Here is a 288,358-nt window from a genome sequence, read left to right as displayed (position 1 = left end):
ACATCTACAACCAAATTATATTTAACCAAGGAGCTAAAACCAATCCCTGGAGCAAGGACAGTTTCTTCATCAAATGGTGCTGGTACTAGGAAAACTGGATTTCCACATTCAGACGTATGAAGCAAGACCCCTACCTTACCCCTTACACAAAAATCCACTCAACATGGATTGAAGATCTAAATCTATGACATGACACCATCAAATTATTTGAGAGCTTCAAGACATTGGCATAGGGAAGAATTCTTGCAAAAGACCCCAGAGTTACAGGCAGTCAAAGCCAAAATTAACTAATGGGGTTGCATGAAATTGAGAAGTTTTTGTATGGCAAAAGAAACACTCAGGAAAGTGAAGAGGCAACTGAAAGAATGGGAGAAATTATTTGCAACTATGCAACTGATAAAGGATTAATAATCAGAATATATAAAGAGATCAAGAAACTCCGTAACAAATAAGCAAACAAGTCAGTTAAGAAGTGGGAAAAGATCTAAAAAGCATTTTTCAAAAAAGAAAATCCAAATGTTCAATAGAAACATGAAAAAATGTTCAGGAACACTAGCCTTCAGGGAAATGCAAATAAAAACCAAAAAGAGGTTTCATCTCACCCCAGTTAGAATGGCTTTCATGCAAATCAACAAACAACAAATTCTGGTGAGAATGTGGTGAAATGGTACCCTAATCTACTGTTGGTTGAAATGTAAACTGATAAAGTCAGTATGGAGGACAGTTTGGAGATACCTCATAAATCTGAAAATAATCCTATCATATGACGCAGCCATCCTACTTTTGTGAATTTACCTAAGGGAAATTGAATCAATAAATAAAAGAGTTGTCTATACACACATGTTTATTGCAGCTCAATTCACAATAGAAGAAGAGATGGAATCAACCTAAATGTCTGTCAACTGAAAACTAGATAAAGAAATTATGAGAAATAATTATGGAATACCACACAACAGTAAAAACAAAATGAAATGTGGTCATTTACATCAAAATGGATGAATCTTGAAAACATCATATTGAGTAAAATAAGCCAGTCCCAAAGAGACAAATAACGTATGTTTTCCCTGATCTTTGATAACTAACAGAGCACCTAAAAGGAAATCTGTAGAAGTGAAATTGACACTTTGTGAAGCAATGACTTAAAAAGCTCTTTCTTGATTTTAGGAGAACAGGTTTTTTTTTTCTTCTTCATACTATTTATTGAACACTTAACATAGTTAATCACATGTGTGTAAAGTCAATTGAAAATAGATTTTACTAAAAAATAAGAGTGAGAATAAGAGGAGGATGAAGTTTGTAACTATATAGGTGTATAGTTCTGCATACATTCCTATGGACTTAATTCTAAGGATACAGTTTAAAAACTTGCCATGGGAACTCAAATCCCATTAAGTTGGGTGGTAAAAATGCCATCTTCAGTGTTAAAGTGATAATAAGTGTGAAGATCCTAATAATGTGAACATATAGATAGGAGTAAGATTTGAAGTGATCATACAGATAGGGTTAAGTGTCTGGTAATAATAATAGATAGAATTAAAAAGGAGAGAGTGTTCCAACATGGGAAGCAGTCCACATAGCAAACTGATAGAATGACAATTGCTTTAAGTAGCCCTCCGACCCCATCCTGGTCTGCCTGAAAAGCCCATGAGAGCATTTCAAGCATGGAAAACCAAGACACTGTGGCAAAAAATGTTCTACATGAAGTACCACTGTGAATGAGACCCCAGTGGAAAGAAGTGGTCTTGAAAGAAGGAGGAATAGGGCCAGCAACATGGCTCACTTGGTTAATCCTCTGCCTGCAGCACCAGCATGCCATATGGGCACCGGGTTCTAGTCCCAGTTGCTCCTCTTCCAGTCCAGCTCTCTGCTATGGCCCAGGAGGGCAGTGGAGGATGGCCCAAGTGCTTGGGCCCCTGCACCTGCATGGGAGACCAGGATGAAGCACCAAGCTCCTGATCGGTGCAGTGCTGGTGGTAGTGGCCATTTGGGGAATGAACCAATGGAAGGAAGACCTTTCTCTCTGTATCTCTCTCTCACTGTTTATAACTCTACCTGTCAAATAAAAAAAAAAAAAGAAGGATATACTTTCTCTGAAGGGAGGAGAGAACGTCCACTTTGCTTATGGCCTCCTCTAGATGCTGATGGAGTTTGTCTATTCAAAAGGCTTCCATAACCTTGGCAGCTCATGTTGAGAGGCTCAGGTGGTCACTGACATCATACATAAGCATATTAATTGTTAAATTAACAACAGGAATCACTGTGCACTTACTTCCCATGCAGGTCCTCTGTCCTCGATGAGTTTTTCTTTTTTTATGAGAGTTAACTGTAAAACTTGTTCTCAAATAGTTTTTGTGTGTGTGTGTGCAAACTGTTAAAATTTTTACTTAATATAGTGATATTCTTCTGTGTATAAAGTTAATTTAAAATGAATCTTAATAGAGAATGGGACTGGGACTGGGTGAGGGAGTAGGAGGAGGAGTGGAAGTGAGGGTGAGATGGTGGATATGGTGGGAGAATCACTATATTCCTAAAGCTGTACTTGTGAAATTTGTATTCCTTAAGTGAAAGGTTTCTTTGAGGAAAAAAAATGATATGCTACACAGAAACAGAGAAAGAGAGTCATCATAATGAAATAATGTGAATGCAGGCAATTTCCTACTAAAAAACAGGATATCCATAGGAAAAAGTAGAAATATTTATGGAAAATAGAAGACCCAGTCGTTACTAATCAGTAATAACCTTGAATGTAAATGGCCTAAATTCTCCAAACAAAAGATACACACTGCCCTAATGAATGAAAAAACCAAGACCCATCTATTTGCTGCCTGCAAGAAACGTGCTTCACCAACAAAGATATACAGAGACTGAAGGTGAAGGAATGGAAAAAGATATCCCATGCCAAAAGAAAGCAAAAATAAGAGTGTAGCCATCCAATTTTGAGACAAAATAGAATTTAACACAAAAACTGGTAGAAGAGACAAGAAAGGTTGTTACATAATGGTTAAAGGATAAATTCAACAAAAAGTTGTGACTATAATAAATGTATATACACCCAGTGCCAGGCTGCCTGGCTATTTAAAACAAATGCTAGTGAGTCTAAAGTGGGACATAGACTCCAATACAATACAAATGGGGGACTTCAGTGCCCCCACTTTAATCAATAGATAGATAAACTAGACAGAAAACCAATAAATAACAATAGAGTTAACTACATAATTGACCAAAAGGAATTAATAGATATCTATAGAACATTTAATCCCACAGCTGCAGAATCCACTCTTTCCATCACTGCATGGAACTTTCTCTAGCATAGATGGCACACGAGGCTATAAAATAAGTATCAACAAATCTTAAATAAAAATTTAAATCATACCATGTTTCTTAACTTACCCCAAAGGAATGAAGCTGGAAATCAACAACTTAAAATCTAGAAAATATGTAAACCCATGGAAAGTGAACAAAATGCTCCTAAGTATCAGTGAGTAATGGAAGAAATAAAAAAGAGAAATCAAAAATTTCCTGCAAATGATGAAAAAAACAATAAACATATCAAACAGGAGCAAAAACAGTTCAAAGAGGTAAGTTGATACAATTAGTGTCTTAGTTAAGAAATTGGAAAAGTATCAAATAAATTATCTAACTACACAATTCAAGAGACTAGAAAAACATGAACAAAACAAAACCCAAATTAGTAGGAGGACAAAAATAATTAAAATTAGAGAAGTAAATAAAAGTGAAATAAACCAACAAAACCATACAGAAGATCAGTGAAATGATCTTTTTTTTTTGAAAAAAAATCGAAACTGATAAATTGTTAGCCCAACAAATGAAAACAAAAGAACACTGAAATCAATAAAATCAAAGATGATAAAGGAGGTGTTACAAAGGATACCAAAGAAGTAAAAAGACTTACCAGGAATTACTACAAAGAACTATATGCCAACAAATTAGAAAATCTAGAAGAAATATATAGATCCCTGGACAAATACAATCTACCAAAATTGAATCATCAAGGCATAGAAAAGCTAAATGGATCAATCACTGAGAGACTGAATCAATAATAAAGACCCACCCAACAAAGAAAAGCCCAGGATTGGATGGTTTCACTTGTAATTCTATCAAACTTTTCAAGAAGAACTGATTCTAATTCTTCTCAAACTATTCAAAAGCAATCAAAAAGGAGGGGTTCCTCTCAAACTCCTTCTATGAGGTCAACATCACCTTAATTCTAAACTCAGAAAAAGATACAACAAAGAAAGAGAACTGTAGATTATCTCCCTGATGAACATAATTGTAAGACTCCACATCAAAATACTAGTTAATAGAATCCAACAAAACATCAGAAAAATCATCCACCTTTACCAAGTGGAATTTATCATATGCAAATCAATGTATGTCACATATTATATTAACAAATCAAAGAATTAAAACTATATTGATTATCTCAATAAATACACAGAAAGCATTTCAAAGAATGCAACATCCATTCATGATAAAAACCTTAAGTAAATTGGGTATAGAAGGAATATTCCTCAATAATATCAAGGCAATATAGGACAAAGACACAGCCAGCATCATATTGAATGGGGAAAAGTTGCAAGACTTTCTACTAAGATAAGGAACCAGACAAGGACACCCATTCTCACCATTGTTATTCAATATAATTCTGGAAGTTATAATCAAAGCCATTATACAAAAAAAGAAATCAAATATATGCAGATTGGAAAGGAGTAAGTCATATTATTTCTGTTTGCTGATGATAAGATCCTTTATACAGGGAACATAAGAGACTATTGGAATTGGAACTCATAAGAGAGTTTGGTAAAGAATCAAGATATAAAATCAACACACAAAAATCAATGGATTTTGTATTCATAGACAATGCCTTTGGTCAAAAAGAACTTATAAGACCAGTACCAATTTCAATAGCAACAAAAACTTTAAATATCTTGAAATAAATTTAGTCAAGTAGGATAAGGATCTCTACAAAGAAAACTGCAAAACATTAAACATAGAAGATGATGTATAAAAATGGAAAAAATGTTCTATGTTTGTGCATTGGAAGAATGAATATCATCAAAATGTGCATACTACTGAGAGCAATTTAAGATTCAATGTGATCCCAACCAAAATAGCAATGACAATCTTCTCAAAGCTAGAAAAAATGATGTTAAAATTCATACAGAAATACAAGAGACCCCAAATAGCTAAAGGAATCTTAAACAAACAATAAGGACAAAGCTAGAGGCATCCCAGTACCATATTTCAAGACATACTAAAGAGTAGTTATAATCAAAACAGCCTAGTACTGACACAAAAATAGACATGCAGGAAAAAGAAACTGAATACAAACCTCAGAAATTAATTCATGCATATACAAGCAATTAATGCTTGGCAAAGGAACAGAAATCAATCCCTGGAGAAAGGATAGTATCTTTAACAAATGGTGTTAGTAAGATTGGATCTATGTGTGCAGAAGTATGAAAAAAGAACCCTTTCTTACAGCTGATACAAAAGTCAACTCTAAATGGATCGAGGATCTAAATCTATAATCTGATATCATCAGATTATCAGAAGAAAATATCAGGAAACTCTGCAAGACTTTGGCATAGGTAAACAGTTCTTGTAAAAGATCCCAGAAGCATAGACAATTACAGCAAACATAGACAGATGGGATTACATCAAATTGAGAAGCTTCTGTACTGCAAACAAAACCCTCAACAAAGAGAAAATGGAGCCAAAAGAATGGAAGAAAATATTAGCAAACTATGTAATTGATAAAGAATTAATATTCAGAATCTATAAAGAGCTCAAAAAACCCAAGAACAATAAAACAATTTATTATAAAGGGGCAAAGAGCATGAACAGGCATTTTTCAATGGATGAAATTTAAATGGCCAACAGATACATGAAAAGATGCCCAGGTTCACTAGCCAACAGGGGAATGCAAGTTAAAACAACTCTGAGGTTTCACCTCACCCCAGTTAGAATGTCTATAATCCAAAAATTAAAGAAAAAAATAATAAATGCTGGTGATGATGTTAGGAAAAAGGTATTCTAATCCACTGTTGGTGGGAATGTAAGTAAAAGCATTAAGGAAAACAGTATGGGAATTCTTCAGATATTTGAAGATAGATCTATCATATGACCCAGCCATGCCAATCCTGGCAATTTATTCAAAGGAAATGAAATAAGCATATGAAAGTGTTTTCTGTACTCTCATGTTTATGATAGCTCAATTTACAATAGTTGTGTTATAAAATCAACCCAGATGCCCATCAACTGATGCCTGGAAATCTAAAATGTGGTGTGTGTGTGTATATATATATATATATACACACACCATGAAATGCAAAAATGAATGAAATCTCATCTGTTGCAACAAAATATGTCCAACTGCAAACCATAATGCTTAGAGAAATAAGCCAATCCCCAGCAAATATCATGTTTTCCCTGATTTGTGGTAACTAATATACAGAGTACAAAAAATGTAATGGATATGAGCATAATTGACATTTTGAGATTTATTCTAACAGCTCTTGACAATACTCTTGAGGAACAGTGGTTTCTTTACTTACTGCTTATAGAATTCTTTCTTTAATGGAGGGTTAAGCTTGTGGTTACAAAAATTAACTGAGGAGCTAGCTCTGTGGTGCAGTGTGTTAATCCTCCACCTGTGGCACCAGTTCTAGTCCTGGCTGCTCCTCTTCCAATCCAGCTCCAACTCTCTGCTATGGCTTGGGAAAGCAGTGGAAAATAGCCCAAGCACTTGGGCCCCTGCACACGCGTGGTAGACCCAGAAGAATCTCCTGTCTCTGGCTTCAGATAGGCTCAGCTCTGGCCAATGAGGCCACTGGGGAGTAAATCAGTGGGTGATAAACCTTTCTCTCTGCCTTTCCTTCTCACTGCCTGTAACTTTACCTCTCAAATAAATAAATAAAATCTTTAAAAAAACTGAAAGTATGCCATTATAAATATTTGAAGAAAAATTAGGAAGGAAGCAAAATAGAGGGTAGGATCATGGGTGGGGGAATTTAAGGTGGGAAGTATTCTTATGCTGTTAAAACTACATAAAAATGAATTATATGAAATTTGTTCTATAACCAAAATTTTTAAAAACTAATATTATTTATAGTCTTCAACAACAATAACAAAAAAATAATTTTATTCGAGTCCTTAAACTGAGAATTTGATTTTTTAAAGAATGAGCATTTGGGGCCCATGCTGTGGTCACCATTTCCTTTTTCCTTACTATAATTTAAATTTTAATAAGTTTCTGGTACTCTGTGTTTTTATTTGTGAAACAGAGTGAAAGAGACAGGAAGACAGACAGATCAAGTTCCCAACCATTGACCACTCCCTAAATACCCAAAATGTCCAGGAACAGGCCAGGCAAAATTGGAGCCAGCAACTCAATCAAAATATGCCAGATGGATGGCAGGAAACCAATACATGAATCATCACTGCTGCCTTCCAGACTCTGCATTAACAGGAAACTGGAGCCAGGAGCTAAAGGCAGCTATCAAACCCAGGTACTTTGGTGTGGCTAGTCTAAATACCCACCCCAACCTTTTTCACTTTAAATTTTTTTTATTGTTCACAATTTTTCTGCTTCCTCTAGTATTAATTGATCATTTCGTGTGATTACATTTTTCTGTCTCCTAAGTTACCAATGATGACTGTATTTTAATGTTGAATACTGGTTGTCCTATAGTTCATAATACACATTCACATGTTGAGTGTCAAAAGCACTATACCAACTGACAATTTTTGAAGATACTTTTAATGGAGTAACACCTATTCCTCCCTCTTTGCCCTTGAAGTATTTGTGTCATTCATTTCATTTATCTCTAGACAACAAGCACATTGTTCATTGTTACTGCTATTTAGAACAAGAAACAAAGAGTTTTTGTTTTATTTTAATTTATTATTGAAATAAGAAAAATTCTTAGTTGCAAAAGGGTTTGAAGAGTGAAGAAAGTCATACATAAATTCATAATGTAGACAAAAAAGCAGATACCATAGTTATCAATCCCTTTGTGGGTTTGAAAAAGAAAAATGGTATGTGTGATAGAACCAACATATAAATGTTAAGTATTGACATAATTATTAACATTACAGTATTATCAGCTTTCTGAATTGAGGGAAATTCTACAACTAGAATACATAAAACATTAAGTAATTAAGCAGAAATGAGATTGAACAAAATGTGCAGCCAATCCATAGGAAAATGCTGTAATTATGACAGAGGAATGCAAATATACTGTACTATAACATGCAAATGAAGACTGTAAAATATAAAATCCAAATATAACAATGATTGAAATAAATATGCCAGATCCAGTTAACAATAATCAGACTATTTACAAAAGAATCATTATAAATTTGAACCATATTATGTGCACACAGATATATTGAATACATAGAAAATAAAAACATCATACAAAGACTTATCAATTGAAAAGATTTAGTTAAATTAATAGCAGTTTCAGATATTTTTTTTTTTTGACAGGCAGAGTGGACAGTGAGAGAGAGACAGAGAGAAAGGTCCTCCTTTTGCCGTTGCTTCACCCTCCAATGGCCGCCGCGGTAGGCGAGCTGCGGCCGGCGCACCGTGGCGATCCGATGGCAGGAGCCAGGTGCTTCTCCTGGTCTCCCATGGGGTGCAGGGCCCAAGCACTTGGGCCATCCTCCCCTGCACTCCCTGGCCACGCAGAGAGCTGGCCTGGAAGGGGGGCAACCGGGACAGGATCGGTGCCCCGACCGGGACTAGAACCCGGTGTGCCGGCGCCGCAAGGCGGAGGATTAGCCTAGTGAGCCGCGGCGCCGGCCCAGTTTCAGATATTTTATAGATACCAATTTGAACTTGCCAGGGATTGGGAGATGTCTGGAATGGAAATGAGTAGAGTTTTCCACATATAGATAAAATTTCAAGCTGTGACAATTGTTAAGACGCCAAGGGAGTGAACTTTGTAAAAAGAAAGAATAGGTGCAGACACTGTGTCTTAGTGTGTAAAGCTACTGCCTGGGACTCCGACATCATATATGGACAACGGTTTGAGTCCCTGCTGCTCCTCTTCCAATCCAGCTCCCTGTGAATGTGCTTGTGAAAGCAGCTGAAGAGATGGTCCAAGTGCTCGGGTCCCCACACCACTTGAAAGACTTTCAAGAAACTCCTGATTCCTGGTTTGGTCTGAGCCAACCCTGGCATTGCAGCCATTTGGGGAATGAACCACCAGAAAGATCTCATTCGCTATCTCTCCTTCTCCTCTCTGTAATTCTGCCTTTCAAATAAATAAATAAATATTTTAAAAAAATAAAAAGGAAAGAATGAAAGATGAGCAGGGTTTGGCGCAGCAGTTAATATGGTTCTTGGGACTCTGCCATGCCATATCTGAGTCCCTGGGTTCAATTCCCTGCTGTACTTTCAATCCAGCTGCCTGTTAATGTGCACTCTGGGAGGTAGGAAATGATGGTTCCAGTTCTTGGGTTCCTGCCACCCATATGGGAGGCCCAGATTGAGTCCTGGGCTCTTGGCTGTTGTGGTTTTTGAATATTGAACCAGTGAATGAAAGATCTCAATGTCTCTCTCTTTCTCTCTTCCTCTGTCTGTCTCTCTCTCTGTGTGTGTCTGCCCCTTAAAATAAATGAATGAGTAAATAAAACTCAAAGTATAAAAAAAAAAGAATAGTGAGTCACCCCCATCCCAAATCACCAGCTTTATGATGTCAAACTTATAGGAAGAAACAAAGGGAAGTAAAGGATCAGATATCAGTTAGAAAAGAATAAAACTTAGAGAAGGTAGTGGTCTGAGCATTCTGGAAATCAAGTAAGGAAAGCACGTCAAGAACAAATGATTGATTATACCGTATCTAAAACTGCTAATAGCTCAAGCAAGAATAGATATGATGATTAATGATTGGGAGCAATGATGAGGATATTAGAATGTTGGTAATTCCTAAAGTGTACTGTGCTTCCAAATGCCCTTATTAACACTATTTTTTCATTCTTTTGCCAGAACAGTGATTTATTTTTCAACAATTCATTCTCTCCAGCCCCATTTTATTGTTGTTTTAAGTTAGAAATTAAAATGTATTTTTCTTTATCTTATTTATTTTAAAACCCCACACATTAAGTTTGACTTCTAGGCTTATTTGGTTTATATTACTCATGGAGAAAATTTTCATTAAGATATTTTTCTCATGGTCAAGAATTACTCAACAGAACAAGTTATCATGGTTAGAATGCACAAATAGATTGACATGTCTTCCCTAACAATTAACCTAAATGACAGAATAAATTCGTATTTTCTAGTAAATATATTTAAAAATATTCTGCTTAGGGTCTGACAAGGAATGAAGGATAACCACACTTGCTGCAAATGGGAATTCTTCATTTCTAGGAAGAGGGACACTACATACCCATTTCTCATTTATAAAAGAGCCACCACATGTTCTAATCCTGAAATACTCAGCTAGAGTCTTGTGGATATTCTCGTGGATGTGGTTCCAAGTGAATTTGCCACATCCCTTTAGACATGAATTTTCATGACTAGATACCCACGTAGAACCAGTCCTTCTCCTAAACCACTTCCCCTATCAATAATTTTGTTAGACCTGACTTCTTTCTTTTCCTATTGCTTTATATTTGAGGTTTCAAGTACCATATATGCAGTCTAATTAATGAAAAATCTGAAGGACAAAATTTGACTAACAGTAGTAAGCTTGGAAGAGAGAAAGTTTCCTATTTCCATATGTCATCAACTATGTCATCAACCTGTTTCCATTGTCATAGCATTTACATATAAAGTTATATATCACATGTATGTCTATGTTATAAGTACTTGTACAGATATTTTGGTACACCAGTGTGCATGTTTCCTGCCTGATGTTGTAGAGAGGTGGTGATACCCACCCATCTATCAGATCACATGGAAAGGTAGAAAAAAGAAAGTCCGAGACATGTAGGTCATAAGGAGAAAGTGAAATCACACCATCCAGTCCCTATTGTTATACCCTCTATCCTTCTTACTAAAAAGCTATTCAGTATTACTGTGAACCAACTATGATTTTTATTGCTTTATGTAGTCCTTCACAATATTAATGATTCTTCTTTGAAAGTTTTATCGAGATATAATTTTCATGCCATACAATTTGAATAATAGTGTTTAAAGTCTTATTGCTTTTTACTTGTTAAATTTATTGTTTGGTGAAGTATTAAGCTTGTTTACTGCAATGTAATTTTAAATTATGTTATCTCAAAAACTAAAAAAAAAGCAAAGGAAAAAGAGAGAGAGAAGGAAAGAAATTGGGGGTAATAAAGGAGGAGGGAGGGAGGAAGAACGGACTATCATTCTTTTCTTAGAATTGTATCTGTAAATACATTGAATTTGTTAAAACCAATTCAATGCTAAAATAAAAATAAAAGTAAAGTCTTTTTTATTGAACTTTTATTTAATGAATATAAATTTCCAAAGTGCAGCTTATGGATTACAATGGTTTCCCCCCTCCCATAACTTCCCTCCCACCCGCAACCCTCCCCTTTCCCGCTCCCTCTCCCCTTCCATTCACATCAAGATTCATTTTCAATTCTCTTTATATACAGAAGATCAGTTTAGTATATATTAAGTAAAGATTTCAACAGTTTACCCCCACATAGCAACACAAAGTGAAAAAATACTGTTGGAGTACTAGTTATAGCATTAAATAACAGTGTACAGCACATTAAAGACAGAGATCCTACAAGGTATTTTTTAAAAATTAATTAATTTTCTATGCCATTCCCAATTTAACACCAGGTTTTTTTTTTTCATTTCCAATTATCTTTATATACAGAAGATCGATTCTATATATACTTAGTAAAGATTTCATCAGTTTGCACCCACACAGAAACACAAAGTGTAAAAATACTGTTTCAGTACTAGTTATAGCATCACTTCACATTAGACAACACATTAAGGACAGATCCCACATGAGATGTAAGTACACAGTGACTCCTGTTGCTGACTTAACAATTTGACACTCCTGTTCATGGCGTCAGTAATCTCCCTAGGCTCTAGTCATGAGTGGACAAGGCTATGGAAGCCTTTAGAGTCCGAGGACTTTTATCTTATTCCGATAGGGCTTTAGTCAAAGTGGAAGTTCTCTCCTCCCTTCGGAGAAAGGTACCTTCTTCTTTGATGGCCCTGTTCTTTCCACTGGGATCTCAATAACAGAGATCTTACATTTAGGTCTTCTTTTTTTTTCTTTTCCATGGTGTCTTGGCTTTCCATGCCTACAATACTCTCATGGGCTCTTCAGCCAGATCCAAATGCCTTAAGGGCTGATTCTGACGCCAGAGTGTTGCTTAGGACATCTTCCATTCTATGGGTCTGCTGTGTATCCCGCTTACCATGTTGGATCGTTCTCTCCCTTTTTGATTCTATCAGTTAGTATTAGCAGACACTTGTCTTGATGTGTGATCCCTTTGACTCTTAGACCTATCAGAGCCATCAATTGTGAACTGAAATTGACCACTTGGACTAGTGAGATGGCATTGGTACATGCCACCTTGATGGGATTGTATTGGAATCCCCTGGCACATTTCTAACTCCACCATTTGGAGCAAGTCTGATTGAGCATGTCCCAAATTGTACATCTCCTCCCTCTCTTTTTCCCACTCTTATATCTAACAGGGGTCACTTTTCAGTTAAAATTTAAACACCTAAGAATAATTGTGTGTTAATTACAGAGTTCAACCACTAGTACTAGAACAACAACAACAACAACAACAAAAACTAAAAATTCAATTCAATGCTAAAATAAAAATAAAAGTAAAGTCTTTGAGGCTAGTGATAGGACTATAAAAAAATATTTAGCATGTTAAAATGAAATCCTGCATGTACTTCACTATTGTCTCTCAACCCCTCAGCTCTAAATGACCTCTACACTATGTTTCTCAGCAACTTTATCTTTTTGGTTATGTAAGATAAACCGAACTATATAATACATGACCTTTTCTAATTGGATTCCTTTGTTCTTATTAATTATTATTTTTGCATGACATGTAGCAACTTGTTATTGTTTGGAGTAATCAAGTTCAGGAGGAAGTGCGAGCTCTTAACTTACCTACTAATTTAATTGTGTAATCAAAGTTGTTTTTCAATACACTCAGACTTAGAAAATACCAACTGTCTTGAACACAACAGAAATTTCTATGTTTAGATCTGAAAAAAATGAGATTTCTACCCAATCTGGGATACATACTCTATTAGATCTCTTTATGGATAAATAAAAATGAAGTAGATTTAACTGTGAAAAAAAACATTATGTTCTGTGGAAGAGAGAACCTTACACATGAAATATCCTATGGCAATTGTTCATGTACTGACATGTATTGTACTGACATGCCTAGTACAATTCATAAAATTTGGGACTATGTGGAGGTCCTAGAAAATAATCATTTCAGTGTCTACTGTTGTAGGCTGGGATAACAAGTATTAAAAAAAAATGAACAAATTGGAGAATTTTCTTCAATGAGATTTGAGTTCAATTTCATCATCTATAAAATGGAAAAAATATTTTCAATAGCTCCTTTCAGATCTTAAATTCTCACATTTTCTCTTAAAAATGTTTCCAAGTAGTAATTGCAAGTAATGGGAAAAAATCTTCATATAGGACACTAGATGCATAAGTGAGCAAAAGCCTGGGTTGTTCCATTGCAAATATGACTATGAAGTGTCTACATAAGCGAGATATTTGATCAACCTAATAAACTTTGTGCTCATCTTCTATATCTCTATGATGTTATACATGTTTGGAAAAGGTCAAAATTAAGTTTTTGACATTGCTAAGTTAATGTTTGTTAACTTTTACAGTTAATGTTTGTGTATTCAGAACAAGCCACAAAATGGCATTTTTTCCCCTTGTGGTTCATATATTAGCTGGAACTACTAGAATTTTGATGACAAATAGTAAGTAATTGAAATATTCTTTCCAGGTAATACAATTTTAGTGAATAAATGGATCAAATCTATTCCCTCCTCTTGCTGACAAGAATTGTTACCATAATTTGCAGCAAATGAAAATCATTGCTGCATTATCTGGAATTTGTGCAATTTCTGGGAAGCTCCAAAAATTCTGGGCAGCATGTTTGAATTTAAGGAAAATTTCATTTGTGATACTAGAAATCTCTGTCATGCTTTCTCTATATTCTCCAATATATAAATTATGTGTCCAAGTGCTTAGAGGAAAGGAAATTTTAGACTTTAGTTCTTCTGTTATGTTACAAATTTTTTCTCTATCTCTGTCTCATTAAACCCTTAATATCAAAGGTTTCTACAATCTACTACTATTAGAAGGATATAGAGTTTCTAGATATAACCTGCATGATATTATTGTTTAGTTATCAAATGATTTAAAGACAGAATAGGCAATAAGTGATTACATGTTTACCATTGAATTAGATCGAAGTATTTTTGACTCAGCATTTTTTGTTGGATTAAGTTGCATATTCAGACAAATATATATCTAAGTATGTTCAGTACATGTTAAACATTTGTGTATTAAACACTTCTTTATTCTTTTATTGCATCGTCAGCAAAAAGGGACAGAAACGAAGGCTTATTTCTTATAGGTGGACCCATTAGAACTGTACCTATGAAATACATGAAATCTGTTCTATTTTATATTAATAAAAATTTAAATGGGTCCGGTGATGTGGCTAAGATTGTTATAGCCATGGCCTGCAGCTATGGCATCCAATGATGGCTCCAGTTTGAGTTCCACCTTTTCCACTTCACATCTAGCTCCCTGTTAATGTGCCAGGGAAAGCAGCAGAAGATGGCACAATGTTTGAGTCCCTGCACCCATGTGGGATTCCTGGAAGAAACTCCTAGTTCCTGGCTTCAGCCTGTCGAAGCCCTGGTCATTGTGGCCATCTGGGGAGTGAACCAGCAAATGGAAGATCTCTCTCTCTCTCCCTCTCTCTCTCTCTCTCCCCCTCTCTCTTTCTCTTTATAACTCTGCTTCTCAAATAAATAAATCATAAAAAAATAATTTGAGAATAAAAACTGTAACAAAATGAATATATGAACAAAAGCAGGTGAATTAAAGAGCAAAAAATGTAAAACAGAGATTAGAACTATATGGCAATGGTAAACCTATCCATAATAAGAAACCAGTGCACTATTTTTTATTTCATATTTTACATTTATTGCTTTCTGTATATTTATTTACTTATATATGAATAGATATGATTTAAATTTCAAAATTTGTTATTTATTTTATTCAAATAATACATCTTTTTATTTCAGTAATGAATTTCTCTCTTTCTACTCTAACTGTTGGAATGATGTGTTGTGTGTCAGGGTCTGTGATGCCTTGGAAGCCATTTTCTAGGTAACATAATCAACATCACATTTCTGACTATTCTGGTAAAAATTCTTTGATTCAGGCATTATGTACTTCACAAGGAGTACACAGAACTGAGGAGGTATGGAAGCTGAAAGACCTGGCTATATGGTGAAAATTGGGTATAATGATGATCAATTATTAACATGAGGCTATGTGCCAATATCCAAAGCTATTAATCACTTCTACTTTGAATTATGATTGATTACAACTGAATTAACCTTGCTGTTTTAAACATATAGAAAGTGGGCAAAAATAGATGAAAAATGATTTTAAAATTTTAAGTAATATATATTAATCTCCGAGTGAATATATACTGAGTAGAAGCCTTTCCTTGTCTAGATAGAGTTTCTGGGCAGCAGTGCAACGAGGGGGAAACAAAAATATCCACAGCAATCTCAAACATGAGGAAAAGAGTTCAAAGCTGGGTTCATCAAAGTAGATAAGATTTTCAGGGCAGTGTACTAAAGAAAAGAAGATGTGAAAGAGAAAAAGAGAATCAGATCCAAGAACCTCAGAGGGCTTTCTGTGGGTCTTCAGCTGGGTGCTGATTTGTGTACTTCTGTGAGAAAACTCCCAAATATAAGTAAGGGTTAAAACCAATGACTTAACTCTCTAAATTAGTATGTTAGAAAACAACAAAAGCAAAATAATACTGAAGTTTTCAGAAGACATTTAATAATAAAATTAATAGCTGGAATTATTTTAAAGATAGTGCAAAAATAACAGGAACAAAAAGTATGTGAGTAAAGCTGGTTTTAAAAAACTGTTAAGACTTATAAACTAATTCAGCAAAGTTTCGAAAACCAAAACCAATACTCAAAAATCAATAGCATTTATATGCACTAAAAATGAATATACTGAGAGAGAAATTATAAGAGCAATCCCATTCAAAATCAGTACCTCCCAAAATAACTCTATATACATTTGGCAAGGATGCAAAAGACTTTTAAAATGAAAATTACAAAATTCTTTCATAGAAATTAACAGGGCACAAAAATTAAAAATGGAAAGACTTCTCACATTCATGGATTGGGAGAATAAATACTGTTAAGAAGTTTCTACTAAACCAAAGCAGTTTACTGTTTTAATCTAATTCTCATCAAAATACAAATGACATTCTTCACAGAAGGAGGAAAAACAATTCCAAAATTCATTTGGAAACACAAAAGATCTGAGATATCCAAAGCAATCTTGAACAATATAAACAAAATTGGAGGCATTGCAACATCAGAATTCAAGTAATACTTAGAACTATTGTTATCAAAACAGCATAGTCAAAGTCATCACATCTCAAAGTGGCAATTTTACTCCTATAAATTATCTTTTAGATGCCCTAGTAGTTACCATAGCCCTTGTCTCAGCTGTTGAAGAATAATTTTCTTTTTTTTATGCAATTTGTGAAACTCTATAATTAGTATAGAGTTAATCTTATGTGTATAAAGCTAATTGAAAATAGATCTTTAAAAAATAAGAATGATAATAGGAGAGGGAAGGGGAAGATGGGTGGGAGTGTGGGTGGGAGGGTAGGGACAGTAGGAAGAATCACTATGTTCCTAAAGTTGTATTTATGAAACGCATGTAGTCTGTATGCCTTCAATAAAAATTTTCTGTGGGAAAGAAGAAATTTTCAAAATAAAAATTGGGAAAATTAAAAAAAGCAAAATGTTGGCATTAGAACAGATGTTGACATAGAATGGAGTGGAGATCTTAAATACTAATCTGCATATCTTCGGCCAGCTGATATTTGACATAAGAACCAAAAACATATACTGGGAAAAGGATAGTCTCTTTAAGGTATTGGGAAAACAAGATATTCATATGCAATTTGAAACAAGATCTCTTACTTCTCACCCTATACAAAAATTGACTCAAAATAATTGGGTCAATGACCTAAATATAAGATCTGAAACTATGGAACTGCTGTAAAAAAACAGAGGGTAAATACTTCAAAACATTGGCATAGGCAATATTTTTTATGAAAATCCTAAAAATCTCAGGCAGCACAAGCAGAAATAGATAAATGGGTTATGTCAAAGTAAGAAACTTCTTTCTACACAGTAAAAGAAACAATCACAGAGTGAACAGACAACTGATGATACTGGAGAAAATAATTGAAAACTATGAACCTGACAAACTTTAATTTCAGAATATACAAAGAAGACATACACACACAAAATCTCAAAAAACCAGAAAACAAACACACCTGCAAAGTAATGGAGAAAAGGATCTGAACATACACTACTTGCAATAGGGAATATGAGTGGACAGCAAACACAGGAAAAAATGATCCATATCTTTAGTCTTGGGGAAGTGCCAATCAAAACCACTTTGAGTTATCATCTCACTTCACATAGAATAACCAATATAAAATAGATGAAATAATGACAAATACCTACAAGGATATGGAGAAAGGGGAACCTTGAATACTTTTGGATGGAATGTAAATTAGTGCATTTATTTTGGAGAACTATGTTAAGGTTCATCAAAATAACTGAAAATAAACCTGGCCTGTGACTCAGCTATACTTCTGGGCATGTATCTTATTGAAAGAGCATCAGCATGTGAAAGAGATATCTACACTCTTGTGTTCATTGCAGCACAGTTCACAGTAGCCAAGTTATGAAATCAACCTATTGTTCACCAAGCACTGAATGGATAAAGAAAATGTGGTATAAACACAAAATAGGTGTTATTCTACCATTAAAAAGAATGCGATCCTGACATTTCAGCCAAATGCATGACCTAGAATCATTATGTTAAGAAAAATCAGGCAGAAACAGAATGAAAAAATACATGTTCTCTCTCCACTATGTAATAGAAGATGATACATATGTGTATATATAATTATATATATTCAAATTTACATAAATATATTCCATCTGAATTTCAAATTATTATCAGAGGCTTGAAAGAGTAGGGGGAAGAATAGGAGAGTAGTTGATACTAGAACATAGTAAGATGAAAGAAATCATTTTAGAGTCTTAGAACAATGGGTTGAACATGGCCTGTAAAAATAACTGTAAGAGATGATTTGACAGTCTTCAAACACAAAGAAAACATAAAGAATTGGAAAAGTGAGTTGCCTGGCATGTTCATCTGTATATGTATGTGTGTGTGTGTTGAAAAGTTGTTTTACTCTCAAAATGTTCATATATTCCACATTAATTTAAATTTTTAAAATAAAATTTAAAAACCCAAGCTATTAAAAAACACAAGTAAAACTGGAATCACCTCATGTATACAATGTTTAAAAACTTATCTTGTCTATGTTTCTGTAGGACAATGTAAGTATTTGTAGATATATAATATATTTGTAGTAGTAACAAAATGCCAAAGAATAAATTCTGTCACAGCTGGTAACCAATTCTGTTTATTTGAGAGGCCACGTATTTGAAATAACTGCTGTCTTCAAAGCCCTCTGGATGCTCCCTGGTCTGTTTCCATCCTCCTGTTTAACCTGAAGTTATTTTAATTTGTAATGAATAATATTCTGCTTTTCCTTTAACTTTTTTTCACTAATTTAAGTATAGTCACACACTGTATTGTTTAAGTTATCTTTGCTTTGAAACTTCATACAAATAGTAACATATGGTACATAATTTTCTGGCACTTTTTTCATGGTTTAATATTAAATTAAAAACTTCATTTCACCATCTGATCATCCATGAAGCATGTTTATTTACTTTCACCATTGTACAAAAACAATAAGAAAGTGAGTATTTATATAGTACTCATTATGTCACAGAAAATGTTCTAAGCTCTTTGCATATACAGAGTCTTTATGTCTACAAGAACAAAAGTGGTAGAAGTTCCCACTATAACTAACTTATGTAAGAACAAACTGATATAGGCAGAAAAATATAGACAAATGGTGAATTATGAAAACAAAATATTTCAAAATAGAAAAAAATTAGTAGTGGACTTGAATTCAAATGTATGAGGTATGACACAAGAGGCATAATTTTAGGTACTAAAATAGGGTATAGGGTTCAATATTTAACTACATGACTTTCTGACAGATATATTCATTATTTTGTCAATGGAGATCTAGGTAATTTCCATACCTTTTTTCCTTTGTGTACTTTGTATACTAACCTGATAAATATTTTAACAGTTTTCCTCATTAAAAGTAATGTTTTTAGAAAATATTTCAAAAGTCTTGAAAGATATATACCACTTAATATGAATATTTCAATTTATATTGCCATCAATACTAAATAAAATTTCTTTTTTTTAACTTATAAAATACCTTTTATTTATTCTAAGGAATATAGTCAAGCAGTAGTATTAAAAATCACACACTTTTTAAACAATAGTATTAAGTTTTGTGACCTGGCTTGAAGGCCCCTCTGAGGGGGCCGGTGACTGGGTTGCTGGAGCTGGTAGAGGTGTGATGGGTGTTGGGTAAAATTTCTTTTGTCCTGCATTGTCATTAACCTGTTGTGTCATCAGCCATCTTAATTCTTTTTGTCAAATTGGCAAGTGAATAATATTAACTCAGTTTGGTTCAGTTTGCATTTCCATTATGAATAAGACTGAAAATATTTTTGTAGGTTTGGCTAGTTATGCACAAAATTCTATGAAATTTTTATTTGTCCTCATTTTTTTTTCTATCTTTCTCCAAAATTTTTAGGGGTGGGCATTTGACATAGTGCTCAAGCCGCTGCATAGAATGGGCCACATCACATATCAGAGTTCTTTCCTTACTTCCAATTCCACCTTTATGCTAATATATACCCTGGGAGGCAACTGGTAATGGCTCAATCGGTTAGGGCCCTGCCACCCACATGGGATATCCAGATTTAGTTCCTAGCTCCTGGCTTAAGCCTTGCCTCACTCTAAATAATATGGGCCTTTCAAATAAGCAAAACTAAATATTATTAATCATGGTGAGATGCAGTTTTCAAAATAATTGCTCTATTAGGAAGCTCAGGAATTAAGGTTCTCTTCTCAAAAATTTCATGTTGTGTATTATTTAAGTTTAAATTTTGCTCTTGGTTTACTTTTCTTTCTTTCCTTTTTCATGATTATTAAAAAAATGAGAACTTGGTGTCAGAAGTACAAGAGTACTTACTTTATATAACACTGCTATCTAAAGTGCTATTGAAACTTGCGTCTGGGAGCTGGGTTCTTTAAATGGTACCATGTATAAAACATGTATGTGCCTTCAGATTTTTCCTAGTGTCATTTCTTTAGAGAGCAAGTATTTGCTTTTCATTGAGAGCTTTTTAGTACTAAGTCAATTTTTATGTATTGTTATGGCTATTTTACAAGCAAAAGGTAAGTCTTTTGGGGCCAGCATTGGGCAGTGGGCTGGGCGTCCACGTCTGAAGTCCTAATCCCTTATCCATAGGGTCAACTCCCTGCTGCTCCACTTCCTATTCAGCTTTCTGCTAATGAACCTGGGAAAATAGTGGAAGGGGGCACAAGTGTCTGGACCTCTGCCACCCATGCAAGAGACCAGGTTGGGGTTCATGGCTCCGAGCTTCAGCCTGCCCCATTCACTCAGTTGAGTGAATTACTACTTGGTTAGTTACACAGCAAAGATTTGACACAGGTAAGTGTCAAACTCAGATCAGCCTGACTCTGAACTTAACCATGTAATCCATTCTGGGATCAAAGGGGAAAATATATTCTTTTAAAATGTCAGACTTCACAGGAAATGTAAAAGGCTTGGAAGACTGAGAAAAGCCTTCACCTAGTATCAAAAATTGGTTCCGGGCAGGCATTTGATGCAGCAGTTAGCAGGCTGCCTAGGATACCTACCTACTCCACTGGAGTGTCTGGGTTCAATTCTTGGCTCATATTCTGATTCCAGGCTCCCTGCTGGGGGTTGCTTAGGAAGCAGAAGGTGATGATCCAAGTAGTTTTGTGCCTGCCACTCAAATGGGATACCCAAATTGAGTTCCCATTTCTTGCTTTTTAGCTGGATCAGCACCAGATGCTGCATGCATTTAGGGAGTGAACCAGTGGCTGGGAGATTTCTCTCTCTGTTGTTTGTCTCTCTCAGTCTCTTGATTTTTCAATTTACAAAAATTGTCTTGATCCTGTGGTCTACTTTCTATTTTCTACATTGATTCTTTCATTTATTCCCACAAATATTTACTAGAAATCTACTTTGAAGTGGGCAATAATCTAAAAACTGAGTATAAATCAGTCAATTGCCAAATATTGCTAGAATGTCCAATAAAATGAAATTACCTGGTGATGAGTTGGATACTGTTATGCCTCATTTAATATACAAACTGCAAACTCTTATTTTAGAGTGCCTCTTCTTTACATGAATAAATTGGTTTCTGACTAATCTGGACCACGCAGTTCAGTTAGGGAAAAGGCAATAAATAAATTAAACATGAATACCAGCATAATAACAAAATGTGATGAGTCCTCCAAATTAACAACGAAAAGAGTAAGGGTCAAGGAATCTCCCAATAAAAGCACCACCTAGCATGTGCCCTGAAGGTTGAGTAACAGAAGTCAGCCAGGGTAGAAGGGTGATGAGGAGATTCCTCACATAGAGAAACTCTTGAATCCAGAAAAGCCTGTGGTGTCCTTGATGAAATTCAGACACACAAATGAGGCTAAGTGAAATCTGCCTCTGAAGAGATGGGCATGGAATAAGTCTTCCAAGCACAAACAAGCTCTAAGATGGCATGTAAGTGGCTTCTGACTGCCATGAGACACAATTCAAGATTTTTAAGAAAACAAGTAACTGAGTAATATTCAAATACATTTTAAAGTGTAAATGATGATAAATGAGAAGTGAGACTTAAGCAATTATTGCAAAGACCCGTACATGGGGGTGACCGTTAAGATGAAGAGTTGCTTTTTACCCTAACATTGTTGGATATTTTTCTGGCCTTTTAAAAAGTTTCTTTATCTGAAGTGAACAAGTTTCATGTATTTTATATATACAAATGTAAGAGCATAATGACACTTCCTAACACCTTCCCAACCGCTCATACTCCCATCCTGCATTCTCCCTCCTTTCTTAATTTTTAAAAATTTTTACAGTGACATATTTTCAGTTTATTTTATAATCAAAAGCTTAACGCTCCACTACATAAAGAATTCAACAAGTAGTAAGTTGAAAGACCACAGTTCCTCAAGAGTACATACAAGGGCTATAAACAATAATTAAATTTCAAAATGACAATTTCACTCATATACATTACATTTTTTGTAATCTGCATGTTAGTTACCACAAATCTAGGGGAACATATGATACTTGTCTTTTGGGGACTGGCTTATTTCACTAAGCATAATGGTTTCAAGCTGTACCCATTCTGTTGCAAAAGACAGGGACTCATTTTTTTTTCACTTTTATTTAATAATACAAATTTCCAAAGTACATCTTATGGATTACAATGGCTTTCCCCCTCATAACTTCCCTCCCACCCACAACCCTCCCATTTCCTGCTCCCTCTCCCATTCCATTCACATCAAGATTCATTTTCAATTCTCTTTATATACAGGATATCAATTTAGTATATATTAAGTAAAGAGATCAACAGTTTGCACACACACAGAAACACAAAGTGTAAAATAATGTTTCAGTACTAGTTATAGCATTAATTCACATTGAACAACACATAAAGGACAGAGATCCTACATGAGGAGTAAGTGCATAGTGACTCCTGTTGTTGACTTAACAATTGACACTCTTGTTTAGGGCATCAGTAATCTCCCTAGGCTCTTGTCATGAGATGCCAAGGCTATGGAAGCCTTTTGAGTTCACCAGCTTCAATCTTATTTAGACAAGGTCACAGTCAAAGTGGAAGTTCTCTCCTCTCTTCAGAGAAAGGTACCTCCTTCTTTAATGGCACATTCTTTCCACTGGGTTCTCACTCACAGAGATCTTTCATTTAGGTCTTTTTTTTTTTTTTCTTATTTTTTGCCAGAGTGTCTTGGCTTTCCATGTCTGAAATACTCTCATGGGCTCTTGAGCCAGATCTGAATGACTTAATGGCTCATTCTGAGGCCAGAGTGCTATTTAGGACATCTTCCATTCTATGAGTCTGCTGTGTATCCCACTTCCCATGTTGGATCGTTCTCTCCCTTTTTTTTTTTTTCTATCAGTTAGTATTAGCAGACACTAGTCTTGTTTATGTGATCCCTTTGACTCTTAATCCTATCATTATGATTAATTGTGAACTGAAATTGATCACTTGGACTAGGGAGATGGCATTGGTACATGCCACCTTGATGGGATTGAATTGGAATCCCCAGGCACGTTTCTAACTCTACCATCTGGGACAAGTCAGCTTGAGCTTGTTCCAAATTGTACCTCTTCTCCCTCTCTTATTCCCACTCTTATTTTTAACAGAGATCACTAAGAATAATTGTGTGTTAATTACAGAGTTCAACCAATAGTATTAAGTAAAACAAACAAACAAAATACTAAAAGGGATAAAGTATTAAGTTGTACATCAACATTCAGGAAAAGGGCTGATCAAGTCATTGTTTCTCATAGTGTCCATTTCACTTCACAGGTTTCTTTTTTGGTGCTTGGTTAGTTGTCACCAATCAGGGAGAACATATGATATTTGTCCCTTTGGGACCGGCTTATTCAATCTTCTGATTCCAGATCAGCAGATTGAGGGTTTGAGTCCCTTTGTGGTCGCTGCTGCATTGTCATTTTTGATTTTTTACAACTGAGTAGTATTCCATAGTGTCTATAAAACACATTTTCCTTATAAAGTCTTCAGATGATAGACGTCTGGATTGAGTCCATATCTTAGCTATTGTGAATTGAGCTGCAATAAACGTGGGAGTACAAAGAACACTCTCATTCCCTGATTTTATTTCCTTAGGCTAAATTCCCAGGAGTGGGATGGCTTGATCATATGGTAGACCTATTTTCAGATTTCTGAGATAGCTTCATGCTGTATTCCATAATGGATGCCCTAGTTTATATCCCCACTAATAGTGGATTAGAGTACATTTCCCCCCACTTTCTTGCCAGCATTTTATTATTATTATTATTATTATTATTATTGGATGACAGTCATTCTAATTGGGGTGAAGTTGAAAACTTATACGGGCTTTTGTTTGCATTTCCTTGACGACTGATAATCCTGAGCATTTTTTCATGTGTTATTTATTTGCCATTTGAATTTCATACTTTGTAAAATGTCTGTTCATGTTTTTTGCCTATTTCTTAACTGAATTGTATCTTTTGCTGTTATTGAGTTTCTTGAACTCTTTATTGATTTGGGATATTAATCCTTTATCACTCACATAGTTGGCAAATATTTTCTCTCACTCTGTTGGTTACCTCTTTACTTTGTTGAAGGTTGCCTTTGTAGTGCAAAACCTTCTTAGCTTGATGTAATCCCATTTCTCTATTTTCGTGTTTACTGCCTGTGCTTCTGGGGTCTGGTCTAAGAAGTCTTTGCATATGCCAGTGTCTTGCAGAGTTTCCCCTATGTTTTCTTCTAGTAATCAGGTCATAGATTTAGATCCCTGATACATTATAGTTGATTTTTGTATAAGGTGTAAAGTAAGGATATTGTTTAATACTTCTGAATGCATGGATCCAATTTTCCCAGCACCATTTGTTGAAGAGACTGTTATTTCTCCCAGGCAATGAGTTTAGCACATTTGTCAAAGATTAGTTGGTTGTAGATGCATGGATAAATTTCTGGGTCTTTTATCTGTTCCATTGGTCTGCATCTCTACTTTTGTGCCAGTACCAGGTTGTTTTGATTATTCTGGTCATTAAGAAATTTGAAAAAAATGAAAAATATTAGTTTATACAAAGAACCCTAATAACGTGAAAATTAAAATGAAGGGAAATTGGATATAAGTTAGTTAATGTCTTATTAAGTGCTACTTAAAATTTGTGATTAAGAAAAACATTATTACTGAAGATACTGGGTTGCAAAAAGTTAGTATAGTTCTCTATGTCTCTCTGTCTCGTTCTCTTCTTCCCCACTCTCTCTTTCTCCCTCTCTTTGAACAGAATGCCAAATATAAATAGACTAGAATGTCAAATTATTTGATTTCCAGGGAACATTATGTGCTACATCTTTAAATAAAATAATTTCTTTTAATAAATAAGTCCATTTGTTGTATGTCAATATGTCATAAGAAAAGCAATTTATCATAGATGTTATAGTCAAAATATAAACCTCAAGTTGCTAAAGCATGGAGAAACCAAAAATGCAGCAGAGATCAGAAAAAAGAGTCAATTTAATTAATGTCTCATTCATAATGACTAAAATTCAGAAAATATGACAGCCAAATTATTCTTATGACATTTATAAGGATTCTGCTATTTTTTAAAATGTGGATAGAACATTGATATTTTAAAGAGGTTATTATTCTGTCAGAATTTCATTGTCAAATATCTTTATTTCTTTCTATATACAAATGTGGAAACAATAAATTGTCCCTAAGCATTACTTTGATCAATTTAGCATTTTTGAATGGTCAAGATATTGAGATTTAAAAAATTATGGACTATTAATTATACATTTTTGATATTATCTACTCACCTTGAATGTCATAAGGCATCCTTTATTGGAAAGTGAAACATTATGCTTGTAATCTTTGGTTGCTACCACACTTCTTAATACATTTTTGTACTGGAAAAAATACAATATCTTGATAGATACTCTGCATTGTATGATCTTTAGTTCATCATTGAAAATGAATGCCTGCCTAAGCAATATTTTATGTTTATTTTATATGAATGGAACTCATTCTTTGATTAACAAATAAAAACTTATAATGTCACATGTGTTTGTTTCAGAGAATTTATTCATATAGCCTTGCAGATATGAAAAGAGTTTTAAAATGAGATGTGAAAAAGAGATGTTTTAAGATGCATGACTCCTTACAAAATATATGAGTTCAGGTAAGAAATAATAAATCATAAGTAAATTTATGGAGTACTTCAGATATCATCTTAATTAGTGATAACTATGTTACACAAATAATGAGATTGGAGTTTGGAAAAAAACCATATTTTCTTTGAAGTTGTTTGTTTTCTCTTTTAATTGCTTTGTGAAATTGTTTAATAATATAAATAAGGGCCTTTGTTGTAGCATAGTGGGTAAAGCAAATATCTGCAATTCTGGCATCTCATATGGATGCTGATTTGAGTCCCAGCTGTTTCACTTAACACTTCAGCTCCCTGCAAATGGCCTGGGAAAAACAGTGGAAGATGGTCTAAGTGTTTGGGCTCCTGCTTCTCATGTGGGCAGAGACCTCTCTCTCTCTCTAACTCTGGCCTTGAAATAAATAAATAAATAAATAAATAAAAATTTAAATAATAATAAGACAAACAAGACATTGCAAACACTGAACACTTGAGACTACTCCCAAGCTTCACTTTATATACTAAATCTGTCTGTCAAAACCGAAGTCTTTAAAGACAGAAAACAAAAAGTAATACAAAATCTTTCATCTTAATTTGAGCAATTTTGAGGAGGTCTCTGATTTATATAGTTAATATATTTTAATCAATTCCTACCTCTGTGCTCTCATACTCCCAATAACCTATCCTCGACCCATGAACTCACACAGATTACGTTTCTCTCTTTGTCTTAGTGTTAGGCACACTTGGCTTTATTATTAGCTATCTAATTTTTAATTCTTGCAGAGTTTTTTTATTTCCTATATAATATTTTTGCTATGACCAAATCTGGCTCTCCTTCAATGGTATCATGATCAGTGCTAGATTTCCTTTCTATTCCTATTATTCTACACTCTGTCATACCATTTTCATTTGCGATGAACCTATTTTTACCTAACATCATCCATCACAGTTGTTTCATGTATTCAATTTGTTAATTGATATTTGCTGTGCTCACTTCAGCAGCACGCATACTAAAATCGGAACATAATTATCAAATGCCTTCTCTGTGCTAGGTACTATCTCAGGCTCTTGATATGCATCAGTGAATATAATAGACACTATTTTTCCACTGAGGTAGTTTCCATTCTAGTGAGGGTATGGGAGATAGACCATAAACAATAAACATGAAAATAATTTAAATTATAATTAATGCTAAAACTGATTTCTTTATTATGAGGAGAATAAAAATCTGAGTTACACTGTGGAAAAATTAATCTGTTTGCCATGTTGAGAATGGAAAACACTGGAGATGAAGTGGAGTGACAAGGAAGATAAGGATCTAACATTTTACTCACCTTTATTCCCATTTTATCCTCATATAATTACTGTCACAATTCCTTCCTTTTGCAGTTTTTCATTACTTTTTAAAGCATATTTATTTATTTGTGAGTCAGAGTGACAGAGAGGAGAAATGGAGGAAATTGTGTGAGAGAGAGAGGAGGGGAAAGAGAAGGCAGAGGGAGAGACAGGAATCTTCCATCCAGTGATTCACTCCCCAGGTTGCTACATTTGGGTTGGGCCAGGCCAATGCCAAGAGCCAGGAACTCCATCTGGGTCTCCCCATCACAGGAGGTGGCTTAACCTCTCCACCCATTTTCTCTACATTTTAACATTATTTATTTCCTTACCAGTATCGGTCACTCCAGTATCCGTTTGGATCATCTTATTAAGTAACTCCACATCAAGGATTCTTAACTGGCTTTACCTTATAGACATAAGTCACATTCCACCCTGGTATTCCCTAAATACTGACTGTGCAAAGCATATTCCACCTTGAAGTACTGAATTTTATCCAATACTTAACAAAGAAGTCAAACTCTGCAGCCTGAAAAATCTCTCAGTCCTCTAATGTTTAAAGTCAGCAATGACCCCCACCTCATCATAGCCCATCATTAATACAATCACTGATGACTCCATTAACACACCTGATAATAACCCACCTGAAATAGCAACACCCATCACGTACATCATGGAATATGACATAGTGGTAAAAAAAAATGAAATCTGGAAAACATCATACTTAGTGAAATAAGCCAGTCCCAAAAAGACAAATAACATATGTTCTCCCTGACCTGTGATTACTAATAGAGCAAATAAAAGGCAATCTGTAGAAGTGAAATTTATACTTTGAGAAGGAATGACTTTGAACAGCTCTTGTCTTGAGTGATGTGGAACAGCTTTTTTTTTTTTTTTCGTACTCTTTGTTGAAATCTACTTAACATAGAGTTAATCATATGTGTATAAAGTTAATAGAAAATAGATCTTAGTAAAACAAATAAGAGTGAGAAAGGAGAAAGAGGAGGAAGAGGGGTGGCAGAGTAGATATATTGGGAAGAATGAAAGAATGACCGTGTTTTAAAGTTGTAATTATGAAATGTATGAAGTTTGTATTCCTTAAATAAAAGGTTTCTCAGGAAAAAAATAAAACAACACCCATCTTAAAATTTCTTATCTCTACCAAGATTATAGCATCTTTTGGATTAAATTATCAGAACTGAACTCAACTCACATTCTCCAACCAGACCAACGTTATTACCTTTCTCTAGCATCACGAAATTTTACCATAGTATAAATTGCAGATTTACCCACAATACTCACATTTTAATATCATCTCTGTCAATTTATTAATATATATTCTCTGCTTGAAATCCTTTCCCTTTTGTTCAACTTATGGATCCCTCAAGGCGTATTGCATGTTCTGAGTTCCTCATTAAGCTTTCTCTAACTTGAACAGTAAAGATAGACTTCTTATCTTCTTCGGTCAACACAATTACTTCATCATCATATACTTAACAAGTCATATTTCTGGCACCATACCAATTTGGGAGAGTCAACTTTGAAACACTAATGAATACATCATTACAAACTAAGCACTTAAGGAGGAGAAAGAATGTGTGTGTGTGTGTGTGTGTATATATATATATATATATACATATATATAACAATATATAACAAGCTGTCTGACCTAGCCTTAGAAGCTTCAGGAAGCTAACAAGTGATCTGAAAGGAGAAAATGCAGTAGAGTTGCTTTGACAGCTGAAGTTGGAGCTGTGCAAAGCATTCTAATGTGTTCCTCTTCAACACTGTGTTCTACATACACCAGGCTTTTTCTAGGAGTCAATTGATTATTTCATATTTTACTGTCTCAGTTTCTCTCTGTTTGAGGGGTGGATGGGTAAGGAAGGAATTCCTCCATCAAAGTCTCCATGGAGAAATTTTCAGTTCTCAGGTATATTGATGTTCCTGTTTCACTACCCATACCAAAATAGTTTGAAGAGGGCTGGACAGTTTCATATCTTGATAAATAGTTTTAGAATGAAATTAAATCATCTTTATTTTAATCATTTGTGTAGTGCTTAATCTGAAGTGTTTTCTACTTTAACCTTATGGTTCAAATAATATCCTTCAATGTTAATTAAAGCATGTAGTGAAATAATGAGCTTAATTTAAAGTAGAGGGTTTTATTTTTAAACTCATTCCTTCGTTTTTTTCCATTCCTCTCTATTTCCACTTCGAAAGACAAAAAATTCTATTTCCAGAATGTCCAGAGGAGATAATACAAAATAAGTTAAAAACAAGTGTACTATGGACTTCATCACAATGTAATTTATAGTACACATGAGAAACAAAAAAAAAGTGTGAAACAATGTGGCGAAGTATTTACATTGTATTATATCAATTTGATCTACGCTTATGTAACCACTAAAATTACAAGATATGAAATATTTTGCATCATCTGGAAAATCTGAATTTGATAAAGAAAATACAAGTTAACACCATATTTCTTCAATGATTGCTAATATGTAAAACACATGTATACATGTAACCAAAAATTACAAGAAAAGTATGGAAAATAGAAATGTGAAAACCACTTGTTAAAATGGTTAGTTCAAGCCGGCGCCGTGGCTCACTAGGCTAATCCTCCGCTTTGCGGCGCCGGCACACTGGGTTCTAGTCCCCGTCAGGGCACCGATCCTGTCCCGGTTGCCCCTCTTCCAGGCCAGCTCTCTGCTGTGGCCAGGGAGTGCAGTGGAGGATGGCCCAAGTCCTTGGGCCCTGCACCCCATGGGAGACCAGGAGAAGCACCTGGCTCCTGCCATCGGATCAGCGCGGTGCGCTGGCCGCAGCGAACTACTGCAGCGGCCATTGGAGGGTGAACTCTCTGTATCTCTCTCACTGTCCACTCTGCCTGTCAAAAATAATAAAATAAATAAATAAATAAAATAAATGGTTAGTTCACTAGTGATTTTACTCAATAGCTATTTCTATAATATTTGCTTCATAATATTTAAGAAAATAAGGAAATATTCTAAATTTACATTGTTATATGATATGGATTTATCCAGGGACAAATATGCACATTAAAATTTATAGACTAAAGTAGATCTAGCATGTTCTTCTATATATAAAATTCAGAATTTTAACTCTCAGAGAGTATAACCCTATCTTCCTGCTTTTGAAATTTTGCTTCTATTATGATGGATACTTTTATATACAGATTGTCTACTGCATTTAAATGGTCCATAGCCATCAAATTTGTTTTGGCTTTTCTTCCATTTCATATGCAGCTGTTAAAAAACACTTTTCACATTATTAACAGGTCCATTCTTTTTGACAATTTTAGCAAGTGTGAAAAAAAATTCTAACAGTATTTTCCCTCTAGCTGATTAAAATTATTGTTATTTTAAAAATTTTGTATACTTTTGGAAACTACAATGCTGGACTTTGTGTACAGATTATTAATGAAGAATAGTGTGAAATCTCTATAGTGACTGCAATACATTGTTGAGTTCACCAAAGGTCACTTCCTATTATTTTTCTCTCACTGTCATTGTCTTTCTTTCCCTTCTGTCTTTATGTAAGGCTACATTATTTTCTGAGAGAAAAATGTTGATCATATCTGCTGCAATTCTGAAAATTCTTCAAATAAAATTGATTTATAATTTTATATTATCTATAATTCTATATGTATTTGGTACAGAGTGTTAACAGATTAGTATTGAGAAAGATTTTTTAAAACATCCCTATGGGCCAGCACCGTGGCTCATTGGGCTGATCTTCCACCTGCGGTGCCGGCACACTGGGTTCTAGTCCCGGTCGGGGCGCCGGATTCTGTGCCGGTTGCCCCTCTTCCAGGCCAGCTCTGTGCTGTGGCCTGGGAGTGCAGTGAAGGATGGCCCAGTTGCTTGGGCCCTGCACCAGCAGGGGAGACCAGGATAAGCACCTGGCTCCTGCCATTGGATCATCTCAGTGTACCGGCCGCAGCGCACCAGCTGCAGCGGCCGTTGGGGGGTGAACCAACAGAAAAAGGAGGACCTTTCTCTCTGTCTCTCTCTCACTGTCCACCCTGCCTGTTAAAAAATAAAAAATAAAAAAAATCCCTATGTTTATATCAGCTCAATCCATCATAGTTAAGATATGAAAAGAACCTAGATGCCTATCAACTGATAACTGTATAAAAATATTATATATGTACACAATGGAACACTATTCAGTCATTAAAAAAGGAATGGGATATTGTCTTTTGCAACAAAATGGGTACAACTGGATGCCATCATGTTTAATTAAATAAGTCAGTACTATCTTTTGCAACATAATGGATGCAAATGGAGGACATTTCGTTTAATTAAATAAGTCAGTCTGAGAAAGACAAATATGCATTTTCTCTGATTTGTGGTAGCTAATATAGAAAAACCAAAAAAAAAAATCATGAATGTATAAGAAAGAAATTCGCATCTTATGATTTATTATTAAGAGATCATAGCAGGGCCAGCACTGTGGTGCAACGGGTTAAAACTCTGACCTGCAGTGCTGGCATCCCACATGGTCGCTGGTTCTTGGCCCGACTGCTCCTCTTCCCATCAAGCTCTTTGTTGTGGCCTGGGATAGCAATAGAAGATGGCCCAAGTCTTTGGGTCCCTGCACCCATGTGGGAGACCCGGAAAACGCTCTGGTTCCTGGCTTCAGATCAGTGCAGCTCTGAACGTGTGGCCAGCTGGGGACTGAACCAGTGGATAGAAGACCTCTCTCTCTGTCTCTACCTCTCTCTCTGTAACTCTTTCAAATAAATAAAATAAATCTTTAAAAAAAAGAGAGAGGTCATGGTGATTTTCCTGAAGAACAATGTTCTTCCTTCTTTTTAGTTGCTACACACTATAGTAGTGGAGCATTAAGCCTGTGATTATAAAGTAAATTTAAAGTCCTCTATTGAAGAAAATAAATAAAAAAGAAGAAAGGAAGGAAGGAGGAGGGGTGTAAGGAAATAGCCTTATGTTCTTAGAATTGTATCTTTGAAATACATGAATTATGTTCAGCTTATATTAATAAGGGCAACCTTTTATTATTTAGGATTTTTTATCTGTGTTAAAGTGATTTTTACTAATGCTTTTACAGCAATTTCTCAATCATTACAAAAGTAACTTGGACATATTTCTATTCTCTTCCTCATCCTTACTGTTGTATATCTCTAATATTAAAGGTTTTGGAATGCAGCCCATTTATCACATCTATCTTTCTTTAAAATATACAAGTTAGTTTATACAATGCCTGTTTAGTTCTTCAAAGTGCTTTATTGGCATTAGTGTAAAATCTCAACATAAGGCAATATTGGATTATATTTCTATCAGATTTGTTGATTTATATTTTCATATTAATAGCATCATTTCAATATATAAACTGTTCCCTCTCCTGAATGGTGAAATCTATAAACTTCAATTAAATCATTTATATTAGAATTTTATTGTAAATGTGTTAACAAACCCAAACAGGAATATGCAATTTCTGAGCAAAAACATAAAGAATTCTCTTAACAGTCTTCTGATTCATTGATCCAGTACTGGCATATTGAATAAAAATGTAAAATTGTAATTATTTTCAAAACAGGCCTGTTACAAAGATGTTTTGATTTTCTAGTATGTAAAAATATTTCAAATTTAGTTGCAACGAATTTGAATTATCTGGAAGTATTTTTTTATAATTTCATCTTTTCATAGTAATCACCATGCTTAAAAACTATTAAAAATCAAGACAGATAATATGCATATATAGTGTAGTGTTGATGCTGTTATGTCTGGAGGGGGACTACAGAAGCTTTGTAACTTCTCCCATAAATCCTGCTCTTGGAGACCAGGGCCCTAACTTCTCACAGCTGTAGCCTTTACTTAAGCCAGTGCTGGCTGTACTGCCAAGCATGACTGAGCTGCAACTGAACCACGAGTGAAAGATCATCTACATATTGGTCGAAGGAGTTCAGAGTTCTTTAAGATATTACATATTTCAAAGTTACTAGAATAGGAATTTTCAAGTGTTCTCACTCCCCCCCCCCCCCCCCCCCGTCAACACACAAGTAGGTATAGTGATAGTTGTGTTAACTAGATTGGATTTAATCATTTACACTTATATTGAAAAACACATTTTCACCTCCCAATTTTTACAATTATTAGTTTTCATGTAAGAAGAAATTTAAAATTTAAGAATTTTCGATAGCAAATGAATTTAGGGAAAAGATGACTAAATTGATCCTGTAAGATTCTCTCAGTGCGGTACTGAGAAGTGTAATATTACACAAAGCTGCTGTTTACCAGGAGCTGCAGAAGCACAGGGGAAAAGGTATCAGCAAATGCATGGATTAAAAAAAGAGCAACATTGATAATAGTGATACTGCGTTCATTATTACTAGTGCTTTAAAGGAAGAGAGAGAATTGCTGAACAGAAGTTGCCATGTAGAAGGAACAGGTGAATCATGTAAACAATGCAGTATTAAAATGAATTTGAGATATCATCAAAAAATAACAATGGGTATGATCATACGACTCTCTCAAGCCCCAATAAAATATGTTGGCTTCTCTATAAAGTACATGGCTTCCATTGTGTTATTTTGATTTGAGTTATTAATTGTAAAAGACCACTTGCATACAAACATATGGCATTATATCCAAAGACTAAGATGTAGAGTACTGAGCTAAACTATGTAGAAAAAAAAAGAATCCCTTTATCATATATTCAAAATTTTGCATGTTTTTAAAGATTTATTTGTTTGAAAGGCAGAGTAGCAGAGAGAGAGAGAGACAGAGAGAGAGACAGAGACAGAGACATAGAAATTTCTTCCATCTACCTGTTCACTCTTCAGATGTGTGTAATAGCCAGGGCTGGGCCAAGCCAAAACCAGGAGTGAGAAACTCCCTCTGTGTTTCCCAGGTAGGTGGCAGGCATTTAAGTCCTTGAACCATCATCCTCTACTTCTCAGGTACATTAACAGAGAACTGGATTGGAAACAGAGCAGCCAAGACTTGAAACTGCACTCTGATATGTGGCTGAGCCACAATGCCTGTTCCTGTTCCAAAAAATTAAAGTATAGATTTGCTGGTTCTGTTCCACTTATTCACCCAATTAGTGGAGGCCTTTCTCTTTGCAACTATAAGCTGCAATAAAGACATGCTATCGTTGTCGTTCCAAAAGGAGACACCATGTGCCTCCTACTTTTAATAGACTCCAGAAAATCATGTCTGTTTACGTTACTTATTCTCTTGTTTATTAGATAACTCCTCGGATAACATCTTAATTTTCTGAGTTTTGCTGGTCTGAAAATATCTTTATTAGGTTTTCCCAGGCGACTGATAGTTTTCTAATGAAATTCCTATTTGAGTTTTCCCTCACCACATGGAAGGTCTTGCTCCACTGGCTTATTCATCTTTTATTACTAATGGGAAGTATCTTTCTAGAATAAGTTGTAGTCCTTTTGTGGGTAACTATTTCTTTGCCAACTCACCTGCCCCCTATTCCCTAAAAGCATGCATGTAGGTCACTCTCGTTCTCTGTGTTCTGAAATTTCACAAAGATGCATGTGCTTATTTTATTCATAATATCTTGATGGAATTTCCCAAGCTTTTGGCTCTGAAAAGTTTACTTGCACCAATTCAGTTATTTTTCTCTCTGTATTCTTTTTTATTTCTTTTAGTAATTCAAAAAACTGGATGAACCTGCTGAAAAGAAGCTCTATGGATTTTATTTTTCTGTGATTTTCCACCTACTTTTTAAATCTGTTCTCTGTTATATTCTTGCACTTACATTCTAATTTCATTACATATTAGTTAATTATATACTTAACTTGCAAAGATATTTGTTCTTGGGGCATGCATTGTGGTGCAGCATGTAGAGCTGCTGTTTTGCTGCTGGGACACCTGCATTCCAGATCCACAGGCCTGGGATCTTGTCCCAGCTCCACTTCTGAGCCAGCTTCCTGCTAATGTGCACCCTGGGAGGCAGCAAGTGATGGCTCAAGTATGTGGGTTGCTGCCACCAATGTGAGAAATCCAGGTGGAGTTCCTAGCTAGATTCTACTACATGGCATTGAATCTTCTTTAAAGTCCAAATTGAATGAAACCACAGTACCTACTCTGAGAAACACAACATGCTGTTGTTAAGTGGAAGATAAATTTAAGAAAACATATAGTTACCACAATAATGAAAATCTTATTCTTTTTTTTCTTTAAAAATTCTATGTATATTTTATATATACATATATTCAATTGATTAATTTTGAAGGCTATTTCTCTTCATTGGCTAATAGCTTGAAAAGAGAGCCAATGTCAATTATCTTTTGTCTTAATCCCCTACTAATTTCTAGAGTTACACAATCTGAACCAGCAGAAATAGTGGAAATTATTTTTTATTAGAACTTTCATAAATGTGTTTAATAATAAATGAACTGTTTATAAAGTGAAATTGTGTTTATGCGTGTGTCACCTATTCTTACACATCGAGTGTTAATGAGTTATGCTAAAAAATAAGAGAAAATTTGAATTAGTGGCAGATCATTCTTTTTAAATTTTGTTTTATTTTATTTATGTGAAAGCCAGATTGTGTGTGTGTGTTGGAGGGAGAGTGAACCAATGACAGAGAGAGAGTGAGACAGAGATCGCCCATCTGTTGTTTTACTCCCCAAATAGTTGCAACAGCCAGGGATGGGCCAAGCAAAAAGCCAGCAGCCTAGACTCCCATGTGGGTGACAGGAACCTAAATGCTACAGCTATGCTCTGCTGCCTTCCCAGGCAAGAAATTGGAATGTTAGTGAAGCAACCAGGTCTCAAAGCTGGCATTCTGATATGAGATGCTGGCATTGCAAATGATAGCTTAACCTACTATGCCACAATGCTGGACCTAGTTGCAGATAATTCTGTAATATTTCCAAAGGATATGAATTGTTAATCAAGGATTGACTACTAAGATTCTCTGATATTAATATTGTATTCTATGATCATAATAATGTAAAAGTCATGCTTAAGTTTTCCTTTAAAATTTTTAACTTCTGGAAGAATCAATAGTTCAATAAAATGCATTCATTTTATATATTCCAATTAGTTCAAGTAATTTTTGACCAAAATTGAAAATAACTTTATTATTTAATATAAAATACCAATATGTTTGTGTTGGTTTTATATATAGGTATGCCTGAACTTACATAGATGTATGTGTCTGTGTTCATTGACAAATAGTGTTCAAAGACAAGCTTAGAGGTACCATTCAAAAAATATGCTTAGCAGTCAGAGTTGTGGTGCAGCCTGTTAAACCATGGCTTATAATGCCAGAACATTTTCCTCAGAAGAGGAACATATTATGTTCATCAAATTCTTGATTATTTGGTAGGCTGAATGTTATCCATCAAGAAGTAAATGTGCAAACCACGAGGCTGACTCCATTAGCATTAAGATGACATAAATATAGAGAATGGCTCTTTCTATAATGCTGCTGTGCAATGGGATAATATTAGTATGGAGGAAAGAATTGATAATTCTCCCACTATGCCCTCTAGTGGATCCACATACAGTAATTTGTAAACCTAAACACACAACACTATATCCAAATGTTATTGTTCCTGTCCATACAATTATGGTTTGGAAATAAGAACCCAGTAAGTTGAAAACTTATTACTTTCTAAAATTATCTTAGGTTGTTATAAAATAACCAAATCACTGTTATTATTTCCCTATTTGATTATTCTCTTACAAAAATAAGATGAAAATGCTGTGCCTCTTGTAGGATAGCAGTGATAACATCTTGGTTTTCACTCTGCAACTGTCAAATTGCCTCACTTCTTGATCATGCTTTCGCTGTTACTGCTTTACTCCTCCATTAAAAGATAAATAATCAAATTTTCCCTCTATATAGGAAATTGACAATCATCATTTACAACATAATGTAGTTCCCAGAATTCAGAAACAGCACTTTTACCATTCATTGTGGTGCACTGTTAAAGACACCATTTCTTTCCATGTCTTTTTTTAGTAATTTATTTATTTATTTGAGAGGTAGAGTTACAGACAGTGAGAGGCAGAGACAGAGAGAAAGGCCTTCTTTTTGTTGGTTCACTCCCCAAATGGATGCAATGGCCGGAGCTGTGCCAATCTGACGCCAGGAGCCAGGTACTTCTTCCTAGTCTCCCATGCGGGTGCAGGGGCCCAAGCACTTGGCCCATCTTCTACTGCTTTCTCAGGCCATATCAGAGAGCTGGAGTGGAAGAGGGGTAGCCGGGACTAGAACCGGCGCCTATATGGGATGCCAGCGCTGCAGGCAGAGGATTAACCTACTGTGCCACTGCGCCGGCCCCTCTTTCCACGTCATTTTGAATAAATTTAAATGGAATTTTTGTTTCCTTTGATAGTAGCAGAAAGTTATGTTAATTCATTTATTTTAGATTTCTCTGGTACTGGACTACACTAACAGCTAACAAAGTTATAAAATGTTATGGTACTCTATTTGGTGTGTTCATTTTGTATGTAATTATGTTGGTTGCCTATCACCTAGTTTATGCTTCTCTAGCTTTGGATGTGGACTCCCTTTTCAATAAGTAGCATTTGTGAGATTATCAGGCTCTGTTCTACGACCATTGCATGAGGCCTAAAGCAGAAAAATGCAGTGCCAGAGGATTTGACATAATTTATGTGAATTTGGTATCATGTAATTTATGACATATAAGACATAGGAACATTCATAAATGGTAATTTTAAGAGAATTAGCTAACTAAATATTTACATAAAATAATAAATGCTGTATAATACTATTTAATATTTACTACATTTTATTGTAAAAATTTTATTTCTTTGCATTTATCTGAAAAGCAGAGCCAGAGAAAGAGACAGAAGGAGAAAGACAGACAGCAACCTCCCATCTGTTGTTTCACTCCACAAATGTCTGCAATAGCCAGGGCTGGGCTGGGTTGATGTCAGGATACCAAATGCAATCTTGGTCTCCCACATGAATAATAGGGACCCAATACTTGAGCCCTCACCTGCTGCCACTCGGTGGGCACATTAGCTGAGAGCTGAAATCAAAAGCAGAGGGACTCAAACCCAGGAACTTGAATATATGTGGATGCCATAATGACAACCTGCTATGCCAGACGCCTTCCCCAAACAGTAAATTATTATTTTTCACTAAACTTTATTTAAAATGCAAGATACAAGTCTCCAAAACAACACCATTTGGATTCAGAATTACCCTTCATATTCTTTCAAATAAATAAAAGACACGGTCTCATTACCCCATTGGTGTGTGAGTGGTTTTATCATTTTGTGATCAGCTCCTGCTTGCACTTCTCATTTTTTTAAACTTTTATTTAATAAATATAAATGTCCAAAGTATAACTTTTAGATTATAGTGGCTTTTCGCCCTCAAAACCACCCTCTCACCCACAAACATCCCATCTACCACTCCCTCTCCCATCCCATTCACATCAAGATTAATTTTCAATTATCTTTATATACAGAAGATCAATTTAGTATATACTAAGTAAAGATTTCAACAGTTTGCACCCACACAGGAACACGAAGTATAAAGTACTGTTTGAGTATTAGTTATGCCATTAATTCACATAGTACAACACATTAAGGACAGAGATCCTACAGAAGGAGTAAGTGCACAGTCACTCCTATTGTTGATTTAACAATTGACTCTTGTTTATGGCGTCAGTAATCACCAGAGGCTCTTGTCATGAGATGCCAAGGCTATGGAAGCCTCTTGAGTTCTCCAACTCTGATCTTATTTAGGCAAGGCCAAAGCCAAAGAGGAAGTTCTCTCCTCCGTTTAGAGAACTAGGTACCTCCTTCTTTGATGCCCAGTTCTTTCCACTGGGATCTCACAAACAGATATCTTTCATTTAGGTCGTTTTTTTGCCACAGTGTCTTGGCTTTCCATGCCTGAAATACTCTCATGGAGACATTGAAAACCTAAATAGACCCATAACTGCGTCAGAAATTGAATCAGCAATAAAGGCACCCCAACAAAGAAAAGCCCTGGATCGGGTGGAGTCACTGCTGAATTCTATCAGATGTTTAAAGAAGAGCTCATTCCAATTCTTCTCAAACTATTCCGAGCAATTGAAAGAGAGAGAATCCTCCCAATTCTTTCTATGAAGCCATCGTCACCTTAATTCCTAAACCTGAAAAAGATGCAGCAGAGAAAGAGAATTACAGACCAATATCCCTGATGAACATACACGCAAAAATCCTCAATAAAATTCTGGCCAATAGAATGCAACAACACATCAGAAAGATCATCCACCCAGACCAAGTGGGATTTATCCCTGGTATGCAGGGATGGTTCAGTGTTTGCAAATCAAGCAATGTGATACACCACATTAACAAACTGCAGAAGAAAAACCATAGGATTATCTCAATAGATGCAGAGAAAGCATTTGATAAAATTCAACACCCTTTCATGATGAAAACTCTAAGCAAATTGGGTATAGAAGGAACATTCCTTAATACAATCAAAGCAATATATGAAAAACCCACGGCCAGCATCCTATTGAATGGGGAAAAGTTGGAAGCATTTCCACTGAGATCTGGTACCAGACAGGGATGCCCACTCTCACCACTGCTATTCAATATAGCACTGGAAGTTTTAGCCAGAGCTATTAGGCAAGAAAAAGAAATGAAAGGGATATAAATTGGGAAAGAAAAAGTCAAACTATCCCTCCTTGCAGATGATATGATTCTTTGTTTAGGGGATCCAAAGAACTCTACTAAGAGACTATTGAAACTCATAGAAGAGTTTGGCAAAGTAGCAGGCTATAAAATCAATGTACAAAAATCAACAGCCTTTGTATACACAGGCAATGCCACGGCTGAGAAGAACTTCTAAGATCAATCCCATTCACAATAGCTACAAAAACAATCAAATACCTTGGAAGAAACTCAACCAAGGACATCAAAGATCTCTACGATGAGAATTACAAAATCTGAAAGAAAGAAATAGAAGAGGATACCAAAAAATGGAAAAATCTTCCATGCTCATGATTGGAAGAATCAATATCATCAAAATGTCCATTCTCCCAAAAGCAATTTATAGATTTCATGGGATACCAATCAAAATACCAAAGATATTCTTCTCAGATCTGGAAAAAATGATGCTGAAATTCATATGGAGGCAAAGGAGACCTCGAAAAGGTAAAGCAATCTTGCACAACAAAAACAAAGCCGGAGACATCACAGTACGAGATTTCAGGACGTACTACAGGGCAGTTGTTATCAAAACAGCATGGTACTGGTACAGAAACAGATGGATAGACCAATGTAACAGAATAGAAACACCAGAAATCAATTCAAACATCTACAGCCAACTTATATTTGATCAATGACCTAAAACAAATTCCTTCAACAAACAATAACTTATTAAACAAGTGCTACTATGCTTCCCATTTTGCAGATGATGAAATTGCCGCTCAACTCTGAGATGTTAAAAATATGTCTTAGGTTACATACTTTTTTTTAAAGAAAGTTTTATTTATTTTTATTTGAAGTCAGAGATATGGAAAGGGAGAGAGAGAGGCAGAGAGAGATTGAGGGAGAACTCTTTCATTTGCTAGTTCACTTAATGACCGCTGCAATGTCCAGGGCTGGGTCAGGTTGCAACCAGTAGCCTGGAGGGTCATGCTGGTCTCCCACATGGGTGCAGGGGCCCAAGTACTTGGGCCATCTTCCACTGCTTTTCCTAGGGCATTAGCAAGAAGTTGGATCAGGAGTGAAGTAGCTGGGACACAAACCAGCACCTTCATGGGATGCCAGTGTGGCAAGTGGCGATTTTACCAGCTACACCACAATGCTGGCCCTGAGATTACATACTTGATAAACAGTGGAACGAAGATTTTGGCCGGCTCCATGGCTCACTAGGCTAATTCTCCGCCTGTGGTGCCAGCACCTCGGGTTCTAGTCCCTGTTGGGGCGCCGGATTCTGTCCGGTTGCTCCTCTTCCAGTTCAGCTCTCTGCTACGGCCCCGGAAGGCAGTGGAGGATGGCCCAAGTTCTTGGGCCCTGCACCTGCATGGGAGACCAGGAGGAAGCACCTGGCTCCTGGCTTCGGATCGGTGCAGCATGCCGGCCGTAGGCAAACCAACAGAAGGAAGGGAGGTGAACCAACAGAAGGAAGATCTTTCTCTCGGTCTCTCTCTCACTGTCTAACTCTGCCTGTCAAAAAAAAAAAAAAAAAAGATTTAAACTCAGACTGTATGACTCAGATCCACAATTCTAAATAACAAGCTTAATATTTTTATATGTTGGATAACACTGAATAATATATTCAAATTTTGCATATTAACCTCAAAAACAAAAACTGATGTGTGAATAACTATTAATATTTAAAAAATCCATGCTTGATAGAAAAATCTCATCTTTATATAATTGAATATTAGTGTTTCACATATCGATTTGGGGCTAGCATTTTGACATAATTAGCAAAGTTGCCACCTGTGATGCCAGCATCCTATATAGATGCTAGTTCCAATCCTGCCTGCTCCACTTCCGATCCAGCTGCCTGGTAATGCCCTCTGGGAAAAGCTGTGGGAGAAGGCCCAAATGCTTGGGCCCCTGCACCCACTTGAGAGACCTGGTTGAAACTCCTGGATCTTGGTTTCTGCCTCACTCAGCCCTGGCCATTGCAGCCATCTGAACAGAGAACCAGCAGATGGAAGAAATCTCTCTCTCTCTGATGCTCTGACTTTCAAGTCAATAAATAAATCTAAAAAAGATCTGGATTCAGTATCTGTATGTTCTATATACAGTGTTCTATGCACTTATTAATTATAGATACATACAGACATGCTTTATTTGACTAGGCACCTGGAGGTTGGGGAAATAGAAACTGTTAATCATTTCAAGACCCAGGTTACACAGGTTGTCATGACTCCTCCAAACGCTTAATTAAATAAAATGTTTGTCTCCATAGACAATGTGCAATAGTATACCAGTAAAAGTGGGTTCAGCATCTTGTGAAAAATATTCCCCAACCTCATTTGGATTTTGACACACTAGATCTGTATTTTTGTCAGTATTCTTAATGACCCACTAACTAAAGAGAGAATTTAAATTCCAGAAGATGTGTGTGTGTGTGTGTGTGTTTATTGGTGGGAATCTGTGTGCCTGTATTTGAGCACAAGGTTGTTTGTAATCAGATAGAGAAAAAGGCTGGCCAAAGCAAAACAATCATTCAATGAGGAAAATTAAGTTATCTTTCTTTTGAAAATTTTATATGCAAAAGTTAGAAATATAAACAGATGGCTAAATTTTAGATGGAAAGGATTTTTTGATCTTCTTTATTATTGCACTAGCTAAGCACAGTGCTGGAAATGTTAAAATGTTTAACTCGGTCAGCAGAGATATTCTGCCTCTTTCCTCAGATATTTGTGTCCACAGAGAGAAGTATGCGTATCCTAAATGACTAAGAATAGAAGAGTCTCCCAAAGAGTCTCACCAGCAAAAGAAAAGACAGAAAAAAGTGACAAGCATAGGCAATTTCAGGGACTTCACATCACGGCAAAATGCAACACGTAGCAAATTCTAATGCAGTCTATATTACAGAAATATTTCTCTACTGGTGACTTGATTGATGAAGGAGAATTATTGAATGTTGAAAGAATTTGATGTATCAGGAATGTTTGGTTTCAATCCTAGTTTGGTGTCAACCCTAGTCTTCACGAGATTGGAGATCTTGGATGAATTTAATTGAATCTTGATTTCTTTATTTGTAGCATTAAAATGCCTATTTCATGCAGGGGTGTTATACCAATCATGCTTTTTAAAACTTTAAGTAGCATGAGGCATACAACCATACTTGTGATACTCTAAATAACAAAAAATGATTCTGAGCATTTTGATCAGAAAGCATTGCCAGCTCTTTCACACCATCAGCATTTCTATGCTTTTCAGATGTTTCTGAATCAGATGTTATAAGGACACATATTGGAATAATGGAAACACATTATTACAAATACCCTTTGCTATAATACTCATTTTGAGAATATGATACAGTGTCAAATATACACTCCTACTCTGATGGCATTAAGAAACCATGTGACTATTCTGCAAACTTCTCGTTTGTAAAATGAAGGGGTTTGAGCTAAGTGATCCAGTTAAAATATTTTAAGACATTGTGATGTTTAATAAGTTTAAAGCACTTCAGAGTTTAATTCAAATTCTGCAATAAAGCAAGATAAATTCTTCTGAAAGGTTCAATGTTTTTCTTAATGTTATCAATTTTGTCATGTCGATATTAGATTAGTAACTTCTTTCTTCAAATTATATATTAAATTTAAAAAGTAAGTTTACATTACTAACTCGTCCTTAACATCTTACACATTTTACTGTATATACTCTGCCATTTAAAGCCTTTTGCTAGAATTATTGGTGTGACTATGGCACACATGATGATATTCACCACCATACCAGGAAGAACAGTTAAGCAATTCCTTCGTCATTACTCTTGTCATCTTAAAACAAGCTAATTATCTGAAAATATTACATGCATTTTGAAGCTGTTGATTTGCCTATTCATAAGCTCTTGTAGATATTCTATCCCTCTCTGCTTCAAATGAATTTTTCTGCTTGTAATTTTCTATTCTGCTCATTTACTTCAAGCTGTGATTTCTTAAAAATAGGCTTCTCTTTCAAGTTTATGCTATTTCCTGTTTCTTTATGCCTTTTACACTGCTTCCGACATCTTAAAGTCCATTATTTTCCAATTTTTCTTAGTTGTTATCTTTTTGGTACATGTGTGGATTTTCATACTCTGATTGGATCTTGAACATTTTCGAGACTACCTCTAATAATACATCCAAATGAAGACAACTTCTCTCTTCTAAAATTAAATAGCCATAATTGAAAGTTTAATTTTATTTAAGTATATGCTGAAAAGTATACTCAGAATACGTCACAGAGAACAATTTCATGGTTGCATTGAAAGCAGAATATTATGTTGCTTAAAGTATGGTATTTAACCAAATAAACAATTTCAAAATGGACAGTGCTATTTTTGTCTTGCTTAAAACTTGCTTGACAATGTAAGATCAATAGGGAAATGTTTGAGATTTTAGTATCCGTTTTACATTAATTTCCTAGGACTACCATAACAACAAACTGCATGCTTTAAATAGCTGAAATGTATTCCTTCAAAGTTAAGGAGGCTGAAAGTCCAAATGAAAAATCAGTTCAGGATAGACTCTTTCTGCAGGCTCTTGAGAAGAGCCACCTCTTTCCTAGATTCTGGTAGTTGCCAGCAGCAATTCTAGGTGTTTTTTGGTGTGTGGACCCTTGAATCTTAACGCTCCCTCCAACAGCATATTGTTCACTATGAGTGTATTTTTGTGTCTTCAAATTTACCATTATATAAGGACTCCAATCATTCCAATTAGGGTCTAACTTAATATATTATGACCATATTTTAGCTAATTATAGCTTTATAAAGACTCTATTTCCATATAAAGTCACACGCTGAGGTTCTCAAAGTGGGCATAAATTTTGGATAGACATCATTCTATCCAATAAAAGCTGGAATCTGAAGGAAGTTTTCAGGATATTTTAGGAATAAAGCAGTTTATTCTTAATAATAATTACCTATAAAACCAATAATATAATTTAATAATTGGGCATTTTCTGAAATCTATTACTACATTTATACATCAACTTGCATCTTTTACATTCATGATGAATATGTATACTAATTTTCATACTTGAATGTTTAGGAAATAACATTCTTTTTTGTTTTTGCTGCAATTTTTAACTTTTATTTAAAAATATAAATTTCCAAAGTACAACTTTTGAATTAGAGCAGCTTTCCCCCCTATAACCTCCCTCCCACCTGCAACCATCCCATCTACCACTCCCTCTCCTATCACATTCACCTCAAGATTCATTTTCAATTATCTTTATATACAGAAAATCGATTTAGTATATGCTAAGTAAAGATTTCAAAAGTTTGCACCCACACAGAGACACAAAGTATAAAGTACTGTTTGAGTATTAGTTATGCCATTAATTCACATAGTACAATACATTAAGAACAGAGGTCCTACATGGGGAGTAAGTGCACAGTGACTCCTGTTGTTAATTTAGCAATTGACATTCTTATTTATGGTGTCAGTAATCACCTGAGGCTCTTGTCATTTTTATTTATTTATTTATTTATTTTTTATTTTTTGACAGGCAGAGTGGACAGTGAGAGAGAGAGAGAGAAAGAGAGAGAGAAAGGTCTTCCTTTTGCCGTTGGTTCACCCTCCAATGGCTGCCGCAGCTGGCTCACTGCACTCCTGGGCCATAGCAGAAGGCTGGCCTGGACAAGGGGCAACCAGGACAGAATCTGGCACCCTGACTGGGACTAGAACACTGTGTGCTGGCGCCGCAGGTGGAGGATTAGCCTATTGAACCCCGGCGCTGGCTGAGGCTCTTGTCATGAGCTGTCACGGCTATGGAAGTTTCTTGAGTTCGCCAACTCTAATCTTACTTAGACAAGGCCATAGTCAAAGATCTGAAAAAAATGGTGCTTAAATTCATATGGAGGCACAGGAGACCTCGAAAAGGTAAAGCAATCTTGTACAACAAAAACAAAGCTGGAGGCATCACAATACCAGATTTCAGGACATACTACAGGGCAGTTATAATCAAAACAGCATGGTACTTGTAACAGAAACAGATGGATAGACCAATGGAACAGAATAGAAACACTAGAAATCAATCCAAACATCTACAACCAACTTATATTTGATCAAGGTTATAAAAATACTTCCTGGAGCAAGGACAGTCTAATCAACAAATGGTGCTGGGAAAACTGGATTTCCATGTGCAGAAGCATGAAGCAAGACCCCTACCTTATACCTTACACAAAAATCCCTTCAACATGGATTAAAGATCTAAGTCTATGACTCAAAGTATAGGTACAGGCAAAGACTTCTTGGAACAGACCCCAGAAGCACAGGCAGTCAAAGCCAAAATTAACAATTGGGATTACATCAAACTGAGAAATTTCTGTACTGCAAAAGAAACAGTCAGGAAAGCAAATAATATTCTAAAATCATTTATCATCTTTGTCTCTTCAAAAATTCTGTTATACTCCCAGGACACAAAAATGGGCATTTCTGGAGCTTAACATTTCCTGTAGCAAAAATTGAAAGTACAGAGAATGTACTTTATACTGTGACAAAAGTTTTTCTATAGCTGGTAAGATGTGCTCACCATGGTATTAAAAACATTTCTGCTTCCACTCTCTTACATTAACAGTGTCTGTTATTAATGTCTTACTTTTACCCATATTGAAAATAATCTATTACTTCAATTTGAGCTCTAAGAGTTAATGATCATGACTAGCATGTACACTCCTGACATTTAAATAGTGTCTGGCCCATGGTGGAGATCCATAAATATTTGCCTAATGGAAAACTGAATATCTGAGAAATATAGATAGGTATTTGATAGAGATTAATATTCGATATTTAATGTTGTACTGTTTAGTTGTAAATATTCTTTTTAAAAAGAAGTGATATCTTATTTTTTAAAAATATTTACATTATTTTTATTTTCAATTATTGAAGGCAAAGGGAGATTTTGGTTGAGTTAGCCAGAAGCCAAGAGTCAGAAATGCCATCCAAATCTTTCACATGGGTGGCAGGAACCAAATTACGTGATCCTCAATCTACTGTCTCTAAAGATATGCATTTTCAGGAAGCTAGATGGAAAGCAAATGAGCAGGGTTTAACCCAAGCATTTCGATATGGGATTCTGGTATCCGAAGCAGGATTTTAAATGCTGTTCAGAACACATACCACATAAATTCTTTATCAAAGTTAAATAGCAGCATCCTAATTTCTAAATCTATAGTTCTCTGTCATAGCATCACTTGTCCTTAAATTCCAAAATTTTTAAGCATGTGGTTTTAATGGACGCATCTTAATAGCTGGTGATGTTTTAGTTTTAGTTTTTATCAAATAAATTTGGAATTTCCTAGTATGAACTGCCTACTTCCTGTCTGTTATAAAATCAGCAGCTATCCATGTTTACAATGTGATCAAGTCATTAAAACATCTTTCTTATTTTCATTGAAATATGACATTGAAAAAAGTAGAGTGAAAATGGAAAGTTTCCCAGGAATTTTAAGTAGTCTGAAGCATTTATCTTTTTGTTAAGAAGCAGATAAATATACACAATACCAGAAGAAAAAAAAAGCTAATAAAAATCCAATGTACATTTCCCTGATTTCTTGTTTGGGAGAATCTTAGAATTTAAAAACATTAACTCTAATTTGACTGTGATATCCCTTGCATAATAAAATATATCTTCATTAAATTAAACTTAAATAAAAATGTATGCAGTTTCATTTCATTTCTCTTAAGAATCACTGAAAGTATTAACTGTAATCTACTAGGAATTGATAGCTTAAAGACCTTATTGTCAAGCTACCATTAACATGATGACATTAATTGAATATAATTATGTGTGTCATAGAGCATTGAGCCACAAGATAATCCTTAATGATTTATTTATAGCTGATATTTGCCCTAAATTAAATTCTCATTAAGGGGGTGAAATTTGTGTTAACGTAGATACAGTTTTGTTTAAGTAATACTGAAAGAAAAATAAATACATGTTGACTTTTATGAACTATTTGTATTAGTGGAAATAACATATTTTCTAAATGGAATGTGAATCTGATGCATATATATACTATTTATAATGTATATTTAAGAATCTGTGATGAAATATCATTTTGTTAATATGAAAATGTTTTTTTTAATTTTTGCATGTTTATATTATATTTATTTAAACGTGTTTAAAAAATCACTAAATTATATAAATTTAACTGATCTTAATTATTAAATCATTTCCTTTTTGAACCATTTATTTAAACTTTAATTGAAAGCATACCTATGTGTAATTTACCAATATTTTGAGAAAACATGGTCAACAAAAAAGATATCACTTTCTATTTATAAAAAGAAAATATGTATTTATTCATTTATTTGAAAGGCAGAGTTATAGAGAGAGGGAATGACAGAGAGAATTCCTCCATCTGCTGGGTCACTAAAAGAATGGGGACATCGACTAGGGTTAGGGCAGGTCAAAGCCAAGAGCCTGGAACTGCATTTGGGTCTCCCACTTGGATGGCAGGGGCACAAGCATTTGAACCATCTTTCACTGCTTTCCCAGGCTTGTTATCAGGGAGCTGGGTGGGAAGAGGACAGCTAGGAATTGAACTGGAACCCATATGACATACTGACTTTCAAATAAACTTAAAAAAATAAGACCATTAGCATCTGTCTCTGCCTTTATTCCATTTCAAATCTGTAGGATCCTCTACCTTCTTTGTTTAACAGCTACCTCTTTCATTGCACTACTCTATTGAGTCCTAATAACATTAAGTTGAATATTAAATATAGAGAACCTAAAAGGCTTACAATTTGAATTGTCTTCCATGGACAAAAATGTGAAAAACCATGTTTAATATCAACTAGATCTTTGTGATGAGTCTGTTCTCTCAGATATTAAAATGTAATTGTAACATTTTGAACAGTTGGCAATGGACATCATAATAGACAACAAAAAGGAAGAATAAAGCATTGAAGGGGAGCAAAGAAAAGCTTGTTATTTTTGTGTAAGTTATTTTTATATAAAATAAGTGATTAAATTCTTTTACAACTGTTTTAGTGGGATTGTAATAAAAGTTTGAGAACATGAGTTAAGGGTTGTGAAGCCATGGGCTAAGTCACAGTTTGGAAGGCATGCATCCAATACTGGAGCACTGCTTAGAATCCTGGTTACTCTGCTAGAAATCGAGTTTCCTGACAATGTGCCCAGGGGGCAGTGGATGATAGCCCAAATACTTACGTCCCTGCCACCCATGTGGAAGATGTGGATAGCTGGCTCCTGATTTGGCCTCACCTTGGCACAGCTAAGGATGTTGCAGGCCGTATTTGGCAAGAAACCCAGCAGATGGAAGATTCACTCGCTCTCTCCTGTCTCTCTGCCCTCTTTCTGTCACTCTCTCTTTTTTCTCTTCTCATCTCACTCTCTATCTCTCTGTCACTCTCTTTCAAATAACTAACACTTTTTTAAAAAAAAGATTCAAAGCCCAAAAATATCTACTATCTTTGTTTTCTGTTGCAGTAACAGAATATATGATATTTGGTAATTTGTAAAGAATAGAGACTCATTTATTACATTCTTTAGCCTATGAGGTCCAAATTGGAGAGATCTTCATCTGCTGAGTACTTTCTCATTGTATTACCTCATGTTGGGAAGCCAGGAAAAGAGAGGGCTGGTGAGAAAGAAGGAACCAAAATCGCTTTTAGAACCGACTCTTGCTACAGGGCTAGACAGATCCAAAACCAAGAGTTAGGAACTCTATCTTGATCTCCCTTGTGACTGGCAGGAACCTAATCATTTGAGCCATCAACACTGCCTCTGAAGATCTGTATTAACAGAAAACTGACATCAGGAGCCATGGCCAGGTTACCAATCTAAGTACTTATGTGTGGGATGAGAGTACCCTAACAGGCATTTTAACTGCAGGGCAAATGCCTGACTCTGGTTCCCATTTAATTAGAAATTCCATATTTTAAATGAGTTCTCCTCCCTCATATATTATATGTGCTTAAAAATAGCAGGAGGTGCAAGATCATGTGAGCAACTAATAGACATACAAAGTCACTTCATAACAAACTCTCATGATAGCGAAGCAAATCCTGAGATATCATGAGGGAGGTCCTCATGATCTAATTTCCCTTTTAAGGTCCTAGCTCTCAACACTATTACATTGAGTGTTGGGTCATCAACACATGAACTTAAAGACATTCAAACCAATGTGTCTGTGTGTATGTGTGTGTGTGTGTGTGTGTTTAATGTTAATTAAATGTCAAAATAGCACTGTAGTTATCAAAAGTAGGCTTATTGGTAGACTTATATATATAGAGACTTACTATTTTTATTCCTGTTATAGTTATAATTCCTCACTATTTGTATATTTATATTAATAATGCTTAAAATACAAACATTGATACTCTTTTTTCAATCTTTTCAGCTTTATTGCAATATATTCAATGCACAATGTGCTGAATATACTTAAAGTACACAATTTATGAATTTTGACATATACCTGTACCTGGAAAACTATTGCTAGTAACAACATAATTACTTCCCCCTCTTAAGTTTATTATTTTTCTTTCTAAATCCCCTTCTCCTCCCCTCCTCAGCTGTCCCTACTCTGGAGAACCTTTGATCAGCTTCTACTGCTACTCTTTTGTTTGTGGTTTCTATAATTTCACACTAGAAAATTCTAGAATATTTATATTGGATGAATATCTGGCTTCTATCATTTAAGAGAGGCATTTTGAAATTCAACCATTTTAATGTACATTTCGATATTTTATTTCCTTTAATGGCTGAGTACTTTGCTATTGTAAAGTCAAATCATAGCTTTCTCCCTCAAATGCTGGTGAACTTTTTCTCATTAGCAATTTGGGGTTTTATGATGTGCTATAGACATTTGTGTAAAAACTTTGCGTGAATAGATGCTTTTATTTTTCTTAAACACCTAGAATTGGAATAACTGTTACAAGAAATATATACTCTAAATAAGTTGCAAACTTTTTCAAATCAATTTATTTTATCAACCACCAGGAGTACATGAGAGATGCAGTTTTATTTATATCTTTTCTACTAATTGATATTTGTAGTCATCTTCATGTTAGCTCTTCTATGAGCTCTTCTAGTGAGCTATGTCATTGTGGGCTTAATTGCATATTCCTAATAGTGGGCACCTTTTTAGGTATTTACATGTTCATTTGAATTCGCTAAGTATCTGTTCAAATAATTTGACCATTTTAAATAAGGTTCTTTGTCTTTTTATAATTGATGTATAAGAAGTTTCTTCATGTAAGTCCTTCATCTTGATCAGATATATGTTTGTGAATATTTTCTTTGAAGATGTGGCTTACATTTTCATTATCATAAAGGTGAGCTTCAAAGACAAGAACTTTTTAAATTAGAAGTATAATTTGTGAAAATTTTATTTTATGCCTAATTGGTTTTATATTCCCCTTATAAAAATTTTTCTAATAATGCTTAAAATTTTCCTTGACATATCTGAGAAAATTTATAGTATACTCACACATTTAGGTCTAAACCTATTTTGAATTAATTTTTGTGTCTGATGCAAGGTAATCACTGAGATTCTCTTTGTTTTAATTTGCTTTTTGCATGAATCTATCCAAAAGTTCCTCTAACATTTATAGAGGGAAAAAAAGCCATTAATTCAGCATTGAATTTTCTAGACAATTTTATCAAAAAATTAATGTCATAATTGAGTATGCATGCATCCATTTTTGGACTCTATATTATGCTTAATTAATACTTTTTCTTATACCTGCACTAAAGTGCCCTGAATACTATAGATTTATAATGTCTTGAAATCAAGGTTTATGTCTTCCCATATATATATATACATACATATATATGTACACACAGATATATATATATATATACATATATCAGTATCCTTTGACTACTCTAGTTCCTATACATTTCCATATGCAGTTGTGACAAATTTGCATTTTTTACAAAAGTGATTTTAGGAATTTCATTTTGATTTCATTGAATCTAAAGCCCACTTAGAGAAGAATTCATGTCCATACATTATTGATTAATCCAATATATGAACAAGATGTATATATTTCTATTAATTAAGATATGAATTAGTTAACTTTAGCCACATACAGATTCTGCACTACTTTTTTATACCATACCCTAAATATTTCATACTCTGATGCCATTTTAAATTTCATTATTTAAAAATTAAATTATGCTTGGTTGTTGCTATTACATAAAGCCTATGATAGATTTTTCTATATTGATCATGTAACTTCCAAATTTTCTAAATTCACCCAAAACTATTTACACATTCAATAAGATATTCCACACACTTTTTCATGTCATTAGAAATTATTAAAGTTATACTTTTCTGTTATCAAATTAATTTTTGTCTTAGTGCAAAGTCAAGAATAATTTTTACAATAATTATAGATTTATTAAGAATTTACACTTTCTTTGTCCTTGAATTCATAGTCAAATCTCTTAAAATTTCTCTGTTAAGTATGTTAGCTATTGATTTTTCATTAACATCAGTTCCATTTTGAAGAAGTTTTCTTCCATTTCTAATTTATTTGAAGATTGTATCAAGAAAGATGCTGGATTTTGTCACATGCTTTTTCTGAGTCTACAACATCATATTGCTCAATTGTTTGATTCTTATTTTTAGACTGTTTTTATGGCAGATTATACTGATTGATTTGGAATGTGAAATCAATTTAATTACTGAGACATTTAATTCCTGGGACAGAATCCATTTGATCATGATTTATTATTGTTTTAAAATATTGTTGGGCTTAACTTGCTCAACTTTTGCTACGAATTGTTGTATTTATATTTAAAGAGGAATGGTGTTATGCAGTCTTCTTAGTATCATCTCTAATGTGTGTGTGTGTGTGTGCATGCGCACAAGGGTAATGCTAACAGGTAATGGTCTCTTCAATTTTCTGGAAATGTTTGTGTAATACTGAGATCATTTTTCACTGAAATGTTTTGTATAATTCAACAGTGGAAGCCATCTGAATCTGTTTTTCTTTTTTGTGTGTGGGAAAGCTTTTAACTATAAATTCAAGGTCTTTTAGATACAGAGATATTCAGTTTGTCTATTTCTTCTTAAGAGGATTTAATGTTTTATAGAGACTATTATTATGATATGTTTTGAATTTTATTGTAATAAAGTTGCTGATAGTATACCTTCACTATTATTTTAATAGCTAAAAAATCTGTCTTTTCTAGTCTGGCTATAGTTTTGTCAATTTTATTAAACTCAAAAAATCAATTTTTAATTTCATTGATTTTTTCTATGTTTTTTATTTTTCTACTTCACATATTTCTTCTCCTATCTTTACCATTACTTTGTATGCTAACTTTGTATTTAATAGGCTGTCCCCCTCTGAGATTATTTAAGGGAATAAGAGGTTACATCCATTTTGACACCATTCTCCTGTAATATTGCTTTAATGGCACCCTACAAATTATTTTTCTGTGTTTTCATATTCATTCAACGTAAAATATTTTCTAATTTTCTTTGCAGTTCTTCTGATCTATATATTTCTTTTTAATGTGTGTTATTTAGCTCTGAATATTTTAGTGTTTTCAATTTATTTCTCTGCTATTACTTTATAATCAATTTCACATCATAAAGACATTTCTTGTATGATTTTAGTTTTTAAATGTAATCAGATATATTTTAAGGTATAAGACATTTCTTATATGATTTTAGTTATTTAATGTATTCAGATATGTTTTAAGTTCCAGAATATAGTCTAGTTTGCTGTATGATCTGTGAGATATTGATGTGAAAGTTAATATTGCTATTATTGGGTGTTTAATAAATATCAAATAATTAATGGTGGCTATTCAAGCCCTTAGTGATATTATCCATTCTTGCTCTATAGACTATTGAGGTTGTTTAAATATCTGAATATAATTCAATCAGTCTTTTCATTTTTGAGAATTATTTCTTCCCAATTTTGCTTTCTTTTGGACTTTAATTAAATGCAAAGGCATTTACAATTGTTTTAATTTTAATATACCCTTTTCACTCCTATCAAATATCCCTCTCTACCCTCTGTGACAGTTTGCTCTGAGTTCATCTTTGTCTTATGTTAAACACTACTTCAGCTTTCCTTTGATTAGTGCTTCATTGGTACATTTCCAAAAACCTTTTACTTCTGATCTCTTACCTGTGCATTCTGTCATTATGTTTGACCATTACAGGCAATATGGAAATATTTACCTTTTAATATTTTCTCCTGAGACATTTTAAGTTTAACTGATTACTGATATAGCTGAGTTAAACCTATGAAGTTGCTATGCCTTTTAAATTTGAATCATGTCTTTAATCCATTTTTTATTTTTTCTGTCATCTTTCTGATTCTTTTCATTCTCATTTATATATATTTTGCCCTAATTTTTATTATTTTCTTTTCCTATTTTTTTATATTTTGGGTGCTAATGATTTCTTAATATACATTTATTACAATCTATGTGATAAATTACTTCAATTACACTACAGGAAACAAAAATATTCATAAAATTTTCTTCCTATGTGCTTTATGCTATTGGATGTTGAACATTTAAAATGTAGTAAATCACAAAGTAAACTTTAAATTTTTTATTAATGTAAATAGATTTCACAAATTTCATAGATATGATTCTAACAACTTAATGATACTTCCCTCTCTCCTTCCATCCTCCTTCCTTTCTTTTATTTTTTCTTTTAATTTTTATGATAACATACTTTCAATTTACATCATAATCCTAGGCTGAGTGCCTTAAACATTCAGTTATCTTTCTTTACCTTTCACTTTTAGTTGTTTTTTTGTTAAAATTCATATATTATAAGTCACTTATATATTGCACAATAGTGTTTTTTAAATTATATTCCCAAGATTCTGTAACCATCATTAAATCCAGAAATTGTTGATCATACCAACTATAAAATCCCATATTCATTAGGAGTAACCATCTATGATGCTCATTTGATAACTGATCTATTTTTGCCTCTATGTATTTGCTTATTCTGAATATCTCATGTTAATAAAATCATGCACTATAGGATCTCCTGTGACAGAATTCTTTCATTCAGCCTGCTTTCAAATTTTCGTGCAGATTGTAACATGCATAAATACCACATAATATTTTATTGAATGGATATACTATGTATATGTGTATGTATATGTATATGTATATGTATATATATATGTATACTATGTTTATGTATATGTAAATTTGGATTAGTTGTACTTTTTGACTACTATGAATGATGCTGGTAGAGACTTTCATGCAAATTTTATGTGAATATACATTGTCAAATCTCTACTCTCTAGGAGTAGAATTTCTGAGTCATATCATAACTCTGTATTTAACTTTTGGAGGAAATATCAAACTCCTCTAAACAGCAGCTATTTCAGTGAACATTCCCAACAGCAATGAATGAGGAATCAATCTCTCCATAACTTTGTCAAATCATTGTTATTTTCTTTTTTCTTTAGTCATCCTATGGGTACAAAATAGTATCTCATTACAGCTTTGATTTTCACTTTACCAGTGGCTAATGATGTTGGTATGTTTTCATGTGCATGTTGACCATTTGTATATCTTCTTCAGAAGGTTTTCACTCAATTTTAGTTGTATATATCTTTCATTGATTTACAACTGGACATTTGTTAGATATATTATAGGGGAAATCTTTATCTCAATTTCTGTTTTTTTTTTTTTTTCACTTTCTTAATAGTGTCCTTTGAATCAAGATTTTGGTAAGGTGCGATTGCCCTATGGTGTTCTTTGCTTGATTGCATTTAAGTGTCCATCTAAGAATCTGTTGCCAAATGCATGCTCATGAAGATTTGCATATCTTTTGTAAGAATTTTGTGATTTTTGTACTTATATTTAGATCTTTTACACAGTTTGAGGTACTTTTTGTATGTGGTAAGAGGTGGGTGTCTAAATTCTTTCTAAAGCACATGTATACTCAGTTGACACAACAACATTCCCCCATAAATAGTTTTGTAACCTTTGCTAAAAATCAATTGACTAGGGCAGATACTTGGCCCAGTAGTTAAGATGCCTACATCCCAGTGCCTGGGCTTGATATCAGGTGTCAGCTTATGATATCAGCTTCATGCTGATACAGACCCATGGGGCAGCAATGATGGATAAAATAATTGAGTTCCTGACATCATGTGGAAGAACTAGATAGAGCTTCCTTCTCCTGGCTTCAATCTGATCCAGTCTCAGTCACTGTGGTCATTTTGGGAGTGAATCTGTTGATGAGAATGTTTTCTCTCTGCTCAAATAAAGGATTTAAAAAAATGAATTGGTTGTAATTATTGTTTTGCTTTTAGTTATTCATTCCATTTCTATTAGTAAAATACCACAGGGATTTTATTACTGTAGCTTTGTAGTAAGTTTTAAAATTGGAAAATGTGACTTTCAACTCCACACTATTTTCTAGATTTTTGAAAAAAAATATTTATTTGAGAGGGAGTACATTCCCATCTTCTGTTTCATTCCCCAAATGCCTATTGTAGCCAGGGTTGGACCAGTCCAAAACTGGGATCTTGAATTCAATGTAAGTCTCTTATGTGGGCGACATGAGCTTAATGCCTTGTACTGTCATTGTTGCTTCCCAGGATCAGCATTAGCAGGAAGTTGGAGTCAGTTATCAGAGTCAAGTGTCAAACCCAGACACTCTGATGTGTGATGTGGGCAACTTAAATGCTAGGCTAAATGGATACTCTTCAACTTTGCATTTGTCAAAGTATTTTTTTTTTTTTTTACTAACCAGTTCCTTTGACTTTCCATATGTATTTGGAAAAGCTTAGATTGTCCACTTTTACAAAAGAGGCAGTTGGAATTTTTTTGTGGAATTGAATCTCTACATATATTTGAGGATTACTGACAGCTTAACAATAACTGTGGATGTTTTTCCATATATTTAGGTATTTCTTTTTATTTTAATTTATTTGAAAGACAGATGGAGAGAAAGAGAGAGAGAGAGAGAGAGAGAGAGAGAGAGAGAGAGAGAGAGAGAAAGAGAGAGATCGTGTTATTCTCCATATGCTGATTCACTCCCCTGATGGCTGTAACAGATAGGACTGGGCCAGGCCAAAGCCAGGAGCCAAGAACTCCATCCCAGTCTCCCACATGGATAAAAAGTACCCAAGAGTTTGGGCCATCATCCACTGCATTCACAGGTGCCTTCACAGTGGGATACTGGTGTTGCGACTGGCAGTTTAACCCAATGAGTGAGAATACCAGCGCCACTTTCTTTAATGTCTTGTGTCAATTTTTGGTACAGTTTTCACTGTAAACTTTACCCTCTTTTATTAAATTGATTTTAAAATATTCTTTTTAGTATAATTATAAATGCAATTGATTTATTTCATTTTCAGATTTATCATTATATTCATAAAAAATAGAACTGACATGGGTGAGCTTTTCTTGTGTCTGATATTGTTGGATGCCATTTTATCAAGTTGCTATTCACTTTCTGCTTTCAAGAATTTTGGCCTTTATCTTTCAGCATTTTCACTACATGTCTCTCTGTTTATATTTATCCTGTTTGAAGTTCAGTGAGTTTTTTGCTTAATAAATTAAAGTCTTTCATCAGTGAGATGTTGCCATTAGTTCTTCAAATATTTTTGCACTCCATTTTTGCTTCCCCTCATATGAGTACTTCCATGTGTTTTCTTCATGGTGTTAATAGTGGCTGGCATTTCTCTAAATATCTGTTAATTTTCTTTATTGTTCTTTTCTGTTTTTCTCACTGCATGATCTCTGATAATCTATCTTCAAGTTTACTGATTCATTTGCTATTTCTAACCTGATATTGATCTGCTATTATTTTCAGAAAAAAATACCACAGTGGCAATGTCTCTTGCACATAGCTCAGACTGCAGTGCAGGTTGACTCCTTCCTCTGGCCAATTCTGCATCCGTTCCTTCCGGTGAAAGCATCAATCCCCAGAGCACCCCGATTAAATCATTTGCACAATAAACTTTTGAAAGTCTGCTTTCTAAGAAACCTAACTTGCAATATGATATGGATACAGTATACATCTTAAGATACATAAAATAAAAATATAAAAATATAAAAATAATCAATATAATTTGTCAATCACATTATCAATATTCATGGATTATATTTATTTATTTATTTAAATTTTTATTGAATGAATGCAGTTTTTTCATAGGCACAACTTTAGGAATATAGTTTTTCTTTCCCCCAAACTGCGCCCCTGATTCCCATCCCACCTCCCTCTCCCTCTCCCATCTCCTTCTTTGTTATGATTCATTTTTAGTTTGATTTTATATACAGAGGACCAATTCCATGTTTAGCATAGATTTCAACAGTTTGCACCCACACACACACATGTAACATAGAACATAGTTTGGGAACAAAATTTGCAGTCAATTCTCATAGTATAATTCATTAGGGATGTAGGTCCTACATGGGGAGTAAGTGCACAGTGACTCCTGTTGTTCCTTTAACAATTAACACCCTTGTTTATGATCATCACGTCAGTCATCTCCTGAGGCTCTTGACATGGGCTGCCAAGGCTATTTTTGTGACAATTAACTCCATGGGTATTTGGACATGGCCATAAGCGAAGTGGATGTTCTCTCCTCCCTTCAAAGAATACATCCTTCTTTGATGACCCTTTCTTTCCAATGAGGTCTCACAGAGATGCTTTGTATAGCATATTTTTTTTTTGCCACAGAGTCTTGGCTTTCCATGCCTGAAATGCTCTCACAGGCCTTTGAACCAGACCAGGAAGCCTTAAGGGTTGATTCTGAGGTCAGAGTGTTATTTACAGCAAATTCTAGGAGTCTGCTATGTGGACTGCTTCCCATAGCATTATATTTATGCTTAATAGTTTACTGAGACACTTGCAGTTAACTAGAGCACAGCATATGATCACGCTGTATATTTTGCCTTATAACAAACACTGTGATTGTCTTCCAAACTTCAAGTAACTTGCAGTCTTAATGGCTGTTTCTGAAAATACCTCATTTACCACAATCACATTAATACTGAACACTACAAATAAAAATATTTGTAAGCTTGTCAAGCAAATTTTGATATGTATTATCTATGTAATATGTCTTGATGGCATATGCAAAAGCATAACATCTGATTTTCAGTTTTCCTTTTTTATTGCAGCCAGTTTTTCTTCTGTGGCATTCTGGTTATATGTGAGACACATAAAGAGTGTTAAAGCTAATGTTCAAGTCGTAATGTCACTCCAAATTCTATAAATACTGTCCATGTGTTCCAATAGAGTCCCACACTGCTAGGCTTCTGAACAATACTAATGATATCAGAAACCTCTATAGAAAATATTCTAATATAATATTTATGCATATTACATTGATTAAAATAAATCAATCTGATGAAAACTCTGGGCTATATGGGAATTTCCTAAACTTGATAAAAGGAAGCTAGAGGAAATGTATAGGTTTTCTTTCATTTTCATTCTTTGTTTTGAAGAGGTAAATGATTTTCAGCCAATTTCAAAGAAAAGGAAAGGATGACTGCTCTCAAAACTTGTCTGTTGCATTGTACTGTCAGTTCTAAGCAGTGTAAAAAGAAAGAAATATTTTTTAAAAATCAATTTTGGAAAGGAAGAGTAAATTTTATTTGTTGATACCATATTAATCTATGTAGAGACATTTAAAGATTGTATCAAATCTGTTAAAAATACTAAATAGGTTTAGCTGTATTTCAAGATACAGTAATAGGGAAGCCACTGTAGCTCAGCAGATTAAAGCCCAGGTCTGCAGTGTCGGCAGATCGTACAGGCGCGGTTCAGGTTCTGGCTGCTCAACTTCTAATCCAGCTCTCTGCTGTGGCCTGGGAAAACATTAGAAGATGGGCCCGGAAGAAGCTCCTGGCGCCTGGCTTCTCATTGGTGCAGTTCCAGCTGTTACATCCATCTGGGGAGTAAACCAGCAGATGGAAGACCTTTTTCTCTCTCTGTGCCTCTACCTCTGCGCTACTCCGCCAATCAAATAAATAAATAAATCTTTTTTTTTAAAGATACAGGAGTAATACCCCAAGTGTTTCATTTCAAGAGACTAAAATTAAAAATAAAAAATGGAATAAAAACAATGCATATTGAAAATAAGGAATACTTAGGGATAAATGTCAGTTATGAAATATATATATATATATATATATACATTAAAGTAAATTATTGCTTAAGAAATTAGAGAAAAGTTGTTTTTTTTTTTTTTTTTTTTTTTTGGACAGGCAGAGTGGACAGTGAGAGAGAGAGACAGAGAGAAAGGTCTTCCTTTTTGCCGTTGGTTCACCCCCCAGTGGCCACTGCGGCCGGCGCATCTCGCTGATCCGAAGCCAGGAGCCAGGTGCTTCTCCTGGTCTCCCATGCGGGTGCAGGGCCCAAGGACTTGGGCCATCCTCCACTGCCTTCTGGGGCCATAGCAGAGAGCTGGCCTGGAAGAGGGGCAACCGGGATAGAATCCGGCGCCCCAACTGGGACTAGAACCCGGTGTGCCAGCGCCGAGAGAAAAGTTTTAATACTAAGAGAGAACACATTCACTCAGCAGAAATCTCAATGTAAGTGAAAAGTTAAATCTTTCCACATTGATTAAATGATTAAGTATAATTCCCAGAAGAAATCCTGTGTAGTCTTTGTGTAGACAAAGTTGATTTATTGCAAAGCAAGTGTAATCAAGACCGTGAGAGGTTCAGTATTTGGCTTAGTGGTTAAATTGTCAGTTGGGATGCTCACATATCATATCTGGGTGAATAGTTAGAGGCCCAACTTAGCTCTTCATTCCAGCTTCTTGCTAATGCACCCCTGGGAGGCAGCAGGTGATGACTCAGGTAGTTGGGTCACTTCCAGCCATGTGTGAGAACTGTATAGATTTTTGGATCTCAGTTTCACTCTGGCCCAACCCTTGCCATTGAAGATATTTGGGGGAGTGAACCAGCAGATAAGAGCTCTCTTTGGGTGTTTCTTTTTTTCTTTGTTCCTCTTGCTCTAAAATTAATTAATTTAAGAAAGCAGTGGGTACTGTAGTAAAAATGAACAAATAGTCAAGAAGTAGGCAAAAACACACAGAGATGGTCAATTTTGGGGGTCCTTTGTAATAGCAATTCTTTGAAGAAAAAATTGGTCTTTCAATTTATGTTTCTGGAAGAATTGGGATCACAGACAATTAACAAACATTGATAAACATATTATACTTTTACACAAACATTAATTCAAAATGTATCAGTTATGCATAAAATATGACAAATGATATTTATTTTTTACAGATAATTTTATTTATTTAAAAGGCAGAGTTACAGGGAGAGGAAGGGAAAGAAACAGGGAGAGAGCTTCACTGCCTAAATGTTTGCAATTCTATGGATGTACCACACCAAAGCCAGGAACTTCTTTGAGGTGTTGCACATTGTATCTAAGGTCCAACACTTGTGCTATCATGTGTTGCTTTTTTCAGGCCATTAGCAGGGAGTTGGATCAGAAATGGAGCAGCTGGGACACAGACAAGTTGCCCATATGGGATGCTGGTGATACAGGAGGTAGTTTAATTTGCTACACCAGAATGCCAACCATAACACACAATATTTCTAAAATAAATAAATAAGAAATTGTATTACCTTAAGATTGACAATTTATTTTAGATACAAAAATATTATATATGGAATAAAAATTTTATAAATAGGACTCTGTCAACATTAAAAAGTCCTATTTTTGGAAACATAGTAAAAAATGATAAAACATTGGAAAATCATCATCCATCACACATGTGCAAAATATCTGAACAGGTACTTCATGAAAGAGATATAGGGTTGTAAGCATGCACATAAAAGATATTCAACACCATTAGTCATTAGGAAAATGCATTTAATACCATGATGAGTCACCACTACATACCTAGTAGAATGACTAATATAAAAAGACTTCTATTTAAGATTGCCCCATGTTAGAATGCAAAGTAATATAACTACAAACAATTTAAAACTTTCCTAGAACTTTAGAGATTGGAGTCTTTCCACTCCAGGGTAATTATGAAAAGAAATGAAGCATTCATATTTACAACAGTCTTATTGGTAATAGCCCTAAAATGTTAATATGGCCAAAATATCCATCAGTAGTTTTAATGTACCAGCAAATGCTGATACACCTATGTAATGGAACATCATGCAGTTAATAAAAAGAAATCGACTCATTTATGCACTCCACAATGTGGAAGAGACTCAAAATAACTATAGTGAGTAAAACAGCCAGACAAGAAAGTTTATCTCTATTACGTAAAATTTTGGAATATTCACATTAGTCTATCATGACAGATAGCAGGTCAACAGTTGACTGACAATGAGTATGGTCTAGGAAGGATGGGCAGATAGGATTGCAAAATAGTACTTTGGGGTGTGATTATGTTCATTATCTTGAGTTCATTATCTTGGTTTTAAAGGATATAGCCAAACCACAACCAGGAAATTGCATAATTTAAACAATATTGGTTTATATATCAATTACATGTCACATTTTACTATAAAATTACATAATATAATCCATGAATGCAATGCTACTTACATTGCTTATATATGACAGCTCTTTGTAAACATAGGTTTTATATTTAAGTATTATCATATAAATGAATTAATCTGTGCAAATACAGCATGAGCCATTAATTATCTCTGTTGAATAGTATAATGAAACAGTAAGAAAAAATAGGTAATTTTGATGGGCGTTATTTAAAGCGAGCAAGAAACAGTGTGCCAATTTCAGAGAAATAATTTGATCAAGCACTAATATCTATTACTGTGTGCTACTAGATGAATAAAACATTTAGCATATTTTAATCATGTGTATTTTTAAGGTCATCAACTAAAATCATCAGGGAACATTATTAGATAGTAATATTCAATATATCTATATGATTTTTTCAGTGTATATTTTAAATAATCCTGGAAAAGTACCAGACACATGCTAGACCCTCCATAAATACTTGTTGAATAATTATGGAGTGATCTCTTTAAAAATCACTTTGAAATGTATAATTCTTAAAATATGATATTTTAATTCCAATTAGAACTAGCTTTTTTGCATAAGCTAGTGTTTCAAAAGCTTCATCTCAGTATATCTATAAGAAATAATTTCTTCCTTGCCTAAAAATCTGATTTCCTATTCTCCCATGCAGAGCTTGTCTCTTTAATATTCCCTTGAGCTGGAAGAGTGTTTAGTGATGGTATCTTGACTGCTTCCCTGGGTATCCTATTTGATTGCCTCATTGACCTCATGACTAAGAATTTCTTCATCTTATCTAGCTTAAGCATTCTCTCTTCATTTTTCAGGCCATTACTTCTTGTCTTACCATCTTTAACTATCTTGAGTAATTCATCCCCTCAGGAATTTTAGCTACCCATAAATACAAAAAAGAAAAAGGCATCTCATTGCCTGTCAGTTGGTGAAATTTGATACAACTATGATCTAAAGATAGCAGAACTCTATGGCATGCAGAGTGAGCAGTAGCGAAGGAACATTTTCCTGGTTTGCTGACATGCAACAAGGTCACAAAATTGTTCCATCCATTACTCCCCGAAGCTAATATTTATTTACCTAACAGATAATGCTTTCATTTATGATTTTGGCATTTCTGTCATCTATTATTCTCTATGAAATGTTTGCACACATATTATTTGTTCTCTTTGAATTACAAGGAAACAAGGAAAATAGCGTGAAAAATGTCAGAAAATATTTCTTGTAAATAATCTAAATAATATAATTTTGTGACCAGTTCTCTTTCATTCCTATGTTCTACTTATCAAAAGACTGTTTTTGTGGATCTTTGTAAATCCAATTAGTCATGCTATTCTAAACAAATGGCAGATTTTATATTTTAGCTGCAAGTTTTGTAATTCTCTTCAGAGTTTCCGTGGACACCAAACATTTTAAGGAGTTTCCTAATATGAAAGCAAAGGAATGTTAAGAATATGTTATGTGTACTGAAACAAAAGTAAATGTTTCCTGGTATAAAATAGTTCTTCTTAGAAATTTAGACTTTTACCATCTAAACTTTTGTGCTCATCAATTGTCATTCAAATCCCCTACTATATGTTCCAAATCAATCCAAATCTATAGTGTCTGAAGCACTGTCCAATTTAACTCAGTCCTCTGTCTTGTTAAGACCCACTTTCTTTTTCTTTTTTTGACAGGCAGAATTAGACAGTGAGAGAGAGAGAGACAGAGACAGAGACAGAGAGAAAGCTCTTCCTTCCTTTGGCTCACCCCCCAAATGGCTGCTATGGCCGGCGTGCTGCACCGATCCGAAGCCAGGAGCCAGGTGCTTCCTCCTGGTCTCCCATGCAGGTGCAGGGCCCAAGCACTTGGGCCATCTTCCACTGCCTTCCTGGGCCACAGCAGAGAGCTGGCCTGGAAGAGGAGCAAGCGGGACTGAATCCAGCGCCCCAACCGGAACTAGAACCCGGGGTGCCGGTGCCGCAGGCGAAGGATTAGCAAAGTGAGCCATGGTGCTGGTCATGACCCAGTTTCATAACACCTTGCCCAGGTACTAAAACTCTAGAAATATTAATCTCTAAAGTGACAAACATATGCAATGACATTAACTATCATGTATTAGTAAGCAAATACAAATGAAATAACAGTGTGGTACTATGGCACAGCTATTAGAATGACAGAAAAAAAAACATTTTAAAAGCAATCAATATTGCAGCAGTGTTGTGGCACAGAGGGTTCAGCTACAACTGGCAACACCCCTATCACATTTGAGCACTAATTAAAGTATTTGCTGCTCCATCTCTGATCCACATTCAGTTGATGCACCTGGGAAGGCAACAGATATGAGCCCAAGTACTTGTGTCCCAGAAACCCATGTAGGAAACCCAAATAGAGTTCCAGGCTCCTGGATTTAGCTTTGCCAAGAGTTTGCTCTTGTAGCCATCTTATGGACCAGTGCATGGAAGATTCTCTCTCTTTCTCCCTCACTCTCTGTTGTTATCTCTACCTCTTTCCCTGTCAGTCTACAATTCAAAAATAAACAAATATTTTAAAAAACTATAAATATCAAATATTGATTAGAATGTGGAGTCACAGAGAATTCACAGAGAACTCTCATGAATTGCTGGAGAAAATGTCAAGTGGTTAAACCATGCTGGAAGACAGTTCAGTTACTTGCAAAGCTAAATAAAATGTTACTATAAATACAATCTAAACATTTTGCTCTTATGTATTTTTTCAAAACAATTAAAAGCATGTTCAGACATAAAAATACTGCCTTAAAAGCTTAAGGGAGTTTTATATATTTGCTCCAAATTTAAATCAATAGGGATTTCCTTTAATATAAGAAAGATTAATCGATCAATCGATCTATCTATCTATCTACAGACTTGAGAACATAGTGATGCTTTCCCCTCACCTTCCCTCCTGTCCACACTCCAAACTTTCCTCTTCTTCCCTCTCACATTCACACTCTTAATTTTTACAAATATCTAGTTTCAGTTTAATTAATGATCACACAATTAACTCTACACTAACTGAGAGTTCAATAAATAGTATGAAGCAAAAGAAAGAAGCAAACAAACAATCAAAAAAAAAAAAACCCCACAATTTTCCTCTGTGGAAGAGACCGGGCTATACAGAGCCATCAAATCTCAAAATATCTATTTCATTCCAATACATTACATTTCAAGTACGTTATTAGTTACCTTGGATCAGGGAAAACATATGATAGCTGTCTTTTTGAGACTGGCTTGTTTCACTAAGTATAATTGATTCCAGTTGTGTCTATCTTGTTGCAAGACAAGATTTCATTTTTTTTTAACCCGAGTAGTACACCATAGTGTATATACACCATAATTTCTTTATCCGTTCAGCAGTTGATGGACATTTGTATTGATTCTATGTTTTGGTTATGGTAAGTTGTGCTGAAAGGAACATGGGAGTACAGATAACTCTTTCATTTAATGATTTCTTTGGGTTTGGGTAAATTCCCAGGAGTGTGATGCTTGGATTATATGGTAGTTCTGTATTCAGACGTCTGAAGTATCTCCATGCTTTGTTCCACAGTGGCTGTACCAGTTTACATTCCCACCAACAATGGATTAGGGTACCTATTTCCCCACATCCTTGCCAACATTCAGCATTTGTTGATTTCTGTGTGAGAGCCATTCTAACTGGGGTGAGGTGAAACCTCACTGTGGTTTAGATTTGCATTTCCCTGATGCCTTATGATCCTGAGCATTTTCTCAATGTTTGATGGCAGTTTGGATTCCCGCTCTTGAAAAATACCTGTTCAAGTCCTTTGTCCCTTTCTTAACTGGGTTGTTTGTTTTGTTGTTGTTGAGTTTCTTGAGCTCTTCATAGATTCTGGATGCTAACCCTTTATCATTTCCATAGTTTGCAATTTTTTTTCACATTCTATCGGTTGCCTCTTCAATTTGCTGAGTGTTTCTTTGCAGTGCAGAAGCTTCTCAGCTTGATGTAATCCTGTTTATCAATTTTGCTTTGAGTGCCTGTGCTTCTGGGGTCTTTTCCAATAATCTGTGCCTATGCTAATGAATAGCAGAGTTTCCCCAATGTGCTCTAGTAATCTGATGGTATTGAGTTGCATATTTAGGTCTTTGATTCATTTTAGTAGATTTTTGTGTAAAGTTTAAGGTATGGGTCTAGTTTCATACTTCTGAACGTAGAGTTCCAGTTTCCACTGTACCACTTGTTAAAGAGACTGTCCTTTCTACAGGGATTGATTTTAACTCCTTTGTCAAAGACAAGTTAGCTATAGATGCATGGATTGATTGCTGGAGTTTTTACTGTTTTCCATTGGTCTACCAGTCTGTTTTTGTGCCAGTACCAGGCTGTTTGGATTATTACTACTTTGTAGTTTGTCTTGATATCAAGTATTGTGAAGGCTCCAGCTTTGTTTTTGTTGTGTAAGATTGCTTTAGCTGTTCAGTGTCTCTTGTTTTTCCATATGTATTTTAGAATCATTTTTTTCTAGATCTACAAAGAATGTCATTGGAATTTTAATTGGGTTTGTACTGAATATGTAAATTTCTTTTGGTAGTGTGGACATTTTGATGATGTTGAATTTTCCAATTCATAAATATGGAAGATTTTTCCATTTTTAATGCCTTGTTTGATTTCTGACTTTAGTGTTTTATAATTTTCATCATAGAGAACTTTGACATTCTTGTTTAAATTTATTCCAAGATATATAATTCTTTTTGGAGCTATTGAGAATGGGACTGATATTAAGAGTTCTTTCTAGCCCTGACATTGTCTTACCAAACTCTTTTATAAGTTCCAATAGTTTCTCAGTGGAGTCTTTTGAATCCCCTATATATAGAATCATGTCATCTGCAAATAGGGATGGTATGATTTCTCCCTTTCTAAATTGTATCCCTTTGATTTCTTTTTCTTGCCTAAAGGCTCTGGCTAAAACTTTCAGGACTGTATTAAATAGCAACAGTGAAACTTGGGATCTTTGTCTAGTTCCAGATCTTAGGGGGAATCTTCCAGCTTTTCCCCATTAGTAGGATGTTGGCCATTGGTTTGTCATAAATTGCCTTGATTCTGTTGAGGAATATTCCTTCTGTACCCAATCTACTTACGGTTTTCATTATAAATATATGTTGTATTGTCTCAAATCCTTTCTCAGCAACTATTGAGATAGCCATATAATTTTTGTTCTTCAGTTTGTTAAAGCGATGTATCACATTTATTTATTTGCAAATGTTGAACCAACCCTGCATACCAGGAATAAATCCCATTTAGTACAAATCAATAATCTTTCTGATGTGTTGTTGGGTTCCATCAGCTAATATTTTGCTGAGGTTTTTTGATTCTGTTTCCATGAGGAACCTTCGTCTATAGTTCTCTTTCTCTGCTGCTTCTGGCTTAGGAATTTATGTCATACAGGCTTTATTGAGGCTTTATTGAGGGGTTTAGGGAGGATCCCTCCTTTTCAATTGCTTTGAATAGCTTGAGAAGAATTGTAATTGCTTTTTATTTAAAAGTCTAGTAGAATTCAGCAGAGAAGCCATCCAGTCCTGGGCTTTTCTTTGGTAGGAGCATCTTTATTACTGATTCAATTTCTGTCTTCTTTATCATTCTGTTTGGATTTTCTATGTTTTCATGACTCAATTTTGGTAGATTGCATTTTCTAGGAGTTTATCCATTTCTTCTAGTTTTTGCAATTTAATGGCATACATGTCTTTGTAGTAATTCCTGATGATTCTTTTTATTTCTGTGGTATCTGTTGCATTTCCTTTTCAATCTCTGATTTTATTGATTTTGGGTCTTCACCCTCTATTTTTTGGATAGTTGGGCCACTGGTGTATCAGTTTTATTTATTTTTTCAAAAAAAAAAGCTTTCTTCATTTCACTGATCTTTTATATTTTTGTATTTTTTGATTGAATTGTGTTTATTTCTTCCCTAATTTTAATTATTTCATTTAATCTACTAACTTTGAGTTTGGTTTGTTGTTTCTTTTTTCTAGGTCCTTGAGATGTATTGGCAACTCATTTATTTGATTCATGTTCATTTTCAATTTCTTGATGTAGGCACTGATTGCAATAAACTTCCCTCAACACAGCTTTTGCTGTAACCCATAATTTTTGATGCAGTGTATTATCTTATTCTTTTGTTTCCAGAAAGTTTTTGATTTCTCTTTTGATTTTTTTCTATGACCTGCCCTTCATTCTGTAGCATGTTTTTCTGTCTCCATATGTTTGCATATTTTCTTGAGATTCTTGAGTTGTTGAATTCCAGCTTCATTCCATTGTGATCAGAGAAGATGTATGGTATGATTTTGAATTATTTTTAATTTTCTGACTTGCTTTATGGCCTAGCATATGGTCTATCCTAGAGAAAGTTCTATGCACTGATGAGAAGAATGTGTATTTTGCAACTTTTGGGTGAAAAGTTCTGTAGATATCGGTTAGGTCCATTTGATCCATAGTGTATATTAGTTCTGTTGTTGTTTCTTTGTTGATTTCTGACTAGTTGATTTGTCCATTGATGAAAGTGGAATGTTAATGTTGCTTGCAACTATTGTATTGTAGTCTGTGTCTCCCTTTATATCCAGTAATATATCTTTTAAATAGCCAAGTACCCTGTAATTGGGTGTGTATGCATTTATTATAGTCATATGCTTAATTGATTTCTTAATCTTGACATAGTACCTTTCTTCATCTCTCAGTTTTTATGTTAAATTCTATTTTGTCTAATAATAGGATTACAAAACCTGCTAGTTTTTGCTTTTTGTTAGCATGGAATACCTTTTTCCATCCTTACATTACAGTCTGCATGCATCTTTTTTGGTGAGATAGTTTCTTGTAGGCAGCAAAGAGATGGGTCTTGTTTTTTAATCCATTCAGCCAATCTATATCTTTTAACTGGAGAGTTGAGGTCATTTACTTTCAGGGTGATTATTTGTAAGTAATGATTTGGCTCTGCCATTTTCCATAAATATTTCTATTGCTTATATTTGATTTCTTTTGCATTTTTACTGGGGGATTTTCTACCTTTACATTCTTTCATATTGATGCCCATCTTTCTGTGTTTCTGTGTGTAGCACATCCTTAATCACTTTTGTAAATCTAGATGAGTGGCAACAAATTCTTTGAATCTCTGGTTTTGATGGAAGGGGGTTATTTCATCTTCATTCATAAAGGAGAGATTTGCAAGCTACAGTATTCTGGGTTGACAGTTTTTTTCTTTTAAATCATGGACTATATCTTGCCATTCCCTTCTATCCTATAGGATTTCTGATGAGAAGTCTCCTGTGAGTCTAATTGGAGATCTTCTGAGGGTAGTCTGGCATTTTCCTCATCCAGTTTTTAGAATATTTTCTTTGTTTTTTATGATGGAGTATTTGACTACTTGGTGAAAATCTTTTCTGGTCATGTCTATTAGGAGTTCTATGTGTTTCTGTACTTGGACATTCCTTTATTTCTCCAAATTGGGGAAGTTTTCTGTAATTATTTCACTAAATAGGCTTTCTAGTCCTTTCTCTCTTCCAACACCTTCAAGAACTAATAAGACCCATATATTGGGTCATTTGATTGTATCCCACAAATCTCCAATACTGTTTTTAAGTTTTTCTTTTCTCTTCTTTTTTTCTTTTTATCTGACTATAAGGTTTCCAAAGATTTCTCTTCTAATTCAGATATTCTTTCTTCTGCCTTACCATGCCTGTTGTTAAGGCTTTCTACTGCAGTTTTTATTTTATCTATTGAATTCTTCATTTCTAATATTTGATTTCTCTTTAAAATCTCAATTATATATGAAAAATTTTCTTTCTGTTATGTATGGTTTTCTTTAGTTATGGATTTTTATCTGATTGTTTTTGAGCACTCCTATGGTTAATGTTTTGAATTCTGTTTCCAGATTTCCTCAATCTTTTCTTCTTCACAATCTAATACCAAAATGTTGCTGTGTTCCTTTGGAGGGGATTACAGTGTATTCCTTATTCTTGTTTCTTGAGTTTCTGCTTGTAGGTCTTTGTGTAGTTAATTTGTGTAGTTGATGTCTTGTATGTTTTAGCTATGCCCCTGTGCCTTAATGGAATGTCTGCATTTTCAGTGAACACTAAAAGGTGTGTGATGGGTGTGGCCTGGGAGCACTGGTCCATGCTTCAGAGTGCGGTGAGTATCCAGGGTAATACCCAAGTTGGGCATGGTAGATCTCAGTGCCCAGGTGTTAGCCCCCAATGTGTTCCATGCCACAATATGAATTGCATAAATGATCTGCCAAGCCATCACTGTGAGCACAGTTTCTGCTCAATGACCATTCTAGACAACCAAGGAGCTCCATGTGTGTGGAGCTGCACCCAACAATTTCCCAGAACTCAGTTACATCCTGAACCTTCTCATGTCACCACTGAGTCTCCATGGTGTCAGCAACACCAGGTTACCACAGTTGCTGGGTATAGATGTTTCTGTCTGCTCTGACAGCCTATCCAGTCAATATAGAGTCAAATGTTCCCCCAAGACAGCTCCACCTACATGTCTCAATCCTGTTATGCTGCAGGTACTTCACCATCCTACATGGTTGCCCAGCCACCTCTCAGCCAGGCTCAAAGTCAGTGAGGACTGCATATTGCTTCCTCTGCTAGGATCTCTAGATCACAAGAGCCACTGGGTGAATGTTGCTCTCTCCCAGCCCTGCCACCAGTACTATCAAAGATAATGTCCTGTCTCAGCCAATTGCTGTGCATGCACATAGTCTTCCACAGCTCCCATCCAAGCTCAATATGGCACCTGCCCTTTCTCAGCCAGGCAATGAACACTGTTGTGGGAAAGTTAGAATGAGATAAATGTACCCATCTACTTCCACTGGGTCTGCAGACAACCACTAGCAACTGCTAACCCCCAGGGCTCCAGTCTAGACTCATGCCATGATCTCTCTCCATCTGTATCACCACACATAGCAGCAGTCTGGTCTCATCTCTGTCTCCAAGCTGCCACCTTCTCTAATTCTTTGCTACTGCAGTTGTGCACATTGTTCATGTTCATGCTGTGCATCTGCACCACTCACACAGGCCTAGGACATTCCTCTTCCTCTTGTAGGATTTCCAGTGCAGTTTTCTCTCCAATTCTCCACTGGGGGTGCACTTCCAACACTTTTTAAAAACTGTTTATCCCTAGCTGAGCACAATATGTTGTTCCTTAATCCACCATCTTGGAATCCCTCCTCAAATGTAACTTTCTAAGTCCAAGATGTCAGCCTGAACAGGCCACATACTGTATAAATCTAATTATATCAAATAGTACAAAAAGGGAAACTATAGAGGTAATAAAAAGTTCAGTGCCTACCAATGGTTTGGAGTGCAGAGGGTGGAATGGATAGATTATGCATAGGAGATTTTAGAACAGAAAATTATTCTGTCTGATCCTATAACAGTGCTTTCAAAGTCCTTATTTGTCAAAGAACACAGACTTTCACAATACAAAGAGTGAAACTTAACTGAATGATAAACTTTAGCTAACATGGATGAAAAAATATATAATATAAGTATATATGAATATATATATGAATATATATATATATATATTCAGTGTAATAAATGTTCCACACTAATGTAAGTTGTTGATTCTAGGGAAACTATACTGGGAAGGGGGCTACATGTGAATACCTGCATTATTTACTTAACTGCTCTGTAAAGCAAAAGTGATTCTAAAGAATATAGGTAATTCACTTGGACTAGTGCGATGGCATTGGTACATGCCATCTTGATGGGATTGTGTTGGAATCCCCTGCACATTTCTAACTCCACCATTTGCGGCCAGTCCGATTGAGCATGTTCCAAATTGTTCATCTCCTCCCTCTCTTTTTCCACTCTTAGATTTAACAGGGATCACTTTTCAGTTAAAATTTAAACACCTGAGAATAATTGTGTGTTAATTACAGAGTTCAACCAATAGTACTAGAACAACAACAACAACAACAAATACTAAAAAGGATAAAGTATTACATTGTACATCTAAAGTCAGGACAGGAGCTGATCAGTTCATTGTTGCTTATAGTGTCCATTTCACTTAACAGGTTTCCTCTTTGGCGCTCAGTTGTCATCGATCAGGGAAAACAAATGATATTTTTCTCTTTGGGACTGGCTTAATTCACTCAGCATGATGTTTTCCAGATTGCTCCATCTTGTTGTAAATGACTGGGTTTTGTTGTTTCTTACTGCTGTATAGTATTCTATGGAGTACATGTCCCATAATTTCTTTATCCAGTCTACTGTTGATGGGCATTTGGGTTGGTTCCAGGTCTTAGCTATTGTGAATTGAGCTGCAATAAACATTAATGTGCAGATGGCTTTTTTATTTGTCAAATTAAATTCCTTTGGGTAAATTCCAAGGAGTGGGATGGCTGGGTTGTATGGTAGGGTTATGTTCAGGTTTCTGAGGAATCTCCAGACAGACTTCCATAGTGGCTTAACCAGTTTGCATTCCCACCAACAGTGGGTTAGTGTCCCTTTTTCCCCACATCCTCTCCAGCATCTGTTGTTGGTAGATTTCTGAATGTGAGCTATTCTCACCGGGGTGAGATGGAACCTCATTGTGGTTTTGATTTGCATTTCTCTGATTGCTAGTGATCTTGAACATTTTTTCATGTGTCTGTTGGCCATTTGGGTTTCCTCTTTCGAAAAATGTCTATTGAGGTCCTTGGCCCATTTCTTAAGCTCTGATAGGTCTAAGAGTCAAAGAGATCACACAAACAAGACAAGTATCTGCTAATACTAACTGATAGAATCAAAAAGGGAGAGAAAGATCCAACATGGGAAGTGGGATACACAGCAGACTCATAGGATGGCAGATGTCCTAAACAACACTCCGGCCTCAGAATCAGCCCTCAAGGCATTCAGATCTGGCTGAAGAGCCCATGAGAATATAGCAGGCATGGAAAGCCAAGATATCATGGGAAAAAAAAAAAAAAGACCTAAATGAATGATCTCTGTGAGTGAGATCCCAGTGGAAAGAACGGGGCCATCAAAGAAGGAGGTACCTTTCTCCGAAGGGAGGAGAGAACCTCCACTTTGACTATGACCCTATCGGAATAAGACCAAAGTCAGCGAACTCTAAAGGCTTCCATAGCCCTGGCAACTCATGACTAGAGCCTAGGGAGATTACTGACGCCATGAACAGGAGTGTCAAATTGTTAAGTCAGCAACAGGAGTCACTGTGTACTTACACCCCATGCGGGATCTGTCCCTAATGTGTCGTCTAAAGCCAAGTGATGCTATGACTGGTACTGAAACAGTATTTTTATACTTTGCGTTTCTGTGTGGGCGCAGACTGATGAGGTCTTTGCTAATTATATACTGAAGTGATCTTCTGTATATAAAGAGAATTGGAAATGAAAAAAAAAAAAACAACCTGGTGTTAAAATGGAAATGGCATAGAAAATTAATTATTTTGAAAAAAAAAATTATGTAGGATCTCTGTCTTTAATGTGCTGTACATTGCTATTTAATGCTATAATTAGTAATCCAATGGTAGTTTTTTCACTCGATGTTGCTATATGGGCAAAATGTTGAAACCTTTACCTAATATATACTAAATTGATCTTCTGTATACAAAGAGAATTGAAAATGAATCTTTACATGAATGGAAGGGGAAAGGGAGCGGGAGGGGGGAGGGTTGCGGGCGGGAGGGAAGTTATGGGAGGGGGGAAGCCATTGTAACCCACAAGCTATACTTTGGAAATTTATATTCATTAAATAAAAGTTTAATAAAAAAAAAAAAAGAATATAGGTAATTCAAAAAAATCTCCAAGTTGTCACATGAGATGACAGAATTAATGTAACTCAAGTTCTGTTCTTTGTCTTCATGATTATTGATTATTTATTATGTTCTACCTAAAGGGAAAATACATAGACATATCTAGGTCTAAAAATAAATGTGTTAGAGGATTACTTAACTGAGCATATATTATTATAAAAGTGTGCAGAAATAAAATGTAGGATAATATTTGTGTAATATTGGGATAGCATTTGTATACATGCATAAATGCTACAGAGATGTATATATACAAGTTGTCATTAAACACCTCAAATATTTTAATTAAAACTGAGATTACAAATGACTTTCTCTTGAGGGAATGAATATTTTATCACTGAAAATGTTTGGGATTACTGGTGGTAATAAAATACACACGTATTTTTATTGAGTTTGAAGGGTTTCAATTCTCTTAGAAAATGCAACTCTTTCCCTTTGGTATGCCACTACCTTAGTTAAATTTGTGATAGTTGCAAAATTTTTCTAAGAGTGAGCAAAATAAAGAAGTAGTCAATTTCAGTATATCACTAGAATTTTTTTTTAAGACAGTCAAAGGAATTTTAACTAATTTTTTTTTCTGTCTGGCTTAGCATGCCCATTTTATTAACTGATGGGCTAGTAGCCAGAAGTGACTGATAGATTTAGCAATGTAAACTTTGTCACTAGAGGCAGCTCTTGGAGAATACATGACTGTGTAAATAGAGTACTTGATTAAGTTGTAGAGCCCCAGGAACAGTCTGGACTCTGGTTATGTAAATATAACAGATGGCTAAGTAAATGCTGTACTTTACTAAGACCAAGTTTATTGTAGTAATCTATGTTTACAGAGCAGATTTAAGAGGGAGACTATCCAACTTTTCGAAGCCAAATCAGGTATTGACAATATCATTCTGTCATGGAGATTATTTAGAATGGGTTGGAATTTTTTTCCACATTAACATCCTCTGGAGAAAGCTACACTGTTTAATTGTTTACAATGGCTAGTCTGTTTTATAAAAAGTACTATTTCTTGAAGGAGAGTTTGAAATAGCAGATCAATTCCAGTCACATATGAGGGCTATGCTACTTAATAGATGACAGAATTGGCAAATAACTTTCATAGAAAAAGGAATTTATCAATGAATACTCTTTGAAGTTAATATACTATATGTGTTTCTGTTTATCGTATTTAATCTCAATGTTTAAGTTAGTTACAGGCACTTCCACTTATTCTGAAGTTGTTAGAGCTAAGATAGAAAAAAAAAGATGTAAAGGAAAAAGATATCCTTGTGACAATAGTGTACACTGATTTTTCAGATACAAATAATGTTTTGTTATTAATTTGGGTGTCTGTTATGAGTGAACTAAAGGACAAAAAATTCATTCATTTATCTATACACTTATGTGCATTTATTTGTATGTCTTATGCATTTCAATAAATGTTTAAAAATGAGACAGAGAGAGTCATGATAAAATACATCCACAAATACATTTTATGACCATGGTGCCCACTTAAATGCTGTCATTTTGAGATTTCAATACCTGGAAATTGGTATCTGTGTTTTTTCTTTCTTTCATTGTACTGATACAAGGAAATTAGTGGAATATGTGTAAAGCAGCTGTATTTTTGGTATGATTTGGTTATTCTTATTGTACATTAAAGGGGGGTGATTCTGTGGGAAATAATTCCTTACAAAAACTTTAAAACATTAGCCTGAATGACACAGAGAAGAACAGAGTCTAAACACTGTCCAAAGTGATGAATTAAGTCTCCACAACCATCTTGAAACTTAGGCTTCTACCTATTGTAGCTAATAGTTGCCAATCATTACTTAAGCAGGTCATTGTTCTCACATGTGGTGTCAAGCTATAAAAGGGAGTAGTATGTGTTACCATCATTCATTCTAACATACATAGGAAGAATTTAACACGGGTAGACAGTGGTTCCTGGTTACTTGACGTCTACAGTTTAAATCAGTGTTCTTCAAATTTACCTGATGAGAATATCCATATTGTGCCCTCATTAAAACCAGAAATTGCTAAATTGTCTCCTTGAGATTATGATTCAACCTGTTGAGAAAGGCACAGGAAACCATATTTTCAGTATGCATCACATATCACTATTATTATGCATGTGCGGCAATCTTGGTCTAGCAGATTTCTAAATAACATAGTTAAGGCCAAAAGCATAATGGCTTTAACTAGAATAATTGCCATAAAGAAAATTACTGATGACAAAGAGAGTTAAAAGTATACCAATGTTCCTTTTTAAATTTTTCTTCTTATAATAGTGTCTACAGACAATTGTATTATTCATCTGTTAACAATCAGTTCGAGATTTTGTAAATTACATCGTTCTCATTATAATCCACTACAGAGATTCCTGATAAAATCATTGCCATCTGTTTTTAAGAACCAGAACATAACCAATGGCCCAAAATTCTACCAAAGACACTGTCTAAGAAAGTCTGGGGGTATATATATCAAAATACTCATGAGAATGAAAATGAAAAGTTCAGTTTATTTTTGTGTATTTTTTAAAATCTATGCATACGATATGTCTTTAAAAAGTTCATTAGATTTCTGAATGTGAGCCATTCTAACCGGGGTGAGGTGAAACCCCGGTTAGAATGGCTCACATTCAGAAATCTACCAACAATAAATGCTGGAGAGGATGTGGGGAGAAAGGGACACTAACCCACTATTGGTGGGAATGCAAACTGGTGAAGCCACTATGGAAGTCAGTCTGGAGATTCCTCAGAAACCTGAATATAACCCTACCATACAACCCAGCCATCCCACTCCTTGGAATTTACCCAAAGGAAATTAAATTGGCAAACAAAAAAGCTGTCTGCACATTAATGTTTATTGCAGCTCAATTCACAATAGCTAAGACCTGGAACCAACCCAAATGCCCATCAGGAGTAGACTGCATAAAGAAATGATGGGACATGTACTCTATAGAATACTATACAGCAGTCAAAAACATGAAACCAGGTCATTTGCAACAAGATGGAGCAATGTGGAAAACATCATGCTGAGTGAATTAAGCCAGTCCCAAAGAGACAAATATCATATGTTCTCCCTGATCAGTGACTACTAACCCAGCACCAAAAAGGAAACCTGTTGAAGTGAAATGGACGCTATGAGGAACAGTGACTTGATCAGCTCTTGTCCTGACTGTTGATGTGCAATGTAATACTTTATCCATTTTAGTATTTTTTTTTCTAGTACTAGTGGTTGAACTCTGTAATTAACACACAATTATTCTTAGGTTTTTAAATTTTAACTGAAAAGTGATCCAGGTTAAATATAAGAGTGGGAAAAGGAGAGGGAGGAGATGGACAATTTGGGACATGCTCAATCAGACTTGCCCCAAATGGTGGAGTTAGAAATGTGCCTGGGGATTCCAATACAATCCCATCAGGGTGGCATGTACCAATGCCATCTCACTAATCCAAGTGATCATCTTCAGTTCACAATTGATCACACTGATAGGTCTAAGAGTCAAAGGGATCACACAAACAAGACTAGTGTCTGCTAATACTAACTGATAGAATCAAAAAGGGAGAGAACGATCCAACATGGGAAGCGGGAGACACATCAGACCCATACAATAGCAGATGTCCTAAACAGCACTCTGGCCTCAGAATCAGCCCTTAAGGCATTCGGATCTGGATGAAGAGCCTATGGTAGTATTTTACCTATGGTAGTATTTTAGGCATGGAAAACAAAGACATTCTGGCAAAAAAAAACAAAAACAAAAAACAAAAAAAACCTAAATGAAAGATCTCTGTTAGTGAGATCCCAGTGGAAAGAATGGGGCCATCAAAGAAGGAGGTACCTTTCTCTGAAGGGAGGAGAGAACTTCCACTTTGACTATGACCCTGTTGGAATAAGATCGAAGTCAGTGAACCCTAAAGGCTTCCATAGCCTTGGCAACTCATGACTAGAGCCTAGGGAGATTACTGATGCCATAAACAAGAGTGTCAAATTGTTAAATCAACAACAGGAGTCACTGTGCACTTTCGTCTCATGCGGGATCTGTCCTTAATGTGTTGTCCAATGTGAAGTAATAATATAACTAGTCTGAAACACTATTTTCACACTTTGTGTTTCTCTGAGGGTGCAAACTGATGAAATCCTTACTTAGTATATACTGAATCGATCTTCTATATATAACGATAATTGAAAATGAAAAAAAAATTACTTGGTTTTAAATTGGAAATTGCATAGAAAATTAATCAATTTTTTAAAAAAAATATCATGTAGGATCTCTCTCCTTAATGTGCTGTACATTGTGATTTAATGGCATAACTAGTACTCAAACAGTATGTTTCACTTTGTGTTACTATGTGGGGGCAAACTGTTGAAATCTTTACTTAATATATACTAAACTGATCTTCTGTATATAAAGAGAATTGAAAATGAATCTTCATGTGAATGGAAGGGGAGAGGGAGCAGGGAAGTGGAGGGTTGTGGGAGGGAGGGAAGTTATGGGGGGGGGAAAGCCATTATAATCCATAAACTGCACTTTGGAAATTTATATTCATTAAATAAAAGTTTAAAAAAAGTTCATAAGAAATTAGCAACATGAAAAATTATGTACTTCAAAAATTCTGTGTCTCAAAATAAACTTATATGTTAATCTTACTTTTCAATTAACTTTTTGAAATATCCTCATTTAGGGCATTGGACCTCCTCAAGATAAGTTTCTGTTCCTCCCAGGTCACTTTATTTATTTTTGTGGATGCATAAAATCACATGCTGTGAAAGTCAGAGCATTTCTGCTATGTCAATGATGATAGTGTTAGTGCAAATGAGTGGCAGAGAGATGAGTATGTGCATACATATAATCACATGGAGTATGTGTGTGTGCATATGTATCTGTGTGTGTATTTATATACATACACACATATTGTTGGTACAATTTGTTTGCAACTATAGCACTTGTTCATTCAAAATATGATCATTTTTTCACTTTAAAAACAGAAAAGTATATTTGGAAGAATATGATGTCAAAAGTTTTACTTTACCATTAAGAAGAATAAAAGTTACTAAGAAAGCAAATTTATTACACAGGACAACAAAAATTAACTGAAAACATAAAAAAATTAATGAAACATGAAAAGCCACTTGGGCTGGGTGAACGATCTTTCTGAAGTCCTGTTGTATTTGATGAGTTAGCATTTTGTTGAAGATTTTTACATCTATGTTCATCAGTGATATTGGTATATTGGTTTTGTTCATCGTATCTTTTTCTGTTTTTGGAATTAAGGTGACAATGGCCTCACAGAAGGAGTTTGGGAGGATTATCTCCCTTTCAATTCTTTTGAATAGCTGGAAAAATGTGATTAGTTACTCTTTAAAAGCCTCATAGAATTCTTCCTTGCAGCAAACCAGTCCTGGGCTTTATTTTGATGGGAGGGTCTTTATTACTGATTCAATCTGCATCATAGTTATTGGTCTGTTAAGGTTTTCTGTGTCATAATGACTCAATTTTGGTAGATTATATGTGTCTAGAAATCTATTCAGTTCTTCTAGATTTTCCAATTTCTTGACATACAGCTCCATTTAGTAATTCCTGATGATTCTGATGATTCTCTTCATATCTGTGGTATCTGTTGTTACATCTCTTTTTTCATATCAGGTGTTATTAATGTGTGTCTTCTCCCTCTATGTTTTTTGGTTAGTTGTGCCAATGACGTATCAAGTTCATTTATTTTTCAAAAAAAAAAAAAAGCTCTTCTTTCACTGATCTTTTGTATTTTTATTTAAATTTTGTTCATTTATTTTCTTTTTTTAACTTTTATTTAACAAATATAAATTTCCAAAGTATATCTTATGGATTACAGTGGCTCCCCCCCCATAACTTCCCTCCCACCCACAACCCTCCCATCTCCCACTACCTCTCCCATTCCATTCATATCAAGATTATCTTTATATACAGAAGATCAATTTAGTAAGGATTTCAACAGTTTGCACCCACAGAGAAACACAAAGTGTAAAGTACTGTTTGAGTACTAGTTATGCCATTAATTCACAATGTACAACACATCAAGGACAGAGATACTACAGGAGGAGTAAGTGCACAGTGACTCCTACTGTTGACTTAACAAATTGACACTCTTGTTTATGGCATCAGTAATCATCCGAGGCTCTTGTCATGAGTTGCCAAGGCTATGGAAGCATTTTTGAGTTTGCCAACTCTCATCTTATTTAGACAAGATCATAGTCAAAGTGGAAGTTCTTTCCTCCCTTCAGAGAAAGATACCTCTTTCTTTGATGGCCTGTTCTTTCCACTGGATTCTCACTCACAGAGATCTTTCATTTAGGTCTTTTTTTTCCTTTTCCATGGTATCTTGGCTTTCCATGCCTAAAATACTCTCATGGGCTCTTGAGCCAGATCGGAATGCCTTAAGGGCTGATTCTGAGGCCAGAGTGCTGTTTAGGCCTTCTGCCATTCTATGAGTCTGCTGTGTATCCCACTTCCCATGTTGGATTGTTCTCTCTTTTTTAATTCTATCAGTTAGTATTAGCAGACACTAGTCTTGTTTGTGTGATCCCTTTGACTCTTAGACCTATCAGTGTGATCAATTGTGAACTGAAACTGATCACTTGAACTAATGAGATGGCATTTGTACATACCACCTTGATGGGATTGTATTGGAATCCCGTGGCACATTTCTAACTCTACCATTTGGGGCAAGTCAGATTGAGCATTACCCAAATTGTACATCTCCTCCCTCTCTTATTCCCACTCTTATATTTAACCTGGATCACTTTTCAGTTAAATTTAAACAACTAAGAATAATTGTGTGTTGATTAAAGAGTTCAACCAATAGTATTAAGTAGAAAAAAAAAACTAAAAGGGATAAAGTATTAAGTTGCTCATCAACATTCAGGACAAGGGCTGATCAAGTCACTGTTTCTCATAGTGTCCATTTCACTTCAACAGGTTTCCTTTTTGGTGCTGGGTTAGTAGTCACTGATCAGGGAGAACATATGATATTTTTCCCTTTGGGACTGACTTATTTGACTCAGCATGGTGTTTTCCAGATTCCTCCATTTTGTTGCAAATGACTGGATTTCATTGTTTTTTACTGCTATATAGTATTCTATGGAGTACATGTCCCATAATTTCTTTATCCAGTCTACTGTTGATGAGCATTTAGGTTGATTCCAGGTCTTAGCTATTGTGAATTGAGCTGCAATAAACATTAATGTGCAGACAGCTCTTTTATTTGCCAATGTAATTTCCTTTGGTTAAATTCCAAGGATTGGGATGGCTGGGTTATATGGTAGGGTTATATTCAGGTTTCCGAGGAATCTCCAGACTGACTTCCATAGTGGCTCTCCCAGTTTGCATTACCACCAACAGTGGATTAGTGTCCCTTTTTCTGCACATCCTTGCCAGCATCTGTTGTTGGGAGATTGAGTGCCTCTGCCTCTGGGGTCTTTCTCAAGAAGTCTTTGCCTGTGCCTATATCTAGCAGGGTTTCTCCGAGGTTCTCCAATAATTTGATGGTGTCGGTTCGTAGATTTAGATCTTTAACCCATGTTGAGTGGATTTTTGTGTAAGGTGTAAGGTAGGGATTTTGTTTCATGTTTCTGCATGTGGCGATCCAGTTTTCCCAGCACCATTTGATGAATAGACTGTCCTTGCACCAGGAAGTATTTTTATATCCTTGATCAAATATAAGTCGGCTATAGATGTTTGGATTGATTTCTGGTGTTTCTATTCTTTCCATTGGTGTATCCATCTGTTTCTGTAACAGTACCATGCTGTTTTGATTATAACAGTCCTGCAGTATGTCTTCAAATCTTGTATTGTGATGCCCCCGACTTTGTTTTTGTTGTACAAGATTGATTTAGCTATTCAAGATCTCCTGTGCCTCCATAAGGATTCCCTGGCTGTTCCACTTCTAATTCAGTTTCCTGCTGTTAACACCTGGGAAAGCAGCAGAGGATGGCCCAAGTGCTTTGTCCCAGCACCTGTGTGGGAGACCCAGAAAAAAACCCTGACTCCTGTTTTCAGATCAGCCCAGCTCCACCTGCTGGCAGCCATTTGGGGAGTGAACCAATGGTTGAAAGACCACTCTCTATCTCTCCCTCTCTCTGTCTTTAACTCTTCCTTTCACACAAATAAGCAAATCTTTACAAAAAGAAAAAAAATTTCTTTAAAATATTTCCAGAAACAGACCAATATGTACCCACAAGAGAACACATGTGGCAGGGGATATTGTGGGGATGTAAACAGAGGTGCAGAGTAAATGACTGCACAGGGAACAGGTTAGTGATCTGTAGATGTTCTTCTATAACTCAGTGGATAACAATTATGGCAAATATTCTTGTAGCTGCCTTAATACACTGGAATAATGATCCACAAAATTGGAAACAATGAAGTACTCTAAATCAAGTGAGACACTATGATTGTCTAAGTAGCATATTCAGAAAAGGGTCAAATAGTTCCCATAGTAGAGCAAGCTCAAATGGATCTGTTAAATAAAACCAAAAATAATGTGCCAAGTGACTGTGATCTCTGGGAGGATCTAAAAGTCTCCCTTCACTAAAGTGGTAAGGAATTTTGTCGTGTGGCATTTTAGCATCATTGGACATTCAGCAATGATTGTCTTTGGAGTTAGAGACCAGGATTGATGTTAGGAGGTGCCTCTATCACATTGAGTTCTCTAATAGCTACTGGGGTTGATGAGCTTCTGAAATAGCAGAAGCCAGATGGCATCACCTAACCCTCACAAGCAAGAGCAATGTAATTACTTCAGGGGCAGCAAGGATGGAATGGTAAGCAGGTTATCTTGGTCCCCAGATATTTGAGGTAATGGCTAACACATGATGGGTTTCAAGGGATAGTTTTTGAGGATATGATTGACTTCTTTAACCAAAATAATCAAGAGCAAGTAGGCAGAAAGGTGATGACAGGCAAAAACTCACTTTCCATGAGATTTTTTTCTGATTTATGTAGTCTCTGGCCCAAGGCCCCAAAACAAAGAGGAGGTAATGACTGTGACTAGTAAGTATAGCAGCTATTCCATAAATTTCTAGATTAAGGAAAGGTGATTATCAAGAACATTCAAAATCTATCATAAATGGGTTTTTAGCTGAGATTGACTGGGATTCACTTGACACCAACGTTATCTCAGATAAATTGGGGGCTTATAGAAGTGATATTATTAACAGGGTTCTGGCAAAAACCTATCCCATGCTAGGTCTCAACGGTCTATGGAACCACTCTGTGCTTATTTCCCAGATTCTGTTCATGAGGATTTATGTATGCATGTACATAGTTACTCATTTATTTGAAAGGCGGAGTGACAGAGAAAGGGATAGAAAGAGAGATATTCCATTGGCAGTTCATTTCCCAAATGCCCCTAGTAGCCAAGACTGGGCCAAATAGAAGCCAGGAAATCCTACCAAGTTTCCCAGATGGGACTCAAGCACTTGAGCCACTATTTACTGCTCTCCCAGGTGCATTAGCATGATTCTGTGTCAGAAGCAGAGAAGTCAGGACCATAATCGGTGCTCTCACTGGGATGCTGGCATCACAACTGTAACTTACACTGCTGTGCCACAAAACCAGCATCTTCTAGGTTCTTGAATGAATAAAAATAATGGGTATACTTAGAAGCTGCAAGTGTCACATCAGTTTCCTGAGTTGTGCATGAATAAACATTGATGTGAAAGTGAAAGTAGAGGTGCAGGGAATTGCCTATGCATGCAATTTCCAGCAAAGATTATAAATATGAGTAACAAGCAACATAGAATTCTGGGTAGAATGTCAGAGATAAGCATTGTTTCCAGGGACCTGAGTAACACATGTTAGTTATTCTTGTCATATTCCCATTTAATTAACTGACCTAAGCAAAAATCAGACATAAGTTGGAAATTTCTGTAGCAAGTACACATGTAACCAAGTGGTAAACCTAGTTACAGCCACTGCTGGATATGGTTTCTTTATTAGAAGCTTCAGTGCAGCCTCTGTTTCTTGGTGTGAACATATTTCCTGTGAATGCTTTTTATTTTCAGTCTGCATCAGGTAAACAATCAAAAGCTGTTTGAATCTAAGAAATATAGCAATGCAATGCCCAACAGCAGTTGTGTGAATGAACACATGGATCTGTGCAAGTAGAACTGGTCCCTCTTACCATTATAACAGTGAGGCACTTAGAGAATTTATGTTTTCAATATTTATAACTTTAAATCTGTAAGATTAGAATTCCTTGTTTCTGGTGATGGATTAGATATACTACTAGAGGACATAATAAGAGTGCCAATAAACTTAAACCTATGATTCACGCTTATGATCAATTTGAGCTCTTCATGATGGTAGATTGGTAAAAGAAATTATTTATCATGCTGACTTGATTATCTGTCCCCGCTTATTAGGAGGGGATAGGATGTTGGCTATATAATGGAAAAGTGAGGAGTCTGATGTGAACTATTGGAATTCACTGGGGATTCTATTTATATTTTCATCCTTGATAATGGGAGCATAAATATAGCACAAATGTAGCTATCATGTCCAAAGAAAAGCACCCTGTCATGTGGGCTCAGACACCTCAAGGACATTTTTCTTCATTGGAGATTCACTTAAACCAGCATAAACACTGATCAAAGATGAGAGGAATGTAGAATACATGGTAGAGGACACAGGATATACTTACCAATAATTACTCTGAAACAAGAGCAACAGTGATAAATACAGGTTGTTCCATTAACTAAATCATTATAAATTTCTTGTTTTAGAAATTTTGAACAACCGTGACCTTGAAGAATCAGTGAGAAGAAACAAGGAATTTAATGTGGAGTACAAGTGTATTTGACAGGAGCGAGAAATGGATATAACAGGTATTACTGGTGTTTGACTCAGAAACTCTTGAATAGACATTACTCATTTTTTCCTGGAAATTGATAGCTTCTCCATATAAAGGCCTTGTAACCACCACTCTCTTTCTCTTGGGGATTTTTCTAGAGTCATGAGGGAGGGTTTTTCTGTATGCCATACTCCTCCTAGCGCAGGCCATATTTTTGAGGAGTAAAAGTACTTCATATGTAACTCTCTGCCAATGACAAGCAAGTGTGATGAACGTACAACCCACCTTTGGACAATTTGGGACAACTCCGTGACATATTCTACTGTATGCAATAGTCAATGTAACAAGCCCACTGTTTCCCACAGAGTTACCTTTCTCAGCAGTGAACCAATGTAGACTATTTTTTCTCCACCTTCCTACTCCCCTCTTTCCACGTGGTTGAATCTTGGAATAACCACCCAAATAAACTATGTCTCCTAAAATCTTAGACATAAGGTCTACTTTTGGGTGAACTCCATTTACAAATTCATTCATACTTGATTTTATTCTATGTACATCTCTAAATGTACATTAACATCTGTAAAGTCACTCGCCAGAAACTATCAGCCTAGTAGAAACTTGGGTTAACCCCTGGCATTGCCAATGTTCTACATTGAGAATGACACCTTTCTTTAAAAACAGAACAATGACTATAGCTTACAAAAACTTTGGCAAACTCCATTGGTGGCTTCAAAAGTAATTCAAATCGGTACTGTCATTTATCTTATTTTAAAATGTTTTGTTTGAAATCTCTCAGCCTATCATTGTGTTCAACTTTATAAAAATGGTATCACATTTTATGGGATATTTGTAGAATTATCTTTTCATTAAATACTACTCAGTCCAGATATATTACTATGTGTAGCTCTAAGTCAATTTCATTGTTGGATAATATTCTGCCATGTGAAACTATCATAACTGATTTACTTGTTTTTCTTTTGTACATGGTTTTCTTTTATTTTGTGGTGTAAATATTATTATTTTGATTATTCTTGTTCATGTTTTCTGAACACAACTATGAAATGCTTATTCAATATATGCCCAGTAGGCAAATGTCAGTTAATAGGGAATTTTATTGTTTACTTTAAAGAGTAATTGTTATGTTTTTGGAAGTTATTATATATCAATTTATATTTGCAAATATAAGTTTATGAGAGACCTTGTTCATTCACTTAATGTTGTTAGGCTTCTTAATTTTGTCCAGCCAGCTATGTTGAAAATGGTACCTGAACTGTAGCATTATATTTACATTTCCCTGATTTCTAATAATAGAGATTAACTGTTAAATGTTTATATTTCTTGTGTATTTCTTTTTTTATTATTTTATTTTATTTATTTGACAGATAGAGTTAGACAGTGAGAGAGAGACAGAGAGAAAGGTCTTCCTTCTGTTGGTTCACCCCCCAAATGGCCGCTCCCGCTGAAGCTATGCGATCAGGAGCCAGGAACCAGGTACTTCCTCCTTGTCTCCCATGTGGGTGCAGGCGCACAAGCACTTGGGTCATCCTCCACTGCCCTCCCGGGCCACAGCAGAGAGCTGGACTGGAAGAGGAGAAGCAGGGACCAGAACCCGGTGCCCATATGGGATGCCGGCATCGCAGGCGGATGATTAACCAAGTGAGCCACAGCACCGGCCCCAACATGTGTATTTCTTCTCTGAAAGTGTAAAGCTGTATATAACATTTCCCAATTTACCGACAGCACTATAATCTCTTTGCAGATTGGTAGGAGTTAATTATTTGTTATTGGTAGCAAACTTTTTCTTTTATTTTAAATAATTTTCCTAATTTGTTACTATAGTTTCATTTTCCTTAATGTATTTTTGATGAAAAGCTACTGCTACTTTTAATATACTCAAGCAGAAATTAAGTTTAATATAATCAAGCAAACATTTTTAGATTTCATTTAAATTTTCTACCATTCCCAAAATAAAAGAAGGCTTCCAATAAGCATTTTACTCTATTTCCAACTTTATATTCAGATATTCTAGTAGTTAATACTTCCACATTTGAATCGAATATATAACATAGGATTCCTGTTTTCTTTATTCTTTCTCCTTAAATATTTTTCACCTCTATTTTTGAATAGTTCACCCAATACTCACCAGATAATCCCACAAGAGAGTTTTTATCTAGACAATAGATCCAATTGCTATGATGACTTTGGAGATGTCTGTATCAGTGCCATACTGTTGTCTCAATATTGTATAGTACATGTTGATATTTTGCCAAAAAGATTACTAAGCTTATACTTCTTACTCAAAGATATCTTAAATATTCATGGCTAAACCCTTCAATATAAGATTTAATATTAGCTTTTCAATTTTCTCAAGAAAAATCCTTTGGCATACTTACAGAAATTTATAGCATTTTAGAGTAAATCAAGAGAATGACAATAGCTTTTTTTTTTTATAAATCTGATGAGCATTTTTATTTCTTCTTTTGAAAACTGTCTATTGAGGTCAACTGCCCATTTCTTCACTAGATGAGTTGCTTTATGTTGTTCTTGATTTTTTGAGTTGCTACTGTATTCTGGATATGAATCTTTCATCAGACAAGTATATTGAAAATATGGTTTTTTTTTTTTTACATTCTGTGCTGTCTGTTAGTGAAATTGTTTATTTCTTTGTATGTGTAGAAATTTCTGAGTTTGCTAAAGCCCAGTTTTCTAATTTTGCCTTGAAAATTTTTTACTTATTTTTATTTGTTAAGTGAAATAATTAATACATTAGATTCTTCACGGTCATAGGTAATGCTAGATAATTACTATAGCCCAATTTTCATCAATTCTCATGTTGATGAGATATCACTATGAAGAGAACAGATTCATTGTATTCCATAGATACAATTCTAAAAATGTAATGATACTTCCCTTCTTAACTTTTTCCCTCCTTCTCATCTTCTCTCTTTCTCTGTCTCTCCTCTCCTCTCCTCTCCTCTCCTCTCCTCTCCTTTTCCTTCCTTCCTTCCTTCCTTCCTTCCTTCCTTCCTTCCTTCCTTCCTTCCTTCCTTCCTTTCTTCTTTGTAGTTTTTGAGGTAATATATTTTTGACTTATGTTATACTCAAAGAATTAATACTCCACTAAATAAATAGTTCATATTCTTTCTTCTTGGGGAGCTAAATTAAAAAGAAAAAAAAAAACAAAGAAAAAGTGCCTGTATGTATCAGTATTGCTGCATAAGAATTATATACTACTATAGTTTTTGTGATATCTGACTATTTTAAGATTTACTGTATATGAGTGAAATGGACTCATGAAAAGATTTCATTTGATTATGATTACAGCCCTTGGCCTTATTCGCACTGAATAATGGTCTTTTTTGCTTTTTTACCTATGTAACACTTTATTTAGATTTGTTTTTCTTTCCTGTGCTTTGGGAATCTTATGCAAGAAGTTATCTCCTAAACCAATGTCTTGAAGTGTTTCTTCTACATTTTCTTATAATAATTTCATAGTCTTAGGACTTAAATTAGGTCTTTGATCTGTCTTAAGATGACTTTAGTATATGGTGAGAAGTAGGAATCCAATTTCATTCTTCCACATATATACACACAATTTTGCCAGCACCACTTACTGAAGAGATTATCCTTTTTTCAATGTATAATCTGGGCATTTTTTGTCAAATATCAATTAGTTGTATGTGCTTAGATTAATTTCAGGACTCTCTATTCTGTTGCATTGGATGTGTGAGATTGTGGATATTTTCCATCATTTAAACTTTTATAGATGAACTTTTATGTGCTATTGAGTAACTTAAATCTGTAATTTATGCAAAACATGCAATTAATGCACAATTTAATTTAATGGACATATATAACTGTGGCTTTGATAAGAAAATTCATAATACTTTTGACATTTATACTTAAAAACAACATTACATATAAGCAGATTTTTGTTAATTGTGCACTTCTGAGAATTCATAGATGACTTATTGTTTCTCTGCAATATTCTACATCTCATCAATACACACTATTATTCTGAAAAATTACATGTCACTCCTCTGCTATTGTTCTTGCTACTACCTAATGTAAAATGTTAATTATTAACTTTATCATCATCATTATCTGTTTTTCTTTTATAATTTGTCATCCTGTTATCTTGGGAACACTTGCTTTGACTGCTCCCCTATATCATCTGACAAATATCCACATATCAGTTGTGTGTAAACTTGATTTTATAGAAGTTTTGGTGCTGCCACTTATTTTGGAGAAATTAGTTTATTTTTCCAATTTGAAAATTTGATACTTCTAAAATTTATATGTTATCAATATTATTAAATGAGAAAATTCTTAAGTTCAGCGTTTTGTTTAGTTTGAAGACATTTTTTATAACTTCCAAAGAATAATGGATTATAAGCAGAAGAATACATAAAGAGGTAAAAACATAATGGGCTAGCATAGTTTGTTTTATTTATATTATTCTTTATAGTACTATTTTAATGTTTTTCAGAACACCAGAAACGATGCAAACTAGAACATCACAGTGAACATTTATTCCTTTCTAGAACATGAACCACCAAATCAGTTTGTCCTGGGAACATGTTTTTGGAGATTTGTACTTTGTAAAGGAAATCTTATTTATGATCCGTTCATTCAAGAACTTTATACAGTAATGAAATGTTGTTACTGTTACCTTGGGTTTTGCTGCTAATTCCTGGGCATTGTCAACAATAGGTTTCATGGATGCTGTTCACTATTATAGAACCTTCAACAGTGTGTGTACTTTTGGATGTAGCAGATATGCAGACTTGTTTCTAAATCTGAGTTTATAGAAGACTTGGCTCTGCCACTTAATGTAAGCCTGGAGAAATAATTTAATCTAAGTTTTTTTCCTTATTTATAAAATTGGATATTACTAATACAATCCATATATGTTATTAACATTATTAAATAAGAAAATGCTTGCTAAGTACTTTGTATAGATCTTACCTCCAGTGCACCCCTTATTCAAGGCACTCAGAAAATGTTAATTAAATGCAAATTATAATACCAAATGTGCAATATATAACATGTTTAAGGTATATCTATTTAAAATGTGAATTATTAATCTCTTCATCAACATGATCACTGTCCCTTAATAACTTGTCTTAATCATATTTTTGGGTGCTTCACTTTTATAAATCCTTTGTCAGCTGACTTTGTCTTTCCCTGTAGCTTCCTATATGATGTCCTATGAAATTTTTTCTCCAGTACAGCAGAGTCCATAAAAAGGAGCTCCCTTTTACAGAAATTGGTTATTTCATAACTAACAAAAGGAGACAATTTTATATGGAATTCCTATTTCTTCCCAGTAGGCATGCAATCCTCATAGTAAAGGAACCAAACACCCATGGATACTTAGCAACAGCAATCTATGGAAAGTGCATTTCCCATTCTCTGTCATTGGTTTATGTTATGTTTCACTTTAGGTAGATAAAAATGAGAATGAAAGAAGAAATTTGAGGACAATGAGACACAATTTGGATTATTTGTGTTATAAGTTTTACTTCTAGTCTAAAAACGTGGTTAACAGTAGAAATGCCTTAAGGCTACAGAGGATTATACTTTGTGTACCACTTGCAATCTCTATTATAATTTTTTATAAAGAGCATATATCCATAGTAATGTAATCTGAGAAAATAATTGTAGTAAATGATCGCTATACTCACATTTTATTCAATCTGAAGTGTACTATTGATCAGATTCTAGTCCACAGTATTTTAGTACTCCAGAAGTATGGCAGTCACAATCACGGATTTTAGTGTGGGATATAAAGGGATCCTATAAGAACTTCTCACTCAAAAATTGTTCCTCAGCTATATAAATCTTTGGTGCAAGCACTTAAATAACACTTCCCTTGTCAGTTGTAACCTTCTGTTCAGAGTTCTCGGTTAAGTACCGAAAACTGCGGTGATAAAAGCTTAATTCCTATTACTCTGTGAAAGGCTACTGTCACCACTTACGTTGTAAAATTGTTCTTATCACTCAAAAAACTCGTGCATCCAGAAAGAACTACAATTCAATATTTCATATTTGTTTAACCAACTCAAACTCACCAGAGAATTTTTAGCTTTGACTTTATAAATTCCAAATAAAAGGAAACACTATCAATAAAGATGTAGAATTATTTTCTCTAAAATGGTAAAAGAGACAATAAAGTTTTATATAAATTGTGTTTACATAAGACTAGGACCATAACATTTCATATAAATTGTATTAGAGTGTAAAGTAATTCAGACCAACTAGACTAGTGCTCTGAAAGTTTGAATTTTTTTTTTCCTTATAAGTAATGGTAGGATTTTGTTGTTTGTTTTTATTATATAGTGATTTGTTTTGGTGTTCTGTATGGTCCCAATTCTATTACAAATTCCTACATATTTGTGGGTCAGGTAGTTTCACAGATAGCAAGTACCTGCTGTTGAAAGCACCAGCAACTTAGAGGTCTCTCCTTCCCTGTTATACTCACTCCAGAGAAGCTAAGGAATTGTTAACAGTAGGGGGGAAATCCTCTTTTGTGGTTTTGGAACTGATTGTACAAAAATACTTGAGAATTATGGATACGTTTTAAGTAACAAACTGAAATCAGGTTTTAGAGACAGTTGCCAGTAGCAAGAAGTTATGGAAAATTCAATGACTTCTATCCTGGTACTTCTAGTTTACTCTTGTTTCGGTATCACAATTACTCAAAAGCATTTGTTTCTTAACTCTTCATGCACACTCCTTAGAGCAGCAGATTGCCCAAGGTTTCGTGAGGTCTCAACAGGTTTTTGTTGTTGTTGCTCATCAATATCACTTATGTCTCTTGCAAAATGGGAAAAAGGGGAGGGGTCATACTCTTTTTAAGATACATATGTTTAAAATACCTACCACAGGTCGGCGCTGTGGCATAGCCAGTAAAGCCACCACCTGCAGCACAAGCATTCCATGTGGGCACTAGTTCAAGGACCTCCTCTTACAATCCAGCTCTCTGCTGTGGCCTGGGAAAGCAGTAGAAGATGGTCCAAGCTCATGGGCCCCTGCACCCAAATGGGAGACTTGAAAGAATTTCCTGACTCCTGGCTTCGAATTGGCCCATCTTGGGCTGTTGCCCCCATTTGGGGAGTGAACCAGCGGATGGAAGACTCTCTCTGTCTCTACCTCTCCCTTTCTCTAACTCTCCCTTTCTAATAAATAAATAAACCTTTTTTTTTAAGAAAAAAAAAAACACCCCCTGCATTTATTTCACGAATTCTAATTACAGCCTGGCTCATAATTTACTTGTAGATTATAATTTTTTTTTGTACAACATAAATTTTACAACACCCTACGTCTCATTAAATATGTCGATACAGAGGATATTCCTTTGATATCTGTGTTCTAGGGGACTTTCAAAATATTTCATCTTGGAGAGAAATTTCAAAGGGAAATGTGTTTTTCTTACTGTACAGTTTGTTAATATGACTATCTGGATTTTTAGTATTTGGCCAATTTCCTGAAAAAGAGTTTTAACTAATATATCAAGAATATACTAGCTACCTAAATTTAATTTTTATTATTCATTGCTTGAAAGCTTTCATCTACTTGGAAATGAGCTCACAGGAAGATTTTTTAAAGGAGAGAAAGTGGGAATAAGCAGAGAAAATTTTGAATCTGTAATTTCTGCTATATCACTTGAAGGATTGATTCTATAAGGTTTCATTATTTCAGGAAGTAACAATCAAAGTTAATAAGATGTAGCTGAATATTATAACTTGGGCATTAGTTTGAATTCAGTGTACCATCAGGTTGATGTTTGTTTATTTTGTTACCATGAATTTGTGCACTGTTAAACTAATCTATATCCAGTAGAACATTAAGGATAGTGGTATACTACTTGGGGCACTAGATGAGAAATTCGGTTTGATATAGCTGGCATTCAAAAAAAGATATTGTGACACCTATGAGCATTCACGGCTGAAATTCCACTCAAATGATAAGAGGAATGATACTCTTCAGTGACAGAACAGGAATGATAACAGGAATGATAAGAAAACAGGCCTAAAGAAGAAGGTGATACATATAGAAACCTTTATGTTTAGCACTTCAGCATTAACCCTGAATAATATTTTTAAACTTTATGTATTTTTATTACTTTGAAATTCCGGACAACAGAGCTGTTGTGGAGAGAGAGAGAGAGAGAGAGAGAGAGAGAGATACAGCAGGAGACAGAAAGGTAGAGAGATCTTCAATCTGCTCGTTCATTCCCCCAGATACCCACAACAGCTAGGGTTGGATCGGGCTGAAGCCAGGAGCCTGGGATCCTGTCTGGTTCTCTATGTGTGTGGCAAGAACTCAAACCCTTGAGCCATCATCTATTGTCTTCCCAGTTGTATTAGCAAGAAGCTGGATCAAGAATGGAATAGCTTGGACTTGAACCTGTGTTCTGTTATGGTATTCAGGTCTCAAGGTCTCTCTCTTTGTGTCCATATCTCTCTTTCTGCCTCTCAGATAAACAAATAAAAATTTTAAAACTTTGGTACTCAAAAGTATAACAGATATACAACACCCTGTCATAAAGCTAATGAGTCAGTAACACTTGTGTTACTGACTTCTACAAAACCTTTAAATAAACGTAAAAGAAGTTCTATGTGTAATCTGGCATTACATGGGAAATTTTTGAATGTAAGCATAAGTATATAAATTGGTTTTAGATTGTTGTTTAGTTATACTTGTTATTTTCTCAAGTATGAAATAAAACAAAACATATTCTGGGGCTGGCACTGTGGTGCAGTAGGTTAATCCTCTGCCTGCAGTGCTGGCATCCCATATGGGCACCGGTTCTAGTCCCGGCTGCTCCTCTTCCAATCCAGCACTCTGCTATGGCCTGAGAAAGCAATAGAAGATGCGCCAAGTGCTTGGTCCCCCTGCACCCACATGGGAGAGCCAGAAGAAGCTCCTGGCTCCTGACTCCTGGCTTCAGATTGAGAGAGCTTGGGCCATTTGGGGAGTAAACCAACAGAAGGAAGACCTTTCTGTCTCTCCCTCTCACTGTCTGTAACTCTACCTCTCAAATAAATAAATATTTAAGAAAAAACATTTTCTAAAGGTATGAATTCAGATGGTCCTTGTTATTTTTCTTCATTATTTTTAATTTTTTTTTTTTTGACAGGCAGAGTGGACAGTGAGAGAGAGAGAGACAGAGAGAAAGGTCTTCCTTTGCCGTTGGTTCACCCTCCAATGGCCACCGCGGCCAGCGCGCTGCGGCCAGTGCACTGCGCTGATCCGAAGCCAGGAGCCAGGTGCTTATCCTGGTCTCCCATGGGGTGCAGGGCCCAAGCACTTGGGCCATCCTCTACTGCACTCCCTGGCCACAGCAGAGAGCTGGCTTGGAGGAGGGGCAACCGGGACAGAATCCGGTGCCCCAACCGGGACAAGAACCCGGTGTGGCGGCGCTGCATAGTGGAGGATTAGCCTATTTAGCCGTGGCACTGGCCTATTTTTTAATTCTTAACATTTTTCATGTTTACTTCAAATGTGGAAAGTACAATCATACACATATATACTATTTGTCCTTGATAACATATATTAATATCACAGAGTATGTTATTTAAAACACTGATTATAACATGGGAAGAATATACTGTCATTTATATGGTATGACTCAGTAGAGCAGTATTTATAATTAAATAAAAAATGTGACATTCACAATACTTGTATTCTGTATATATATTAACTTCTACAAATTAAATGAAACGTGATATTTGTTTCTGGATCTGGTTTATTTCATGTAGCATAGTGATCTCCAGTTCCATCCATTTTGTTGCAAATGTCAGGATTTTATTCTTTTGGATGACTGAGTAACAGTTCATCATCATGTATATATACATTTCCTTTATGAAATAAAGAGTTGATGGACATCTTGGCTAATTCCATGTATTTACTATTGTGAATCACATTGCTATTAACATAGGAATGTAGTTAAGACTTTCATATGCTGATTTCATTTCTTTGGATGTATTCCCAGAAGTGGGAAACCTAGGTCATATGGTAGATCTATTATCAGTTTTCTGAAGACTTTCCATACTGCTATCTAAAATGGTTATACCAATTTACATACTCATCAACTGTGTATTATACTATGTTTTTATCTCTACAACCTTGCCAGCACTTGTTATTTTTTGATTTTTGGATAGAAGCACATTAATCCAAGTGAGGTTATATCTCATTGCAGTTTTTTTTTTTTTAATTTATTTGACAGGTAGAGTTATAGACAGTGAGAGAGAGAGACAGTAAAAAAGATCTTCCTTCTGTTGGTTCACTCCCCAAATGGCCACTACGGCCGGCACTGTGCCAATCCAAAGCCAGAAGCTTCTTCCTGGTCTCCCATGGGGGTACAGGGGCCCAAGCACTTGGGCCATCCTCCACTGCCCTCCCGGGCCACAGCAGAGAGTTGGACTGGAAGAGGAGCAACCGGGACTAGAAACGGTGTCCATATAGGATGCTGGTGCCGCAGGCAGAGGATTAACCAAGTGAGCCACGGTGCAGGCCCCACTCATTGCAGTTTTTATTTGCATTACCCTGATGGCTAGTGATCCTGAGAGTATGTCTATTGGTCATTTGTATTTCATTATTTGAAAAATGTCTGTTTATTTCCTACGCCCCTTTCTTAACAGGATTGTTTTGTTTTTGTTGAGTTTCTTGCACTCCTGATACATTCTGCATATTAATCCTTTATTGGATACAAAGTTTGCAACTATTTTCTTTTTTTTAAGGATCTATTTATTTATTTGAAAGTCAGAATTACACAGAGAAAGGAGAGGCAGAGAGAGAGAGAGACAGAAAGGTCTTCAATCCGATAGTTCACTCCCCAGTTGGCCACAACTGAGGGAGCTGCCCCGATCTGAAGCCAGGAGCCAGGAGCTTCTTTCAGGTCTCCCATGTGGGTGCAGGGGCCCAAGGACTTGAGCCATCTTCAATGCTTTCCCAGGCCATTCCAGAGAGCTGGATCGGAAGTGGTGCAGCCAAGACATGAACTGGCCCCATGGCATGGGCATCACAGACAGCAGATTAATCTGCTATTCCACAACACTGGCCTCACATAACTCTTTCATTACAACATCCCTGTAATATGTCTTGAAATCTGGCATTGTGATGCTTCTAGCATGGTTTAATCTATTTATGATTGCTTTGGCTATTTGGGATGTTCTGTGTTTCCATGTGAATTTTAAGAACTTTTTTTCTCCCAAGTTTTGTGAAGGATGTCCTTGGCAATTTGGTTTGGATCCCATTGAATTTGCTTTAGATAGTATGGGCATTTTGATGAGAATCAACATTCCGATCAATGAACATGGAAGATTATTCCATTTTTGTACGTTTTCTTCTATTTCTTTCATTAATGATTTTCATTTTTCATGGCTGAGAACTTTCACATTTATGGTTAAATGTATCTCAACTTATTTAAAAATGTTTGTAGCTATTGTGAATGGGTCTAATCTTGTAAGTTCTTTCTCAGCCAGAGCACTTTGATTTTATAACCTGAAACTTTCACCAAATTTTCTTAGGAGTTCTAAGAGTCTCCTAGAGGAGTCTTTTAGTTCTCCTATATAAAGTATCATGTCATCTGCAAACACATATAATTTGACTTATTCCTTTCTGAATTATATTATTTGGTTTCTTTTCTTGCCTAGTGGCTCTGACTAAATCTCCAGAACTATATTAAATGATAGTGGTGAGAGTGGAAATCCTTGTCTGGTTCTGAAACTTACTGGAAATTCTTCCAGCTACTTCCTAGTAAGTATGATGCTGGCCATGGTATTGTCACATATTGAGTAGATTTTTAGGTATGTTCCTTCTATACCAATTTTTTAAAGGTTTCTTTCCTCATGAAAAATTTGGTTTATCAAATGCTTTCTCTGCTACTGAGGTAATCATTTTGTTTTTAGTCTTCATTTTATTGATGTGATGTACCATGTGTATTGATTTGTGTATGTTGAACCATCCTTGCATCCATAGGGTAAATCTGCTTGGTCCAGGTGGATGATAATTCTGATGTGTTGTTGGATTCTGTTTCCAAGTATTTTGTTGAGGATTATAACATTTATATTCAAAAGGGATATTAGTCTATAGTCCTCTTTTTTGTGGTTGAATCATTGATCTTGAAATAAATATAATGCTGGCCTCATAGATTGAGCATGGATGATTCCTTCCCTTTCAATTGTTTTGACTAATTTAAGAAGAATTGACATTAGCTATTTATTAAAAGTTTGGTAAAATTAAGTTATGAAGTCAACTTTACCTGGAATTTCTTTGTAGGAAAACTATTACTGATTCAATCTCAATTTACTTATTGGTATATTCAGGTTTTCTATATCTTTGTACCACAGTTTTCATGAATTATATGTGTCCACATACCATTTTCTCCAGATTGTCCAATTTGTTGGCATGTAGCTTATTTCTGTAATTCCTAGTGGTACTTTGTATCTCCTTTTCTTCTCTAATTCTATTAATTTGGGTCTTCTCCCCTTTTTCTTGGTTAGTTTGGCCCATGGTGTTTCAATTTTGTCTATTTGTCAAAAATATAGTCCTTCACTTCACTAATCTTGTTATAGCTTTTTATTTCCATTTTGTGTATTTCTTCTCTAATTTTGATTATTTCTTTCCTTCTACTAATTTGAGTTTTTCTTTGTTCTTGTTTTTCAATATCATCAAGATATGTTATATCAAATGGTGCTGGGAAAACAGAATCTCCACATGCAGAAGCATGAAGCAAGACCCCTACCTTATACCTTTCACAAAAATCCACTCAACATGGATTAAAGATCTAAATCTACGACCATCAAATTATTAGAGAACCTCGAAGAAACCCTGTAAGATACAGGCACAGGCAAAGACTTCTTGGAAAAGACCCCAGAAGCAGATGCAGTCAAAGCCAAAATTAACAATAGGGATGACATCAAATTGAGAAGTTTCTGTACTGCAAAAGAAAGAGGAAAGTGAAGAGGCAACTGACAGAATGTGAAAATATATTTCCGAAGTATGCAACCATTAAAGGATTAATGACCAGAATCTATAAAGAGATCAAGAAACTCCACAACAACAAAACAAAGAACCCACTTAAGAGATGGGCCAAGGACCTAAATAGACATTTTTCAAAAGAGGAAATCCAAATGGCCAACAGACACATGAAAAATGTTCAAGATCACTAGCCATCAGGGAAATGCAAATCAAAACCACAATGAGGTTTCACCCCACCCCAGTTAGAATGGCTTATATACAGAAATCAGCTAACAACAGATGCTGGCTAGGATGTGGGGGAAAAGGCACACAAATCCACTGTTGTTGGAAATGCAAACTGGTAAGGCCACTATGGAAGACAGTTTGGAGATTGCTCAGAAACCTGAATATAGTCCTACCATACAACCCAGGCATCCCACTCCTTGGGATTTACCCAAAGGAAATTAAATTGACAAATAAAAAAGCTGTCTGCACCTCAATGTTTATTGCAGATCAATTCACAATAGCTAAGACTTGGAATCAACCTAAATGCCCATCAACAGTAGACTGGATAAAGAAATTATGGGATATGTACTCTATAGAATACTATACAGCAATAAAAAATGAAATCCAGTCATTTGCAACAAAATGGAGAAATCTGGAAAATATGCTGAGTGAAATAAGCCAGTCCCAAAGGGAAAAATATCAAATGTTCTCCCTGATTGGTGACAACAAACTGAGCACCTAAAAGGAAATCTGTTGAAGAACAACTTACTATTTTTCCCTTTTAGTATTTTTTTTTGTTTTACTTAATACCATTGGTTGAACTCTTTAATCAACACACAATTAGTCTTAGTTGTTTAAATTTAACTGAAAAGTGATCCCTGTTAAATATAAGAGTGGGAGTAAGAGAGGGAAGAGATGTACAGTTCAGCACATGCTCACTCAGACTTACCCCTAATGGTAGAGCTAGAAACATGCCAGGGGATTCCAATTCAATTCCATCAAGGTGGCAAATACCAATGCCATCTTACCTGTTAAAGTGATCAGTTTAAGTTCATAATTGATCAAATAGATAGGATTAAGTGTCAAAGGGATTACATAAATAAGACCAGTGTCTGCAAATAATAATTGATAGAGTTAAAAAAGAGAATGATTCTACATGGGAAGCAGGATACACAGCAGACTCATAAAATGGCAGATGTCTTAAACAGCACTCTGGCCTCAGAATCAACCCTTAAGGCATTTGGATCTGGCTAAAAACCCCATGAGAGTTTCACAGGCATGGAAAGCCAAGACACTGTGGCATAAAAAAAATGACCTAAATGAAAGATCTCTTCGAGTGAGAATCCAGTAGAAAGAACGGGCCATCAAAGAAGGAGGTACCTTTCTCTGAAGTGAGGAGAGAATTTCCACTTTCAATATGGCCTTGTCTAAACAAGATCAGAGTTGGTGAACTCAAAAGGCTTCCATGGCCTTGGCAGCTGATGACAAGAGCATTGGGTGATTACTGACGCAATAAACAAGAGTGTCAATTGTTAAAGCAACAACAGGAGTCACTGTGCACCTGCTCTCCATGTAGGATCTCTGTCTTTTATGTGTTGCACTATGCGAATTGTGAAGTGTGTTTTCCTGTAGGCAGAATATAAATGGGTCTTTTGTTTTGTTTTGTTTTTTAATGATTCATCTGACCTGTATCTCTTAATTGGAAATTTTTGATTTACATTTATTATTGATAAGTAATGACTTGGTTCTGCCATTTCCAGTAAATGTTTGCTTTGAATTGCCTTTGTTCTATTACTAGGAGGTTTTATGCTGTCACATTCTTTCATTATGTTAATTCTCTTTCCTTGTTTCTTTATGTAGTACATCATTAAATATCATTGGTAAAACTATCTAGGTAGTTTCTTTCAATTTTTGCTCATCTTAGAAAGTGTTTATTTCACCTTTATTTATGAATGAAAATTTCACTTGGTAAAATATTCTAGGCTGGCAGGTTTTTTTTTTTCTTTTAAAACTTGGAACTTATATCTCCATTCTTCCTGACCAGTAGTGTATTTGTTGACAAATCTGGTATTATTCTGGTGATTTGGCATTTTTCTGCTACAAATTTTAGGGCATTCTCTTTATTTTTTAATTTTGAAAATTTGACTATAATTTATCATGGTTAGGATCTTTTCTGATCATGCCTACTTGCATTCTATGCCCTTCTTGAATTTGGATATTCATATATTGCATCAAATTGGGGGAATTATCTGCTAACATTTTGTTGAGTAGTTTTTCTAGGATATTCTTTTTTGTCTCCCTTCCAGAACTCCTGTGACTCCTATATTTCAATATTTGATGGTATTCCATATGTCCCAGATATTATTTTCATTCTTTATAATTTTTTGTGCCCATCCTCACTGTGAGATCTTTCCCCAGTGTGCAGAGAGCTCTGAGTTTATACAGTCATGCTGGGTGGTACAGGAGAACCTTGATTTTCCACTGGTCGGGCCAGGGGATGTCCTTGTAAAGAGAATGGCTCTTAATTCCAGTGTGGCATGCCTCCTTATTCCAGAATGCCAGACACTATTCCAGCTGCACTGCACTCGTTATTCATGGCAGAGAAGAGTGCCGTGTGGGCATAGGCTATGGGGCTGCTGCAGACCTGTTGGGGCCCAATCTGCCCTGCTAGAATGCAGGAATTTCCAGAGTCCCTGGAAAAAAGATAGGCACTCCTCTCTCAGGGTGGTGCTGCCTTGCCACAATTCCTGCTCTGGAAAGTGGAATAAGGAGCCATGTATTTCCCCTCTCTGAGGTCTAGGAGCTAGAACTTTCCAGGGAGGACTGCTCTCTGAGCTGCCAACCTGTGACAGCAACATTCCTGTCTGGGGAGGACTGCCAAGTTAAGAGTCTCAGCCTGTGCTCATCTGTTCTCCCTCTCCCTGGAATCCCCTGTGCTTGGGGCCTCCAACACCACCATTTACCTCTCTATACTCTGCTATGTTGGCTACAGATATCCCACTCTATCCCTCCTTCTCTCCTACGGCCTCTGGTGCTCTTCCCCAGGCACTGACCTGTAGATGTAGCTGCTTTGGAGTATCTTCGTGGAGGAAGAGACGAACACTAGATATCTTCATACAACTACTATTAATCATCCCCTAATTATTATTTTTAAAAAGAGTAAATACTTTGAAAAGTGTATTTTTATTAATATATGAAATTACATTTTAATATATTTGAAATTTTACTGTTTTCCCATTCCTCAAAATTTATTCCACTTCTCTTATAATCAAATTAATTTAAGAGAAAATTAATTATTCTCCAGTTAAATATAATTTTATATTTCTACACACTTTAAAGATATCTAAAAATATGTATTAATAAAAATAATATTGTATCATAAGCTGGTGGGGCAGGGGGAAATTAATGATGATAGAGTTTTTACCAGGATAAAAATTACAGTAATGGAAAATATTGCATAACACTGTTATTTTTTAGTGTTGTTCCTCATTTCTTACGTTTTATAATGTGTAAATGAATTCAAAAATAGTTTTATTCAGCCAGAAAAAATACATATGGGTTTTAAAGTATAGGCTTTGTTGGACCAAGGTAGTTAAGTCTTCCTTGGATACAGACAGGCATGTCTCCTCCTGGGTCTCTCTGCAGGCAGGACTGTTCTCGGGCCATAGCTGAGATAGGGGTGGTAATGGGTATATTCATTAATTTCAATGTAGTAATCTTACACATTGTACAAAGGTACATAAAGAAATTCATGTAAAATGGAGATTGGTACAATACATTTTCCAAAAACTTTCAGAAATACCCACATGTAGGTGTAGCAAATCATGATGTTATGCACCATTTATTAAGGCAATCTTTATTTCTCAAATATTTAAAAAAAAAGAATCTTTTCCTACAGATTTTGTCTATACATACACAAAATAATTTGATACATATCAACATGAATTTGGTTGCTTCATATAGTCTGTTGATAATATTTATTGTCATAAGTATTATTGATACTGGTGCATTTTATATGCATATTTACTCTTTGAAGAGTTAAGTATATGAAATGGTTAAAAAGTTGCTGGGTAAAAAACTAAAAGTTGCTTGTTTCATTGTTGGTCATTAAACAAAAGCTATTTTGATGTATGTATACATAGAAAGAAATGCTAAGTTATAATTATGAACTTGGGTAGAGTATATCTACCCATCAAAATATCTTAAGACATATCTCATTAATATATTAATGGACTGTAGTTTTCTTTCTTTTTTTTTTTTTTTTTTTTTGACAGGCAGAGGACAGTGAGAGAGAGAGACAGAGAGAAAGGTCTTCCTTTGCCGTTGGTTCACCCTCCAATGGCCACCGCAGCCGGCACGCTGCGGCCGGCGCACTGCGCTGATCCGAAGCCAGGAGCCAGGTGCTTCTCCTGGTCTCCCATGGGGTGCAGGGCCCAAGAACTTGGGCCATCCTCCACTGCACTCCCGGGCCATAGCAGAGAGCTGGCCTGGAAGAGGGGCAACCGGGATAGAATCCGGTGCCCTGACCGGGACTAGAACCCGGTGTGCCAGCACCGCAAGGTGGAGGATTAGCCTGTTGAGCCGGCCTGGACTGTAGTTTTCTAAAACTTAGATTTATCATCTTCTTTGTTATGTCTATGAATGGAATATTTTTTCATTTTTCAAAATTTATATAAAGACAACAAATTTAATGTGTTTCACAAATACATTTTTAAGAACATAATGATGTTTTTACCCTGAACTCCTTCCCTCCCTCTTTTCCACTCTCCTTCCACCTTCAATTCTTATTTTTCTTTTAATTTTTGCAATGACATACTTTCAATTTACTTTGTAATCACAAGCTTAAGAAACTTTATTTAGAGAATGACATAATATCTCCATAGCTCTTCCAAGTATCTTAAAACATATACATTTATATTTTTTTCATTTAATATTCTCATTTCATATTACATCTTAAAACCTGTAATTAAGTTTATCTCATTATGTAGAGGCAAAAACTGAAATAATGGAAGGGCAGAGTAAGCAGCATATAGGTGAGTAAGTGTAGCCACAGGAGTTCACCACTCAGATTTCCCTTTGGGGAGAACGGCTGCAAGGAGGGAGTGGGCCCATAGCTCCAACTTGCTCTGCCTTCTGAATTTGCTGCAGTGTTCATGACTAGACAAGGTATTGCTTCTGTGAGCTGTGCCTAGCTAGTGACTGAGCATGTGGGCTGCCTAGCCATGCACAATATCTGATCATCTTTGTCCTGCACCTGCCTCTTGACCTGGCTGAGTTATCTTGAAGTGGCACTGCAGTCTTCAGCTCTTCCAGTTCTGTGTTTCTTCTTTGTCTTCTTTAACAGGGACCAGACCAGCACTGCAGATGGCAAGTTTTCTCTTTCCATCCCTGTTCTACTTCTGCTTTCTCCTACACAAGAATTCCCACAAATAAATAACGTGCAAGTCCAATCGTGCTGGTATATGCTACATGGAAAATCAAAGTCAATGCAGTGGCTTCATTCTAAGTCCATGGATGTTAGAGATGGTCTCACACTGGTTGGACTAATGATAATTGAGAAATGTGGTCTGACTAAAGCATTCAATACCTATCTCATGGTATGAATAGTGTATAAGAGTTCCTGCTAGTAGGATGGGAAAGAAATACTGCAGATCAGCTTGACTACAGAAAACAGCTAGAACACCAAATTTCAAGAAAAAAAGTCCGCATGAAGATATCAAAAGTTTCTCTAGTAATCAAGGAATTTTTATACCAGATGCAGAGAGAAAATAAGAACAAAGAGATAAGCCTGACATCCTGAGTCTTTTTTATTTTACTTTTATTTGTTTATGTTTTTTTTTGAAAGGCAGTACAGCAGAGAGAAGAGGGAGGGAGAGACAGAGCTTTCATTCCTTGGTTCACTCCCCAAAAGCTGTATCAACCAAGTGGCAGGCCATTGCAAAACCATCATCCCAGAGCATCATTTGGGTGTCTCACATGGGTGGTAGTGCCCTTGGTAGCTGAGTCATCACCTACTGCCTCCCAAAGAGTACAAGCTTGATTGACATCAGAGCCAGGACTTGAATCCAGGCACACTGATGTGGGATGCAGGCACCCCAAGTGGTGGCATACCTGCACCCCCCCACCAGCACCCTTCTGAATATTCTGCAAAAGAGACCTTTCAGTATTGTGGACAGAGAAAGGCAATGGGCTAGTGACTAGGTGTAATCTCACAAATAGCATATGCACATTTCATGGTAAATATTACTTCAATAACCAGCCCTGATGCCTTCTTTTGTCATTTCAAAGTTGTGAACTTGGCCATGCATTCCCTGTCTGTGTGTTCTCATTGTAAAATGGGTACAACACTACCACATTCCCTCATGAGTATACCATGCAGATTTAGTGTATTGTTAAGTCTGTCAAAGAAGTTTTTCCAAAACATATTAAGTACTTAGATTTATTTATTTATTTATTTGAAAGTCAGAGTTACACAGAGAGACAAGGAGAGGCAAAGAGAGAGGGGTCTTCCATCTGCTGTTTTACTCCCTAGTTGGCCACCACGTCCAGAGCTGCGCGAAGCTGAGGCCAGGAGCCAGAAGCTTCTTCCAGATCTTCCACACGGATGCAGGGACCCAAGGGCTTGGGTCATCTTATACTGCTTCCCCAGACCATAGCAGAGAGCTGGATCAGAAGTGGGGCAGCCGAGACTCAAACTGGTGCCCATATGGGATGCTCGCACTGTAAGTGACGGCTTTACCCGCCATGCCACAGAGCTGACTGAAGTACTTAGAGTTGATTAAAGATCTAAATTATGAGCATATACATATAGATTTTTCCCTAGAAGACACTGTTTTGCTTAATACACCATTATTTTAAAAATACTTTCCTCAAAAGATTTCTTTCACATACAAAACTTCAATATTTAGTTGTGAGTAGAAAGTACAAAATTTAGATGCTCTCATAATAGTCCATGGCATATATTTAAGAACAATTATCTCAAAATTTATGGCTAAATATATTCTATGAAGTATTCCATCACAAATTTTAACTAGCAGTACCAAATAAAAACAAACACTCCAAGCCCTGGTTTATTAATTTGTAAGTTGGATTATACAGTATTCATAAAGCAAACTTAACTATAATATTGTCATCTAGTTATGGGTTGCTACTTGATTATACTAAATATATTTTGCTACTCAGTTTGGAACTGGAATCTTCTAGAAATCCAGCTAGCTCTATTTTGGAAAACATATTGTGCCTTGTCAGACAGGAACACTGTGAGGAGTGGTTTTGAATATTTTGGTGAAAAAAATCTCTGTACTGCCTGCATTTCATTTTTTCTACTGAAAAAATATTGCTTTGATAATGGATGGCTTCTTAAGAATTCACCAACCTAACTGCAGTAGAACAGAAGGTATGTGGCATTTTTCAGTTTTAAAATGTCATAAAATATCCATAATGTATTTTTTGCAATTATCCTATTAAGTCAGTATTAGTTTCTCCATTATGCAAATGATGCGGAAAGAAATTGAATCTTTTAAATACTTTTTTTTAAAAGTCTAGATCATTAAAGAAAAATGAGTAATTGTGGTGCATGGCCTGTGGTCTTCCATGCTATGCTTTACTATTCATTGAGGGGTGATATAGGATGGGGGAAAAATATTTTCCTAGGATAAAAAGTAATTATTTATGCCATTACCAACTGTCTAAATGCCATCTGGGCAGATGCTCCATTTCATTCTGAAGCTAATTTTCCAAGTGTTCAGGATTTTCAGAAACCAGAGTTTACTTCTCTCTGGATATTGTATCTGGTCAGCTGCTAGTCTTTGCTTGCCTGTTGGCACTGATTGCCTAGCCTGTTGGATCAGTTTGCATTTCCAATCACTCAGGCACTTAATAGCTTATAAATGTTTACACTGGGACCAAATTGGAGATGAAAACAATTTTTGAAGGAAAACATCAGTTTGTGCACCAGTCCTGGACAATACCCAGTAATGCTGGCTTCATTTTTTATTATTAGTTTCAGTCTCCTTCTCGAGTGGCAGCCAAGTCTCCCAGAGCCTTCTTTCTATACCACTGCAGTCATTTGCAAAGAATCACTGATATCATACATACTTGTCAGAGAAATCAAACTATTTACAGGTGTAAAACTTCCTTAAGATTGTTGTAACTTATATACACACACACACACACACACACACCCCTTTGTCCTCGCTGCTCGCGCCTCCCAATCTGTCCCTGCGATTAGTTGTCTCACATGGTTTCTGAAAACAGCCAGGAGATTGCTTTGGGCTAATAGAGAAGTAGCAAATGCCAACAAAGCAGAGACTGAAAAATGCCTCAGCGTGGGAATTTGCCCTTTCTTAGTGTGGTTGAAATGCTCTTACGCATGATAGCTTGTCACCTGGTGAGAACAATGATCATCTCACTCCCATTACTCAACTTGCCAGGCTTGAGAACCGAGCCAATGCTACATCCACCAGCTCCGCTTCACCTGGCAGCTGGCGGCAGAAGGGTAGGCAAGCCTATCTGAGATAAACAAAAATGTCCAGTCCCCTCAGAGATTCTAAACAAACAATGAAAGGTGTTGTTTTAAGAAATCAGATTTTGAAGTGGTTTATTAATGCAGCAAAAGCTAACTGGTAAACATAGCTTTTGGGGTAAGTCATAAAAATGTTTCATTAACTGAGCATATTTCCAAAGGCCTCTAAGCAAATATCTACTAATAAATGTTTGGAACAGTGGCACCAGGGTGGTATTTATTATTATTATTATTTTGTTAAGGAAATAAGTTGGATCTCTGTATAAAGTGTTTTGATCAAAATTATGGGAATCAGGGTGAAATTCTTAAATCATATTGTAATAGACATCAATGGTCAATAGAATAAAATATATGCACAACACTAACAAAGCTTTATTGAAATCAAAATATTCATATGCAAATTTTTATTGCTTTACCTAATAAATGTTTTAGCTTTGATGAAATTGTAGGTGATTTCAAATCTTTCCCCTTATTCCATGTTTGATTATTTCACCTCCTATTCAACATTGCTTGAAAACAGATTTTGGTTGAGGAAGATAAAATGGATTTTATTTGATAATACATAACTATTCCTGGACCTAAGGGGAGTGAGTGAACTATTCACAGAAAATCTTGGATTTTTTTAAAGATTTATTTTTATTTGAAAGACAGAGTTACAGGGAGAGGTAGATAGAGAGAGAGTGGTCTTCCATCTGCTGGTGTACTCCCCAGATGGCTGCAATGGCTGGAGCTGCGCCGATCCGAAGCCAGGAGCTTCTTCTGGGTCTCCCACATGGGTGCAGGGGCCCAAGGACTTGAGCCATCTTCTATTGCTATCCTAGGCCATAGCAAAGAGCTGGACTGTAAGAGGAGCAGCCGGGACTCGAACTGGTGCCCATATAGAATGCCGATGCTTCAGGCCAGGGCTTTAACTCGCTGTGCCACAGCACCAGCCCCTTAACTAGGGTTTACTGGCAGAGGTTTTCTTCTCATTTTTATTTACTCTATGTGATACACTTAGCAGATTTTTTTGGTCCCTTAATGGTAGAGAACAAAACAATTTGCTCCCTAATTATGAGGGTACTGGGGTTGACACTGTGGGCCAGTGGGTTAAGTTGCGGCCTGGGATGCCTTCATTTCAAGTCTAAGTGCTTTGTTCCAGTTCTCACTACTCTCCATTCCCCATCAACTTTCCTGCAGATGCACCTGGGAGTAGCTCAAGTACTTGAGTACCTCCCTCTACCCCCACCAAGGGAGACGCAGATGTATTCTTTCTTCTGGCTTTGGTCTGACCTAGCTCTGGCTGTTGTGTATATGTGGGGAGTGAACAAGCAGAAACAATGTCTCTCTGCGTCTCTCCGTTTTTCTCTGTCACTCCATCTTTCAAATAAATACACCCATCTTTTAAAAGATTTGATCGAAAAATGTGTAAGCATCAATTTTATTTTCTGAAAAATAGAGACATATGTCAACATGTCAAGTAGCATCAATGTAACCCTTTCTGTAGACAGTAACAGTATTATTATTTATTAATAGCTAAATTTCACTTCAAAAATGAAACGAGTACTAATACAATTTAAGACTTCAAACATGAAGCAGTGGGTTTAAGCTAGAATGCAACCAGGTTTCTGGGCCAAGAATACATTCTTGGAATATGCATCAACTATAAATATAAATTTATTAAATCATTTTTCTCAGGACTCAGATCAATAAAGATTTTCACTACGACTTTAATAATGTCATCAGTTTCAAAATTTATTTATCTGTTATTTTCTAGCCAATTAGATGATAAGTCTAGGAATTCATGCCAGAAAACGGGAGAGGTGATTTATCACTGCAACTAAAACAATTTAAACCTGTGGATTACTTAAAAGGTAAAACTGAAATTTTAAGGTATCTTGACCACCATCCAATTATCATCTCCATTATCTTCCACTTTTCACCCATTTAAATATTTATCATTGTATAGAAAAACTCTATAGACAAAATTGACATTTTTCCAACTCTTATATTCTTGAAATTCAATTTTCAAAACACAATTACTCAATAAACTCACTACAATGATTATGTGGGAAAATATATTAATGGGTTTAGAAAATGAATCTGTCAAAGTAATGTACAGTATAATTTTGAAAACAATTATATTTTTGTTTGGGTAGCAAATAATATATTTTAAACATTTTAATATCTCACTGGTAATAAAGACAAACACCTATTAACAAAGTATGTAAGTTATAAAAAAAATGACCTAAATTATTGCAGTATTACTACATACTTAGAAATATTTCCAATAGTCAGTTCTCAGAAAGTTGATACAGTACATCTGAAACTCTGAGGGTTATTAATGAATAGTCATGAAATATTCATTGATTGATTGATCAGTATTTTAATTATATGTATATATAAACATACATGTACATTTTAAAACAAAATTATTAGGTTATTATATAGTTTTGAAAGGAAAAACATCCACTTAAGGAAAGACAAATGGATTACATTATTATCTCTATACGTTATAAAATTATATGATTGATAATGTTACCTAATATAGTATTTATGGTTAGATGGTTGTTATTGATTTCTTTTTTTTAAAACTTTTATTTAGTAAATATAAATTTCCAAAGTACAGTTTATGGATTACAATGGCCTTTCCCCCCCATAACTTCTCTCCCACCCTCAACCCTCCCATCTCCTGCTCCCTCTCCCATTCCATTCACATCCAGATTCATTTTCAATTATCTTTATATACAGAAGATCAATTTAGCATATATTAAGTAAAGATTTCAATAGTTTGTACCCATGCAAAACATAAAGTGTAAAATACTATTTCAGTACTAATTATAGCATTAATTCACATTGTTCAACACATTAAGGACAGAGATCCCACGTGAGGAGTAAGTACACAGTGACTCCTGTTGTTGACTTAACAAATTGACACTCTTGTTTATGGGTCAGTAAATCTCTCCCTAGGCTCTAATCCTGAGTTTCCAAGGCTATGGAAGCCTTTTGAGTTCACCAGCTTCAATCTTATTTAGACAAGGTCATAGTCAAAGTGGAAGTTCTCTCTTCCCTTCAGAGAAAGGTACCTCCTTCTTTGATGGCCCGTTCTTTCCACTGGGATCTCACTCACAGAGATCTTTCATTTCTGTTTTTTTTCTTTTCTTTTTTTTTTCCAGAGTGTTTTGGCTTTCCATGCCTGAAATACTCTCATGGGCTCTTGAGCCAGATCCGAATGCCTTAAGGGCTGATTCTGAGGCCAGAGTGCCTTTTAGGACATCTGCCATTCTATGAGTCTGCTGTTTATCCCACTTCCCATGTTAGATCATTCTCTCCCTTTTTTATTCTATCAGTTAGTATTAGCAGACACTAGTCTTGTTTGTGGGATCCCTTTGACTCTTAGACCTATCAGTGTGATCAATTGTGAACTGAAATTGATCACTTGGACTAGTGAGATGGCATTGGTACATGCCACCCTGATGGGATTGTATTGGAATCCCCTGGCACATTTCTAACTCTACCATTTGGGGCAAGTCCGATTGAGCATGTCCCAAATTGTACATCTCTTCCCTCTCTTATTCCCACTCTTATATTTAACAGGGATCACTTTTCAGTTAAATTTCAACACCTAAGAATAATTGTGTGTTAATTACAGAGTTCAACCAATAGTATTAACTAAATCAAACAAACAAAAAATACTAAAAGGGATAAAGTATTAAATTGTACATCAACAGTCAGGACAAGGGCTGATCAAGTCACTGTTTCTCATAGTGTCCCTTTCAGGTTCTAGGCCTGGTTGCTCCTCTTCCAGTCCAGCTCTCTGCTGTGGCCCAGGAATGCAGTGGAGGATGACCCAAGTGCTTGGGCCCTGCACCCCATGGGAGACCAGGAGGAAGCACCTGGCTCCTGGCTTCGGATTGGCGTTGCTCCGGCAGTTGTGGCCATTTGGGGAGTGAATCAATGGAAAGACCTTTCTCTCTGTCTCTCTCACCTGTTGAAGTGAAAAGGATTCTTTTTTTTAAGATTTTTATTTATTTATTTGACAGGTAGAGTTACAGAGAGAGAGAGAGAGAGAGAGAGAGAGAGAGAGAAATGTCTTCTTTCCATTGAGCTGGACTGGAAGAGGAGCAACCATGACTAGAACCAGTGTATATCCCACATGTGATACTGGCGCCACAGCTAGAGGATCAACCTAATGTACCATGGCTCCAGCCCGATAAGAATTATTTAAAATTCACAGATTAGTGTGTTTATGGATAATTTTCAAGTCTAGAAACCTAAAACTCCATGTTTTCTGTACATGTGGATTCTCGTACACTATTTTAAAACCAAATTTTGTTAACTTTAATGTCTTGGCCATATTTAAACAAATTCATTCCTACTATGGTATTTTCTAGAATAGTTTTGAATGTTTGGGTCATTTATTTGTGCCAAATGATGTCAAATTTAATGAAAAATGATATTTAGTTTATATTTATTGTCCAAAATGATTCAGTAAAATTAGCCAATGTATTGAAGGGAGTCTTGGTGCAGACATATCTGGTGTGTGAAAAAATAAGAAAATATATTTGGGTCAAGAAAAGCATAACAGCCCAGGTTTATTTATTTTGGGGTTTTTTGTTGTATTTATTTGTGTATTGAATGTGATTCTTAATTGCTAACTAATTCTCCAATTGAATACATTATTTATCCTTTCCTTTTGTGCTTTCTAATCCTGTAGTCAGAAGAGTATTTAGAATCGTCTAGTTCTTATTTCAATGTCACACACTAGGGTGAGCAAACAACACATAAGAAGCCACATCTCTTAGCTTTGTTCTTAGTTACATTTGATCACATAAATTTGATGTCTTTTTCAAATTTATAAGCAGGATAATCTAAATTATTGCTAAACAATGCAAGTAATAAATTTAGTTCAATGCAATGAATATTCACAGAGGACATATACTGAGTAAGCTCTGCATCAGGTTCTGAATACACCAAATTTCTCTGATGCTTTCAGAATTCCTTTGTTAAATAAGAGTAATTATTTGCATTTATAAAAGGATAGGAAATTGAAAACTGAAATTTTAGATCATGAGTTGTGTCTCAATCAGCCTTCAGCAGAGTACTTTTTTCCTACAGAATAGTTTGAGCAGGATGACTTCTCCTGCCACAAGCCTTCTCACAAGATTAAAGCCTGAGTTGGAATAGTGAACTATGATGCTGACTGCAGTCAAAATGCCCTGAACCATTGGTGCTGGGCCACTCAGGTTACAGGCAAAAGCCATTGTCCTTTCTGAATTTTGACATGTGCACTGTAATGCACACACCCTGTACGCATGTCCGTTCAGCTGGAAACAACTGTTTTCCTGTCAAGACACCTCAGAAGGATACATTGTTTACTTTCTAGAGAAGACTGAAGCTTGACCTTGGGCTCTCAGTTCCTAGACAGTTCTGTAAAATGCTCACAAAATAAATACCTCTGCAATACCTAAGTTCCAACGTCTAACATAGCAGACAGCTTCTACTTTCCAGACTCTATAGGAAAAAAATGCAGCAGCTCTGAAAGCATAAGCAAGCATGATCAAGTTCTTATTTGATAAGGCATTGTTCTCATTATAATAACCCAAATAGAAAACATACATTCCATTTTAAGAGTGGAAAAGAGACCAGTAGCATTAAAGAGACTATATGTCAAGAAAAAATTTTCCTTTCAATTCAAAATTATCAATTAGGAATTAATTCACCAATCAGAGATTCCATGTGTGTAACTGTATAGACCTCCAAAGGGAAACAATTTTGGGAATAAAAGATTTTTGCATAAATTTTCAAGTATATACTCAATTATATTTTTATATTTTCTCTGCATCAGAAAATATATATAGATTATTCTTTATAAAATTAACCATATTTTCCCACCATAACATTTTTAAAAGGAAAAAGATTGAGATCTAGGAAGAGGATTGAAAAAATTCAGTATCTTTCAGTATAAAGTGGATTAGCATTCATTTTAACACACTTTTAGACTTTTATATAGTTATTTATTCTAAACTCATATTATTAACCTATCTACCTATTTTTTAGCAACAAAAGGGTTTACAGACTCTGCTAGTTGTGGAATGTGTGTCTAGTTTGAAATTTATGAGCTTTTCCATAGAATCATGGCCTAAGGGAGAGTCAAGGTGATAAGAAAGGGATAGTTGTGGCTTTAGCAGAAGAAAACACCTCCAAGTACTGTATTGTTGATCTGAGGAAGATATCCCAGGATAGTGAAGAAAATAATTTAAAAGGGTAAAAGATAAGATTTAGATATTCTATATCAACGTTTGAGAACAAATTCTAAGAAACTGGAATTGTAGAGTTATTGTGCTGTATTTGGAAACCCAGCTTGCTGGGGGCATTGGAAAAATAACCGTGAATGCACGGTGCCCTACCCACCATGTTGTTTGTGAAACATGTTAGCAATGTCTGGGAGAGAGGCAAGCTTTACCACCAGGAAGCATTAACCTGGGCAATTAAAAGGAAGGCTAGAATTTCTAGAGCCTTAGGCAAAGCTCACAAGCATCAGCAGCAGGTGGAACCGCTGTCCTGAAAGACCAGGGAGATCCATGGGCATTATACAACATACTCAGGCCATGTTCCAGTCATGTTCCATCTGTGCCTGTCACATCCAACATAGGACAGCAGGGACTTGACCATACCTACTGTATCTTGTCCACACTTACTTCCCGATTCCCGCAATTCCCATCCCACAGGCAATAAACATTTTATGTCTAGACCCAGTCACAATTCCTAAGGTAGGAAAGAAAAGCCCAGATATTGGCTAGTCTTTTTTTTTGGGGGGGGGGGCAGGGGGTGGGACAGGCAGAGTGGAAAGAGAGAGACAGAGAGAAAGGTCTTCCTTTTCCATTGGTTCACCCCGCCAAGGGCCGCTGCAGCTGGTGCACCGCGCTGATCTGAAGCCAGGAGCCAGGTGCCTCCTCCTGGTCTCCCATGCGGGTGCAGAGCCCAAACACTTGGGCCATCCTCCACTGCCTTCCCGGGCCACAGCAGAGAGCTGGCCTGGAAGAGGAGCAACCGGGACAGAATCCGGCGCCCCGACCGGGACTAGAACCAGTATGCCAGTGCGGCATGATTAGCCTATTGAGCCGCGACACTGGCCGGCTAGTCTTTTAACCTTAGTGAGTATCTACTTGGTTTTAAGTTAGAAGTGACTAAAACAAATCTACTGATTTAACTTACCTGTCTTCCTCCCTCCTTTGTGCTAGGCCAATATGGATCCAAAGCCAAGATCAAAATGCAAACTCCAAGTGTGTAGCCAGTTATTGAAAACAAAGCTAATAGTTTTATTTTACATCGGAATGAGTGTTCAGAATTCAAACCTGTGGCACAAAGAAAAATACGTGGATTTTCATAATTGTAAGAGAAACACATTTGCTTGTTACTGTTTTAGGAAAGATGAATCCTATTCAATAACAGACATTGGAAAGATTTTATTTGCCGCTCCAAATTGGCTCTCTGCTCTGTGTTCAGCACGCTGAAGTGCATTAGGGTGCGTCCAATCCACCAGCTTCCCCTGGCTGCCCCATGGCGGAGCAGCAGGAGCCAGCAGGGCTTCAGTCCGGGCCTCCTTTTGTGGGGCAGATGTGAGCTGCCTGTGACTGTGAGTGACAGGGGGAGAGCCAGGGCTGCAGCCCTCACCATGCAGATCTCCTGTGTCAGTGCTCCCTCTTACAGGCTGATGCTTTTCTCAAGTCTACCAGTTTCTTACACCTCCTAGAAACTTTATTAGATTGCATAAATACAAGGGGTCTCCAAAAAGCTCATGGAAAATGTGGATTATGTAAAAAACATGCACAGATTTTGAAATTTTTGCAACAAAATAAACTTGTCTTTTCATTTCATTTTTCCATGAACTTTTTGCAGTACTCTTGTATCCATTCTAAATTATTTCCTATTAATTCATACAGAATTGTTTCATTCTTTTAAGGAGGTTGAAATTTGTTACATTGGATAAATATTCTTTAATTCATTAAAATTCCCTTTATCAAAGTATTTTTGCTAATATTTTTCCATAGTAAAAAGTGAACTCAATATTTTTGCACATACATTATTCCTCAACTTTATGTATGTTGGAATATTATCAGTAGTGAAATTTTGTGATAAATAGGATCAAATTCCTTTCGCAGAGATTGGAACACTTCATACTCTTTCCCAATCTCTCGTCTTTCACACAACGTTATTATATTTTTGATGCTTCAAACTTATAAAATCGGTTGTTGGTCCTAAATGAGGTTGATATATTTTATACATGTAAGAACAATTTGCATTGTTTTTGTTTTGTGAATATTCTGTGCTTGGGGCCAGAGCTGTGGGCATAGTGCGTAAAGCTGCTGCCTGTGGGACCGGCATCCCATTTGGGCCCTGGTTGAGTCTTGGCTGCTCCCCTTCTGATCCAGCTCCCTGCTAATTCACCTGGGAAAGCAATGGATGATGGCCCAATTCTCTGGGCTCTTGCACCCACGTGGGAGATCTGGAAGAAGCTCCTGGCCCTTAGCTTTGGATCAGACAAACTCCAGCCATTGCAGCCATTTGAGGAGTGAACCTCTTGGCTTCTGCCTCTGCCTCTGACTCTCTCTAACTCTATCTTTCAAATACATAAGTAAATCTTTTGAAAAAAAGAACTGCAATGTTTAAAAAAAATATTCTGTGCTCAATTGTTGAGTTGTGTCATTGGTCATTTAGCGATTTCAAGGAATGTTTTATATAATATGGAAATTAGCATTTTAGTATGCTGAAAGAAGCACATTTTTTAACTTAGTGTGTCATTGTGTTTTAACTCTCTGAGGACCCTGCCATCCACATGGGAAATAAGGATGGGCTTGCATCTGGTTTAGACCTGGTTGTTGTAGCCACTGTGGGAGTGAATCAGTATAGGGAAGATCTCTCTCTCTCTCACTCTCTCTCCCTCATCCCTCTCTCTTTCTCTCCTTCTCAATCTCTCTATCTCTGTCCTTCTGCCTTTCTAGTAAATCTTGATAAAAAACACATACCCGGCCGGCGCCGTGGCTCAACAGGCTAATCCTCCGCCTTGCGGTGCCAGCACACCGGGTTCTAGTCCCGGTCGGGGCACCGATCCTGTCCCGGTTGCCCCTCTTCCAGGCCAGCTCTCTGCTGTGGCCAGGGAGTGCAGTGGAGGATGGCCCAAGTGTTTGGGCTCTGCATCCCATGGGAGACCAGGAAAAGCACCTGGCTCCTGCCATCGGAACAGCGCGGTGCGCCAGTCGCAGTGCGCTGGCCGCGGCGGCCATTGGAGGGTGAACCAACGGCAAAAGGAAGACCTTTCTCTCTGTCTCTCTCTCACTGTCCACTCTGCCTGTCAAAAAAAAAAAAGATAAAAAAAAAAACATACCCTACATTTACTGAATAATCTCCACTTGGTCGCAATGAGTAATCTGATTTTATATTTGTTGGATTCCAGTTGCCATGTGCCATTATCTACTACCTCCCCACATGCATCAGTAAGAAACTGGATTGGAAGCAGACATGTTGGGACATGCAGCTGTGCTCAGATTTGGGATATGGGTATTCCAAGTGGTAGCTTAGCCCACTGTGCCATAAAGCCTACCCTCAGATGTCAGTGTCTTAACCACTAAGATAAATGCCTGCCTCTGGTGGGGAATCCCACAGGAGTCTCAAAAAGAGTCAGGGATCACTGCTTACCTGGAAAGGAGATGAACTGTGGAAACTTCACAGTAAAACATTGAGTTAAGTTACCACTAGCCACAAAAATAAAAGTAAAGTGGAGTTACTCATAATAAGTCAGGAGCTGAGGCAATGCGTAATGGCTGTTAGGGAGACGCTCCTAATCATATCAAGCAGACTTCTCTGGTCAGTCAGATAACAGAGCTACAAGCAATACCCTCCTACCCACGTTGACTGGACAGTTCAAATATAAGTACGGCGGGAACAGTATTGACTGGACTGTTCAACTGCAAGCAAGGAGGAACCAGCATTGATTGGACCACAAGTTGGAGGATGGCAAGCTGGAGGACTGCTGAAAATGAGGATAAAAAGGGGAGCCCTTGCATTTACCATTGTGTATCTACTGCTGAATATATACTATTTTGCCAATATACTATAAAATTTTAAAACGTGTTTATTTCCCTTCTTTCCAAGATGAGTATTAATTTCATAAATTTTACTTAAGTCATAAACTGTGAACAACAGTACTCTAACTTTTAAGCAATTAATAATCTTTCTAAAAGATTAAATAAAGAGAAATCTTGCATATTACCTGTGAAGCCAACATATCTATCTAGTGCTGTCCAGTTATTAACTTATTTATTCATTCATTCATTCATTTTGCTATCTCTAGCACTTGTATCTCTTCTGTGTTGGATTCAAATGATTTTTTCTCTTCATTATGTATAACATTATTGCATTATTATGTAACTGGTACTGGATATTTAAAAGTCTACATTTTCCCTTATTGGATGATAGATATATTTTATTATAGCTAATATTTTTTTTATATATACAGAAGATCAGTTTAGTATATATTAGGTAAAGAGTTCAACATTTTGCCCATATAGCAACATAAAGTGAAAAAACTACCATTGGATTACTAATTATAGCATTAAATAGCAATGTACAGCACATTAAAGACAGAGATCCTACATAATTTTTTTTCAAATTAATTAATTTTCTATGCCATTTCCATTTTAACACCAGGTTGTTTTTTTTCATTTCCAATTCTCTTTATATACAGAAGATCAATTCAATTGATAGCTCTGATAGGTCTAAGAGTCAAAGAGATCACACAAACAAGACAAGTATCTGCTAATACTAACTGATAGAATCAAAAAGGGAGAGAAAGATCCAACATGGGAAGCGGGATACACAGCAGACTCATAGAATGGCAGATGTCCTAAACAACACTCTGGCCTCAGAATCAGCCCTCAAGGCATTCGGATCTGGCGGAAGAGCCCATGAGAGTATAGCAGGCATGGAAAGCCAAGATACCATGGAAAAAAAAAAAAGACCTAAATGAATGATCTCTGTGAGTGAGATCCCAGTGGAAAGAACGGGGCCATCAAAGAAGGAGGTACCCTTCTCCGAAGGGAGGAGAGAACTTCCACTTTGTCTATGACCCTATCGGAATAAGATCAAAGTCAGCGAACTCTAAAGGCTTCCATAGCCTTGGCAACTCATGACTAGAGCCTAGGGAGATTACTGACGCCATGAACAGGAGTGTCAAATTGTTAAATCAGCAACAGGAGTCACTGTGTACTTATACCCCATGTGGGATCTGTCCCTAATGTGTCGTCTAAAGCGAAGTGATGCTATAACTAGTACTGAAACAGTATTTTTATACTTTGCGTTTCTGTGTGGGCACAAACTGATGAGGTCTTTACTAATTATATATAGCTAATATTTTTAAAGTATTTATTTATTTGAAATGCAGAGAGAGAGAGAAGGAGAGAGAGAGGCTCTCCTTAAATGACTGCCAACAGTCAGATCCAGGCCAGGCTGAAGCCACGAGCCAGGAGCTTCATCCCAGTCTCTCATGTGGGTAGCAGGGGCCCAGTTACTTGGACCACCTTCCACTACAGCTGGATTAGAAGTGGAGCAGCCAGGGCTCTAACTTGTGCTCAGATAAGGGATGATGGTGCCTCAAGCATCAGCTTCACCTCCTCTACTGACATCTCCAGTAAATATTCTCTTTCTCTCTCCCCCACCGCTTCTCTCTATGTAACTCTGCCTTTCAAATACATAAATAAATATTTTTAAAAATAGGGCTGGTACTATTTGTCAGTGGATTAATCTGCTGCCTGCAGCACCAGAATCCCATATGGGTGCCTGTTTGAGTCCCAGCTACACCACTTGCAATCCAACTCCCTGCTAATGCAGCTGTGAAAGAAGCAGAACATGGCACATGACCATAGGCCCCTGAGCGTATGTGGGAGACTGTAAGAAGCTCCTGGCTCCTGGCTTCAGGTCACTGAGACCATTTGGGGAGTGAAACAGAGGATCTGGGGAGTGAACCAGTAGATGGAAGATTCTCTCTCTCTCTCTCTCTCTCTTTCTCCCCATCTCTCTCTCTATAATACTGCCTTTCAAATAAATAAATAAGTCTTTAAAAGAAATATTCTTAAAGTTAATTTATTTAGAAATAGTTTAATTCATTCTGGCACAGCCTATGAGATGCAAGAGTTGTTGCTCAATTTAGGGCTAATTATCCATCACTAAAGAGAGAGAGGACACTTCTGTATAAGTCTGTGTATTCTGTCCAATTATGACTTTCCTCAGGGTCATGCAAGGACGTGACATTACTATTTTGGAATGTTATCCCCAATTCCAGCTTTGAGTTTTGGCTGCTTTCCTCGAACTCGCATGCTAATTACAGTCAGCAAAATATTCAACAGGGGCCATCAGCAAATCTCCAGAGTTTGCAATTCTCTCTTTTCTCTCTCTGCTGAGCTGTAGCTGCTTTGTTACACTTGCACTGTCTTCTGTTTCAACTCCTAAAGTCTACCCATCTTCAGCTAGTTGTCCTTCTGTTAACTGTGGTCTAAGAATTCCCTCAAGGAGGTACTCTGAATTTCATTACTTCTACATGAACTGAAAAAAAAAAAAAAAAAAAACCACCTTGATCTCAGGAGGGTTACTCAGGAAACCAATGACATATTTAAATAAAAATTGTAAAAGAATGTAAATAATTACATCATTTTCCATCAAAGTTGTGTACCTAGGATGCACAGGGAATATATATTTGCCTAAATTATATTTGTAGGGTAGGAAATAACTTTTGGAGGAATACTGAGTTGAGAGTTTTAAAGGGTAAATCTATGGCTGGAATATGAATTACATTTGGGGAAATGACATGAGATGAAAGCCTACAGGTAGTGGAAAAAGGAAAAAGGACTGAGTGCTAAGTCATTGTCTGCTATTTCATGCTGAAACTGTGACAAACAAGCAATAGTTTCAAGTTGGTTAAGTTGACAATCTGCATTTCATGAACTCACTCTAGCACTGAGAAACATGAAGGTCCCACTGGGAGGACTTAGCAGGAGGATTTTGTATCAATAGTGATGACACTCAGACCTACAACTGAGGCATTACAAATATTAAGAGGAAAGTGGATTTGAAATGTACTATGAATTAAAATGGACAAGGCTCAGTGAGCAACCAAATTGTGGGCAACAAAGCAGAGGAAGAGAGGCTCAAGAGGCTGAATAGAAGAAAGTTTCTTTCAAAAAAAAAAAAAACTGATGCTAACAGATAGGAGCTGCAGTGGTGTAGAAGGAAACCACTTAATTCTTTTTTTTTTAATTTTATTTATTTATTTAGACAGGCAGAGTGGATAGCGAGAGATAGAGACAGAGAGAAAGGTCTTCCTTTTTGCCGTTGGTTCACCCTCCAATGGCCGCTGCGGCCAGCTCATCACGCTGAGCCGAAGCCAGGAGCCAGGTGCTTCTCCTGATCTCCCATGCGGGTGCAGGGCCCAAGGACTTGGGCCATCCTCCACTGCCTTCCCGGGCCATAGCAGAGAGCTGGCCTGGAAGAGGGGCAACCGGGATAGAATCCGGCGCCCCAATCGGGACTAGAACCTGGTGTGCCGGCGCCGCAAGGCGGAGGATTAGCCTGTTAAGGCACGGCGCCGGCCGGAAACCACTTAATTCTGAATTGTCCAGTGGACTTCACGATGCCCTCAAAGATATCCTGAAGCCCCTCACTTGCTGGAAAAGTCTTTTCTGCCAAAGTACAGCAGGTTTCTGTGGTAGTTTCTATACCAGTGTCCTTCACTGAGTACTAAGGAATGGAAGCTGCTGAGGGTTTCACAGGGGAGATCCTTCCCCTAGGTCTAAAGAACCATGTGAAGAGATGTTGCCTTCAACTTCCTGCCTTTGCAACAACTTCTATGTCATCACGCACCTTTGATCTTCAGGTTGTAAGGGGAAAGCTTGAAACTCAAAATTGAAGCTTGGAGATGATGGAGCATAAAGAAGGGGGAGATCAGTTATTTATGATGTGATTGAATTGCTTTTCCAACACTGAACCTGCCCTGGCATTGAACTGCTTTTCCTAAGTTGTAGTGATTATCTATTATCTAAGTCATCTATCATACGGCATTATGTCTCTTGCTGTTGAAATGTTCTAACTGATGCAGAGACAAAGGAAGAAATCTTAAAAAACAAAGTCTACTAGAATACAGATCTAAAAGACATTAACATGAAATGATAAAGGCATTATTCTGCACAACTCATTATTTAATAACAGAATATATGTTTCATGTTACATCCATTCCACTTTCCTCTCATTTGCCTTCCTGCAATACAGAAGCTGGAAATATACAAACCTCATTTTTCCAAACTCATTTAGATCCAGACTTCTCTATATGATTTAGATTTAACTGATCATCTCTTCATGCAAACATTGGAAGGCATAAGAGATGCGGGCCACATGGCAGTTACTTTTGCTATTTCACTAAGCAAATGAGTACATTGAAGCACCTGGATTTTGATGCAGCAACATAGTTCAGTAGCTGGATTCATGAATGTAATGAGATGGTTCAAACATTCTTGCTGGTGAGGCAGCTGAAGGTACAGGGTGGTATTGGAATAAGAGCAGAAATTCTATTTTTTTTTTTAAATCATGATAGTGTCCCTATTGTCCATGGGTGTCTTATTTCCTAAACATGGTGAATTTTGATTTTAGCAATTTCTAGTAGTAAAAGTTTTCTTCTAGAGATGCTCAACTGTCCTCTGATTTCCTGGACCTTTCAATGTCTTATGATAGTGCTCTGTTGATATATCTTAAGATGCTTACATAATTATCCTTTTTCTTTTTTTTTCTCTTTTTTATTTTTGACAGGCAGAGTGGACAGTGAGAGAGACAGAGAGAAAGGTCTTCCTTTTGTCGTTGGTTCACCCTCCAATGGCCGCCGCGGTAGGCTCTCTGCGGCCGGCGCACTGCGCTGATCCGATGGCAGGAGCCAGGGGCTTCTCCTGGTCTCCCATGGGGTGCAGGGCCCAAGCACTTGGGCCATCCTCCACTGCACTCCCTGGCCACAGCAGAGAGCTGGCCTGGAAGAGGGGCAACCGGGACAGGATCTGTGCCCCGACCGGGACTAGAACCCGGTGTGCAGGCGCCACAAGGCGGAGGATTAGCCTAGTGAGCCACGGCGCCGGCCTATCCTTTTTCTTATATTAAGTACAATGGAATACACTTTTCTGCACCTTAACCCTAATATAGAAAACAGGATTAAAATATCAGCTATTTTATGTGTTTCACACTAAATGTATGTTTATTGTGACTATATGTTTCTTGTATTTAATACAGCACTAGGCACAATGCAATGCTGTTATCACTTATATAACTAAATAGAAATAAGCTCAAATGCAGTCAAAAGTATTTTGATTTGAAATATGATTTTATTTCAAAATATCCCTTTGTACTTGAACATAAAAGAGCAAAAAGGAAGCATGTTACACATTGAATGTAAAAATTTGTGGAGAAAATATAGAAGATGACCTCCTGAAACTTAAATATATATGCAGAGTTTCTTTTGAAGAAGGCAAAAGCTACACTCATATACATTGTTTACCAACAGGTTTATATGGTGTCAAAATAAACTACTGACAGTGAATAAATTGGTGAATATAAGCACAAGTGTGTTAGCTGATCTCACTCTATGTTTATCTACTGTTTCTAAAATGCATTTTCCTAACAATTTGCAAAATGTTTTCTAACCCCAAGCCTGACTATTGATTGTCTTTGGTTTACTATAAAAACTAGTTCCCTGGCCGGCGCCGCAGCTCAACAGGCTAATGCTCCGCCTTGCGGCACTGGCACACCGGGTTCTAGTCCCGGTCGGGGCACCGATTCTGTCCCGGTTGCCCCTCTTCCAGGCCAGCTCTCTGCTGTGGCCAGGGAGTGCAGTGGAGGATGGCCCAAGTCCTTGGGCCCTGCACCCCATGGGAGACCAGGTTAAGCCCCTGGCTCCTGCCATCGGATCAGTGCGGTGCTCCGGCTGCAGCGCACCCGTTGCGGCGGCCATTGGAGGGTGAACCAACAGCAAAAAGGAAGACCTTTCTCTCTGTCTCTCTCACTGTCCATTCTGCCTGTCAAAAAAAAAAAAAAAAAAAAAAACTAGTTCTCAACTTAGTATCCGCAATTATTGGAAAGGAAGGAAGAATCTAAAAGACAAAATTTGGAGTGTGACAATTATTTTACTTGTCAGTATTTGTCAGACTAGAGGGATTCCAAGATGAATGAATGGGGAAAGGACATACTTGAGATGAGGGGAAAGACAGTAGCAAAGTGGAGGAAATGCATTATCAGGGGAGAGTTGGAGAGAAATTTGCACTGTAAATTCTACAGAAAGAAGAGGGACACGGAGGATCAATATGGAAGGAGCAGATGCGCAGCAACAAGCACACACAATGCATGATCCCCCCAACTCCCAACTGAGAGCTGGAAGAACCAGCTTTGGAGAGTGCGGTGAGAGCAGACTACAGCAGCCCATGTGACTAGTGACACTGCTGGGGGAGAGCATGGCAGAGCACACTATCTTTGAATGCAGCCTGGAGCCATACTCCGGGACAGGATACCCAACTAATCCAGCAGAAAAAATGGTCATGTTTCTTTCGTCCCATCCTGCTACAAGGGTGCCCTGCAACTGGCGGGGAGAGAGTGCCATCTTGACAGTAGCAGTTGTGGCTACTGTTGTGCATGTGCAGAGCAACAGGCAAGGAGAAACACCATTTTGACAATAGTAGCGGATGTGGCAACTAGTGTGCATGCCTGTGATCTGGGGACTTTATCAGAGGGAAAAAGCCATGTTCCTCATTGCCTTTGAGTCTTACTGGGAGGGCAGAGATGTGGCTAGGTCCATATAGGTGTCTCCAGCCTCTCAACATAGCACAGGCTCTGTGGCTCAAACCACCAAGACAGAGCACTTACAGACATCTGCTCTGAGAATGTCTCTGCTCTCTCCATGGATGGAGAGTGATCATCTGCACCCTGTGCCTGTGGAAGCCTTGTGTGCTGTGGGAACTCTGTGACTGAATGATAGGGTACAGTGTGTAACTGGGTCTCTGGGCAGTCATTGTGTGCAGTCAGAGGTTCAGAGATCCCTGATTGCCTGGGGTTGGTCATTGCAGATGTATCTGTGCTCACATTGAGGACTGTACTGATCCTTTGTATGGTTCATGTGGCAGGGTGGGTGAGTGTAGCTCCCACAATGGCATAACCCCAGGCATGGATCACCTTGGAAGAGAAGAAGAGAGGGTATGGTTACACCAACAGAAATGATAAGATCCTCCACCCTGCTGGCAATTGAGGAGATCTATTAAAAGCAATTTGGGTATCACTCTGGATACTCATTCCACAATGGGGTACCAACCAGAGCTCCCCACCTGACCCGGCACATGATTCTGGATATTCACTGAAAGACTACACACTCCAATATGCCAGAGAGGCACAGTTCAAAGGTAAAAGCCAGCAGATGAGAAAATCAACCAGTAATTCCACAAACACCTAAAAATAAATGCAGAAACTCAAGAAACAAGAATAAGGAAGACAATGTGACTCCCCAAAAGGAACACACAACATCTCAATATTAGAATGTGAAGAAAAAGAGATTGATGAAATGCCTTAAATGACATTCAAAAGATTGATCATAAGATTATTCAGAAGCAATCAGAAGCAAATTCATGAGTTAAAGAAATGCATAAATTATGTGGAGAAATATTTCCCATGAAATTGAGATCATTAAGAGAAATCAAATTAAAATATAAAAAATGTAGATTCATTATATCAAATTAAAAATATGGTAGAAGCCTTAGTAATGGGCTTGATGAGGCAGAAGAAAGAATATCCAAGGTAGAAGACAAATCTTTGGAAATATCTGTCAGACTAAAAATAAAAAGAAGAAGAAATTAGAAAAATTAAAAACATTGTTGGAGATTTATGAGATGTTATAAAATGACCCAATATGCATTTCTTAAGCATTCCTGCAGATATAAAAGATGGAATAGGTTAGAAATCCTATTCAGTGGAATAATTACAACTTCCTAATTTGGAGAAAGAAAGGGGCATCTAACTACAAGAAGCCACCTAAATAGATATGATCAGAAAAGAGCTTACTATGACACATTATAGTCAAAATTTTAACAGAAGACACAAAGAAAAGATTATAAAATGTATAAGAGAGAAACACCAGATTACTTTCAGAGGATCTCCAATTAGACGCACAGCTGATCTCTCATCTACAGGGCAGGAGAATATGGAGAGTCATAACTCAGGTCTTAAAAGAAATAAATAAACTGTCAACCAATAATATTAAACCCTGCAAATCTCTTATTTATGAATTAATGTGAAATAAAGACCTTCCATCACAAACAGAAATATAATGAATTGGTTGCACTCATCCTTCTTTACAAATTATGCTTAAAAATGTGCTACACACAAAAACACAAATAGTCATCATTATGAAAGATTGTGAAAGCAGAAAATCTCCCAGTAAAAGTACAAAGGAAATCCAAAGTAAGTAATAGGAATATTTTTCAAAAAATAGCAGGGCCAAATCATTACTTATCATTAGTAACCTTGAATGTAAATGGCCTAAATTCTCCAGTTATTGATACAGACTGGTTGAATGGATTAACAAAGAAGACACATCTATTTGCTACCTAAAATAAACACACCTACCAAAAAAGAAACACAGACTGAAAGTTAAAAGAGGAAAAATAATATTCCATGCTACTGGAAAGCAAGAATTAGCAAATGTAGCCATCCTAATATCAAACAAAATAGACTTTAACACAAAAATCATTAAAAGATGAAAAGAAGGGCATTATGTAATGATTAAGGGATCAATTCAACAGAAAGATAACTATGATAACTATATACATACCCAATGCCAGGGCAGCTGGCTATTTAAATCAAATGTTAATGGATCTAAAAGGAGAAATAGATTCAAAATCAATAATAATGGGGGAATTCAACACTATACTTTAACAAGTGGATTGATCTTCTAGAAAGAAAATCAACAACCACAACAACAACAAAAAACAACAAAGCTAATCTACACTGTAGACCTAACTTTTATCTACAGAACCTTTCATCCCACAGATACAGAATACAAGTTTATACATCAGTACATGAAACTTTCTCTAGGTTATCAATCAACTCTCAGCAAATTAAAGAAAATTGAAATCAAAACATAAATCTTTTCTGGCCATAACTGAATGAAGCTGGAAATTAACAAATCAAGAATCTCTGGAAAATATAGAACACATGGAGAATGAACAACATGCTCCTCAATGAACATTAGGTCATAGAAGAAATCAAAAGATAAATCAAGGAGTCAGCACTGTGGCGCAGCAGGTTAATGTCCTGGCCTGAAGTGCCAGCATCCCATATGGGCACTGGTTCTAGTCCCAGCTGCTCCACTTCCCATCCAGCTCTCTGCTATGGCCTGGGTAAGCAATAGAGGATGGCCCAAGTCCTTGGGCCCCTGCACCTGCATGGGAGACCTGGAGGAAGATCCTGGTTCCTGGCTACAGATCAGCACAGCTCTGGCCATTGTGGCCAATTGGGGAGTGAACCATCAGATAGAAGACCTCTCTCTCTCTCTCTTTCTCTCTGTGCCTCTCCTCTGTGTAACTCTGACTTTCAAAGAAATAAATAAATCTTTAAATAAAGAGAGAAAAATTCAAATTTTTGAAAGCAAATGAAGATTACAATTGAACATATCAAAACTCAAGGATTACAGCAAAAGCAGTGTTAAGAGGGAAGTTTATAGCAATTGGTGCCTACATTAAGACTTTGGAAAGGCACCAAATAAATGAACTTTCAATGCATCTCAAGGAACTAGAAAAACAAAAACAAATCAAACCCAAAATTAGTAGGAGAAAAGGAATAATTAAAATTAAAGAAGAAATAAAATTCAGACCAAAAACAGGCTGGCACTGTGGCTTAACAGACTAATCCCCCGCCTTGCAGCACCGGCACACCAGGTTCTAGTCCCGGTTGGGGCGCCAGATTCTATCCCGGTTGCCCCTCTTCCATGGTAGCTCTCTGCTATGGCCTGGGAAGGCAGTGGAGGATGGCCCAAGTCCTTGGGCCCTGCACCCGCATGGGAGACCAGGAGAAGCACCTGGCTCCTGGCTTCGGATCAGCATAATGAGCTGGCCACAGCGGCCATTGGAGGGTGAACCAACGGCAAAAAGGAAGACCTTTCTCTCTGTCTCTATCTCTCACTGTCCACTCTGCCTGTCAAAAAAAAAAAAAAAATGAGACCAAAAACAATACAAAAGATCAGTGAACTGAAGAGCTAATTTTTTTAAAAAAATTAAACAAACTTGATACACCATTAGTTCGACTAATCAAAAAAGAGGAAGAAGAACCAAATTAGTAAAATCAGAGATGAAAAAGAAAGTATAACAATGGATAACATAAAAATAAAAGAATTATCAGAAATAACAACAGACAATTATATGCTAACAAGTTGGAAAACTTAGAAGAAATGGAAAGATTTCTGGACACAAACAACCTATCAAAATTGAACCATGGAGACATAGATGAAGATTGAATCAGTAATAAAGAAACTCCCAAAAAAGAAAATCCCAGGACTGGTTGGCTTCAAGGATGAATTCTACCTGACATTTCAAGAAGAACTAATTCCAATTCTTCTCAAGCTGTTCAAAATGATTGAAAGGGAGGGAATCCTTCCAAACTGCGTCTGTGAAGCCAGCATTACCTTGATTCCAAAACCTGAGAAAGATACAATAGAAAAAGTGAACTAAAGACCAATATCCCTGATAAACATAGATAAAAGAATCCACAAAAATACTAGCCAATCAAATACAACATATCAGAAAGAGGATTCACCCAACTAAATAGTATGTATCACTAGCATGCAGGGAGTGTTTAACATATGCAAATCAAAAATGTGATATATCACATTAACAAATTGGAGAATCAAAATCAAAGGATTTTCTCAATAGATAGAGTAGATGCAGAGAATTTCATAAAATACTACATCCTTTCATGATGAAAACCTTAAGCAAATTAAGTATAGAAGGAACATTCTTCAACATAATGAGGGAAATTTATCACAAACCCACAGCCAGCATGTTATTCAATGGGGAAAAATTGGAAGTGGATCTACTAAGATCCAGAACCAGACCAGGATGCCCACTTTCACCATTTCTTTTGAATGTAGTTCTGGAAGTTTTAGCCAGAGCCATTAGGCAAGAAAAAGAAATCAATGAGATATAAATTAGAAGGAGGAAGTCAAATTATCCCACTTGTAGATGAAATGGTTTATACATAAAGGGATGAAATTACTCAATATTCACTATGTGAATATTGAAACTCATAAAAGACTTTGGTTAAGTAGCAGGAAATATTAAAACACAAAAATCAATAGCCTTTGTTTACACAGACAACATCGTGGCTGAGAAAGAAGTTCTATGATCAGCCTTATTCACAATAGCTACAGAAAAGCTAAATACCTTAGAATATATTTAACCAAAGAGGTCAAAATTCTCTACAATAAAAATTATAAAACACTAAAGAAAGAAATAGAAGACACAAAACAATAGAAAATTTTTCTTGTTTCTAAATTAGAATAATTAATAGCATCAAAATGTCCATACTTCCAAAAGCAATTTACAGATTCAATACTATACAATCAAAATACCAAGTACAACCTTATGAGATCTAGAAAAAAAAAACAATGCTAAAATTCATATGGGAACATGATACCATGTATAGCTAAAGCAGTCTTATACAACAAAAACAAAACTGGAGGCCTAACAGTACCTGATTTCAAGACATAATACAAACAGCCTGGTACTGGAAAAAAAAACCACATTGTATACCAATGGAACTGAATAGTATTTCCAGAAGTCAATCCATGCATCTACAACCAACTAATCTTTGACAAAACAGATAAAATTAAACTCTGGAGAAGGGACAGTCTCCTCAATAAATGGTACTGGGAAAATTTATTTTTGCATGCAAAAGTACGAATTAAGTATGAAATAAGACCACTACATTACACCCTATACAAAAGTCAACTCACAATGGACCTAGGATATTAATCTATGACCTGATAATATCAAATTACTAGTGGAGAACATTGGGGAAATTAACCAAGACACTGGCATTGGCAAATACTTCTTGGAAAAGAAACCAAAAGAACAGGCAATCAAATAAAAAAATTGACAAATGGAATTGCATCAAATTGAGAAGTTTCACTGCCAAAGAGATATTCAGCAAATTAAAGAATTGATCAACAGAATGGAAAAAAGTATTTGTAAAATATGCAACTGATAAAGGATTAATATCCAGAATCTATAAAAAACTCAAGAAACTCAACAACAAAACAAACCATTCAGTTAAGAAATGTGCAAAGGATTTGAACAGGCATCTTTTTTTAACTTTTATTTAGTAAATATAAATTTCCAAAGTACAGCTTATGGATTACAGTGGCTTCCCCCACACACACACAAATTCCCTTCCACCCGCAACCCTCCCAACTCCTGCTCATTCTTCCATTCCATTCACATCAAGATTCATTTTCAATTATCTTTATATACAGAAGATCTATTTAGTATATATTAAGTAAAGATTTCAACAATTTGCCCCCACACAGTACAGTGTTAAATACTGTTTTAGTACTAGTTATAGCATTAATTCACACTGAACAACACATTAAGGCCAGAGATCCTACAGGAGGAGTAAATGCACAGTGACTCCTGTTGTTGACTTAACAATTTGACACTCTTATTTATGGCATCAGAAATCTCCCTAGGCTCTTCTCATAGGTTGGCAAAACTATGGAAGCCTCTTGAGTTCACTGACTTCGATCTTATTTAGACAAGTTCAGAGTCAAAGTGGAAGTTCTATCCTCCCTTCAGAGAAAGGTACCTCCTTCTTTGATGGCCCGTTCTTTCCACTGGGATCTCACTCACAGAAATCTTTCATTTAGTTTTATTTTATTTTATTTATTTATTTTTTTTGCCAGAGTGTCTTGGCTTTCCATGCTTAAAATACTCTCATGGCTCTTGAGCCAGATCGGAATGCCTTAAGGGCTGATTCTGAGGCCAGAGTGCTATTTAGGACATCTGCCATTCTATGAGTCTGCTGTGTATCCCGCTTCCCATGTTGGATCCTTCTCTCCCTTTTTGGTTTTATCAGTTAGTATTAGCAGACACTAGTCTTGTTTGTGTGATCCCTTTGACTCTTAGACCTATCAGTGTGATCAATTGTGAACTGAAATTGATCACTTGGATTAGTGACAAGGCATTGGTACATGCCACCCTGATGGGATTGAATTGGAATCCCCTGGCACATTTCTAACTCTACCATTTGGGGCAAGTCAGCTTGAGCATGTCCCAAATTGTATATCTCCCTCCCTCTCCAATTCCCACTCTTATATTTAACAGAGATCACTTTTCAGTTAAATTTCAACACCTAAGAATAATTGTGTGTTAATTACAGAGTTCAACCAATAGTATTAAGTAGAACAAAAAAATATTAAAAGGAATAAAGTATTAAGTTGTTCATCAACAGTAATGACAAGGGCCAATCAAGTCACTGTTTCTCATAGTGTCCATTTCACTTCAACAGGTTTGAACAGGCATTTTTCTAAACAGCAAATTCAAATTGCCAACTGAAGTATGAAAAAAATGTTCAGGCTGTCTTGCCATCAGAGAGACAAAAATCAAAACCACAATAAAGTTTAACCTCATTCCAGTTAGAATGGCTTTGATACAGAAATCAACTAACAATAAATAGTGGCGAGAACGTGCTGAAAAATGTACCCAAATCAACTCTTGGTGGGAATGTAAACTGATACAGCCATTGTTTAAGTATGGAGATATAGCAGAAAACAGAAAATAGATAAACCTTATGATCCAACAAACCCACTCCTGGGAATTTATGCAAGTGAAATGAAATCAATATATGAAAGTGTTATCTGTACCCACATGTTTATTACAGCTCAATTCACATAGCTATGATATGGAATCAACACAGATGTCCATCAACTGATGACTGGAATTTATATTTTATATATATATATATATATATATGTATGTATATATACACACGTATATACAATATATACATTTATACATATATTCATTATGAAATTATATATATATGTATAGTGTAAAAAAATGAAGTCCTGTGTTTTGCAACAAAACAAATGCAACTGAAAATCAGTATATTTAATGAAATAAGGCAATCCCAAAAAAGAGAAATACCATGTTTTCCCTGATCTGTGGTTACTAATAGAGTACCAAAAATGTAATGTATAGGAGTGAAATTGACATCCTAAGATTTGATGACGTTTTGCATCTCTTGTCCCTTCTGTTGGGGAACAATGTGTTTTTTTTTTCTTCTTATTTTTTGTCGAGCTCTTTACTTAATGTAGAGGTAATCTTAGGGGGTATAAAGTCAATTGAAAGTAGATTCTTGTAAAATTAAGAGAAGGTGAGCCAGCGCCGTGGCTCTACAGGCTAATCCTCCGCCTTGCGGCGCTGGCACACCAGGTTCTAGTCCCGGTCGGGGCTGAACCAATGGCAAAGGAAGACCTCTCTCTCTCTCTCTCTCTCTCTCTCTCTCTCTCACTGTCCACTCTGCCTGTTAAAAATAAAAAAAAAAATTAAGAGAAGGAATATGAGACAAATGAGGAGGAAAGTTGGGAGTGTGCGTGGGATAGAAGGTAGGATGGGAAGTATCACGAGGTTCCTAAATCTATGCATATGAAATATATGAACTTTGTTCACCTTAAATAATATATATATATATATATATATATATATATATATATAGCTATCAGTCTATGAGCCATGAGGACTCATGGCTGTCCTTCTTCTACATAGGCTAATTATGTAGCTTTCCACCTACCACTACCTGAGGAATTAATCAGTGTTGTAGTGCACTACATGTATATAATCTGACTAACTGGGTTCAAAAGCCAAATCTATACTAGCTAACTATACTATCCTCATATCGTTCTTGTTTAAGTCTAAATGTTTGCATCTATTGAATTTATATCTCTTTTTCTGTATTTTTCTTACTTAATCAAACATAGAATAAATCCCTTTGAAGATATATGAAGATTCAGTGTTTTATTTTTTTCATAAAGCACTTAACCTAGTATTTGTGCATCACATAAATCCATTCAAAGCTAGTTTTAGAAATTATGGTGAAGTGTTTTGACAAAAACATTCAAAATATCTCTCTCATTGGTCTACCAATTATTCAATCAAAAATTGTAACATAAAGACTATCTAAAAAAAGACATGTTTAAATTTAATTTAGAGGCCTGGCGCTGTGGCATAGTGTGAAAAGTGTCTGCCTGCAGTGTCAGCATTCCATGTGGGCACCGGTTTGAGACCTGGTTGTTCCACTTCCGATCCAGCTCTCTGCTATGGCCCGAGAAAGCAGTAAAAGATGGCTCATGTGTTTGGGCCCCTGGACCCACGTGGAGACCAGAAGATGCTCCTGGCTGCTGGCTTCAGACTGTTTCAGCCATCTGGAGAGTGATCCAGAGGGTGGAAGACCTCTGCCTCTCTCTGCCTCTCCTTCTTTCTCTGTGTAACTCTGACTTTCAAATAAATAAATAACTCTTTAGAAAAGAGGTCCACTTTTTAAAAATTCATTTATGCATTAAGTTTCAACAAATGTATAAAAGGCATTAACCAACCTGTTTGTACTAAGTGCTTAGGATAAAGGATGGAATATCCACCTGTTAGCAAACCATAATGGGATAGGTGTTTTGGCACAGCACTTGTTAAGATACCCATGTCACATATTGAAATGCATGGGTTCAAGTTCTTGCTCCACTTCCCATCCAGTTTCCTGATAATATATACCCTGGGAGGCAGCAGCTGACTGCTCAAGTACTCAAGACTCTAACACTCACCTTGGAGATGCAGATGGATTTCCAGGGACCCAGTGGAGCCTTGCTCAGCTCTGGCTATTCTGGACATTTAGAGATCGATCCACTCAATGGAAGATTTTACTCTCTGCCTTTCAAATTAAATAAAAATCGACAAATAAAAAAGTAATAGAGAAAACCATGAAAGTAGGATGCAAGTATATATGTTTTGGTTGGAAATAAGGCATAACAAATAGTTTTCGATTATGGTGCTTTATAAGATATAAGTGTTTCAGAAAAGGGAGAAATCTTAGATGGATTAAGAGAACTGTCACGTAATTTAAACTTTTAAACAATAATAAAGATGTTAAAAGAATTTTTCAATACCTAAACAATTAACACAAAAATATATTAAGAAATTATTATTTCAAGCACACACATAAAGCTATATTTAGTGCATAAAAGCTAGAAATGATGCTTTGATAGTCTGTATATAAATGTTAAAAATAATTAATCTAATGATTAATCAAATTTGTAAGATATTCTCCTTATCTAATTACATGTATATTTACACAAAATGTTAAAATTACTTCAATTTGTATTCTAGTTGACTTTTTTGCATTCCTTTGGTAAGACATAATTAATTTTCAATAAATTGTGAAGGAGCACTTGTTAAGGTTTAGTAGGTATTTCTAAGGCACTGAATACATTAATTTCTTGCAACTTGAGTTCTTAAAAATTTATTCCAGCAAGGTTTTTATACAATGAATTAAAAATGTTTAGCAAGGAAGCACACTTCAAAGTGCTTAAGAGAGTCACCAAAGTAAGACACATTAACAAGAAAAAAAAAGGCAAAAAACAAACAAACAAAAAGACAAAAGAACATACCTTGGTTGTAGCAATTCTGTTAAACAGAACAAATCTCTTTGTTGCACCAAATAAATGTTCATTCTAAAAAATCGTTCTGGTTGGTAATATTATTGGGCATTATCAGTGACAGTATGGATTTCATCATAACTGGTGCAATGCTATTACTCTAAATGTGTTATGTGCTGATAATTCCATCAGTAACTAATGTCACCACAGGAACAGAATTTGCTAGAGATATGACTTAATTACTTTGCACCTCCATTTACACTTTTCTCAATATGTTGGATCATAATTTTAAAATATCTGTCTCAATAGCACATTAAATTCTTTCTTGGAGCAAATATTTATAATCTACCTGTTTTTTAATGGCCTATGTCATTAATATCTTTGAATGCTTGAACTATGTTTTAGATAGAGAAATTACTGTAAATAAATTATTGCACAAATTTATATTGTTTCTGTTGATTTAGAATATATTTGTGTGGCTAATATAAAAAAGTCTTTAATTCTTACTAGAATCTTATAATTTAGAGTTAAAAAACCTGTTGAAAAATTATACTAGGTGAATATTTATTGAAACAATGAACAGAACACCTTCATTCTGCTGTAGAGGATTAAAAAGAACTAGTCCAAGGCACAAAAGCACAGCTAATATTAAAAAAAGGGTTTCTAATTCATTTAAGTAGAGTTGTTCACATGTTTCTGTGATCAGTAACAGAAGATAATAACTATATATATATATATAAAACTAGAGTCAATTTATAAGAAAAATTAAGGCCAAAAGCATTATTATTTCCTCATTTAAAAAAGTTTATACCCGGCGCCGCGGCTCACTAGGCTAATCCTCCGCCTTGCGGCGCCGGCACACCGGGTTCTAGTCCCGGTTGCCCCTCTTCCAGGCCATCTCTCTGCTGTGGCCAGGGAGTGCAGTGGAGGATGGCCCAAGTGCTTGGGCCCTGCACCCCATGGGAGACCAGGAGAAGCACCTGGCTCCTGCCATCGGATCGCCACGGTGCGCCGGCCACAGCGCACCTACCGTGGCGGCCATTGGAGGGTGAACCAACGGCAAAAGGAAGACCTTTCTCTCTGTCTCTCTCTCACTGTCCACTCTGCCTGTAAAAAAAAAAAAAAAAGTTTATGAGTTTCCCTTTTCATGTTGATATCAGAAAAAAGAACTACATTCGGTTAAAATTTAAAAAGTTCCTTATTGAGGTTTTCTTTGAACTTAACAACTAGATATTGAACATGGATTTTAAGGTCATAATTTAAAATTATAAGGTTTCCAATAATTACAATCTGGAGATCACTATACATATTTCTTTTTTAAATTTTTTTTCTATTTATTTATTTGACCTACCTGTTATACTGTTATAGACAGTGAGAGAGAGAGAGACAGAGAAAAAGGTCTGCCTTCCATTGGTTCACTCCCCAAATGGCTTCCACGGCCGGCGTGGTGCTGATCCGAAGCCAGGAGCCAGGTGCCTCTTCCCAGTCACCCATGGGGTGCAGGAGCCCAAGCTCCCGGGCCGTCCTCCACTGCACCCCCGGCCACAGTAGAGAGCTGGACTGGAAGAGGAGCAACCGGAACCAGAACCCGGCACCCATATGAGATGCCAGTGCCACAGGCAGAGGACCAACCCAGTGAGCCACGGTGCTGGCCCTATACATATTTCAATGTAAGGAATTCATGAGGTTTTTACAAACATTTGAAAAGTTCATTTGACCATTGTACAAGGACAATGATCTTGCCTAGTATTTTTATCTTTAGCTGTTGTTAAATAGTCCAGAAAGAAAATATAACAAACTTAGAGAGTATTTTCCTTTTTGGAGATAGCTATTATGTGCTGATATAATAAAAATTAATTGCAAAATTAAAAAACTATAGAGAATATGAAGGCAAGATATCTTTTTAACATTGGCAAAAATCTATTTTATTTATGTCTCATTATTACTGCAATCCAGACTAACTCTTTTAAGATTAAAAAATTACTTGAATATCATTATGTTTATTTCCTAAATTCATTCCTGAGTCAGAGGAGTGGTTATTGGTGATAAAAGGATAAAAAGCATCGTTGTTTACCTAAGATCATGCAAAATGGATGAATAAATAAGAAATCTGAAGACTATGCAATTTGTTCCCAGAAACAAGGGATTCTGAAGAATGGCCTCTAGACCATACACTGCTTCTGTGTCATTTGGAATGGAATCAGTGGTATTTCAAGAAGCTATTGTAACTCCTACTTTAAAGAGGAACTTGCTCAGACAGGCTCAGCGTCTTGATTTACTACCGATCACAAGTAGGAAATCCAGACTTCAGTCACACCTGCCATAATAAAACCTAGGCTTTCCTATGATTTGTTTTAAGTATTTATATCCCACATTCATCTTAGCTTGTATATTTGCTTTTGTTCCACTTCCTCCTTGGAATTCTTAAATAAGAAATAAGATTAGGAAATTTTACTTATAATTTTTTTTTAAATTTACATTAGTATCCTGGAAAATAATATTCTTCATCTTCTTTATACATTGGTCACCATTTAATATAGGGAACAGTAGCTAATATTACAACGCATAACCTTACCTTACAATCCTATGAAAAATCAAAGTTGCCAAAGAATTAAACAAGTAAGGAAATGCTTTCCTTTAGTATTCTCTCCTTATCTTTCATGTCCTCTTTCCTCTTCTCCTCCAAAATTGTCTCGGAATATTTTAGTGATTCAGTACAGGTGTTTAAATATGAAGCACTAAAAGGACTAGCCAATAGGCTACTCTTGAGTTATCCTAGAGAATATCATAATGTAGCTTTTCAAAAAAATCCATGGCCTTCCTTAAATCACACAAGGAAATAGAACAAGAGTCTGACAGTTAATGAAGCAAATGAAGACTTTCAATATGGAATAAACATAATGTTTCCTTTTCCTCTCACCAAGTACAATTTTAAATACAAATATTGTATTTAACAACAACAACAACAAAACAGTTTAGGAAACTCTGGAAGGCAGAGAGAAGACAGCATGACTTTGGACCTTGAAACCAAAGAATGAGTCAGTTACAAGTTCCTGGATTTTAAGTTTGCCCTATATATCCCAGGTTGATGATATAAAGGCAGGCAACACCGAACCAACAAAAGACAGATTTTTAAAATCCCCAACAATGATCTGCTCTCTAGTCAAAGAACCAAGAAAGAGAAAGTCAAACAAAACGGAAATCATTGACAAAGTATCTAATGTAACTACAGCCCACAAGGAAGCTGAGGCCTCCTCTGCATGCATGACCCCATATGCTGAATGGAGAGCTCAAAATGCCAATCTTGCTTTCTGAAGAAGATGCCTCAAACTCCGCTGTGCAGTATCAGAGAAGCACAAGAAGGGAGTGAGGATTTTCACCTGCTGCAGGTAGTTATAAGGCTCTAGATGTGCTAAGAATCAAAAGAATCAAGAACACAAGGGAGTCTGGATTTGTATCTGCATTCAACAGTAATCAGGAACACTTAGGCTCCCCTCCTTGGAGATGTTTTGTTGGAGGAGACTAGGAAAGGCAGATATAGTAGAGCCAGTGTCAGTGGAGGAATTCATATCAATAGAGGTCTATTGTGGACCTAGAACCATCACATCCATCTGAGAGTAATAAAGGATCTTCCTGGTGAAATGTCAGTGGAAACTATGGAGAGATTTGTATTCTCTACAGTAGAAGTAATGAGGCAGTGTAACGCCAGAGGAAACAAGCTAAAGCAGAAATTTTAAATAAGATCCAGTGCCTTAAAATACTGTGATCCAAGTAATCAGAATCCAAATTAAAAAAAAAAAAACTCTGATGATATTATGAAACAGGACTATCTCAAACTGAATGAAAAAGAGTTAATAGATGCTAACATTGAGAGAACTGAGATGATAGTATTACAATCAAAGATGTTAAAGTAGTCATTATAAAACACATTCAGGGACCAATTAAAAAAGCTAAAACAAATGATATACTTGCTTCGGAAAAAAATGTAAAGTCTCAGTAAGGAAACAAAATCGAATAATAATAATAAAAAAAAGCCCAGTAGAAGCACTCAGACAAACAATAGAGTGGGCAGAGAAAACAATCAATGAACCACAAGCCAGAACTTTTCAAACTGTCCAATCTTAAGAGAGACAAAATAAACTGAATCTAAAAAAATACCTGTGAGACAACAATAAACAGTTTAATATTCATGTCATCTTGTCCCAGAAGGAAAAGAAAAAGATGAGGTAGAATAATGACCCGCAGAAATGGTGGCTAAAGCCTTCCCAAATTGTTCTAAAGAAATAAACCTATGGATTCTTTGGAGTAAACTCCAAAGAGGAGAAAACCAAATAAATCCATACCAAGATACATCCTACTAAAACTTGTGAAGACTGAAGATGAAAAATGTTTTAAAGTAGTGAGAAAGAAATAATGCCTTACCTGTAAGGGCAAACAATTTGAATCACAGTGGGTTTCTCCGCGGGACCACAGAGACCAGAAGGAAGTGGCACACATTTTTAATGTGCTGAGAGAAAAGACTAGTTTGTCCAGAATCCTATTTCCAGTGAAAATAGCCTTTAGGAGAGAAGAGAAGATGAAACCAAGACATTCTCTGATGCAGAAAACCTAGGAGAATTTGTCTCCAATAGACTTACCTGGCAAGGAGGGCTGAAGGAAGTTCTCTAAAGAGTAAGACAGTGATAAGGAAACAAGGACCAACAAGATGAATGAGCACAGTAAACAAAAGATGAAAAAAATATACTACACACTTATTAGACTGTCTAAAATCCAAAACACTGACAACACCAAATTTTGATAAACATATGGAGCAATAATAAGACCTTTCATTTTATTGCCTATGATAATGCTACAGCCACTTTGGATGACAGTTTGGCAGGTTCTTATAAAGATAAACACAGTTTATCATATAATTCAAAAATTTATTTCCTGATAGGTATCCAAATGAATTGAATATGTGCTCTCACCAAAAGCTAAATGTGAATGTTTCTAGCAGCTTCATTCATAATTGCCAAAAGTGGGAAGCAACCAATGTGTCATTCTATGTATGAATATACATTGAAGAGGCCTAAAGGGTTAAATACTTGTAAAATCCTACAGGTGCTTTCAAAGATACTGTGAAGTAAGCAAGTGCCTCTTGTTGGTTGATGAGTTTATAATTTTAAACATGGCAACTTAAAGTCTTTTGTCATCCACAGTTATATATGATGTGCTGCTCATAAAACTAAAGCGTTGTTGGTTCTGTGTTTAGCTGTCCTCCTATAGGTTCCTATGGACTTTTTCCAGCCACTTCTATTGTATTCAGTACTTTGGGATGGCTCTGTAAACAGATGAAGCCAATAATGTATTAACAGTACCAACTGAGAGAAAGTATGGTTAACTGAGGTTACTAAAAAGAAAAAGCAATTCAAATCAATTGGCAATCTACAAAAAGAGTTAAAGATTTTAAAAGCTATTATTAAAATTGCTATATTGGTCTATCATGCTATATTATATGTGTGTACATATTGTATGTCCACATGGGGAAATTTTATTAAGAGTTTTATTTTAAATGGCTTATAGATAAGATTGTCCATAAATTTAAGCTGCTAAAATCAATCAAAGATACATTTTAATTCGTGGGACCTGAATCTGTGTATCATATGTTTTAGACTTGTTGGTAGAAAGAAACTAAAAACATTTTAGATGGTTGTGCTTAAGTTTACTGGCTAAACAAACTACACCATGTTAGATATTTAAGAGGTGTTTTAAAATACATGATTCTTAAAATTTATAGAAGGCATTGGACCTTCTGGTAAATGTTTTCTTAAGTTGTTATCTAATGGTTGAAATGGTTTGCTAAGTATTCATGTGATATTGCTATTGTCAGCAAGCGATCTAGGATTTGCTCCCTCATTTCTCTATTCTAAGCCCAACTTGTTCTTTCATTTCTCTATTCTCTTCAAGGTAGGAAACTAATTCTATTATGAAGGAATCTGTAGGATGCACAATTTAATCTTTAAACCTTATAAAAGAGATGGCTAACATTTTTCTGCAATAGCATAGCCAAAATAAGAACTTAAATAATAATCTCATCGCTAGATTCACTTCGCCATCAGCGAAGTATACAGTAAGTAGAAAAAAACCTCCCTTTCAGACCAAAGGGAAAGAAAGTTTTAAAGTGAGAATATAATTTTCCTCATGGGCATTGTCTACCTTAGAAAAACTCCTACAGAACATGCCTGTGACTATAGACTTGTAGTTCAGGCCACCGAAGATTAGAGATGGGACACGGGCACTCCCTTGACTTGCATCCTCTGGTCTGCTTTAACACAAACCAGGATGAAAAGAAAGCTCGGCATCAGAAGCAATGGGTGGCAGGCCTATTAATGGCTGATCTGTACAGTGATCTGCCCTTAAGGAGACCCAACAGGCCAGTCCACTGCAGTGGCTTTCAATGTGGTAAGCATGGGCTTCAGCAGAATTCAGCTTGTGAAGAGCCCTGGCAGCTTTGCCAAGAGTTGGATCACTGGAAATGGACCTGCCCTGGAGTCGAAGGATGCCCAGGTCAGAGCCACAGATCTTATTGGCTCTAAGCTGAAAAGCCCTTCACTCAGCCCAACTTCCAAAGTGACCACTACAGCTGAGGGGATGGTCAAGTAGGGTCAGCAACATTGCAGGCAGAACTGTAAATTTCTTGTTAGAGATGCCACCTGCCTTTACCTGGCCAGCTCTCCTCCCAGGCCAGCCAAGTAATGAAAGTCAACAGAGTGCCTTCCCCTAGGAGGTTCACACCTCCCTTAGGATATACCCCATGTGAAGAGATAGATAGGTCTGGGCCTCTGAATTTACAAGGCCTAAAGCCCACCAGATTATTATCAAGCCCTTTCTATCAGGTTCTATTTGCCTCTCAATCAGAAAAATTACTTGTAGCTTAGACAGCACCTTTCTTAGCTCCTCTAATAATGACTCTGTCCTTTGTTCTAGACCCTGTCTAGTGCACTTGGGCCTCATTCCTTTGTAATCATAACCTCTACTCTACCTCCAATGGCTTTACTCCCAACCTGTGTGTACTGAGGGTCCTCCTCCCCACTTAATGCTGTATAATTGTTCAAACCTGGTAAATGCCACTCTTAGGATCATTGGTTACTATCCACACTCTGTCTTTTATGACCTTGTCTAAATATGATCAGAGTCGGCAAACTTGGAAGGCTTCCATAGCCTTGGCAACTCATGACGACAGCCTAGGATGGTTACTGGCGCCATAAACTAGAGTGTCAATTTGTTGGGTCAACAACAGGAGCCACTGTGCACTTGCTCCTCATGTGGGATCTCTGTCCTTAATGTGCTGTACATTGTGATTTAATGCTATAACTAGTGCCTGAGAAAGCAGCAAAGGATGGCCCAAGTGCTTGGGACCCTGCTTGCATGTGAGAGACCTGGAAGAAACTCCTGGCTCCTGGCTCCTGGCTCCTGGCTCCTGCTTTGTATTGGCTCTGCTCTGGCTGTTGAGGAGTGAACCAGAGGATGGAAGACCTTTCTCTCTCTCTCTCTCTCTTTCTCTCTCTCTCTCCATACCTCTCTCTGTAACTGTCTTTCAAGTAATAAGATAATTTTTTTAAAAAAAAAAGGACATTAAAAAAAACACAAGGAAGTTTCACCTAATCCCCATTAGAATGGCTTTCATACAGAAATCAACAAAAAACAAATGCTGGAAAGGATGTAAGTAGAAATGTACCCAAATCCACTGTTGGTGGGAATATAAATTGGTACAGCCACTGTGGAAGGCAGGATGGAGATAGCTCAGAAATCTGAATATAGACCTACCATATACTGCAGCCATCCTACTACCGGGAATTTACCCAAGATAAATGAAAGCAGCATATGAAAGTGTTATCTGCACCCCCATGTTTATTGTAGCTAAATTCTCAATAGCTAAGACAGAGAATCAACCCAAATGTTCTACAACTGGAGACTGGATAAAGAAATTGTAGGATATGTACACAATGGAATACTACACAGTGGTAAAAAATGAAATCTTGTCCAAAATGGATGCAACTGGAGAATATTATATTTTTGGAGATAAGCTTGTCCAAAAAGACAAACCATATGTTCTCCCTGATCTGTGGTAACTAAAAGAGCACTTAAAAGGTATTCTATAGAAGTGAAATTGACACTTTTAGATACAATGACTTTGAACAGCCCTTGTCTCTACTGTTCAGGAATATTTTTTAAATATACTATTTGTTGAATTTTTTACTTAATATAGAATTAATCTTATGTGCAACAAGTTAATTGAAAGTGACGTAAGTAAAAAATAAGAATGAGAATAAGAGAGGGAGGAGGAAGAAGGCTGGGAGTTTGAGTGGGAGGGTAGGAAAAGTAGCAGAAGATATCCTATGCATTTGAGCCCCTGCAGCCACATGGGAGATCCAGAAGACACCTGGCTTCAGATTGGCCCAGTTACAGCCACTGTGCCCATTTGGGAAGTGAACCAGTGGATGAAAGATCTCTTTCTTTCGCTCTCTTTTGCTCTCTCTTCCTCTCTCTCTTTCTAACTCTATGTTTCAAATAAATAAATCTTCAAAAAAAAAATGGATGCTACCCAAAAACTCCTTGCCAGTTCCAATATCCAAAAATCTTTCTTTTATTTCTATTAATTTCACCCTGTCAGGTCTTATATTACATTTTTTCAGTTGATTTTTGAATGGAGAGAGTGATCAAACTAGGTTAATTTTTCTGATATGATATCAAAATTTATAAGCAAAATTCATTGAAAAGATAATCCTTTCACATATGTTCTAAGCAGCTTGGATAAAGATCAATTAGATGTAGACAGGTGAGTTTATTTCTATCATTATGTTACTTGTTTTCTGATTAATTTTTCAGTTTATTTATTCCTTTTTCCCTCTTTTCCAGCCAATTTTGTTTTTTAATAAGTACTTTTCTTTTTGTATTGCATTTTGATTTATTGTGTGTAATTTTCAATTTCTTTCATATAATATATAACTAATTTCTGTTATTTCATCTTATATCCTGCAACTTTACAAAACTCACAAATTCTAGTAATTATTTTTTTAGATTATAGAAAATTTTCTATATAATCAATCATGTACTACATGAATAACGAAAATTTCACTCCTCTCTTCCCAACCTGCATGCTTTTAATATTTTTCATGTTTTATTACACTGGATGAGATCTTTATTATTATGCTAATTAGAAGTTGTGCAAATGAATGGCCCTGACATTCTAGTCAATTAAGAAAAAAAAATTGTTCAGACTTCATTATTAAATGTTAGCTGTAGATTTTTTGTAGAAACATTTAATTAGTTTGTAAATTTCCTTTTCATTTGTGGATTTCTGAGAGTTCATGTCTATTACAATCATCTCTTAATTGTTACTAGTAGGAATTACATGGACTGACTTTTAATTTTTTTCATTATTTATTTAGTTTTGAAAGTCAGTTACACAGAAAAAGGAAGACACACACACATAGAGGGAGAGAGAGACAGAGAGAGAGAAACAGAGAGAGAGAATCTCCCATCCATTGGTTTGCTTCTCAAAAAAAACACAACAGCCAGAGGTAATCCAGCCCTAAGCCAGACTCCTGGAGCTTCTTCCAGATCTCCTACATGGGTGCAGGGGCTGAAGCACTTGGGTCATCTTCCACTGCTTTTCCCAGGTGAGTAGCAGGGAGTTGGATCAGAAGTGGAGCAGCCAGGACACAAATTGGAGCTCATATAGGATGCTGGAGCTGCAGGTGGTGGCTTTACCAGTCACATCATGGCACAAGCTCCTGGGTGGCATCCTTAAAGCACAGGCAGCAAAAGCAAAATAGACATATGCAATTACATCGAGGTAAAACACTTCTACACAGCAAACCAAGCACTCAACAGAATGAAGAGACAATCTACAGACTAGGAAATGGTATTTGCATGCACTATATTTAACAAAGGCTTAATATCCACAATATATTAGGAACTCAGTTGAATAGTAAAAAAGAAAAAAGAAAAACTCATCAGTTACCTGATTAAAAACGAGCCATAGACCTAAGAAAAAATTTCTTTTAAGAAGAGTTATAAATCATCAACTAGTACATGAAAAATAAAATGCTCAAACTTACTACTCATTGGGAAAATGCAAACCTTTTTCTAAAATAAAAAATTATTTATTTGAAAGAGAGAGAGAGAGAGCCAGGAGCTTCCTCTGGGTCTCCAAAGAGGGTTCAGAGGCCCAAGCACTGGACCTACCTCCACTAGCCTTCCCAGGTGCATTAGCAGGGAGCTGGATTAGAAGCAGAGCAGCCATGACTCAAACCAATGCCAACATTGGACACTGGCACTGCAGGCAGAGCCTTAACCTTCTATGCCACAGTGCTAGTCCCTCAAATAAATAAATCATTACAAATAAAATAAAATATAAAGAGTATATAGTTAGTCCTCTCTGCCCTTGAACTCACACTTGAAAAACATTGAATAATTGTCTAAATGCAAACCCATACTTATTTTGGTTAGCTTTGTGTCATGAGTCCTCATTCATAACTTTAATATAAAATATTAAATTTTAAAATTAAATATAACTTTAATATAAACAAAACCAGTGTTTTTGACTGTCTGGATATCATCTGAATCTCTCCTCGGCTCCTATGTGCTCAGGGAAATAGAATGAATATTTCTTATGAAATCTAATTCTATGATAAATGTTAAAATAAATGTGCTCCATGTTGTATTGATTGTAGGACTCAATGATTTATTTCACATTTTCTTGGCCTTTAATTCTTTCTGGCATTTGCAACTATGAAATCTTTAGACATAGGCCTTGCCATCCATTCCTCCAATTCCATTCTTATTTCTTTGAGAAATGGAACTTCTGGTATGACATTAGCTGTCACTTTTCTACTACTAACCGAAAAACGATAAACATTAAATGTTCAATTCAGGATCATTAAAATAGTTGTCCCATTGCTACCTCTGTGTTCAAATCTAATTTCCTGAATTACACTGTTTTTTCAGACTTCGTTTCTTGTACCGTTTTCTTGGCTGTTTTATTTATTCGCCTCACTAGTCATCCCCCATTGTATCTTCCTCTCATTCCAAAATGTTGCATATTTTCCTGTCTCTCACATGCTGACTTTAATGCAATATCCTCATGACAAGCTTTGATGTCTGGCTCTCTTAGTTGTCCCCTCCTTTTCTATATTCTTCTATATTGCCCCAAGGCAGCAGTACTTTATCAGGTGCATCCTGGTCTTACTGGTTGGTCCAGAGGTTTTGCTTAACTTCTGCTTTTGTTGACAGCACTGACAGTCTAGAAACTTGAAACTTTACTTCTGCTCTGTGTAATACTGTAACCTAAAATCTGTCCATTTCCCTTCAGTATTTCTGGATGAATTCCCTAAAAAAGTTTTTTTCTGAACACCCTTGGCTATGAGCAACATTTTTTGACAGAGTCATCTCATAAAATCTCTATTAAAAAAACTGTTGTGTTAATATTGATTAAATTCCACAGTTTTTATGATAAGTCCTTAATGCAGAATATACACATTTCTTTCTCGCTTTGATTACATACAAATTAATGTTTAAGCTTAATTATCAGGATCCTTCATGAGGTGATGCCATGTTACATATTTGATTGAATTCTACCTTCAGTGCCAGTTGCCCCATTCCAGTAAGTTTAGATCCTGATATATTCTCATCATGTATTATCAATCGTTGTAATACATCTTAGACATGCTTGTTTTGCTTGCTCTACTTTCTACCTGAATCTTCAATGTCCTTCAAAACTTTACATCATACTTAACCTTCTATTTCAAGCTTTCTTGTGAATAAATCACTTGCCTGATTTTGTTTGAACTTACTAGTTGTTCAATAAACTAGCATGAATACAACCTAACATTGCATAGCATCATTCTGGTATTAAGAATTAAGAAATATTTCAACTGATGGCTTAAACCTGAAAAAAGAGAATATGCACTTTTTTGTCAGTAATATAGACAATAGATATCCGTATTAAACCTATACTATAAAAGTCTGCAATATATATAAATCATTTTACAGTATGCTCCATGTAATTAACATCATAATTTTCAAACTGGATGGTGTTTTCTACCCTGATCTTGTTTATGTTACAATAATTTTCACTCTGGTTAATAACGCAAAAATTTCTAAACTTGGGGTCATGTATAAAGTAATTTCTATTTAGTGTACTACTAGTCTAAGCTCACTATTTGTATTTAGCACTTGTTTTACTATGTGAGGAATCTTTGTACTCTCTCTCTTTCTCTCTCTCCTCCATGCCCTTTTAATAGAAAGTTCAAATATCTGGTATTCTAGGAATTTTCGGTCATTTTGGTCAATGTTATTCTGGATTCTGAAATAATAGTGTGAAGTCTGATGCTGCTTGAAGGAGCTGGGGTTCATCTTGTGTGATGCTTTGAAAATGAGAAGAAAGGCCTCTCCTATATTTGGAAGTGTCCTGGCAATGAAAACAGAGTAAAGAAAATGACAGCGGAATGCTGTTTGTTCCATTCAAAAGGCAGTCTGCTACTTTATGGGCCATTTTTATTCTTTGACTGGCTTCCCTGGAGAGATTCAAATAAAGAGGTTTGAAATATACCGGGTTGAAAGGCTGAATATGTCAAGAGTATGGATCACTGAAGCAAGATCTTCATCTTGCAGCTTAATTTTCTGGCTGGAGCACTTTACAAATGAACAGAGACATTCCTGGTTTCTGCTGATGCCTCCAACTCCAGGAACATCAATGAGCCTCCAAGGGAATTGACATATTTTACCACATTGAACATCAATGGGGGGAGCCTCTCTATTGTAGAACAGATGCTACAGTCCTTACCAATTTCTAAATTCTTCCTTTCAACAATGTGCATTTTATTTCCACTCTACAGCATGAGCTGAGGCAAGAAAATTGTAAACACATTTTCTTGAACATTTTATGCAACAGAGAAGGCAGCAATTTTACTGCACAATATACACTTTGCAATAGGCAATATTGAGCTTTGTATTCTTTGAGCATTTATATCTATGATTTCTGTAATGTCATTAATTATCTTGTGTTCTCTTGAGCAGAAAACGCAAGTACTGATTTCTGTGGTGCTTAACATTTAAGATGTTTCAGTGAGTATGAACTATAGTTGCATATAAAGATCCGAAATGCTTTTATGTGAAATTTATCGACAAATAATGAATGCACTTTCCAACCCTACCAGCATTTGGAATGAAACAGTGAATCAGAAGTTCCATTGTCAAACTTTAAAAAATTGAATTTGAGTGTTTTAATCTCCCCTTGCACTGATAATAATTATTCTGGAAAAGATGAAGGATGTAGCTATTTGGCTATAATGCTGGATTCAAAGGATAATTCCTCCAACCCACCAGATGATCTTCTTGGAAAGAAAATATTTTTTAAAATTTTCTAAGTAAATTCTCTTTGAATTTTAGAAATTAGGCTTAAATGCATCCATTTTAAAAACACCATTACAGAAATCCTAGAATTTAAATGATCTATGAGAGATGGGAAACCATATATAAATAAAGTTTTGATAGGATTGCGTTTTTTGTCTTTATAGAAAGCTTTTTTAAATAAATATAAATTTCATAAGTACAACTTTTGGATTATAGCTGTTCTTCCCCCATACCCACCCTCCCACCCCCAAACCATCCCACCTCCTACTCCCTCTCCCATTCCATTCTTCATTAAGATTCATTTTTAATTATCTTTATATACAGAAGATCAATTCTGTATTAAGTAAAGATTTTAACAGTTTGCACCCACACAGACATACAAAGTATAAAATTCTGTTTGAAGGCAAGTTTTACCTTTAATTCTCATAGTACAACACATTAAGGACAAAAGTCCTACCTGGGGAGCAAGTGCACAGTGACTCTGTTGTTGATTTAACAATTGACAATCTTATTTATAAATATCTTATGAAAGTCAAAGAGTGTTTCTTGTAAATAAATGGACATAACTACAGAGTGAGCTTTCCCAGATCCCAGACAAAACATTGACAGAGACAAAATGTAGGAGAGACCCAAAGCAAAACAAAAGAGGCATTTTTGAACATAAACAATATCCATTAAAAATGTCACAAACCAAAAGTGAAACAAAGAGACTTAATAGAAAATGGCTAGAAGAAAAAGCATAAAAAGATTTGTCTGCTCATCTAGATCAATGGGACAATATTGATAAGGATACAAAGATAATATAGAAGTCTATTCATATTATTTTCATTTTATGGATATCATTTTAATTCAACTTTTAATATGATAATTCATATTACTTGTTTTAACTGTGTACAAATTATACATTAGAGAAGATATAAATTCTATTAGGGAGGAATAATGTTGATCCAAGCTGGAAAACAATAGAATAAACACAAATAAAATAATTAAAATCTAACATTAATGATGGCTCATGGAACACATAATTTATCAAGAATTATTGTATCATTATTTAGATCAAATGTTTTCTTAGTATTGCCATTTGCCTGAAACTATACCAGCAATTCACATATGTAACCTTATATGAGCCTCACTCTAGACCATTACACAAAGTTTACAAGTGAAGAAAGCTGAGGTACAAAGAGGGGAATCATATTTCTAAAATTTATATTTTATCTAAAGCAAGATTCTCTTGTTTCTACACTTTATGGGGTTTCTCTAATCCACTGTTTTTGTTGTTGCTTTTATGAGGCTTGCCTGTCACCATGTTGGGGTCAGGCCACCACAAAAGCCAAACGTGGGCAGATCAGCATGATTAAAAGAATTCTCCCACAGAGAGACTGTTGACTCCAGTGGATTTGCAAAGTTGCAGTACTTGGAAATAAAGAAGCCTCAAAGCGGCCTTCACATATGGTTGCCTGCTGCCTCTCCTATTTCTCTATTGTATCACAATATTTTGTTTATAACCATTTCTCCCCAATTTACTTGATAATTTTTTGTGGACATAATGTGTGTGAATTTACTATATGTTACTCTCTTGAATTGAAAGGATATATCTAGAAGCTTAATATGTGAGGAATAACTTTGGTCTCAATACAGGACCTTCTTAGAGGAAGGCCACTGGAGGATCATGTGACATTAGCTGCCCCACTTGTGTAAGATGTATTTGATACAACTTGTGGTAGTTTGGACTTGTCCAACAGATCCCTTTCATCATACAAACACAGAAAAACTTCCATGCAGATACTAACTGCTCAAAATAAAATTCAACTTCATTTGGCCTCCATATTCATCTGTATCCCACCACATTGCAGCCCTAACTTCAGGCCATAAATATAAGTTCATGAAGTTTCCTCTCAGCAGCCCAAAGGAGAAGAAATATTTTAAGCTTGGTTCACCAATAAATCCACAGCTTTGAGTGGGCTACATGAGCACAACATTTCCATTCTCAACTGCCTTAAGAAGACAACAGAGAGTCAGCTTCCCACAGGGCCATTTTGTCCACTCCACATAGAAGTATGGATGGCTTTACATAAGCACATACTATGGCTTCTTGGTGACAAGCAGGTTTGAGAAAGAAGTAGAGCTATGATTTTCTGAATGAGACTTGGCCCTTATGAGCTTTCATATTTATGTTACCACCACTGTACTGAAGCCCATTGAATGCCTGAATCCACATATAGTCCAGTTGCCCTGTGAAGGGTAGAGGGTATTTGTTCCAGGTTTCTGCAGATACCAAGATCCTCAAATACCCAAGTCCATTCTATATATGACATAGTGTTTGCAAATAACCTAACAATGCTCCTGTATATTATAAATCAACTCTAGATTACTTAAAATACCTAGTATAATGCAAATATTATAAAAATGTAATAACTGTATCATTTAGGAAATAATAACAAGGAAAAACTGTCCATGCTCAGTACCTGTGTGATTTTTTTTTAATTTTTGAATACTTTTGATCTGTAGTTGATTGCACCTACAGATGCGGAATATGTAGGGATGATTATATTCTCCAAGAATATGTTTATAATTTTCTAGAAAAATGTAAGTAAGGAAGTGGCACATTTATATACAGCATTTGGGTCTTCTGATATAGTGTACATCATTCAGATAAGAAATGTTGTAGGCTAGTGGAATGTCTTATCTATTGGGCAATAATATATTTTTGAATTGCTCAGGAAAGTATGTGTACATAACTCTTTTTGAGTATAATTGTCAATACTGCCCTCTTTTATCATAAAAATTATGATCTGGGTAGAAATTTTGTAATAAGTACCCAACATAAGCATGTTTAGAAGCACATAGGAGACACGATTTTCTATTATTACATAGAGATGGAGTTTCCAGATGTCTACTCTGAACTTTTTCAGCAACTGTGGCCAACGTAGCCCTCACAAACAAAGTTTGTCTTGTCCCATTGCTTCTCGACCTTTTGTCTAAGATCAAGTGTAATACAAATGAGGTTTGTCTTGTCTTACCAGAGAAACAACCTTGACCAACAACATACTAGTAGACAGTAAAGAGTGCATGTGAAAAAGAGCCGAGAGAGAGAAGGGGAGGGGGGTGGAGAGGAGTGGCTCCTGCATTTATGAGATTGAATAGTCTCATTATATGCCGCATGCAAACTTGAGTCCCAGGAATATTCAGGTGTAATTCAGCCTGAATCCCAAGGCCTGAGAACCAGTGCATCCAATATCGTATATTGTAATCCAAGCAACATTACACAGTACCAGAGTATCCGGTGATGGCAACAACAACATATCATCTTCCTAACTAGGGCATTCCTGTGCCTGACTTTGGCTGCTATTCTTGCTCCCATTCCAGCTTCTCATGGATTCTTTGGATCACTATGCATTTCTTCAATACATCTTTTTTTTTGTTTTCAGGACAACCAGAATCAATCTTTTTGGTGTGCAATCATGGTATATAGTTAAAATTAATGAAGATTCTTAATATTATGAACTCAACTTTGTCAGCAGAAATTTCACATAGTTTTAACATAGTAGCTTGTATGCAGTAAGACCAAATGCTTTAACTCTCCAAGAATTAATACAAAGAATAAAATTATTCTGTGTCTTTCATAAAGTCTATTGAGAATATAATGCATGTTAATAGACATTATCCATGGGAAAGATGTAATAATCTACCAATTTTTTAGCTTTGGATAAATTATTTCAAATGTGGGTACCATATTTTAGAAGTACACACTAATGTGTCAGTAGATGTTCTCTATAGTTGCAAAACCCAAAACAAGGATGAGCGATTAGAAGATATAGGCCTGAAGATTTCAGCCATATAACATCAAATATTTAATATGTTTTTTTTTTGAAAATTGAATTATCTCACATGGGAACCTATTGTGAAATGAGACGTTGTCCTAGATTTTATTCCCACATCTAACACTTAATGCCCATGGGATTTTCAGCAAATAACTTCTCTAAGTACAGAGCCTTCATTTATGTAATATATATATATATATATATGTATGTATATATATATATATCTGATACAGGTTCACTATATTTATTTGTGTAAGAGTTTTGACTTCATAAAAATTATTCTGCCACAGTAACATGTCCAACAGGACTTATCTTCTAGAGACAATTAAACTGGGTAGCCCCAAAAGTGCACCCTAGGGGCCGGCGCCGTGGCTCACTTGGTTAATCCTCTGCCTGCGGCGCCGGCATCCCATATGGGCATTGGGTTCTAGTACCGGTTGATCCTCTTCCAGTCCAGCTCTCTGCTGTGGCCCGGGAGGGCAGTGGAGGATGGCCCAAGTGCTTGGGCCCCTGCACCCGCATGGGAGACCAGGAAGAAGCACCTAGCTCCTGGCTTCAGATAGGTGCAGCGCTGGCCATGGCGGCCTAGGGCTATTAAAGTCTAGGCAACTATTTTCTTTGTTCCCATAAAAGTTTGCAACCAACAAAAGATTTTAACTTGTTTTGCCTCTCTGGTACTCTTCTGTGTTCCTTCTGATTCTGTGGTTTTATTTCTTGATTTTGCTTTTTAAAAATTTAATTCAATATAGTTTTAAATTCACAAAACAAATATTGTGATGTAGTAATACAGAGTTCCCATATGCCTCAAACCCTACTTCACCTATTATTAACATCTTATATTTTATATGTATATTTGTAGGTATATTTGCCACAATTAATGAACCACACCCAGTCCCTCTCCCCTCTTTTTAACCCAGACTCTGTATGTCTTCCTTTGGGCCATGTTTAGTTTTCACTGCAGCCTGAGTATGTCTTTCACATGGGTGGCTGCAGTGTTTGTGAATCAGGCTTTATTTTCAGATCAGCTTGAGGTTTCTGTTGAGTGAAAGCAGAGAGCTATTCTTTGTCAAATGAAGGATGACTGGGGATTTTGTTTGTCAGTCTTATTGTGTTCTGATGCTCTGTGTAGTACATCACCTCCAAATTTGGCCACCAACAATTCCTTCATCCCTATACCCTCTTACAATACCACCGCCTTCAAGCAATAGAATCCTTTTACTGTGTTTTTGAATCTGAGCTAGCCTTGAGAATCACTTTAACCAGCAGCATGTGGCAAAGTGATAATTCACCAGTTCTGGGAAGTTGATATGATATTTGAGAGTTTCCACTTCTGGTATCTTAGATCTATAACTCAAAATTTAGAAAGTCAAATTATTCTGCTATTGAACGAGAGACCAAATCGTATTTATCCAACAGCTCTACCTTAAGCTCCAGATATGTGTATACAGTTTCCAACTAAAGCTTTATGAATGAACCTAGACAACACAAAGATATCATAAAAATGATAATGAGGGCAAAAACTGCTGACATTTTCATCAGAATATAAATATGAACTTCTTATTATTAACAGATTATTTGCTATTTTTATCATAACCTGTTGTTTTAATTTCAAATTCAGAAGGATTTTCATTAATTCTTTTCCATTTATATTTGAACAGTTTCTTAAAATTGAGTACAAGCATCATATATAAACATAGATTCAATGAATTCCTTGGATTTATAAAAATACTTTTCTATTTCTGATGAGATTTGATTTTTTCTTTAAAAGAATAAAGCTGTGTTTTTGTATTTTTGTATTTAAGTATTAAAATTAATGTCTTTTCATGATTTTATGCACATAAAAATCAGGACTACAAATGTACCTTTGGAAATCTTAACTAGCACTGGTTTTGAAAAATTAATTTTCACTGTAGATATTAGAGATATAAATTGTCAGAGGAACACATTTTCACCTTAATAAGGTCATCAACTCTATATGACTCTGGTCTACTAACAGTGAGTGTTTTTATGCCTGTCAGTACTTAATAAATCCTACTTTTCCCCAAAGTTGTATTACTTAATAATATAGTTGAAAAGATGCTTACTTCTCATTCATGGATGATATCATTCTTTCAAAACACTAAATCAGATTTTCTCTCTCTCTCTCTCTCTCTCTCTCTCTCTCTCTCTCTTTGACAGGCAGAATTAGTGAGAGAGAGAGAAAAAGAGAGAAAGGTCTTCCTTCCTTTGGTTCATCCCCCAAATGGCCACCATGGCTGGCGCGCTAACTCTATCTGAAGCCAGGAGCCAGGTGCTTCCTCCTGGTCTCCCATGCAGGTGCAGGGCCCAAGCACTTGGGCCATCCTCCACTGCCTTCCCGGGCCACAGCAGAGAACTGGACTGGAAGAGGAGCAACCGGGACAGAACCCGGCACCCCAACCGGGACTAGAATCCAGGGTGCTGGCACCGCAGGCGGAGGATTGGCCAAGTGAGCCACAGCGCCGGACTCAGAGAATTTCTTTATGATAGTTAACTCTCATTATATTCCATGTGGTATCTAATTATATATATATATTTTTTTTTTGACAGGCAGAGTGGACAGTGAGAGAGAGAGAGATAGAGAGAAAGGTCTTCCTTTTGCCGTTGGTTCACCCTCTAATGGCCGCCGCGGTAGGCGCGCTGCGGCCGGCGCACCGCGCCGGTCCGATGGCAGGAGCCAGGTGCTTCTCCTGGTCTCCCATGGGGTGCAGGGCCCAAGAACTTGGGCCATCCTCCACTGCACTCCCTGGCCACAGCAGAGAGCTGGCCTGGAAGAGGGGCAACCGGGATAGGATCGGTGCCCCGACCGGGACTAGAACCCGGTGTGCCGGCGCCGCAAGGCGGAGGATTAGCCTATTGAGCCGCGGCGCCGGCCTCTAATTATATTTTAATCAAGTAGCAATCATGAACACTAGATTTGATCATGGAAACAGGCAAGACATCTTTCTGTGTGGAATACAATGCCATTTCCACAGGGAGGCATTAATCTTCTGAACTGTTTATTTAATTGCTTTAGCCCTTAACCAGAGAACATCTGGCAAAGTAAGCTGCTGTTGAAGCACTAAATCTGTAAATTTTTGTTTTTTTTTTTTTAAAGTTTCTTTCAATTCTGATTTTGTAAAAAAGTCATCACTTTCTCTGGAGAGGAAAGAAAAAGCTATAACTATTAGAAAAGCATGATCACACCTTGTGCATCTGTAAATATTGACTAAAATTCTCAGTAACAGTGTAGATGCCTACACTGGTTGAAGAGTTTACTTCAATTTTTCTTTCTTGGCTTTCACTGCAACATCTTTAATTTTAGGTTATGCCAACCAGACAGTGTGAAAAACTGAAATTCTCATTTGGCTACATTTTACCCAATGCTGACTAACATAAGATTGACTAATGTTCTACTAAAACAGCAAATGCATATTCATGCATCTAAGTTAGTTTTTGATGTATTTATGTTACATTTGTATATAGAAGCATGACCTTACATATACCTATTTTATATCTATCTACATATATATAATTATCTATTATTAACTTATTATTAAACATAAATTATTAATCATAAGTATGAAACCATTCAATTTATATAGTCATACATATTTAAGCATTGTAACTGCAAACCAGTTGCTTAGAATTACAACTATAACCAAAGAATGGCTTTTCTGTTTTTGGTAGCACATTCCCCAATGACTCCATTATTAGTTCCATCGGGACCAATTTAAAACCATGCACCTATGTTCTCATGGATTAAATAATGCAATGTATCATTGTTTAACAGTACTACTAAAAAAAAAAAAAACTGGAACCCAGAGGGAACCATGGGAAAATAGGTAAACAAAAATAGTCTACTTCCCCAACTCAACATTTTAAAAAAAGTTTTAGAAAGAATTTCTTACTTTTAATTTATTTATGATGTCTATGGTATTAGAAAAGAGTTAAATTCAATTGTCAGTCATTATAAATTTTCTCTTAGAAGAATACTCACATTTGCATCATGTGAGATGTTCTACTTCAGGAAATTCAAGAAAGGAAAAATAGAGATTATATTCAGTATGCAGGTCCTATATTAGTTAGTTAGTTTCTTTACATTCAAAAACCTTTGGATCACAAAAACACTGTGAATTTAGCTCATATTCTTATTTTTCAGAAGTAGCTGAAATTCCAATGATATTATCACATTCTCCCTGGCTCAAAATATTACAATATCCTCATGAATTTTACTTGGTTGCTCTTGTCCATCCATATCTTTGAAGAATCATGCCTAATGCATTTTACTTGCATATACTCCTTTAAATACATTAGCAATTATTTCATGGATATTCAGTACATGCTAAAATGTCCTTTACCCAGAACTTCAGACAACTGCCAATTTTGTATCATCTTCATTCTCTTTACCATTCATTTTGTTTATAGCACTTAGTACTTTCTGGACTTACCATATTGATGCTATGTATTTTTCCTTTTATGCTTTGTGTGTCCTACAGAGTGGACTGTAAGCAACCTGACAGCAGGGACTATGTATAATTCGCTGATGCATATCCACTGACTAGGACTGTGCTTAGAACTAAGTTAAGTATTAATGAAATACTTCTGACTGACAAGATGGATAAAAGAGAATGTAAATGAGTCCTTGGAACTGTGATAAATGAAGTTAGATTATCTTTAACTCTGTAATGGTGCCTTGCTATCAGCTGTTAGATGGAAATTCTGGGAGCTCCAATTGCATACACTCAGAAAGTTTTAAATTAAAGGTCACCATCTGGAATAAGATCCACACATACTTAACTCCAAAACACTGGTGTAGGGGGCACATTCCAGAGCTTTCACTAATTCTCAAAATTGTTTATTATGTTTACCAAAAAATAAAAGTTGTCACTGGAGATTTGCAAAAGGTCGATAGCTCCATCTTATGTTAATTCATGACTATGCCAAACCAAAATCATGTTCTGACTGTAAATAACAAAATTGTCTGTGAATGCAAAGTTTAGAAAAGCTAATTTTTTGAAATGAGAATTTAAACATGGACAATTCTCCCAAAATATATTGTTAAATACTTATAAAACCATACAAGTAAGCAAATTAAATCATATAATGACTTAAGAATTTCAAAGCCTATATTACCTAATAATGGATGATGCACACAATGCCACTGTAATGCTATTTAACTATATACATGTCATTATTTCATATTTATGTAATATTATTATACCACTAATAAAATGCCATAGCATGTATTGACCATGTTAATACACACATAAACACCTGAAGCTAGACATACAGACACTATCATATTGTGCCCTTTTCTGATAAATAAAATTGGTTTAGAGATATAAAGTTATTTAAATGAATGTTTACAAAGTGTCAGCCAACAAAGCAAAATGGATATGTTTTCTCTTATAGAATGGTTTGGCTATGATAGAAACACATTAATCAGTGACAAACAAACACATCTATTCTAAACATAGACAAAGACAGCACTAAATTGCCTCTAATTTGGAGAAATTGATCTCAATTTAGAGCTTTGTTGCGCTGTTCTTGATGAAATGTTCTTGGCAATAAACCTCTAGAATGGGTAGACATTACCTGGAAAGAAGAGAGTAAACTATTGACAGTGGGACAGAAATCAGCTTCTTAACATGGAAGGAAGCAGGGAGTAGAATTTAAAGCTCCTGATTTATATTCTGATATAATTATACTTTAGCAAAGGGACAGAGGGGAACCCATTTGTTCTGAGAAAATATGCGTTCAGAGAAAAAGCAAACCATAAGACAGTATGCTGTAGGCTTCCAATTTGGAAAATGAATAAATGAGTTAAATATAGAAGGGCATGGGAAAAAAAGAGAAAATATGCAAACTAATCAACAAAGTAGATTATAAGAGTTTTATTTATCTCTTAAATAGCCATCAACACACAATAAACAGTACAGGATTATTATTGTAACACCACTCTATCAGGAATCCAGGGCCATTTCATGTTCTCACAGAGCATCTATGTAGTGCTGCCCTGTGTGAGTGAATGTAAATGATACATGGATATACTGGAAACTGTTTGAAAGCTGAACACACTTCTCCTGTAATGATCCTGTTAGCCAGATTATGACCAATGATCGCCTTTTAACTTCAAGGACTTTGTAAAACAGTCATTCTTCTGGTTCTACTTGTTCCAAGATGAAGTTAAAGAGCTTATATAGTTAATGTAATGCATTAATTCAATTACTAAGTCTTCTCTCAATATCTGTAGGGGATTTATGCTAAGACACCATAGACAAATAACCAAAATCTTCCAATGATCAAGCCCTTATGTAATATGCTATAGTATTTGCATATACTGTCTCATCATCTGAATAATCTCCAGATTACTTTAAACCTAATCCTTAGGTTACTTTTAATTATTTATGTTATTTATAAATTCCTAATACAATCTAGATTCTATGTAAATAGCTGCTATAAGGCATTATTTACGGAATAATGGCAAAACGTGTGTGTGCATGTTTTGAGGAAAGGCCCATTTTTCATCTTAATGTAATGTTTAAATCCATGGTAATTTGAATCCACAGACACAGAACCTGCAGACACAGAGTACAGGCTGGATGTATTATCAAGCAACTTCTAAATACTAGAACTTTCTAAATCTATATAATCCACAAGGATGTAACATTGAACAAAATTACCCCTGAGTTTGTATTTTTTTTTTTTATTTTTATTTTTGACAGGCAGAGTGGACAGTGAGAGAGAGACAGAGAGAAAGGTCTTCCTTTTGCCGTTGGTTCACCCTCCAATGGCCGCCGCGGTAGCGCGCTGCGGCCGGCGCACCGCGCTGTTCCGATGGCAGGAGCCAGGTGCTTCTCCTGGTCTCCCATGGGGTGCAGGACCCAAGGACTTGGGCCATCCTCCACTGCACTCCCTAGCCACAGCAGAGAGCTGGCCTGGAAGAGGGGCAACCGGGACAGGATCGGTGCCCCAACCGGGACTAGAACCCGGTGTGCCGGCGCCGCAAGGCGGAGGATTAGCCTGTTGAGCCACGGCGCCGGCCCTGAGTTTGTATTTTAATAGTGGAGACAGATAATTAACATGAGAAATTGGCACAGTATGTATTTTTTTGAAGTTCACAACTGCTATGGAGAAATAGAGGAATTAAAATTAGTTGTTAGTTAATAAACTAATAAGTTAATAAACTAATAGAAATCAACCATTAAAATAAAAGTCCATGATCTGTAAAGTTGTCCAATTTTCACAGAATAAATACTCCAAGTATGGCCAATTTCAAGCTACCTATATGCTGTCTACTAGCTTGCATAATTTTTAAATTAGTTAATTAAAAATTAATTATCAACTGTCACGAGCCTGAACATGTAGGCTGTGTCATCTCACTGGAGTGCTGGGAAGGCATGATTTGGGATTTTAATATAGTGATCAGGAAAAGACATGTAACACAATGATATCTAAGCTATATGCGGGAGATGAATGTACCAGGGAAAGTAAACATATATTGCTAAGAATGAAGGATCTGTACTTCTGTACGATAGTAAATAAGCCAGCAGTACTAGTGCCAAGTAAGTAAAGAGGAGCAATGTGGGAAACTGAAGTCTGATTATGCAGAGCACTCAAGTTAGTGCTTGAAAAAGCTTTGACTTTAAATGTGATTAAAATGGTAGCCAGTCATTGACAAATTCAAGCAGTAGATGACATTATCTTAATTTACATAAATTCAATATAATCTCCCCAGGTTATTCTTTGAAAATAATCTGTAGAGAGCTTATAGAATGAGGGAGATTACTTGGAATGTTGATGCTCATTCCAGTCAAGAGATAAATTCGCCCTGGCCAGTGTTGGATTCGTCTACCTGGAGGAAAGTGAGGAATCCAAATATTTTGAAAGGAATAGCAAGAAGATTCCCATGGGTGACAGTCAAGCAAATGTGAAGATGGACATATTTCTTGATAGTCTTGCAACCTCAAGACAAAAAGCAAAAGTCTAACTCACAGCAGTAGAGAACAAAATGGTGGCTACCTGGGGCATGGCAGGAACCTGGAGACTGGCTAAAGGGCTCAAAGTCTCAGATGGAGGGAACAGGTTCTGGAGAACTACTGTACAGCTTGGTGACTAGAGTTAACACAATCTGTTTTCCTTGGTTATTTGTCAATAAATTGAGCTTTCATTTTAATTAATTTTCTCTGTTTTTAAAGTCTTTTAGTTGTAAGTTGTTATATTAGCTTCCTCAATTAAATGTTCTGGTCAATATGTTCCAAATTTCTAGTTTTTACATAAATTTTGTCATGACTATAGAGTTTTTAATTTGTATTGATTGTAATTTTCGTTAAGTAAATTTTTTTGTTTTAGGGAAATTTTAGATTTATAGAAAATTTTTGAAGATAGTATAGAGTTCCACAGACACAAAACCTGATAGAATGTTTTCAGTATTGTATTTTAAACCACATCACAAAATACCAAACACCAAAATTTCACCAATTCTACCCTACATTATATTTTAGAGGTTTTATATTTTTGTGTTTTTCATTTGAGTTTTTTATAACATTTTAAATAATTATTGTGGAAACAGTAAGGGCTACATCTAGTATTTATTTTCTTTTGTAAATATTAATGTCCACTGCTTCTAACATTATTTGTTGAAACATCTATGTTTTGTTATTTAATTGTCTACATTTTGGTAAAAAATAAGCTTACTATATCTGTGTACATCTATTTATATCCTTATGCACATTTTCTTTCACCAACACCATGTTATCCTAATCACTTTTAGTAAATAATTTTGATTATATTATAGTAAGTCTTATAACCAAGAGCAATGAGTTCTCAAGCTTTTTTCCTCTTTAATTTTTTCTTGACTGTTCTGGATCTTTTCTCTTTCCATACAAAATTTAGAAACATTTTATTAATATAAAAAGTCTTGCTTACTGTCACCTGTGAATAAAATTTTTATTTCCTTTCTAATCCATACTTTATTCCATTTTTTTATTATATTGTATCAGGTAAAGCTTCTACTACATATATAATAGGAACAATAAGAAAGAAATAATAATGCTATTATTTTCCCAGTATTTGGGGAAAAGCATCCAAATTTTCACCATTAAATATTATATTATAGTGGCTGGCACCATGGTGCAGTAGGTTAATCCGCCTGTGGTGCCGGCATCCTATATGGGTGCCAGTTCTAGTCCTGGCTGCTCCTCTTCCATTCCAGCTCTCTGCTATGGCCTCAGAAAGCAGTAGAAGATGGCCCAAGTGCTTGGGCCCCTGTACCCGTGTGGGAGACCAGAAAGAAGCTCCTGGCTCCGGATCGGCACAGCTCCGGCTGTTGCGGTCATTTGGAGAGTCTACCAACAGGAGGAAGATCTTTTTCTCTGTCTCTTCCTCTCACTGTCTGTAACTCTACCTCTCAAATAAATAAATAAAATCTTAAAAATAAATAAATTAATAAATAACTGTTATGCTTGATGTAGAATTTTTGTGGATGTTCTTTAAAAATTAAGAACATTCCCCTCTATTTCACTGAGTGCTTTTACCATAAATTGGTATTGGATTTTGATAAGTGCTTTTTCTACATCAGTTGATGTTATCATATGAAACTTCATTTCCTTCCAATTATGTCATACATTACATTGATTTCTGAATGTTAGAACAGTTGTGCATGACTAGAATAAATCCCACTAGATCATAATTTGTATTTCTTATACATTTTAGTTTGAATTTCCTAACATTTTGTTGAGGATTTTTGCACCTATCTTCATAAGAAATTTTGATTGGTAACTCTTACCCTATTATATCTTTTTCTGGTTTTGTTATGAGGGTAATGCTGGCCTCACAGGATGTATCAGCAAGATATCAGATTGATTTCTGCTTCTATTTTTCTGCATTGATGTAGACCCCAGGTGTCATTTCAGCCCTTTAGTAGTTGGGTGAATTCGCCAGTAAAACTATTTACGTCTTAGTGGTGATGGGCTGCTTAAAAAAAAGCATCATGGACCGGATGAGTTACAAACAACAGAAATATATTTCTCACAAATATGCTTGTCATATCTGGGAAGGCCAAGATCAAGATGATGTGATTTTGTACGTGGTGCAGTACTATCTCCTGGTTCATTGGTGAAAGCCTTTTCATAGCGTCCTCACTGGCAAAAAGGGGCACAAAGCTCTCAGAGGCCTCTTTTTAATAAGAACACAGATCTATTTTTCTCAGACTTTTGGCTAAGATCAAGTGTAGAAAGCACACTAATCCTATCCCCTGAGGGCTCCACCCTATGACCTAATCACTTTTCTCAAAGGTCCACTTTCCATATTTCCTTGGAGGTGAGGATTTGAACAGAAGAATTTTGGGGGACACAAACAATTTTGAAGCTTATTAATTATTAATTCAGATGTTTTAACAGAATCAATATGTATTCATAATATCTACATCCCTTCTGTGAGTTTTGGCAGTTGTGTCTTTCAAAGAATTGATCCATCTCATCTAAGTTTCTGTTTGTCAAATAGTTGTACACAGTATTTCTTAATTATATTTTTAATGAACCTGAAGTTAGTAGTTATGGATCCTATTTCATACACAGTAAAGCATGCTGTCTTTTTCTTTCCTCTTGGCTAACCTTGGTTAGAGGCTTCTAAATTTTATTGGTCTTTTAGAGAACTAGATATTGGCTTTCTTAAATTTCTCTATTGTATTAGCATTTTCTATTGTATTGATTTCTATTCTAATTTTTGTTCTTTCATTTCTTCTCCTTGTAATAGGTTTAAATTTCTCTTCCTTCTCTAGGTTCATAAGGTATAAGCTTAGATTATTTATTTTAGTTCCTTCTATTGTAATATATGGATTTAATACTATATAAATTTTATTGTAAACACTGGTTTTGCTACATTTTCACAAATTTTCCTTAGTAGTATTTTGTTTTAGTTCAAAATACGTTTAAATCTGTCTTGAGACTTTCTGTTCACACATTTCTTATTTAGAATTACATATAGCTGGGACATTTTCAAATATTTTATGCGATTCAATTTTAGTTTAATTACATTGTGGAATGTGAACATAATTTGATTTTCATTCTTTTAAAATTGTTTTAGGTATACTTTGTGTTTAGATAGTGGTCTATTTTTGCGATTGTAACATGTAAATTACATGGGAATATGTATCCTGTTCCTGTTGATTGAAGTATTCTGTAACTGTCAATTAAACTCTGTAGATTGAAACTGCTGTTAAAGTTAACATTCAAACTTATAGATCTTTGAAATGCTAGATCTGTTGATTGCTGAAAGGTAACTTTGAATTCTCCAAATCCAATATTGGGATTTTTTGTCTTTTCTTCCAATTTTATTAGTTTTACCTCACAGATTTTGACACTCTGCTATTAGGAACTTGCAATTTAAGACTCTTTTTTTCATCCTAGAATTTTGATATTTTTATCATTATGTAATACCGCTTTATGTTACTGATGATCTTTGCTCTGAAGTCAGCTTTCTCTGAATTTACTATCATTATTTTGTTTCCTGTGATTGATGTTAGTATCATATTCTATTATTATCAATTTACTTATGATCAAATAGGTTTTTATTGTTTTTGAAAGTTTATTTTATTTATTTGAAAGGCAGAAATACAGAGAAGGGGAGAGAGAGAGAGAGAGAGAGAGAAAGAGAGAGAGAGAGAGAATCTTCCATCCACCAGTTCACTCCCCAAATCCCAAATGGCCACGATAGGGAAGAGACAGGAGCTGCTTTCAGGTCTCCCATGTGGGTGCAGGGGCCCAAGCACTTGGGCCATCTTCCAGTGCTTTCCCAGGTGCATTAGCAGGGTGTATCAGAAATGGAGCAGCTGGGACTTGAACAGGTGGCCACATGGAATGCCAGGACCTCAGGCAGTGGCTTAACCTTCCCCGCCACAGCGCTAACCCTGGTTTTTATTTTTAAAATGCATTTTTGATAGACAACATATAATTTTGGCTTGTTCAATTTTAGTTTTTTATCTTCTCTGTTTATCTATCTTCTAATTTATAGAGAAAGACCAATGTTTCACATTTACAATCATTAGTCCTAACATTGGATTAATATCCATTGCTTGTGTATGCTCTTCATTGGATTTTTCATTGTTTCATTCTCATTTTCTCCATCTTCCTTGGTTTTAATTGAACATTTTATGTTGGATTTCATTTATTCCTTAATATATCAATGATTTTTTTTTTAAATTTGAGCAAGTGCTCTAGAGTTTGGAATATAAGTATTTGATTAAACTATTCCAACCTTAACATAACATGGGGCTGCCTGATTTGTTGTACAATTACTTTATAGCAAAATATTTCATGTTCGTTTTTATTGATGTTTTTCCTGCCATTTTTATTTGATTGTTTTTCTTCAAATAATAGTTTTAGCTCATAAAAGTTTGTCACAATAGGCTTTTGTAGATATTTCTCTATATATAATAAGCATTTCTTGCCATTCACTATTCTTTACATTTTACTATATTGAACAAAATCCTAAGGCAAATTTATCCCATTTCAATGTAATAAATATGACGTTTTAGTAGCAACATCATATCTTATTATGTTTCTCATTTATTTTCCTGTTTATCTTGTTGGTTTTGTTTCTGTTTATTACATGATTTTCAAAAGTATACCTATTTGTTTTCTTTACAAGACAGTATAAAATGAGTAATGACTAAAATTGCTATCTTTAGTTAAAATGAGAGTGTGGTATGTACACTATTTTCATCCTGAATAAGACAAGGCTTATCCAAGTCGGAATATTCGTTTATGTTATTAAAAGGTAAATTACCGGCCGGTGCCGTGGCTCACTAGGCTAATCCTCCGCCTTGTGGCGCCGGTACACCGGGTTCTAGTCCCGGTCGGGGCACCGATCCTGTCCCGGTTGCCCCTCTTCCAGGCCAGCTCTCTGCTGTGGCCAGGGAGTACAGTGGAGGATGGCCCAAGTGCTTGGGCCCTGCACCCCATGGGAGACCAGGAGAAGCACCTGGCTCTTGCCATCGGATCAGCGCGATGCGCCGGCCGCAGCGCGCCTACTGCGGCAGCCATTGGAGGGTGAACCAACGGCAAAAGGAAGACCTTTCTCTCTGTCTCTCTCTCTCACTGTCCACTCTGTCTGTCAAAAAAAAAAAAAAAAAAAAAAGTAAATTACCTTTCATCCTTTTTATTAGCTATTTTGACTTCTTGAAAATAATCGTTTGCTAATAACATTTAACTACACAGTCAATTATTCAATATTTGAGACTGACTTTGTTTTTGACTTCAGTTTTGCTAAGATTTATTTCTCATATTATTTGTGTTTATGTGTGTGGAGTGGGGGCTTATTTCAAGTGATTATTTAAAACCGTGGATTGTATTCCTGAGTGCTAAACATTCTCCATTCTTGAGTTCGCCAAACAGCCATTGTATTACCCTTGCACTGATAATCTCTTTGCTAGACATAGGGTTCCTGGCACAGGACATACTTTCCTGGAACCTTCAGGACACACCTCATATAGTGAGGAGGATTTAACACTGGTGCTCTTTGCTAAAGGCTTTTTGTTTTCCTCTGAAAACTTTTTTTTTTTCTCTTGCTTGGATGTTCTAATATATTATCAGATGTTTCTGAATGTGGCTTTTATGTGTGTTTTTCTCTTGAATAATTCTTTCAATACAAAATATGAATAGAAATTTTCTCTATTATTGCTAAGGTTATTTTCTACTCTTCATGATCTGCAATATTGGCTTTTAGAAATTCTATTACAGGAAAGTAACTCCCTATTCTACTCAAAATGCCCCTAAATTTTACTCATAACATTTAGCTTATTTTTTTTGTTGTTGTTGTTTCACATCACATAGTGGGGAAAAAATCTTAGCTCATCTGATTCAGTAATTTATTCTTCAATAATACTAATTTTTTTCTTATCTTCTGCATTATTATTATAGTGGTTTTATTTTTAATTTCTAAGTGCTTAGCTCTCATATCAAAAACTAAAATATGTTCTTCTTTTATGGAGCCAATATATTTGTGAATGTTTCCTATAAAAATTCTATTCTGTATCCTGAATTTCCTTGAAATTTAGTATCATCCTGTTTTATAATACTGGTGATATTTTTCTCTTATTTAAAAATGAATGTTTTGCCGGCGCCGTGGCTAACAGGCTAATCCTCTGCCTTGCGGCGCTGGCACACCGGGTTCTAGTCCAGGTTGGGGCACCAGATTCTATCCTGGTTGCCCCTCTTCCAGGCCAGCTCTCTGCTATGGCCCGGGAAGGCAGTGGAGGATGGTCCAAGTCCTTGGGCCCTGCACCCGCATGGGAGACCAGGAGAAGCACCTGACTCCTGGCTTTGGATCAGCGAGATGCGCCGGCCGCAGCGGCCATTGGAGGGTGAACCAGCGGCAAAAAGGAAGACCTTTCTCTCTGTCTCTCTCTCTCTCACTATCCACTCTGCCTGTCAAAAAAAAAAAAAAAAAAAAAAAGAATGTTTAATAAGCTTTGACTCAATTCTCATATTCTTGGATGAGAAAATATATAAAGTACTCAATATCACATACATACCCACTTTAAAGTGAATATCTTTTTTGTTTAAAGTGTAATAGAATTTTTGTATAAGGTGTAATAGTCAAAATATTTAGCAATGAGTACAGCAATATCAATAAGTATATTATTCAATATATTTCAAAATTCATAAATCATTGATTTAACTAAATAAGCTATATTTGATAAATAGAATATATATGTATATATATATATTCAACTAGTTTTTTTAAGGCTCTATTTATTTATTTAAGTATTTGAAAGGGAAAGTGACAGTAAGAGAGAGAGAAAGAGATATATTCCATCTGCTGGTTCAAACCCTAAGTGGCTGCAAGAGTCAGGGCTGGGCCAGTCTGAAGCTGGCAGCTTTATCTGGGTCTCCCATGTGTGTGGCAGGGACCCAAGAATTTTAGCCATCATCTCTTGCCTTCCAAGGTGCTTTAGCACCAAGCTTGACTCAAACTGGAGCATCCTGGACTTGAATTGGTACTCCAATACGGGATTCAAGTGTTGCAGTCTGCAAGGTAACTGAACCATGACTCCATCCTCCACTCTGTTTTAAATGGTAAAATTATGAATATTTTTCAAATCATGCAAATTTAGGACCAGCATTTTGGCACAGCTGGTTGACCACCACCTTGAAGGCCAGCTTCACATATGGGAAATGGTTGGAGATCCAGCTTCTCCACTTCCAATGCAGCTTCTGGCTAATGTGCCTAGGTAAGAAGCAGAAGATGGCCAAAGTGGTTGGAATCCAGTACCCACATGGGAGACCTGGAAAGGGCTTTAGGCTTCTGCCTTCAGCCTAGCCTAGCCCCAGCCTTTTTGGCCACTTGAGGAGTGAACCAGTGGAAATAAGACCTCTCACTATCTCTTTCCCCTCTGTAAAACTGATTACTTTTAATAAACTGCAGTTATAAGCTTATTTTGATTGTGTGTGTGTATAGTGAATTAATGCTTTTGTGCAACTATTATTAGAAGGAAACTTATGAAACTCTTCCAATAAACTTCTCATTAAATTAAAAGTTATTAGTTTATTTGTGGTCTCAAAAGCTAGAGAATTTTTCTTAACAACAATGATAATGGCCATGATGCTGAATCATCGTTCAGCTTCTGCCTAATTTAACAGCAATTACATTCAAAATGTTCAACCCAGTGTGTGATTTTTTTTAGTGTTCAATGTATTATTGAAAAAGTCATGAAATATTTTATTACAATGTTATATTTAATTGAATGAAGCTTAATCCTGCAAAGCACTGTAACATTGCACTTAAGACTAAACACCATGCTGATCTGAAGCCAGGAGCCAGGTGCTTCTCCTGGTCTCCCATGTGAGTGCAGGGCCCAAGGACTTGGGCCATCTGCCACTGCACTCCCGGGCCATAGCAGAGAGCTGGACTAGAAGAGGGGCAACCGGGACAGAATCCAGTGCCCCGACCGGGACTAGAACCCGGGGTGCCAGTGCCACAGGCAGAGGATTAGTCTATTGTGTCACTGTGCTGGCCTCCTCTTTGTTTTATATCTGACCTTCTTTAATTCTTTTTCTATTCTTATAATGAGGACTTGAAATACAAAGACAAAAATATATGTAATAATCCTACCATGTTTAACTTAAAATATCTTGTAGTGTCTTTATTTTAGCTTTAGATACTCCCTTTCTAATTTTTTTTATTTATGTCAATCCAAGTTTCTGACCTGTGTAATTTTTCTTCTTTCTGAAGAACTTTTCTCAAACATTTTTACAGTCTTATTAGGAATAACTGTCTCTTTGTTTTTCTGAAAGTCAGTATATCTTTTCACTTTGAAGGATAATTGCATTTTGTACAGAACTTGATGTTGTTAGGTTCATTTCTTTCAACACTTTCTTATCTCACTGCACTGCCTTCTTGTCTGCAAGATATCTAAGAAGTCAGATGTAATTTATCCTTATTCTTCTCTCAAGATGAATTCTTTCCTTCTCTGGCATCTTTTAAGACTTTTTTTCTCAGGTTTTTTTTTTTTTGCGATTTTCTAGCAATTCTTATTAATCATTTTCCACATAGGAATTGAATAGAACCATAAAAATCAAGTATTTACAAATATTGAAAAACCTTTAGATTTCTTTGTAGGGGATAGATTGTCAGTCCAAATAGACATATCTGTCTATCTTTAACAATATTTCAGACTCCTCTTTCATATATATGAAAATTCATAAAGAAATTTGGAGAGACTGGATTTATCATCTGACAGGTGGTCAACAAATGAGAAGTATCCAAATATGTTCTAAAATTAGATTACTTAGCACAAGCCTGGTGGATACCACAGGATAAATTCTTTATAAACAAGTTGTGGCTTTCCTTCTGTTTAACATTTTCAGTAATGGTATAATATGGAATAGGGAATACACTCATTTTTCTCCTGAATTTATGAAAATGATGGACTATTTTAATAATGTATAGGAATGAATAAAATTTGAAATGTATTTTTCATTTCATATGAATGGCAAGAATTGAGATTACTAAATTTCGAAATGTTACTTGTAGATTGTGTCACTTTGATGAGAAGATAGACAGAAGTGTATGTTGACAGTCTCAAGAGAGCCTTCACTGTCAGGACTATCTAGCTCAGAGTCTCAAAACAACTGCAGATACCACACTAACTCTGATATGGACAGATACATAGATATAATCTCCATCAGCAGGATAGTACCACACTATTGTTTGACTTATTACTGAATATGGAAATTTCTGAAGAAGGAAATAAAGGCTTTATTTTATTTAAGACAATAATGATCTTTCATATTTCTATCTAAAAATAATTTATTGGCCAAATATATTCTAAATTTTTGCTAACTGTATTAACTCCCTCTTGGAAACTCAAATATATATGGACATATTGACATACAAGAAACAATCAGTTGAACTTTAATTATCCAAGTATTGCCTAATTCTGTTCCTCTATAGAATCTTTATGGCAAATTTCAGTTATTAAATATGTGAAAAACATTCTGGGAAATATTGATTCCCAAATTTTATGGAAAATATATTGAAAAAAACTCAAGTATATTGCTAAACTCATACCAATTGTTTTGTATTCTAATATCTTCCAATAAAAAAACTCAAATGGAAATTTAAAGAACCAGTGCAATTAAGTTGTTTGATTTCTACTAGTAAAACTCCTGAATTTAGAGTTTTAAGTTACCTTTTGAACATTTTACTTTCCTATGACATTCCTGTATGAAAATTAATCAAAATTCCCCACATAGCAATTGTAGAAATTTTGCATTGCACAGCTGTAGGAACTGAATCCTCTACAAATAGAAGATGAGGTAAGCTTGCTTTTTTTCTTGACATACAACACTTAAAGATCCAGACTCAGCAGTAGATTTAACAAGTACCTGAGGGCACATATTGCATGTCAGACATGACATTAGTAAATTCTTGCAAACCTCCAATTAGCAGAAATTATTATAACACAAAAGTGGCCAGCAACATTGTTCTAAGAAGTAAGTTGCAGCTTGTAATTGAATCTGACTTTTCAATTTACTGGACTGTCCCAGAAAGAAAAGTGAGTTCAGTTTTCATTCTGTTTTAACCTTGTTTTCTTGAGATTCCATATACATCTTTGGTGTTTTTCCCCTTGTTTCTAGGAAAATTCAATCTTTTAAATCACATCACCCTTCCTAGATTACATAGGTCACTCTTGGGAATACTTCAGTAGGTAAAAATCATAGTGTTTAAAGATTTTTACATTGGCAGCCAGAATACAGAATCTATTTGTAAAGAACGCTGAAGTATTACATTAAATATTCTTTTTTTTAAGATTTATTAGAAAAGCAAAGTGATAGGAAGGGAGGGAAAGACACACACACACACACACATGAGAGAGAGCGAGACGGAGAGCTCTCCTATCTACTGGTTCCCTCCCCAGTTGGCTGCAACATCCAGTTCTGGGCCCTACTGAAGACAGGAACCAGGAATTCCATCCTCGTCTCCTCCGTGGATGGCAGAGTCCCAAATATTTGGGCCATCTTCCATTGCTTTCCCAGGTACATTAGCAAGGAGTTGAATTGAAAAGCAGAGCAATTCAAGGCTGGCTTTGTGGTGTAACAGGTTAAGCTGCTACCTGCAATACCGTCATCCCATGTGGGCACCAGTTAAAATCCAGCTGCTCCACTTCTGATCCAGCTCCCTGATAATGGCCTAAGAAAGCAGCAGTAGATAGTCCAAGTTATTGGGTCCCTGTATCCATGTGGTACACCCAGATGAAGCTTCTAGCTCCTTCTCCTGGCTCCTGGCTCCTGGCTCCCTGCTTCTGCCTGATCCAGTCACAGCCATTGAAGTCATTTGGAGTGAACCAGCAAATATAAGATCTCTCTCTGTCTCTGTCTGTGTCTTTCTCTTTATCACTCTGCTTTCAAATAAATAAAATAAATGGAAAATAGAAAAAATAATAAAGCAGAGCAACTGGGACTTGAACTGAACCAGCATTCTGATATGGGATATTGCTATCATGAGGAGAGGCTTAACCTGCTATACCACAGCACCAGCCCCCATTTGATCTTTTATTTATTTATTTATTTATTTTTTTGACAGGCAGAGTGGACAGTGAGAGAGAGAGATAGAGGGAAAGGTCTTCCTTTTTGCCGTTGGTTCACCCTCCAATGGCCGCCGCGGTAGGCGCGCTGCGGCCGGCGCATCGCGCTGATCCGATGGCAAGAGCCAGGTGCTTCTCCTGGTCTCCCATGGGGTGCTGGGCCCAAGCACTTGGGCCATCCTCCACTGTACTCCCTGGCCACAGCAGAGAGCTGGCCTGGAAGAGGGGCAACCGGGACAGAATCCGGTGACCTGACCGGGACTAGAACCCTGTGTGCCGGCGCCGCAAGGCGGAGGATTAGCCTATTGAGCCGCGGCGCCAGCCCCCATTTAATCTTGATAAATATGTCCCCATTCCAGGAAGTCACTCATAGAAGTAAACCTGTATACACATTATGGCATGTTTTTCTTACCTTTGAGGAGTGGGGAAGATAAAAATAAACACATTTCATTTTCTCTGTCACAGTATTTGACAAATCACTCCCCATCAACATTTTTAGATTCTTTTCCAATCTAAATTATGTTAAGGATGCCAAGAGCACATCTAATGATGATAAAATATTTTAAGTAATGAGGCATAGTCTTTACTTAAATTGTTAATTTAGTTATTTTATAAAACAAGCAAATTTCGGTAATAAATTTGAAAGGTTCATTTTAAATTAGAAAGTAGAAAACAACAAGTACTTCTGTTTTAACAGACAAATGGTAGAAAATGTTGATCTCTATTTGTCAGTGTAGTAGAGTCTATGAGTTTCTTCAAGTTATTGATATTTGTAAATCAAATTTCACTACAACAAGATGCATACTTTCCTTCTAAAGGAGAAAACTATTTTCATGTTAACATATTGGATATTGGATTTAAAACATTTTAAATTGATAGAATACTGCAATATTTACAATATTATGGCTTACTCTTTACACATTAGAAACATTAAAATAAGTGTGAAATCTGGGTGTTCACTGGATATCATAAATAAAAACTAGTTGTTGATAGCTGTTTGAATCATTAATACGTATTTCAAGTCTTGAGTGGCTGTGTAAACATAGGAATCACTTAGAAAACAAATTATCCCTTAGGGTTCCTTTTTTTTTTTTTTTTTTGACAGGCAGAGTTAGACAGTAAGAGAGAGAGAGAGACAGAGAGAAAGGTCTTCCTTCCATTGGTTCACCCTCCAAATGGCCGCCACGGCCAGCGCGCTGTGCCAATCCGAAACCTGAAGCCAGGTGCTTCCTCCTGGTCTCCCATGTGGGTGCAGGGCCCAAGCACTTGGGCCATCCTCCACTGCCTTCCCGGGCCACAGCAGAGAGCTGGCCTGGAAGAGGGGCAACTAGGACAGAATCCGGCGCCCCAACCGGAACTAGAACCCGGGATGCAAGCGCCGCAGGCAGAGGATTAGCCAAGTGCGCTCCAGCGCCAGCCCCTTGGTAAGGTTCTATAACTTTTTAGCAGTCACTGATTATCTCTCCTACTTTGGTTCATTTACATTTAAGATAGAGTTTATAGAATGTAAGAGAAGACCTGTAAAGTCCATCTCTAAAAGCAATAACAAAATCTAGTTTTGTATATTAGCAGGTTTAATTGATACCAGTTTGCCTGGGTGACATAGTACATCATCTTTCTGTCCAAGAAGCTGGTAGAGCTCTCTTCCTTCTTGTTAAGTGGAACCCAAGAAAAATCTTCCCAGGTGCAGTAGATAGCCTGGAGATTCTGAAACTCTTCCATAGCTGTCATATTTCAGGTTCATAAAACAAAACTCACAGCCAGTTTGCTTCTAACTTTCTTTTAAACACTGGTCATAAGAGAGTAAGTCACATATGCTGCATGACTGAGATAAATTACTGAACCTCTACTCTGTGTTCTAAACTTTGGGTACACAATACTAAAGAAGTGAAACTCCTGAACTGAATAAAATAACACTTTGAATCAGGAGGGAAGAAGCTATAATAAACAAAACTTACACCTAAATATGTTACAATGTGAGGAAGTGATATGAAGAAAAATAGACTAAATAGGGGAGTAAAGGAGAGAATTGAAGTGTTGGATAGAGTAACAATGGAATTACCAGGATATACACTAAAGGATGTTTGATATATCAAGATAACATCACAGGCCAGCGCCCCGGCTCAATAGGCTAATCCTCCGCCTTGCGGCGCTGGCACACCGGGTTCTAGTCCCGGTCGGGTCACCGGATTCTGTCCCGGTTGCCCCTCTTCCAGGCCAGCTCTCTGCTGTGGCCAGGGAGTGCAGTGGAGGATGGCCCAAGTGCTTGGGCCCAGCACCCCATGGGAGACCAGGAGAAGCACCTGGCTCCTGCCTTCGGATCAGCGCGATGCGCTGGCCGCAGCAGCCATTGGAGGGTGAACCAACGGCAAAGGAAGACCTTTATCTCTGTCTCTCTCTCTCTCTCACTGTCCACTCTGCCTGTCAAAAAATAAATAAAAGTAAATAAATAAATAAATAAAAGATAACATCACAGACAGTGGGATTGAAACTCAGCAAGCAAATACAAAGGAGCAAGGAAGGAAGAAATGAAGTGTGAGTTATATCCAGATCCAGGTGCACATGGCTCTGGTAGACCACAGTAAGTGAAACTTTATTTGGATTGCATATTTTTTAGTAGAAAAATGTTGTGATGAATCAATAAGATGTTTTGCTTTTGACATTCACGTACAGCAAGTGTTTCAAGATAGAGCAAAGAATTGGTGTGTCAGAAGTTGCTGATAGACATGAGATGTTTGTAATAACAGTCACGTTTGCAAAATAGGGAAACTGACATAACAGTTTTGCTGGGGATGAAAATCTGGGGGAGTTAACTAAAAAGAAAAGGGAAGAAAAAATTGCAGAGAATGTAGGTCACTCTTTCAACTTCAGTTAAATTTGGCACACAAAAATACTGAGAATAAGAATAAATGTACAGTCTTTCCAATGTCTAGTTGTTAAGGAATGCAAAACTTTTTTTCTCATCAAGCTCATAAGCATTATGTTTCAGTTTTTATACTGCTGACCAGAAGCCTTGCTTTCAGTGATTTTGATTGTGATCTCATGCTTTTGTTGTACAGTTTGCATAAAGAACCTCTAAATCTTATCATATATCTATAAATAATCCCCCCTATTATATCTCACTCTCCTACCTTTATAATTAGTCTCAAGATGTTCAGTGGAATCTGTTCCCTACTCTTTCTCATGCGCGTGCTTTATCAACTCAAGTTTCCCTGTTAGTATTTTTAACTATTTCTCTCCCCCTGTTTCTTCTCTTTTTCTCTTCATATTCTTTTACTGATCCTCTCCAGTTACATTCTTTAGGAAAGTGTTAGACCTCCCATACTCCATATGTATATTTGGCTCTTTTCTTTTAAGAGCCTAATGTGATGATTACACTAACTTGACAGATTTTAGAGAGAGAGAGAGGTCTTCCATCTGCTGATTCACTCCCCAAATGGCCTCAATAGCCTGAGCTGGGAGAAGCCAAAGCTGGGTCTCCCACAAGGGAGCACTTGGGCCATCATCCACTGCTTTTCCCACACGATAAGCAGAGAGCTGGCTTGGAAGAGGAGCAGCCATACCACTAACACACACCCATGTGGAATGCTGGCACTGCAGGCAGAGGCTTAATCAATCAGGCCACAGTTCTGGCACAACGTTTTGATTTTTTTGTTGCTTCTATTATTAAGACAATTTAAACACTTGAATATAATTGAATTTATTACACAAATTTTTATATAAAATATCTTTGTGTTTTCCTACTTTTTAGTGCATTGTTTATTTTGTTTAAAGTATTCCAGTACCTCTGTCTTTTACTTAACCAGATTTCAGTTGGCTTGTTTATATTTCTTCCATTTTATTTTGTTCCAGAAACCTCACTACTGCAGGTTTTTTTTCTCACCATAATTGCTCTCAATTTCTGCTGCCCAGTCTCATTCTGATATTTCCCCAATTCATCTCCCGAGACAGACCTCTTAAATTTCTTAAATTCCATATAGTTTTCTCACTTGGTTTACTCTCTTGTCAAGCAACCTGAGAAAGTTCATATGATGACTATTTAACAAGTATCATTGCCTAGTAGTTATTTTTTCATACTCAATTTAGATTGGCAGTTTGTTTTAGTATAATTTTCTCAAGGATTTATGTTATTTATTTTAATGCAGAGTGACAGAAAGAGAGGGAGAGATCTTCCATCTGCTGTTTCACTCCTCAAAAGGCTACAAACAGGACAACTGAATTAGGGTGAAACCAAGAGACCAGAACTCCATCAGAGTCTCTCATATGGGTAGGCAGGGCCAGGCACTTGGGGAATCCTCAGCTGCCTTCTCAGGCACATTTGCAGGGAGTGGATTAAACGTGGAGCAGCCTGAACAAGAACCGGCCCTCCAAAGTGGACTGCCAGCACTGTAGGCAGTGGCTTAATACTGTGTGCTGCAACACCAGCCCCATAGAATAAAATTTGTAGAAATAGGATTCTGAAGGCTTTGTGCTATCATTTTCCGTACCATTTAAAATTGGAAGTGTGCATGACTTTTATTCCTTTCAGAAAATTTGGAAATTTTGCTTTTTTGATTTTCATGTGCTAACAGTTTTATGACACTATGTTACGTTGGTCCTCCTTGAAGAACTGCACAGGAGGCCAAAAAAGAGAACTAAATCTGCAGACATGCATTCCTAAATCCTAATTTTATCCTAATAGTAGTCATTTGATAATTTCCCCCTCCTAGTTTTCTCTTTGGCATTTCTAGTTTTGCTCATAATAAATACTGGTTTCAGTTCCAATTCCCTGATTTTCTTACCATTTGCTTCTTATTTCAATAACAATTAACTTTGTTATATTTCTTTAAGATTTTCTGAAATGTATCATTATACAGTTCTATAGATCTTCTTTACTATTATATGTTCAGTTTCCAATAACTTTTTTCTCATTATTTGATTGACTATTTTGCTAGCATCTCTCTAAAAACAAAACAAAAATTTTTAAATTACAGCATACATAAGTAAAATGCTCAGATCAAAGGAATAGAGTTTAATAAAGAGTAAAAGTTTGATCATATCCATGTAATTACCACACAAAAAAAGATAAGTAGGGCTTCACCGGCACATGCAGAACCCCTGCTCTCCACAGTCAGTCATAAATAACTCTCTTCCTGTCTTGGAGTCCCATTCTGACATCCAGGAATCCAGAACAGCTTTAGCTCCGTTTCAGCTTTATAGCAGCAGAGTCATATTTTTTGTGTTTGTCATATTTTACTCAATAGTCTCTATATATGCAAGGGAGCTTGAAAAGGTTCATGGAAAATCCAAATTGTTTTCTAAATCCATTCTTTTTTTTTAACTTTTATTTAATGAAAATAAATTTCCAATGTACAGCTTATGGATTACAATGGCTTCCCCCCCCCCCATAACTTCCCTCCCACCCACAACCATCCCCTCTCCTGCTCCCTCTCCTCTTCCATTCACATCAAGATTCATTTTCAATTCTCTTTATATACAGAAGATCAATTTAGTATATATTAAGTAAAGATTTCAACATATGTACCCACATAGAAACACAAAGTAAAACATACTGTTTGAGTACTAGTTATAGCATTAAATCACAATGTACAGCACATTAAGGACAGAGATCCCACATGAGGAGCAAGTGCACAGTGACTCCTGTTGTTGACCCAACAAATTGACACTCTAGTTTATAGTGCCAGTAACCACCCTAGGCTGTCGTCATGAGTTGCCAAGGCTATGGAAGCCTTCCAAGTTTGCCGACTCTGATCATATTTAGACAAGGTCATAAAAGACAGGGTGAGGATAGTAACCAATTGTGGGGCATGAGCCTGGCCAGGCCAGGCCAGGCCAGGCCCGGGTGTCCCCGCCCGAGCTGGAGCCAAGTAAGATGGCGCCCAGAGGAAGTAAGATGGGCGGAATCCAAAGTTGTTTACCACTAAAACTAACTGGCTGCGCAACATCAGGGGAGGTAACAAAACTAGTAACAAGTGTATAGACATAGGGCTAGTCCTATAGAAATCCCCCCATAAGGTGATTTTTTAAGTGATTGGTTGGTCCTTAGCCCTGCCCCAATGACTCTGCAGTTTTGTGTTATAAAAGGTACTATTATGCGAAAGGTGACTGAGTCCTTGCTAGACTTGGCTCCCGGCTGCGTCTGATTGTCTCCGGGACCAGGAGGCTGGGGAACGGGCGAGTGGCGCACTTACCTTTCCTCGGACCCAGTCCATCCTTGTATGGGTGGACTAAGACCCAACATCTGGCGCCCAACGTGGGGCATGAACAGTTACTTTTCGGCCGAGGCTAAGCGGTCTCTCAGGGTAAGTGAAAACCTTAGTATGGTTTATGCAGTTTCGTCCCAAAAGGACCTGGCCTTAAAGGCCTTACGCTATATGTTAAAAAGTGTCTGGGTAGCTGTCATAACCTTGGCCCTTTGGATTCAGACGGCCAATCTCTTTTCTTGGAACACTTGGTTATGGGTGGAAAAACTCACCCTTAAGAGGGAGAGACATTTTGATACCGCCCTTAAAGCATCCTTCCACCCAGACGCTATAACCCTAGCTTCGGAGGGCGAGAGGGAGAAAGAGGAAGTGCAAGACTTGGGAGAGCCTAAAGCCTCAGAGGAAGATGGCGTGGAGAGAGAATGGGCTAAGTTTGATCAGGAATGCAGAGAGCCTGTGGAGGCACGAACTGTTGAGGTAAAAACAAAAGTAAAAATCGTCCCGCCTAGCCCATCCACCCTTGAAGGGCCGGGACCACCCCCATACCTCCCGGGGGCAGAGGTGGCCTCCCCCTATGTAGAGCCACAGAGGGAGCTTTGTGATCGGGGCACTTATGATTGCCCAGGAGGGGAGAGGAGAAATGAGGCGACCTTTGCAGAAGCTTATCCGGTGGACATAAAGCAACATAGGGAAGTGAACTCTGGGCCAGGGAACCTGCTGCCTCGGGGGCCTACCCTGTTAATTTAGCTCCAGGCGGTAACAGAGCTCTGGAGTGGTATCCCTGGGAAGTGAAGGACTTAAAGGAGCTTCGCAAGGCAGTGGTGGAAGATGGGCCAAATTCCCCCTGGGCCCAAACCCTGCTGCAAGATATAGCTTATCACCCATGCATCCCCAAGGACTGGTTGGACGTGGCCAAGGCAGTCCTCATGAGTTCCCAGTTCATAAAGTGGTGCGCCTTCTTTAAGGAGGAGTGCCGGGTGAGAGCCGAAGCTAACCGAGCAGCCCAGCCAGCTATCCCTATTACATATGCTATGCTGGCTGGGATGGGGGAAGGGTTCTCTACGGGGATCCAGCAAGCTGTGCTACCTGCTCCATACCGTGAACAAGTGAGGCAGGCAGGACTTAATGCTTGGTACAAGCTGGATGAGGGGCCCACTGAATCTCCCATCGCAGGGGTGCGACAAAAGCTGGGAGAGTCATTGCCAAATTTTGTAGTTAGGGTCGAACACAGTCTCCATTGTAAGTTGCTGGCTGGGGACCTTCGGGATCAGTTTGTTAAAATGCTTGTTTGGGAAGAAATGAATGCTAATCATCTAAAGGCCTGCTGGCCTGAGGGAGGCTCATAAATCCCCAGAGGCAGTTAAAACTAAGGTGGAACTTTCTGGTGTGGCGGCAACCCCTAAAAGCCCAACACTGCCTCAACGCACCTCGCCTCCAATTCCGCCCATGTGGCCACCCCTTTATGGTTATTCACCTCCCTTGAATCGCCCGCCGCCATCTTGTAAACAGCGTGCCTACTCAACCCCACAGCCAGTCCTGCTAGGCCCGACGTGCACAGTCTTCCCTGTAAATGGGGGACCATGGCCTTTCTCTGCACTCTCTTCCAGTCATTGTAGCCTGTTGCACCCATGCGGGCCACAGCCAAATACTCTAGGGAGACTAGTCCTTGGGCTGCTTTTTTCCTCTCCATTTACAATTCAATGCTGTCCTCACTAGGAGGGGGAAGAAAAAATGCCTTTGGCTACCACTGGCCTTACCTAAAAGAACAAAAACCTCAATCCATTAACCCTTTCCAACCTAATGAGTCTTTATTTGCAGTTAATAAGACTTTTTCTCCAGCACTATGGAAGTCTCATTCCCTGCGGCTTTGTTTCAGATGTGTTTCCCTGTCCTAAGCAATGGGCTCCCATGCTGATGATCAGCTCTTTTCTGTGCTGCTGTAGTTAACTTATCTAAGAGTTTGCACGTGTCTTAAAGGTTTCGTGTTTTATTGGATTTGTCTGTCTTTAATGTTTGAGTGATTACCTAACTCTGATCAGATCTACCCCACAGCCTTGGTTAAAATACTCAGGTTATATGTACTAGTTTTTGGCTAAGCGGTTGACTCTCTAACAGTTTAAATTCTCAAATGGAGTCTAACAACTTTGGGACTTCCAGTAGGATCCCTGGAACTCTCAAAGGATGGGACTCTAAATTTGTTAAAGTAACAACTGTTTGAGTCAATTCAAATTATGCAAAGTATATTAAAATGTTATAAATAATGTCAGACCTGTGCTGTATTCATGGTTTTGCTTTCCAGCTAAAGTGGTCTTATAAAAATGAGAGTAAATTCTATGTATACAAGCCCTTATATTGTTAACTAAAGTAAGCCAATACAGATTGGTTCAGAAAATTAAGTTAACGCAAAAGCCCTTCGGTTTGCTTGGTAGCTCACTTGCTCGGTTTTATGCTTTAAACTTGTTTCTCTTAACGATAAAGATCTTTTCAAAGTTGTTAACATGTACTAGTGTCCATGTTTGCTGTCCAGGAGGAGTTAATGGTGTGGTATTCATTAATAACTCAGTGTCTTATGTATTGTGTACTTTTCACATCTTAAATTCGATAAGAGAGACTTTTTGAGTTTATTAGCATGTATTCTCATAGATTGTCCATACATGACAATTCAAGACTATGTAAAAGTAACTACAGGTATAAAGTTTCAGAAGGTGTGAGCAAGTCATGAAAGGTTTTAAAAGGTTTACAACTTTAAAATTGTTTACAGAGTTTTCTTTAAGTTGAGTGCTAATGCCAAAATTACATTGACCTAAAGTTGAAGTAAAAAATGTGCACTAATGTTAGTAAATATCTGGAAATGGTCTCAATCGTAAATTTTGGAATCTGTGGGGCATGAGTGCGGCCAGGCCAGGCCAGGCCCGGCCCGGGGGCTCCGCATGCGCAGCTGCTCCAGGGTGCCCCCGCCCGAGCTGCGCGGAACGAAGCCACGCGGAGCCAAGTAAGATGGCGCCCAGAGGAAGTAAGATGGGCGGAATCCAAAGTTGTTTACCACTAAAACTAACTGGCTGTGCAACATCAGGGGAGGTCTGAACAATTATACAGCATTAAGTGGGGAAGAGGACCATCAGTAAACACAGGTTGGGAGTAGAGCCATTGGTGGTAGAGTAGAGGTTATGATTACAAAGGAATGAGGCCCAAGTGCGCTAGACAGGGTCTAGAACAAAGGACAGAGTCATTATTAGAGGAGCTAAGAAAGGTGCTGTCTAAGCTACAATTAAGTTTCCTGATTGAGAGGCAAATAGAACCTGATAGAAGGGGCTTGATAATAATCTGTTGGGCTTTAGGCCTTGTTAGTTAAGAGTCCCAGACCTATCTATCTCTTCACATGGGGTACATCCTAAGGGAGGTGTGAACGTCCTAGGGGAAGGCACTCTGTTGACTTTCATTACTTAGCTGGCCTGGGAGGAGAGCTGGCCAGGTAAAGGCAGGTGGCATCTCTAACAGGAAATTTACAGTTCTGCCTGCAATGTTGTTGACCCTACTTGGCCGTCCCCTCAGCTGCAGTGGTCACTTTGGAAGTTGGGCTGAGTGAAGAACTTTTCAGCTTAGAGTCAATAAGATCTGTGGCTCTGACCTGGGCATCCTTCGACTGCAGGGCAGGTCCATTTACAGTGATCCAACAGTGATTATTCTACTTTGAACTCCCAGCCAGGATATCTGAGATTCCCAGTTTCCCCATATTTTTGTCACTACTTAGTGTTGGCAGTAGTCTATTTTTAGCTGGCACTATTGTTTGGATATAGATTGTCCCTCAAGGATTCCTGTGCTGGAAGCTTGGGCCCCAGTGTGGTAATATAAACAGTAAACCTGCATGAGGTGGGGCCTCATGGGAAGTCATTATCAATCTGTGCTCTCTCTCTCTCTCTGGCTTCCTGTCTGATCCGTGATCCCATCTTGATCACACCATGATAAAACCCAGTCAAGGTGGCCCTCACCAGAGGACCAAATGCTGCCCAATCTTAGGCTTTCTTCCTGCAATAAAGAAAAGCTAAAAAGACCCTGTTCTAGATAATGTACACACTTTATGTATTACATTACAGTAACAGAAAATGAACTAATACAATGTGTTGGTGGGCTGTTTCTCATTATTTATTCTCTGAAAAAGTTTACAAATATTGTTTATATTCCCAATTTGAAATATAATTTTTCTTCCTGTACTTCATGTATTAGTAATGTGCTAATGAACCCCTTCTAATTTTGACTTCAATGCATTTTTTTTCAGAAATCACTTTTTTTTTCATTTAATTTTCTAGGTGTAGAAAAGTTAGATGGAATTTTCTATATTTTTCTTTCAGTACTGTAAAGATGACAGCATATTGACTACTTCTTTATTTTTGTTAAGAAATATGGGATATTATTGCTGTTCCTTTGATGGTGATATGTCTAATTTTCTTTAGCAGCTTTTAAAGTTGTCTCTTTGCCATTAACTTAAGAATTTTACCACGATGTATCAAGTTTACTTTATGATTTGTCTGCTTGGGCTTCAGGGTGCTTATTAAATTTGTGGCACAAAAGTATGGTATTAATCAATCTGGAAAGTTATCAATAATAGTGGATGTAATACTGCATATATGTAATTCATTGACTATTATTACTTCATTATACATATTTCAAAAATGACATTTCTAAAATATTACTATAATTTTTACTTATTTGTACATAGGAAATGATCAGAAAAATCAACATAAGGATTATATCTATCATTTCCCCAAATTTCCTCATGCTCACTTGTGATCTGTCCCTCCCACCGTTTTGTCCCATTCAATTCCAAGACAATGCCAAACTGCTTTTTGTTATCGTAGATAACTTCATATTTAATTAAATTTTATGGCATTGGCATCTGTGGTACAGCAGGTTAAACTGCCACCTTTGATGCCACCATCATGCATGAGCACCATTTCAAGTCCCAGCTGCTCCACTTCTGATCTAGCTCCCTGCTAAAGTGCCTGGTAAATCAATGGAAGATGCCCTAGGTACTTTGGGCCCCTCATCCACGTGGGGGACTCAAAAGAAGCTCCTGGTTCCTGGTTTTGGATTGGCTCAAAAAGAACAAATTGCTCACAAAGAACAAATGTGTATCTCTTTTTGTGAAGTCCAACATACCTTTTTTTCCTTTATGGGCTGTAATTTTGTGGTATATAAAGAGTTTTATGCTGTGGAGATTACAAATTGAAAATACAATTTTCAACAATTTTCAGTTTTAGATTTTTTCAACCACTAGAGTTCTGATACAGTTTTTCAAGTAGGATAATTCGCATGATCAAATTATTCCTTTTCCCCATTTACTATCATTAACAGTTTTTTTTTACAAGATTTTATTTACTTATTTGAGAGACAGAGTTCCATACAGAGAGAGAGAGAGACAGATGGAAAGCTCTTCCATCTGCTGGTTCACTCCCCAGATGGCTGCAACAAAAGAGCTGGACCCATCCAAAGCCAGGAGCCAGGTGCTTATTCTGGTTCTCCCTTGTGAGTACTGGGCCCCAAGCACTTGGGCCATCTTCAACTGCTTTCCCAGGCATCAGCAGACAGCTGGATTGGAAGTGCAACAGCCAGAACTAGAATCGACGCCAATATGGGATGCCAGTTCCTCAGGTGGAGGCTTATCAAACTACACCGTAGTGCCAGTCCCAATATAGGTTTTTAGTCATATACCTGTGGCCTATTTTAAAAGACAATGTTTTGTGTGATACTTCATTGCTATTCAATGCCTATCATATAAAGAAAAGCTATTTTGTTGCCATATTATAGGAACTTGGATTTAAGAAGAGAAGGCAAAAATCATTGATCACTGCATATAATGAGACAAAACATTGTTTTGCACATGTCTTTTTATCCATATAAATATATGGACTCATGAAAAATCAGAGTTCTGAATTGTGATATAATATGCATTGTACTATATTATTATCATTTATAAACAACATAAACAGAATACTGAAAACTGGAGTTCCTAAAAAGACTCTGTGGGGGTTAAACTGAGTTAACAATGCAAGCAATATTTCACATTACTTCTCCAAAAAAAATCACAAAAATAACTCACACAGAATGATAGTTTCTGTAAAATCCTCTTGCTTATTATGGATATAGTTCAATTTCTTATTTACAATACTTAGTGCTCAGATTTTTCATGGGACAAGAACAAAGAAGCCAGGTGAATTCAAGTACATTTTGAAGTTTTATACATTATTACACAGTAAACCTGCTTATGGCTTTAAAATTGCAATATTTTTATCTCCATTATTTTCCGTAAACATCTCTAAACCTTAAAGCCATTTATTTTTATCACAAGCTCAATAGACTAGTTTTAGCTTTCCTCCAGTGGAGGATTATTTTCCCAATGATATCACCCATAATTTGGTTTTTTAAGACTTTTTTTAAAAGATAAAATTGGAAGCTCTACATATCTCTTCCACATTATTGTCTATTCCGTACATTTTCTCCTTTTACTAACCTTAATGACTTCTTAGATTCAGCTATTAAACAAGATACTACCGAGGAAAACAAAAATGAGTGTAACAATAGGTTTTGGACCCTTATCCTATTCATTAGGCATAGGAAAAATAAGATCAGTACATGAAATGTAGGGGCAAGAGATAAAATGATAAATTATGTAATAAAATGTCTTATGCAGGTAAACGAAATAGGAATTCAGAGAAGTGAGGTAGAAGGCAGAGGTGCTGAAATGAAAATAGAGAACAAAACAACCAGTCTGATTATAAAACGAGGGCTATATTGTTGAATCATGGAAAAGACTAGAGGTTGGGGAATGAAGCAGACATATTATAGAATTCCTACCACATAATCAGCTTCATAAACAGAACAATGTGAATCTTTGTCCAGAACAGAAAATGCTTAAACGACTAGGTGAAAATAGCTTTTCTGGTCTTAAATATGCTTACATAATTTTCCAGTGTCTTTTTTCATGCATTAAAGATATTTTTCCCTTGTCTCCTTTGTAGGAAATTCTGAGATAATCTCATTGTTATTGAGGCAGAGGTCCTTCAGAATTTGTCAACATTCATTATTTATTACACAGGTATTAGTATGGCTTTGCATTTATATGTTTTTCTTCCATTTTTTAACATTTAAGTTATTTTTATTGGTTACTCAATTTTTTTTTATTCCTTCTTCCTATTTCACTGAAGATTCAATATTAATAATGTGCTTCTAATACTTATTGCACAAACCAAAAGACAAATATCTAAATAAAGTAACATTAAATTCAGTGAAAAATAAGGAAATAGATAAGCAAATCTACATTCATGAAAATCTAGTACATTTTTTCATTCATTCATTCATTCATTCAAGGCTTTTACACAGCTGCTTTTGTCAGCTGTACATTGTTTTTAATGTTTCAGGTGCTGGGTAGTACTGGACTCTGAACAAGTTCTTTACAATTTAAGCCTTCAAATTGGTTGTATGTTATGGAGAAATAATCTTTAAAATATGTCTCCTGTGTGTACCTGTGCATTGATCCAATACCTTGCCTTATGGTCCTTCCCACAGTCGATAATCATCATTATGGAAATAACAATGCTTGCCTGTTTCAACCAGTAGTATCAGCAGATGTCGAGAGTACTGGAAGTCACACGAGCTTTCATGCATGCTTTTCACACAGCCTGACTGATTTTGATGAGGGAATATATTTATGAGGGGATTTTCATTCTTTTCCCCACCTGTTTTAAATCTTCAAAAGGATCAAACTCCTGCTCCATAATTCTAGTGCTTCAAAATATGGTTTCCTTTATGTCCTTTTCTTTTATCTACTGCTCTGAAGAACTTGCCAAAAACTTTAGCAGAGGTATCAAAGAGTCATAAAAGCTCTAAAATACTCTGAAATGACACTATCCAAGAACTGGAGAATTGAAAAAAAAAAATTTTAAGAACCAGCACCTTGCTAGATGTCTTGACTGATAGAGTTTCGATAATATTAGTTAAATACATTTCTAAATCTTAAATATATACACTGTTATCCAGATGTGTGGGGCTATATAGTTTATAAAAAAATGTTTGCAGAAGAGAAGTACTATATAATTACCAAACTTTTTAGAAAATACTGTATGTCATCCCTTTATCTCACAAAGAGGATGTATTTTAATAGAATTTATATCAGTAGAGAAATACAGACATAGTTTTGAGGGCCAGCTCTGTGGCACAGCAGGTTAACGCCTGACTTGAAGCGCCAGCATCCCATATGGGCACGGGTTCTAGTCCCGGGTGCTCCACTTCCAATCCAGCTCTCTGCTATGATCTGGGAAAGCAGTACAAGATAGCCCAAGTCCTTGGGTCTCTGCAACTGCGCGGGAGTCCTGGAAGAAACTCCAGACTCCAGATCAGCGCAGCTCCGGCCGTTGCAGCCAATTGGGGAATGAACCACCAGATGGAAGACCTCGCTCTCCCTCTCTGCCACACCTCTCTGTGTAACTATTTCAAATAAATAAATAAAATCTTTTAAAAAATAAAAATAAATAAAAATAGAAAAACAGACATATTTTGAGGTGGCTTTGGTTTTGTCACTCAGAATAATTATTTTGAGATTGTGCATCCATTTTGTTTGTGTACCAATAATTTGTCTTTATTATCCATTAGAAATCATTAAAGCAACTGTGCATATGAATTTACATGTCTTTGAGTAAATAAGGAGTGGAATGGCTGAATGATATTATAAGCATAGGTTTCATTTCAAAAGAGACTGTTAATCTGTTTTCCAATTTACCATCCCATAAGCAATGCTTAATATTTTTTAATACTCTACGATCTCACCAACATTTGACCTAATTGCTCTTGTAAAATTTTTACCATTCTAGTAGGTTTGCAGTGGTGTATAATGTGACTTGAATTATTATTTTCGGAATGACTAATGAAGCTAAATATCATTTTATGGACCTAGGTAAGTATTGTTTAAATCATTTTCCCATTTTTAAAATTGTTCATGTTCTTACTGCATTTTTTAAAAGATTTATTTAATTTATTTGAAAGACAGAGTTATAGAGAGAGGGAGAGACAGAGAGAGGTTTTCCATCCGCTGGTTCACTCCCCAGATTTCCACAATGGCCGGAACTGTGCCCATCAGAAGGCAGGAGCCAGGAGCTTCTTCCGGGTCTCCCACACTGGTGCAGGGGCCCGAGGACTTGGGCCATCTTCTACTGCTTTCCCAGGCCATAGCAGAGAGCTGGATCGGACATGGAGCAGCCAGGACTAGAACCTGCACCCATATGGGATGCAGGCACTTCAGGCCAGGTCTTTAACCCGCTGCGCCACAGCACCAGCCCCTCTTATTGCATTTTGAGTTTATTTAGTTATTTTACATGATGTAAGTTCTTTATGAATGATACGATTTGTAAATCTTTTGTCCAAGTCTATGTTTTTTTTTTTTCACCTTTAATAGAATCAAAGAGTAGACTTGAAGGAGTAGAAGTTTTTAATTTCATAAAGTTATATTTCAGTTTTTTCTATTTTGATTTTGGTTTTGGAATCATTTAAAGCAATGTTTTCCAAACCCAAGGTCACAAATATTTTCTCTATTGTTCTTTTCTGGCTATTTCTTTGCTTTGGGTTTACCTTTATATTGATAATAGATTGTGAGTTATTTTCCTCTTTGTTGCAAAGTACAAAGAATTTGGGTAATGACACTGAGTACTCACTTGCTCTAGTTCAACTTTCTTTATAAACACTTCACTTTTTTTAATATTTTGATTTTATTGATTTGAGAAGCAGAGTTACAGAAAGAGAGAAGGAGAGAGAGAGAAAGATCTTCCATCCGCTGGTTCATTCCCCAAATGGCTGCAACAGTTAGAGCTGGGCAATTTGAAGCCAGGAGCTTTTTCCGAGTCTCCCGCATGGGTGCAGTGGCCTAAGGACTTGAACCATCTTCCACAGCTTTCCAAGGCCATAAAAGAGAGCTGAATCAGAAGAGGAGCAGCTGGGACAGGAACTGCTGCCCATATGGGATGCTGGCTCCGTAGGCAGAGGCTTAGCCTACTATGCTGCAGTGCCGGCCCCTAGTGCAAATTTTTATAGTCTATCCTTTCCTCATTAAATTGCTTTTGCACTTTTATATGGGGTATACTTTGGCAATATCAAAGTTCCTTTTAAAAAGTAGACATTTTAGGGGCCGGTGTTATCACGTAGCGAGTAAAGCCATCACATACAGTGCCGGCATCTTATATAATTTGAGTCCCGGATGCTTCGCTTCCAATTTGGCTCTCTACTATGGCCTGGGAAAGCAGTAGAATGGCCCAAGTCCCTGGGCCCCTGCACCTATGTGGGAGACGTGGAAGAAGTCCCTGGTTACTGGCTTTGGGTTGTCCCAGCTCCAGCTGTTGCGGCCTTCCAGGGAGTGAACCAGTGGATGATAGACCTCTCTCTCTGCCTCTCCTCTCTCTGTGTTACTCTGACTTTAAAATAAATAAATAAATCTTTTTTTTAAAAAAGTAGACATTTTAGTAGGTATTAAAGTCAAATACTTTTAGTCCCTTAAATAGTTCTTCACTTTCAAAATCATCTTGGCTACTGTGGGTCTTTTGCATTTCCATGTAAAATTTAGAATTGGATTATCAATTTCTATTTTAAAAGCCTGATGTCAATTTCTATCAAATGTCCTGATTTTTCACTAGAAAAGCTTGACTAATTTTTTTTTTTAATTGAGGATTCAAGTTTGATTGCTCTTTTTTAGTCTGTAGTGATAAATTTAAACAAAACTTATTAGGAGGCGTTTTTCCACTTGAGTTAAGGCAATTGTCATGAAAGTGAACGCCATATGAAGAGACACCCTTTCCCCATCCTTCTCTGCTTCTAGATCTATAATGAGACTCAAATCTCAGAAAGCCTTAAAGATGATGTACGAAGGTTGACACACAGGAGGTTTATACACCTCAAAAGAGCTAGTTGAGTGTTCTAATTTATACCAAAAGGAACCCCAGGAACATGTGGGTAAATACACACTAAAACTGTGAGATAATGTTGGGGAAAAATAGTTGAATCAAATAAAATTTGTGGATATAGGTTCACTAAGCATAGATTCTGTATTTAATATTGAAACTAAGGGAATTTAAAGGCCTCTAAGTAGTTAGTTTCCTGAAACACAGACCAAATGATGCCTCATAAGAGGCAAATTGGAAATGTCAGTCCTGCCTTGAGATTAAATGACTTATGGAGATCGGAATGTTAGTCTAGATGTGCCCTTTTACATCTACGCATCCTATTGGAAGGGTCCAGAATACTTACCAGTAGTGTGAGAAATGAATTTGTAAGCAGAGGCCTGGAATCCTCGAAAGGCTTGTGATCAATTTTCTTGGTAGAGACCAGAGCTTACAATGGGAACTGTAGCCAATGAACTGGGAACTCTAAATGCAATAGAAGTGGTTGTAGCCAGAGGGGTCAGAGGCAAAGTGGCGACACTTGAATACTAAAGGCAACAGGGGTAAAATAAACATAGTTGACAGCTGAGGCAGAGCAACAATCAGAAATCATTTGATTTGTGCAGACTTATTTTGATCATGGTATTCCTAGTAGTGAAAAAGACAGAAAGCCTACTGAATTCTTACTTGAACTGGAAAAGCAGAAAACTTTCATGTCAAATGAGCAAAAGTCTAACTTGAATCACAGAAGCAGAGAATAATGGTTTTTACATTAGTTCTCTGACTAGTGCCAGTCTATAGATCAAGAAAACATTAAATGAAGGTGATCCTTGATCACCTCCAAGGAATAACACATGTGCATTGCAGAAATTCATACTGCTAATCTTAATTCTTACCAAACGAAATCCATGGTGCATGGGTGGTTCAGTGGTAGAATTCTTGTCTGCCAAATTAAGTTCATGGCTTTTGCTAAGACAATTTTAAATTAGGGAAAATGGAATAATAAGATTTTGAGGTACTACTGGATACTTGTTCTGAACTGACATTGATTCCAGGAGATCCAAAGTGTCACAGCGGTTCCCAGGTCAGAATAAGAACTTGTGGAGGGAGGTTAGGTGAGCAATGGAGCTTTAGCTCAGATCTGTATAAAAGTGACTCCACTTTGTTCCCAAGCATCCTGAGATTATTTCCCCAATCCTGGAATGCAAAATTAGAATAAATATTCTCAGCAGCTTGAAGACTGCTTACACTGGCTCTGTGACATGTTGAGTGACGGCTATCGCTATCATACAGCAAAAGTCCAAGTGGAAGACAATAGAAATGCATCTAACTTAGAAAACAGTAACTCAAAAGTTACCGCATTCCTAAAGGAATTCCAGAGATTAGTGTCACCATTAGGAGCTGAAGAATGCAAGGGAAGTGATTGACAGTACATCCGCTTCCAATTTTCTTTGGCCATAGAAAATTGATAGGTCTTGGAGAGTGATAGTGGATTAGCATAAGCTAAGTGCATGAGCAAAAACTAAATTTGACTCCAATTAAAGTTACTATGCATATGCAGCTTCATTGCTTGAGCACATTAAAACATCCCCTGGTATCTCGGATACAGTTACTGATATGGAAAATATTTTTCCTTGGTATTTATTTCTTCATTCCTGTCCATAAAGCCCAGCAGAGGCAGTTTGCAAAGCAAAGCCAGTAATACACTTTTATCATTTGGCTTCAAGGGTATATCAACTCTCCAGCCCTTACGTCATAATTAGGTTTACATAGATCCTGTTTTTTACCTTCAATGATACAATATAAAGGTCTATTAAATTGAAGACATGTTGAGTGGAATGTGTGTGTGTGAGAGAGAGAGAGAGAGAAAGAGAGAGAGAGAGAGAGAGAGAGAGAGAGAGAGAGAGAGAGAAAACGAGAGAGAGAGAGAGAGCAAATACTCTAGATTTACTGGTAAGTTATATGCATATCAGAGCAGGAAATAAATCTAACAAAGGGTCCTTGAACTTGAGTAATTTCTTTTTAAGATTTACTTATTTATTTGAGAGGCAGAGTTGAAGAGAGAGAGAATAGGACACACACACACACACACAGAGTTATTCCCTCTGCTGGTTTACTCCCTAAATGGACCCAGTAATCCCTGAAAACACAGGAAGCATTACATAAAAGTTATGATTTTATGCTCATAGTCCAAACTTTTGCTAAGCTACACCCTCTATCCTAATATAGCCTATGATCAGGGATAAGATTTGGACCCAATTCACAGACAAGCAGGAAGGCACTATACAGGCAAGTTGCAGCTTTAGAGGCTGTGTCTGGGATGTCCTTGAAGGACGGTGGTGACAGCCAATCTTCCCAGTGGGTAGAACCTTGAGCAGTATACATGGACATTCTCTCTATTTTTAGTGACACTTGGCCAGATAAGCAGTTCCATACTAGCTCATGAACTATGGTTGATGGCTGAATGGTCATGGAATTGGAAGGAATGTGATTGGAAAATAAATAACAAGAAAACATCGGGAGAGAGATTTGTAGATATCTCTCTGTGAATGAGCAAAAAATGTCAAGATGTTTATGTCCCAAGTGAATGCTCCCCAGAGGGTGACCTCAGCAGAGAGGGATTTTAATAACGAACTGGATAGCGTGACCTGTTCTTTGGATATGAGCCAGTGTTTTCTTTACCGCCTATGTCATCACATAATGGGCTTACGAACAACGTGACCATGAAGACAGAGTGGAAGTTATGCATGGGCTCTGCAACACTGAATTTTACTCATCAAGGCCACCCTAGCTATGGCCTCCAAAGAGTGCCTAATCTGCCAGCTGCAAAGAGCCGACACTGGGTCTCTGCACAACTCCATTCCTCAAGGCGATGAGCTACAGATGAGTTTCAGATGATTACATCTGAAGACTTCCCTCAACGGTGGAGCAATATTTTTTTCTTATGAAATAAACACCTACTCTGGACAGAAGTGTCAAAATAAACCAATGACTTTTATGTTCCTACCATGAATGAGAAAAACCCAATGAAGAATTCATGGTAGAAAACAACACATATATAATCATGACCCTTGTTAGATATATCTCACTTCCCTAGCATTGGCCTTGGCCCTGACCTCGGCCTTCATTAAGAAATTCTTATGAGGTGAATTGAAGACCAACTTGATGAAAATTTCATTTCTCTTTTCTGTTACAATGAAGGCTGAAAGTAAGATTAAGCTTAGCCATTAAAAAAAAAAATACTCCACTTTGAATAGCTATGATCTGAGAATTTTTGACCCTTAAAATTATAAAAAAATAAAACTACTATTTACTGAGTGTTCACTTTGTGGAAAACATTTCATTAGCCAATTTACTAAAATAAACTCAATTTTGTTAACAGTAAGAATATATTCACTTGTGCAAGTATTTTAAGGACTTACTTCATAATAATGATAGAAGCTGATATACACTATTAATGTTGCTTAAGATTTGGGTGGTCTGAGGGCCAGCGTTGTGGTGTAGCGGTTAAGCTGCCACCTCCAGTGCCAGCATCCCATATGGGTGCTGGTTCGAGTCCCCCCCTGCTCCACTTCCAATCCAGTTCCCTGCTATGGCCTAGGAAAGCAGTAGAAGATGGCCCAAGTCCTTGGGCCCATGCACCCACGTGGGAGACCCAGAAGCAGCTTCTGGCTCCTGGCTTCAGATCGGCGCAGCTCCGGCCATTGAGGCCAATTAGGGAGTGAACCAGCAGATGGAAGACACCTTTCTCTACCTCAATCTCTATCATCTCTATCTCTATCTCTCTTTCTCTGTCTATCTGCCTCTCCTTCTCTCTGTACTTTTACTTTCAAGTAAATGAATAAATCTTTAAAAAAATATTTGGGTGGTCTTTGTAGAGCAGCAGATTTAGCTGGCACTTGGGATGCCTGTATGTAAGTGCCAATTCAAGTCCAGGCTACACTGCTTCCTATCCGGCTGCCTATTAAGGAAAGTGGGAACAGCAGTGGATGATGACCTAAGTACTCAGGCCCCTGTAATCCACATGGGAGACCTGAATGTGATTCTTTAGCCTTGGTTTTGCCTTAGTCCAGCCTTGGCTGCTGTAACCATTTATGGGATGAATCAGCAGATGGAAGACCTCTTCTCTTTCTCTCCATCTCTGTCACATTTTCAACTAAACAAATAAAAAAATACTTTCTAAATTGCTTAACGACATGGGCCAAATTGGGATCATTGTTCCTGTACCTGACAACTTAGTCTGGTAATTTGAGGGATCTGCTCTAATCATAATTAAATTAATATTCATGTGCCCGTGTCATTTAAAGCCACTTCCCATTAGCAAGCCTTGAATGATTTCCCAACACAGTTGACAGCAATTTTATTTCTATCAAGCAAAAGGCATTAATATGTTAGAAGTACTTGCTGTAAAATAAATAATAACAGTAAAGTTTTATCTAATTTGGGCTATCCTTAGCCTTCAGAAAATTAATTGGCCCCAGGGGCTTAGGTAGATTTTAAATGTTTGAAGAGGGAATTGGACCGAGAGCAGAGATGTTAAAATTATCACTTATTTCATGAAGCACCCCTACAAGGTTGCTCAGAATGGGAAATGTGCGCTTGAGGCTTTGCCCAGGAAGAACTAACAGGAACCACACCACGTTAAGCTGTGACCTTTGCAGTAATTTCTAAAAAGTGAATTCAGCCTCCAGCCTTGCCAAAAGGTATAAATAAGCTTTACAGTTTTGACCTTAGCTAACTGGGGAGCAACCAAATAAGCTGGCATCAAAGAAAATTTGCTTTAAAAAAATTCTCTTCATGCTTGTAAAGCCTAGGCAGAAGGAGGGTTGGAATGGGGCAACGCCAAGGTGGATAGAGCAGGTCAAGGGCTATTTCTTTTCCCTCAATAAATCGATAAAACTACTAAGGAAAAATTGCATATCAGAAAAAAAGAAAATAAATGTTCCTATGGATCTTACCAATTGTGTACATTTTTCTTTCTCTTGAGAGTGAGTGGGTGAGCGTGTGTGTGTGTGTGTGTGTATCCCTGCATTTAGACTAACATTTCACATAAGAAATGTTAAATCCCTTGGATAGGGAAACGATCCATCAGTAGTTTTCTTGACCCTGCAAAAGTAAAAAAAGCATGAAATTGTTTTGCCAAAAGGAACAGATGTTTCTGTTGTATATTTCGTACTCCCTGGGCATGTTTGAGAATTCTAAATATAAACGTTCAAACAGACAGGGTGAAAACACACAGGAAGTTTGCAGGAGAGTGAGGATTCATTTAGGCAATTCAATCTGATTCACAACTTTTCACATGAAGCAAAAATTAAGCAAATTGTAAAAAGGATGGTTTAGCCATACTAACATGTGTATGACATGCATCTTAAAGCAAATTCACAGAGCTAGCCAGTTTCCAAGACTAACTTAAACTACATAAAGAATAAAAAGCCAGAAATATCAAAGACTCACACACACTAACTTAATTTTACATAATTATTTCAAAGTCCTCATCGTAGATTTTATGGCGTGCCTCACATATATAAATATCTGAATTCACATCATATTTAGTACATTTTTTTAATTTGAGAGGCACATACACACACACACACATACAGAGAGCTCTCTTCTGTTGCTTCAGTCCCCAAATGCCCCATAAAACCACAGGATGCCAAAGTGAGGAGCTGGGAATTCAGTACCACTAGGCTAAATGCACTCCCCCATCCAACTCAGTTTTACATATTAAATTAAACAATAAATATCTTTCAGTTGAAATCATAGGAGAATCAGTGTACATATTCTGACACATTGCTTGGCATACAGTTATCTACTATTCAACATATGCCAATAATCTAAGTTTTCTCATCAAGATGTTTTAATAACCAAATTAAGTTCTGACCATTCAATGACTATAGTCATAAACTTAGCTTTCACCCCCATGTTTAAGTGATTTCCCTGATATGTATACTAAAGTCTCTTTTACAAAGTAAAAGAGCATTTTTACTCTTTATATTTAGTATTATCCAAAATAAGTTTTTCAAAAAATACAATCAATAAAACTAACTGAACTCTACTCCTTCTAAATCTCATGTCCCTTTATTATTATTATTTTTTGTTGTGGCAAACAACCATGCCAAATTTTATACGGTATATTTTATATCATTATGTATCAAGAAAATTAATAAGCACTTCGGTATAATATTCTGTGTCTCTAATATATTACTCATAGACTATGATACTGTATATCATACTAGGTGGAATTTTAAGGCCTTAATGGCTAACTCATTTACTTGTTAGTGTATACCTAGAATTGCTTTTAAGGCAAAAAAGAGTCAGTCATAGCTTGTAGCAATGATTTTAGCCTTATATGATCAATGTTACTGATAACCTAGCCAGATATTTACCCATCTTCAAGCTCTAGTTAAGGGTTGATTGAGAATATTCACCCCCTTCTCTTATGTTTATCCTCAGTATGCTTAAAATAGGAGAAAGGGAAACAGGTCATATTCACAGGGAATAGACAAAACTGTACATTTAATATAGGCTGGAATTGTATTCCTTCTCCTGCTCCTGTCCTGGCACCTGGATATTCTACAGACTATCACATTATTCCATAATAATAACGATGTCGTGTTAATAGAAATCAAAAAAGCAAAAATGTGAAAATGCACTGGATTACTGGTTAAGCCTGCATGTGCACTGAATGGCAGAAAAACCACTCAAAAATGTAGAGGTTTGCCAAAGAAGTGGACATTGTAGGGAGTCTAGTTTGCTAGGATTTGCTAGTGTAACCTGCACCAGAAAAGAACAAAAAGGTGTATCTTGTACTATCCATCATTAAAAAAGAAACACAACACTTAATGGTCGCTTTATGATCTTGTGGTTAGCATAATCCCCATTTCAAATACTGTTCCAGTCCATTGGTGAGGAGATTCTAATCTGCTAGGTTGAGTGGTCCAAAAAGGAGGAAAAATGCATTCCACCAGGGCAGTGACAATAGAGCCATAGTACATGGAAGATCATCACATCACACTAGAGATGTGTTTGGTGGAACAAGCTCTCAGACCATTTAGGACCTCTGGAAAGATCCAATGTGAAAGATGAAAGTTGGAGCACAGACTCTTATGTTTCCGGAGGAAGGATTTATGTTGGCTCATTCATTATAATAAATCTACCATACAGAGTAAGATTTTTTTCATAAGATAAACTGTTTCTGGGGTATATGAGAAACCCTATAATACTTTATAATTTATTTTTCTATAAATATAAAATATTTTTAAAATAAAACAGGGTTTTAAAATAGTTTATGGCTCACCATTGAGACCATGTAGAGATTGAAAATGAAACTTATGCTGGGGGTCTAAAGCAATTATCAACAGAGATCGATACTGAGTCTTATTATGGAACCTTCCTCATGGAGACTCTATTAAACAACATTCATTATTATAGGGAAATACCTGAGACAATCTTATGAAGGTTATATGAAGGAAAGATTGATTTATTTTAGTTTACAAATCTGAAGGTTCTCATCTATGACTTAGCAGGCCCCATTGGTTTGGCACCTGGTGATGGAGTTCTTGCTAACAGAGCCCAAGGCAGCCCAGAGCATCATCTGGCAGGTGGGAGCTGGGCATAGCAATGTGTATGTGATGCCATATAAAGCCACCAGGATTTGGTCATGAGGCTCACCCTGAAGATCCAGTCCAATCCAAACATTTACCAAAGTCCATACCTTTCAATACCATAAGTATATTAAATTTCCACCCATATGATGCCATTAACATAAACTTTTGTTAATCAGGTATTTAATACATGGGTCTTTGGGAGCACTAAGCATCCACAATAATATCCAAATTATAGTATAGACCATTACTCATTTCATGGAAAGCTGGTTTCCCTGCATCTCCTTGACGACGGTTAAGATACATTATTTATCCTGAGTAGGATTGACATATTCTTCAGGTATAGATTTGCTCCTGTTGTGTACCACGCCTCACTCAGCACTATCAGAATTTTCTAAATACGTTTCATGTCCCCAGGGATTATGTAAAACATTTAATCAGACCAAGGGATTTATTTTATTAAAAGGAAGGCTTATAAGCAGGCATATTACCATTAAATCCACTGGTAATGCCTTATAACTGCATAATTCCTAAGCTGCTAACCCAATACAACAAAGAAAGAGCCTTCCATAGGAACCACATCTGCATCAACTTGGTGGTAACACCCAGCAGGCATGTAGCAATAGACTTCAGGACACAGACAGACTTTAAGTCAGAGATTATTTTATGGTTCTTTGTCAATACTAAGCAACTTATATGAGTTGAGGAAGGTGACTCACTTATTAAATTTGTGCCTTTTGTCCTCCAACTTTAGTTTCTAAATGTTTAGAAATGTTTAGGGACTGGCTCTGTGGCATAGCAGGTAAACCTGCCTTCTGCAGTGCCAGCAACACTTATCAGCACAGGTTTGAGCCCTGGCTGCTCCACTTCCAATCCAGCTCTCTGCTATGGTCTGAGAAAGCAGTAGAAGATGGCTCAAGTCCTTGGGCCCCTGCACCTGCGTGGGAGACCCTGGAAAAGCTCCTGGCTCCTGGTTCTTGGCTTCTGGCTTCAGATCGGTGCAGCTCTGGTTGTCGGGGCCAGTTGGGGAGTGAACCAGAGGATGGAAGATCTCTCTCTCTCTCTCTCTCTCTCTCTCTGCCTCTCCTTCTCTCTGTGTAACCCTGACTTTCAAATAAATAAATACATCACTAAAAATGTCTTTGAATAAATAGAAAGGAATGCTTCCACAAGAGGACACCATACCTCACCAAAGTTAAGCTACAGTTATTGACTAGTTAATTTGGGCTCCCTGTGCCATTTGACCAACAGGAAAAGAAAGGAATGATCATGATTGCACATATAATTAATATTGATAATGATGGAGAAATAGGACTGTTCTGTTGAATAATGAGGAACAACAAGAATATATCTGGTATTTAAATTATATATTTGGATGCTTGGTGGTTTTTTTCATCCTCAGTTTTAAGTAAAATTATATGAGTATAGAAAGCACAACCTTATAAAATATGGTAAACTGAGCTTCAGATCCTTAAAAGATGAAGAGTCAAACCACATGCAAACCACATATCCTAAATATGCATAAGTGCTAGATAAGTGGGAGGGGCATTTGGTGTAGATGTTAAGATGCATCTTGGGATGCTCCCATGTTAGATGCTTGCGTGAGAATCCCAGATCTGTTCTTAATTATAGTTTCCTGCTAACAGGCACCATATTAGCCATCATTTGATGATTCAAGTAGGTGGATCCCTACAACCCATGTGTGAGATCTAAATTGAGTACCTAGTTCCCAGGAATTTGAGGAGCAAGCTAGTGGATTACTCTCTCTCTCTTTCTCTGTCTCTCTCTTTTTCTCTCTCTTTCTGTGTATCTCTATGCCTGTCCAAAATATAAGCAAAATATTATAAAAATACAAAATATAATTAAGATAGTAAAGAGTGTCAGTTATAGCCATGGTACCATCCATAGTAGTGCAAACTGTATCTCATGCTATTCACTCCCTATCATAATATTTTAAAATGTTTTATTTCATTTTTGATAGAGGGATAAAGAGAGCAGAAAGATGAAAGCTAGACAGCTAGAGACAATAAAAGAGCTCCTGTCTTCTGATTAACTCCCCAAATGCCTATATCAGCCAGAGTATGGGTCAGGTTGAAGTTAAGAGCTGAAACTCAATCCAGGTATCTCACATAGTTGGCAGGATGCAATTACTTGAGTCATGACTTGTGTTTCTTAAAGTCTTTTTTAGCAATATGCTGGAATCAGGAGTTGGAGCTGCAAATTGAACCCAAACCCTCTGATTTCAGATGCAGATATCATAACTGATATAACTATTAGGGTAAATGCTCATTCCATTTAAAACTTTTTCCTAGAAATTATGGCCATCCCAAATCCTAGAGAAGTATGTTATTTTCAGGTTTAAATTACTTTTTTTATTTTTAATTTGTATGGATCTCATAAATAAACATTATGTACATAATAATTCTTCCCACCATACCTGCCATCTCCCTCCCCTTTCCTGCTCCCACTTCTGTCTTATCTGAGAAAGAAAAAGAAACAGGAATAAAGAAAAAAAAAAGAGAATGAATTGAGTAAAGAAAACGGGAAGAGTTCCTCAACAGTCTATATAAGGGAGAGGTCTGATCTATGTTGTAGTTTCTTGAAGGTGATTTTGCTTTTTTTTACCACTTCCTCTTTTCTCTTCCTTCCTCAACTTCTTTCCTTTTAGCAACTTAATTGTCTTTGAAGAAGAATCCAAGAATAATACATCTTTTGTGAGCTCTTAGACATAACTATTACTTATGAGACATAATAATATCATCCTTTTAATATACTAAAAGGAAGTGATACTTGAGAACAAGTTTTACTACTAAGTTTCTTTTTTTTTTTTACTTTTTTTTAAACTTTTTTTCAACTTTTATCTAGCAAATATAAATTTCCAAAATACAGCTTATGGATTACAATGGATTTTCTCCCCCATAACTTCCCTCCTGCCCACAACCCTCCCAACTCCCATTCCCTGTCCCATTCTATTTGCATCAAGATTCATTTTCAATTATCTTTATATACAGAAGATCGATTTAGTATATGTTAAGTAAAGATTTAATCTGTTTGCACCACACAGAATATAAAGTGTAAAATACTGTTTGAGTACTAGTTATAGCATTAATTCACATTGACAACACATTAAGGACAGAGATCCCACATGAGGTGTAAGTACACAGTGACTCCTGTTATTGACTTAACAATTTGACACTCTTGTTTGTGGTGTCAGAAATCTCCCTAGGCTCTTGTCATGAACTACCAAGACTATGGAAGCCTCTTGAGTTCTCTGACTTCGATCTTATTTAAACAAGGTCATAGTGAAAGTGGAAGTTCTTTCCTCCCTTCAGAGAAAGGTACCTCGTACTTTGATGGCCCCGTTCTTACCACTGGGATCTCACTTGCAGAGATCTTTCATTTAGTTTTTTTTTTTTTTATTATTTATTTTTTTGCCAGAGTGTCTTGGCTTTCCATGCCTAAAATACTCTCATGGGTTCTTCAGCCAGATCCGAATGCCTTAAGGGCTGATTCTGAGGCCAGAATGTTATTAGGACATCTGCCATTCTACGAGTCTGCTGTGTACCCTGCTTCCCATGTTGGATCGTTCTCTCCCTTTTTGATTCTATCAGTTAGTATTAGCAGACACTAGTCTTGTTTGTGTGATCCCTTTGACTCTTAGACCTATCAGTGTGATCAATTGTGAACTGAAATTGATCACTTGGACTAGTGAGATGGCATTGGTACATGCAATCTTGAAGAGATTGTATTGGAATCCCTTGGCACATTTCTAACTCCACCATTTGGGGCAAGTCCGACTGAGCATGTCCCAAATTGTACATCTCCTCCCTCTCTTATTCCCACTCTTATATTTATCGGGATAACTTTTCACTATTAAGTTTCATGATACAACTTTTTGGGAATAGACTTTCTGCATGGGAAGTTAGTGCACAGTGACTCTTGTTCTTTATTTAACAGTTACTACTCTTATGTATGACATCAGTGATCACCCAAGGCTCTTTACATGAGCTGCCTTGGCAATGGAAGTGTTTTAGATCCAATAGTTCAACAAGGCCATAAGTAAAGTAGAAGTTCTCTCTTTCCTTCATAGAAAAGAAGGACCCTTTTTTCTATTGGCATCTTACCCACAGAGGTTGTTTATTTAGGACATCTTTTGCCGGGATGACTTGGGTTTTCATGCCTGAAATGTTCTCACTGGGCTTTCCAGCCAGACCAGAGTGCCTTAAGGGCTGATTCTGAGATCGGAGTGCTACTTAAAGTGATTGTCATTCTATGAGTCTGCTGTATGGACTGTGTCCCATGTTGGAGCCCTTACTCCTTTTTAATTCTATTATTATTTTCATACTCTTAATCACATTTATATGATCACTTGACCACTTGTTCCTATCTATATGGTCTTTTGGCACTTAATCCTATATATTTGGTCTTTATAACACTTAAACTACTATTTTTGTCAGCCAGCTTAAGAGATTTTGGGGTCCCATGTCAATTTGTTTAGCTTTACCCTTAGAAGTAAGTCTGTAGTAAAGTATGTAGGACTATGCTGTTTTGCAGTTGTGCACTCCATGCATTTCACAATTATAGCTTTAGGATCTAGGTAATTGAGAAGTGTGTTTTGATAGAGTGAACCAAGTTTGACAAGTAGAGTTCATTGATGCAAAGAGTTAATGTGAGTGGACATTACTGATGCTGCAAAAACATCTCATTTACTGAAGGCTATGCAAACATAATCTGGATACAATTAATGGTGGACACTAAAATCTTATAGTAGTTCCATTTCCAAAGGAATTGCCCTTAGCCAAATGAGAGTTCTCTTTTAAAATAGCTCTACATATCAGGGTCATTCCATAGTAACTGAATAGCAAGACAGTGTACAAAGCTGGCTTTATTGCTTAAATGGGACCAATTCAGTATGGCAATTTGTATTCCTGTTTCCCATGAGACTTAGAGGAAGCAAATGTCACCTAAGATTACTTTCTCACTAACTCTATTCTCTTGTTTTTCCCTCACAATGCTTCTCCTAAGACCTCTACTCAATTAGCCATGTACACGCAAATTCACATCTCAGCTCTGCTTCTAGAAAATTCATTCAAAATCAAGCTAACCTTGAAAAATTTTAAATCGAAACTTATTCAGATAAGAGTTTGGGTCACTTTATTTTATAGAAATCCTACTATCCATTGGTTCTCATTTTTCAGTTGTCTTCTAAGGTACACATATCAGTCATTAATCAAGAATTCAAAAGATTTCTTACACAGAATTTTAATATAATACTAATATTTAATAATAAAATCAGCTCATTTTCAGTCATTCCTGTATGCTGTCTTAGTCCATACATGTGTTTATAAAGGAATAGCATCAACTGCGTGACTTATACAACAATCATCTCTCTCACAGTTCTGGAACTTGGGAAGCTCAAGATTAAAGCACTGAAAGATTTGGGTTTTTGGAAGGGCCTTGTTCATAGATAGTCATGTTTTTCCTGTGTCTTCACATAGCTGAACGAGAGCTAGAGAGCTTGCTCTAGAATTGTTTTTGAAAGGCCACTTATGCAATTCAGAAGTGTGCTATGCTCATGACTCAAGGGCCTCTCAAAGTTCCCACTTTTTTTTTTTTGAGGGCAGTTCTAAAATTTTATGGAAATGAAGTGAAAAGAGCAGTCTGCTTTGATGCAACAAAATTTTTCCCCCAGAAATCTTTTTTTTAAGTTATACAAACTTTATGCATTTCATAAATGCAAATTTAGGAATGCAATGATTCTTCCTACACTACCCACCCTCCCACCCTTCTTCCTCCTCCCTCTCCTATTTCCATTCTTATTTTTTACTAACATAATTTTCAATTAACTTTATACACATAAGATTAACCCTACATTAACTAACTAGTTTAAGAGATAATATGAAAAATAAAAAACCTTCCTCAAAAGTTGGGATAAGGGCAGTTAAGTCATTGCATCTCAAATTGTTAATTTCACTTCTATAGATGACTTTTTAGGTACTCTATTAGTTACCATAGATCAGAGAGAACATATGGCTTACAGTCATTTTAAGGCAGCAGGAGATGGGCCAACCACTTTTATTACATTAAATTTATAAATCACAATGGAAATAGAAAAAAAATTAGTCATATAATAATAGAAATTCAGTGTATTAGGATTCCTTATAATTGTGATTGAAGGAAATTTGGTGGCTTTTAATGCCTATATTTAGAAGAAGAAAGGTTCAAAATCAATGTGTTCACTAAATAGCTTAGAAAATTAAATGCAATGAAACACAAAATGCAGGAGTAGGAAAATAATTATACAATTAATACAAAAACATTAAAACTTTAAAAATCAATAAATCCATATTTGAAGGCAACTCTTCATGGGTGTCTGTGTTTCTAAACGTTCAGTGAAAGAACCACAAACTGTGCTTTATTCCAGGAGGTGTTTTCAAGGAATAACTGTATAACAAACAACTGGGGAAAATATAGTATCCTCTGTGGGAACACAGGGCAGGCATGCTTTCAATCAGTTATAAAATATTTGGATTCTCTAAGCACAGAGATTCTATCCTTTAAAACAATGCAGTGACTGTGTAAATATTACCTTCATAACAGTCTGGCCACTTAGGTCAGGAAGAAGGATCAGATATTGATACCATAGTTATTGCTATCATTATGAGTAATAAACTGTCCTTTTCTGTATCTCAAGATTTTTGTGTTTTCTATCTGTTTCGATGCAACTTTGGACTAACTTGCTAGGTTACAAGTGAGCAAAATCTCAGATCTTTCCATTTTTAACAATATGGAAGTTATTTCTTTATATCTATAATATACACAGTAAATCTTGACCAAAAAAGTCATAAAAAATAAAGCCACAAATTATCAGTGTATAAATGGGATCCTACAGATGTTTAAAAAAGGACAAAAGGATGTTATACAGAGTTCTATGAGGGACTTTAGATGTATATGGGTCCATTCCTCAGAGAAATGATTGAAAGAAATGTACTGTAAAAGAAATTTGTATTAAAAAATAAACAAAATTGAATGTATTCTTTAAATTGTCCCAAGAGTTTTCAGGTTTAAATTCTTCCAAATCTTTAAGAATAAATAACCCTCATCCCATAGTATTCCAAAGAGTAGGAAGTAATGTTACCTATACATTTTTCAGGGCCTCCATGACCCTCAAAGTATTTCTTGAAAAAAAAAAAAGTAAAGATTTATTTGTTTATTTAAAAGGCAGAGGTACAGAGAGAGAAGGAGAGAGAAAGAGATCTTCCATCCACTGGGCCATCTCCAGCTGCTTTTCTAAGCACATTAGCAGGGAGCTGGATTAGAAGTGGAACAGGGGGAACTAGAATCGGCACCTGTATGGGATGCCAGCACTGCAGGCAGTAGCTTTATTGGCATGACCCAGTGCCCGACCCGAACAAAAAAAATTAATACAAAAATTCCAGTTTGCAAATAGGTTCTGTTCAAATCAAAGCCTGTTATGAGAAATTGGGAATTTGTGGTTGGGTTGGTTGGGTATCCCAAGAAGAATAAATATAGTTGGGAGGGTGACACAGAGGAAGAGCTAAGCTAAAGTTAAGGATACATTTTTGAGGATGTTTTATAACAATAGGGGATTCTTGATGCTGTAAACTCCAGTTTAAGCAATGTGTGTCTTAAAGTTGGAAGGCTAGAGTATGTATAGACAGTCTGTGAACAACCATTTGGTGGGGAGTATTCCTGATGTCCTATCTCCCCTGTGACTTTACTAATGTGCCTGTGTAGAGTTTGGGTTCCATCAGTATGACTGAGGTCTTGGGGGAGAATCTGCAAAAATGCACAATCAGTGTTCAAGGTGAGATACTGCAATCAGAGGCATTGCAATGTGGCTTGTGTCTGGACTTACTGCAAAGAACTCTCTTGCTTAAGTCTGCACTCAGTATCAACAAAAATAAACCAATTATTAGGGAGCAGCAGTATTTCCACATATGTTGTGTGCTGCCTTGGAAATTAAAAGAAGCCCTCCCCCCCCCAGCTCAGTTTAGATCTCTAAGTTGAATAGAGTAAAAGATATAATAAAAATTCTTATAAGTTAGAGAAGTATCACAAAATATTCCCAGCCTTGGGGCCATGTTTATGGGAGGACCCTGAATCTTTACGGGGTTTACCTGCCAATGTCTATACATATGTGTTGTACCACAAGACCCATTGTACCTGCTTCTTTTAACCAGATAATATTAGGATAATTCATCAAAACAGTGTGCCAGGATGAGGCAATAAAATCAAGGTGGCTGAGCACTATAATGAAAATGAGAAGAAAAACTGACATCATCCTCAGGAAAAAATTTAATATGTACCGCTATCGTGCTTTGGTGAATTTGTACATACTTGATTCCCTTTCCTAAAGATGATTTGTAATAAATTATTTTCAGACCAAATAACAGAGGTTTTGTCTGTGAGTTCCAGTAGAGATACCACAGCCATCACACCATCTGAAATTGAGGCTACCACTTACTATTCCATCATTTACCACATTCAGTTTCTTGTCCCCCTTGGTTATATGCAGATAAATCAAACTGAAAAATGATAGGAGTCACCACACTTGCAACCTTTGAGACTTTGGTCATTTCTTTTAAACTATCCTAGGACTAAGCATCGCTTCTTGTTTACCAATATGGCCTGAAATGAGGTAATGTTTGTGACTGACTTCGCACTTCCAGACATAGACTCATACTCCACAGTTGCCAATCTGCTATTTGTTTGCTCCATAATTCCCAATTATGCATTTGTGGGAAACTGCATGGAGTCTCAGTAAGTTCATTGGATTCACAGTGTAAGAATGATTTGGGCCAGAATTTCTAGGGTTCTATGTAGTTCCATTCACTTGATCTTAGCCAAAAGGCCAAGAAGCTATATATTTCCATTCTCACTAGGAAACCATAATATTTCTGCTTTTATGACACCAAAATTGCTTATGGCCTAGTATCAAGGAGCACATGAAGTAATTTTGTAAACATAGTCTTTTTCTCAAGTGTACGGTTATGCTACTAAATGGCTACAGCTTTCTTTGGGAACAGTTTATAGTAAATGGTGTTACGTGGTCTTTTGCCAATGGGATCAAGCTTCTACTTGTATGTTGTTGTTGTTGGTTTTTTTTTTTTTTTTGGACCAACATAAATTCTTTATTTTTGAAAAAGGTTAATTTTAATGAAAGTCAAAATTACTTTAATTTGTGAAACACTGAGCAAATATCTATGTAGCATTCATATAAAGCAGGAGTTTAATAAAAGAAATAGATTAATGTATTTTCTATCCCATGCATGTGGAACAACTATTTAGCTGAGGAAAATGTACACATAAATGTATGTCCATTACATAAAATTGAATTTTTACTTGTAAAAAGCTTTTTATAAGGCCAGATATACTTTAATCCTCATATTCAGGATTTGAGATGTAGCTCAGGTGTGAAAATTGGGTAAATAATAATTTCCCATTTTGAGAAATAACATCAGCTTTTTGCTTGTCAGTTTTCAATTTTTTCATGGCTACATATGTCAACATCCTATTCAGCAGCCGAACTGTCAACAAAGAACATGGTCTATTAACCATCATCACAGAAACCTGTGGGACAAGGCACCTGCATGTCACTTTGGCAATGCTGTCTGCTAGGATAATCACATTTTGTAAAATATAATTCCACAGAAAATTTCTGGGAAATGATGTAAAAACCTTACTTTCCCGAAGGACAGGAGAGCTGGGTTGTTAATTTGGATTCCTTTAATCATGGCATAGATGAGCTCTCCAGAGTAATAATTATTTTATATTCTGTCCTGTTGCCTGTGCTAAGTAGCCTCTAACTCTTCAAGAAAAAGCAAACCAACAAACAACAGACCTTCACACAAAGAGCTGGAAGTACTATTGGTTGGAAATGCTCTGAAGTTCATTTAAGGGGTATAGACAGGGCAACTTTATTTGCTATATTACACCCCTTACACTATTTGGACTAATTTACCTCCCTAAAGTACAGATATCCCTCACATTGTAAACTAAGGAGTTTTCTCTCTCCCTGGAGTTGTTTGTTAGATTCCAAACCATGAGACTGCAAGTTCCTTCCTTGCCATATTTCCACGGAGATCTGAAGGCACCGTCTCACTGTGTTGTCACCTGGTAGTAGGAGTGAAGGAGTTCCCTGAAGTCTCCTTTGTTAAGGACGTTAATCTCATCCATGAGCATACAGCCATTCCCCTACACACCCCTGAAAAGGTCCCCGCTCCTGCCATCACTTTGGAGGACGATGATTCCAACATGAATTTGGGGAGAATATAAACTGGAACTGCAAGTAGTAAGTGATAGAATAAAAATAACACGAATAAAAGTAAAAATGAAAGTTAATTTATGTTCTTTATTGCCTCAGGAAATTATGTTAATATAGATAGAAATACATTGGGGCTGGCGCCGTGGCTCACTTGGCTAATTCTCTGCCTGCGGCGCCAGCACTCTGGGGTCTAGTCCCGGTCGGGGTGCCAGATTCTGTCCCAGTTGCTCCTCTTCCAGTCCAGCTCTCTGCTGTGGCCTGGGAAAGCAGTGGAGGATGGCCCAAGTCCTTGGGCCCTGCACCTGCATGGGAGACCAGGAGGAAGCACCTGGCTCCTGGCTTTGGATTGGCGCAGCGCCGGCGTTAGCGGCCATTTGGGGGTTGAACCAACGGAAGGAAGACCTTTCTCTCTGTCTCTTTCTCTCACTGTCTAACTCTGCCTGTAAAAAAATAAAATAAAATAAAATAAAGAGAGAGAGAAAAATCAAAATACACAGTCCCATCTGCTGTATTGAGAAAAATGTGATTTTCCACTTTCCTCACAAGTCCCACATTTTGTTCCAGTGTCCAAATTTGTCCACATACATGCCTTGAACTTCAGGAGAAGCTAAGAAAGCTCATGTTCTGTACATATCAGAATTGATACAGGTGTAGACAGGATTTCTCGGAAAGACTCACACTCATGAGAAAGTAAATATGAAATATGACCTCTAGAGTTATCTGAAGATCATGTTATGAGGAATGAACCAGCAAAGCAAAGAAGATATATATGACTACCATACATGGCTCCTCTAAGTATGTCTACTTAGAGGACATGTTCCTACTGGCAAACTAAAATGTTCTTATTCAGTAGTTCTGTTTCAACCAATTTTTCAAGTTCTTCTAGCAGACGTAATCTTTACTGACAAATGTGATATGTCTAAATGCAGCATCTCTAACTTTATCTAAAGATAAAGTTTTACCTGACATACACAAGTCCAAGAAACAAAAGAGAGAAACTATGTTTCATGGTAGCTATTGAAAATTCTATATCTAATATTTTCAAAGAATGATAACAAATCCACTGTTCCCAAAGCCAAAATCCACCAGTTCCATGAATTGATATCTGGTATTTTATCCAACAGAGACACAATTATATTAAATTTAAACCCATGAAATTTCATTTTTAAAAAAGCAAAAATAGATATATCTATATTTGTAAGGAGTAAAATACGTATGACACTAAAGATGCTTAAATACAATAATTTACATTATGTTATATTTTTTCTCATAAGCCACCATAGTAGAAGCAAGGCAAATAAGTATGAGTAAAATCAAATCCTTTCTCTTAAAGATCTTACAACTAATACCAGGTAGGCATGAAATAAGGAAGTTTTGGATTAATGGTTGACACTGACTGGAGGGGAAGTAAATAAAACTCCGAAATTCATTAAAAGTAGATAAAGAAATCATTCATTACCTAAAAATTGCTAAAAAGTTGCTTTGTAAATAACAATACTGACAATCATAACACCAGCTAACTGTTGTTCACTTTATAATTAGGATCATGTAAGTTCAAGACAGTAAATTCTGCAATAACCCATATGAAACTTTTTCCGTTAATCTTGTACAATGAAAAAGGTAGAACAATGTGGGAAAGCAATATATAGGAGTACATATTGGTTTTAAAGTAATGTAGCAATTTAATTTTATGGAGAATATATAAGCACTTTAGTCTGGATATAAGTTAAGGAGATGATGTTTAGACACAGACGTGTTTATACACCAAAGCATCTGGAAGTTTTGTAATTTTATAGTTATACAAAGAAAGTATATAAACCACAATGTTGAGCACTGGTTTACATACAAGAATTGTGCTATAATATTTGTTCACCACAGAGGACAAATTCTTCTTTTATTGAACAAATTGGAAATTAAACTACACAAAGATGCTCTAAATAGTTTCTCATTTAAGAAAGAACTTAAAGGTACAATTTGAACTAAAAATGCTGTTTTTCACAATATGTTATATTCATTTTATTTCAGAATGAATATACAAAGTATAATGCTGAGAAGCATTATACTTAGTGAAATAAGCTAGTCTCCAAAAGACAAATACCATATGTCCTCCCTGATCTGTGGTAACTAATAGAGTACTTAAAAGGTAATCAATCTATAGAAATGGAAATTGACACTTTGAGATGCAATAACTTTGAATAGCACTTGTCTCCACTATTTAGGAACAATTTTTTCTTTATACTATTTGTTGAACTCTTTACTTTGTGTAAGGTTAATCTTATGTGTATAAAGTTCATTGCAAATAGATCTTAGTTAAAAATTAAAATGGGAGTAGGAGAGGGAGGAGAAAGAAGTATGGGGATACTGGTGGGAGGCTAGGTAGGATATTTATAAAATGCTTGAAGTTTGTATACCTTAAATAAAAGATTTCTGGGCAAAAATAAATTAAAAACAAAGAAAAATAGGACTTGCTATTAGATTCCCAGTCATGGTAAATTCCCCTTTGAATTTAGCAATATAGGGCAGTGATTAACATATTAATCATAGTTCAAGTCAATTCTAATAAATATCTTCAATCACTGAAATAAAACATATTTGATTGAATTTCTCTGTCTTCAAGTATTTACTTACTTAAGAACTCCAGTACTTAAGACCTTGAGGTGAATACCAGAAACGCAGAGTGAAAGTGTATTTGGAGAGGAGGCACTACAGGAATGAAAGAGCAAGACCTCTGAGAAACTGCTCATCCTTAAAAAGCAGCGCTAACAAAAATAGTCCAAATCAACTTGTTCAGAACTCTAGAAGTTAACCAAAGGTGTTTTGCATTGTACTCAGTCAATAAAAAAAAGAGATCTTGTGTTTTGAAAACAAACAAACAAAAAAAAAGAATGCAACTAGAGAACATTATGCTTAGTGGAAAAAAAAAGTCCCAAAGAGAAATATTATATATTTTTTCATATGTCTGGTAATTATATAGAATACCAATAAAGCAATGTATAAGAATGAAACTGACATATTGGGATTTGATTATTGTTTATAGCCCTTGTCTATATTCCTGTAGAATAGTTGTTTTTCCTCTTTTTACTTGTTGAATATTAAGGTTAGTGGTGCATTAAACCTGTGATTATAAAGTAAACTGAAAATACGTGGGAGGGCAGGAATAAGGGGAAGAAACACTATATCCCTAAAAGCTGTACATATGAAATTTGTATTCATTAAATAAAAATCTTAAAAAAAATGTTATGGTAACAATCAGAGGGAAAAAGGAAGGAAAGAAAGAAGGGAGGAAGAAAAGAAAGGAAAAAAATAACGAGTGAGGAAAGGAGGGAGGGAAGTATGATTACCTCTTCAGAATTATATCTATGAAATATGTTCTCGTTATATCAATAAAATTTTTAAAAGATGTTATTCAAGAAAGAAAGTAACAGGAGTAAGATGTGAGATGCTGTAACTTTATGCCCATCCCTTTACCCAGTGGCACAGTAGCATTGAAAAAACAACAGCCTGAATGATAGAAGGTGTGAAATCATCACCCTGCCAGCTAGGAGAGGTAACTCCATGGAAAGTTCAAAGTCAGTGAGCTGTCACCATGTAACTGCCTACACTATCTTCACAACTTCCTTCTCAGGATGTGTCTTGATTTCACTTGACTCAGAGCTTGTTCTAGAGGAGCAAACCTTAGCATAAGGACATCACCTTAAACAATGCTTGCTTGTTGTGTAAAATCCTACCTACTTGAAGGGACAATAACAATAGTGACCAAGAAGAGCATTATCAGAAACTTAACAGTCAAGCAAGCAGATTAGTATGGGCTTTTGAAGCTGTAAAATATTCCTGGAAGTGAAGAAGAGAATGCCCTGCGCAGGTTTTTACACATGCTGAATTTCCCATCCTTCCCCGAAAAGAAAAACAAAACAAATCCAAATATCAGCTCTCTGGACTGTAACCTTGAGGTTCTGACTAAAAGGAAGTGAAAGCTGAGGAAGAGTTGTAAACTCTCTGAAAGACCTGTGAAAGCAAACACCAGGGCTTCTGCAAACACTAGCAGACATATTGTTTCAAAGCATTTAAGGAAATTCCTTTCCAACCATTAGTCTGCAATGAAGCTTACAAGAATAGGCTTTACTGTCTATGCAAGATAGCAAATATAGACCTTATACAATCTGTACAAAAAAATCACAAACACTTCCCCCCAAATAGCAACAAAACAGCTTAACAATCAGCAACAGTAACAAATCCCAGGGAAGAGAGGGATCTGATTTCCACTATTTACAAAGACTACATTCCAATAAAGCATTCTCTTTGCCTTCTCTCTCTCTTTCTCACATGCACATACATGCTTATAAACAGACACACAAAAAAGAACCAAACAAAAACAAGAAAGCATTATTCATGTACTTGTAGAAATGCATGAAAAAATTCAGACATTAGACGCATTAATCATAGTTCCAAGTCAATTCTAATAAATATCTTCAAATACCTGAAGAAAATCATTCTGTACCACTACAGGAAATATGGTGCCATGTATACTAAATAGAGAACATTAATCAAGTGATAAAGCATATTTTTAAATGGCAATGGAAGAAAGTCTGCAGTTAGAAAGGTCAATAACTGAAATAAGAAATTTGTGGTGGTGCACAAGAAGAATATTTAAAAACAGAAGAAAAAAATGAGCGAATGTGAAGACAAATCAATTATGTAAGAAGAGGAACAGGAAGAAAACGGGTGTAAGAAAATGAGCAGACCATCAGAATACTGTGAACCATGATCAGGCACACTAATACATACATAACTGGAGTCAGGAAAGGAGTTACAAAAGGGCAGCAACAATATTTACCAAAAGTTGAATAAAAAAATTCTTCAAATTTGATGGAGAACATTAATCCATCCACTCCAGAAACTCAATGAAGTCCAGAAAGAGAAACTGGAGAGATCTGCATCTAGACGCATCACAGTTAGACTCACAAAAGACAAAGAATATTTTGAAAGTCACTCCTCACATTTGAGAAGTTCTCAGTAAGATTAACAGCAAACTCTTCATCCGACAATGGCGGCCCACTGGCAGTGGGATGATATATCCAAAGTTATGAAAGAAAATGAATGTCAGCAAAGAATTCTGTGTTCAACAAAACTATCTTTCAAACTAAGGGAAAGATAAAGACTTGTCAAGATAAACTAAAATAGAAAAATTCTATCACTTGCAGACTGACCATAAAAAACATACTAAATGAGACCTTAAGAAAATAACCAAAGAGCAACTGAGTATGCTAGGAGCCAGAAGACACTTCCACAAACTGGGAAATATTAATTAAAAAAAAGCCCAAGTTAATATTTAATTAGTTATGAGACCACAAAAGATTTTTCCTGGCTTCAGATAGACACAGCTCCAGCCATTGCAGCACACTGGGGAATGAACCAGCAGATGGAAGATCTCTCTCTTTCTCTCTTTCCCTCTCTCTCTCTTTCTCTCTCTACCTCTCCTCTCTCTGTGTAACTCTTTCAAATATATAAATAAATCTTTTAAAAAAGAAGTAGGTGCACTCTCACCACTCCCATTCAATCCTGAAATTTTGACCTAGACTGAGCATTTAGTAAAAAGAAATAGGAAGAACTCAGAAATGAAATGAAGAAGTAACACTATTCTTATTAGCAAATCACATGGTCTTGTAAATAGATATTCCCAAGTCACCTACTTACAAAAATAAACTATCTGATAAAGAGTTCAGCAAACTGGATGGAAATAAAATTAATATAATGTAATGTAGTATTATACATTGGGAAGAAGTAATCTGAAGATAAATGAAACATTATTTACAATTTATATTAGCACCAACAGAAATGAAATAGGAATAAATTTTACAAGCTTAAGACATGTATACTTAAAACTATAAAACATGGTCAAAGGAAATTAAAGAAGTCTTAAACAAACAAAATACATTCCATATTTATGGAATGAAGATAGTGTGTTAAGACAGCTTTCCTAAAATTGGTGTAAAGATTCAACATAAATTAAGTTGAAATACCAGATGCCTCATCTACAGAAACCAAGAAGTGTATTCTGAAATTCATACGAAAATACAAGTAACACAGAATTACTAAAGCAATCTTAGAATAGGAAGAACACATTTGGAATATTCACATTTACAGATTTCAAAATTAACTACAAACATAATAGTAAATACATGTGATACTGGTGAAATGATAGATAATTCATCAATGGAATGGTACTTAGAGTCCAGAATTCAACTCTTATGTTATGGTCCATCTATTTTCGTAGAGGATTTCTAAGATAATCATGGAAAATTAATCGACATTTCAGCAAATGATGCTAGGACCCAAACATCACACCATACACAGAAATAACTCGAAACAGGTAATATATGTAAATATAAGAACTAAATGATAATCCCAATGTTCCTAAACTTGTATTTATGAAGTGCATGAAGTTTGTATACCTTAAATAAAAAAGTGAATCAGCCATTAAAAAAATAAATGAAATAAAAGGAACTATGTGATAAAACTCTGCAATACAGAAGTAAATGTTTATGAATGATTTGTCAGTGATTCACACTAAAACACACATGGTAAAAGAAAATATTGCTTAGAACAAGTGGAAATCATAAAACAAAAGTGAAAAACGTGATCCAAAGGACACCACTCCAATTTTTTCATTTATTTGTTGGATGTTTGTATTTCTTCTTTTGAGAATTGTTTGTTCAGGTCTTTTTTTCCCATTTCTTCACTAACTATCAGAAAAATGAAAATAAAAACCACATTTGCCCCTGTCAGAATGGCTATTATCCAAAAAAACAGAAAGCCCAAATGCTGGCAAGGATGTGGAAAAGGGACTGTCACACACATTTGGTGGGAACATAAATTAGTGCAGCCACTGTGGAAAACAGGATGGAGGTTTCTTTAAAAAACTAGAAACTTCACATATGATCCAGCAGTAACACTTTGGGATGTATACCCAAAAGACATGAACACATTGTATCACATACCCACATCACTGTTCATAATGCCCAAAATAAAGACTAAATCCAGGTGTCTATCATCATAAGACTGGATAAAGAAAATTTGGTGTATATGTATATATTTGGAATATTATTCAGCTATAAAAAGAATGAAATTACTTTATTTGCATCAAAATGTATGGAACTAGAGGACATCATGTTGAGTGAAGTAAGCCAGGCACAGAAAGATAAATAACCACATGTTCTCCCTTAGATGTGTGAGCTAAATATTTTTTAAAATAAAAAAGTAAATAAAAAGAAACGACAGCATGTATCAGTTTTGCTGCAGATACAGTGTTTTGTCAAAGTTTGTTTTAAATCTTTGCCACAAAATTGTTAAGTTTATACTACTATGTGTTTAATTATTTTGTGACTATTTTAAAATTTATTTTGTATGAGTGAATTTGAACTTCTTTATATTTGGTTATTTATAGTTCTTGCCTATTTCCCTGCTGTTTATTTTGAACTCCTTATTTAATGTAGCATTAAATCTTTGACTACAATTTAAACTAAAATGTTATCTCAAAAATAAATTAAAATATTTTTAAAAATAAAACATAAAAAGGAAACCATTGCCATCATTTTCAATAGAGAAATTATGTGCAGGCTATGTAAAGAAATCTTATAACTCAAATAAAAATAGGCAAAATATTTGAACACACATTTCTCCAAAGAAAGCATATAAATGGACTAAGAAGTAGATAAAATATTATATAACATAAGTTTTAGGGAGATGTTAAACAAATCACAGTTTGATATCATAAAACACCTATGGGGATGGCTAAAAATAAAGGAGAGGGACAACAAGTGCTGGCATGGAGTGGAAATATTGCTACACCCAAAAACTGTAGTGGAGCTGTGAAAATATAAAGCCAACATTTGAGATAATTTAAAAGTTCTTCAAAAAGTTAAACACAGAGTGACCAAAGGATTAAGCAAGTCCACTCTTAGAAAAAAAATTCAAGGGATTTGAATATATATGTCCACACTGAAACTTTTACACAAAGGTCCACAGTAGAATTGCTCCTAATAACCAAAAACTAGACAACACAATACAATCCATCAACTGATAAGCAAATGAGCAAAAGTAATATATTCGGGCCGGCACTATGGCATAGCAGGTAAAGCTGCTGCCTGCAGTGCCAGCAGCCCATATGGGCACTGGTTCTAGTCTTGGCTGCTCCACTTCCAATCCAGCTCTCTGCTATGGCCTGGCAAAGCAGTGGAGGATGGCCAAGAACTTGGTTCACGTGGTAGACCGGGAAGACGCTCCTGGCTCCTGGCTTCAGATCGGCGCAGCTCTAGCCATTGTGGTTATCTGGGGAGTGAATCAGTAGATAGAAGACCTCTCTCTCTCTCTCTCTCTCTCTCTCTCTCTCTCTCTCTCTCTCTTTCTGCCTCTCATCCTCTTTCTGTGTAACTCTGACTACCAAATAAATAAATAAATATTTTTTAAAAAGTAATATACTCACACAATAAAATATTATTTAGCCATAAAAGGAACAATATTCTGATACATAGTACAACATGGAAGAACCTTAAAAATATTATGTTCAGTAAAAAAAACTAATTACAAAAAAATACTCATATGCATGATACCATTTATGTGACATATGCAGAATAAAGCAAACTCATGTAAATAGAAAGTAGCTGAGTGGTTTCCAAAGCTGAGGAATGGAGAATTATAGAACGACTACTCAGTGGGTAGGATCTTTGCTTTTGATTGCACAACTCTGCGAGTATTCTAAAAGCCAACACATTGTACATTTTAAAGAGGTAAATTTTATGTTGTGTAAATTATGTCTTAATAAATAACCATTATTAAGATTAAAACATATTTGTGAAAATTGACTCTTTAAAATTATTTATTTTAAAGATTGAAATGTGTGTAGAAGTGGAGATCAGAGTCAGAAGATAGGGGCAGCACTGTGGTGTAGCGGGTAATGCCGCCGCCTGCAGAGCCTACATCCAATATGGATGCTGGTTCAAGTCCCTGTTGCTCCACTTCTGATCCAGCTCTGCTATGGCCTAGGAAAGCAGTAGAAGATGTATCAAGTCCTTGGGCCCCTGCACCTGCCTGGGAAGACCCGGAAGAAGTTCCTGGCTCCTGGCTTCGGATAGGCTCAGCTCCAGCCATTGCTGCCAATTGGGGAATGAACCAGGGGACGGAAGACTTTCTCTCTCTCTCTCTCTCCCTCCCTCCCTCCTTCCCTACCTCCCTCTCCTTCTCTCTCTGTGTAACTCTGACTTTCAAATAAATAAATAAATACTAAGAAACAAAAAAGAAACTGATCCTTGACATCAAAGTAAGGATGCAGTAAATTGTATGCAAATGTTCCTCATCAAGATTGTGAAAATGCAACAGGGGGAAACAGGCATTCTTCCAGAAAAATTTAAAAAAAAAAAGTCTTCCAAATAATTCACCTGGCTCCTACTCCATACCGTTGCCTTTAGAGACATCAATACCCTCATAATTCCTGGCTACATGTGGCCAAGCTGGCAGCCATGAAGAAAGTATAAATGCATGAAAGGCCATATATGGCTCAGTGAGCTCGTATAAGACAGATTAAAAATTCTGGTTTTGACTACATTTGTATAGAGACAAAAATAAAACATATTCATCTAATTAATTTTTTTCTTTAATTTTCCTTCTGACTTTAAAAGAAATTACAATTTCTAGTGGCCTCTAAAAAGTAGGACTTGTTCAGTAGGCACTGTGCCAGCTGAACAAGTCCGTCCTGAAGACAGGAGATCCACACACTGTCTGGGAGTCTCAGCACAAGGTGACTCTAAGTCTGCACAGAGGTGAGGAATGAAGGGATGTGGCAATGGGGCCCCAGAGGCATCTGCTATAGTCAGCCATATGGATAAATACTTTAGCTAAAGTTTAATGCTGCACTTTCTAATAGCATCTTCCACAGAAAATCATTTTTAAAATATCTGGTTACTACTCTAAGTTCACCAAGTATGTTACAAAGTGATGTCTGATATTATTTTTTGACAGCATTGTTTATCCACTAGTCCTTGGAAATTACATAGGAAGTAATTTTTTCCATCGAGCAACATGAATCAATGCAGTAAAGAGAGTGCTGTAATAACGCTGATGTCAGAAGATAAGATAACACCTACCTTGTAGCCTCTTTTCATGTTATATTAAGAGAGATGCACAATGTACGCAGTGGTCATGGTTTGACCCAAGGTATAATCAAATCTGTGAAATAGTGAAATGCTTTGTAATAGAGGTTTACTGTAATTGCTTTGTCAGGTTATCAGTCTTGAAGTTCTGCCCTAAACAGAAAAAGTTTATCCTGATGCTTGCAGGGATAGTGAATTTTGAAAGACAGAATGTATGCCAGCTAAGGTGGCATTGACCCAAAACAGGCTGGAGCTCTGAGCCGATGAGGGACGAATACCTCTGATTACCATGTAGTGCAGGCAGAATAAGAAAAAGTAAGGGGAACAGTGTTGGTGCGGTAGGGATGGAAGTTTTGGACGGATGAGAAATGAACTAAAAATGCTTTTGCTAAATTTTCCACTAGTTGCTATAAAGTTATGAGAAGCATCTGAAAGAAAGGGAGGTAAGACCCAGATAGTATTTATAGACTTAGAAAAGAGAATAAGGTGAAGTTTCCTTGGAGACATAGTTGTTTCAGGCCAGATCTTATGTGATCTGAAGTAACTTGAATATTCAAAGACTTTAACTGAATGTTGCCTGCCTTCATTCTAAACTGACCAAAATAATTAATATTTAATGAATTTTAGAAAATAAATGACTATCTGAGCATGAGCCCTGCCTCCACAGTCTAGACATTATGTGTACTGCAACAACTATTTTTGAGCCAATTATATGATGAATATGATTTACATTATTAGTAAGACAGGAAGTGAGCATGTAATTTTTTTAATTTTTACTTTTTTAAAGATTTTATTTATTTGACAAGTAGAGTTACAGAAAGTGTGAGAGAGAGAGACAGAGAGAAAGGTTTTCCTTCCTTCCGTTGGTTCACTCTGCAAGTGGCTGCAATAGCCAGAGCTGCGCCGATCCAAAGCCAGGAGACAGGTGCTTCCCCCTGGTCTCCCATTTGGGTTCAGGGGCCCAAGCACTTGGGCCATCCTCCACTGCTTTCCCAGGCCACAGCAGAGAGCTGGACTGGAAGAGGAGCAACTGGGACTAGAACAGGCATCCATACGGGATACCAATGTCACAAGCGAAGGATTAACCTAGTGTGCCACCTTGCCGTCCCCTGAACATGTAATTTAAGCTTCTTTAAATACAAGAGTTTGGGGGTCAGCATTTTGGCCCAACAGGTTAAGCTGCTGCTTGCAGTGCTGCCTTCCCATATTGGAGCACCTGTTTAAACCCTGCTGCTCACTTCCAATCCAGCACCCTGCTAATGAGCCTGGGGCAGCAGTAGATAATAACCAAAGTGCTTGGGTCCCTATTACCCATGTTGGAGACCTGGATAGAGAACCTGGCTCCTAGCTTCAGCCTGGTCAAGCTCAAGCTCTTGGGGTCATTTAGGGAGTGAAGATGGAAGATTTTCTCTCTCTCTTTCTCTTTCTCACTTTCACTTTCTCATTGTCTTACAAATAAATAAATATTTTAAAATTAAATAAGGGTTGGGTTTTGTTTTGTTTTGTTTGTTTGTTTGTTTGTTTTTAAATTTTATTTAATGAATATAAATTTCCAGTGTACAGCTTATAGATTACAATGGCTTCCCTCTCCCATAACTTCCCTCCCACCCGCAACCCTCCCCTCTCCCGCTCCCTCTCCCCTTCCATTTACATCAAGATTCATTTTCATTTCTCTTTATATACAGAATATAAATTTAGTATGAAGATTTCAACAGTTTGCACCCACATAGAAACACAAAGTGAAACATACTGTTGGAGTACTAGTTATAGCATTAAATCCAAATGTATAGCACATTAAGGACAGAGATCCCACATGAGGAGCAAGTGCACAGTGGCTCCTGTTGTTGACCCAACAAATTGACACTCTAGTTTATGGCACCAGTAACCATCCTAGGCTGTCGTCATGAGTTGCCAAGGCTATGGAAGCCTTCCAAGTTCGCCGACTCTGATCATATTTAGACAAGGTCATAAAAGACAGAGTGAGGATAGTAACCAATGATCCTAAGAGTGGCATTTACCAGGTTTGAACAATTATACAGCATTAAGTGGGGAAGAGGACCATCAGTACACACAGGTTGGGAGTAGAACAAAGGACAGAGTCATTATTAGAGGAGCTAAGAAAGGTGCTGTCTAAGCTACAATTAAGTATTCTGACTGAGAGGCAAGTAGAACCTCACAGAAGGGGCTTGATAATAATCTGGTGGGCTTTAGGCCCAGACCTATCTATCTCTTCACATGGGGTATATCCTAAGGGAGGTGTGAACCTCCTAGGGGAAGGCACTCTGTTGACTTTCATTACTTGGCTGGCCTAGGAGGAGAGCTGGCCAGGTAAAGGCAGGGGGCATCTCTAACAAGAAATTTACAGTTCTGCCTGCAATGTTGCTGACCCTACTTGACCATCCCCTCAGCTGCAGTGGTCACTTTGGAAGTTGGGCTGAATGAAGGGCTTTTCAGCTTAGAGCCAATAAGATCTGTGGCTCTGACCTGGGCATTCTTCGACCCAACAGGCCAGTCCACTGCAGTGGCTTTCAAGGTGGTAAGCCTGGGCTTCAGCAGAAGTCAGCTTCTGAAGAGCCCTGGCAGCTCTGCCAAGAGTTGGATCACTGGAAATGGACCTGCCCTGGAGTCGAAGGGTTGGTTTTTAAATTTATAGCAACCCCACTTCATTTAAAACATCAAGAGCTGAAATTTATAATTCCTTCTTTACTATAAAAACATGAATCACAACATTTATGAATAAACTAAAAATCACTGTTATCAAATTATCATTTTGCATTTTATGCTAGAAACTTGTTTAATTTTCTTTCACATTTTAAAAAGATTTATTTATTTATTTGAAATTCAGATTTTCTGAAGCCAGAAGCCAAGAGCCAAGAGTTTCTTCTGGGTCCGCCACGTGGGTGACAGGAGCCCAGACACTAGGATGATCTTTTTCTCTAAGACATTAGCAAGGAGCTAGATCAGAAGTGGAGCAGCTGGGACTTGAACCGTGCCCATATGGGATGCCAGCATTGCAGGCAGCAGCCTAATCCACTACACCACAAAGACAGCACCTCTTTCATACATTTTTAAGATCTCTACTTATTTGTCTAGATCCTCTATTGCTGTATCTAATAGCTCTGTTCAGTGACATCAAATATTCAAGCTTATGCTTATGTATATGTGTAGATATATGACTAGGCTGTAATTACAGACTCTAGTACACACTGAGTTTCCATTCAGAAACTATAGGGTCTCAACTCCCTAAGAGTAGTCATTCTTAAATTTTAGCATGCATGAAGATTACTTTTAAGGGGCTGTGAGTGTAGATTCTGGAGCCCTGACCTTTACAATCTTTGTTTCTAGGTTAAAAATAACAGGAATCTGTGTTCTAGCAATCACTGGGTTCTCTTTAAACTAGGAGAAGGAAAGGAGTCTATCACAGACTGTCTCAGTGTAGGCAATAAGACAGTGCTTCCTGGTACTTGGCGATGAATCCAACTCTAAGTTGTCTGCATTCTCTGTCTCTTATCATTAGGACTAGAAGCCAAAAAGTAAACAAATAAGAAACATTTTCTCGCAGCTCATGACAAGAGCCTCGGGTGATTACTAACGCCATAAACAAGAGTGTCAATTGTTAAATCAACAACAGGAGTCACTGTGTACTTACTCCCCATATATAGGATCTCTGTCCTTAATATGTTGTACTATGTGAATTAACGGTAAAACTAGTACTCAAACAGTACTTTATACTTTGTGTTTCTGTGTGGGTGCAAACTGTTGAAATCTTTACTTAGTATAAACTAAATTGATCTTCTGTATATAAATATAACTGAAAATGAATCTTGATGAAGAATGGGATGGGAGAGGGAGTGGGAGATGCGATGGTTGCAGGTAGGAGGGTGGTTATAGGGGGAAAAAGCCACTATAATCCAAAAGTTGTACTTTGGAAATTTATATTTATTAAATAAAAGTTTAAAAAATGCTAGCAAATCTGAAAAAAAAGTATGCATTATTTCAGCATTTTTCTGCACCCAAATAAATGTATCGGTTTGTGTTATTTTCCATGGGGAAAAAAAAGAAACACTTTCTTTAGACTAATTCCTTAGTTCAGTTCTTGTTAAGATTCTGCCAAGGAGAGACACTTTCACAAGATTTTGGACATAGAACTAGAACTGATTTTTGTGGGCTGACACATTGACTTTAGCTAAAAATCAAGAGTATGCTATGTTCCAGATTAGGAAATACAAATAACTAAAATTAACACTGCTGATTTCCTATAATTTCTGAAGCTTAGAAATTCCTGATATCATCATGCGCTTTCTCTGAAATGTGTTTCCCATTCTTAACAGGACATAATTAAACTCTATACTAATTAAACTCTATCATGTCTGAAGTATTCTCTTTGAAAGATTTTGACAAAGATAGCCTGTACATAAAATAAAAGTTGATTGTATGCCTAAATTCTGATGACTCTTAATCTACCAGCATGTATGCAAGACCCATTCTCATTTTAATGTTTCCGCCTTTACTTGTGGCTTCCCAGGGATATTAACATACTATTTTTCAAGAGTATCTACCCAACACCTGCTGCATAGAACCTTTATTCTCAAGTACAGAAGTTGCTCTTATCACATCAGAGATTGCATAGCCACAATTTAATCCTAGGCAGTCTAATTCTGAAGCTCATGCACTTAGTAACTATACTGGATTGACTTTAGTGGTAGAATCATCATATAGACAGCACCCAAAAGTAGGGGGCAAAAATGTCCAAAGAGAAAGATTTTGCTAAGGAAAAGCAATGTGTTATTCTCAGGTATATTTCATAATTGATAAAATACCATCAGTACTATTGAGTACAGATGAAATTTTCAGACAACTGTAGGTTGCACAAAATGATTCAAATACAGGTAATTAAATAAAAAAATTACAGAGTTAGCATAAGATAATCGCATAATTTGAACAGGATTCAATGTCATCTAACACTATTGAGGAAATACCCAGGGGGTGGGAGATAATAAGTGAAACTTAAAGGAGACAGGGGAGGGATAATGTATTAACTGTCCAAAGAATAAAAATAAATGATTAAAGTGAAGCAAATTATTTTTCAGTGGAAGTGTGTTAAGTATATAAAATAACAAGAAGAAAAAGATTTACATTCACATAAATTATTGCCAGAGAAATTTATCCAGCCAATCTCTTAGAGTAAGTTTTAAGGCATGTTATTATAAAACACTATCTTTCATTCTTTTAAAATGATTTATATTTGTTTATTTTTATGTATCTGAAAAGCAGAGAGAGAGAGAAAGAGAGAGAGAGAGAGAGAGGGAGAGAGAGAGAGAGAGAGAGAGAGAGAGAGAGAGAGAGAGAGAGAGAGAAAGAGAGATCATCCATCTTCTGGTTCACTCTGCAAATGCCCACAGCAGCCTAGGTTGGGACAGGTTGAAGCCAAGAACAGCAACACAATAGGAGTCTTTTCCATGGATGGCTGGGTTCCAACTATTTTGGTCACCCCTGCTGCCTCTGAGAGTACAGATTAGCAGAATCAAAGTGCTGAGACTTGAACCTAGGCACTCCAACAGCAGCATCCTAACTACTGAGCCAAATACATGCCCCTTGCAATATTTTCCCATTACAGTAGCTACCATGTGGTTGATGATCCTAAGCAAGATGCAGCATAAGATCTCTGGGTTGCAGAATCCTTTTAATAAATAGCATAGATAAAAATACTGGAGAACAAATCTCTACAATATGCTACCATCCCTTTGTTTATTGAAACAAATTTCCATATTATTTAACTAAAATTTGTGAACCACTGACAGTTCATATGGCTTTATGTAATCTCTGTAGTGGTCACATAAAATACATATCCATTTATGTTGGTTCAGAATTTACAGTGGGAGAAAGATCACAGTTCCAAATGTTAGCACAAGTGTTCCAAATGATTCAGAGCATCATTAACATACACAGTAGGATGAAGATATATAATGTTAATTTGCTGGATATTTCCTTACTTAAAAAACAAGAAGATGGTATTTTAGATGTTTGCATTATAAAGAAATGTTAAATACTTGCAAGAAACATGTTTATTGGATAAGACGTTACACATTGGATATATGTAACAAAACATCACACAATTCTCTGTAAATAAGTATAATTTTTATGTCTGTTACGAAACAAAACAAAAAACTCCCATAAATAATTCCTAAAGATTGGTTTCAATTCATAGAGCTAGAGGCTCTATATATCTTTTTTGCTAGAGATATCATATGATTTTCAGACTCAGCTGCATCTTTGAGAGATTTTGACCAGGATTCAGGATGGAAACAAAGAATACACTCCAACATGTATGTGGCATTTTATCTCTCACTTCTTGCACTATCAAAACAGAACTTGTAGTTAAAATGGAAATTAACAACAGCAACAAGAAGCACTGTTGACTGGCAATGGTCTGAGCAGTAAGGCTAAAGACCTTGAGCACCCAAGTCCTTTCTTCTCCAGAGTGTCATATTTCATTGCTGGATGACAGCAGTGATTAATATGACATGATTTAGATGAAAAAAAAAGAGGGTCCAGAAGACAATGAAACAAAAAATCAAGTTCTAGAGACAATTTCTGAAGAACAAACAAGTTCAAATCAATCACTGGTGAAACATCCATGAACTGAGGATGCACTGTTAAATCACATTCCGACCATTTCAGAACGTCCCCAGCTATACTTGGAATCACTACTCATTACTGTCATCAGTCTAAGCATCTCTCTTTATCCCCCCCCCACCCCCACCCCCACCCCCGCCAACTTGGAGCAAGGAAACAGTATTTTAAAGTCCCTGAAGACCTACAAGTTTTACTGTTAGCATTCCTACATTAGACTTGGTAATGCTCCAGAACACTTCCAATATATTCCAGCTCTCCTCCTTTTTACCAAAAATAAAAAAAAAAATCACAAATTCACTCACATATAACATTTGACTTCCTGCCATTACCCCAGTACTCAGTCCTAAACCATTCTCAGATGCAAGCAGAAAACTTTTGCTGCTAAACTTAACCCAAACTATTTAACCAAAAAAAAATTTTTTTTGACAGGCAGAATTAGACAATGAGAGAGAGAGAGACAGAAAGAAAGGTCTTCCTTCCGTTGGTTCACTCCCCAATCGGCAGCTATAGCCTGTGCGCCGCGCCGATCCAAAGCCAGGAGCCAGGCGCTTCCTCCTGGTCTCCCATGCCAGTGCAGGGCCTAGGACCTGGGCCATCCTCCACTGCATTCCCAGGGCACAGCAGAGAGCTGGACTGGAAGAGGAGCAACCAGGGAAGAACTGGCGCCCCAATCAGGACTAGAACCTGGAGTACTGGTGCTGCAGGCAGAGGATTAGCCTAGTGAGCCGCGGCACTGGCCTAACCAAATTTTGTATCGTGGAACATATAGCAGTCTTTGGAAGGTTTGGGGCTTCTTTCTCAATATTTAAATGAACAAAGTGCATGGAATTTAATGTAAATCAATTATGGTTAAATATAGAAGTAAAACATGTTAAAGGTTTCTTAATTAGATCTAAGTTTCAGAAATATATCTAATAATTACAATAATTTTGAACTATTAAAAAGATTGAACAATTTCCTGAAATTATCTGTAGTAAAGGTTTGTTATATATAATATCTATAATTTCTATTAGCAACAAAGCCATATGTACACTGATTTACTATAGTTTGTATTTATATTTGTAATTGAAAAAAAATGTTAGTTTACTTAGAGTTTTGGGGAGAAATACATATCCTGTGTGTATTTTAAATTTTTAATTATTTGCCTCTTATAATGTGTGAACTTCAGCATATGAACCCCAATCTTATGTTCTGGGTAAATATTAATGTCAAAGCCTATTTATGGTACCTTTGAAAAAGTCCTAGAAGGGAGTTTATCCCTGCTGGGTTTCTATTCTACTTTGTTTGGAACATGGCCTATTATAATTGTCTTATGTGTTCAAGGTATGCCTTCAGTAGAAATGATGTGTTTGTTCATTGTCACTCTGCCCTTCACAAGTCACATATATGGAATTTGATTGGCATCATGCTATTTGTAAAAAGAAGTAGACTAATAGTTTTTATGACCCATGGCTTATATTGATTATATAAGAGCATTATTATAATTGACTCTGGAAATTTGCTCTTCTCTCTGCATCCTATAAGTGTCTCTGACAAAACAAGAATAACTTAAAATATTTAAATTTGTGGCGTAGAGATGCTATGCAAAATGTACTTTGTCTCACAGTAGCCAGACAACTATGATAATATGATATATAACTGAAACATGTGCATATGTAAACACATCAATGTACAACCTTATTATTCATAAAGCCACTTCTTTTTTCAAAGTGCTAAAGAAAATTTAATTATTGGAAATATCAACGTGAAGAGTTAAGCGTGGACATATTATAGGACATTGGCTGCATCAGAAACAAAATGTATGCTGTCAAGAAAGGCATTGCTGCTTACTCTGTGAGTTTTTCATAGACGATCAGTGAATGATCACTTGATTATTGAAAACAAAACAGAAGATTGCTTTTATGACATTGTTAGAGTGAAATTCCCATAACTAAACTCACAGTTTTGGCCTTTTATTGGCTTCAGGATTCCTCACTGAATCATAAAAGTGATCAGAAGCCCTTCCCAATCATTCCTCTTCTGCTCGCTTTGCCATCCTCTTGTAAGTGACAAGGAAATGAACTTGATATTTTGCTAGTGTTGTTTTATAATATATTCTACTTTTAGTTAAATTAAGATGCATTAGGAGTCTCAAAATTAAAAGGTTTTATCATTCAAAAATAAAACTCACAGTAGTTGTATGTCACATTCTTCCTTCACTGTCCTTAGCCATCAATCTCAGGAAACAATGTGCAACTGTTTTAGAAAAAAAATTCACTTAATGATTTGACAGGCAGAAAGAGAGGGATGGGAGGGAAATATCTTTCATTCCCTGATTCACTCCCCCGAATTCCTGCAACAGCTAAGGCTGGGCCAAGCCAAAGCCCACAGTGAAGAATTCTATTAGGGTTTCCTATGCGGATGGCAAGCACCCAAGTACTTGGGCCAGCATCTGTTTCTTTACAGGTACGTTAGTTGGATTGAGAAGTGGAAGCAGAATAGCTGGTCCTTGAACCAGGCACTTCTATGTTGGATGCAGGCATACCAGGCAGTGGCCTAACCGACTGTGCCACTACATCTGTCCCAACACTTTGTAACTCTTTAAGCCACTTCTCCATAATGGTTTCTGCATTTGTAACCAATATACATCCACTGGTATTTCCTGATGTTTGACTGTCGAATGTAATGTTTCTACAATTGAAAGATGCAGATTTAGATTTACCATACATATTCTATCCAATATCTATACTTCCTTTTTCATTCTCTTGAATATAGAGTAGTTGCTTAAACATGAATGGTAATCAGGGCACAAAATATTGAGAATTTAATGTTCATTTAATACATTTCTACGGCTACAAAGCATTCAACTTTATTGGAACAGTTTATCTTTTTTATGGTAGTGGTCTTGGTTCCCCTTTTTTTTCTACTCATCACCAACAGAAACAAAACCCCTCTCGATTTTGGTATGTTGGTGTATGTATGTGTATGCATGAATTTATTTACTGGTATAATTTTCATGAGAAAACTCCTCCTAGGCTAATTTTTCTCTTATTCCAATCTTCCAGTCTGGCTGGTTGTGCTCTCAGTGGGTTGCTTAGCAGTCATCCTGGGATTTCAATTCATGTTTACCCAGAGTAGCTAACACCTTTCCCCATAAAAACTTTTTAGCTTCTGTTTTCTGAATTCTGTGTTATCCTATTTCTTAGTTTAGTTGTCATTTTGTGGAACTTATTCTCTACTAGTGTCTGGAAAAACGGTGAGCTCAGGTGAATTTTAAAGATACCTCATGTTCAAAAATAGCATTATTCTTTCCGTCATAATCACATTTTTGCTGAGTCTAGCATTTTATGTTAGAAGTTTTAGGACAGAAACATTAGCAATGAGATACCAATGTTTAGTGCTATCTGGTAATTCCAGTCCTTTTTTTCAGAGAGACATTGATTCTCTAGTGGTAATCTAGTTAAATAATTATGTTTTTCTTTCCCAATAACTTTTTTTTTTTTTGACAGGCAGAGTGTATAATGTGAGAGAGACAGAGAGAAAGGTCTTCCTTTTTTTTGCCGTTGGTTCACCCTCCAATGGCCGCTGCGGCCAGCGCATCGCGCTGATCCGAAGCCAGGAGCCAGGTGCTTCTCCTGGTCTCCCATGGGGTGCAGGGCCCAAGGACTTGGACCATCCTCCACTGCCTTCCCGGGCCATAGCAGAGAGCTGGCCTGGAAGAGGGGCAACCAGGATAGAATCCGGCGCCCCGACCGGGACTAGAACCCGGTGTGCCGGCGACATCTTTCCCAATAACTTTAAAGAATTCTTTGTCACCACTTCCCTGAAATTGCAGAATGAATCCAAATTCATATGAATTTTTTTCATTAACTGCACTGATATTTCATGAAACTTTAACTCTGGATTTTTTTTTGGATTATTTATTTGATACACTTCATATCTTTATTCATTATTTCCTTGGTATAACTACTTTTACAGGACTTCTTGGACAGATTCCCGAATTCCTATCTCTGTGTCTTTTGTTCTACATTTTGAGATGTTTTTCAAAATAGTTCCTCTGATCCTTCTGACGATTTTAATCAATTTCATATATTAGAATTTCAAAGGAAATTTATTATTCTCTAAAGTACTTAGATTTATACATTTTTATTACTTTAAATAAGCTATTATTTCATGAAGTTTTAATGCTCACCAATTTATTTAGAATATTATATATATATAAATTTTATATTCTCTTGCTATAAATGTTCATATTTAGTGCTTGTCCATGCATGCCATACATATATACTACACCAAGACACTTTTCTCATAAATACATTTTATAACTGGGTTACTTTTACTTGTAGAAGACACTTGTCACTTAATGATAAGATCATCATTTTATCAGAAGTGATCAATCTACATACAAGATCTGAAGATCATAGAATTTTTACACATTCATTAATCACAGTTTCCGTATTTGGAAAGACTGCTTTTCTTCTGTCCTAACTCTAATATCTTGCCCATTAAACTTTAAAAAAAATACACACACAATCGGGTATACACACGTGTAAATGTTTATGCAGGATTTTTCCCACATAAATACGAATACCTTTATATATTTGGTTTTATTTTTACAGCTTAATATGGTGAGGGAAGCACTTCTGAGATGGTAAAACCTATATCCACCAAAATGTGTGACATTGTTTGAGTATAAAGAGGAATGAGATGCAGATACACAAGATAGCATGCATTACCCTTGAGAACCTTCTAAGTGAAAGAAACATCACTGGGCCCGCCGCAGCGGGTTAAAGCCCTGTCCTGAAGCGCCAGCATCCCATGTGGGCGCCGGTTCTAGTCCCAGCTGCCCCACTTCAGATCCAGCTCTCTGCTATGGCCTGGGAAAGCAGTAGAAGATGGCCCAAGTCCCCTGAACCCACGTGGGAGACCTGGAAGAAGCTCCTGGCTCCTGGCTTCAGATCGGCACAGCTCCGGCTGTTGCAGTCAATTGGGGAGTGAACCAGCAGATGGAAGACTTCTCTCTGTCTCTACCTCTTTCTGTAATTCTTTCAAATAAATAAAATAAATCTTAAAAAAAGAAACACATCACAATAAAATACATATTGTATTATTTTATTTACTTAAAATTTTCAGAAGGGGCTCTCACTGTAGCGTAGTAGGTTGCCTAGGTAATAGTAGATGCTGCCTGCAGTGTTGGCATCCCGTGTGGGTGCTGCCTCAAGTCCTGGTTGCTCCACTTCTGATCCAGCTCCCTGCTAATTGCCTGGGAAGGCAGTGGAAGATGGCCCAATTGCTTGGGCCCCTACAGCCAAGTGGGAGACCTGGAAGATGCCCCTGCTTCGATCTGGTCCAGCCCTGGACATTGTGGCTATTAGGGGAGTAAACCAGTAGATGGAAGATCTTCCTCTCTCTCCCTCACTCTCTCCCTCTCTCTGTCTGTAACTCTGTTCTCAAAAAATAAAATAAAATAAACCTTTAAAATGTGCAGAAAAACAAATATGAAGAGACAGAGGATCGATTATTGACTGGGTTTAGCTGTGATGTGAAGGGTTGGTGAGTGACTACTAATGAGTACAGGGTATGTACGGGGATGGTGAAAATACTTTAGATTAGATTATAAAGTTATTTGCACAGCTCTGAAAGTAATAAAAAGATTGAATTGTAAACCGTAAATAAATGAATGATATGGTGTGATATGTGAATTATTCCTCAACACGTTTTTTTTTTCAACTACAGTAAACTAAAAGACCACACAGTAGATGAAAAAGTAGAGGATATCTTCAGATATTCCCTTGCACAATTGAAGCATTGTTAGCAGATTTGGATATTTATCTTTCTTTTTATTCATATTTTATTTATGATCATGTTCAGTCTGCATTTTCATTTTACATTAGATTATATACAGCCTTTTTCTGCTGAGGAATATTTTTTATTATATATATTGGTTTAAAACTGCATGGATTGGGACTGGCACAGTGTTGTAGCCAGTAAAGCCACTGCCTACAGCACTGGCATCGCTTATGGGTGCCAGTTCGAATCCCAGCTATTCCAATTCCCATCTCTCTCCCTCCTAATGCACCTTGAAAAGCAGCTGAAGGTGGCCCAAGTCTTTAGGTCCCTGCCCTGATGTGGGTGACCCATATGAAGCTCCTAACTCCTGGCTTCAGCTTAACCCAGCCCCAGCCATTCCAACCATCTGGGGAGTGAACCAGCGGATAGAAATCTCTGTTTCTCTCCATCTCTGTCTCTCCCTCTCTCTCTTTATAACTCTGCCCTTCAAGTAAATAAATAAATCTCAAAAAATAATGCATGGATTGTACATTTGGTAATTTGCATAACCAATTCATTGATTTAGGGCTTTTATTCCTTGCATTGATGTTGGTCTTGCATTGATGTTGGTCTTTTATTGCTTGGTTCTTCACATTGATTATACTAAAAACTCTAGAACTTCAGAATTTCTAGGGTATTCATGTATTAGTTTTCTTTGTAAATTCAATATGAAAATTCAAGAATTACCTGACATTCAAGTTGACTTTGAATGGAAAAGATTATGCTAAATAGTTTTCTTGGTCTAGGTTCAGTTTTTACAGAGTCCATCTATTACAGCTATTTCCGAAAGACAATTTGTTTTCATTCTGCACTTCACAAATGCCGAACAAGTTTATACAAACCTCTTTGGTCACATACATGCTATTAGTTCTCTGGGCAAACTTCCTATTGGTTCAGAAAAGTTGATATTCAATACTTCTCATCTGTTTTTCAGTATTTGAGGAGTGTTATCCTATTTTTCAAATCAAATAGGATAATGTAGCATATTAATTCAACAAATATCTCAGCAATGTTGAATTTTACCTGAATCCTGTGTTCCTAGAAGAAACAACCAACTCTTCTGCCATTTACCCATGGTCCAATAAGCAACTAACCGTAAAGGACCATTCTCCTTCCACATATGCCTAGAAAAGTCCTTTTACAATGTTTCCTCAGGACCTGACTCGTAATTGCTTACCTGCTTTTTTAAAATCCCAGACCTCCTTTCTTTCTGTGAGACATTCTTCATTAATGAAAATGCATATCTTACAATGGAAAGAATAAAATCATTTCCTGAATTGTTAGTGTACTTTGCCTTTCAAAGACTCCATGCAATGACTTGAGGAGGATTGAACCTTACCCTGGACCCACATTCTCTTCACCAAGGTAGTGAAGCCTCCTGCAGGCCTGTGCACTGTAACTCACAGGCACTCTGTACACTCAATGGTGAGTCTGATCACCGATTGTGGATCCAAACTCTGGCCCAGGAGCTGGCGCTGTGGTGTAACAGGTAAAGCCACCACCTGCTGTGCTAGCATCCCATATGGGAGCCAGTTTGAGTCTTGGTAGAAGATGGCCCACATCCTTGGGCCCCTGCACCCATGTGGGAGACCTGGAGGAAGATCCTGTCTCCTGGCTTCAGATCGGTGCAGCTCCAGCCATTGCAGCCATTTGGGGAGTGAATCAATGGAAGGAAGACCTTTCTCTCTGCCTCTCCCTCTCACTGTCTGTAACTCTATCTCTCAAGTAAATAAATAAAATCTTTTTTTAAAAAAAAGAAAATTGGTACTATAAAGAACATTTATGATACCACTGTAGAAATTTTGTAGAATTGTACAAAATTTGTTTATGGGTAAAGCTGGCTAAGGTTTACTGATATATTTATTTATATGATTTTCCAAAAACAGCTTAGTATCAAAATAATAATGATGTGAAGCTAGAAATAGGTTTTCTATGTTAAAATGACAAAAATTCTTGGATTATTTATGTCTCTAATAATAGATTGTAAAATGTTACTCTTGGTTTTGTATGTAATTTTCCTAGCCATCATAGATAAACTGTCTTACCATAAAACATTATATCATTTATGATGGATTTACTAAGCTCATGATTTTTTAACAGAAGAAAATCTCAATTTTGAAAGGATACAATCAGGTAATCTCCTACATTTCCATTCCAAATTTTTGTTGGTATTTTTGTTAGCTAGGAAAATAATTCTGTGACTTAATCTAGAATTCCAATTTTCTGACATATTTTGATATTTTTCTTCCTGTGAATAAAATCACATCAAAACACACCAAATTAAGTAGACACTCCACTTCCATGGATTCTGTCCTCAAGGACTGTGCTGAATACAAATCAAAAATATTCTGAAAAAAGAGATTGCATCTGTAATGAACAGGAACAGACTATTTTCTTGTCATTAGTCTCTAAACCATGCAGTATAAAACCTGTTTACATAGCACACAGATTGTATTTTATATTATAAATGATTGAGATGTGATGTAAAGTATAGGGTAGGTTATATGCACATACCATGCCATTTTATAGAAGCGAGCTGAGCATCCACAGACTGGCAGCTGTCAGTGTTGAATCCTCACGCCAGTCCTCTGCGGATATGGAAAGATAAATGTAGACGGAAAGAAAAGGCATGTTCTTGAATAGATGCAATCTTGTTAAGACGTCAGTTTTTCCCTGACTTATAATTGCAATGTAATCCCAAGTAATATCCCAGAAAAATTTTTTTAATCAATATAAACAGATTCCTACCTTTTTACAAAGAGTTGAAATTGAGATAGAAGTATCAACTCAGATGAGTCTCAATAATACCTGACATCATATATTATAATAATGTTGCAGTAATCAAGACAGTTTTGGTTTGGAATAAGAATTAAATAGATTGGGGCCACGCTGTGCATTGTGGATAAAGCTGCCGCCTGCAGTGCCGGCAGCCCATGTGGGCTCTGGTTCAAGTCCGGCTGCTAAACTTCTGATCCAGCTCTCTGCTATGACCTGGGGAAGCAGTGCAAGATGGCCCAAGTCCTTGGGCCCCTGCACCTTTGTGGGAGACATAAAAGAAGCTTCTGACTTCTGGCTTCGGATTAGCATGGCTCCGGCCCTTGCAGCCAGCTGGGGAGTGAATATCAGATGCAAAACCTCTGTCTCTCCCTGCCTCTCCTTCTCTCTCTGTGTAACTCTGACTTTCAAATAAATGAATAAATATTAAAAAAAAGAATAAATATATCAATGGAATAGAGTACAGAACCCTAAAATAGAATAAACAAATATACTCAATTGATCTTTGCCAAATAAGCAAACACAATCAAATAAAGGACAATCTTTAGAGCAAATAGTGATGAAACTACTGAGCGACTAGTTTAAAATAAATGTGTCTAGATCCTGACTTTACAATTTTTCAGAAATCAACCAAACTTAGATTAAGCATAAAGTAGAAGGCTATAAAATTCCTAAAAGATAATATGAGGAAAAAATCTAAGTAACTTTGGATTTGGAAATGAGTTTTCGAAACAACAGCAAAAGCATGACCCGTGGAAGACAAAAATAATATGTTGAAATTCATTACAGTTTAAAAAAAGCCTCTGAAATATATTAGTAAGAGAACAAAAGAAAAACCATGAACTCAAAGAAATTAACAGAAAATGTATTTGTTAAAAATTGTATCTAGAATATGCAGAGAAATCTTAAAACGCCATAACAACAAATCAAATAATCCAGCAAAAAAATCGACAGATGACCTGAACACTCAACCAAAAAGTTATACAATTGACAAACAAGCTCAAAAAGCAATGTTCTATATTATTAACCATTATAATGGAAATTTGGGGATATCCAAAACACAGACAAAAGCAAACACTGAGAGGCATGTAGAACAAGAAGGCATTTCATCATTGCTGTGTAGAGTGCAAAACAGTATAGTCCTTTGAAAGATAGACTGCAAGTTTCCTACAAAATTAAGCATACCCTTATCACGTGGCCTAGAAATTGAACTCCTTGATATTTACCAGAGTTGAAATTTATGTTTGCACAAAAACATGCACATTGATGTTTATGAAAGCTTTTTTCCATAATTTCCAGAAAAATGGAAGCAACTAAAATGTGTTTCAGGTGAACTGATTTTTTTAAAAATTAACTGAAACATCTATCTAGTGAAACCTTATTCATCAATAAAAAGAAATGAGAAGTCAAGCCAATAACAGACATGAAGAAAGTATAAATATTTTAAATTCAAAGAAACCAATCTTAAAAGGCTTTATACTATGTGGTTAAAATTATGTGACATTCTGGAAAAGCAAAACAATAGAAACAATAACAACAGCAACAAAAATCTGTGGTTTCCATAGCCTCAGAAGTGGGAAGGAGGAATGATTAGCCGGAGAACAGTATCTTGAAGGTAGCAAAATTATTCTACAAGACACTGTAATAGTTAATACATGATATGCATTTAGCAAAAGTTATAGAACTGTACAACACAAAGAATAAACTGCACAACCCTAATGTAAACGGTGGATGTTCATGAATATATGTTCATCAGTTATAGCAAATGAACCATAAAATGAAGCTGTTAATAATTGAGGAAAGACAAAGTATATAGGAATTCTCTCTAATTCATTTTTCATTTTTATATAACCCTAAACTGGTCAAATAAGAAATTCTTTCATTGTAAAAAATTGAATTATAATGATACGTTTTGTGCTTAAAGCTGTCTTTGTGAAGTGGGCATTTGGAGAAGTGATTAAGGCATCACTTAGGATACCACATTCTACATCACAGTGCTAGAGTTCAAGTTGTGTGCCTGAATTCATTTTCCTGCTAATACACACCCTGGGAGGCTGCAGGTGATGGCTCCCATGATTGGTTGCTGCCATCAATATGGGAGACTTAGATTCTATTACTAGCTCCTGGCTCCAACCTGGCCATGCCTTGGCCATTTCAAGCATTTGAATAGTGAAATAGTGGATGGGAGATTTTTGTCTCTGTCCCTTTCCTTGTCTCTATCTCTGTCTTTCTGTCCTTCAAATAAATATAACATAAAAGCTTAAACAACTTTTAATGACCTGCCTTAGTGATGTACCTGAGAGCTCCTAAAAAATTACAAAGGATTTATTAATTCATTTACTAAAAGATGAATAAAAGAAATTAGTTTTATATAACATATTTCTGTTGATGAGTTTCACAGGGAGAGATACATGCAATTCCTTGTATTCTATGTGTACTAATAAGATGTCATGATGCAAGTGGAATTAAAAATTCAGTTTGTTTTGATCTAAAAATTCTGAAATTCATGTACGTTTTTTCATAATACCCTTTCCCATGAAATTTTTAAGAGCCTTTAGATATGAAATGTATAGAAAATGTATGCTAAGTGGGAGGTTCCTAGACATCTATCATTCTACTTTCAGTCCATGACAGCTTCTATGTATCAGAGCCATATGGCTGTTTTTTCTGATATTAAACAGCATTAGTAGAGTATTTGTAGGTATAATTTCAGTCGTTTCCAAAGCATTACTTTAGTTGTCATTTTACTTCTTTAAATAGAGCATCCTCTGGACCATTGGTGAGTCAACTGGAAGTCATACACTCAACTACAGAATTTCAGAAATATACAGATATTTAGGACCAATCACTGACTTACATAAATATTTTCTTTATATTACATAAATATTTTCATACTTACATAAATATTTTGTAACCATAAGCTTGATATACACATGCTATATTATGTCAGAATATTTATATATCTGAAGGTTATCCTCTGTAATATTATGTTTCTTCATTTATATAAAATAAATGTATTGTACACTGTTTTTTGAAAATGAGCTTTATTATTATATTAATAAATATTTGTCTAAAATATTTTGTCCAAAATATTTTCAGATTGACTAGTATCTTTCATTGTATATGACATAACAATCAAATTTTTCACTTGCATGGTTCTTATAAAGCAATTTCACCAGATTACAGCTTTCAAATTTTTCAGCATTGTTAGCCACCAACTTTGAAAATCTTTCATCATCTACAGAGAGCTAATATTTATTCTGAAACTGTCCAGAAACTGTTACAATCATCTACAACCCAGAATTCATCTCAAATGAAGGAATCTGTCAGTGATCCTTGGAAAAGAATTATGCATGGTACTTTGGGCACAAGTTTTTGATGGCATTGGTTAACAAACTTTAAGATATTTCCATTGGATTTCTAGAATCAAAGTAACAGGCAGAGGCTGGCACCGTGGCTCAACAGGCTAATCCTCCACCTAGGGGCGCCTGCACACCAGGTTCTAGTCCCGGTCGGGGTTCCGGATTCTGTCCCGGTTCCCCCTCTCCAGGCCAGCTCTCTGCTATGGCCTGGGAAGGCAGTGGAGGATGGTCCAAGTACTTGGGCCCTGCACCCCATGGGAGACCAGGAGAAGCACCTGGCTCCTGCCTTTGGATCAGCGAGATGCGCTGGCCGCAGCGGCCATTGGAGGGTGAACCAACGGCAAAGGAGGACCTTTCTTTCTGTCTCTCTCTCTCACTATCGACTCTGCCTGTCAAAAAATAAAAAAAAAAATTTTTTTAAAAGTAACAGGCAGGTGAGTTCATGAAATGCTAACCTAACAAATACAGAACACGATAATAATGAATTACAAAGAATAAGTGAAAGTGGAGGGGTTATTATTCTAGATTTTATTTCAAATACATTTGATTTTTTTTATAGTTCCAATTTTCTGGACATACAAGAAAGATTATGTATTATCATTTTTTTCCTAAACCTTAACCCATGATGGTTTAGTAAAGTCTGCTTTTGTAAAATGAAATTGAGCACTTGTGAATGACATATTTTTCTCCTTGCCTGGATATTCCAAAATTCAGAGAATCTTACTGAATATTCTTATTTTTGAGGGAATAAAAGTATTTTAAAATATCCAATAAAAACCCACATTTCTTGTCTGTAGTACACAACTGGAAACCTTTGCAAAAAAAGCCTTGTGTGGGATATCATATTTGAGGACAATGCTAATTTAATCAGATGTGAACAAACAATTTTAAGGAACAAAGTTTGACTTTATGGCACCAGTGCTCAAAAAGCCATCTTGGGAAAACTGTTTTCTTTTTTTTTTTTTAAAGATTTATTTTATTTATTTGAAAGAGTTACAGAGAGAGGTAGAGGCAGAGAGAGAGGTCTTCCATCCACTGGTTCACTCCCCAGATGGCCGCAATGGATGGAGCTGCGCCAATCCAAAGCCAGGAGCCAGGAGCTTCTTTTGGGCCTCCCATGTGGATGCAGGGGCCCAAGGACTTGGGCCATCTTCTGCTTTTCCAGGCCATAGCAGAGAGCTGGATTGGAAGAAAAGCAGCCAGAACTAGAACCGGCACCCATGTGGGATGCCGGCGCTTCAGGACAGGGCTTTAACCCACTGCGACACAGCTGTATGGTTGAGCAAGAAGGGTCACTTCCCGACAAGACTAGAAAATTATTATATTTGGGGGACCTTAAGGAAAGAAGTATCTCACAAACTTTAACTGATTCTGAGGATGACAAGTTTGTCAATTTTCTATTGTTTCAACAAAACAATTTTACCTAATATGGACCCTTAAAACTAATATTTTCTAATAGCTCTATTTTCAGAACATTATGATGGGTTTTACTATGGTAAAATCAACATATTAGCATGTTTACATGTCATTCCAAAAGTTCTAGGGCAAAAATAATTTACTTATTTGTCCCTGCTTATTGAAACTATCCACATTCCCTGATTCCTGGGTTTCTTGCCAACTTTCTTTACCTTCAAAGCATATGAGTACAGGTTGGCTTCTTAGCACGTGGGATCCAACCTCTTCTACTGCCTCCTTCTTTTCAGTTAGGCAGACTTGGGATTGTATTGGGCCTCACTGATAATGCAGGATAATTTCCTATGCATATTTTATGATCAGTTAAGTAAATAATTCTATTCAATGTTGTCATTACCCTTTCTCATGTAAGCTGGCATATCTACAGGCCAATATTAGCATATAGACATCTTTGTGGAGGACATTGTTCAGCCACTATACAAGTTCCTAGTTTGGCCTCCAGCCTTGTTAGGCTTTAAAAGGTCCTATATTGGTTTTTGCTATGAAAACTTCCAGCAAAGCAAACTTTAGAAGGCCTGTGTGATCAATTTCTATTCTGGCTGTCCCAGGGCAAAGAATCAAGCCAACACTGTGGAGAGCAGTCTTATTGTGTGATCAAGAATAATATTTCTTTGACGTTACCTTTATCAAACAGGTACTACTCTAGAAAGAAAAGTTGCATTTCAATGGCAAATAATGCATCACGTGGAGTATTACAATACTGGGATATTTGATTCTAGCCCTGTTCATTCTGAGCTCTTTTGAGCTCACCTTTTTTTGAGCCTTTTTTTTTTTTAACCTTTCTGTAAATTGACAATTGTTGAGGAATATTCAAACTCTTTCTTGCTTTTAGAGATTCAGTTGACTTCTTACCTCACTGTGTAACATCAGTTTGGGAAATTGAAGTACTATGGTAAATTAAATTTTGCCAAAATTTCCATTCCTAACAAAATTAGAATTCTCCCAGTTTCCTGTAATATCTGTCTACAATCCCCTAAGCTAATTTATTCAATATTTGTCCCAAGAGCTAAAATTTTACTTCCCTTGTTTCTATCTTAACTATGAATTGCCTTGTTGCTGGCCCTCTTCCACAGAAACTAAAGAAGTTCTGCAATCTGAAACATAAACTCGTTCTATAATTATTTTAAGACTCACTACCACAGAAGACCATGTATGACACAGCGCTTTCTGGACAAGCCGCTATCCTAACACAATAAAGGAAATCTGAGGATAGATTCATATCATGCATTTAAGCAGTAAACAAGTTAGTTTATGGTTAACATCACCAAGCATATTGACTGCCTATCTTAGGAGCTTCAGAAATAAACTAGCAATCCTGCATAACTTCTAACAACTTCCAGCCACTCAACAGTCTGGTTAATCTCAGTGGATAACCCCAGACTCTACTCTACTATAGTCTTTTAAATTCATATTTCTCTTTACCACTTTAAGCATCCCTCTTTAAAGATTCTTTACATCCAGGACAACAAACATTTGTGACTACAAAGGTTCTTAACTCATCAACTTAATAGATGACTCAATAGTTTTATAGGTGGAAAAAAAGTAAGAACCTCCAGAAACTATTTGTTACATACTTCTCATCTTAAACAGGATGTTAATGACCAACTCAAGTCATTCAGAGATGAATATTTGTCTTGAACAAAAAGGGAGACTACCAATATTGAATTTTATCATGATCCTCCTAAGACTTATGGGCAACTCACTTGTTAACTTGCATTTAAAACCCTATGTTTCCTTTATTTCTTTGAGACATCCTCATTCAGGAATATTCTCCATATGGCTATATCCAGAATCAAACAGCCACCTTAACTCTCTGCTGCATGTTTGTCTTTCAAAATCTAAACTCTTTATATGCATTAGATAATCATTATAATGAATATAACAATCATCATGAAGATTATATCTAACTTCTGTAATTATATGTATTATGTTCTCAGCATGTTATATAGGAATGGTTTGATCATTACAAATCTATGAGGTTCAACAACTCCAATGAATGTTTTGGATATCTCAAGGACAAAGATGTTAAGTACCTACTCCAAGTTCAGAAAGCTTGAAAACTGTGATACCCCATACCTCTATCTTTCCCTCCCTCCTCATCTCACCCTCCCACCCTTCTTCCAGTTTTTATCTAGAAATACAAGGTTAGTATTGCAACATCTAAAATACTTACGTTGACTGAATGTATAAAAAAATCAAGACCTCACTAAATGCTACCTACAAGAAACTCACTTTACCAACAAAGATACACATAGACCGAAAGTAAAGGGCTGGAAAAGATATACCAGGCAAATGAAAATTAAAAAAAAAAAAATGAGCAGGAGTACAAATTTAAATACTGATGGAGTTTGTGGATTCTAAAGCTTCCATAGCCTAGGCAGCTCATATCAAGAGGCTCGGATGGTCACTGACGTCATCCATAAGAGTATTAATTGTTAAATTAACAACAGGAGTCACTGTGCACTAACTCTCCATGCAGGACCTTTGTCCTCAATGAGTTGTATTAGAAGAGTTAACTGTGATACTTGTTCTTAAACAGTTTTTGTGTGTGCGTGCATGTGTGTGTAAATTGATGAAACTTTTACTTAGTATAGAATTGGTCTTCTGTGTATAAAGTTAAATAGAATATAAATCTTAATGGAAAATGGTACTGAGAAGGGGAGAGGGAGGAGGAGGGAGTGGAAGTGTGGGTGGTAGGGCAGGTATGGTGGGAAGAATAACTATATGCCTAAAGTTGTGCATATGAAATTTGTATTCCTTAAAAAATAAATTAATTTAAAAAAACACACAAAAATGAGCAGGAGTAGCTATCCTCATATCAGATAAAACAGACTAAATTTAAAAACTTTAAAATGAGACAAAGGAGGACATAATATTTTGATAAAAGATTCAATTCAGCAAGAAGATATAACAATCATAAATATATATGAAGCAAATACTATTAGAACTGAAAGGAGATGGAGACTCCAATACAATAATAGTGGGTAGCTTGAACAGCTCACTCTCATCAATGGACAGATCATTCAAACAGAAAGTCAACAAAGATGTATGAGAGTTGAAGCATACTATTAAGCAAATGGACCTAACAGATATTTGCAGGACATTTCACCCAACAGCTATGTATTCTTCTTATCAACACATGGAACATTTTGTAGGATAGCCAATATCTTGGCCACAAATGAAGTTCCAGTACATTTTAAAAGATTGAAATCACACTAAATATCTTCTAAGACCACAAAGGAATAAAACTAGAAGGAACAATAGAACACTCATAAATACACAGAAATTCAAAAACATGCTACTGAATAATCAATGGGTCATTGAAGAAATTAACAGAAAATTAAAACAAAAAATTTCTTGGAATAATTGCAAATGCAACAATCTATCAAAACCTGTGGGGTACTGCAAAAGCTGTATTAAGAGAGAAGTTTATGGGCCGGCTCCGTGGCTCAACAGGCTAATCCTCTGCCTTGCGGCGCCGGCACACCGGGTTCTAGTCCCGGTCGGGGCACCAATCCTGTCCCGGTTGCCCCTCTTCCAGGCCAGCTCTCTGCTGTGGCCAGGGAGTGCAGTGGAGGATGGCCCAAGTGCTTGGGCTCTGCACCCCATGGGAGACCAGGATAAGCACCTGGCTCCTGCCATCGGAACAGTGCAGTGCGCCGGCTGCAGCGCGCTACCGCGGCGGCCATTGGAGGGTGAACCAATGGCAAACGGAAGACCTTTCTCTCTGTCTCTCTCTCACTGTCCACTCTGCCTGTCAAAAATAAAAAAAAAAAAGAGAGAGAAGTTTATGGCATTAAGTGTTTACATTAAAAAATCAGAAGTGTCTCAAATAAATGATCTATTGATGCATTTTGATGACTTAGAAAAACAAGAACAAACCAAACTCATCATCAGCAAGACTCAAAAATAAAAGGATCAGAGCAGAAACAAATGACATTGAGAAGAAAAAATTCAAAATATCAATAAAAGCTTGCTTTTTGAAAAATAAAAGATTAATTTTGTTAAAATAGACAAAAAAGAGAAAAAAATCAAATTAAATTGGAGATGAAAAAAGAGACATTATAAATAACACCACTGAAATACAAAGGATTGTAAGAAACCACTATGAAAGCTACATGCTAATAAACTGGAAAACCTAGAAGAAATTGATAAATACCTGGATACATGTAATCTACCAAAATTAAATCAAAAAGATGTAGAAAATCTAAACAGATCCATACTAAGCAATGGAATTAAAGCAGTAATTAAATAATCCATCACACACATTCCCACTCTTAATTTTTACAAAGATTTATTTTCAGTGTAAACAGCCATTGAATCTCAAAATGTCTATTTCACTCCAATACATTACTTTTCAGGTACTCTACTCGTTATCTCCACTCAGGGAAAACATGATACCTGTCTTTTTGAGACTGTCTTATTTCATTAAATATTTAGGGAGTGAACTAGTGGATAGAATCTCTCTCTCTCTCTCTCTCTCTCTCTCTATCTCTCTATCTCTCTATCTTTCCTTCTCTCTGTGTAACTCTGGCTTTCAAATAAATAAATAAATCATTAAAAATAAATTAAATTAAATCATTATATTTCTTAATTTCTGCTATTCCTCAGAATTAAAAATTGTCTTTCCCCTTAATAGTCTATGTGACTAAAATGAAATCTTCTTAAGTCCTATTATTGATTTTTTTTGACAGATAGAATTATAGACAGTGAGAGAGACAGAAACAGAGAGAAAGGTCTTCCTTCCATTGATTCACTCCCCAAATGCCCGCCACAGCCAGCATTGCACCAATCCGAAGCCAGGAACCAGGTGCCTCTCCCTGGTCTTCCATGCGGGTGCAGGGGCCCAAGCACCTGGGCCATCCTCCACTGCACTCCTGGGCCACAGCAGAGAGCTGGACTGGAAGAGGAGCAACTGAGACTAGAATCATATGCGATGCCAGCACCACAGGTGGAGAGTTAACCAAGTGAGCCACAGCACTGACCCCATTATTGAATTCTGACAAAACAATTAACCATGAAACCAATATATCAAGGTTTGTTCCTGTTCAAATATTGTGCCTGAAACTATTTGTCATGCGACTCCAAGCTAGACTGGTTGTTCTGTAGAATTGTTACAATAGATTTATTTTTTAATTTTCTTTTATATTTATCCTGAAAATCATCTTTAGCTTGCCTAAGCTTTATTTTAATTTTATTTTTTTAACTTTAAAACTCAAATCAAAGCAAATGACATCTTGGGGGCACATGTATGGTGTTGACAAATATCAGTTGTTAGATTCTGGGAGTTGAGACAGATTTCCAAAATAAGTAATGGGAATAATTATATACTTCAGGTGTTGCATCCATCTGTGTTAACAGTGATCTTTCCTCATCTACTTGCGTGTTCATTGCGAGACCCCTGTGGAGTTTCTGGCTCTTGGCTTCTGCTTGGGTCAGATGTGCTATTGTAGGAATTTGGGGGTGAATCAGCAGATAAAAGTCTGACTGTCTCCCCATTATTCTACCTTCAATTGAATAAGTAAATAGGTAAATAATAAATTAGCCTACATATTCAATGCAAAGTTTCAATCAACTTTTTAAAAAATAGTAACTGACGAGCTCCCCCTTACCTATACAGATATTTTAATCAAACACACAATACAATTTGAAAAAAAAATCATGACATATTCCCAATATCAATTTTTATTACAACATTACCTTAAACAAATAGTATGTTAGTATATACATTATTTTTCTGGTAAATTGATTTTGTCAAATATGCCAAGAAATTTCAATAGATAAAGAAAAACTCTGTTCAACCAACAATGCTGGTAAAATCAGAAATAGCCATGAAAAACAATGAACTTGTTCCTTTGCTCAAATCACACACATAGGCAAATCATATACAACCACTCAAATCATGCACACACATTCAGATCACACACACACTCAAATCACACACAGAAACATCAAATACACCCACATAGGCAGATACTCCAATTACACACAGAGACACTCAAATAACACACATACATACACTCAAATCATACTTAAAGGCTTACGTGCAGAGCTTAAACTACAACATTCTTTGGAGAAACACTAGAATAAACTTTTGTGATCTTGGATTAAGTAATGATTTCTCAGCATTACACTGGAAACACAATCAAGAAGAAAAGAAATGATGTATTGTTCTTCAGAAAATTGACAGTCTTTTGTTTGAAAAATACCATGAAGAATATATTACAAGATGCTAGCTTAATAGGCTCAATTATGTGTCTGATATTGTCTTGTAGTAAGGTTATGTAAAGAACTTCTGCAAGTCAATAATAAAATTATATATCTGACTATTTTCTTGTATCAAGGTTATATAAAAAATTTCTACAAGTCAATAATAAACATTGGACACATCAGAGATTGACAAAGGGTTGGAATAGAAATTTTTACATAGATGGGTGAATTGGCAATTACCTGCATAAAAAGACTCAAAACAATCTAATTGGGGAAATGAAAGCACATTGAGTTGACAATTAACATTCACCACAATGGCTACGACAATAGATAACAAAAGTGTTAGAAAAGGTTTGGAGAATGTGGAACCCACATATTCTGCTAATGCAGTTGTAAAATATTGTAGCCACTTTGAAAACAATCATTTTGACTATTCTTCAAAAATAGTGCCTATAAAATCAACACAGGACCCAGATATTCTACTTCATGGTACGTATGCAAAAAATAAAAGGAATGTAGACATACAAATACCATTATGTGAATCCTCACAACAATATAATAGCTTAAAGTTAATAAAACCAAAATAGTCATCAAATATAGAAAGACAAATATTATTATATTATTGGAATATATAATAACTGACACCATGGTCTCTCTTTTTTTCTCAAAGCAACCTTTTATTTAATGAGTACAAATTTCATAAGCACCACTTTATTGATTCTTCCCACCATACCCCCTCTCCCACTGCCACTCCTACCTCACCTCCTCCTCCCTCTCCCATTCCCAGTCTTATTCTCCATTAAGGAAAAAAAAATTGTTCCTTGACAGTCAAGACAAGGGCTACTCAAGTCATTGTTTCTCAAAGTATCAATTTCATGTCTATAGATTTTGTTTTAGGTGCTCTATTAGTTATTATAGATCAGGGAGAATATTTAGTATTTGTCCCTTTGGGACTGGCTTATTTCATTAAATATGATGTTTCCAGATGCATCCATTTTGTTGCAAATGACTAGATTTCATATTGCTTTTACTGCTGTGTAGTATTCCATAGAGTACATATCCTATAATTTCTTTATCCAGTCTTCAGCTGATGGGCATTTAGGTTGATTCCATGTCTTAGCTATTGTGAATTGAGCTGTAATAAACATGGGGGTGCAGATAACTCTTTTTTTTTTTTTTACAGGCGGAGTAGATAGTGAGAGAGAGAGACAGAGAGAAAGGTCTTCCTTTGCCATTGGTTCACCCTCCAATGGCCGCTGCGGCCAGCACATCTCGCTGATCCGAAGCAGGAGCCAGGTGCTTCTCCTGGTCTCCCATGCGGGTGCAGGGCCCAAGGACTTGGACCATCCTCCACTGCCTTCCCGGGCCATAGCAGAGAGCTGGCCTGGAAGAGGGGCAACCGGGATAGAATCCGGCACCCCAACCGGGACTAGAACCTGGTGTGCCGGCGCCGCAAGGCGGAGGATTAGCCTGTTAAGCCATGGCGCCGGCCCAGATAACTCTTTTATTTGCTGATTTCATTTCCCTTGGGTAAATTCCAAGGAGTGGGATGACTGGGTCGTATGGTAGGTTGATATTCAGATTTCTGAGTATCTCCAAACTGACTCCCATAGTAGTTTTACCAGTTTACATTCCTACCAACAGTGGATTAGGGTAACCTTTTCCCCACATCCTCACCAGTACTTGTTGTTTGTTGATTTCTGTATGAAAGCCATTCCAACAGGGGGTGAGGTGAAACCTCATTATGGTTCAGATTTGCATTTCCCTGATGGCTAGTGATTCTGAACATTTTTTCATGTGTCTGTTGGCCATCGTATTTCCTCTTTTTAAGAGTGTCTGTTTAAGTCCTTTGCCCATTTCTTCACTGGGTTGTTTTGTTTTTGTGGAGTTTCTTGATCTCCTTATATATTCCGGTTATTGGGGCCAGCACTTTGGTGTAGCAGGTAAAGCCACTGGCTGCAGTGCCAGCACCCCATATGGGCGCCAGTTTGAGTCCCTGCTGCTCCACTTCCAATCCAGCTCTCTGCTCTGGCCTGGGAAAGCAGTAGAAGATGGCTCAATTCCTTGGGCCCCTGCATCCACGTGGGAGACCTGGAGGAAGCTTCTTGCTCCTGGCTTCAGATCGGCACAGCTCTCGCTGTTGTTGCCAATTGGGGAGTGAACCAGTGGATGGAAGACCTCTGCCCCTCTTTCTCTCTCTGTGTAACTATGACTTCCAAATAAATGAATAAATCCTTTAAAAAAGATATATATTCTGGTTATTAATCCTTTATCAGTTGCATTGTTTGCAATTAACTTCTCCCATTCTGTCGGTTGTCTCACTTTCCTTTTGCAGTATTGAAGCTTCTCAATTAGATGTAATCCAATTTGTTAATTTTGGCTTTGATGACCTGTGCCTCTGGGATCTCTTCCAAGAAGTTTTTGCCTATGCCAATGTCTTGCAGGGTTTCTCCAATGTTCTCTAATAATTTTGTGGTATCAGATCATAGATTTAGGCCTCTAATCCATTTTGAATGGAATTTTGTGTGAAGTGTAAAGTAGGTGTCCTGTTTCATAATTCTGCCTTGTGGAAATACAGTTTTCCCAGCACCATTTGTTGAAGAGATTGTTCTTTCTCAAGGGATTGCCTAAGCTTTAGAACCATTGTTTCCTGAACTGCATGTTTTATATTGTTTTGTGTTAGTCATTTAATATTCTAGAAGTTTCCAAAATACAGGTTTCTATTTGAGGAATTTGGATGATCTGAATGGATGAATGTGAATTTATTTTTTCCTTACATTGGATGATTGTTTTAAGCTGGTAAAGCAATCCGGTTCCAGCCAGGGGATAGAAATTACACACAGGTTAAGTAGAAGTAAGATGTTTATATTGCCTAACTATGATAAGACAGTAACTTAAGATATAAGAGAATGCTATGTGATACCGAAAGAGTACCCTTTCTGGGTATTCTTCTTGGGAAGGGTTTGGACTTTGTTTGAGAAAGTATGATTCAGTCCAGCAGATAATAAGAAAATTTGTGGATCTTCCCAGCCTGGTTCTAGCCTACAATCACTAGACAGGTAACAGCCTGAGAGAAGGCAGGTGGGAACAGGTGCTCAACCCCAGAAGTATGGGAATGCAGTGAGGAACAGAGGTGGTGGGAACACTTCATTAAAGGTGGAACATTTAGGGGCCTGTGAAGAGTCAGGGCACCAGTTTCCATGTTAAGAGCACCACAGAGATGTTACCAGCAGGTTGATGGTGCAAGGTGCAGAATATCCACATTCTGGGAAGAGCTCTGCAAACACATGCACGTTTTCACACACACACACACAAACACACACACACAAATACACAGTTTTTCCAAATCCCTGTCACAATCAGAATTAACAGGAAAGTTTCTTCTTGCAATATTCCCACACTGCCCTCAACTAGGAAGCCTCACATTGTACTCACTAAAAAGTAGAAATGCTTAAAACAATTCCATCATGTATTTCAGGAAATATATGAAGGTGTTTCCAAAAGGTTATGGAAAAAGGGAATAAATATAAGTATATTTTTGATGCAGGAGATTTTTGATTCCATACATGGCTCTTGAGAACTTGATGTTCGGGCTAAGCTGCAATAAATTGATAACTGACCCAGCAGCATAGATAATCTCCACATATTAAGATTTTTAAAACATTTTTCAGTGTTTTATAGATGTGTGTTGCTGCTCAAAGTTTGAAGACATTCTAAGTTTCAGACCTTTTGTGTGGACCAAACTCCCTATCCAGATTTTAGTCTTTCATTTCCACTCAAGAAATACTTGTCAAGGAGTCGCTTCTTCCCTCTTTAGCCTTCTGACACTTTATCAAAAAATGGTTTAGCGGGAGTCTTTCTTATGCACTCTACTCAAAAAATCAGTGACTTTCATAACTAGAAATACATTTGCTTTAATTCTAAAAAGATTTCCTGTCTTATTTTTTGAATGTTCTTGCCATTAAATAGTCTGTTTGCTTGTTTTTGCAGTTTCTATCTGATAGATACTGAAACATTTTGACAGATTCACTCATTTTCTTATCACTTCTCTTCCATATTCTCACAGATTTTGTTGTTGTAATTATATTTTCTAGGATATTTACTCCAATGTATTTTTATGCTTTGACTTCCCTTGCCAAAATTTAAGGTTTTTGAAGTTAGATTTTCATTTTTTTTTATATTTTACTAGTATACCCCAATTTCTGATAATAATAATAATAGGAGTTCAATATGTATGTTTTGAATAGTTGCTGAATAAATATTTTATCTTTTTTTGCTTTATTCTTCCATTTTCTATTCCTAATATTTCTTCTTTTTTAACTCTGGATTTTTTCTTTTTCTTTTACTTTCCTTATTAATTTAACACACTGTGCTCAATCTCTTTGGGCAAATTAAACAAATATTTTAAATCCTTTACTGTCCTCTACATTACTTTTTCCTCCAAATTCATTCCTTTCAGGACATTTTTATTTTCAATCACATTTGCGGGTTGTTTAAATAACTTGTGAACTGTGGCTGGCAGATGAAGTTGGCTGGAAGCTCTGTGGTTATAGAGCATTGGTTGAGCTTATGGGCAGGGCAGGGAGAACTCATTCTAAATTGATAAGGTAAGAAGCCTTAGGGAAAAGAAACTGCTGACATCTGCTCTGTAAGTCCTATTGCCTAACTGAGCTTCTATAATGCATACTATATGGCTTGCTCTTACTAATAATGTGGGCTTTAATTCAAATTCTGCTTGTGTTCTTTGTAATTTCCTAGGCAGGAGAAACTGGTAGGATTAATTTCTAGAAACATGCTCAGCTCTGATTACATCATCCTACAATTATTAAAACATTTCATACTAACATCTGCCAAAATGCACTATAAACCAGAAAGAAAGTTATGTGGATTTAATGGCTATGTTACAGAGGTGAGTGGTCTGGCCATCAAAGGGTGCCATTTAGGAAATGGATAATAGGCCTCTGAAACTGAGATAAATAAATTCTGATTTAGGATGCTGATTTTGGAGTCATAAACATAGATGGCTCATCCTGCCCTGGAAGCCAACTGTGATTTCCAGCCTCAATTCCTGGGAGAAAGGGTGAATGTGGTTGCCAACTAGGAAGAGAGTGCAGTCAAAAAAGCAGGATTCTTTTGACAGAGTTGCACAACGTGAATTTGACGCCCCTTTGGAATACTCAAGTGTGTATTCTAAAACTTGGGAAAAAGTAGGGGAAATAGGCAGTTAAAGACTCCCAGTTGAGCTTCATCAAGATAGTGCTAACGCTTGAACTTCCTCCAGGAAAACATTATGGGCCTTTTTAAGAAGATGTAAACATTTTCTCTTCGCATATCCAATTTAGTTAGTTTACACATCTATCAATGAAGATATGACATGGTATTATTTATTTACACATCATTACATTTAGAATTTCTCATGAAAATGGGTTTTATTTGTAGCTAAATTTTTATTTTTTTCTAAAACTCTATCTGAATTTTTCATATAACATTGAATTGAATGAAATATTTAAATGAAAGCAATCTAATTTTTCATTTGCTGCTTCACAAATACTTTCCAAACAGCATAAACACTATTTCCTTAAGAAATATTTATGGCTTTTCATTATTGCAGGGACCCAAAATTATAATTCAGCATAGTTTTACCTTAAAGATTGATATTTCTTCCATTATATGATGAAAATAATTATGAAATGTCCTAAGTATTGGTACCCTTTCAGTAACTAACAGTGCCACCTCATGAACTTCAGGTTATTGAACAGGAACTATCTTAAGCACGTAGGACTAATATCGTAGGTTATTTAGGTATTAGTTTCCTAGTCCTGCTGTAACAAATTATCACAGATTTATTGGCTTAAGGCAAGTCATGCATTTTCTTACAGTTCTTGAGATCATACATCCAAAACTCAATCTTAGCAGACTAACATACAGTGTCAGAAGAACTACATTCTGTTTGGAGACTCCAGGGAAGAAAAACGCCATTGTTTTACCAGTTTTTAGACTCCCTTGACTTGAAGTCTATTCCAACATCTTCCAAGTGCATCACTCCAAACGCTGATTCCCTCTGTTTAAAGTTTCTCCTCCTACAAGAATCTTTGTTACTTTATTTAGGCCCCTCAGGGTTATTAAAGATAGTCTTCCTCTTTCAATAAATAAATTAAACCAGCAAAGTTTCTTTTGTTGTGTAAGGCAACATATTTACAAGCTAATATTATGATGCAGACATCTTTTAACCACTATTGCTCAGCCTTCCAAAAGTTTTAAGCCATATTTAAATCAGCTAATTCAGGCAAATTTCTGTTTAAGCTAAATTATCTAGAAACTCTTCTATGTTATCCTTTTTCAAAGTTTATCTGTTTGTTTTTATCTACTTCAAAGGCAAAACAACAGACAAAGAGAGACAGACAGAGAAAAATGGAGAGATCATACACCTGCTTGTTCATTCCCCGTATGCTTGCAATAGCCAGTGCTGAGTGACACCAAAACTGGGAGCCTGGAACTCTTCCAGATCTCACACATGGCAGGCACCGGCTCAAGCACTTGAGCTGTCATCTGCTGCCTTCAAGGATGCATCAGCAGGACTGTTGGATCAGAAGCAGAGTAGCTGAGACTCAAACCTGCACTCCCAAAGGGACATCAGCTTAGCAAGTGATGGCTTAGTCAGTTGCACTGCAATGTCTTCCACTGCTAATCTAGAATTCTCAGAGGGTGGTAGTTAGAAACCAAGCCATGAATGAAGTAGAGGTGCAATGGTGCAATTTTTCATTGTCCCTCATTCTTAGTACTTTGAATAAATAAATAAATAAATAAAATTTATTTTAAAGAAATAAAGTACAAAAGCAAGAGTGAGTTGGGTAACTTTTATTTAGCTTGTTAATCATCTTTTGGCTCCTTAAAAATATGCTGTGAAGTTACTGTTAGTACTAGTAGTCGTAATGACAAAAGTTTTGCTGTACTGGAATTCATACCATAAACATTAACTAGATAAATTCTCAACCACTCATATATGTACATATTTCTTTTCATTTGGATTTTTTTTGTTTTTAGTAAGCTGTAGATTCTTTTATCTTAATATGTTTACATGCTGCCTAGAGTATTTATCTTGTTTATATGAAAATAATATGTAAAAATAATAGGAACTATTTATTTGTCCTCTAGTAAAACTTACCTCTGTTTCCTGTTTAAATATTCACTAGCTCCTAGCTTGAGTTATTGCAACCAGCTTCCATTATGTCACCAATGCTACCTTGGAGATAATGGGGGTTCATAGAATCAAATATCTAGGACATATTAAGAAAGTAGGAGAACTCCTACAGGGAAAGTTAACAGCTTATGTGTTCCTAACTCTCACAATCAACTAAGATGACTGTTGTGTTCCAACCAACTGTACATTTGGCTGAACTGCTGAACACCTGTCCCAGTTTCAGTCACCCCTGCTGAGTGTGCCCATGCTTGAATCACTTCACAAATTAATTATTATAATTTCTTCATGTTGAGTCTCCTAAAACAAGCTTTAAAGACCATGCAAATTTTTTTTAAAGATTCAAATGTTATAAGTTAACCAAAATATATAATATGCATGCATTGGAAAACTAAATTTGCACTTATAATCAAATAAGCCAGAGAGGAGCATTTTCTGGGATGAGTACCAGAATTATTTGACTGTAAGCAGCAGAAATTCATTCTATCAAAATCAAGCAAAATGGATACTCTGGGGAGAATATTTGAAACATAGATTTCATCTCATGATAGAAAATCAGATCTAAATTTATGAAAACTAAGATATCTCTGAGGTCTAATAAATACACAAAAAAATAACACTCTTCTGGGAGAATGATCACGGTCACTATTAATCACTGGAAATGACTGCAAAGCCAAACATTTTCAGTCTCACTGTCTTTCTGTTCACTATCCAATTTTCAGAAGTAACAACACAGTGTACCTTAGGAAACATTCCACTGGTTAGCAGACATAGTGGGAAAACAGAATTTTTTCTTATTGATATTAGATGTATTAACCAGTTTTGCACTATTACAACAAAAATATTCAAGGCAGCTGACCTTAAAAAGAGAAGAGGACTGTTTAGCTCATAGTTTTGGAGTTTCAAGGGCTTAGCACCTGTATTGGCTCAGTTCTTGTGAAAGCCTTGTGGTAAATGGCAGGTGGCACTTGGCAATGGCAGGAGCACCTGAGAAAGTTCTCACATCTTCAGCCAGGGCACAGGGGCAGGAATGGGTTGGGGTGGGAGACAGACTTGCTCATGAAAACTACCAGGGGAATGCATGGGAAATACCTCACACTGCCATAACCTAAGCCCCTTCTCCTAACCCCAGCTCGTAGAGTTTCCAGCATATCCTGGAGACCAAGACTTCAACTACTTGGACCCTAGAGAACAACCAAAATATAGCAGTGTGGTAACTAAGATGTATGCTCTATACATTTAAAAGGTTAAATATTCATTGCATAAAATGTATATTATTATTTTCAGTGTAACACTCCACTTAGATAAAAAAATAGTTTCTATGAAAGTAAGCAATGCTTAACTACTTAAATAATATTTCTCAAGGTCTAAAATGTCCTAGTGTGACTTCCTGTTTACTCTAAGAAATGTAATGAATTAAAACATAAAACATCCTCATAACAATAAAAAACTTCATGTGATGAAAATTAGTAAGCTGTGAAATGATCAAATAATAAATGCCATGAGGCAAATGGCCATCCCCACCAGAGACACCAACGGAGAGAGGCAGGAGCCAAGTGTTTGTTTATCTGAGGAAGAAAACATTGGAAGTCGTATCATCTGGAAGGAACATCACACTAGAAATGCTGGAAAATTTCTAGACATTGGGTGTATACTAGTTTGTGAGTGGGGATTTCTTGGGGGATAGAGTCAAAAAGGGACTCCTATACTTTTACAAATGTTTCCTCCAGGAATGCTACCATGCTCTCAGAGGAGACGAGGACAAGGACAAGGAAAGCTCAGCTTAGAGGATGTTCACCCATAACCTTCTCCCTTCCCAAGCAAAGTTTCCATCATCAGGGAGATGGAAAACCTAAGGAAATATGCAAAGTTCCATTTAGGTGGTAACAAGAGACTTTGAGTACACCCACTCTCCCTGTCTGTATTGGCTTATAGAGATACCATAACAAAAATCACAGACAGGGTGGCATAAGCAACATTAACTTATTTTCTCAAATTTCTGTAGGATAGATGGCCAAGGTCAAGGTGTCTGGAGGCTAGATTTCTCAGGAGGGTCCTTTCCTTGCCTTGTAGGTGGCTGCTTCATACTGAGTCCTCACTGGGCATTTTCTCTGTGCATGAGCATCCTTAGCGTCCCTTTGTGTGTTTAATTTTCCTCTGCTTTTAAGAACATCCAGGGGCCGGTGCTGTGGTGTGGCAGATAGAGCCTCCATCTGCAGTGCCGGCATCCCACATGAATGCCAATTTGAGTCCTGGCTGCTCCACTTCTGACCCAGCTCTCTGCTATGGCCTGGGAAAGCAGCGGGGAAGGCTCAAGTCCTGGGGCCCCTGCACCCACGTGGGAGACCTGGAAGAAGCTCCTGGCTCCTGGCTTCAGATCAGCTCAGCTCTGGCTTTTGCAGCCATCTGGGGAGTGATGGAAACTTTCTCTCCACTCCCCACCCCACCTCTGTCTCTGCCTCTGTAACTTTGCCTTCCAAATAAATAAATAAATCTTTAAATAAATGTTAAAAAAATTCATAAAATTGGATTATCAGAGCCAAATAATCTTGCTTTAGATTAATCATCTCCTTAAAGTCTATGTCTCAAAATATAGTCACAAATTCTTGGATACTGGGGTCCAAGACTTCAACATATGAAATTTGAAAGGACACAATTGAGCCCACAACACTGTGGCACCTGACAGAGAAAACAAAGCCTTCCTCTCCAGGTAAGGCACCTCAAACAGAGTGTTAGGACACTGGAGGAAGCAAATGGAAAAAGAGTAGAGTTTGCTATGAGCTGGAAATGCCTCCCCTTCCCAGCTTCCATGTGGAGGAATTTAATCCCCTTGTGAGGTTTTAAGAAGGTGGAAACTTAAATCTCTCCATCACATTTACAGATGGTGTCTTAGGGAGGTGATCATGATTAGATCAAGTAATCAGAGTGAAGTCCTCATGCCCGAATTAATGGTAGCTCCATAAGAATGAGAGAAATCAGAAGATTCAAAAACACAAAAGAGGTATTTACCTCACAGTTTTAGAGGCTGAAAGTCCAAGTGATATGGCACAGGCTGTTGTGAGAACCCCATGGCAAAAGATAAGAGAGCAGATAGGGGAAAGAGAAATCCAGAGAGAGGCTGGGTGGGACCCCTGCACAGATATTATAACAAAATCCTCTCACAAGAATTAATCAGTGTTCAATGAGAAACACCTTAATCCCCTTCAAAAGCATGATTCCAAGTGACCTAAGAACCTCAACCTAGGGACCAGGCTCCTAACAAGTGACAATTTAGGAGAGATAACAATATCCAAACCATGGCAAAAATTAAGGCCAAAAATAAGAATGGGGATTGAAACAAGGACAATAGTGGAATCTGAGGTCTACAACACTCATGATAACAAACTATTTCCAACATAGCATAAATTATGATACAATTAATATAAATTCCCACTTTAGAGACCTATTATCTCAGTGTCTACTGCACTATTCATATCAGCTTTCCACAAAATTATAATGATGACAAAGGAAGGAAAATAATCACTCTGAAAAGACAAAGAATTATCAGATCCAGACACAGATATGACACAAATATTGATATTAGCAGATGAGACTTGAAAATAACTATTATTAACATGTTAAACCTTTAATGAGAAAATAGCCAAACATGCTAGATAAGACAGAAATTTTCAGCATAAAAATAAATCTAAGAAAAAATTAAATAGAAATAAAAATGCAGAAGTGTGAATGTACATTTGGAATAGCTGTCACGATGCCACTTGGAAGGTTGAATCCCATTTAGGAGTAACTGGATTCAAGTTCTGGTTCTGCTCCAGATTCCAGATTCCTGCTAATGTACACCCTGGGAGGGAGCCAGCAATAGTCAAATAGTTGGAAATTTGTCACTCATGTGGGAGACACAGATCAAATTACAGGTTCCTGGGTTTGGCTTTGCCCAATCAAAGTTATTGTAGACACTTGGGGATAGAACCAGTGGATGGGAGAACTCTGTCTGTCTCCCTCTTTGCCTTTCAGAAGTATAAAGTGAAAGAAAAAAGTTTTAAATATCATAAAAAAATTTTAAAAATTCTTTTCATAAACACATGGGTAGATATATACAACCAAGAAAAGAAAAAATGAACTTGGAATTAGAACAATGGAAATTATAAAAAATGATATAAAACTGGAAAAAGGGAAAAACTGAAGCAGAGTATAAATGAACTATGGTATAATATCAGATGGAATAATATACATACTTGGAACACAAGAAAAGAGAAAAGTTGTTTTAAGGAGTAATGGCTTTAAGAGCAGGTGTTTGGTGGAGAAGTTAAGAATACCGCTTGGGATGCACACATCCCATATCAGAGTGCCTGGTATTTGAGTCACTGCTCCTCTTCCTATCTAAATTCCTGCTAATGAACATCCTCAGAGGCAACCACTTGAGCCATGGCCACTCTCATGGAATACCCAGATGGAGTTCCAAGACCTGGTTTTGGACTGATACACACTCAACATATGCACACATTTGGGGAGTGAACAATGGAAGGAAGAGATCTTTTTTTTTTCCTTCTTTCTTTCTCTCTCTCTCTCTCTCTTTCTCCTCCTTTCTTTCTCTTTATTTCTTTCTTTCTCTCTTTCTCTCTTTCTCTCTTTCTTTCTTTCTTTCTTTCTTTCTTTCTTTCTTTCTTTCTTTCTTTCTTTCTTTCTTTCTTTCTTTCTTCTTTTTCTTCTTTCAACATTTCCAAAATTGGTGACAAATACCCAGCCACAGATCAAAGGAGAATAATACCATTATAATAAGAAAGAAAGCTAGGCATATCCTTTTAAAAACAAAAACAAAAAAATCTTAAAAAGCAACTGAATGGTTGATTAAGATGAGCATGATGTTCTTGTTACATACAAAGAATTATAAAAATTATAGCACACTTCTCTTTAGAAACAGTGTAGGCAAGAAGGCAATGTAGAGAAAACTGTAGGAGGCAAAAACAAATCCAAACAAAACAATAAAAAAAAAAAAGGCTGGTGTTCTGGAACAATAGGTTAAGCCTTTGCCTGAAGTGCCAACTTCCGGTATCAGTACCCATTTGAGTCCCCGTTGCTCTGTTTCTGACCCTGCTGATGTACTTGGTAACTCAGAGGAGGATGGCCCAAGAGCTTGGGGCCCTGGCAACCACAAGGGAGACCTAGCTGGAGCTTTGGTCTCCTGGCTTCAGCCTGGTTCTGTCCTGTCTGTTGCGACCATTTTGGGAGGGAGTAAGCCACCAGATGGAAAGCCTCTGTCTCTCTGTCTCTCCTTCTCTCTCTGTGTGTCTGAGACAAAGATCCGGAGAAAGGGGAACTCTCATATGCTGTTGGTAGGAATCTAAATCAGTGCAGTCACTGTTGAAAAAAATTGGGGATTTCTTAAAATACTAAAAATAGACTTGCCATATGATCCAGCCATCCCAATACCAGTATAAATCCAAAAAACATGAACATCTTGAATCGAGGAGATACTTGCACCACAATGTTTAAGGCAGCACTGTTCACAATAGCTAAAATATATGATTAACCAAGGTGACCATTATCAGATAAATGGTTAAAGAAAATGTAAGATATATATATACATATATATAATATATAATGAAATATTTTTCAGCTATAAGAAGAATAAAATTCTATTCTTTGCATCAAAATGGTTGGAACTGTAGGACATCATGTTGTGTAAAGTAAGCTGGACACACACAAAAAAATACTGTGTGTTCCCACTTATATGTGCTAAAATTAAAAAAAAACTGTATTTCTGCAAATATATTTTTGTTAAAATTTTACATGTCAAATTGTTAAGAATTATATATTACTATAGTTTTAATCTCCTGTGATTATTTTCACCTTTTTGTACATGCTGAAATTGATGTCCATTAATTTGATTACTGTTTAGAACCCTTATCTATATTCCTGTTGTACTATGGTCTTTTACATTTTTGCTTGTTGAACTCTTATTTACTGGATCATTAAGCTTATAACTATAATGTAAGTTAAAAATATGTGGCATCAAAAATTTAAAAAGAAGCTGAATCCAGACTTTTTATTAGAAAAGACTGTTTTAGGCAAATAAAATCTGGTTACATTGACAGAAAAACTATACTACAACTAAAATACTAAAACTATTTTATTTTGGAGGTATCTTGAGGTTGTTCAAAATGTTGTCAGCAAGATGAAACAATAGAAAGTCTCTATCACATGTGCCACTACCAAAATTATGTGCCACCCAGTAAAAATTCTGTTCTGCTCTCACAAGGATCTGACAGATTACTCACCTACCTGTTTCCCTGGCGATGGGTCTACTAGCCATCAACCTGACTCTAAATCCTAAAAAGACAATGTGACATGGATCCAGCCCAATTCTATTTCTGACCCAGGGTGAGTTCTGCCTTAGCAGGAGACACGCTTGTCCATGCCCCTGTTTCCAGGCCTGTTGACCTCAGTCCCAATTATGGATTTTGGTGTGGCCCTGTTACTCAGCACAAGCCACGCTGTCACCCAGGGACCAAACAAAGTCCATCTATATCCCTAGTAATAGGTTTGATGAACTCAGTGCTTGTTGGTGGTGATCCTGAAGTCAATACCAACAATAGACTGAATCAAATCTGAAACTCAGTTATAGCCTCATTTGGCCCTGATTTAGGGCAGTCTTACCCAACAGGGGAAAGAATGGATGACATACCCTTCTGCACCTCTTCTGCAGATCCAGTGATGCAGGTGCTTATTGAAGATCCTGAAGAAGTTCTGTGGAGCATAACTAGTCCTGCTCCACTGTTGGTCCATAGTCAGCTGTGTTGGTTGAGACTCAGCAGAAATCACAATCACACTTACAAAGGTCAGTTAGTTGTATGTGGACTCTGCAGAAATGAGAACCCTAGGGGCATATTTCCAGCCCTATTTAACCACAATCTCAGAGGTAATCTTTCCCACTAGCAAATCTAGGAGTTACCATTTCTGCCCATATCCCCAAAAACTGACTTGTCACATGCAGACCAACTGTGAAGCCAGCAACAGTCACACAAACTTACTTCTAACCTTGTATGTAGCTTCAGAAATCCCTATTTGATTAGAGACAAGGCAAAGGACTGCCTTATCCTGCCAAAACGAGTACATAAAGAGAAAAGGCATTTGCACCTTCAATGCATAGACACAGATGCAGAGTGAAATAGATCATGAAGAATCAAGCTAACTTGGAATACCAAAGGAAAGAAATAAAGCTCTAATAAACAACTCCAATGAAAGAGATCTAAATCTTATTTCCTGAAAAACAAATCAGAACAATTGTCTTAGAATTGCTTACAAACCACTAGACAACACAGATAGATAATAAATGCAATTCATAAAGAAGTGGGCATTTAGTTGAGTGGTTAAGATGTGCATCACCCAAAGCAATGTACCTGGTTTGATTCCCAAATCTGAATCCTGACTTCAGCTTCAAAGATCCTGGGAAGCAGTGGTGGTGGCTCAAGTAATTGGGTTCCTGCTACTCACATGAGAGACATAGATTTAGTTCCCAACTTCTAGGTCTGGCTCTGGTCTGTCCCAGCTATTGCAGGATTTAAGGAGAGAGCTAGCTATTAAAGGCTTTCTCTCTCTCTCTCTCCCCCATCTCTCTCTCTTGAATTATTTTTTAAAGTTTTAATGTTAAAAACAAAATAATTAATTAACATAATAGAAGTTCAATGATGGATAGAGATTATTAAAAAAAAACAGCTGTCCTAGAGCTAAAGAATATGATGAATGAATTGAAAATTCTAATCAAGATCACCAACTGCAGACATCATTAAAAAGAAAGAATTTCTGAGTTTGAAGACATATTATTTGAAATTATTCAGTTAGAGAGTAAAATTATGAAAAGTAAGAAACTAAGTCTATGAAATATATAAGACATCATGAAGACAATAATGTAGTCATTGTGGAACATAAAATTTTGATAAGAAAAATGAGATAAAATATTTTAAAAAATAATATCTGAACAAAATTATATATGGGAGGAATCCAGAAAGCCAAGTTCATAAAATCAAAAATACATAAAGACATGGACTCTAACGATAATTTTACCAAGAACATTGGAGGCAAATTTTCAAAAATAAAAAAGATTTTTTGAAAAATAAAAAAAAAAAATCACATTCAAGGAAAATCCCATAAAAATCATCAGAAGAATTCTCAGAAAAAAATGGAGTGAGATGATAAACGGGTGACAAGTTGACAGATAACTCCATACTCAGTGACAAAAAGACAAAAATCCTCTATTATCAGAAATTAAGCAAAGATGCCTGATCAGAAAACTTTCAATCAATATGATGTAGAAACTGTTAACCAGAGTATTATACAAAATAAAGAAAGGAATGGAATCCAAATATGGAAAGAATGAGATTATCTGTGTATATGCTCTAATGTTATATATAGAAAAACTTAAACATTTCAAGACAAACAAAATTAATAAGGAAACAAAAGAGCTCAAATAAAGAATATTAAAGATACATGCAAAACTCAGTTGTGTTTCTGTACACTAACAACAACCTGTTCCATAAACAAAATAGAAAAACAATCATATTTGCAATATCATTGAAAAAGTGAAGTATTTAGAAATATAGTTAGCTGGAGCCATGGCTCACTAGGCTAATCCTTCGCATGCGGTGCTGGCACCCCAGGTTCTAGTCCTGGTCAGGACACCAGATTCTGTTCCGGTTCCTCCTCTTCCAGTCCAGCTCTCTGCTGTGGCCCGGGAGTGCAGTGGAGGATGGCCCAAGTCCTTGGGCCCTACACCCTCATGGGAGATGAGGAGAAGCACCTGGCTCTGGCTTCGGATCAGTGCAGTGCGCTGGCTGCAGTGCGCCGGCTGCAGCAGCCACTTAGGGGTGAACCAATGGAAAAGGAAGACCTTTATCTCTGTCTCTCTCTCTCTCACTGTCCACTCTGCCTTTCAAAAAATAAATAAATAAATAGAAATATAGTTAACCACAAGAGTAGAGACCGTTACCTTTTTTTTTGTCTTTTTAAATTTATTTATTTATTTATTTATTTTTTATTTCATAAATGTGAATTTACAAAGTGCAACTTTTGTATTGTTGTGGCTTCCCCCCCAACCTTCCTCCCTCCCGTGGCCTCCCTTCTCCCACTCCCATCCCTCCCTTTATCAAGTTTCATTTTCAATTACCTTCATATACTGAAGATCAACTTAGTATATACTAAGCAAGGATTTCAACAGGCTGCACTCACACAACCGCACAAGGTATAGGGTACTGTTTGACTAGTAGTGTTTTTAAGTTTCATAGTAAAACACATTAAGGACAGAGATCCTACGTGGGGAGCATGTACCCAGTGACCCCCGTTGTTGATTTAACAATTGGCACTCTTACTTATGACGTCAGCAATCACCGGAGACTCTTGCTATGAGCTGTCTAGGCTATGGAAGTCCGTTGAGTTCACCAACTCTGAACTTGTTTAGTCAAGGCCGTGTCACAGTGGAGCTTCCTTCCTCCCTTCAGAGAAAGAGACCTTTACCTTGAAACTACTAAAAACTTGATAAAAGAAATTGAAGACACAAATAAATGAAATAGCATTCCTTTTTAATTGACTGTATAAATACTTTTTCAATGTCCATACTCCCAAAAGCCATCTGTAAATGCAATGTAATACCTACCAAAGTTCCAATGAGTTTTCACAGAGATAGGAAGAGATATCATAAAACTTACATGGAAACATAATGAAAATTAAGCCATCATATCCAAAATAATGTTGAGAAAACAGAAGAAAGCTGGAGGCTTTATAATACTTGATTTCAAAATACATTTCAATGCTATTATAATAAAAATAGCATAGTACTTCTGAAAGTAAACATGTAGCCCAATGGAACAGAAGAAAGAACCCAGAATAAATTCCTTCATTTACTGTCAATTGATTTTTTTTCTTACAGAGGTGGCCATATCACATTGAGAAAAAGGTCAGTATCTATTATTCTTGTATAAAAATGAAATTAAAGTCTTATCTCTGATATTATGTAAAAACAAACTGATTCTATTATGAAGGAATCTGTAGGATGCACAATTTAATCTTTAGACCTTATAAAAGAGATGGCTAACATTTTTCTGCAATAGCATAGACAAAATAAGAAATTAAATAATAATCATAGCTAGATTCACTTTGCCATCAGTGAAGTATACAGTAAGTAGAAAAAACCTCCCTTTCAGACCAAAGGGAAGGAAAGTTTTAAAGTGAGAATATAATTTTCCTCATGGGCATTGTCTACCTTAGAAAAACTCCTACAGAACATGCCTGTGACTATACACTTGTAGTTCAGGCCACCGAAGATTAGAGATGGGACACGGGCACTCCCTTGACTTGCATCCTCTGGTCTGCTTTAACACAAACCAGGAGGAAAAGAAAGCTCGGCATCAGAAGCAATGGGTGGCAGGCCTATTAATGGCTGATCTGTACAGTGATCTGCCCTCAAGGAGACCCAACAGGCCAGTCCACTGCAGTGGCTTTCAATGTGGTAAGCCTGGGCTTCAGCAGAAGTCAGCTTGTGAAGAGCCCTGGCTGCTCTGCCAAGAGTTGGATCACTGGAAATGGACCTGCCCTGGAGTCGAAGGATGCCCAGGTCAGAGCCACAGATCTTATTGGCTCTAAGCTGAAAAGCCCTTCACTCAGCCCAACTTCCAAAGTGACCACTGCAGCTGAGGGGATGGTCAACTAGGGTCAGCAACATTGCAGGCAGAACTGTAAATTTCTTGTTAGAGATGCCCCCTGCCTTTACCTGGCCAGCTCTCCTCCCAGGCCAGCCAAGTCATGAAAGTCAACAGAGTGCCTTCCCCTAGGAGGTTCACACCTCCCTTAGGATGTACCCCATGTGAAGAGATAGATAGGTCTGGGCCTCTTAACTTACAAGGCCTAAAGCCCACCAGATTATTATCAAGCCCCTTCTATCAGGTTCTATTTGCCTCTCAATCAGAAAACTTAATTTTAGCTTAGACAGCACCTTTCTTAGCTCCTCTGATAATGACTCTGTCCTTTGTTCTAGGCCCTGTCTAGTGCACTTGGGCCTCATTCCTTTGTAATCATAACCTCTACTCTACCACCAATGGCTCTACTCCAAACCTGTGTGTACTGATGGTGCTCTTCCCCACTTAATGCTGTATAATTGTTCAAACCTGGTAAATGCCACTCTTAGGATCATTGGTTACTATCCTCACTCTGTCTTTTATGACCTTGTCTAAATATATCAGAGTCGGCAAACTTGGAAGGCTTCCATAGCCTTGGCAACTCATGACGACAGCCTAGGATGGTTACTGGCGCCATAAACTAGAGTGTCAATTTGTTGGGTCAACAACAGGAGTCACTGTGCACTTGCTCCTCATGGGATCTCTGTCCTTAATGTGCTGTACATTGTGATTTAATGCTATAACTAGTACTCAAACAGTATGTTTCACTTTGTGTTTCTATGTGGGTGCAAACTGTTGAAATCTTTGTACTAAATTGATCTTCTGTATATAAAGAGAATTGAAAATGAATCTTGATGCAAATGAAAGGGGAGAGGGAGCGGGAGAGGGGAGGGTTGCGGGTGGGAGGGAAGTTATGGGAGGGGGAAGCCATTGTAATCCATAAGCTGTACACTGGAAATTTATATTCATTAAATAAAAGTTAAAAAAAAAACCAAACTGAAATGAGTTAAAGATTTACATTTAAGAATAAAACCTGTGAAACTATTACTAAGAAATAATTTTTGAAATGCTAAATAAGATTTGTCTGGTCAAGGATTTTTTTTTTCTAAAACCTCAAAAGCCCAGTAAACACAAGCAAAAATAGAAAAATTAGATAATGTCAAACTAAACCTCATGCATATAAAAGAATATAAATAAGAGTGAAGCTAGAATTTACAAAATCTAAAAATGTGATGGCACTGAAAAAATCAGTTATAAGAAATTTTATTCTGGTGCAAAAACTGTAATCCACACATAGTTTGTTAATAAGTATTTTCATTGAAGTTTTAAAAAATTTAATTCAATTAATTTACTTTTGGAAACTTAAAGTGAAAGGAAGGGAGATATAGACAGACAAAGAGAGTTATCTACTTATTCACTTCCAAATGCTAACATGACTAGGGCTGTGCTGAGCTAGAGTCACGAACTCCAACTATGTCTTCCAAGTTGGTGACAGGGACTCAGTTACTTGAACCATCACCTGCTGCTTCCAACAGTCCACACTGGCAGGAAACTGGAACCCTGATAACAAGCCAGAAATCAAAGCAGGAACTTCAATGTGGGATGCCAGCACCATAACCACCCCGCCAAAGCTGCACATCCATGAACCTTTAAAAGAGCCTCAGATGTATGGATTTCTTTTTTCAACAAAATATATTTATGTTTTAATTTTATTTTCATACAAAGTTTTTGAAGTAGCCATGTAGTTTTGAACCTATGCATGGATAATGAATTAATATCCAAAATATATAAGGAACCAGAACAACATAAAGAGTGAAAATAAAACCAAACAACTCAATTAAAAATCCTTAAGGAAATAAATAGATATTACTCATAAAAGACAAAAAGTGGCCAATAAGTATATGAAATATTTGGCATCAATAATTATGAGGAAAATATAAATTAAACAAAATGTTACAACATACCTGCTCTAATGGCTATTATGAAAAAGATGCAAGGTAAATGTTGATGAGGATTTGGAGAAAAAAATCTATTCACTATGAGTTAGGATGCAAATGAATGTAGCAATTATGGAAAAGGATAGAAGTTCCTCCAACAACAAAATTAGAACTACCTCATAACTTAGAAATCCCGCTTCTAGTTATATATACAAGGGAAATAAAATCACTACCTCCATATGCACACTACCATATCCACTGAAGCATGCATCACAGTAACCAATATATAGTCACAACAGAGGTGGTATCCATTGACCAAAAAATACCTGAAAACTATGTGATATATAGATAAAAATACATAAAGGAGTATTATTCAGCCTTTATAAAGAAGGTGATTCTGCCATTTGCAACCACATGGGTGAATTTGAGGAAATTATACATGTGAAATAAGCCAGATGTTGGAAAATACTCTATGATATCACTTATTTGTAGAAAATAAAATATTTGAACTCATAGAAACAGAGTAGAAAAGTGATAATCAGAAACTTAAGGTAGAGGAAGAGATTAGATGTTGGTCAAAGGGTACAAAATTCTAGTTACAAGATGAATAAACCCTGGAGATCTAACGTAATAGCATGGTGGGTATAGTTAATAATGTACTGTATACTTAAAAAATGCTGAGAGTAGTGTTCTCACGACAAAGAAAAATTGATGGTAAATATATGTTCAATATATTAGTTAGCCTCACTGTGCTAGTTGTTTAACAATGTATACATTTATCAAAATATTTCATTGTACACATTAATTATACCCATAAGTATGCCTGTCACACCACATTAAAACTAGATATAAAGACATTGTTGGGGCCAGCGCTGTGGCCTGCCTGCAGAGCCAGCATCCCGTATGGGTGCCGGTTTGAGACCCGGCTGCTCCACTTCCAATCCAGCTCTCTGCTATGGCCAGGGAAAGCAGTAGAAGATGGCCCAAGTCCTTGGGCCCTGCACCTGTGTGGGAAACCCTGAAGAAACTCCTGGCTTCAGATTGGCGCAGCTCCAGCCGATGCAGCCATCTGGGGAGTGAACCAGCAGATGAAAGATCTCTCTCTCTCTCTCTCTCTCTCTCTCTCTCCTTCTCTGTGTAACTCCAACTTTCAAGTAAATAAATAAATCTTAAAAAAAAAAAAGACATTGTTAAGTAGCTGTAACAAGATAAGGCCTGAAACTTAGATTACACAAGGATATTAAGAAAATCAAATATTGATCAAATGAGTATAAGCATAATATGTTTCTCTTAGTTATATTAAAATGTAGACGACTATTTGAGGCAAAACAGTAACACCATATTGGTTTTTATAGCCTATGTAAGAATGTCTTTGACGAAGACTTTTTCACTATGACATATATCATGATACTGTAACTACCTAACAATTTCTCTAAATACCAAAAATGGAAATATTTATTCTTTACCTGGTTAATTAAGATATGGTTATAATTTTCCTTGATTTGATTTTGAAAAACTTGCCCCACTGATTCTTTCCCATAGCATGCCCTCGTTCTAATTGAGTCTTTTACAATGAACTTGTACAATGAACTTGTACTATCTTCTCAAAGCACCACATTCCCCCTTGCCCACGGTGAACATTGTTTCAAACACCACAATTAATAGATGATATTTTTTAAGATTTATTAATTTACTTGAAAGGCAGAGTAACAGAGAGAGAGAAAAAGAAAGAGGCTGGGGTGGGAGTGGAGAGAAAGTTATCTTCCATCCACTGGTTCTCTCTCCAAATGGCCTCAATGAAATCAACAGCCAGGAGCTCCACCCAGGTCCCCTACGTGGCACAGGGGTCCAGGTATTTGGACCACCCTCCACTGCCCTGTCAGGTATACACCTGCAGGGAGCTGGATTAGAAGCAGAGCAGATAGGACTTGAACCAGTGCCCATCTGGGATGCCTGAGCTGCAGGAGATGCCTTTACCCACAAGCCACAGCACAGATTTCTGAAGAAGCAACTAGCTGAATCTCCATATCATGCCTAGTAAGAGCAACTTATCCATCTCTTCCAATCAAATAAATAGAGCAGTTTTTGAATAACATGTAAAAATATCTTGTTGGCCGGCGCTGTGGCTTAACAGGCTAATCCTCCACCTTGTGGCGCCAGCACACCAGGTTCTAGTCCCGGTTGGGGTGCCAGATTCTATCCTGGTTGCCCCTCTTTCAGGCCAGCTCTCTGCTATGGCTCGGGAATGCAGTGGAGGATGGCCCAAGTCCTTGGGCCCTGCACCCGCATGGGAGACCAGGAGAAGCACCTGGCTCCTGGCTTCAGATCAGCGAGATGCGCCGGCCACAGCGGCCATTGGAGGGTAAACCAACGGCAAAAGGAAGACCTTTCTCTCTGTCTCTCTCTCTCTCACTATCCACTCTACCTGTCAAAAAAAATATCTTGTTAAATAAAATTGTTAAAAGATTTTAAACATAGTTTATTTATTATATTGAGCATATTAAAATGGTTGCACTCCTTCTTTTCTATCCAGTTAGCATGTATCTTGATTAATTTGTACTTTGTGGAGAGCCTAATTATAAAGTAATTATAAAAACTTAAAATGTCATTAACTTTGTCCTCCATGGATTTAGCAGCCTAATAAGATTCATCTAAATTTTTGGGTTTCCCATTAAAATCAGTAACATAGAAAAGAACCTACAACTTGTATGTGTCATCAGTGGCATTCATTCCTTCCTTAGATCATTTCCAACAACTACCTGGTTTGTTTTGTCACCTTTTGTTTCTCTAATCTGCAAGTTCATTAGATGTATGACCTTACTTTTTCTTTACATTCCTCTAAGTGAGTATTGATATTTATTGCTACATGCCCATGTGTATATAAGTATATGCACATACACATATACCATAAATTGCTCAGGTACTGAAGGAAATATAACATATTTATGATCAGTGATATAAAAACCAGGTCATTGATTGAAAAATGTAAAATATGCATAGTCTTCATGGGTAATATTATTGGATATTAGTTTTTTGCTTTCTTACTTTTTGTTTAGAATTTTCATTTTTCCTTCTTTATCTATTTAAAAGGAAAGACAACATTGAATGAAATTACCAATGTAACTTCAAGGGAAAAATGAAAGCCTTCTTTGTTCTCCTTTTTTTTAGCAAGATTAACAATATCAGATTTCAACTTAATGATGGATATTAAATGTTTTTTACTTTGCTTCAGTTCTTCAAAAATCACCCCAAAACTAACCAACAATATTTTTAAAAGGAGAAAAATTATCTTTATTGAAATATACAAGTTTTCATATCACACAAATGAAAGAATATAGTATTTCCCACCAAATAATTCAAATCTAGACAAAAGCAAGCAAACTTCATACAATTGTAGAAAATGGATATTTCTTTTGTTTCAGGTTTTTTTTTTTTTTGCTTTTTATATGTGTCATGGTTTTTTTAAAAACCTAGAATGACAATATTGACATATGGGAGCATACTAGGTCCTTGCATACACATACCACATAACAAAACCTATCTACAGCAATAGTGTCTGTGCACTATGATTGTATTTTTGTCGCAAAGTTTACTGAACGTATGAAGAAGTAGATGACATTTACTTTTGTCAAAAGATAGATGATAGATTATTGATAGGTAGGTAGGTAGATAGATACAGAGATAGATTATTCCACGATAGAATATCCTTTATAAACTTTCAAAGTTTTGTGCTTCCTCTATTCATTACCGTGGTTTCATTAACTCATTTTTGTCTAAATGAAATTTAGCACTAATTCGTGCCCTACCCCTTCTTATATACAAAGACACATAATTATATGTTCATCCAAATATGGGCAATTAAACTCAGGTCACTATCTTTCACCCTGTTTGAGTGCTGCTGCATTAATCTCAGTAACTTATAGGAGCATCATACATAGACAGTGTCATGCTGTTGCAAACATTTTTGAATATCTATTTTGCACTAGAATTCTTCACAAATCTTAAAGTCTTAATCCCCAGAGTGATATTACACAATCTATATCTTGCTGCTATTTATGGAAATAGTGAGAGATCAGAGTAATAAATTCAAACTTTGTGACTGAAGGAGCCTGTTTTCATTTTTTCAATTTGCTATTTTTTAAAAAGATTTACCTATCTATTTGTAGGAGAGAGAGCAAGAGAGAGAAGAGTTTCCATCTGCTGGCTCACTCCCCAAATGGCCATACCACTGGTGCTGGTCCAGGCCAAAACCAGGAAGTTGAAGCTTCATCTGGGTGACCCATGGGGGTCTGAGTGGCCCCTATACTGGCTATTCTTGCTGCTTTCCAAGGCACATTAGCAGGGAGCTAGATGAGAAGAGCAGCTGGAACTCTAAATAACATTCTGATGTGAGATGATGGCATTGCAGGAGGCTGCTTAGCTCCATGCACCAGAAAGACAGCCCAGAGGAACTTGCCTTCATACTCATGGGACATCAAGCCCTCACCTTTCCAGTACATCCCTCTGTTGGACCCCAAGTCACTCAAGAACGCTTATACTATATCTAATACTCCTTATTTTATAAGGCATACATGTATACGATTCACTTTATAATGGTATCCATAAAATGCTTTAAAAAGAAAATAATTATGGCACTTAAAGGGATAAATGCTGATGATTTGCATACTTTATTAGGTGGAAGAAATTTTCTTCTCACAATACCAGATAAATGAGGGTCCTGTACATATTATTGTCTAATTGTCTTCTGCTGCTGTACGTGTTTTTGATCCTTAACTGGCACACCATTATTTGATTCGTTTTCAGTCACTAATAAAGCTTTTAATCCATGATGGAAATTTAAGCATTTAGGAATTCTTAGTGATTTTACTTCATGCTAACGTTTCTCCAAATTTCCATTTCAAAGTGGCATCATTAAAATTTCTAGAGCATAGTTTCTGGCTGGACTGGCATTAATTTAGGCATAGGTTCAGAAACTGTTTCATTTCTGATCTAGCTTAAAAGTACATGGGTTTGGGCTGCATGGAATCTCTTCTGAAAAACCTTTGTCTTCCTGATAACATTCATCTCAAGCAGGCTTTCAAGGTATTTCAATCATTCTTGGCAGTTTGCACTAAGCCTCTTTTTTCATTTTCATTTAATTTTTTTAAAACTTAGAGATATTTCACAGGATTGTATAAAAGATGTTTTTTTTTCCTTCAAGATCATCATTTTCTGTCAGTATTTGAAATAGTTAATTTTTATCATAGGGATTAAACTATATATAATGGTTTTTATTTGTCTAGATTTTTACTTAAAATTATCAGACATAAAATTGTACCTATTTATGAGCTACTAAGGGATATTTAGTTATCTGCATACATTTTGCAAAGTCCAATCAGGTAAATATGTTCTATTCTTTCAAGCACTTAGCATTTCTATATAGCCAAAACTTCCCAAAATCCTACTTTCTAGTTTTTTAATAAAAACAATAAATTAACATTATCCACCTGCACCACACTGTGCAATAGAAACCCAGAACCTCTTACTCTTATCTAGCTATAAGATAATATCTTTTAGTCAACTTTTCCCAATTCCTCCCTCTCCTCTTCTTTCCCCAAATGCTGATAACCACATTTTATTTTGAACTCCTAAGAAATCACCTACTTGTTTACACACCACATAAACGTGAGATCATGTAATGCTTGTCTGTCTGCACTTGGTTTATTTCACTTAATATAAGGACTTGCAGTTTCATCTCTGTTGTCACAAGTGATAGGATTACACTCTTTTTATGATTGAGTAACAATCCGTTGTGTATACGCACCACATTTCCTTTATCCATTCATCACTTGATGGACACTAAGCTTGCTTCCATTTACTGGCTATTGTGAGTGGTGGTGAAACAAACATCAGAGTGCAGATGTCTCTTCAACAGATGGATTTTATTTCCCATGGATAATACACATAAATTGAATTGCTGAATCATATGGTAGTTCTATCTTTAGTTTAGTTAGGAAGCTACATACTATTTTACAGAATGTCTGTTCTAATTTACATTCCAACCAATAGTGTGCAAGGATTCCTTTTTCTCCATATCCTTGTCATCGATTGTTACTTATCAATCTTACTTCCGTGAGGTGATAGCTCATTGTAGTTTTGATTTCCATTTTCCTTGTGATTAATGATGTTAATTTTCTAGTGCACCTGATGGCCATCGATATGTATATCTTTCTTTGAGAAATATGTTTAGTTGTATTGTCCATTTTTAATTGGGTTACTTGTTTTTGTTTTGCTATTGTTTAAGTTACTTGTATTTTTCTGTATATTAACTCCCTTTCAGATGCATACCTTTGAAATATTTTCTCCATTCAATAGGATGTCTCTTTGCCCTAGCAATGTTGCCTTTGCTGTACAAAAGTTATTTAGTTTGATGAAATCCCCTTAGTCTATTTTTGCTTTTATTTCCTGTGTTTTCTGGGTGTTGAATCAAAAAATCCTTGTCTACCACAACATCCCTTAGTATTTTCCTAGTCTTTTCCCCTAAATTTGCTCCTAATTATCTCAAAGTTTCAGGTCTTCCATTTAGGTCTTTAATCCATTTTGAGCTTATTTTTGTAAATGATGAGAGATAGAAATCTAATTTCCTTCTTGTGTATATCCAGATTTTCCAGCACCATTTATTAAAAAACACTCTTCTCTAATTGCTGCTCTAAGCACCTTTGTCAAATATCAGTTGGTTGTAGGGCTTGGATTTGCTTCCAGGGTCTTTATTCTGTTCCATTGGCCTAAGGAGCTGTTTTTGTGGCAATCCCATGTTATTTCAACTTCTGTAGCTTTGTGATGCATTTTAAAGTCAGCTTGTATAATGACTCTTCTTTTTTCTTCCTAAAGATAATTTGGGTTTTTGGAATTTTTGGATGCCATACAAGTTTAGGTAGTGTTTATTTCTACTTCCAGTGAAAATATCATTGGTGTTTTGATGTGGATTTCACTGAGTATGTAAATTGCTTTGGACACTATGGAAATTTTAATGATATTTATTCTTCCAATCCGTGAACACAGGATGTCTTTCCTTTGTATGTGTGTGTGTGTGTCTTCATAAATGGCTTATAGTTATCTATGTAGAGAACTTCCAAAAATTTGATTAAATTTATTTGTAAGTATTTTTGTAGCTGTTGGAAAATGGATGATTTTATTGACTTTTTTCGGATAATGCACTATTAGTGTATAAGAATGTTATTGTTTTTGAACATTGACTTTGTATCCTGCAACATTGCTGAATTTGTTCATTAGCTCCAGTATCTTTATGGTGGAGTATTTGTTGTTTTCCATATATATGGTCATGTCTTCTGTAAACAGTGATAGTTTGACTTCCTCCTTTCCAGTCTGGATGCCCTTTTTTTCTTTATTTTGTCTAATAGCTCTGTTTAGATCCTCAAGTACTATGTACTTTGTTGTATAAAAGCAGAACAAGAGGGCATCCTTGTCTTATTTCATATCTTAGGGAGAAAACCTTCAACTTTTCCACACTTAGTATATTTTAACTTTTGGCTTAAAATATATGGCCTTATTGTGTTGATGTATGTTCCTTATATATTTAATTTGGTTAGTGTTTTATCATGAAGTGATGAGCTAGTATCAAATGTATTTTCTCCATCTATTGATATGATCATGGTTTTTGTCCTTCATTCTTTTAATGTGCTATAGCACATTTATTGATTTGTAGATGTTGAATCATCCTTGCATCTCTAGCATGAATCCTACTTGTTCATGACAAATGATCTTTTCAATGTACTGCTGGATTCAATTTGCAATAATTGGTTGAGAATTTTTGCATCTGTGTTCTAAGGATACTAACCTGTAGCTCTCTTTGTTGTTGTTATTGTGTCCTTGTCTGGTTTGGTATAAAGGTAATGCTGATACCATAGAAAGAATTTCCTCATTTTCTACTTTTTTTAGTAAATTAAGAAAGGTTGGTGTTAATTCTTCTTTAAATGTTTAGTGTAGGGGCTGGCGCTGTGGCGCAGTGGGTTGATCCTCCGCCTAGAGCGCCAGCATCCCATATGGGTGCCGGTTCTAGTCCCAGCTGCTCCTCTTCCGATCCAGCTCTCTGCTATGGCCTGGGAAAGCAGTGGAGGGTGGTCCAGGTCCTTGGGCCCCTGCACCCATGTAGGAGAACTGGAGGAGGCTCCTTGCTTCAGATCGGTGCAGCTCTGGCCATTGTGGCCATCTGAACCAGCAGATGGAGAATCTCTCTCTCTCTCTCTCTCTCTCTCTCTCTCTCTCTCCATCTCTGCATAACTCTACCTTTCAAATAATAAGTAAATCTTAAAAAAGAACGTTTTTTGTAATTCAAGAATGAAGCCATCTGCCCCTGGGCTTTTATTTGATTTTTTTTAATTGTTGATTCAATCTTACTACTCATCATTGATCTGTTTAGGTATTCTATCCCCTCATGTTTCAATATAATTAAGTTGCAATTAATTGCCTAAGTAGTTGTTCATTTTTTCTAGGTTATTTAACTTGTTGCCACATAGTTAATCATGGTAATCTCTAAAAGTCCATTGTTTATCTGTGTTTTTGGTAGTGGTGTCTCCATTTTTATTTCTTAAGCTATGTACTTGAAACTTCTCTTTTTCTTCGCTACCCTATCTAAGGGTTTATTAATTTTGTTTATATTTTCAAAGAACCAGCTCTTCATTTTATTAATATTTTGTATATTTTAGGTTCTATGATATTTGTGCTCATTCTCTTCTTTTACTCAGCAAAAATATTGTTAATATGTAATAATGCTATTAATATTTATGTGTTGATTCTATATCCTGCAATTTAGCCAAATTCTCTTACCAATTCTAATACTCTCTTTTGAAAGTTTGATTATAATGTGTCAAGGTGACAATCTTTTCTGATCATGCCTATTTGGAGTTCTATGTGATTCTTGTATTTGGATGATGCCCATATCTTTCTCCAGATTAGGGAAATTTTCTGCAAATATTTCATTGTATACATTTTTTGTAAGCCATTCTTTGTTTTTTCATTCCATTGGGTATTACAAAGACTCATATACCTGGTCATTTGTTGATATCCTGTAGATCCTTAATACCGTTTTTATTCTTTCTAATTATTTCTTTTGCTTTTTGTCTGATTGAGATATTTCAAAAACTCTGTCTTCTAGGTCAAATATTCTTTCTTGTGTTTCATACAATCTGTATTTCCATAGTATTTTTATTTTTATTTAACTTATATGCCTGCATTCTAATATTTCTATTTGGTTCTGTTTCTATACCTCTACCTCTTTGCTGAATTTCTTATCCATGTCATGTACCAATTTCCTAATATCATTTAAGCTTAAAATCATTCTTTTGAATTCTTTTTCAAGCATTTCATCAACCTCTCTGTCTTCACAATCCCGTTTTAATGTAATATTGTGTTCTTTTGGGGGAGTTCACATTGCCATTCTTGTCCATATTTCTTGGGTTTCTATGTGGACTTTTGTGCATCTAGGGATCTTGATTCTGTCACTTCTGGGAGATCGTTTATGTTAATTGAAGACTGTACTTCTGGAGATGTTCCTCTTGATTTTGGTTTGATAGTTTTTAACTTTAGTGCCACTTAGATTTTGTAATATACTCTCCCTTTTCTATAGTTGATGATAGCTGTAGTATGGCTCTGGACTCTTCCTGTAGTTCAGTGCAGTCACTGAGGTTCCTGTTATTCAGGTCTCCAGCTATATCTTGAGGGAGGGACTGATCTGATGAGCTTCTCAGGTATTGGTGTAAGCCTTGTTGATGTTTTGGGTGTGACTGGCACAAAGATTCCCAGCCAGTATACATGTCAGGCACTGAAGATGTGACATAAGAGCTGTCTCTAAGAGCTGGGTTGACTTAGAGATTCCTGACTGCTGTCCATATCCAGGGCTCCAGGAGTTGCACTAATGATGAGTTGATGGGTGGGTAAAAGATGCTACCTAAGACAGTAGCTGGATACATGAGAGTGATTTTGGCTCTGTAACAGCAGGACAAACTGTCTTGTGCTTTTCACTTGTTAGGGGTGTGTGCAGCTACTTCAGGCCTGAACATTGAGTGAGGAGCACTACCCAAACTCTGGCAGCTTCCATGGTAAGAGCTGAAGCCTAAACCCCTGAGCTCTATGCAGGGTCTAGGTCAAGCACAGATCTTGTGAGCCAGAAATCCCAGCAAGCCATAATGTCATATTGTGCTATACTCAGTGTAAAAATTCCAGAGAATGACTGTTGTTGCTGGGCTTGGTGGAGCCCTAATTTTTTCACAAGAGTTCCATGGGTGTTCACACGGTAGAACCCAAGAAGCATTGGTCACGGTTCATTTGTGGAGCAAGATTCAACAGTGATACATGATATGAGCATAGTGGAGTACCTGCGGCTACTATCAGTAGCACAGTGGGGATGTTAGAAATGATTGGTGTATTTGGAGTCCCTTCATCTGCTCAGATGTGTGCATTGTCCAGATCACTAACTCATTCTATATTGCACCCTCTGATCCCACTGTGAAATCCATCCTGCTGTTCAGGGAGTGCTGAGCTTCTGTTACCAGGTTGGGGTATACAAAGGAATTTGGCAGCAACCTCCAGTTTTCCAAGTGATTGGGGGCACAAACACCATGTGGAAGAGAGTCGTCCCAATTCTAATGGGATGGGCTTCCTTTCCAGAGTCCTAGGGGCTGCCTATCCTGACATCCCTATCCCCACTCTCTGCTTGTGAAGATGGGTTAGTGTCTGAACAGTTGTTCACATTGGTGGCTTTGGGGAGATGATCATTGGAACTTCTTACTCAGTTGCAATCCTGCCCCCTATGCCACTGATTGGTTTCTTGGAGGAATTTAGGAATTTTCAACTGATTCTGTATTTGATTTAGAGGCAAGACTTTCCTTTTAGGCCAACAATAACCAAGATGTTCAAATTGTGTCTTCTGTTAGAAGGCCTAACTATATCTAGTTGCTGTTTGATGATGAGTTACCCATAGAATAGATGTTAAAGGGAAGGTTTTGCTCAGGATGGTCTTAATGTTTACTCCAGCTTGCCTGAATTTTGTTGGATTTTTTTTTCCTAACTATATTTGTCTTAGAAAAATTTTAATTGTAAATTCTTCCCTGGTCCTTTGTGATATAAAGCTTTTTCCAGCCCTTGCCTGTTTTGAAACACAGGAATGTCTTTCTCAAGGAAAGCCAGCTTTCCCTTTGAAAATGGGAAAGATAGAGCCCATGCTTCCAGTCTCTGTGACAGAATAGGAGCCTAACTTAGATAAGCACCACTTAGCAAACACAGATCAGCTAACAACACTGACCACCCTCCTGCTGACACCATCCAGTACCTTTCCATTGGTTCTCCTAGTGCTTACACTCTTTTTGCCTTTGTTTTAGCAGAGCTCAAGCTCCTTCACCAATGTGATAACATTAAATAAAATCTTCCTGATCTGCGTAACTTGTTCACTGATATTTTTCTTTGACAGGCTACACAGTTTCTAGGTCATTGATAGCCCATACCATGAACTCTGTGGTTTGTAATTGTGATATTTGGTAGCTGATGAATTCTGGACTATTCTGTGAGGTAGAACTGAAAGTTGGGGCATTCTCCTTACAGCAGTAACTTTTAACTAAGGGTCTTTCATTCAAACCATCTCCATCCCAAGCAGTCACTTAACCTTTTCCCCTTTAGCTTCGGAATATTAATTATGTAATATATTCAGATATGCAACCCAATCATTTCTCTAACCCTTGATAAGTAACCTCTTCTACTGAGCTGCTGCTTTCCAAGAATTTTAAACGTCTCTATTAAAAATTAAAATGGGGACACACCATTATGTATGGGGTGTAAGTGATAAAAATGGGAGACCCAAATGCAAAAACACCTTGAGAAATAACCCTACCACAAAAAAGGGGGAAATAGCTGTAAGACAATGAATAGCTTGCTGTTTATAAAAAAATGGTTTAGGCTGGTGCCGTGGCTCGACAGGCTAATTCTCTGCCTTGCGGCGCCGGCACACCAGGTTCTAGTCCTGGTCAGGGCGCTGGATTCTGTCCCGGTTGCCCCTCTTCCAGGCCAGCTCTCTGCTATGGCATGGGAGTGCAGTGGAGGATGGCCCAAGTGCTTGAGCCCTGCACCCCATGGGAGACCAGGAGAAGCACCTGGCTCCTGCCTTTGGATCAGCGCGGTGCGCCAGCCACAGCGCGCCGGCCGCGGCGGCCATTGGAGGGTGAACCAACGGCAAAGGAAGACCTTTCTCTCTGTCTCTCTCTCTCTCTCACTGTCCACTCTGCCTGTCAAAAATAAAAAAAAATTAAAAATGATTTAAAAGAAAATATTAAACAATTGTATAAAATTCCATCCTTGGCAATAATAATAATTTTCAATAATTAATCATGATAATTTTACTAGTTTGCTACATTAGTAATCCAACTCCAGCAGTCCTTGAACCCCTAGGGACTGGGAGCAACAGTGACTTGAGTTCCCTAGCTATGTTCCTCAGGACCCTGTTCTGATTTCCTTCTTTCCCTACCTAAAAAGCTGGTCTTCATAGTAATCATCCCACTGACATTACCATAAGCTCTCTTATTTATCACTCTCTCCTTTTCTAAAAATATTCACCTCTAGTGAAAGCAACTCTATGCTTTTCTCCTAGCTGAACACATGCAGGTGAACTGTTTGGATAAAAACTCATAAATATGCTAATTGATATCTTCTTAAAGTCATCATCATTGACCTCAAGCAGCTATTGGGCCATGATTCCCAAGTCCTTTAACATGGCCACTCACTCTTGTTTCTACACAAATGTTTCTCAAACTTGAGTCGGCATATGAATCACCTAAGGGTCACAGATTCTGACACAGTAGGTCTAGGGTGTGAGCTCAAATCCTGCACATTAAATAAACTCCCAGATGAGAGCCATGTTGGTGATCTGGAGTCTTAACCTACATGGCCTACCTTCTTGTCACCTCACCGGGATGACCTTGTTCATCTCTTGGTGCTTCTACCACCTTATTTCTATACCACTACCAACTACTTGCAAGTGGACACACATGCTTTATCTTCCCTCCTTTAGGAATGACTCTTCAAGCTTTGACTTTTGAGGACTAATCCACCACTGGATCCAATGCTTCACTTCCCCAGGACCACTGTTTCAATAATTTATGTCTTCCATTCATGTAAAAGGACTTTTCACTCTATATGCAATATCATTCTCACATGCATAATAAAGATGAGGTAGTTTATCCTACTTGAAAAGGAATACCATTAATAATGCTATAGCCTCAACAGTTACTTCCTCATTCCTCTGCTTTTTAGTGAAAAACCCCTTGCAATTGATGTTTATATCTAATCTTTTTTTCTCATTCATCTCCCTCTCTTCTCTTGAATCTACTATATCATCTTTAATTAATTCATAATTCATAATTCTCCATAATGAGAGATAGCCACATTGTTAATCCAATGGCCAAGACTAAGTAGTTATTTCACTTGATTAGTGGCCTCTGATATGACTGGTCACTCCCACAATTTTCAATCAGTCTTTTCATGACTCTGGGGGCAATCTCTCTCTCTCTATCTCTCTCACTCTCTCTCTCTTCTCAGTCTTCCTTTCTTGTACTTTTCCAAATACACACACACACACACACGCACACACACACACACACATATATATATATATATACTGGAATTACCTAAAGACTTTTGCTTGTAAGATGCTTATATCTTACCTCCAAGGAATCTAATATAATTAGATTGGCAAATTACCTGAGTAATGTGATTTTTAAAAATTTTCTTCAGGTGTTTCCAACATACATCTAGGTTTGACTAGTACCCTGTCTCAATTTGCCCCTCCTTTGTCTCTAATTTCATTCCTACATGAGACTATTTTTTTTTTTGAGAGAGAGAGAGAGAGAGAGAGAGAGAGAGAAGCAAGATCTACTTAAGTCAAAGACTAACTAGTGCAGTGACTTAGGCAGGGGTGGGGGGGACTTTACTAGAGAAGCAAAATCTCAAGGGACTCCTGGTAGTGGGGTTTTAAAATATAATTTTGGAGAAAAAAACAACCCTGACAGTCATTAATTACAAGTTGGTGACAAACCCAACAAAAGATGTGGTTTGTAATTTTATTTGCCTTGTCTGTCTTGCTCATAGTAAAGCAAAAAGCAATCTGAAGGGTGAGGTAGGTAACTTATTTTCACAATAAACTGTGAGCCTAGAAGGGTGGAATCATCACTCCTCTGCTATTTTCATAAGATTAGAAGCTCCCAAGGAGTAGGGCAGGCACTTTTCACCTTGCTAAATATAACTCTTGGGGAAAGCGAAAATTTCAGACCCTCAATTTCCACTGGGACCAACCTGTCTATTAACCCATCTGAGTCCTCACATTCTCTCCCTCCAAAGAATGAACCCTGACTTCTGTTAGGGGGTATGGGACAATGACCGCTCTGGATTCTTCAAGCTGAGTAGGGGCAGAGTACAGAATGGCAGTCAAGATAGGGTTCCAGCAGGAGGTGGCCTCTCAAGGGGGATGCAGTGCCAGCTTGCAGAAACTGCTTCTGTCTGAGGTTTAATGTGCATGGTCATCTAGAATTCCATTGTTTCAAATTTGGGGAAAATGAATCTAACAAGCAAATTAAATAAGCAGGATCTAAAGTAAAGGGCAGAGTCATTATTAGAGGACCTAAGAAAGTTTTCCCATTGACAGAAAAATAGAAACTGACAGGAGTGGCTTGATAATAATCAGGTGGGTGTCAAGGCCTGGCCAGGTATATATAGTGTTCAGACTTAACATGCTATCATTTTCAAACAAGAAATACATATCTTACTAAATGTACAAAGTAAGCAGACATCAGGAATTCTGACCTATGAAGTAGAAAATAGTACATACTTGAAAGTGGAAACCCACAAAAGTATCAAGGTTACCACATTTATCTTAGTCTGATTATATCTCATAGTAGAGAAACTATCAAATTTCTCAAATCAGTATCATATTCAGAAAGATCATGATACACCGTGTATTTATAGATCATTTCTTCTTATCACAAAGTCGATACTTATGAGCAATATTAAAAGTTTATTGTTTTGAGGACAAGAAATAGTTAAGTCAATTCTGTTACTTTTCTTTTGATCTCAGAGTATGCAGGCTTTTGTTTATTTTTGTTTTGCTTGCATATTTTCAGCTACCATATGTGAAGTGCTTCAAGGTAACCAGAGCAGAGAAATTCATCAGGTTGTGCTTCCTTAACAATTACAGCTTTAAATATCTCTATGTGTAAGGTGCTCAATGTGTACATCCATCATAGACAACTCTAATAACTTCCAGACTTTGTACAGTCTTACTCCCTCTTCAGCATTTACTACTGAATGTTTAATTTTCATTTCAAATTTCAAACATCCAAAACAATTTTTCATGTGTACCTCTAATGTATTTTCTTAAATCAATGAACACAACCCTATCTTTCCAGATGTTCAAACTCAGGCTATAAGTGTAGGTGCTGTCCTTAACTTCTCTCCTTTCCTCATGCCCCCACATTAAATCCATCAGAAAATCAATCTTTCATATAAGAAAAAAAATCACATCTCATAACTTTCAATGCCAGCACCTCATTCGGCACTATATCAACATTCATTTGAATTAATGATCCATTTGCCTCCTTCCTCTGTAACCTACAAATGATTTTCAAAAAGATAACACAAAAAGTCCTTTTTAAAAAAATTTTGAGAGACAAAGAAAAACAAAGATGGAGTTTGTATGTATCTCCTGGATTACACCCCTCAAATGCTTGCAATAGCTGAGATTAGGCTGGGACAGAAGCCAAGAACCCAATCCATGTCTCCCTAACAGGTGGCAGGGACCCAACCATCTGAGCCTCCCAAGGTATGAATTAGAAGGAACCTGGAATCAGCAGCAGAACCAGGACTCTAGTCTAGGCCTTCCCAAATGGTGTGTGGGTGTTTCAATCAGGCTGTTAAGAACTGTCCCATACAACTTCCCTCAATAACACTTTGAAAATATATCAGACATATTTTCATTGGGCTCATCATTATGTTTGTCTTGACTCATCTTCTTAATTTACTCACTCCAACAATGCTCTTTCCTGGTACTCATATACCTGGATCACATTGCATCCTTCCAGCATAATAATTATGTATTAGCTGTTCTCTCCACATTAGTATAAAAGATATATACATAACTTGCTTTCTCAACTCCAAATCTTTGTTCAGACATCACCTTCTCCATAAGGTCTTTTGCTCAACTCATTTCCTATACCTCTGCTCACCCTCTCCTTCTTCAATTGCCTTATTTGACAGACCAGTCTTAAACTTTATTTTCTGTCTTGTTCCCCTGAAACCAACACTGGAATGTAAAGCTGTTTGAAGGCAAGAGCTTTGATTTGTTGAAGTCATAATAGAACCTAGATTAGTTGGCACACTATAAGGTCTCAATAAATATTTCTTAAATGCATGGACACCTTAGTTTGTGAAGAGATCAGCTCTGAGATTCTATGAGCCTTGTAATAATTCACAAGAAACCCAGAGGAGAATCTCACTATGTGTTTTGATTTGTTTATTTTACTGAATTTAAGTACCATATGCAAAGGAATTGGCGGAACATTTAAATCAGTGATCTCTTCCCCCATGTTTCAATCATAGCTTTAATACTAAAGACATTTTATTTATATTTTGCAAATTAGACAAACATGCAAGCCGTCTCCTTCCTGCCATATCCCTGACACAAAGACACACTCATACAAACCCAGAGCCCTCAATATTTTTGGCAGAGACCTACAATCATCAGGTAGAGAGATAATACTACAAAGAGCAGACATCAATTTCTGGACTTTCTTTCCCTTTATGATTCTTTCATTCACTAACTTCTAACAAGCTATTTTAAAGTACATCATATTCCATCTCCTTAACATTTTCCTAAAGCTCTTTCATTAATTATGCATTGGAAGTTGTTCCTGAAGGATAAAAGCACTGAAAAATACTTATGGTGCACCCTGTCTGGTTCTCTCTAGCATTGCCTGGAACTTGGGACTCCTGTTTTAGAGGTACGCTGCTGCTCTGAGCTGGTATTAAATTGCAAGTCACCCTTTTGACTGAACACTTGCCTGATAATATAGCTAAGGAGGACAGAATTCTGCCATCAAAGGGGCAAAGACAAAACTATGGAGAAATATTGTGGTCTATGTTGAGGTCAAGGATCTGCATACAGTCTTCACAACAGACATGAACTTACGGCAACAGACCCAGCAGCAGCATTAACAACCCTCATACATGCAAGGTGTGTATGGTGACTCAAGAAGGAATTTGTTCTGCTTGACAAAAAGTTCTTTGCAGACAGTGAGACAGTAGTTGGCTCCACTGGGGTGGAATTTTCAGCTGTGAAACTAAGGATAAGCACAGGCAGAATTTATCCTTACTTTTTGCCCAGAAGTGGGAGAAAGGGGGCAAAGCTGGACCACTTTCGTTTCAAGAAAGTCATTAGTACCAGTACATAATAGCCTGCTCTATTTCCCTAAAATGAGGAAAATCAAGCTCATTGATATTACGCCTGCCCTGGGTGACTGTTGTTATGTTCATGTAGTTAACTGGTATCAAACTGCCTATTAGAAAAAACAAAAGGCTAGTATGGTTATTCTGTTAAAACTACCTGTTTTGTTCTCTATTGAACTTGTTAGGCTTTTTATTTTATCCTTGTTTCTCAGGTATGTACATATATTTCTATTTGTCTAAGGGAGATTTCAAGGTTACTGAAGCTCATCTCTTGAAGGTCATCTGAACCTTCATTTCTGCCATTATGGAGGAATTTGTCTTTCAACCTTCCGAAAGTATATTCCATAAAATCTATATTGGCTTATAGTAGGGAAATGCTTTATTCAGCTATATCTTTGACAACCAATAATCTCTCCTAACATTGTAGATATCACATCCAGGATTTTTTTTTTTTCTAACAGGCACTGATTGTCTCCATGTTCAGAGTGCTGGCAATGATTAGGAAAATGCAGTGCAGTATTTTACAAAATATTTGTGTTTTGTTACAATCACACAATCTAAGTGTACATTTAACAAAGAATGGGTTAAGGATGAAGGATAAAATCATTCTCAGAAGTGGAGCCATTAAATTTTCTCATGTATTTTAATGCAGAAATAATTATACATATGCGTACCAAAAGCAAATGGAACTGAACACAGAGCATCATTCTGGCTGCTGAAAAAGCTAGACGCATGTACTATTGAAGTTAGAAAATTAGATTTTAACCTCTAATGTATTTTTAAACATGGCTCACACATGAGAAACCAGCTGGGCTTATTATAGGTCCAGAACCTTCCGAATTAAGCAGTGTGTGCTAAAAAAAGAATTTAATCATGCAGAGACAAGTTTTTTTTTTTTCTTTAACCTTATTCAGTAATATTTGATTTCCAACAAATACAGATTGCCAGCTGTTAACATCCTCTCACTGCAAAATGAGGATAAGAAATTTAATGCTTGTAGTTCTGTGTTTATGACTGTTGCCCATAAATTACACACTGGTTATGGCTGAATATTTCTTAGCATTTTTCTTCCACTTGAAAATCTATTTCTAATATGACAAACTGCTTAATTCCCCTGTGAAATAGCATCAGTTGTTACCTTGAGAAACTACTTAGCTTCCTCAAACACCCTCTAGAATCTCTATAAGCAACAAAGTAAAACTAGAATCGGAGCAGTAAGGATCAACAACTCTACATTTACTCATACTCCATTCCTGTACAGGAAATTTTAAGACAAGAATAGGGTTTTTTTTTTTTTTCCTTTTTTTTTCTCTTTTTTTATTTTTTTCTTTTTATTTAAGAATAGGGTTTATTTATTTATTTATTTTTATTTAATGAATATAAATTTCCAAAGTACAGCTTATGGATTACAATGGCTCCCCCCCCCCATAATTTCCCTCCCCCCCGTAACCCTCCCCTTTCCCACTCGCTCTCCCCTTCCATTCACATCAAGATTCATTTTCAATTCTCTTTATATACAGAAAATCGTTTAGTATATATAGGCTGTGATATGTTTTATACAATTTAGATAAATTAAAAAATGCCATCATGATTTCTTTTAGGTGGCAGCTATGTTTATTTATTTGTATTTCTATTTGAAAAGCAAGGAGGACTAGAGAGAAGGAGACAGAGAAAAGAGAGATCTTCCATCTGTTGGTAACTCCATAAATGCCCACCTTAGCCAGGGCTGGTCCAAGCCTAAAGGTAGGAGCCCAGAACTCCTTCAGGTTTTTCACATAGCTGGCAGGGGCCCAAGTACTGGAACCATCACCTCCTGCCTCCCCGGGTGCTCGTTAGCAGGAAACCTGATTGGAAGTGCGGTATCCAGAGCTGGAAGCAGGCACTGCAGTACAGGATGCAAGCAGCCCGAGTAGCTTCCTATCTGCTGCACCAAATATCTGCTAGGAAATGGCAGTTTAAAACTGAACATCAATTTCATTCATTTGCACATTTTTTTTTTTTTTTTGACAGGCAGAGTGAACAGTGAGAGAGAGAGACAGAGAGAAAGGTCTTCCTTTTGCCGTTGGTTCACCCTTCAATGGCCGCCGCGGTAGGCGCGCTGCGGCCGGCGCACCGCGCTGATCCGATGGCAGGAGCCAGGTGCTTCTCCTGGTCTCCCATGGGGTGCAGGGCCCAAGCACTTGGGCCATCCTCCACTGCACTCCCTGGCCACAGCAGAGAGCTGGCCTGGAAGAGGGGCAACCAGGACAGGATCGGTGCCCCGACCGGGACTAGAACCCGGTGTGCCGGCGCCGCAATATGGCAGACATTTGTATGTTCTATGTGGAATTTCATCATGGATATTTTAAATTATAATCTCCTACAATACTAAAATCACCACCTTAATTAACATAAACAACTGAACCGGTAGTGATAATGGCCTGTTTCTCTGAGTGGACCTTAAAAATGAGAAGTGGATATGAGGTACTGTGGATGTCTCATTTCATCACGGTAAAGACAGAGCAATGGGGAAACAAATAAATAAATCTGAAAAAGAAGGGAAAGGACCATTGGGTAGTGAAGAAAACTGAGTCCCCTCATTAAATAAACTGTCTTGTTTCTGGCGTAGAATATATAAATCTTATATAGCATTTATCTTAATAAGGAAACGTTAGCAATATGGGGTAAAATGTAGAATAATAGGAATAATAGTTCAGTAGAATGTATTAACATATAGTAGCATCAGAAATATAAGAAAGTTTTATTAAAAAAAAAAAACAGCCAGAATGCTTTCAGAGCTACCAAGAAGTTATACAGAAAATAAGGTTTTACAGAGTGACGCAAACTTACTTGATTGTCAGAGCTGATAGCACAGTCTCAGTTTGCTTATTTCTTCTTCATCCCCAGGAGAATGGGCTACATGTGGTCACCCAACAGGCAGCCGGAAGGAAAAGCAGAGAGAGCATGCACAAATGGAGGACCCTGAGAATATGCTGAGATATGTATGTATTCACGGAAACCCACAGTTATCTCCCGTGGTGCTCTTGCTCCATGCACACAAGGACTTGGTAAAATTCAAGGAAGAAATCTCAAGAGAGGGGGCCACAGAGCCAGCTGTTTCCTAAATCAACAAGGTGAGCCAGCAGACCAGCAAAGACATGTAGGATCCACTTCATCAATTTCAACCTTCCAAGAATAAACATGTCCACTGTTTCACTATTACTGTCCAAACCATTGCTTGTCTTTTGGCTAGTCTGAAGCAGAAACTTCAAGGGAGGGGATTCCGAGAAACACAGTTTAGCTTACTGAAACTGACACATTAAAAGGCACTGTCAAAGCAGAAATCTCATCGGGGTTGCCACTACTAAATAAATTTCTGCGTTAAATGTCCGAATGTCCTACCCTTATTCCTTTCTTAGAGAATCAGAGACTACCATGAATAACAGTCATATTTTAGGTTCAGTTATCCTACAGATCACTAGTGTTTTAATTAGAAAAGAGTTGAAATGTTTTTTACTGATTTTGAGAGGTTCAGAATCACAGGTGAGAAGATTTGATATGTCTAATTTGGGGCTATGGTTTTTACTGAAAAGTCCTTTGTTATCTGTCCATTTCTCAAAGATCAAGTTTCAAATTGATGGTTTTTGCTGCTACCCTTATCAGAATATTTTAATAAGGAGAGAAGCCAATTTATTAGAGGGCAAATATATCAACTTTAGCTGTTTTTTTATATATATATATTTTTCCCATGTCCACTAGTTTCTTTTTGTTGTTTTACTGTTGGCACGTTTTTGTTTATTTTCTTCCACAAGGCAGTAGAAAAAAATGAAAGGATAAGAAAAACCCAGTCTTTCTACTATACAATCTTCATTATTCTAATCTAACAGCATAGCACTTTTGTCACGTAAGGATCCAAATTTATCTTCACTCCTAGGGAGATCAGCAACTTTTAGCCAACGCATTCTCATCTCTTCTCAATTTCTAGTAAGGACTCCACCACAGGTTGGTTATTTTTCCAAAACTCTAATTTAGATTGCCGCACTGATTGAACTTGCCTCTTTATCCTGTTAGACTTCTAAACAAATGAAACTAAGACAGATTTGCCACGGAGGGAATCAGTATAGGGAGTGAGAATGATTTCCACTTTTCCTCTCTCCTCCTGGCAGCCAACACTCAGAGCTACAGTGATTGCTCAGCTGAGCAGCATGAGCCCAAGACAACAGGACAGTGCCAAATGGGCAGGATGAGCTGACCCGTGCTTCCATTAGGGCCAAATGGCTTTGTACCAAGACACTGTTAAGGACAAGCCAAGATTCTTTCCAAGGTCATTTCATGCTGTTGACATACTTGGAAAAGAATTTGGAATACTTACATTGATTCAATCTTATTCCCTCATTTAAAGAAAACAAGGCAGTTAAGGTGAATACACATCACAGTTAGTAATTAAGCTTTCCTCCTGAGGCATGAAAATCCATTTCCTTCCTCCCATAAGACATTGATATCCAAAGAACTTTTCAGGTAATATTAAGTGATAATATATATGATAAATACACAAAAAGTTTTCCAAGGGACTAAACTTTAGCCTCTGCCTCAGGAAAACATTGCTAACACTATCCTTGATAATGTGCAGGCATTCCTCATAGGTTGCATCAGATTAAACAGGGAATTTTCTAATTATTTTTGTTTGGAATGAGTAGAAAAATCTGTGATAGTGTGCGATTCAGAAATTAATTTCTCTCCTGTATTAATATTTATTTCTGGTACAATAACTCAGATTTATGGTAACTTTTTTTTTAAATAAAAAGAAATAATTATTTAGTAACTTTATAAGAATATATTTCTGGAAACGGATTTTATGCCTTCACTTTATGTGTCTTACACATTTTTTCTAGGATCTAATCTATTTTTTTTTACATCTTCCTTGAACATTTTTCTTATTCTCAGTTCTTTCTTCCTTTATAATCATTTTTTCTCTTTTATGTATCAACATTTCTTTATTCCATTTTGATATCGCTGTGGATGAATTTTACCTATTAGAATATATCCTTTCTTTCTCTTGCCAATACAGAAGCCATTCTCTATTTTAGTACACTTCAAGGTCTGCTATTATGTGACAATTTCCTTTCCCTCTTGTTCCCTTTTTCAAACATACAAGACAGCTATTCTGGCACAGATATAAAATTAGTTTTGCTCAATGGATTTCTTGTCATGCATGTACACAAAGCTTCATTTCCCTTCCATTTAGATTTTTGTTTTCCTCTGGTGAATCATTTTGCTGCATCTGTGTTTATTCTATAACCTGTGGATAAGGCATATTTCTCCGGCAGGGAGCTGGCTGAGCATTTGCTACTGGCCGCCATGTACTAGCAATTCCTGAAAGTGGTTCAGGGGTATTGTGTCCCCTCTATTGGCTGTAGGACTCTGTACGAAACACTTAGGCAACAATCAGCTTAGATGCTGTTTATCTCATGGCTTTATTTTTGTTGCTAATGGTGTTTTAGTCACTATATCACAGCTACCTTTGTTATATTCCCAGTAGTAAATGAACTCAAGTCTTACGGATTGTGGTGCTAAATATCAGACATTTAGTTATGGTTGATACAGTACTCCTGTTGTGAAATGTGGTCACAGTACTTTATTCTCTGTCCTTTCCAGTCAAATTCTAAATTTTTCTCTGTACATTTGGGTCTTTCTCACATAACAACGCGAACCCATTCCAGCCACATCTTTTAAATAAACAGCTCTGAGGATGTCATTGTCAAACATATTTGTCATTCATGGATTACAACTCAAATATATTTGAAACCTATTTGCTTCTGAATAAATAGCTCATTTAATCTATTTTATAAGCAGGTATTTTTAAATATTTTTTAAGGTGTGACTCTTGTTTCAGAGGTTATTAGGTTAAGATATAGAATTAGTAGCAGGAGAAGAAAGCAATTTGTGCAATACAATTTGCACAAGGAAAAGTTTTTAGTCATTTTAGGAGCTTGCTTAAATCTTGTGTTTGGAGAGTAAAGACATGTCAAAATAATTAGTTTAAATTTATATTCAAGCATAGGGGGTTGCTAAACAAGACCATTCACATACAGGGAAAATTGCTATCCAACCATGCAGACTGTTTAATAACTTTCCTTTTTTGGCAAAGTTGTTTGATTCTTAGAGAAAACAGATATTCATAAATTACTCCTTGCTTGGAAATACATAAAATAATGATAAGGAAGTAGAATTGTTTCAATTCTGAAACTGGGGAATTGATCTTGCCCACTGTGATTCCTATGCCAAATTCAAGTTTTTCAATCATGTCATGTGAGTAGCAACAATTTCTAATGCTAATGTGTCAGATTGTGGCTGTTCCTTCTTTATTAAGTGACACTAACTGCCATAGCGAATCCATTAAATACTGACGATATCGTATCACCTTCCTAGGATACTCTAGCAAAGTGCCATAAACTAAGAACCTTAAAACAAGAGAAATCTATGCTCTCACAGTTCTGGAGGCTGAAGTTTAAATCTAGATGAAGGTCCTTCCTTGCCTCTCCCCACTTCTGGTAGCCCCAGGTCTTTGTTGGTGTGTGGAATCCTCTCTCCAATCTGTGCCTCAGCATTTGCATGGCTATTTCCCACTGTGTTTGTCTCTATGTCTTTTTTTTTTTTTTTAATTCTTTTTTTTTGACAGGCAGAGTGGATAGTGAGAGAGAGAGACAGAGAGAAAGGTCTTCCTTTGCCATTGGTTCACCCTCCAATGGCCGCTGCGGCCAGCGCATCACGCTGATCCAAAGCTTGGAGCCAGGTGCTTCTCCTGGTCTCCCATGTGGGTGCAGGGCCCAAGGACTTCGGCCATCCTCCACTGCCTTCCCGGGCCATAGCAGAGAGCTGGCCTGGAAGAGGGGCAACCAGGATAGAATCCGGCACCCCAACCGGGACTAGAATCCGGTGTGCCAGCGCCGCAAGGCGGAGGATTAGCCTGTTGAGCCACGGCACCGGCCTGTCTCTGTGTCTTTACACGATGTTTGCTTTCTGTGTCTGTATCTGTGCTCAAATTTCTCACTTAAAAGGATACCAGTTGTATTACATTGATCACCTCCATAATCCAATACAAAATCATCTTAACTAATTATAACTATAACAAATTATTTTAAAAGATGTCACTTAGTGGGTTCCCGGAAATTGCAACTCAGTATAAAATATAAAATTAAGTATAAAATTAAGTATAAAATATAAAATTAAGCCCATCTGGAAAAAAATCTTTTCTTTTCGTTTCTCATTTTTTCTTCTGGATTTTCTTCTTCTTTTTTTTTTCCTTTTTTTGTGATTGTTACTTTTTTTATGTATCAATATACAGAGAACAAATTTCATAGATAGGATTCCAAGAGCAAAATGATAGTTCCCTCTCTCCTCCCTCCTCCTTTCTTCCTTCCTTTTTTTGTATCAATTTTTATGATAACTTATTTTCAATCTGCTTTATAATCACAGCCTCAGTGCTCCTCTAAACAAGGAGGTCTACAAGTGAAAGATGGATAAGACCACCATTCCTCTGGGGTACACACGAGGTTTATAGACAACCAGCAGATCACAAGATGTCAGTTTATCTCCATATACATTAAGAACTTTTTGCTTGTTTTAGTACTCTGTGTATATTAACTTTCTTCACTAATCATAATGGTCTATTTCTTGATGATATAACATGCTGAATAGATGAGTTTCACATGATCACTTGGTCGTAATCTATGCAGTTATTTGAAATAGGAACAGAACTTCTTCCATCATTACAACTGGATTCCAAGGTCATTATAGAAGTTATAGCCACGCCAGACATCTGTTAGGACTACAGCAGAAGAAGGAGAAAGAATTCAAAGTTACTATGGGTCAGAAATGGAAAGAGACTCTTTAAACCCTGAACAATTGATTTGTTAGAATGAGAAGGCAGCCACGGAAATGTGATCAGGCTGAGAATATCAGATGAAAAGAAAAAAGCGCATTTTCTGAGGTGAAATAAATTTTTCTTACTGTAACATAAAATTGCCCAAGGGGGTATTTTATGAGAGAAAGTATATATAATTGGGATAACCACGCTTTCTGGCTTCCTTAGGACTATATTGGTTATGCTGATTGTCTCACAAATATAACAAATAGCACTTTCTCTAATTCTCCAGTGTGACCTGATTTGGCAATTTGGATAACAATTCATATAGGCATTCTATCAATGAGGGAAAAAATTCTCCAAGACAAGAAGGCATATGAGATGATTCTCCTTCTTTTGTAAAATAATTCATCAGATGTACTAATTGAAAATGATTCAATTAGCTGTGCTCCTTCTCAAGAGAAAAATGAATTTTTTTCCAGTTCTGTGAGAATAAGATTTGGCAAGATTCTAGACCATATGTCTTTAGCATTCTCTAAATCAGAGTGATTGAAAGGGTGTTTGAGACATTTTACCAAAGTACAAATGTATACCTGTCTAGAAAATGTGTCCTTTTGAAATGAATTACTAGCTGATCTGAGAAAAATAGATCATGGGGCAGGCACTGTGGTATAGTAGGTTAAGCCTCTGCCTGCAGTGCCAGCATCCCCTATGGGTGCTGGTTTGACTCCCTGCTGCCCAACTTCCAATCCATCTCCTTATCAATGGCCTTGGGCAGCAGCAGAAGATGGCCCAAGTGTTTGGGCCCCCACACTCCTGTGGGAGACCCAGAGGAAGCTCCTGGCTCTTGGCTTCAGATTGGTCCAGCTGCAGCCATTGTGGATACTTGGACATTCAGTGATTGAACCAGAGGATAGAAGACCTCTCTGTCTGCTCTTCTCTGTCTGTAACTCTGCCTCTCAAATAAATAAATAAAAGATTTTCATGAGTCTATCTGATAGTTTTATTTTTATTTTTTAAAAAATTTTTGACAGGCAGAGTGGACAGTGAGAGAGAGAGAGAGACAGAGAGAAAGGTCTTCCTTTTTGCCATTGGTTCACCCTCCAATGGCCGCCACCGCCGGCACTGATTCAAAGCCAGGAGCCAGGTGCTTCTCCTGGTCTCCCATGGGGTGCAGGGCCCAAGCACTTGGGCCATCCTCCACTGCACTTCTGGGCCACAGCAGAGAGCTGGCCTGGAAGAGAGGCAACCGGGACAGAATCCGGTGCCCCGACTGGGACTAGAACCTGGTGTGCCGGCGCCTCAGGCAGAGGATTAGCCTATTGAGCCACGGCACCTGCCTATCTGATAGTTTTATAAAACAAAATAAATGTAGCTCAGGCACTTGATGAAAGGAAGATTTTGTATTGAATATTAAAACAGGAAATCTGGTACCACACTCCTCAGTTGTCATTATTTTTCATAGAAGAGCTGATTCAAGTAATCTGAGCATATTCCCAACAATGTCTTTGACACTTGTGATCGAATTCTTGTGTGAATTGTTGATATAAAAGCAAGTATGCTCCCATTACACATTTTCTGGCGTCAATGCCTTTTTTCTTCATGACTTTCTTTCTCAGGGATTGCATGTGAATATTTATAGTCATTACTCATTTTTGCTTCTATCTCTCACTGTACAATGAAACACGGTTGAAAGCCTTTGTAGTATTCACTGGCCACGAATAGAAGTTTTCAGAGTGTTCTCCCTTACTCTGTTATTATACTGGGAAACCCTCATTCCTGTTGTTTCACTTGCTTGAAAATCTAAAGTAGATTGACTGTTCTTTATATCCAGCCTAGAATATAGAGTATTTGCACAGAAACAACAATGGTACCAGTGGTTTCAAATCTAATAGAATAAAAATATGTCTGCCATTATAGTCATAGCTATGTTATCTACTTAATACCCTATAAACTTGTATCATAAAATTATGTTTCATATACATCCCAAGATATTGTCCTTGGAAATATTTTTTTAAAA

The sequence above is a fragment of the Lepus europaeus genome, chromosome 8 (assembly GCF_033115175.1).
Source record: "Lepus europaeus isolate LE1 chromosome 8, mLepTim1.pri, whole genome shotgun sequence".
Lineage (NCBI taxonomy): Eukaryota > Metazoa > Chordata > Mammalia > Lagomorpha > Leporidae > Lepus > Lepus europaeus.
Note: the sequence above shows the minus strand (reverse complement) of the source record.